The following is a 288,358-nucleotide window of genomic DNA, read 5'->3' on the forward strand; positions in this document are numbered from 1 at the left end:
GTTTAATGGTGTTTATAACCCTAGTTGGAATCCATGAATGCATGAAAGAATGAAAAGACAAGGCAAGATATATGGTTTTGCAGGTTGTTGTAGATCTATGTTATTTGGGTTTTCTTTTATGATGGGTTGCTTGCAGATTTGGCGTTCGAAGAATTTTGGTCAATCTAGGGCATCATTGAAAAATGTTTTGAATGAGGGTTTTGGGGGTGAGATTTCATATATGGCCCCATGGGACAAAACGGACCTCATGAATAGATTTAGGTTGGCTGGGAGATGAAAAATGATATATAATTTGCCCTATTTCGGCGTCAGAGGCCCAGGTATGAATTTTTTTTAGACGGTATGGTCGTACTACCTGCAAAATGGTTTCATAAAATTAAAAATAATATATCTCATCGGAATCATTTTCCCTACAAAATGAAAAAAAAAACTGGCGGAGCGGATTTTTTAAAAATGTTTTAAGAAATTTAAAAATATATATATATATATTATGTGGAAGGGGCGGGGCCACCACCCCCCAACCCCCTGCCATCCCCGCAGTCCACAGACCCACACTGTCAGTTGGTACCAACAGTGGTACTAGTCGACACCATTGTCGGCCACAACCGACTGTGGTCAGTAGGCCCCACGGGCCCCTGTCCCGTGGGGAGATCCTCGAGCAGGGTAGCCCGTGGGGACCACCCATCCTGTGGGGTGTGGGTCGGGCCCACCCCACGTGGATTGGAATTTTTTTTAAACGAAAAGAAAACTGCCATTTAATAAAATTTGAAATTGAAATGCCAATTAAATATTTAAATGTCTATGCCTTAAAATATTTTTAAATATTTTTGTGGCATGACAAAATTTTAAAAATAATTGCCACAAGGTTGGAGGATGTGTGGGGTCCAACCAGCGGGTCCCACCCAGGAAATGTATTTTTATAAAACTTTTGAGATTGTGAATCCAACTAGAGAATTTATTTTTGGAAAATTGGTTAAAATTTTTAATTCTATGTATTTCCCATATAGCGAAATTGGACTTTTTCTTCCAGCTGGCATAATTTTCACCCGGGGAGTCCATTTTTTAACTTCTTATACTCGTTGGAGAGGTGATTATGAGAACTACCATTTGGTATAGGTTTGGTTCAATTATTTTGTTGTTTTGACATGTTTTGGGAGCCTAGAAACCTGATATTCTCCTTGTTGCAGGTTTGGTCATATCTTTTGCATACGAAATTGGTTTTTCAATTTTGAATAGGCGTTGGAGAGAGTGTTCAATGTACTTCATTTTGTTGTTGTTATTGTATCATTTTGATGAGTATATAGAGGTTTACAAGTGTGTTTCAGAGTTGGACTTTGATGGCTACAAGTGCACAGTTTGTTCTTGGTTTGAGGACATGATTGGACTAGGTTTGAGACTTGAAGTTTTATGTGGGTGATAGTTGGATGCAGGTGATGGTTATGGTGTCATGGTTATGCAAGTAGATGTTTTGCATTGACACGACATAGTCATGATTGTGGTGATTTGTCTTGATATTAGGAGGTTGTTCTTATCTCCATGATGCTTATTTAGTTCCTTTGACTATGGTACTAGTTTGTGGACATGTTTGGCAAATCAGATCAGATGGTGATTTGGTGTTTGAGTCATGGTTGTCTACATGGATTATTCTCTTTGATATCTCAGTTTTAAATTTACTAATGTGATGATGAGTTTTCATGTTTAGTGATTGGATCTACGAGTTATGCAAGTTGTGGATTAGCTACCCATTCACTTGCAGTGGGATGACTAGGATGTGGACTGTCTATATCCACCAGGTTTGATTCATTGTGGTGCATACTTATTAGTTGACCTTTCCTGTGGTCATTTGTGCATCGGTATGGTTGTTTTGAGATGAGATGATGGATGATGTTATAGTACTTAGATAGTTGTTATGGGACTTGTAGCATGTATTTGATCATGATGTCATGATAGTTTGGTTATTTATTTGATTACACTTTTAGTGGGAGCTTTTGACAGTGATGAGTTGGTGGTGTAGGATTGATTCCTGATTGGTGCTTTGTTGGTGGTAGTTGTATCTTCTTGATATGAAGTTCATGGTTTACTTGTTATTATTGACATTTCAGTTGATGTGTGTAGACCTGGATGTTCTTCATTTATGAGATGGTTTATCACAATGCTATGGAGAGCTTGGTATCATGGTTTAGTGGGAGCTTGTAGTAGTGATGTGTATGTTGTCCATTTTGTAGAATTGATTATGTGTTGCATTTATGTTTTGTAATCGATGCCAACACTAGTTGTTTGGATGCTTTACCAGCACCCTTCTGGTCCTGGTAGGTTGAGTGGTTTCTGGTTAACTTGGATCCAGCGTGATTCGGTAGGCTCCAATATAGTCTAGTGATGGAATCATCTTGTTCATGATACTTATACTCATATTTGGTCAGTCGGTTTTGGTCTAGAGATCGGATGCTATTCTACCTTCTTAAAAGATTGGTTTCTAGTTCCGGCGAGGGTTTCATCGGCAGAGATTTTGGTGGAGATCTTTGATGAATTACATAAGTAGTCTTGGTGCAGCTTCTGGTGGAGTTTCAGGATGTTGTTGGTGATCATGTTCAAGACTTGGCAAATGGAGATCATTATTGTGGCATGTGGACCTATACTTGGTCCTGATTGATCTAGATTATGGACCAGCTTTAATGTAACATATGGATAGGACCTATTAATGTCTTTCCAAGATGTCTTATGTGTTGATATTATTTTTTTGGTCTAAGGTAGACATGGTTTGTAATTATGTAATTGGTTTATTGTCTGGTGGTCGACCTGATTGTTTATGGTCAAGGGTTTGCATATATATATGTAAGATCTCATTGTAGATCATCATGGTTATTGTTAGAGGTCATGGTCATGAAATGTAATGTGCGAATAATGTAATATCATTCAGGAATAAGAGTTGGCCGATCATTGGAGATCAAATTGGGTTTATGTAAGAGGATTTGGTCCTCTGGTATTGAGCTTAATCAGAACTGTACTCAGGCATAGGATATGCTATCTTTTGCAGTTCAACACTTCTCTGGATTGTAGTCTGGATTTATATGTAGTCAGTAAGGGTAATTTTATGATGAGAAATGTGCTCTAGGTTGTTGGTCTTCCTGCATGTGCAGGCCCCTCAATTGTAATTTACATACTTACTGCAGAAGTATTATCTGACTGTGGGTAGGCTTCCCACTATGGTTTTTAGCTTTGTCGGGTTTTCCACGTACAAATATTGGTGTCATGTGGATGGTATTTATTCTATGATTATTTTTTATTCTTAATTGGTTTATCTGTTATTCCAGTATTAATGTTTTGGGTTCTGGTATTAAAGTTTAAATTTCTAATGGTTCTAGTAATCTGTGACAATTGATTCACCCCCCCCGCCTCTCAGTTATCTTCCATTTATTTGAACTGTCTAACAATTGGTATCAGATCTCTGGTCCTCTTTGCAGAAAGATTAACCGCTTGAGGAAGATCCTATGGCGACTAACAATTTAAGTTCATCCAGTTCTTCTAGAGCTATCTTTCGAAGGGATATTCTGAGGCTTGATGGAACAAATTACATAGTATGGAAGATTCAGATGGAGACTCATTTGAGATGTCTTGGTAAGGAAATTTGGGAGATCACACAAAATGGTGTCACAACCTATAATCTGGGATCTGGAAATCCTCCTCTGGAAAACCTGGACAAGGAGCTTGAGAATGATTGTAGAGAAAGAGAAGCCCTCTTGTGTGCACTTTTAGATCAGCAAATAATGGGATTAATCGACAAATCATCTGGAAAGGCTATATGGGATAAGTTGGAGACTCTTAAAAGTGACCCTACAGTGAAAATTGCTAAACTTGATGGTTACCAGGTGAGATATGAAAACCTAAAGATGGAAGAAGATGAAAGGATTACTGCATTCATGGAAAGGGTAAATGAGATTGTTATGGGAATTCAATGTTGTGGTGGAACTCTGAGCAAAGATAAAATTGTTTCTAAAGTCCTGAGGACACTACCACTGGCTTACAAAATGAAGGCTACTACTATCAATGAGTTGAGAATAATGGCTAATACATCTGTCAACAGAGATACTTTGGTTGGGAAACTATCTACTTTTGAGCTTGAATAATTTGCACCTTCTAGAGCTGTGAAGTCTAAACCTTCTTTTCATGCATCTACATCTACAACCGGTAAGAAATACTGGAAAGATTTGTATGCAAAGGAATTAGAAGATATGAAGAGAGAAGATGATGATTTTGAGAAACTTGAAGCACTATTTTCTAGAAGAGTACCTAAAGGACCGGTAGGAAGTAAGTATGAAGGAAAAGCACCTTTTAAAGGTTTTGCATGTAATAAGATTGGTCATTTTGCATCTAGATGTCCTAAAAGGAATTCAAGATTTGAAGAAAGAATTAGAAGATCATTTAAGCCTAACCTTGGATATCAGAACAAGTATAAATACAAGAAAAATAGAGACAAATCATGCTACATAGCGGATGAGGAAGGCATTACTGATTCAGATGATGAACTGGCAGAAGACTTTTCTAGTGGATCTGACAATGGGAAGGAATGGGTATTCCTAGCTATCAAGGAAGATGATCTGGCACTGGAAGAGAATGTACCTGAAGAGAAGGCACTTGCAGCTAAAATTGAAGACAAGGATGAATGGGTAATTGACAATGGTTGTTCACATCATATGACAAGAGATAAAGGGAAATTTTTGTCTTCACAAGAATTTGATGGTGGTCTAGTTAGATTTGGAGATGACAAGGCATGTATGATCAAAGGAAAAGGAACTATATCATTGGATGGTAAGAAAAATACTGACAATGTTTATTATTTTGAAAGTTTGAGGCATAATCTTTTGAGTGTAGGACAATTGGTAGATAAGGGATTTCAATTACAGTTCAAGGATGGGAAATGCAAAATCATTAATAGATCTAGCTTGGAAATTGCAACCGACACACAGACAAAAGGTAATATATTTCATTTGAACTCCGGTGAAAAGACATGTTTGATTACACAGATTGATGAGAGTTGGCTATGGCATAAAAGGTTGTGTCATGTGAATTTTGATTGCATTAATGTGAAGATCAGTTCAACTAAGGCAGTTAGGGATATACCTAATATTATGAAGCCCTATAATCCGATATGTAAAGAATGTCAAATGGGTAAATAGGTTAGAACCTCTTTTAGGAGTATACAAGATAAATCAAATGATGTTCTTGATCTTATTCATACTAATTTGTGTGGCCCTACTAGAGTTAAAAGTTTTCAAGGTGATAGATAATTCATGCTAATCATTGATGATTATTCTAGAATGATGTGGGTTACTTTTCTGAGAGAAAAATCTGAAGCATTTGAAAAGTTTAAAATCTTTAAGGCTAAAGTGGAAACTGAGACAGGATTGAAGATTAAATGTTTGTGATCAGATCATGGTGGTGAATTCACATCTGGTGAGTTTAATAACTTTTGTGCCAAGCATGGTATAAGAAGACAATTTTCTGCTCCTCAGACACCTCAACGGAATGGAGTTGTGGAAAGGAAGAATAGAACTATCTTGGTTGCTGCTAGAACAATGACGATGGAAGCTAGTCTACCTCATATCTACTGGAGAGAAGCAGTGAGCACAACAGTTTATACATTCAACAGAGTACATATCAAAGGAGAAACCAGTATTGCATAATTTTTGGTAGTAAATGTTATATCAAGAGAGATGATATTATTGGGAAATTTGATCCTAGATGTGATGAAGGCATATTTCTTGGTTATTCTAATGAAAGCAAAGCATATAGATGTTATAACAAGAGATTGTTGAGAATTGTGGAGAGTGCTAATGTCAAAGTAGATGAGATGAATAGAAGTCAAATCAGAGTTTATGAGAAGGAACCGGCAGTGGAAATGATTATATCTGAATCAGTAGCACCTTTACCAGAACAAAGAGTTGAACCAGTTACTCCGGCAGTATCAGAGAATTCTACAGTAACTAAAGAACAGGGAAGAGGAATAGAAAGTCAGAAGACTCCTAGGTATGTGAGATTGAATCATTCAGAAGATCAAATCATTGGGGATAAGAGCAATGGAGTGATGACAAGAAGAAGACTGACAACTAATGAGGTATGTTTAATTTCCCAAGTTGAAACGGTATGATTAATTGAGGCATGTAAAGATGAATATTGGTTGAAAGCTATGGAAGAAGAATTAGATCAGATTGAGAAAAATAACACATGGACCTTGGTTCCCCGACCTAAAAATAAAAATGTTATAGGAACTAAATGGGTTTTTAGGAATAAATTGAATGAGGATGGTCAAGCTATAAGGAATAAGGCTAGATTGTCTTGTAAAGGATATTCACAGAAGGAAGTAATTGATTATGGAGTGACTTTTCCACCTATAGCTAGGATTGAAGCTATAAGATTATTTCTTGCTTATGCTGCTTATAAAAACTACAAGGTTTATTAGATGGATGTTAAATGTGCATTTTTGAATGGGGATCTTGATGAGGAAGTTTATATTGAGCAACCTGATGGTTTTTCACTATCAAATGATACAGATATGGTTTACAGGTTAAGGAAAGCTTTATATGGATTGAAACAAGCACCTAGAGCTTGGTATGCAAGGTTGGATAAATATATTATGAAGCTTGGTTTTACTAAGGGCAGTCTGACAGTAAGTTATATTTTAAGATCACTGATGATGATATATTGATTATTGAAGTATTTGTTGATGATATTATTTTTGGAGGTGAAGATAGGTTATGCATAGAATTTTCTAAAAATATGGAGAAAGAATTTGAGATGTCTATGATTGATGAGATGAAATTTTTCTTAGGTTTGCAGATTACTCAGAATGACAAAGGTATTTTCATCTGTCAAACAAAATATGCTAAGGAATTGTTGAAGAAATTTGGTATGGGAGATTCTAAACCGGTAAGTACTCCTATGGTTACAAGAGAGAAATTGACAAGAAAAGACATTTTTGCACCAGTAAATCCTACAAGATACAAATCTATGATTGGAGGTCTTCTTTATTTGACTCGGACTAGGCCTCACATTATGAATGCTATTTGTATTGTTTCAATATTTCAGAGTGATCCTAGAGAAAATCATGAGATGGCGGTGAAAAGGATTTTTAGATACTTGCAAGGTACATTAGAATATGGCTCATGGTACCCTAAGGATGATAAATTTACTTTATGTGCATATATAGATGCTAATTGGGCTGGAGATGTTGATGACCAAAAAAGTAATTCTAGTGGAGCTTTCTTTCTTGGAAAGAAGTTGGTTTCATGGATCAGCAAGAAACAATCATGTACTTCTTTATCTGATGTTGAAGCCGAGTATGTTGTTGTTGCTACTAACTGTACACAAGTTTTATGCATGACACAAATGTTGAAGGATATAAAGGTGGATTGTGATGCACTGATAGTTATTCACTGTGATAACTCTATTGTTGTTGATATATCAAAGAATCTGGTATTTCATTCTAAAACAAAGCACATATCTATCAAGTATAACTTTTTGAAGGAGAAGGTGGAAGCAAATGAAGTTAGACTGGTTTATGTGAACACTAAAGAGTAGATTGTAGATATTTTCACTAAACCTTTGTCCAAGGAATCATTTGAGTACCTAAGAGACAAATTGGGAGTTTCCGCCCCTCTGGTAGAGACTTGATTGATGGGGTTTGGCATCAGTCCAACACGCACTATCAGAGATACTATTCATTCTGGCACTAATGTGGGATGTAACTGCTCAAGGGGAGTAGTCAACTTTGTGATTCAGTGGTTTATATTTTTGTTTTGATATTTCTGTCAGATTTCTGACATTGACGTCAAAGGGGGAGTGATATTGATGTGAAAAATAAAAAGAAAGGGAGAGTTGGTGATATTTAGAGCTTTACAGAGATATTATTCACAGGGGGAGTTTGCGTTGTATGTGGGAGATTGTTGATTGTCTTCCATTAGGGGAGACTTGTTTGGCATTTCTTGGTACTTAGATATTTTTCACATTTAGTGTTGCCATCAATGCCAAAGGGGGAGATTGTTGGCCATCTGGTGGAATTGATTATGTGTTGCATTAATGTTTTGTCATTGATGCCAACACTAGTTGTTTGGATGCTTTACCGACACCCTTCTGGTCCCGGTAGGTTGAGTACTTTCTAGTTAACTTGGATCCGACATGATTTGGTAGGCTCCGGTATAGTCTGGTGATGGAATCAACTTGTTCATAATACTTATACTCATATTTGGTCAGTTGGTTTTGGTCTAGAGATCATATGCTATCTTGCCTACTTAGAAGATTGGTTTTTGGTTACGGAGAGTGTTTCACTGGCAAAGATTTTGGTGGAGATCTTTGATGAATTGCATAAGTAGTGTTTGTGCAGCTTCTAGTGGAGTTTCAGGATGTTGTTGGTGATCATATTTGAGACTTGGTGGATGGAGATCATTGTTGTAGCGTGTGGACCTATACTTGGTCCTGGTTGATCTAGGTTATGGATCGGCTTTAATGTAACGTATGGATAGGACCTATTAATGTATTTCTGAGATGTCTTATGTGTTGATATTATTTGTTTGGTCTAAGGCCGACATGGTTTGTAATTGTGTAATTGTTTTATTCTCTGGTGGCCAACCTGATTGTTTATGGTTGAGAGTTTGTATATATATGTAAGATCTCATTATAGATCATCATGGTTATTGTTAGAGGTCATGGTCATGAAATGTAATGTGAGAATAATGTAATATCATTCAGGCAGAGGAGTTGGTCGATCATTAGAGATTGAATTGGGTTTATGTAAGAGGATTTAGTCCTTCGATATTGAGCTTAACCAGAACTATACTCAGGCATAGGAGATGTTATCTTTTATAGTTCAACACTTCTCCGGATTGTAGTCTGGATTTATATGTAGTCAGTGAGGCTCCTTTTGTGATGAGCAGTGCGCTCTAGGTTGTTGGCCTTCCTGCAAGTGCAGGCCCCTCAATTGTAATTCACATACTTACTGTAGAAGTATTATCTGACTATGGGTAGGCTTCCCACTGTGGTTTTTCTCTTTGTTGGGTTTTCCACGTACAAATCTTGGTGTCATGTGGATGGTATTTATTCTGTGATTATTTTTTATGCTTAATTGGTTTATCTGCTATTCCGATATTAATTTTTTGGGTTTTGGTATTAAAGTTTAAATTGCTAATGGTTCTGGTAATCTATGACAACTGATTCACCCCCCCCCCCCCTCTTAGTTGTCTTCTAGTTATTTGAACTGTCTAACAGTGTATTCACCATGTTGGCTGGTGGATGATCTTGTTTGTGTGCAGATGTTGGAGGATGCCTTAGATCATGTTGCTGTAGAAGGGTTCTCTTGCATTTGTGGGTACACTGTTAGTAGATGGTTATCTTCATGTTATCTAAGGATGTTTGCATCTTGAGGATTCACATAGTTCTTGGTATAGATGTGGTTTTATTCTTTCATTTGGCATGTTTATCCTTCTTGTTTTGATGGATTATATTATGGCATGGTACACTCTTGATGCGCATTTAGAGTTTTGGCATGATATGGTTATTTAATATGCTCATATGGAGCATGTTGTCATGTTTATGTTCTTGATTCAGTTGTTGGAGCTTTGACATTGATCTTGGTTGGTTCTCTTTGTATTGAGTGTATGATCACTTGCTCGATACTCCATGATGATGCTATGCTGCATTTGGAGTTTGGCATGGATTGATCGGTTACAGGTGCTCATGGATACATGGAGGTGTTGGTGATGCTAGTAATCTCTTGTGATTAGAGATATGTATTGGGACAGTTGGTTATTTCAGCAGGAAGTCCAAGGAGCATTCAACTAGTATGGATTTGAGAGGAGATTATTCTTAGTTGAGTCATGATGACCTGGATATCTTGGAGGGGCATTCTCATTCCCCACTCTTGGTCTACTCAGTGGTTTACTACTTGAGAGGTATTACCCATTGTTTCCTTTTAGGTGCATTATGTTTATGCTTATCTTTTATAGATATGGATCTTAAGCTATGGAGATGTTTAGTTCTTGAGGGTTCATTTGAGAGATGTATGCCATTGGTTATCTCCTTGTGCATTTGAGTTATCATTATGATGGTGGAAATCATTGATATTAGTTTGGGAGATGGTTTATTGGGTGTATTCCCTAGGCTTGGGAATGGATATTTAGTTTGATCTTCTTGATTATGAGAGGCTTTCATCCATGTTGATTATATGTTATATATGTTTGTTTAGTCCAAGGGACTGAATAGTGTTTGGGTGTTGTTATTCTTTTCATGTGGGGTTTTATGGTGGAGATCATACTTCACACAATTGATATTTAGAGGTGTGTGTAGAAGGACATACTATAATATTTGATTTGTAGTGTTTCTCTCTTTATTTCAGTTATCTTCCTAGATGTTCGTATTCACATTACACTGGCTAGAGATTGTTTTGAGCTATGTGTTCACTGGTTATGTGTTCATATATTGTCATGTGGGAGATGGCATATAGGTTCCTTTATCTCTTTCTTTTGTTGGTGTGGAGAACATGGGAGAATGTTGGAGACATGGTGTGAGAGTGGTACTTGCAGGTTATCGATTTACATGATGTTTATATTGATGTGGATGTTCTTGATACTACATGGTTACACTTCTATGATATGTTGTTAGTGGATTCATTTCTGATATTGACATTACCTATGCAATGGGAGTTCCTTGGTGTACATATGTGGTAGGTATTGCACTTAGGGCTTATGGTTTCATGTTATAGGTTGCATATGTTGATGAGATGTTATTTACTTGGTTTGTATGGCTTGGAGGCATTATAGTTGATGTGTTAGCACTTGTTGTGGGTGTTATTTCAGCTATGTAAACAACTACCTTTACATTGGATACCTTTGGATTATTGTTTGTAAATGGATACCAATTGGTGCAGGACTTATCATTTGTTGCGATAGATTATGTGGCTTTCTCTTTGGATGGCCTTTTCATGTCCAGTGGCAGTGGCATGATGGAGGGTGGAAGCATTCATGTATGATATGGTGGTCATTTTGTTTCTTGTTGCAAGTATATTGATGGAGCACATGGAGCACTTGGATTCCATGATGGTATATGTGCGTGGAGAGATCACTCTCTTGTCCATGTGACAGATTACTTCTTGGTCATTATGCAATGTATACAACAAGTGGGAGAATGTTGGGAAATGGTGTTGTACACCTTTCATAATAATATTTCATTATTGTATTATTTTATTATTGTGTGAGATGGACATGGAATTATATTGCAATATCATATTGTATTGTTGCACCTATATGGATGTACAACATGTAGAGATTCCCTTCGAATATTCTTGTGACCACTTGCTGAGTTGTATTGACACATTGGTATTATTATATTGTATTTATTTAATATTGGGGAATGTAATTGTGATGAAGTACCCAATATTAAACATGGGTCAAGGGTAGGTAGGAAAAATATTATATTTTATTGTCACATGGTTTTGGGCACATGGTTTTGTTGTAATACCACTTGGTGGTTTTGTTGAAGCTTGTGTTTATAAAAGAAACCACAAGGGTAGTTGTTTGGGTTAGACAGGTTAGCATTTGTGAAGGAGGAAGCATGGCATGGGATGTGTGGATTCATCCTTGGTCACATGGAGTACTTGTTTATGGCTAGTTTTTTTAAGGCTTTCCTTATTTGTAATGGACACATTGTTGGCAATACATGGTGGATGATGCTTTTGGAGGCTAGGTTTTTCCCTCGTGAGGGTTTTACCAAGATATATCTTGTGTCACATTTTCATGGGTATGTTGTCTATTCTTTGCATGTGGATTCTATGTGTTGATTTGATTGAAATATTAAATGGGTTATGTAGAAATTGTCATAAATTTGGCCGCAAGTTTCCTTTCAGTATCTCAAAAAAAGTCCCCATGAAAACTAGAGAAGAAATAGTCAAAAGGAGAATGTGAGACTTTAAGACCTACAAGACAGTCCAAGAAACAAAAATAAAAGGATAAGGGGATTATAGATAAGCAATATCCATAGAGATGTTCCACTCATCTCAATTAAAATGAACCCTTAGTATAGTAGGAAGCCCCAATACAAGAGATTGTCCATGTAAAAGATATTGATTGCGATAGGGAAAACATGTTCAAAAGTGGAAGAATGGGGATAGAGATGTAGAAAAGAATGAAACTAAGACTGAAAAGAAAAAGAATAAGTGGAACTTGGTCAACATGGTTTTGACAAAAAAAATGGAGGATGACGATCCTTTTGACCCCAAGAATTAGCAATAAAACCATCCAGTCTTGTGGAGCAGGGTATTATTCCCCCTATTGATGAATTTCATGAGCATAGTGAAAAATAATTGGGGCCATATATTCTTATTTGTCATAAGTATACTCTCGAAGGCAAGAAAAAACCAGGTAGCTCTAAAAAACATCAAAATTTTAGTGCAACAACTGTTAGACAGTTCAAATAATTGAAAGAGACCTGAGAGGGGGGGTGAATCAGTTGTCACAGATTACCAAAACATTTAGCAATTAAAAATTTAATACCAGAACTCATAACATCAATACCGGAATGCTTAAACCAAATACTGGAATAGCCGTTAAACTAATTAAGCATAAACAATAATCAGAGAATAAATACCATCCACATGACACCGAGATTTATATGTGGAAAACCCAGCAAAGGGATAAACCATGGTGGGAAGCCTAACCATAGTTAGATAATACTTCTGCAGTAAGTATGTGAATTATAATTGAGGGGCCTACACTTACAGGAAGGCCAACAACCTAGAGTGCACTACTCATCACAAAAGGAGTCTCACTGACTACATATAAATCTAGACTACAATCCAGAAGAATGAATAAACTGTAAAGATAACATCTCCTATGCCTGAGTATAGTTTCGATTAAGCTCGGTGTCGGAGGACTAAATCCTCTTACATAAACCCAACTCGATCTCCAATGATCGACCAAATCCACTACCTGAATGATATTACATTATTCGCACATTACATATCCATATCTCATTCCCTTGACCATAACATGATGATCTACAATGAGATCTTACATCATATATATACAAACCCTCGACCATAAACAATCAGGTCGACCACCAGACAATAAACCAATTACGTAATTACAAAACATGTCGACCTTAGACCAAATAAACAATATCCAACTCATAAGACATCTTAGAAACACATTGAGAGGTCCAATCCACACATTACACTAAGCCGGTCCATAACCTAGATCAATCGGGAGCCAATATAGGTCCACATGCTAAAGCAATGATCTCCATCCGCCAAGTCTTGAACATGATCACCATCAGCATCCTGAATCTCCACCAAAATCTGAACCAACACCACTTATGCATATCATCAAGGATCTTCATCAAAGCTCTATCTGTGAAACCCTTGTCGGTACCACAAGCCAAGCTTCCAAGCAAACAGGATAGCATCCGATCACTAGACCAAAACCAACTTACTGAATATGAACATGAGTATCATGAATAAGCCAATTCCATAACCAAACCATACCGGATCATATCAGATCCAAACAAACCAGAAACCATACATCCTATTGAGACCAAAAGGGTGTCGGTAGAGCATCCAAAATAGCTAGTGTTGACATCAATAACAAAACATCAATGCAACACATAATCAATTCCTCCAAATGGCCAACAATATCCCCCTTTGGCATTGATGGAAACACTAGATGTGAAAAACATCCAAGTGCCAAAGAAATGCCAAACAAGACAGCCAACAATCTCCCACATAAAGATATAGCAATGAAATTCTGAAACAAAGACCAAACTTCCCCTATGAATGATATCTTTGTAAAGCTCTGAATTACACATATATCTCTCCCCCTAATGTATACAACTCCCTTTTTTGTTCTTTTTCACATCAATATCTCTCCTCCTTTGACATCAATGCTAGAAATATGATAAAAAATATCAAAGCAAAAACATAAACCACAAAGCTAACTACTTCCCCTGAGCAATAGCATCCCCACATCGGTGTCGAAATGAATGATATTTCTAATAATACATACCGGACTGATGCCAAAAAGCATCAATCAATTCTCTATCGGAGGGGCAGAAACCCCTAACCTGTCTCTCAGGTACTCAAATGGTTCTTTAGGCAAAGGTTTAGTAAAAATATCTACAATCTTCTCTTTAGTGTTCACATAAACCAATCTGACTTCATTTTCTTCCACCTTCTCCTTTAAAAAGTTATACTTGATAGATATGTGCTTTGACTTAGAATGAAATACCAGATTCTTTGATATGTCAATACCAACAGAGTTATCACAGTGAATAACTACTGGTCCAATGCAATGCACTTTGATGTCCTTCAATATTTTCTTCATCCATAGAACCAGTGTACAGTTAGTAGTAGCAACAACATACTCAGCTTCAGGAGAAGATAAAGTACATGACTGTTTCTTACTGATCCATGAAACCGACTTCTTTCCAAGAAAGAAAGCTCCACTAGAAGTAATTTTCTGGTCATCAACAACTCCAACCCAATCAACATCTGTATATGCACATAAAGTAAATTCATCATCCTTAGGGTACCACAAACCATATTCTGATGTACCTTACAAGTATCTAAAAATCGTTTTCATCACACTCTCATGATTTTCTCTAGGATCACTCTGAAATATAAATGTAATAAAAACATCATTCATTATGTCAGGCCTAGTCTGAGTCAAATAAAGCAGACCTCCAATCATAGATTTGTATCTTGTAGGATTTACCAGTGCAGAAACATCTTTCCTTGTCAATTTCTCACTTGTAACCATAGGAGTACTTACTGGTTTAGAATCTCCCATACCAAATTTCTTCAACAATTCCCTAGCATACTTAGTTTGATAGATGAAAATACCTTTGTCAATCTGAGTAATCTGCAAACCTAAGAAAAATTTCATTTCCCCAATCATAAACATTTCAAATTCTTTCTCCATATTTTTAGAAAATTCCATGCATAACTTGTTTTCACCTCCAAAAATAATGTCATCAACAAATACTTCAATAATCAATATATCATCATCAATGATCTTATAATATAAATTATTGTAAGTATTACCCTTAGTAAAACCAAGCTTCAAAAGATATTTATCCAACCTTGCATACCAAGCTCTAGGTGCCTGTTTCAATCCATATAAAGCTTTCCTTAACCTACAAACCATGTTTGTATCATCTGAAAGTGAAAGACCATCAGGTTGCTTAATATAAACTTCCTCATCAAGATCCCCATTCAAAAATGCACACTTAACATCCATTTGATAAACCTTGTAGTTCTTATGGGCAGCATAGACAAGAAATAATCTTACAGCTTCAATCCTAGCTACAGGTGCAAAATTCTCTCCATAATCAATTCCTTCCTTCTGAGAATATCCTCTACAAACCAATCTAGCCTTATTCCTAATAACTTGACCATCCTCATTCAATTTATTTCTAAAAATCCATTTAGTTCCAATAACATTCTTATTTTTAGGTCGAGGAACCAAAGGCCATGTGTTATTCTTCTCAATCTGATCTAATTCTTCTTCCATGGCTTTCAACCAACATTCATCTTTATATTCTTCAATTACTGATACTAGTTCAACTTGAGAAATTAAACATATCTCATTAGTTTTTAGTCTTCTTCTTGTCATCACTCCATTGTTCTTATCCCAATGATCTGATCTTTTGAATGATTCAATCTCACATACCTAGGAGTCCTTTGACTCTTTGTTCCTCTTCTCGGTTCTTTAGTTACTATAGAATTTTTTAATATTGTCGGAGTAACTTGTTCAACACTCTGTTCCAGTAAAGGTGCTATTGGTTCAGATTTAATCATTTCCACCACCGGTTCCTTCTCATAAACTTTGATTTGACCTCTATTCAGCTCATCCACCTTGACATTAGCACTCTCCACAATTCTCTGTAATCTCTTGTTATAACATCTATATGCTTTTCTTTCATTAGAATAACCAAGAAATATGCCTTAATCACATCTAGGATCAAATTTGCCAATGATATAATCTCTCCTGATATAACATTTACTACCAAAGATTCTGAAATACTTAACTGTAGGTGTATTGCCAAACCATAATTTATAAGGTGTCTTACCGGCTTCTCCTTTGATATGTACTTTGTTGAATGTATAAACTGTTGTGCTCGCTACTTCTCTCCAGTAGATGTGAGGTAGACTAGCTTCCATCATCATTGTTCTAGCAACATCCAAGATAGTTATGTTCTTTCTTTCCACAACTCCATTCTGCTAAGGTGTCCGGGGAGCAGAAAATTGTCTCCTTATACCATGCTTCTCACAAAAGTTATTAAACTCACCGGATGTGAATTCTCCACCATGATCTGACCTCAAAAATTTAATCTTAAATCGTATCTCAGTTTCCACATTAGCCTTAAATATTTTAAAATTTTCAAAAGCCTCAGATTTCTCCCTTAGAAAAGTAACCCACATCATTCTAGAATAATCATCAATGATTAGCATAAAATATCTATCACCTTGAAAACTTTTAACTCTAGCAGGGCCACACAAATCAGTATGAATAAGATCAAGAACATCATTAGATTTATCTTGTATACTCCTAAAAGAGGTTCTGACTTGTTTACCCATTTGACATTCTTTACATACTGGATTATAGGGCTTCACAATCTTAGGTATACCTCTAGCTGCCTTAGTTGAACTGATCTTTACAATGCAATCAAAATTCACATGACATGGCCTCTTATGCCATAGACAACTCTCATCAATTTGTGCAATCAAACATATCTTCTCACCAGAATTCAAATGAAATATATTACCTTTTGTCTGTGTATTGGTTGCAATCTCCAAACGAGATCTGTTAATGATTTTGCATTTCCCATCCTTGAACTATAATTGAAATCCCATGTTCACCAATTGTCCTACACTCAAAAGATTATGCTTCAAACCTTCAACAAAATAAACATTATCAGTATTATTCTTACCATCCAATGATATAGTTCCTTTTCCTTTGATCATACATGCTTTTTCATCTCCAAATCTAACCAAACCACCATTAATTCTTGCAAAGATAGAAACTTCCCTTTATCTCCAATCATATGATAGAAACATCCACTATCAATTACCTGTTCATATTTGTATTCAATTTTAGCTGCACGTGCCTTCTCTTCAGGTACATTCTCTTCCAATGGCGGAACATCTTCCTTGATATCCAAGAACACCCATTCCTTTTCATTATCCGAACCACTAACAGAGTCTTCTGCCGATTCATCATCAAAGTCAGTAATACCTTCCTCATCCACTATGTAGCATGATTTGTCTCTGTTTTTTCCTGTACTTATACTTGTTTTGATATCCAGGGTTAGGTTTAAAATATCTTCTCTTTCTTCAAATCTTGAATTCCTTTAAGGACATCTAGATGCAAAATGACCAATCTTATTACATACAAAACATTTGAAAGGTGCTTTTCTTTCATACTTACTTCCTACCGGTCCTTTAGGTACTCTTCTAGCAAATAGTGCTTCAAGTTGCTCAAACTCATCATCTTCTCTCTTCATACCATCCAATTCCTTAGCATATAAAGCTTTTCAATCTTTCTTACCAGTTGATGATGTAGATGCATGAAAAGCCAGTTCAAACTTCATGGCTCTAGAAGGTCCAAATTCTTCAAGCTCAAAAGCAGATAATTTCCAAACCAAGGTATCTTTGTTGACAGAAGTATTAGCCTTTGTTTTCAATTCATTAATAGAAGTATCCTTCATTTTGTAAGCTAGTGGTAGGGCTCTTAGGACTTTAGAAACAATTTCATCTTCACTCAGAGTTCCACCACAACATTGAATTCTCATAACAATCTGATTTACCCTTTCCATGAATGCAATAATCCTTTCATCTTCTTCCATCTTCAGGTTTTCATATCTCACCTAGTAACCATCAAGTTTAGAAATATTCATAGTAGGATCACCTTTATTAAGAGTCTCCAACTTATCTCATATAGCCTTTCCAGATGATTTGTCAGTTAATCCCATTATTTGTTGATTAGAAAGTGCACACAAGAGGGCTTCTCTTGCTCTAAAATCATTCTCAAGCTCCTTATCCAAGTTTTCTAGAGGAGGATTGTCAGATGTTGGATTATAAGGTGTAACACCATCCTATGTGATTTCCCAAATCTCCTTGCCAAGACATCTCAGATGAGTCTCCATTCAAATCTTCCATACTGTGTAATTTGTTCCATCAAGCCTAGGAATATCTCTTTGAAAGATAGCTCCAGATGACCTAGATGAACTTGAACTATTAGTCACCATAGGATCTTCCTCAAGTGGTTAATCTTTCCACAAAGAGGACCAAGGCTCTGATACCAATTTTTAGACAATTAAAATAATCGGAAGACAACTGAGAGGGGGGCGGTGAATTAGTTGTCACAGATTACCAGAACATTTAGCAATTAAAACTTTAATACTGGAACCCATAACAAAAATAACAGAATTCTTAAGCCAAATACCGGAATAGTAGTTAAACCAATTAAGCATAAACAATAATCAAAGAATAAATACCATCCACATGACACCAAGATTTATACGTGGAAAACCCAGTAAAGGGAAAAACCACGGCGGGAAGCCTACCCACAATCAGATAATACTTATATAGTAAATATGTGAATTATAATTGAGGGGTCTGCACTTGCAGGAAGGCCAACAACCTAGAGCACACTGCTCATCAGAAAAGGAGTCTCACTGACTACATAGAAATCCAGACTACAATCTGAAAGAATGAATGAACTGCAAAGATAACATCTCCTATGCCTGAGTACTGTTCTGGTTAGGCTCAATGCCCAAGGACTAAATCCTCTTATATAAACCCAACTCGATGTCCAATGATCAACCAAATCCACTACCTGAATAATATTACATTATTCACACATTATATATCCATATCCCATTCCCTTGACCATAACATGATGATCTACAATGAGATCTTACATCATATATTTATATATACAAACCCCCAACCATAAATAATCAAGTCGGCCACTAGACAATAAACCAATTACATAATTACAAAACATGTTGGCCTTAGACCAAACAAACAATATCCAACTCATAAGGCATCCTGGAAACACATCAAGAGGTCCAATCCACACGTTACACTAAGTTGGTCCATAACCTAGATCAATCAGGACCCAATATAGGTCCACACGCTAAAGCAATGATCTCCATCCTCCAAGTCTCGAACATGATCACTAGCAGCATCCTGAATCTCCACCAAAATTTGAACCAACACCACTTATGCATATCATCAAGGATCTTCATCAAAGATATGTCGGTGAAACCCTCACCGGTACCACAAGCATGATCACCATCAGCATCATGAATCTCCACTAGAAGTTGAACCAACACCACATAAGGCATCCTAGAAACACATCAAGAGGTCCAATCCACATGTTACACTAAGTCAGTCCATAACCTAGATCAATCAGGACCCAATATAGGTCCACATGCTAAAGCAATGATCTCCATCCTCCAAGTCTCAAACATGATCACCATCAGCATCCTGAATCTCCACCAGAAGTTGAACCAACACTACTTATGCATATCATCAAGGATCTTCATCAAAGATCTGTTGGTGAAACCCTCACCGGTACCACAAGCATGATCACCATCAACATCCTGAATCTCCACCAGAAGTTGAACCAACACCACATAAGGCATCCTAGAAACACATCGAGAGGTCCAATCCACATGTTACACTAAGTCAGTCCATAACCTAGATCAATCGGGACCCAATATAGGTCCACATGCTAAAGCAATGATCTCCATCCTCCAAGTCTCGAACATGATCACCATCAGCATCCTGAATCTCCACTAGAAGTTGAACCAACACTACTTATGCATATCATCAAGGATCTTCATCAAAGCTCTGTCGATGAAACCCTCACCGGTACCACAAGCCAAGCTTCTAAGCAAACAGGATAGCATCTGATCACTATACCAAAACCAACTTAATAAATATGAACATGAGTATCATGAATAAGCCAATTCCATAACCAAACCATACCGGATCATGTCAGATCCAAACAAACTAGAAACCATACATCCTACCGGGACCAGAAGGGTGTCAGTAAAGCATCCAAAATAGCTAGGGTTGACATCAATGACAAAATATCAATGCAACACATAATCAATTCCTCCAAATGGCGAACAACAACTGGAAGAATACAAGGAAAGAGAAATTGGATTAAAGGCTAGAGTGCAAGAATTAGAAATATAGTTGATTATGCAACAACAAAAAATGATTGGATTACAGAATTAGTCAACGTGGTTATTATAGAATTACAAAGGAAACAATATACTAAACTGTCACCATTAAAGTCACACCTACACCATTAACTACAGTTACATTAGGTTACGCCTTTTGGAAGCAGCAACTGAAATTTGAATGGTATAGATTGCAATGGGAAAGGGAAAAACTATTTCTCAAAGAGAGGCATGAGGTGAATTAGAAGAGAAAGTTTGAGAGGTCAAGAAATTGACCATTAATTTTGCATAGATGGCTAATATAGCTAATCAATTGAGAAGTTTCCATCCTCCTACCCAAGTATATGCACTCTATTTGTAAGAGAAATTTATCTATTTTCAAATTAGTCAGTTGTTAAATAATTTGTCAATTTCTCTTGTACCAATGCAGACATTTTTAATTATACATTCTAAAGTTGATTCAGACATACAAGAACAGATGTGTGAGTTCTACCAGCACAATCTAGTTGTTCCCTAAAATGTCACATGGAATCCTTTATACTATGTGGGAGGCTTATAGCTCAAGGTTCTCACATCGTATGTTAGGAATGAGAAAGAGTGAGGAGAACTTTATCAACAATATTAGGAAAGGGAAAAGACACATCCATTGAAGATAAGAGTTGTGTGTGAGGAGCCTAATGAAATAGTAGTGGAATGGTTCATAATGGTTAATAGATTGGAGGTGACAACAAATCTTTATGAACATAGAAGATTAGACTATCAAAGGTTCAAGGCATTTATGCATCAGATAGTACAAGAGAAGACCTTGGGACATGTTCAACATGCAAATATATGGAATTAGCCTAGGAAAATAAACAAAGAGAACACCATTCTTTTTACAATTGCATTTCCTCAGAGTTTAGAGCCAAGAGATACATGAGAGTTGTAGAAAACAAAAGAATTGCCTAGTTGCGACTAAAATTCCATCTTCCACTCCTTCTTTACCCGGTGCCACACTAGATAGGAAATCAAACTATTAATGATGAGAAAGAATGAGAGTGCTGGAGTAAAATTACTGATCCAGAGGCTTCTACTCAAAATAGACTTCTGAAGCAACCCAAATCATAAATTATAGACTAGATGTTTTTCATTCTTTATCTTAGGGAATGGTTTTCTTGAGGACAAGAAAGGGGTAAAGTTGGGGAGTGTGATGAGCTCTATTTAATGTCTCGCATTTATTTATTTTTCTACTACTACTTGCTACTTTGACATACTTGTACCACTAACTATTATCAAAGTTGTTATATATTTTTATCATCCTTAGAAGCCATATTATTGTTAGCTATAATATATATATATATAATGTGTGTGTGTGTGTGTGTGTGTGGTAAATCGATATGGATATGCAAAGCGTTTTGATGAATAAAATATTGTTATATGTTAATAATGATGATTTATGCAGATTAATTCTTTGTTTGGAACTAACATGTATTAGAAAGCATGAGCTGGTTGTAGTTGATGTATCTTTGTGTCATTTGTAGTTGAAGGAAGTGGACCGTTGTTTGTGCAAGGAAGTAGTAAAAATGGAAAGAAGAACCATGGTCGAAGAGGAGCCATGATTGAAGAAGAGTCCCTATTGACTCTATCTCTCCATTGAACATTGAGAAGATAAAGCATCATGGGAATGGGAGCTTCACCTAGTGAACTTGGGTTATATCACATGCATTCATGGCATACTAAAGAATCCCCCTATTTTCAAAAAAAAATTCCCTAAACTCCTTTTTTGTCACATCCTCCCAATACACAACCTGAATTAAAAACCCCCTATTCTCACCAAATATTGTATTTTTCATAGCTCGACTTACAAACCCCCCTATTTTCACTAGATAGGCAATATATTATTTTCAATTTTCAAAATATTAAACCCCCTAATATGAATGCATGTGATATAATATTGTCTAGCTAATGAATCCCTCGTGATCATGGGGTTGTGCATCATTACTCTTGAAGTTAACGCAACAACCATGTTCTTAGTTTTGTGTCACTGCTTAATAAAAAGAGTTTGTTTTAAAATAGACTCCTATAGTGTTAATCCTTTGTTTCTATTTTTCCTTTCAAAATAAGTTGTCTCAGTCTTAGGGAGGAGTGGCATCTAGATAGAGTTATTTGTAAGAAGTTAATTATACAGTTTCTTTGAATACTTTAAATAGTGAAAGTGTCATTCTAGTCAGGATCTATTTTCCTTGTTATCAGAATCACTACACTTTTGCAATTTTAGTTGAATATTGCTAATAATATATATTGTGTTCCTTCTGAGATCTTGAGCGTAATCATTTTCTAATTTTTCTAAGCATGAATTAAGAATGATATGATAGCTATTGTTCTATAGTTTCAACATATGGTAGTTCCTCATAAAGACTACATTCCTCAAGCAAGGACCACTTGAGGTAATGTGAGTCTCCCTTTCTTTTTTATTATTAAGTTTCTTGAATGTAATAACTGATTTATTAATTTTTGGTTGTCATTTCATGTTCATTGATACTATCTTAGTTACGAGTTCAGTTGCAACCAACTTCTAGTTGTTAGTCGTATTGATAGTTGTACCCGCAACCATTGTTTCACACTTAGAGTCACCTACAACAACTACTATATTAGCTAGTTTAAATACTAATATAATGGATAACTTCCTTTGAGCTTAAATATAATTGTTTAAATGCAAAAATTGTACTTTATATCAGTAAGAAGATGTTTGTGCATATATGTGTGTATACATACATACATATACATATACATATACATATATATATATGCACATATACATATACATATTACATACATACATACATACATACATACATATATACATACATACTATGAGGATCGAGTTAATACTGAGAGGGGGGTGAATCAGTATTAAGACCAATTGAAACTTTAAACTCAAAATCAAACTTATATCAGATCTGAAACCATTTAACAAATATCTCAACTTCTTTAATCAGATCTAACAACCTCTTTATCAAATTTGCTTAATACATTAATCAAATCATTTACCACATCAATTAATTCTTTCACCACTTAAGCAATCATATAGATTTGATCATTTACCAACTTATCTTATCAAATCAATCACTTTTCTCTATCAACTCTTGTCAGTACCGGTAAACTTTGATAAACCTTTGATAAAACATCATAACCAGTGTCTCTGAAATAATGCATGAAATGAAACATAAATAAGAACATCACATAAAAATATTCCACACATGAACACCATAAGTTTTTGATGTGGAAATCCAAATAGGGAAAAACCACGATGGGAGTTGGCACCCACAAATATTTGTACTCTTTTGAAGTATGCCCTGTTAGGAGCTTACAATATGCCCTGTTAGGAGCATACCCTGTTAGGAGTCACCCGGTTAAGGGATTTGCCTAGCAGCCCAGTTAGGAGCTTGATGATATGTTAGGATCAACCTCGTGAGAGGATTTGATGCTCTTTTGAGAGATGACCTATTAGGGACTTAAATGTTAAGGCATGTTAGGACCTACCCGGTTAAGGGATTTAACCTGTTGCAATTGTTAGGGAACAACAGTGAATAAGTGATCTATTACTTGCACTTCTCTGGTTGCTTCATCAAATCCAGTTATGCTCAACACTCTACAACTCTTAATCAGATCTCACACTTCTCTTGGATGGCTCAACACATTCTCTAAGACAACCGACATCATAAACATCAACTGTGCCATCCTAAATAGCCATCTCAACTAGGTCGGCCACTAAACCCTAATTACATCATGAATTTACAATACAAATCATAAGAGATCATCCTAGATCAATATACAGATCATTACATCAAGTTACAATGCAATGTCAACCATTGGTTGATCGTAACCCATCACAAAAATTTGATATGTACCAAAGTCAAAACCTTAAAACACTCTACTAAGTGTTTCACTGATTCCCAAGAAACTCTTTCTTGAATCATGCCAAAATAGCAATCAAATCATTTCATGCGGGTTGTGTCATGTTATCACCTTCATGTAGACTCATCGTCAATCGCCGCCATAACAAAAATCATTACCAATTTGATGAATTTTTCGCCGATCTTAAACCCTACTAAAGCCTAACAAAACTTCATCGGAAATTTGAAACATGCCTTCCATTAATCATCACAAATTCCGGTTTCTGTCAGATGCTCCTTTCCATGATAGAAGTTCACATTCCAAACTGCAAATCACCAATCATTTCCGATTGCCCGATTGAATCAAAACATCTCAAATTTACCAGTTAAAGTCCTATTTCACAGACTTCAGTTCTCTGTTGGTAAACCAAATCACTTAGATGACAAAACAAAACATCAGGAACATCAGTAATCCTCATTTGACATCAGTTGCCATCAATGACAACATAAATAACTGATCAAGTCATCTAATCACAAAATCTCAATCTCTTCATCACAAATAGACTTCTATCCTTTACCAGTGTAGTCATGAATCTTCAACTGCATCACCTTATCTACAGTAGTTATGCCAAATGCCAACAATACATACATACATATGATAGACTTATAAAGCACTAAGAGGGGGGGGTGAATTAGTGACACCAAAAACAATACTACTTTAAACATTGACCAGTAGATATACTTACCAAGTTTACTCAACACTATGCATGCAATCCAAAATGATATTAAAGCATCCACAATAAGTAAAACATCCACCATAACACAAGTATTTATATGTGGAAAACCCAAATGGGAAAAACCGCGGTGAGATGAGACTCACAAGTTAACTATCTGCAGTAATAGGTAACCGACCGGTTAAGGTCTACAAAGATGCTCTGCTAGGAGAAAATCCTATTAAAGATTCCAAAGCTCTATAAGGAGATATACCCTGTTAAAGGTAGTACCCTGTTAGGAGTAACCTCAGTAAAGGATTTCTGAATCCAAACTAATGGATCACCTAGTTAGAGGATTTGTACAATGAAGCTTGTTAAAGCTTACTCGGTTAGGGGATTTGACTACTATAATTATTAGAAAACAATAGGTGGTGTGATCTAGAAGTAGCACAACTTGCTTGAATAGATCCTCTTCTGCGCACTCAAAATTGCATCACCAACATACTCCGCAATTCCCTCAATAACTTAACACTTCTATCTTCGCATCAAATCATCTCATAACATATCATATCATATCATATCATTCAAATAGTTCATGATAATGTCATTATATAGACATTTAGATTTCATGTTAGCCTTAGAAATTATATCACAATTTCCTAGGTGCAGTGTATCTGGACAATCAAACATAACTCATCACAAATTACCACCAAAATGTCGATTAGGATAACTCATCATGACCGGTGATAAGTCATCACACAATCAATGAATACCAGTTGGAACACGAATACCAGTTAGAGTTAACCACTGTCAACATGTAAACTGATTGTCCTCCATTTCTTCTTTGATAATCTTCGTTGGATCTTCAAGTTGATGTCAAGTTATTTATGCATTTACCGGTTGTCTCCATGTACCGATTTGACACCATCATAAGCTAAGATCTCAATACCAGTTGCAAATACAAGTAATCTTTAGAAGTAATACCGGTAGACAAACATGTGTGTGTGTGTACATGCTCCATCAATGACAACATATGAAGTCATTCATTACAATCATCACCAAGGCAACAATCCCCCCCTTGGCATTGATGGCAACACTTAGAAAATTTTGTAGCTATACAACTAAGTGTGCTTCCATACATTTCACAACATATACTCCCCCTTAATATGTACAAAATTTTCACAACACACATACATACTACTACTCCCCCTTTGACAACAATGCCAAATTGAAAAGTAAAATATATACATATATAGCATAATTTGCATCAAAAGTTTACATATAAAAAAAATTGAAAATCTGAATCAAGGATTATTTGTTACAATTCTCAGAAAAATGTCACTAAAACTACGCTTTAGTTGAGAAAAATCATTTTCCCATGTCTCCAGCAAGGTTTCAGTGATCTCTATTGTAGTCATGATCTGTGTACAGAATTCTTCCATTGCATCAAGTGTACACATCTTTGGAGTAGCCAAAATTTCTTTTGCATTCTTGTTTGCTCTTTGTAACATGTCCACTTTTGGTCTGAGTAAATTCTTCAACTCCTTCAGGGATCGGAGTCTTTTTGCCTATTCACAATCATAGATATCTAACCGGTTTTGCAAATCATCCACAGATTTGCCAAAAGCTAAGATTGAGTCCTGTAAAGGTATGTAGGCATTACATATCTTTTCCAGTTCTTGCTTAGTCTCAGTTCACCTTTGATTGATATCAGTATAAAATAATGAAACATTGGATGTAAATGCAAGAATTTCCCCTCCTGTTTCAATAGCTTTTCATAGTAGATCTTTATTCAAGTATAGGGCAATTCTCCCTATATCAATATCCTCAATGATCTTTTCACCTCCCTTCTTCCTATAGCTCTTCTCTGCATAGGTCTAAGTTGCTTCCTCAAGGGACTTAACTTGATCAGAGGCATCAACAACCAACTGGCCAAGCTTGTCAATGGGAGTTCACAAGTTCCCTGTCACAGTTTCCGGTAGAAGGCTTGACAGAATATCTACAACATTTTGAATGGTTTCATCTTCCATTCTTTGTTCCTTAAGCCTCTTCTTTTGTGCTCTGGATTGCATCACATTTGCAAACTCCAACAATTCCAATGCACTCATATTATCAACATATATAGGCCCTTTGACACCAAATGAGTCATCATCATCATCATCATTCTGTTGTTTGACTATTGCTTTTTCAAGTTTAGCAGGTTTCTCCTTATTAGTCTTCTCTTCCTCTTGTTCTTTCTCCTTTTCCTGTTCAGAGGATTACCAGTTCGGAAGTAGTGTCATCCTTCTTCTTGATAGGATTGACAATATCAACTTGCACTATATCTTCCTCATCCATTTTTGGTTTATCCACAATATCTTGCTCATTAACCTATTGGGACTCTTACTTTACACATATTCTAAATGTCCCTTGCTATCTGATGAGTATCCACTTCAACAGATTGCATCTTCCCACTTAGTAGCTTTAATCTCCTTGTCTTAAAAAAAAATTAAGCTTTGTGTTTATCAAGCAATGCAATTAACTCCTCTTTTGACAAATTAAGAAAATATTGCACAAACACATTATCAATAATTTCTTTTTCTTTCTCCACAACTTCTTCCCATTTATTCAAAAGAATAGTATATAAAGAATTAGAAATATCCTTCTTAAGATCATGAGGTAATCAATTGTAATGACATAAATAGTTGATTACCTATTGAACAATTTGTTCCTTCTGATCTTCATCAAATGAATCAAAACATTCTTTGACATTATCAAATCTATTCCTTCACAATGTCTTTACCATTCTCTCAAAATCAGTCATAAGCTTGTAAGACAAAGATTTAATGGGAATAGTTTGCTGAGAGGTGGCTTCAACTGGTTTGGACTTCTTGTCAGTTGCCTTTACCTTCTTTGGTTCTTCCTCAGTATCAGTATCATTAGATTCTGCTTGAAGAATCAGTTTTCAACCTCTTTTATTTGTTGTATTTTGCTTCTTTGTGTATACCTCAGGTGTTGGTTCCTTTTTAGTTTGGACACTTCGTGTCACTCTAGTACTTTTTGACAGCGGAGGCGCTTGTTCAGCCTTCTTCTTCTTTCCTTTACCACTACTAGTTGGAGCACTACTGGTTTCAGCTTTTGCAATTTGCTCCTCAATAGTATCCAGTCTTTTCTTCTTCTTGTCCACTGGAGATGCCAACGGGTTATTGGCATAACCAATAAATAAGTCATAATTGACATCATAGCTCATGTCTTCCATTTCATCTTCCCTTGGTTCAATAGCTTCCATCAAACAGAAATTAGTGGTGTCTGTGAAAATGATGTTCTTAGCAAAGTTTTTCACCATATCCTCAGGTAGCCTTACCCTCATACTCATTATCTTCTGAAACTCATTAAAATATTTGTTCATTGCATCCAAGAAAGTGTTCTTAATAGCCTTAATGTTGTTCTTGATCTGAGCAATTACCAGTAGGTCTTTAGACCATTCAAGATCACCAATTCCTGATAGGAAATTCTGAAAGTAAAAGAATAAACCAATCAATAACTGACCAAATTTGGACTTTTAATTGTTGTCCTTCTTGATTGACTATAGATTCAACATTAGTTGACTTCTTATGGCCTCACAAAGGTCATAATTTGCATTTTCAACAATCATTTTATAGGCAGTATGCATTGCTGCAGATGGCACATTGTTCATTCTACTGGAATAGAATATTTGGTAGCCTATAACCATAGTAGCCAATTTAACTGTTGGGTCCTTAATGTTATTAACATAAAAAGAACGCCCATCAGAGGTAGACAAGGTTAAAGTGGTTACAGTTTCTTTAGAAATTCGCCTTAGCTTAGGAACTTCACCGGTTGACCAAAAACCAGTCACAGCTTGAATAGCTTCCTTGGTTATAGTGTGTGTCCTTTTTAAATACATATTTTCACCATGAACACGACTAAGAATAATTTTGATGTGTTACTCTACAAAATCCTCAAGAAAATAATCTGTTACAATGACACCGTCAAGAACTTGAGATAAAGCATTATAAGACACAATTTGTTCCGATTCTACAACCTCCATAGGTTTTTATGTGATCATTAGCCTCTCTACTTGCTTAGATGATGAAGCCATTCAGATAAAATAGATTAGAAACATGATTTTCAAAGAAATACCTCAATTCACATGCATTGCCTCGGTTACTGGTTGATTTCTCAAGTGCGCACTAGTTCAACCTCCACTAATCTTCAAATCAGATTCAATCACACAAATCACGACACAAATTCGACTAAAACCAGCTAGCAATTCTCTCTTTGCTTTGCAAGTGCTCAAAAATTCTCTTTTGAATGCTTTTAGGGTAAAAATAACAAAGTAAAACTCGCTTTTATCCTTTTAACCTACTGCATTAAATTCTTGACCACTAGGGTTACAAACCCTAATACACTGCTTAACGATGCATACAATATTAATAGGTGTAAAACCGATTGATAAACTTTTGGAAAACTGATTGACAAAAGATATCAAGATTTCACACATAACAACTCAAAATTCAAACTCTCTTACCACTCATCTTTCAAGGGGTCTGGAAGTAGATTTACTGCTATGCTCCCCTTAGCCCTACTGAAAGGCTTAGTTCACCGATGCAGGATTCTCAACACTGGGTGAAGGATTAGGTTCTTCTACAGGTATGTCGTCACTCTTCTTTTTCTAGATTCGGTTCATCTCCTCTCTGGTTTCCTCAACATTTACCTTCTACTTACCTTTCTGATCTTTAGAGTGATTAACCGGTTTGTTCTTTCTGGTTCTAGAGAACTTTGCCATGTGTCTCGATTTATGACAATGATAGAAAGCCATTCCAGATGATCTCCAAGGTCCTACATTGCCTCTTCTTGTTCTCCTTCTGCAATTCATAGCCACATGATCATAATTGTTACCAATGGTGCAAATGATATTAATCACCTTTTCCATCTCAAATGGACTAAACCGGTTGACATAGGGTATCTGCCAGTTCATGTTACCCCGGTTGTCATAAGTTCTCATCCAGTTACCATTAGGTCTTGGATTCATGTGAGGTACTAGATTATTTGCTCCATATCTGCATTCAATTGATCTATGTCCATGTTAGGTCCTGGAGGCAACTAAGAGGGGGGGGTGAATCAGTTGTCTAATAATATTAAACCAAAACAACTTAATCAAATTACTGCTTAATACCAATGAAATAGTCTGTGATACCAGTGGACTAATTTAACTGATAAAAGCAATACCGGTAAAGATTAATGCATGAAATAAAAGGACAAATTCATCCACAACACATAACACCAATATTTGTACGTGGAAACCCTGTAAGGGGAAAAACCACGGTGGGAAACCTTACCCACAATCAGATGATACTACTGCAGATAGTAAGTGTACATAAATGGGGTCTGCACATGTAGAAAGGCCAAGCACCTAGAGCTCACTGCTCAAACACAAATGGGAGTCACACTGACTACAGTTGGAGGGTTAAATCCAATAAGAATGTACTGCACAAAATAGCATCTTCATATGCTGGATTTAGTACCGGTGTAATGCTGATATGCTTTCACAAAAACCTAGTTTTACCTTCAAATGATGTCTTCGTGTATAGCTCTGCTTAATCTCGCATATACCTTCACACACAACCTTCTTCACATTCCACATTCGATCTTGCATTTATGATCTTACATTTATACCATAACCTAGGACCAATTTTAGTAGGTCGGCTCTACAAGATATTACAATAAAATCATTTTACAAACAATACAATATCCGATGCAATAACTGATTGAACATGTTGGCTTAATGCATTTACAACATTAATTAATCATCTCCATAGCGTGTCATGCTGATCTAGAAAAGATAAGCTTGTCGGTGAAACCCTAGATAACCCTGGACCTATTTGTCGGTAAAAGAAAATATGTGAATATGAATAAACCGATAAACAACTTTCCAAGATACGATGTCCAAACAATGTCTTCGACATTACCAAGTATCTTTCATGCCATTCCAAGTGTTGATGATCATTATATCATGCCGGTGTGCCATATACCGGTGACTGTGCATTGGTCACTTGCTTGTCGGTGAATGTTTCTAGATAGGTGTTGACATCAAAGACAAAACCATACCAAAATACCAACAGTCCATACATTTTGCATGTGAAACAATGACCTTCAAATCTCTTAGATACACACCTAGTATTTGCATTGTAGCTTGTATTTCCATTGGGTTTGTTTCTACACACATTTGTAGTATGTCCAAGTTTATGACAGACAAAGCAAATAAGTTTAAAAAATTTCTTACTGGTAGGCTTGTTAACCTTAGGAGTCGTTTTGTCCTTGTGAATGTTGCTCTTTGTACCAGAAGACTCTCCTTTCTCAAATGTGTTTAAACCTAGTCCAGATGTATCACATTTCATCCTTTGTGATTGAATCTTCTCATCCAGCATGGTAGAACTTCTATTAAACTTTTCCAGCTTTCCAATAGCCTTAGTGAGTTCTTTGGTAATATCTTCATTGTGTTTAGCAAGAGTCTCTCTTAGAGATGATGCCATTTCAAGATCTAGCTACAAAGCCTCTTTTTCTTCTTTCTCTGCATGCCAATGCTCATGCAAAATTGAAGTTTCTTGTTTGATCTTAGCAATTTCATGATCTCTCTCTTTGACAAGGTCTTCAGCTGCCCTCCTAGCTTCTAGCTATTGACTCATGTGGAGAGTTAGAGCTTCTAACTCTCTTCTCAAATTTAGCTTTTCACCATTTAGTTTTTCAACTTCTTCAGCCAATGCATCAATGTTGGCTTCATCTAAAGAACTATTATCAGATATTTCCAATAGTTATTCAGTCAACTCTCTCCTTTTGACTTGTGAAGCTTTAAATCAGACCCTTAGGGTTTCAAGCTCATCCTTAGTAGCCTCAAGCACTCTAGCCATCTCAAAGTAGCTCATATCCCCCATGGTGACTTTAGGGTTTCCTTCCAAGCGATTAAGCCTTAAAGAAGTTAGGCTCTAATACCAATTGATAGACTTATAAAGCACCAAGAAGGGGGGGTGAATCAATGACACCAAAAACAATACTACTTTAAACACTGGCCTATAGATATACTTAACAAGGTTACTCAACACTATGCATGCAATCCAAAATGATATTAAAGCATCCACAATAAGTAAAACATCCACCATAACACAAGTGTTTATACGTGGAAAACCCAAATGGGAAAAACCACGGTGAGATGAGACTCACAAGTTAACTATCTGTAGTAATAGGTAACTGATAAGTTAAGGTCTACAAAGATGCTCTGCTAGGAGCGAATCCTCTCAAAGATCCCAAAGCTCTGTAAGGAGCTATACCCTATTAAAGGTAGTACCCTGTTAGGAGTAACCTCGATAGAGGATTTCTGAATCCAAACTAATGGATCACTTGGTTAGAGGATTTGCACAATGAATCTTGTTAGAGATTACCCGGTTAGGGGATTTGACTGTTGTAATGATTAGAAAACAACAAGTGGTGTGATCTAGAAGTAGCACAACTTGCTTGAATAGATCCTCTTCTACGCACTCAAAACTGCATCACCAACATACTCTGCAATGCCCTCAATAACTTAACACTTCTATCTTTGCATCAAATCATCTCATATCATATCATATCATATCATTAAAATAGTTCATCATATTGCCATTATATAGATATTTAGATTTCATGTTGGCCTTAGAAATTATATCACAATTTACTAGGTGCAGTGTATCTGGACAATCAAACATAACTCATCACAAATTACCACCAAAATGTCGGTTAGGATAACTCATCACGATCCATGATAACTCATCACACAATCAATGAATACCAATTGGAACACCGATACTGGTTAGAGTTAACCACTATCAACATGTAAATCGATTGTCCTCCATTGCTTCTTTGATAATCTCCTCTAGATCTTTAATTTGATGTCAAGTTATTTCTGCATATATTGGTTGTCTCCATGTACCGGTTTGACACCATCCTAAGCTAAGCTTTCAATACCAGTTGCAAATACAAGTAATCTTTAGAAGTAATACCGATAGACAAACATATGTGTGTGTACATGTTCCATCAATGACAACATATGAAGTCATTCATTACAATCATCATCAAGCCAACAACATACATATACATGCATACATATGTGTGTATACATATATACATATATAGATATACATACATAAATATGCATATGTATGTATATACATATATATGTATGTATGTATGTATGTATGTATGTATGTATATATGTTGTATGTATATATGCATGCATGCATGTATATCTGTGTATGTATGTATGTACGCACATATATCTATGTAGCGTCCTAAAATTGCACCCCTTACAATTTTGACCACATTTTAGGCCCTCATCTTTGTGTTCTCATCCCCATTCTTGATCGAGACCTATTTTGGTCTCTCCCATGCAATCGGGCTTCATTTTTCATCTAACACCCTGCATGAGCTCCTTGATCCTAGCCCAAACTGGGGTAGGACCACGACACCATTCTTTGGTCCTCCTCAGCGAGGACCTAATTTGGCCCCTAGGTCCTATTTCAAATATGAGTGGGAAATAACTTCCCCATGTTGGCCTATGTTGGAAAATTAATTACGACGGGAATGTATATAAGGAGGTCTTCCCTTCTCATTTGAAAAAAAGATAAGATATCGTCAACATGACATCATAAGAGTGAAATTATCAATCATTCAAGCATTCTTCAAACAATCTTCAAGGTTGCATATTCTTCATTCATCCATTGGAGCAACATCACATCATTCATTTGCAAGCATGTGTGTGTGTTAGGGTTTTATCATGTTACATGTCATTTCATACAACATATGCGATTACATTTAGGAAGAAAAGCATCATCATCAACAATTGCAGATCTGAGGTATACCTTTCAATTATTTCATTTCAGTTTTTGCAATATTTCATTCAAGGTTGATTCCTCAACCGAGGTTTGACTAAGGCAAACCCCTATCCCCAGCACATTTCCCCTTATTTTGTGTGTGTAGGAAACAGGTGTGCAGCTGTAAGTTAGGATTTAAGATTCATATATAGAGATGGAAAAACCCTTATCAACAACCAGATTTTTTGAAGGACCATGCATAACTTACGCACAGGCCTAATGACTTTTTCTAATTTTTTCAGGGCAACTCCATATCAGTCAATACTTTTCAGATCTAGGTGCATAGTAGAATCTTGAACTTGTAGCTCAATGTTTTAACATACTTTCTCTTCAATCCTAACATTCTACCTTATCCAACAATCCAGCTCTCAAAAGAGGAAGTTCAAATCAACCCAATCCACTTAGCATTCAGTCCTTATTCGTCTTAGGATTTGGATCTAGTGGATTCATCTCCTCTTTTGAATGTAAAGTCCCTCAAGTGAAAATAACCCTAGCAACATTCCCATCCCCCAAGTGGAGAATTTACCTAGGGTTCCCATTTTCCCCTTTACATTTTGGTGAACCTGACATCTTACACCATTTATTTTAATTTCTTGTTTTCAGATCCAAGTGTATGCATTTTAAAATTCTAGTTTTCATTTACAAGTTTGATTTTATTGGAAATTTAATAAAAAATTAGAGGTTATTTCATTAAAACCCTAATTTTTTATTTTAAAATTAAGCTTGTCAATTGTTTAATTTGGATTAATCATTTTAGATCTGAGAACTCTTGCAATTTCAAAATTCAAATTTTCATCTTTCACAATTAAAAATTAAGTGATTAATTAACAAAACCCTAATTTTTAAGGTGTGTTTTATTTCAACCTTTCAGGCCTTATTTTACATATCTAGACATCTTCAAGTTCAATATCCTTCTGGAATTTGCATTAAAATCACATTATCTTGCTTCCTTGAAAATTTTGAAAAAAGTTGGTCGAACCGTGCATAACTTATGCACGGTCTCAAACATTTTTCCTAAAAGTTTGGGAGCTTGTTTGACTGTATTTTCCTATCCAATTCCAAATATTTGGGGTATTTTATTTATTTTATCTCTTCCTAAGGTTGAAGACAAATTCAATTTTCAAATTAGTTTTTAAAATAAAGAGACTATTTCTGCAAGGTCCTAATTTTAAATTTTAGATCTCTTTCAACAAACTCAGATTTTAATTAAGGTATTTTCAATGGAAATCAATGGATTGGATTTATTTTCTATTTCACGTATGGTTACATTGCTTTTACATACATTTATTATAATCATGTGTCAAATAATGGCTTCTTTCATTTCATGTTACTTCTATTCATTCATAGTACTTAGACATATTATGCTTTAAGAATTTCCAGGTTGCTTCCTCTTCATCAATTAGATCTTAAAGCTTGCATTTATCATTTATGTTGTTTTATAGTGATGTTTTTGGGAAAATACATTTCATATGTTAATCGCCTTAAATCTTTTGTAGATCCCAATCCTAGAGATGTTAATGGAATACTTAACACTTGTACCTCTCCTAGGGTATCTAATGCAAATTAAGTAAGATCTAATCTCAATTATCTCTCTAATGGAGAGAAAGCATTGAAGAAAAAGATGGCCCCATCTTCTACACATGCCCTTGCGCAAGGGGAGCAAGATCAAGATGTCAATGTTTCCATATCTCTAGACCCTCCTTATTCTCCAAGGGCCTATCTTCAACATCAAAAAAATTATAGAGAAGATGATGTTATGCATTTTATTCATGATCTCTCTCCTCATATAACATTAAGTAAGAATGAGGCCTTAGATGATAAGGATCTCCCTTCCCAACCTACCCAAGAGAATATGCATGATGAAAGAAAAAAGAAATCCCCCTCTACAAGATATTCCTTCGTCATATACTAATCCCTTCATTCCTTCTAAACATCCTTACACCACAAACTTGAAAGAAATTTATTATAATGTTACCCTGACTTCTCAATTAAAAGATTCTTATAGGAGTGGCTTTAATATCATATGAAAACAAGGTTTTAGAGGACAAGGACTTGGAAAATTTGAACAAGGAGTTTGTGTACCTATAAACCCTCCTACACAAGTTATTATAGAAGGCCTAGCAAACAATAATAAATCTCCTATGGATGGCCTCCTTAGGATTCAAGACTTCAAAGATCATCTTGCAAGACAACAAGTCATTCATGCTCATAAAAATGCCTCCTCTTCAAAGCATGCTTTTGGTTCATTTCACCAAACTCATGATCACCATGCTGATGATTGTCCCAATCAAAATTCAATTAAATAACTTATCAATAGTGGTAAACATAAAATCATGGATGATAATCCTTATTCTTCTAACAATAATTCTTGTCCTCAACCTCAAAAGGATGAACCTACACCCATTAATGATCGAGAAATATTAGCTACTAGAATCTTTTGGAAATTAAAGTATGATAAGAGTATTTATTTTCATTTTATTAGACCTAATCACAATTCTAAGCATAAAAAAGGTGATGAACATTTTCTTTTTAATAATTTTTATTCTCATTCTCTTGGAAAGTGTAAGGCATTTAAGGAATTTGTTCAATAACAATACGATAGTGCATGTATATGTCTTTCAACAGATCTTGCTTCCTTTCTAGATAAAAAGGTAGTGCCTTAGCACTCCCTTATTCCTCATGTTTCTCCTCACCTTATAACATATGCAGTCAACTTAATTGGGGGCTCTTTGTCATTAGAGGTGGTGCTTGTTCAATTTCAAATATCTTGGGGCAACAACCTGATTCCCCTTCTATTCTTTCCTCCTTCTAAGGCTTCACCATTTCTTCATAGGTTGTATTATTCATAACTTGGTCTCCTTTCTTACATGGAGTTATCCTTCATGTGAGTGCATGATTGTTCCTTGGCTAGGATTTTCTCCTTGCTTGAAATGGTGCATCTTTTATGAATAATCTCTCCTTGGAGAAACTTTCTTCTTCTCTCTCCTTCTTTCTCTTTGAAGGTTTACCTCTTATTTTTCTTGTGTTATTCATAATATGATATTATTTCTTGCATGGGATTGACTCTCATGTGAGTACATATTTATTCCTTGTTTGAGATGTATTCCTTGCTTGAGACAATGTGTCTCTTATGAACAACCTCCATTTATAAGATTTGTAATTCTTCTCCTTGTCCTCTTTCTTAGGGGGGCAAGGATCGCTTCTTTCTTCTCTCTCTTTCTATCTAGTCTATCACTATTCCCTTTGGGGGCTGCATTTTTCATGTGTTGATATTATTTTTGCAATGCTATATCTCTTATGGTTAATCCTCCCTTAGAGAAATATATGTTCTTCTCTTTCTCTCTCTCTCTCTCTTCGAAGATTACCTCTTCTTTTGAGATGCATTTACTTATACTAATGTATTTTCTTACATTAGATATTTATTCACGTGAGTATTGTGCATTTTCTTATGCCAGATCTCTCTCTAGAAGATTGTGTAATTTCTTCTCATTGTCCCTACACTTTGGGGGAAATGATCTCTACTTCTCTCTTTCTCTTATCTAAGGATCCATTTTTTGTTTCTTGAGTGGTGTTTGTTTCATGATTTTGTATCATTCCTTGTGTCAAGTTGTTATTTGCTCAAGTATTCTCTCTTATAAAAGAGGTGCAAGTCCTTGGCTACAACCTCTTCTTCACTTGGTAATGTACATCTATCATAAAATTATCCCTCACATTGGGTCAAAAGTGTGTTTTCCTTCATCAACAATCCCTTTCCCCTAGAAATAGGAGGAAGGTATGCATTTTTGTTCTCCTTCCTCTCTTTTGGTAGAAGACGTTATGTTTGTTCAAGATAGCTCCTCTTGGAGGTAGATGTCTTTCGAGCAAAGATATCTTCTCCTCCAAGTATCTCCTTTACACTTATTTTAAGATATCTCTTTTTCAACTATCTTATCCTTGCTTCAAGAGTATTCCCTCTCTTGTTTGGATTTATGGCATTGTTGCCTAAAGGGTATCTCCTTGGTGTCGAAGGTAAGGTATCCTTGTTTCTATCTTCCTTAAGACATCAACATAGGGCTATGTTGACAACCTAAGGGGGGGGGCACCCTCATTTCTCCCTTTGTATCATATTGTATCATGTATCTTGCATATCATTCTCTTGAATAAATGGGGTGATCATTCATAGAACTAGAGCAAAGACTCTTAGAGCGAGATGTTTCACAATCAGCATTTGATATATGTCTTAGATGAGGTTAACACATCATTGAAAATAGCAGTCTTGAATGGGATGGCCTCGAAACCATACATATATCTATTTGTCGCCACTTTTTATTTGCAATATATGTCTTATACAGGTTGAAGCACACTCAAAATGGAGCAAAGACTCTTAAATGAGGTGCTATACACTTGGAAATAGACAACACTTGCACACACACATGATGTTGAGTGGAACTAGTGGAATAGGGCTAGACTATTCTTATTCTCATCCCTTACATGGATCACCTAGATAAACTTCTAGGGGTGAGTTTTCCATGTCCTTTTTCACTATAAATCACCTAGATAAACTTCTAGGGGCGAGTAGTCCATGTTTCCTCTATCATCATTCTTCTCATGAATCACCTAACTATGTATTCATGCTCTCTCTTTCGTCTTCTTCTCATGAACTCATAGTTTACTACTGATAGTTCATGGATGATGCTTGCTTTTCTCTTTTATGTGATCGCTTGTGTTCATGAGATGGCATTTTCTTTCAAGAATGATATTAGTTGTTGCGATGTTTTGATATCGAGGTCTCTTCGACTAGTTGACTTGAAGTCTTGTGGTTTTGTTCTTAGCTTTTGTTGTGTTCCTTTTTAGTGTCTTTTGTCTTTGTTTTCTTGGCTTTATTTGACTTTTTGTTTTTGTCTTGGTTTGTGTGTTCTTTCATATGTCTGAGTGAGTTAAGATTATAAGATGGGGGCTTGGTTCCTCAAGATTAGTGATGTCTTATACTCATTGTGATCTTTCTCCACATCCCTCATCTTCTTCATCTCTCTCTCTTTCTTCTACTTCACCGACAGTATTTGCATAAGCTCATACTCCTGCTAAAGTGGGGGCTCAATGTAGCATCCTAAAATTTCACCCCTTGTAATTTTGATCATGTTTTAGGCCCTCACCTTACTTTTATCATCCCCATGCTTGATCGGGAACTGTTTTGGTCTCTCCTATGCAACCGGGCTTCATTTTTCATCTAACACCCTGCATGAGCTCCTTGATCCTGGCCCAAACTAGGGTAGGACCAAGGCGCCACGCCCTAGTCCTCCACAAGACCAGGGCGCCATGTCCTGGTTCTCCCCAATGAGGACCTAATTTGGCCCCTAGGCTCTATTTCAAATATGAGTGGGAAATAACTTCCCCATGTCACCCTCTGTCATAAAATTAATTACAATGAGCATTTATATAAGGAGGTCTTCCCTTCTCATTTGAAAAATGGATAGGATATCATCAACAAGACATCATAAGGGTGAAATTATCAAGTATTCAAGCATTCCTCAAGCAATCTTCAAGGTTGCATATTCTTCATTCATCCATTGGAGAAACATTAAATCATTCATTTGCAAGAATGTGTGTGTGTGTTGGGGTTTTTTCATGTTACATGTCATTTCATACAACATATGTGATTACATTCATGAAGCAGAGCATCATCATCAACAATTGAAAATCTGAGGTATACCTTTCCATTATTTCATTTTAGTATTTGCAATATTTCATTCAAGATTGATTCCTCATCCAGGGTTTGACTAAGGCAAACCCCTATCCCCAACACATTTCCCCTTCTTTTGTGTGTGTAGGAAACAGGTGTGTAGCTATAATTCGGGCTTTAAGATTCAAATATAGAGACGGAAATACCCTTTTTGGTGGCTAGATTTTTTGGAGGACTGTGCATAACTTATGCACGGTCCTAATGACTTTTTCTAATTTTTGTAGGGCAGCTCCGTGTGAGTCAATACTTCTCAGATCTAGGTGCACAACAGAATCCCAAACATGTAACTCACTATTTTTGCATACTTTCTCTTCAATCTTAGTGACATTCTACCTTCTCCAACAATCCAACTCACAAAAGAGGAAGTTCAAATCAACCCAATCCACTTAGCATTCAGTCCTTATTCCTCTTAGGATTTGGATCTAGTGGATTCATCTCCTCTTTTGCATATAAAGTCCATTCAATGAAAATAACCCTAGCAATATCCCCACCCCCAAAGTGGAGAATTGACCTAGGGTTCCAATTTTCCCCTTTACAATATGTATATATATTTACATATATATACATATATGCACACACACATATATATACATATATGTATATATGTATATATGTACATACATATATTTATATATCATGCTGGTCATCCTCACTTTCTAGTTCTTGAAGCTGAATAATCAATATTCCTTTCTGGGTGGCCGGGTAACCTTCCTTTCAAACAATCCAACATCCCCATCTTTCTATCCCACCCAACCCCAGGAATCCAAACCTAAGGGAAGGGAAGATAGTCTCCAACATCCTTGTGGCCGAGTAAAGACTTCATGTTAAGCCAGCCACCAATGTTACCTTCCGATTGAATGGGGAAGGTTGTAATTGTTACTGATGGAGAGTCGAACAATTATAGTTGCATGGAGAACTTGTTATGACACATTCTTTCTTGATGGGTTAGCATCTCCAATTAAACCAATTCCTTGTCAGATGCTTGGACCATGGCTAGAGGGTGTAACCAAGGGTGGAGTTTATTCCCCCACCACTGTTGGCATACATTCTTGTTGACTCAACAAAACCCCCCAACTTTCTGATTGGAGTAGTTCATGCAATGGATGGACCGCCTAACCGAATGTGGTTTCTATGTTCATAGCTCCGCTCTTCCCCTGGGTCGACATAACCAATGTATGATAGGGAGGAAGGTGATCGAATGTTGCTTGTGCATAGAAACATCAGCATTTTGAGTTGTTGGGGAGGAATGGATATGAAATCTCCTATTCTGAATACTACTAGCAGGGATTGGCATAAGAGCTAGGTAGGTTTGGATCGCTACCTTTCCGCTCTTCCTCTAATCGAGGGGATGTGCCAGCCACAATTGATCGAATGAATAATGAAATATCTATTCCCACCCTACCATGACATAGGATAAGAAGGGTTGTTCCATTCCCTGCTCCACTTTTGCAATGGCTTCTCAACCACTTGACAACTATCTTACTTCTCCATGACCAAGTAAATATGGGAACAAGACATAACTAGCTTCTTATTCCCACCTAGAGCTTTCTACTTGACTGATGAACAATAAGAGCTCCTACTCCTATTTCCTTCATCAGATCCCTCCTAGATAGAGAGGTACTGTTGGAATCAATGGATAGGAACCCACCTCTATGGAACTATAGCTCCCCCCACACCCCCCCCCCCCCCCATTATAGTTATTGTTATGATGGAATGGAAGGTAGAACATCTATTTCCAGAACAATTAAACTAATCTACCTCTTAGGCCTCTTAGCCCCAATATAGTCAAGGGCCTCCTGATTTATCAACCTCTTCACCCATAGAATTGTAGGGCCACCCACCCCATGTTTTAGTTCATTAATTCATGAATAACTATGCCCCCCATAATCAATCTACCCCCTTACCTTCCCCCCCCCCCGCTTCATATTATTGTAGGGCCAGTCGAACCATAAAATTTTAGGTAGGGGTCCTACATGCATGCAAGGTGGGAAGGAATCTATAGGTGGGTTGGGTGGGCCCTACTATTCACCAAGGGATAGCCATAGCCAAATTGTAGGGGACCTTAGAATAGTAGGGGTTATCCCTACTATTCACTAGGGGATGGCCTTAGAAAAGTAGGGGGCTACCCGAATAGTAGGGGGCATGCAGGGTGGGAACTCATAACTTTGCAACGCTACGAGAAATGATTACTCCTCTAGCTTAGTCTCCATTTCCCTTGCTGGTGGTTTTGGATCAATGGGCCCCTTTAGAATAGTAGGGCAACTTTTTCTTCAATTGCTACTACGCCATCCATGTCTCTATGGACTGTGCTCCTACCGCATTTACCTGAGATGTCTCTACCTCTGCAAGAACTGTGGGATCCACTTCTTTTGGTTCTTCACCTAGAACTGGTGGATATTTTAAACCTGGGTTATGGATCTGTATGCAGGAAAGATGCATTTCTCGAACTATATACTAAGTCAAGTAGGGAGAATTTCTTAGTGAGATGGTTTATTGGCTCCACATATGCATGCATTTGTGATTACGGACTCAATAGTGAAAGGATATGAATCAAGAATGTGTGTGTGTGTGTGTTGGCATTTGGCATTGTACAATGACTCATTTGTTGTCATTGATGGCAACTTGTGCTAATAATCACATCCGCACTTCATGATTTACTCATACCAAAAGGGAGAAGACAATTTGTGGTCTGATGGTCAAGTCATCTGATAGTTGAACATAATTTGATTGGAAGATCATCTTTGATTGAGTTTCTTGTGTTGCAAATCTCAGGGAAGGATTTTTTATAGGTGATGAACCTTATTCCAAGTTGTTGTCATCTAGTGATGATTCTTGTATAAGTTGGAAGATCTGATATTGTAGTTTTTAGGATGAAAAGTGCTTATCTACAATGACGTATGAATAATCTTTTTGTGTGCATATTGCAAAATGATTTTGGTGGTTATTTGTGTATTCGAGGATGTTAGGCCAACATAGTGGTAGTATGCGATCACTTCTGTTTGATCTGACTAATTATTTTGTAGTGGATTTGGCCGACTTGTTTTGCATGTTTCATCTTTCGTGTCATGTTCTTGGAGCCGACTTGGTGAAGACCTAAATAGGTGATGCGGATATATTAGTTGGAAGAGTGTAAGAGTGATTGTGCATAGTTTCACATGCACAAGCAGTTGATTTTTGGTCCATTATATGATTGTGCAACAAAACAGATCAGTAAAGTAGAACAGAGACAGTCAAGTATTTTGTGCCTAAACCGGAACTGCATGTGGCATTGTTAGATGCTATACATCAGTTCAAATATTCTCATTTTTTTTTGAATCATTTGTAGAGTGTCCTTTGGGGTTGTAGCCCTTATCTATTGTAACTGAGTTGTAATCTCTAGGTAGTGTGCCTGAATGCATGTGCATTCCTCATGTAATATTATTATACTCCAGATCAAAGTATATTAATATTATGGGTCACAATCCCACCATGGTTTTTTCTTTTACTGGGTTTCCATGTAAAAATCTTGGTGTTATGTTTGTTTGCATTGTGTTTCTGCTCTTTACTTTTATTCATTTGCATTAAGTGGTTTAAGAATCAGATCAAACAAGTTAGAAATTGCAGAACACTAATTCACCCCCCCCCCCTCTCAGTGTTCATTGATTCCAACAATTGGTATCAGAGCTTAGTTCCTCCAAGGAAGCCTAATAGCTTGAGGAAGATCCAAGAAGTGGAAAATGGAATCCAATTTGCAGAAGCAACTCACTGTGGCACTTGAAGACCTTGATGTTGAAAGAAATGAAGCAAATGATTTGAGGAGGAACTTGAGAGATGCTGAAAGCTACATTGAATCATTGAAAGAAAAAATAAACACATCCAAAGAAAAGAGAAAGGAGCTTATGGAAAAGATAAAGGAGAAAGAAAATCAAAGCAATGATGACCAAGCCCTGAAGGACAAGATAGATGAATGTGAAAAGCTTGCTAGAGATTCTGTAATGAAGAATGAGATGCAATCCATTGTGACGAAGTTGACCAAAGAGATAGAAAATAGAAAGAAGAATGAAGAGAGCCTAACCCAATCCTTGAAGGATAGAACTAATGAATTCTTTAGACATAATTATGAGCGTGATCACATGCAACTTGAACTGGTGCAATCCAAGAACAATGAGCAAGAGTTTGAAAGATAAATCATAATTCAGAAAGATGAACTTGCAACTACTAATGAATACAAAGATGAGTTAAAGATTATCTTAGCTAAACTTGATGAGATGTTGTAGAATTAGAAGAGTGGAGATGACAAGCGAGGACTTGGATATGAGAAAGGAGAGAGCTCAAGATCTGGTCAAGGATGTGCTAAATCTCAATATCAAAAGAACAAGAGGTCTTCGGTAAGACAACCTAATTGTAGTGCCCTCTCTCTTTTGGCTTGTCTGACCTTGCGGTTTTGAGTTTTGTGTGGTTTCAACCCTTTTGGTATTGGTTGATTTTGTTTTGCTTAGGATGTTTGGCTATGCCTTTTGGATTCATATGTGATATTCATACTCTGTGCTCTATGGTTCGTTGCAATAATGATGTAATTCATGATGTTGTGATATGATTGTGAACGATGATTTATATGTTGATGTTTGTGATGGAAATATATGATGTAGTTTATGATTTTCTTATTAGATGTTATTCATGTTCAGTTAGTTTTATTATTGCGCTAGATTATTTATGAGTTTCTTTGCGTTTATCGATGCATATTGATTGATGTACATTGCTTCTATTTGATGTGCTTGGATGAATGGAAAAAGCGTCACACTTCTCTTTACGGGAAAGCTATGTCACTTCCATTCCCTTTGCATGGTATGATACTGTGTGGTTTATATATACATATTCAATAGTTTGTTTATGTAGCTGCAGGTATCGAGCATTGACTCCACTTGATCCTTTACGTCTGAGTGTGCTCTATGACCCAATGGTAAAGTGGAATGCTAGAGTTATCAATCAGACCCCTTGTCGTACCATCATTCCTATGTGAACGAGTCCCTAGTTAGGTATCCTTGTATCTCGTACATCCGGTCATGTTAGTCGTTAGCTCTGTTGGTCCTTCGTGTTTGGGTTTGTCGCAATTCATTGTTCCTGCGTATAGTTTAATAATTATCTAGTATTTTTGTGAAAGAGATTAATATTATATATAAATGGTATTTGAATATTATTGATTAATTAATTAATAAAATTGAACTTGTGCAAAGATGAAATTAAATTAATGTTATTGGTAAAATGATTAAATTTATTTTATCCTTGTTATAAATGATTAATTAAATTTGGAAATAGCACATTTAATTTGGTATTTTGTTGTGCTCTAGGAAAATTAATTTTAAAAGGGTAATTTATAATTAATTGTTTCAAAATTTAAAATTGGTATGCATGGGAGTTACAAAAAGAAAATAAATCAATTAATTAATAAATTAAATGTGGGGAATCTCGCATGCAAATTTTGGGGCAGTTACATTGGAAAATAAATAAATTCTACTTTTGGGGAGATATGGAAAGGGAAAAAGGGGAATTGTTTTTCCGTGAAGAAAAGCTCTATGTGCATGAATATTCCGGAAATGGGGATTTTGAAAAGAATTTAGGAAATCTGGTTTTGACAAGAATGGGGAAAATATTCATAATAGAATACAGGGGAAAGAGTTTCGTAAATTTTTTGGAGTTTTTTGGATCTTTGTTGGCTGGATTTGGTGAAGCCATGGATTTTATTTTGATTTTGATCCATCTTTGCATTGGTTCTAGGATAGCATTTGGAGGTAGTAAATTTGATCTCTCTCTTTCTTTGAGAATTTCATTGATAATTTGAAAGAAATCTGGATTTTGCTTTGATCAAAATTTCTTTTACAAAAGATATTGTATGTTATGTCTCTGGAAATTAAGGTTACAATGATCTGGAATTTTATTATGATACAACATGGGTTTATTGATTTTGATTACTATTTTCGAGGTTAAAATTGATATTGGGGAAAAGTTTTATTTATGTGAACTTGTTTTGTACATTCATGGTTGATCTTTGTTTTAAAAGAAAAATTCATTCATATATATATATATACGTGTATATATATGTGTATACATACATATGTGTGTGTGTGTGTACATGTATATATACATATATATGTATGTATGTATATATGTATATATCTATGTGTATATATACATACATATATATACATATATACATACATACATATATATGTATATATACATGTATATATGCATATAATACACACACACACACACACACACACACACACACACACACATATGTATGTGTCATGTGTGTGTGTATATATATATATATATATATACATACACATATATATGTACATATATATGTACATATATATATACATACACATATATATGTATGTATGTATGTATATATACATATATATACATACATACATACATACATACATATTTATATATGTATGTATGCATATCTATATATATATGTGTGTGTGTGTGTGTGTGTACATACATATATATGTGCACACACATACACACACACACACACACACACACACACACACATATATATATATATGTATATACATATATCTATACATATATACATATGTATGTATATATATATATGTATATGTATATACATACATATATATATATATATATATACATACATATACGTGTACACACACACATATATGTATGTATATATACACACATATATATATACACACACATATATATACATGTATATATACACATACTGTGTGTGTGTGCACTCGTGTGCGCGCGTATACATACATATATTTGCACACACACACACACACATATTTATATTCATGTATATCGTTGATGCCATTATAATTTTTTTGTGTGTCGATTTTGGAAAATAAAATTTGTTCTATGTACTATCATTTTTCCCTATGCATTTAATTGGGCACCGTGGGTTCAACCCACAGCCGTGGGTACGCCCACGACTGTGGGGAGCGTCTCCCACAACCATGGGTAGGTCCACAACTATGGGGACTCACCCACAGTTGTGGGTGAAACCCCCACGGCTGCCCCCATTTCCCTTGCCATGCATTAAAGCTTCGGTCGTATAAAACTTTGTGTTGTGCAATGCTTCTTATTAATGTTTTTGATAGTTAATATAAATTAATTGATATATATATATATATATATATATATATATATATATATATATATATATGCCATCATTTGTAGTTATGGGGTTTCACAGATTTATGTGGGTAAAAAAGCACAAGCCTATGTCACACTTTTATAAAGGAATCGACCAATACAACTAAAACCATTTAACTTTGACTGCATAAAAGTGACATTTCTAAATTGAATTTTGAAATGATGTAAACTAATCAAATGTAGAAATATTAATGAAATTTATGTCTATTATTTTTTAAAAAAATTTGGAAAAAATTTGATATTTTTTTACAAATTCAAAAACAGATTTTTCATTGCTGAATTTTTTTCAAAATCAAGGTATCTATTCGGTGTCACCAAAAAAAATGAAAAACAAACCTTTTTTATTATTATTATTTTCCAAATAGAGAACATATATATGCAGTGTAAAAAAAAAATTAAAAATTGATGTATATTTTTCTCGTTATAATATTTTGAAGTCCAACATAGCTAAATTTGACAATTTTCATTTGGCGTCACCTTTTGACTACTAAATTTATCATTAACAAAAAAAAAACTTTTTCGAGAAGATTCTCTCATCTAGTGAGAAATATGTTTTTTAATATCATTTAATATTTTTTTTTTAATTCTAATCAGCCTCTTTTTTAACTCGAAAAAGCTACTCACAATATTTAATTAATAAAAAATATTAAAAAGAATGAAAATACTAAAAAAATTATATCACTAGATTTGTGGCTTCGAGCTTTGCAAAAGGGTATTTTTTTATTTTTGAAAAAAAAAGGTATGTTTGGCGTAAAAATAGGCAGAAGTTCAAATTTGTCAAAATGCTATAGTTGTGTGGCATTTTTGTGCCACATCATGTGACACATCAGCAAGTTTAGTTGGACTAGAGATTAGTTTGACTGGACTGCTTCATGCCATAGTTGGTCTCCCACCCGACCAAGAGACAAAAAGATATTTTTTGATGTTTTTTGTCTTATTTAGAAAATCAATCAGGTAATCGAGGTTAATTTGAAGGTCATTTGGACGTGTTTTTGCTAACGACTTTTAAAAGGTGTTTTTTATTGAATTTAATATTTTTTGTTAGTTTTAATTTATTAATATAAATAAAATTTTAATATTTATATTACATGTGTTATTTGATATAAAAATATTAAATTGAATAAAATTGACAACATTGAGTTTTTACCCATTTTTTCTTTTTAATAATGTTAGAAAAAATTTCTACATGTCTGTTTGTTTTTCCTTTCAAGTTTAATTAGGCTCACATCTTTATTTCATTTTGGGGCTAATTAACTTGTTTGAAGTGTCTTATGCATTTGGCATGCTTTGTGTTTAGATAGAACCCTAAAGATGATAACAAAAGTATCTTTCCAGAGTCACTAGGTGTGTAAAGAAAATACCTCCTAAAGGCCGAAACTGACTACTGCACACACCAAATAGCAGTAAAAGTGGCCTTCTATAAACTAAAATAGTTCAACAGTCCCTCTGAGCGTGCCAAAAACTGTTATCACCTAAAAATGCACCCTTTCTAAGTTGCAGAACTTAGCTTTCTAGTGAAACATGGAAACACTCCTAAGGTTGTGGGTATCCTTGAGAATGTCATGCCCAACTTTTGGGCACGAACGGAAATTTTTTTTTTTTTTCTTTTTTTTTAAAATACTTAACTAATTAACGACCTACTTAACCAATATAGTCAACTAAGTGCGATTATCTTAAATAAAATAATGCATTTTGGGTTAGGTCATAACTATATTTGTATAAAACGGGTAATTAAACTCAATTGGGAAACATGGTTTACTAAGTTATCAACGAGCCAATATTTCTCCAAAAAGGGTAATTACTAAGCTTCATTAAAAAATAATTAAAATCTCAAGTGTAACGTTTAATCTCAATTTAAACGTTCTAAAATTTATCTTATCTTTCTTATCCTGCTAGGATTTCTAAGTTTAATTAACCTCGTCATTAAAACACTTTATTAAAATAAAACCCCCAAAATTTAAAAATGCTTTATAATCTTGCACTTAAATGACCCTCTTGGCCTTGCAAATAATATTGCTTATACATCTTTTATTTATTTATTATTTAGAGTCTAATCCACCAAATATAAAAATCCTTTTATAAAGTTTCTTCTACATTTGCCTAATGTTTAATAAAAAAATACTCAACTTAATTTTACATCTAACAAATTTGTTTACCTATAAGTACTAAAATTAATCCACTCCTACATATATATGTATGTGTATATATATATATATATATATATATATATATATATATATATATATATATATATACATTCACATATATTTATTCCCTTGTATATTTTATTTAATGATGTATTCTAAAGAGGGAGTTTAAATATAAGTTTATAAATACACCCTACAGAAAGGGTGGGGCTTTTATTCCACTATTAAATTATCCCATTTTAATAATCCTTCTCCCTCCACACCCACATGTTTATTTTAAATTATGTGTGTGTTGCCCTAACCCGAAACTAGGGTTAGGGCGAACATGTTAACACCAAACTTCTTTTTTTTGTGTGTGTTTGTTGGGTGTGTGTGTGTGTAGCTCTTTTTGTTTTCCCCCCCTTTTTTTTGCGTGCATGTGTGTGCAGGAGAGTCGGCGGCCGAGGAGAGGAGGCGAAGTGAGAGGGAGCCGAGCGATCAAACCGAGCGCTGTTTGTTTTATTTTCCACGCAGGTGCGGAAAGAAGGGGGTGGCAGAGCGGTGGGGGGAAGCGCCTGCAGCGCGGGGCACCGCCGGCTGCGGACGTCGCCGCCCGCAGTCTACGGGTGCCACAGGCTGCGGCCGCCGCCACCCGAGAGCGCGGCCCCCGCGTGGTCCAACGCGCAGATCATTGTATTAAACGTGTTTTTTTTTTCTTTTTACTTGGTGTTTAAACACAGGGTTAAAACCCTTGGAATTTATAACATGTTTTTTTTTTTTTAACTGCAATGTTAAGATGTAATCGGAGCTTAAGGTATAAATTGCACACAGCATAAGATTTTCCTCTAATATATATATCTGTGTGTGTGTGTGTGTGTGTGTGTGTGTGTGTGTGTGTCTGTATATATATATATATATATATATATATATATATATATATATATATATATATATATATATATATATATATATATATATATATATGTTTTAATAAGTCCTCTATTTTTTTTTTTAAATGAACAGAATGATTTGCATATATATATATATGTTTAAATATTTAGAAAAATGTAGGTGCAACCAGGATCAATAATAAAACCTATCTGTTTTTCAGTTTGTATTATTTATATTTTGGGATGTGCAGTTCTTGCACATAAACAGATTTTTCATAAGGTATATATATATATATATGTGTGTGTGTGTGTGTGTGTGTGTGTGTGTGTGTGTATGTATATTTACACACACACACACACACACACACACACATATATATATAGGCTTCATTAGTAAGGGGGTTAGTTACCTCCTTTTTTGTAGTAAAACCAGATCTGTAAATATATCTTTTTTTTTGAAACAGATTCTTCTAATGATACTTAATGTTTAAATATGTATATAAATGTATATATATATATAAATATATATATATATACGCATGGTTATTTGTCACTCAACTAGGCCTATTTTTTTTTTAAAACAACTAACAATGCATTCTCTTTTAGCAACTAATAATGCAACCTTTTTGGGTAACAAAATAAACCTAAATCTAAATGTAATATTTTCTTTTCTTGAAACTAAATACTAAAACTAATTGCTAAATGTATTTTTTTTAAAGGAATAAATTACTATAACAAGTTTCATTTTCTGCCATAAATGGGGAGAATAAATGGCAGTTTCTAATTTAATTTGCAGCGGCATAATATCATAAAGAACATGTAGCAATAATTTTCATTTTTCCTGCAGAAATCATAATAAATGCATTTGCTTCTCTTTCTTTTGTAAAACATAAAAATTTTCATACAATCAAATATATTACTTCTTTCATTTGCAACTAACTAAAATAGGGAAAACATCATGTATTTCATTAGCAAGGTAGATACAAACTTATTATGGATACAAAATAAACATGAATACAAATGGGATGAAATCCCAACAATGTTTCTTCTCTACATAGTAACTTGAATATAATACAGCACTTTCTCTTTCTTGAAAGTAAATACTACTCATGCTCACTTTTCTTCTTTTATACAAACTACTACATTGAATCTATCTTTTTTTTCTTTTTTTTTTTGAAACATTTTTCTACAACACAAGACAGCAACATAGTCCTTTAATCCTTTTTTTCCCATTCCCATGCAACCTGCAATAAAACACATTTTTGACCATGGAGAGCTCACCTCCTAGCCTAGGCTTACTAGAAGCCACCCCCGAGCTTGGAGAACAAAGCACTAGACGGGTTACAAACAAGCAACTCTACAACAAACATAGGAAGACACTCAACATACAAGTTTCCCTTCCCAAGATACACTTTCACCATATTCATGGTGACTCTTCCATGGGTGGAAGTGGACCAAGTACCAATGGGGAGATTTGCAAGCCAAAAACAATACAAGCCACCTCATGGCAATACAAATACAACAGGATACTTCCACAATCCTTATGCCCCCCCAAAAAGGCTCAAGGCCATATTTACTCCCCTTATGACCCCCAAATGCATTCACAAGGCTATGCAACAAGGGTCACAAAGGACAACCTTGAGATCACTCTCCATAAGGAGAGCCTCTCACCCATGGTTGTCATACTCCTTCCACCCCAAGATCTTCCTACCCTCCCAAGAGTAGGAGATCTTGGACACTCCCAAAACAACAAGAACACAAAACAAAACACATAGAAAAGAAAACTACACATTCTTAACTTCAACAAAAACTTCATAAAACACTTTCTTTACAAGCAACTCTTTTCTTTTACAAAACAACATAAACTAACCCATTCAACATAAACAAGAGGAGGTAAGAAGTAACCAACCTTATTCTGCCAATAGGTATGCTAAAATTAGTTGGGGATGAGCTGCCCAATTCCACACTAACTTTCTCCAAATTCCACCAAAAGTGTTATTCTCCTACTAACTTTTCAAAACAAGCATAATCTCCAAGAATGGAGAGTGGGTGATTACTCACTAAGTCTCCCATTCTTGCCTAAGAAGGCCTCTCACACACTTCCCAACCCCTTGGGTGAGGTGTGAGTTCCCATTGGTTGCCCTTCCCAAACTCTTACACATTACCAAAATTGGAAAGGGGAAAAGGTGGAAGAAGATGGGGAAGAGAGTTTGACATCTAAAGGGAAGGTTCTCTATCCTAGGAGGAACTTTCTAAGTTGAATTTTCGTTCATCTTGGAAACGCCACTTTTTGAAGTGACTAAATAGTCACATGGGAGAAGCCACAAGTTGCAAAATACCCCTAACCCATAGGTATACCCTTTGGACCTTTTGGAAAAGCCTTAAAACTTACCCTAGGAGTCCATTAAACCCTTTGGAAACCCAATTGAAGTTTACCTACGGGTCAAACTTGAGTTGACCACTCCCAAGACTCCCTACCTAAGGCAAATTTGGGACCACACTCATGTTTTTTGAATGGCTTTGGTAGAAACAAAACTCCCTCCAAGAGACAAGTCAAAATCAATGACACTAATCAGCGCATGTGTCAAGTGACACAATAAAAATACAATATAAAAATCACACATGGAATTTGTCTCTTGTAGGATTACACATATACATATAAATTAATTTTAACACTCAAGCATTATACACTTCACAAATAAAATACATTACAATGGGGTGTTGTCTCTCCAAATAGACAACTCCCAGCTTAACAAACGCACATTGGTCTAGGCTTGGTTCTCCATATAAATTCCATGGTCACATGGATAATTTTCCTGCGCATCTCAATTAACACATTAGTAATTCCAAATAATCACATTTATACATAATCAAATACATGGATTCCATTGCACATCAAACACTCATACATTTGGCAACAATAATTCAATATCTCATTTGTTTCAAATTCAATTTCACATAAGCAATTAACATAATTTCCCAAAATTGAACCATTCATAAATATGCATCATTTTTCTATCTTCAAAATAAAATCCTGCAAATTTCCAATAATGACATTTACCATCATAAGGTAATTCTATTCTAGTAACATATCTAAAGTTTCATAATCATCATGCATGAAATAAAGCATCAATATATGTCAGTGTGATCCAAATCATGGAATCATATAAGTTCTAAGTCCATAAAGCATAAAATAAAGCATCCATAATAGTCTCAATATGCAAATAACTGAAAATGTCAAACTGAGTCGGGGTAGGGCCTCACAGAGAATTTGTAGTGAATCTTTGGATAAGGCTAGTTCATAGCTGGTTATCACCTAAAACTACTGAAATTACAAGGAAAAAGGGATAAGGATAACTCAAAATGAAAATTGGAAAGGTAAGAAAAAGATGGTGATACCTTAATGAAGACATATGAAACTCAAAAGGCAAAACACTTAGTTACCATTGACTGAAACTCAAATCGCACAACTTATTACAACATGCCCCTACATAAATATTTCACTAAAAGGACAAATGTAAAGTCTCATAAAAGGAAGATGTCTTCACAATTTAAAAGTCATGTACATTCCATAACACAGTTAGCAACTTGCATGAACATGCTATTTGTAGAGGAGGTATAAAATATGAGACAAAGCTCCAAGGAAAAGGAAAATTTCATAATTAACTTGATCAGTCATGACCATACATAGAAACTGCAATAACAAGAAGGAAAAATCTCTCACCAATAGTATCCAAGTTATTTTTTGTATTTCATATCTCAAATGAGTTACGAAGCATGCTTAAAATATGACTAAGGACTGTAAAAAATCACTAAGTACAAAAAAGTGCATAAAAAGAACTAACTTCAAAAATGAATTTCTAAGCATACTTATGCTTCTTCCAAGCAGTTACATGAATATAGGGTCTACTAATTCATTTTGGTCAAAATTCACTCAAAAAGCCTATCTTTGAGCCCACTAAAAGACTTTAAAAAGGCTCCAAAAATGGAGAAAATGTCAAATTTGACCAAGTTAAGCATGAAGGCACAAGAAAGTGATGCCTAAATACTCTCCAAGGCTCTTAAAAGGTAAAAAATAGCCTCCTAGATTCTTGCAATCTCTTCAACCACCCCTACATGTCTCCTCCACATGTCCACTAACTTCTCTCAACTCCTCCCCTTTTCATAGCACACATGCCCTATCTCTTTGGCATTTGTTATAAATTTCCTAGCCACATCACTTGACTTGGCCTCTTTGATTATTTGTTTGGTTACACCATTTGCTCCATAAATAATAATATTCATTAAGTGGTTTATAATTCACCACTTCATGAATATTCTTGACATTGATTATATCCATTAAGTGATTCATTATAAATCACTTAATGAATATGACTTTACAAAAAAAAAGTGATACTAGGTGAAAACAAATACCTACGAGAGCATTTGAGAGGAAGAATTTCAAAAAACAAAAAGGCACAAAAGTGCATAAGTGTTATTGGCATATTAGGGAAGTAAACCCTAAACCGTTTATTCTATTCTTCTTTGATGCATTCAATGTATTCATTTGCCCTATTACTTAGTGCCACCATGATTCAAAATCTGCTAGATTTTGGGCATTCGTTTGGAGATTTTTTGGAAGACTTTGTGCAGGTTGAAGGCACGTTAAAAACAAACTTGGCAAGTCTCTGCTATGTTGGTCTGTAGCCCAGATGAGACTGCATCTTGCTTGTATTTAGATTGTTTTCTCTGTGAGATATTGTGTGTTAGAGTAATCGGGTCTTTACTTGATTAATTAAACAACATTTGTTTAATTATTTAAGTTCAATTTATCTCTTTTTACACTTAAGCTAACATTAGGTGCATAATAATTAATTCTTTTATTAATTATTATGTGCAAGCCTAGGTTTTCCCTTTTAGGGTTTCTTGACCTATTAGAGGTTATTTTTCTTTTCTTTGTATTATTATCACATTACACATTTTGTGAATATTGAGCTCTCATCTTTTGAGCATATTTTCTGTATATTTGTTTTTCTGTTATTGCTTCCTTGCATCTCCTTGTAACAGGTTATTCAGTTTTCAGAGATCATTTAGGCTCCTCTAGTGTTGTATTTCTCAACTCTCCCATGGTATCAGAGCTTCAGGTCTGCAACTATCTATTCTTGTTTTGAGAATTTTTGCATTGGAAGCAGATCTGGGGTTTTAGGAAGTTTTTTATGCACCTAGGGATATGCCTTTTTTTTTTTAGCACTTTGGGCCTAAACAGACCTCACCATCATGCTCAGAAGGCATAAAAACCCCTATGGTCATATAAAACTTGACCATTTTTTGCTCTTGAGCCTCTGGGGGTATTTTTTCTCCAGTACCAGGTCGTACGGCCTTGGCACACAGTTCGAGATAAAAATTCAAAAAATTTGCCTTTTTACGATATGCAGGCCAAATTTTTTATTTTTTAAAAAAATAAAAAAAAAACACCAAAAGGCGAAGTTTTTCTTTAAAAAAAGAAAAATAAAAAAAAAAACTTTTTTGGGGTTTCAGAGGGTACCCCATACCCCTTGACAATCTGGTCAACCGGCCCTATCAGTGCGGGCCCCTGCTGCCATTAGATCTCCTCGCTAGTACCGACCCTCGCCGACCCCCACCGCCGCTGCTGCTAGTCGCCACTCAGCTACAGCCTCGCCTCCTCCGCCTGCGCCCACCACCACCTCTCAGCCACAGCCCCGCCTCCACCGCTCCACCACCAGAGCACCGCTGGAGCACCACCGCTGCCAAACCCTACCACCGGACCACCACCCTCTTGCCTCTTTAAGGGGGGGTTCATTTTTTGGCCATATCTTGAGCATACAGAGTCATTTTTTCAAAAATGAATAGGCATCGGAAAGCTGGTTCCAAGCCGGACCTTGTAGTATTGGAATTTTTGCTCAATTTTTCTGTTTGACTATACTTTTTTTTAGTCAAAGTTGGGTCTCTTTTCTGCACTTTCGGGGCCGTAGAATGGGAAAATGGACTCTATTTTTTGAAAACGAATAGGCATCGGAAAGGTCTCAACATGCTCTATTCAGATATGTGATCTTGTTTCTCAGATTTTTCATCAGGTACATGAGATTTCAGTTTGAATTTTTTTATGCTTATGCACTACTTCCTTCTCATCAGTATGTACTAGGGTTTGGGTTTATCTATTGTGGGGGGGTGTTTTTTTTCTTGCTTTCTGTCATTTATATCAGAAATACAAAACACCAAAACTCTGAAAACAAAAAAACCCTTCTGCATCTTCTGTCTATTCTGAAAGATCACATAATTAAAAAAAAACCACAAGCAGGTGCAGGTGCAAAGTTTTCATGGCAGATCATTCAGTTGAGTTGTTGACATCACACAACTATCACACCTGGAAGCCCCGCATCATGAGGATTCTCCGAGCATGAGGGTTGTGGTCTTGTTTGGATGAGGTTCAGCCTCTATTGTAGCGTCCTTATGAGCTTCTTCAACATAGAAACAAGATGGATGAGGCCATGGGTTTGCTCTCTTTGCATGTCTCTGACAATCTTTTGTTTCACCTTGATGCTCGTTGCTCACTCCTCGCGCTATGTGGTTGAAGTTTGAGTCTCTCTTCGGGAGGGTTAATGAGATTCAGGCATTATAGATTGAGGCAGAGTTGGTTTCCTTGTCACCTGATTCCTTTTCCACCATTGAGGATTTTTTGAACAAGTTCAAGACTACCAAATCTGTTCTCTAGGGATGTGGCAAGATCAAGACAAACATAGAGTGCATTCACTTGATTCTTTCGAAGCTTTGGGGTCATTTTCAGTATTTTGCCTCTGCTTTCTACTCCACCATGGATGGCTTGGGTGCTCATTTCACCATGCCTACCTTTGATGTATTTTGTGAGCATTTGTCTCGTGAGCAGTCTCATCTTTCTCAGCTGGACATGCTCTCAGGGTCCAAGAACAAAGCATTGGTTGCTCAATCCTCTAAGGAGAAGCAAAAGTAGAAACTAAAGCCAAAGAAGAATTCTGCAGGCAGTGAGCATTCCTCCAAGCCACCTCCTAAGTCTGATTCTAAACCACCATTTCCTCTGAAAAATTGGAAATCTTCACAGTCTGGTGAGTCTTCCTCCAAGACTAAGAAGAAATCAAGAGACACTTGCAGTTTTTGTGGTAAGGAAGGACATCCAGTTTCGAGGTGTTGGAAATGCTTAGAGGCTTTAGAGGAAGCCATGCAGCAGCATCACATCTCCTCACCTCAGGCATCTTCTCCTTCCATAGGGAAAGGTCATGCTCTCACTGCTCGAGCTTTGACCTATGGGTCCACTTGGATATTAGATTTTGGTGCTTCTCACCATATGACTCACAATTAGCAGTTGGTTACTTCTCTTGCCTCTTGTGGTACTTCACAGATTGCAGTGGGTGACTCAGTTTAGCTTTCAGGCTTGGGTTCAGGTTTTGTCTCTTTGGATGGGGGTACTCTGTAGGATGTTCTAGTTGTCCCTGACATCTCGACGAACCTCCTATCCATTTATCAGATTTGTCATTCTAGCTCTGGTAAGACAGTTGAGTTCTCACCACATGATGTGGTTATTCGGGACCTCCATGACTCTGATTTGGTTGTGGCTACTAGGAGTGTTGATACTGCATCTTGTCTTTACAGATTTGATAGATTTGAGCCCTCTGCGAGTGTCAGTTCGTCTCTTATAGAACATGCAGATTCAGTGAGTAAGCTTTGGCATGAGCACTTGGGCCATGTCAATTACAGATATCTTTAGCAGATGAGTACACGGGCACTTGTTCTTGGGCTACCACAGATTTCCTGCACTGATGGTGTTTGTCATGATTGTGTGCTTAGCAAGCATCACAAGGATCCCTTTCTGAAGAAAAGAGCCCCTCATGCTTTGGCACTATTGGAGTTGATTCACAGTGATCTCATGTCATTTCCTACTCCTTTTTCTGGGGCCAAGTATGTACTCACTTTTATTGATGACTTCTCCAGACGCACATGGGTGTACTTTCTTAAGTACAAGTCTGATGTCTTTGATTCATTTGGAATCTTCAAGACATTTGTAGAGAAGTAGTCTGGTTTTTCTATTCGGTGGATATGTACAGATAATGGGGGGGGGGTATGTGAATCAGGCTTTCAGAGATTTTTGCATTGAACATGGTTTGCAATATCAGTTTACTATTCCCTACACCCCTCGACAGAATGGTATCCCTGAGCGCAAAAATAGAACTTTACGGGAGATAGTGAATTGTATGATTCAGTCCAAGTCCATGGATTCATCCTTTTGGGCCGAGGCAGTCAATTGTGCCAACTATATTTAGAATCAGATGCCTCACAAGGTGATTCGACATATGACTCCTGAGGAGGCTTGGTCTCATGACAAGCCTGATGTTTCTTTTTTTTGAGTGTTTGGCAATGAGGCATGGGCTTTTATTTCTGATGCTCAAAGGAAAGCAATGGAGCAGAAGAGTCGACCCCTCATTTTTGTTGGCAACTGTGAGGAGGTTAAGGCGTACAGGTTGTTTGATCCTGATTCCAGAGAGGTCATTCCAGAGAGGTCATTCTAGAGAGGTCATGTTTCAACGGGATGTTCAGTTTGATGAGCGCCTTCCCACAGTGGATACCCTGACTCTAGTGTCTACTCCTCTGCCTACTCCTCCCACTGCATCTCTTCAGGACTATTTTGAGGATGATTCTAATGATGTTGTTGATGATCCACCATCCCTACCTCCACCTACTCCACCTCAGATGCCCAAGTGGGCTCGCTTTACTATTGAGGTGTCAGGCTCTATGGCCAATGATCCTTCAGATACTCGTTGCACCCGTTCTCATACTGTGGGTTCTAGTCTTTTGAGTCATGCCATTTCAGATGATCCTCAGAAGTTTTCAGAGGCTATAGAACACCCTGAGTGGGATTGTGCTATGGAGGAGGAGTATTCTTCTTTGATGAGGAATCATACTTGGGATCTTTGTCCTCTTCCTACGGGCAAAAAGATGGTTAGGTGTCACTGGTTGTATCACACTAAGTATACTGCTGATGTTTCGATTGATACATACAAAGCATGTCTTATTGTGAAGGGTTTCTCGCAGGTTGAGGGTATTGATTACTCCAAGACATTTGCCCCTGTCCCCAAGATGAACTCTATTCACTTTGTACTATCTCTTGCAACTTCTCGGGGATGGCCCATTTTTCAGATGGATGTGAAGAGTGCTTTCTTGCATGGGGACCTACAAGAGGAAATCTATATGGAGCAGCCTCAGGGATTTGTGCAGGACAGTTCTTTGGTTTGCATACTTCAGCATTCATTGTATGGTCTCAAAAAGGCCCCTCAGGCTTGGTATGAGAAGATTGATTCTTTCTTTCTCTCCACTGGTTTCACCTATAGTCATTCTGATCATACGATGTACATTCAGCTTCTTGAGGGTGAGATCCTGATTCTTGTGCTATATGTTGATGATCTCCTCATCACAGGTAGCTCATCCTCTATGATTCAACATATTCAATGAGCTTTGATGGACCAGCTTGAGATGACAAATCTCGGTCTTCTGCACTATTTCCTTGGTCTTCACGTGATTCAGTCTTCTGATGGGATCTACATTTACCATCAAAATTATTATCTTGACATTCTTCGGCACTTTGGCATGCTTGATTGCAAGCTTGCTCCCACTCCTTTTCAGTCAGGGGTTGTTTTGATTACTACTTGTCCCACTCCTTTAGTAGATTATACACTTTATAGGCAGTTGGTTGGCAATTTGTTGTACCCGACACACACTCGTCTTGATCTTTCCTTTGTGGTTATCCTTGTCTCTCAATTCTCCCATGATCCTCATGAGAATCATTGGCAAGCTGCTAAACGTATTTTGCGATACATTCAGGGCTCTATTTCTCATGGCATTCACTACACATCAGGGGAACCTCACATTGTTGGCTACACTGACTCAGATTGGGCTGGTGATGTCACTGATCGGAAGTCTACTTCTGGCTTTGTTTTCTTTCTTGGCTCTAGTCCTATCACATGGTCTTGCAAGAAGCAGACTACTCATGCATTATCATCTACAAAGGCTGAGTACCGAGCTAATGTGCTTGCTAGCCAGGAGATCTTATGGCTTCGACTGTTGATGACTGAGTTTGGTTTTCCTCCTAATAGTCCCACTATTCTTTGGTGTGACAATCAGAGTGCTAATCATATTTCCCGCAACCCGGTAGAGCATCAGTGGATGAAGCACGTTGAGCTTCACATGCATTTTTTGATTCTGGATGGTTCTCTCATTCTGGAGTACATTCCCACTGCCAAGTAGGTTGCAGACATCTTCACGAAACCTTTTGCATGGTCGTGCTATCTTCAGTTGCGCTCTATGCTTGGGGTGAAGGAAGTTGTCCTTGGGGGGCCTTTATGAGGCCTTCCTTCCTTCTTCTTCTTTCAGCTTGTTCTTTTATCTCTTTTTGGAGAGGAGTTTTTTCCCACTGGGTTTTCTCCTTTTTCTCTGTTTCATAGAGATTTCATTGTATTTGGGTACCTGATTAGGCCTTGTTGCCGGGACCCATCTTTCTTTCTTTCAGTAGTTGTTCTAGGTTTTAGCTTCTCCCTCAGTCTAGCTTAAGGGGGAGTGTTAGAGTAATTGGGTCTTTACTTGATTAATTAAACAACATTTTTTTAATTATTTAAGTTCCCTTTATCCCTTTTTACACTTAAGCTAACATTAGGTGCATAATAATTAATTCTTTTATTAATTATTATGTGCAAGCCTAGGTTTTCCCTTTTAGGGTTTCTTGACCTATTAGAGGTTATTTTTCTTTTCTTTGTATTATTATCACATTACACATTTTGTGAATATTGAGCTCTCATCTTTTGAGCATATTTTATGTGTATTTGTTTTTCTGTTATTGCTTCCTTCCATCTCCTTATAATAGGTTATTCAACTTGCAGAGATCATTTGGGCTCCTATGGTGTTGTATTTCTCAACTCTCACAGCCTGGTGAGTTCTTTATGGCTCCATATTTGTGTGGCTTGTCATGGTCTTGATAGTACTTCTATTCAAATCTATATCTTCATGGTATAAAGTTGCAATAACTCTCTTTGGAAGTCATTGTGGATGGTTCTGTGTGATCAAAACATTGCTTGACAAGATTGTCTCCATTGTAATCTTAAGATGAAATTTGTTTGGAATATTTTACTATATGTATTTTCAAGTGTGATGGCTCTTTTGTTATTTGGTTGTTCTTTGAATTTTGCAACCGATCTTCTCTTGATTGTGTTGCACTTAGACTGTATTTATAACAGTAACCCCATTAAAGTGTTCACTATACACTGTTGTATAACAGAGTCTCATCAATGTTGCTCATTAATTTTATGACAGAGACTATCCATAAATCATGATCTATTCACTATTTTGAAGGTTCCATTAATTATTTTTGTATTTGGCTTACTATCGTTGCCCTCAACATTTGTTGTCTTGGATCTGAGAGACTGTGACTATCTTTTTACATTCAAACCATTATCTTTGTCTTCTACCTGAGAGATGTTAATGTCTTGTTACCATAAGACTAATTCATGCGTCTTCATGAAGTCCTTTCAAATTTGATCTTTGAGACTACTCTAAAATGTTGATCACTACTCTATTGCAATGACTGTATGAATGACTGTAGTCTTATAACTATCCCATGAAGATGCCATGATTTCTTTGTAGCATTCCCTTTGAATTGATGTTCAAAGTAGCCCCATTTTAGGTTTACAAGTGGCTGCTAATTTCAAAGGCTACTGCTCTTTCTTTCATGATGATACCTATCAAAAATCCATTCACTGCATTTCTTGTTGTCAATAACTATATTGTTCATTGTTGTTGTATCCATCCATTCTTTGCTTTCATATGACTGAGCCTGCCCCTTTTGGTTAAGGTTTTTAGAATTCTTGGAATTGAACAACAATTTCTTGGACTGCAAAAACACATCTCTATGTATGAACTCTATGAAATCTTTGCTTGGCTCAACATTAGATACCACTCTCAGTTCCATATGTTTCTCTATTCATGATTGAATGATCTAGGGGGGGTTTCTTTCTGTGTGTTCTTGAAAGCACTACACTAAATTTTTACTTTGCTTTCAGCTTCAAGATGTAACCTTATGTATCTCAAAACTCTTTGGCTTTAATGTATCCTTGGTTCTTACAACATTTTCACTCCTTTTGATGCGAATATCTTAAGCACCACATATATAACTCATTGTCCTTATGACTTTGAGTGTGTGTTTTGAAGTTGCTCCTATCCTGGAGATCTTTGCACTACCCATTCTTTCTCACTCTTTGATGGCTCTCGACAAGTTTGAGATGATGAATTAATAGTGGCTAGGTCATTACATAGGCACTGTTAACTACCCATTCTTCCTTTTGAGTTGATAGCTCCTTTATACTATATTATCTTTGTACTTTCACTTTATGCTACATAGGCCTTGCACAATAGGGTTGTGGCTTTGTTTAGAATCACTTCTTCATCTTCATATACCTTAGTTTTGATCTTTGTTTGATCTGACCATTGTGTTATGTGTGCTCATGACTCTATATCCCTATTTTTGGACATTTGTGACTATTTTATTTTTAGACAATCATTTGCTCATGAATTGTTGTTTTCCTCTGGTGTTTTAACTATAATGTTGACCCTTGAATTCTGCTATAAGTCTTTGATTACTATTCTTGGAGTAAATCTATGCATTGTTCTTTCACCAATGAGTCTTAAGGCTGCTATCGGTTGCTTCTATCCTAGGTGACCATATTATCACTATGATCTATAGTGTTGATACAAGGCTGCAATCTCATGACATGAAGCAACAACTTTGGAGGTTCCTCACTATATTCTTGCAGCTTGTCATTGTAAAGCTCAAACTGTAAAAAAAATGTTCACTTCCTTGATGGACTGTTTTCTTGATGGTGCAACTGTGAATAAATTTTTGCTTATAGACCACCATGAACTTGAACTTTTGATTCTCTAGTTGTTGCAACAAAGCATGCTGGGCTCAACCCTTGTGGGAGCCACATTTAAACCCACATGTTGTAATTTGATGAAAAATGCCATTACTTTTCTTGTATTTGCATAGTGAACAAACATGTTAGATAAAACAATAGAATTCTGATTTGTTCTTCTATTTTCCTCTTTGATTCATGTAATTATTGCATAACTAATTTTATGCAATATGAAAGTAGATTGTGCATCTGTTGATGATGTGTAAGATTGGATTCAGAATCCCGAGCTCTAACACAATCTCTCTCATCTTCTTGCAGGTATTCCTGGATGGAAAGACAAACTTGCACTAAAGGTACAACATTCAACAATGGGATTCATCATTCCTGGCAATGACGGATCCCTTCTCTATTCTTATGCTTCATTCTCATATGCATTGTTTTCTTTTATAATGCATTTCTTCAGTTATTTCCCACAACTTGTGTGGGACATTGTACCTTTGATATTTATGAATAAAGAAAACAATTCTTTATGTTCCACTGTATATTCTTTGTTGCTTATGAACATGTGTAATGAATTAAGTGCTTTAGTTGATAACATCTTCATTGTATGAGCAGTTAGCATAATCAGATATGCACCCTTCATATTCATAATGTAAATACTGTTCCAACTCTAGTTGATTGAGCTGGAAGAGAAATCAGGTAACAGTACTAACCCCTTGTGTTGTGTGTCTTTGTCTTTGTCTTGTCTTGTATCCTTGCATATGATTACATGAGTTAAGATCCTAAGATTGGGGGCTTGGTTCCTCTAAATTAGTGATGTCTTATCTCCTTGTGATCTCGCTCCTAATTGCTCTTCTCTCTCATCTTTCTACTTTACAGTGAGTATTGCATAGGCTTATACTCCTGTTAAAGTGGGGGCTAAATGTAGTGTTGTAAATTGTAACCAATACAACTCACACCTCATGTTTGTGCTCCTACTAAATAGTGTTTCCTCTCCCTATCCCCTCTCTAGGTCTGTTTTGCCACCCTTTTCCAACATTGATGTCCTGAACACCATTGAGTGGGCCCCATCCTGGAGGTCTCTCCCCATTTTCCTCTATGCTAATCTTATTTGTTGGAGGACCAGGGTGCCTCAAAATGCCTTGGTCCCCCTTCAACAAGCCCTAATTTTAAATGGGGGAGGCCCTTTCTCTCCCTGATGGCATTTGGTCCCCTGTGGCTACACTTAATCATTGGAGTTTGGCCTAATTGGTAATTTACCTAGGGAAACCTATATAAAGGCATCCTATCAATTCATTTTGACATCCATGACATAACTAAAGTATTTGTGTATCCATCAAGGATTCATCATCAATCATTTCAGACATTCAAGGCAACATTTCATCCTTCAAGCATTATGGAGTAAAGTTACATCAATCTTCATGCAAGTATGTGTTTTGGTTAGGGTTTTTCATGTTCATGTTTTTGTCGTGCCATTACATTCAACATTTGTGATTACATTCAAAGAGCATTGCATCATCATCAACAATTGTAGCTTTGAGGGAATAGGTTCAAGAGTTGTATTCTAGGATCCTGACAAAGACGATAATGACAAACATGTTTAGCTTTCGACAAAGTAAAATTTAGAGGACCAGGGCAAATCTATACTACCTAGTTCCAAAAAATCAGGCTAAACCTTTGGGAACATATATTTTAAACATCTTCTTCTATCTAGATCTCAATTTGTGGCTCGGTAGAATATCTATAACGGTCTATTTTCGACAATTTACTTCAATAATTCCTTGTTTTACCCTAATTTCACAATTTGCATCCACTCTTTAATTGGAAAGAGGGGGAAAACACATAACCAATTAATCTAATCAAAATTTCAGCCCTTTCCTTACTTTGATTGTGGCTAGATCTATTAGGTTCACCCCTCTTTCAATGTAGTGGTCCCCAAGGAAAGATTAGTGGTCTTACTATCCTCATTGGTGAAACCCTAATTTTCACCACTATACAGTGAGAAAAAAAATATATAGAATTATTTCAAATTTTTACTCATCTATCACGTGAATATTTTTTTTTAACTTTATCCACTACCTACAACTCCTCTTGATGGACTCCACCTTTTAAATTTCAACAAACCACTATGTTTTACAACCTACACCCACTTCATTTATCCAATTTTAATTTAAAACCCTAGATAAGTAAGAATGAAAAAATATATTTAAATTGGTTCACATTTGTACCCACCTATCACCTAAATACTAGTTTACTTTATTCCACACCTCCAACTCCTCCCTACAAACGTCAACCTTTACCTTTGGACAAAACACTACATGTTTTACAACCTAGACCCACTTCATTTGTCCATTTTTATTTTTAAACCCTAGATAGGTGAGAAATAGAAAAAAAAATTACAATTTGTTCAACTTTTTACTCACCATCACTTGAATATCAATTGTTTACTTTACCCCCCACTGCCAACTCCATGTGAATAAAACCCTACATGTTTTTCAAACTTGCACCCACTTCATTTGTCCAACTTTTTTTAAAACCATAAACAACTATATATATATATATATATATATATATATATATATTCAAATTGGTTAACATTTTTTCTCACCCTTCACTTGGATATGATTTATTTACTCATCCCCATGGATTCCATCCCTTTTCTTTTCAACAACAATTCACAAATTTTCAAAACATGCACTGCTTTCAAAGCCTCCCTTTTTATGTTTGAACAAAATGTCAATACATCATAGAAATACGGATGCATAACATTTGTTTCACTTTGTTGTTTGTTGATTGTATATCCCACCAAAAAGGTTGCCATTATCTTGCCTTTCTATCACTGTCTTTATCTCCATTAGCACATTTCATCGCCATCTTGATGGGTCCTCATATACCTTTTTAGTATGATGTTATGTATGTTATGATGCTTAGACATGTTGTTTTGTAGGGAGAACAACCACATAGGTATCTACCTCACTAAATATATTAAGTTTATTATCTCCCTTGGTGTTTCATGCCACCTATTGCCTCCTTTAATAGAAATCCAACTCACACAGGAAATGCAAGTCTTTGAATTTATGTAATGTTTAAAATTGAAGACAACGCATTCAAGCTTAACAAACCCAAAGAGTACTAATATGTGCCATTTAGGCAATGGTATGAAATATGTGTAAGTAGTTGCACAAGTTCAAAATGGATGTTGCTTTCATATAATTACATATAGTTGCAACTATACTAATCTTAAATTACATTTGAATATCAAGGTTAATGATGTAAAATACATATACCTACGTGTATGGGCACATGCAAGAGAATACGTTGATGTAGATGCATTCAAAGACAAGCACAAGATGCATATCGAAGATGCACTAGACAATTCCATTATATAATTTTTAGCTACATTTTTTTGTGTAGTTCAATTATCTATAATTGACCACTTGTGGACTTTATTGTCTACATTAAATTAAATTTATTTTTTTAAATAAAATTAAAATTTTACAAATCATGAAATGAAATAAAGTGCTTCCATTTTGTACATGTATTACATTAAGCAAACCTGAAGTTTTGAATTTCATTTTATATATATGCTGACAACTCATCCATAATGCTCACCAATAAACTATTACTTAACAAGTATTGATATATTACATAATACAAGTACCAAACATAAAAAAAACTAGTATAAATATCTTAAATATGCCATAATTTTTAATAAATTAAATACATATTTCAATTTAAATCATAACTTGTAGTTGTGATTAAATAAACTACAAAAATATTTGATTGAAAACTACATCATATAATTCACAACTTTGTAAAAAAAATTCCTTACTTTTCACCTCATTTTATATTCTTTTCATTTTTTTTCTACACAACAAACTTATTTATTTATTTTTTAACATATATTTAAAAATAAAATTTATTTCATTTCATTTCAATTTTTTTTCACTTATCCTATATTCTTTTCTTTTTTTTTCTACATACAACAAATTTATTTATTTATTTTTAAATGAATATTTAAAAATAAAAATAATTTCATTTTCTTTTTATAATTTATATTTATTATTAAATATTAATAATATATGAAATAAGTTAACCTGTAAATATCTGTCAAATTTAAAATTAAAAAATAAGACTACTGCTACGTATGTGGGGACAAGGTATGTATGTTGTTTCATGAGTTCAGTAATCATAGGCCATCATCTAAAGCCTTGCGGATCATTGATGGACTCATATCTTCATTTTCAGTTGAGAACAATGCAGCGGGCAGGATAATTTCTGTGCTTCTCTGCTGTGGTGTTGATACAGTAAATGCGATTTCAGTACTTTGAGCTGCTATATAGTTGTTGTACTGCCAATCTGTGATGTAACCAGGGCGAGAAACAATAGGAATTTCTTCTACATCACCAGTCAGCATTGCTACCACTCGAGACATGGGTGGACGCATTGCAGGCAAAGCTTGTGTACAAAGAAGGGCTACTGCAATTAGTCTGAGGACTTCTTCTTCTATGCATGTTGGTCTTAGTTCAGGATCCATCAATTCTAGCAGGCTATTCTGCTCATGCAATTGCCAAGCCTATAATTTGACCAGTAGGCGGGTTCCATTAGTAATGGCTGCACTAGACTAAAATTAAAGTTAATGCATAATTGAAGAAGCTTCACTACACTAGTACATACCCATTCCAGAAGATAGACACTGTTTTGTGGCAAGGTTGTGTCTGTATTGCTTCTCCCGCTCACCACTTCTAAGGCAACAACTCCAAAGCTGAAAACATCAGCTTTTTCTGTGAGGTGACCTCGCATTGCATACTCCGGAGCCAGATATCCTCTTCAAACACAAACACTTGCAATCAGATCATGCAAAAGTAGGCAGGGCAACTTTCAACTGTTTCAAAAGATTAAATATGTACTCTATTTTGATTAATTAGCCCCACAAAATTTAATTGCACTCATACATGTAAAAAAGAAAAAGGGTAAACATTTGTGAGCACATAAACAAGATTGTGACCAGGAAGAATTTATTGTTCACAAAGGATTGTACAACATCAGAACATTATATTGTTTCTCATTAGGTGTAAGGAAACTTCGTCTCTGATAGGTTTCAGAACACTGAAAATTAATACTCAAGGTGATCTTACATCGTGCCAGCAACTCTGGTACTGAAATGACTTTTGGATTCATCAAATAGCTTAGCCAACCCAAAATCTGCAATCTTAGGGTTAAGAGAGTCATCCAACAGGATGTTACTGGGTTTGATGTCCCGATGCACTATTCGGACACTGGATTCCTCATGAAGGTAAGCAAGCCCACGTGCAGTATTAATGCAAATGTTGTGCCGAGTAGGCCAGTCCAAGTGGATTTCAGATCTTTCATTGCCTGCGATTTAGCGCACACAAAGCTCATATATTTGTGTCTATATTGTAAATGAATACAAAGTCAAACAACTCTTCCAAATCAAGTAACTGGGATGACCGTATATTATTACCAAATAAAGCTTGTTCAAGACTGTTGTTTTCCAGAAGTTCGTAGACCAGAATACGATGTTCTCCTTCTACACAGCATCCATGCAATTTAACAAGGTTCCTATGTTGCACTGCAGATATTACAGCTACTTCATTTAAAAACTCGCGTTTTCCTTGCTTGGATTCAGCTGACAGTTGCTTCACTGCTATTAATTTACCATCTGGAAGGATACCCTGTTATAATGCCATAGTCGAGCACAAGGAAATCAGATAAAATATAAGGGGAAGTTTAAGGATAGAGATTTGATTTGTGATTATGGAGAATGTTATGTATGCTCTGTAGAATATATTTGGGTACGCAAATCTAAAACAAGTGAATGCAAATACTGGAACGTATATTAACATACCTTATGAACTACACCAAATCCTCCCTGACCCAGCTTATTTTCTTCATGAAAATTACTTGTTGCATTCTTTATGTCAGCATAGCTGAAAATGTTTGGTTTTGTGTGGAGTCCTTTAAGTGCTGATAAAGAAGCAAGATGTGATGGGTATCAATGCGATTGCCAAATACCTCCAAATTAAAGTCAACCTAATTGAGAGAAAGATATAACTATAATTCATGGAATTTCACCTCCTAAAAGCTCTTGCCATTACCTTCTTGTTCCTGACCACGTGCTTCTAAGGATTTCCGCCAGAAAATGATAAAAATAAGACATATCAAAACAGCAACCATTCCACCGAAAACAATTCCAATCACTGCTCCAGTCTTCATTTTCTTTGGATGGGTGTCCGAATGTGGAAGATCTGAAACAGCTGGCTTGAATTCTACAAGCAAAATAAAGCATTCAGCGGTAAAGATATCTAGGGTTTGCAATGCATGTAATGTTGTAAATTATGTAAATAATTTTGGAGGCGATTGTTAAAAATTGTATTGTAGTAAAACAATGCTCATTTTTATGCAGTGCCCTCATTCCCAATAAAAACATTTTCTGTCTATATCTTGGTTAAATTAATAATAGCAGGATAAAATTCTAGCCATTTTCTTTACCAGGTGTGACACTTATGGCTGATATTAAAGGTCCATAGGTTCCATCTTTTGTAACACAGCATGTTCCCTTCCCAGCCCAGAAAAGATGAATTTCAAGGAAATTTTCTGTCACACTTGTGCTGAAATTTCGATCAACTGCTATAAATGAACCTCCTGCCAGCTTTTGGATGTTGAAATTCGATAATACTTTATTCCCCTACAGCATCAGGGGGCAAAACGTTGTAGAACTGAGGTAACATGCAGAGCTAGTATCTACTCAATGAAAAAATAAAGAATCCAACTGATTGCATGCATTATGATTGTCAAACTAATGTTTTTGATGTCATGCACACTTACACTTTCCAAAAAGAAAAAGACAATAAAAGGAAAAAATTGCAGAAAATAATCTGTAACCCATCTCTCCCCGTACAAAAAGAGGAAATGCATGGACTCGTTTTTCAAAAGGTAGTAGAAATCAAACTATTAAAAAAATGGATTACACATACCTGAACATAAACGTCAAAAATGCGTTTTCCAAGATTCTTCCAGCTTTCTACATCTGTAAATTCTAATTCAGCAAACTGTAGTTCAACTGTATATCGTCCATTTTGAAGCCCTAAACCAAAGTACCTCAGTGAACCGGGAGACAGGCGTGCTGTTTGGTAGAGTTCTGTATTTAATGTTTTTGTAAATTGGGATAGACTGGACTGTGTAAAACTCTCTGCTTCATTGTCAAGAAAATTTCCAGTATTGCTGACTCCCCAATTTTGTGTATCACTTACAGAAAATGAAGCAGCATCAAGTGTTTCGTTATCACTTTCATAATCAATTCCTAACTGAGAAGTAATTTGTGAACCGCCACAATTTATTGCAAACTGAGAATCTGAAAATTTAGAAGTCAAAATGTAAAATCAACAATATCTTCCAGCACTCTTTTGGACAAAGGAAACAAAAAGGCTATTATTTCTTTCTTTTGAGAAACAAACTTCAATATATTACAGTACCAAACTAAACTGAAGGCTTCATTAATAGGAGCAATTGCATCAATTTCATCTTTTTAATTGTTCTCGGTCATGCAAAAATGGCTGATTTTTATTTTGTTTCCCAGAAAGAAGTGGCCAATTTCCTCCTAAAATGCTTATTTTTCCTCTTCATCCTTATTCAATCCTTTGGATGGAGAAAATAGTTTAAGTAAAGATGAAGATTCAAGGTGCATAATTATTTTCTTTTGCGACAGAAAAAGAAGCATTTGATCCTTGTGGCCACAATTCTGGAGATTTTGGCAGAACTCAAGTCCTGCAACTCTCTTTACTTGGAGTCTGTAGAAATGTGGAACACAAAGACTTTATACTAAAATGCACCGTGAAAAAACTTGTGAGTATGAAATCCTAAAATGAGATCTGAGGTGCACTCCAAAGAGAATTCTCTGGATATTTTTGTTGCTCACTGGTTCCAGTCAAAAAAGTTTTAGCCAAATGAAGAAGATAACGACGAAAATGGGAAAATACAGAATAGCTTTAAATAAGAAGTATTTAGAACCCTTTTTTATCAGCTGTAGAATAATCAGACAAAATTAAAATGGAAATGTATATTATAAGGTTCTACTCAGACAGGAAAAGAGATTTTGAAGATCTTTACAGTTTTGCGATGAATATTAAGGAAGCAAGTCCCTTGGACTGCTTCTGCAAGTGCAAATTCCAATGACTCTGGAGACATTGGGAAATCCTAGCAACCCATATTCTTGTCCCATTTTCCAGTTAAAGCAAAAGAACTTTGGCAGATGTGTCAGAGACTGAAATAAAAAACCATGTAGAAGCGTCATGTCCTCGCCATGGCAACCATACTTGCACCCTCTCTAATAAGAGAAAATTGTCTTGTTTCAAGACTTGACAATTTTCTGAAATTCAAATCGAACCTAAACATCAATCTAGCCTTACGTTAATATAAAGAATGACATATACACAGCAGTCAAGACATATATAATTGTTATTGAAGAGTGATCTTTTAAAATTATTTAAAAAGGAAAGGGTTGGTGGAGCTGATTGTTCCACCTCCTATCAATAATTTTCCAGATGGGATCAAATTTGAGGCTGCCCCCTTTAGTATTTGAATTTTTTTGGAAAAGTAGAGATTCTTGAAAAAACAGTTAAAAAATCAATAAATTTTGTCAAAAAATGGTATGAAATCTTGTTCATTGGACTCTAAGTTAATTTAGACTAATTAGGAAAGGCCATTATTGATTTTTTATTAACCTAGATGCAATAAAAAAGAAATAAAATGTTTTAAAAATCATAGAAAAAAAATCAGAAAACCTACCTGGGAATTCGATTTTGCTTCGAAATACACTTCAAATCTGCTCCAAATCCACTTCTAATTGACTAAAATTGATGCAAATCACATTAGAAAGGCTTGGGAGGGTGTTTTTCCTATTGAGCAACAAACTAGAACACAAAAAATGAAATTGTCCCTTTTTGGATGTCCTTGGCTTTTACACCCATGTTCGCGAGTTTTTAGCATGGATTCGTCAAGTTTTTGGCATGGATTCGTCAAGTTTTTGCCAAAAACTCGCCAAAAAGTCTGAGTTTTTGGCAAAAACTCAATGAGTTTTTTTGGTGAGTAAATGGCAAGTTTACTCGACAAGCCAGAAACTTGCGAGCTTTTCACTACTCGTCAAGTAGTCCATCTATGCTTCCATGGATAGGAGGACTTGAATGAAAGGCAAAAAAAGTGGGTAAGCAAATTAAAAGCTTATGGTTTTGATATTAAATATGTAAAAGGGAAGAAAAATGAACTAGCATATACCTTATCTAGGAAACCAATTTTGTGTGCTATATTTGAGATTTCAGCAAATTGAAAATTCTATATTTTAGTTGAGTACTCTAAGAACACTTTTGCATGTGAGATTATGGATGGGACAATCCAAGATCATCAATTTAAGGTTATTGATGAGATCATCTACTACAAAGAATCTATTCGATTCCTAGATAAAAAATAAAGATAAAGATTATTAGGTTTATTCATGATACTCCACTAGCAAGCCATCAAGGATACTTCAAAACTTACAGAGAGGTGAGAGAAATTTTGTGTGGACGAGGTTGAAGGATGATGTTCCTAGGCACATTTGAGTGTGTGTTGTTTACGAATGAAATAAATCTGAACATACTTTTCCAGCAGGTTTATTGCAACCCCTACTTATCGCTCATTAGAAGTGGGAGAGTATATCAGTATATTTCATCATAGGGATTCCTAAGATGCATGATAGATATTGCATTTATGTGGTGGTGGAAAAATTGATTACGTATGCATATTTCTTTTCTATATCACCAGAATATAAGGCACCACAAGTTGTAGATTTGTTCTTTAGGGAGGTGTTTAGGCTTCGTGGATTTCCTAGAAACATTGTTAGTGATTGGAATAGTAGATTCCTCAATGTGTTTTGGTAGCTCTTTAGATTAGTGAGTACAAAGTTGACATCGAGCACAAGTTATCACCCACAAACATATGGACATAAATAAATAGTAAGCAAGTGGGTGGAAGGGTACTTAAGAAATTATGTGGTTGGTCATTAGTAGGCTTGGATAAAATGATTGCATCTAGGTGAGCAGTGTTATAACACCACTTATCATATGAGTATAGGCATACACCTTTCAGTCCTCTATATGGGTATGATGCCACCACTTTTGTGGACTTAGTTATTGCCGATAGCGGAGATTCTTAGGACAAAGATTGGGTATAGGAACAATAGAATATTATGAGCCTCTAAAATAGAAAATCTAGCGTACTTGAAACCAACAAAAGGTGTATGCAGATAGGCACAAGGCAAAGAGTACATTTGAGGTTGGAGATATGGTATATTTACAATTGCATCCTTATAGACAATCCTCACTTAAGAGGAGTGGTGTGCAAAAAGATTGAAACTCGTGTTCTATGGCCCTTACGGGATTATTCAAAGGATTGGAGAAGTTTTATATGAGTTGAAGCTACCAGAGAATGCTAAGATACACAATGTATTCCATTTATATTGCCTCAAAAAGGCATTGAGATAGCACATTATACTCTCTGCAGAGTTGCCACTATTTGATGAGAAGGGAAAACTAGTCCTAATTTCAAAATTCATTGTTAATGTTAGAAGAAGCTCAAGGACAAGAGTATTCAAAAGTATTTAGTTAGGTGGAAGGATTTACCTATAAAAAATGCAACATGGGAAGGAGAGCATATTCTTTAACACCCAAATCTACAATTGTTTGAGGACAAGCAATTTTGGGAAGTGAGGATTGTAATGTCCCCTTCTTTGACTTACACATTTGGGAGAATTCCATTACCCTATTTTATTCCTATAAGATGATTTAGAGAATTAGAAAAAGAATATTTTAATTAGTTAAGTTGTCTTAAGATTTACTTATGTCAACAACAAAAATAAAATAGTCACTTTATGGGGCCAAAAGGTCATAATTTTAATAAAAGTGAATTTAAAATTATAAATTCTTGAAAGTTCCCAGGGAAGTTATAGAAGACGAATGAAGGAGCTCATTTTCATGTTTTTGACATTTTATTTCTCTTATTTTGCAAGTTTGTAATACAAGTTCAACTTCAAACCCTACGATGAAAACTCTAGAGGTATTTGGCTTTGGGAATGAAGATTTCCTCCTAGTCGAATGAATGGTGGATTGACACAATTGAGTATAATGGATGAATAATTTATTAGAGGTTTGAAAGGTAACAATGAATTATTGTTTTATCTGGTTTATAGATAAAAAAATATATTCAATGGCTTTCATTCTTAGCACCATCTTCTATAAGCATTAGATGATTGAGTTGGATGCCATAAATTAAGAGAGGTTGCTAAAGATGTATTTGTGGGCTTGAAAGTATAAATCCATTGAGGCATGGTAGTGTGTCCTTACTGGTCGTAGCCCTCATAAACATCTAGATGCAACTTTTGGGACTAAATTTAGAACTCCTCTAAAGACTTTATGTTGGCCACTCTAGGTCACTACAAGCCACTAAGGTGGCATGAGAATTGCAAGGTATTAAATAGAAGATTTGGGAAAGCCATGGCATCTTGGAAATTTCTTTAAGGCTATCGCATACCATTAATGAGGGCAATAGTTCCAAATATCATGTATGATGTAGACCTTGGAGGCTTCTTTTCTAGTCGATATCATTCCCAAAAGGTTGACATGAGGATTGGCAATGATTTTGAAAGGGATGTGTGGAATAATGTTGTTGTTAGGAGTTCAAGTGTTGTCTTAGAGTTCATAGCTTGATTGGAAGTGTGGTGCTAGTTTGTGAAATAATGCATTTTGTCATAAACACATTCACATATGTTGTAATATGAGATCAAAACTTGAAATATTCTATTTTTTGTATGTTGATATCCAAACCAGCAAATTGCAATTATTTCCATATATTTTTCACTAATTTTGAATGAATGACAATTGTTCGTTTTAATGTCTCAAATCAATTAGTGTTTATTGGGATGAGTTTATGATGGACAATTGTTCTAAAATTCTCTAACAATACTTCATATTCAATTGCATACAAAATGTTTGATAAAATACCTATGTCAAAAATTGTGAAAACTGCAATATTTTGTTTTAAAAAAATAGCCTAGTATATTACAACATATAGATAACATTATTTCTTGTAGTTGAATAGACTTTGTGTAACTTGTACTTTAATAGTTATAGTGATATTGGCATTATGGATTCTAGAGACTATAGATAATTGACTAACATTGATAACTATATTAAATTTTAGAATTGGTATTTGATGAAAGTAAACCTTTATTAAACCATTTATTGACAGGTTAATAACAAATGTTACCATTTTCTTATTCTTACATGTTCTCTATTTGTTTCAATGTCTATGAAACATATTAGCTAAGTTGTCAATTCAGGTATGGGTGCGGGTACATGGTACAAGGTTTTGTACAGTGGTATGGCTAAAAAAAATTCCTTGGGCACGGGTATGGGTACAAGAACATATACATACATACATATATATATATATATATAGAGAGAGAGAGAGAGAGAGACACACACACACACACACACATATACATACAGTGGTATGGCTAAAAAAAATTCCTTGGGCACGGGTATGGATACAAGAACATATACATACATACATATATATGCATACATACATACATACACACATATATATACACATATACATATACATACATAGATATATATATGTGTGTATAAGTATGGCTACTAGGGTTGCCCCCATGGTTTAGTGGTAAAAGAATGAGAGTGTTAATACTCCCACGACAGGTTGAACCCTTGGAGGGACGGAGGAGGAAGGTAAGGAGAGCAAAATGGAAGAACGGTGGTCGGTGACAAAATTGATCGGCGACGATAGCAAAGACGGTAGTCGTGGTCTTGATAGTGGCAGTACAGGGGCGGAAGAGATTAATGCGAACAGTTAAGCAATAGAGACAAAGTTGATGCTGGCTGCCCGGATAGTGGGAGATATAAGTGGTAGAGGCTGTGGTGGTAGATTGTTGCGGTGGGAGATATAAGTGGCAGAGGTTGTGGTGGCAGGAGGTGTAGGTAAGATGGTAGGTGGAGGAAGACTGGTGGTAGAGGAGGGGGAGAAGACGTTGGTTGAGGAGGAAACGCTAGTGGTAGAGGAGGAAGAGGTTCATGATGTAGGAGGAGAAGAATGTGAAAAAGGTATAGAAGGAAGACGTGCATTAATGCTGAGGATGAGGCCTTCCATTTGTGGCTTCACTTGAGCTAGGGCCAGGCTAAAAATCCTAGTACTTCACCAATCGAAAAAAAGAAGTATGACTACTAATATGAACTGATATTCTGTGTTGGTCATAAAATAAACTACTGCAACAACCAAAAAGTAAACCAAACTACATAGAGAAGAAGTATTGAAAGGCCCAACATGAGATATACCATTGGAAAATGTAGTAAGGTAGATTTCAGGTCTGATAAGAACTGTAACACATTGCAGATAAGTCAGAACAGCTAGAAAAATCACTTGAAAGTCAACAAATCATTCCCACACACTTCAAAATAAAAATAGGTTGATTCAACCCACCAAAACAACTTCAAACTTCAGAATAACATGTTGGATGAAGTATCTATCAATTTGATAACTGAAATTAGATATGTGCAAGTCTAATCTAGCGTTGGTACTTGGTACAATAGGTATGGCTCCTCAAAATTTCTTCATAACTCCTCATAAATCACCAAATCTTGATACCAAAAGGATTAGGAAGTGTTTGGAGGGTGTTAGAATTTCCAAACAATAGAGAATAAGGCCCACAAACTAAGCACTTCTACTAGCAAACATCAAAGCTTTTTCATGTGTCATGGTAGGACCTGTATCAAACCGTAGAACCTAGTTGGAGCATGATACAATCCAAAATAGAAATAAGACTTTCTTGGAAGGTCTACACACTGTAGGAAAAACTCAAGAAAACCCACTCCAAATAGCAGAGATTAATAATTCATCATCATCAAATGCATCCATTCCCAATTGGTATGTCCTAGGCAAGCTATATGACTCGTATGAGAGGTTCAACTAGCACCAAAACACTTCAAAATATCCTTGAAAGCTAAACACTCACAATCACAATGCTATCAATCCAATATAACTTTAAAAATACATTAAATAACTCCATCTTCAAAACAACCAACTTGAATTACATTTGTAGGCACAACTGTAACTTTTGAATAAAATTACCAAGACAAGCTATGAGGGTTTTCATCCTCAAAACCAATGATCTCAAGAGGGTTTTCATCATCAAGATATTAGGAGAACACAGGTTCTTTCTACAATAAAAACAATTTTCATAACATGGCTAGCCTCTAGAATGAGCCCTCGGTCCCTTTTTATAACAAATCTAAAAGGAAAATAATAATAGTAATTCCTTTTTTCATTCACAAAGTACTTTTTTCAAAATGAATAATAATCCAATGTGCAAAAAGGCCCCCTTTCCTATCCATCTCATTTGATGCACAACTTATAACACCTTTTGAATAAATAATTTCACTAAGTTGCCTTTTTAATATTTTCACCATTAGACAACTTAAGTTTAAAAAAAATTAATATTTCAATAAATTGCCCAAGTTGCAAAAAGTACCAAAATGACATAGAAATGTAATTATGAGCATACTAAAATGTTATTGAAGACTTATGATGATGATCAGAAGCAACTGGGTTATTGTCTAAAAATAGTAAACTTCTCCAAGAAGTTTGGAGAGTTCCCAATAGATCAGAAATTAATTCTAAAAGCATAAACAGGCTCACCAAGATCAATTGAGCTCAATTCCAAGAACAACACCCCTATTAGTTTGATCCCACACTCTCCAAAGACTTTGGATTTCTATCTTATTTACCAATTAGCCTACGTGAAAACTCAAATATAAACTAATTGTCCACAAATTGATTAAGCTTGAGAAGGGTCCATTACATTTCTCTAACAAGTTTCTTAGGTGCAACAACAAAATTGGTCAAGTTGGGTTTATTTTCAATGAGAAAGACATACAATTTGATGGAGCATAAGAGAGATCTTAGTTAAAGAATGGAATTTCTTGTAATACCCAAGAGTTTTGTGAGCTTCATTAGTAAGTGGATGCCTCTTCATTAGGACTTTGGGGATTAGTTAGTCTCAGTCTTGAATATTTACCTCTCTTTTTTTGTTGATGATTTTGATATCAAACCCACAAATTTGTTTAGCTACCTAATATGGGAGCAAAAGCCTAAGTTTGAAACCTCTTCAACCAAGGTCACTTGAGGCATTATCTTGACCTCTCCCTTATAGTTTTGGGACCTTGCACATGACAAGAATTGATCCTTGGTGGGATCATTTGAAACCATTCAACTTCACCAATAAACCAATGGCCCATTGACTATCTTTAGTTATTATTGTTGTATAGAGGAAGTAAATGAATTTTCAATATCTTTTTGAAATTGAAACTTGAGATTGTTGTTAAGATATTGGAAATAGATGCACAAGCAAGCTTACAATAAAAAATAGAATAGCCTTTGGTTCAAATAAGAGTTTTAAATTATTCCTTATGTACTTTCACTTTCTTTTAGCATGTATTATACATGGAAATACTTTAGCCTAAATATAGATTTACAATTTTTAAAAGATAAGTGAGACTAGGACATTAAAAAAGTTAATACATTTTGGCATTAAAAAGAGTGGTGTTTCCATATTCAACCGCATGCCCAAATTCATAGCATTAAACAAGGAGCATACGGTGTAGCAAATGTATTGATGTTGCTTGTGCAATGCAATGTCCCTTGTTGTAAATGCCCTAGTTTTTTGCCCTAAATGACAATTTCAAGTAACTTACCTACTAGAGTTAGGAACATAAACTTAATCATAAGATATCTCTAATTTATTGGGGAAATTCAACCATAGAGAAGCTAGGATAAGGTGACTCGATAGGGTGTCCTAGAGATCCCTAGGACCAAGAGTGGATATACCATCCCTCTTGGCCTCATGTGTCTTGTACCATCCATATGAGGTGGTGTACCTAGTGAGGTGTCCTATAACCATCCCCTCAATCTTGTCACTTCTATCCTACTTCCCATGATTGAACATTCTTAATGAATTTATTTACCACGATAGAGAGCATGAGGAGCATTCTCAATAGGGTTCCTTAAAAGTTCATCCTTTCTAAGCCCAAAGGCAATACCCTTTGTAACCCTTTGACCCCATGGGACTCCCCAATCCTATACCATGAGGTGGCGTACCTAGAAGATGACCCCATCACCATTCCCCTTTTTGTAATTCCCTAATTTCTCTACCATGGCTGACTTTAATAAAAAATCAGTACATATAAAGAATCCAATATTATGTACCAGTTCTTCCCCCTTTGGCCTGGGTCCGGGTCCTGGTTCATACCTAGTCCTAGTTCGGCCTGGGTTCGACCTGGGTTCCACCCAGGTCCTTCCCAGGTGGTCGGAACCCATCCACCTGGGAAGGACCCGGCTGGACGCAGGACCCACAGGGAACCCGACCACCTGGGAAGGACCCAGGTCGAACCCAGGAGGACCCGCGTGAACCCAAGCTCATGGGTTCCCAAAAACAGGGCCCACGAGTCAAAAGACAATAAAAAAGACTTTTTAAAATAGGTTTTTAATAATAAAACCCTAATTCGCCCCTTTATGATGCATTTCATGCATCAAAACATTCGTTCAACTCATTCTATTTGCATTTTTTAAGATTTTTTCTCTTAAGCCAGGTTTCTTAGTTTTTGCAATTTTCTTCGAAGGTGGAGACTATGAAGATGTGAGACACGCATAAAAGGCGTAGGAATCACTGGAGAAGAAAGATTTAGCCATCAAAGGTGAGTGAATCTGAAATTTTTACAAGTTTTCAAGAATTTTTTCAAGTTTTTTTCAAATTTTTAAAATTTAAAATTTTATTTTTTAAAGTTTTTCTAATTTTTTTTAAATAAGTCTTGTATATTTTTTTAAACTTTGTATGCATAATATGGGGTTATAATGCTGAAATTTTATCAAATTTTTTCAATAATTTTGTGTTTTATCTTTTTATTTTAGGTGCATTATTCATATAATCATATATAATGGTTGAAACTGGAAGTGCAAGTGCGAGCTCTAGTTCAATTTCCCATACCTGAACGGAAAATAACCCCTTTAAAATTGATCAAGATTCACCACTTTGGCATTATACAACAATGATCAAGCAAGTGTCTAGTGGTGGGGGTTTTGTTTGGAAGTGTAACCATTGTGGCACTGAGTATACTAGCTCATACTATCAAGTGAAAGGCCACCTTTGTTTCATCCTTGGGCGTGGAATAAAATTTTGTAAGGGATCAGATGGCAAGGGGCTGTTAGAAGCTCTAGTTTTGGAATATATTAGAGAACAAGAGGAAGCTGATAGGAGAAGTGGCAAAGCAAAGACTGATCATCCTCTTGTCCAGTCAAGATCGAAGACTATGAGACCTTCTAGTAGTATTGGATCCACAAGACTAGCCGATTCGCATCCTTTCATGCCAAAACTACCAGTTGCTCCACCAGAGAATCAAAATGTTGTGGCTTCATGGAAAAGAGGCCCATTGGATACTGCCTTCAAAAATGAAATGAGAGAGATTGCAGATCAGAGCATTGGGCATTGCCTTTATGGCAATGGGCTTCCTTTCAACCTTGTTAGATCACCTTACTTTCAGGACATGGTACATACCCTTTGCAACACACCTTTTGATTATGTTTGTCTAGGGTATGAAAAGGTGAGAACCACCTTATTAGCAAAGGAGAAGGCATTCGTAGAGTCACAATTGAAAGTCATCAAAGATACATGGTCGGAAACAGGTTTGACCATCGTTTCTGATGGATGGAAAGATTGTAAAAATAGGTCATTGATCAATGTTATAGCAGTGTTCCCTAAATGGGTAATATTTTTGAAAGCGGTGGATTGTGAGGGGTAAGTGAAAAATGCAAGTTTCATTGCCAATATCCTCATAGAATGCATTGACATGATAAAGCCTCAAAATGTTGTCCAAGTCATAACAGACAATGCTAAAAATTGTAGGGCAGCGGGGACTATAGTGGAGGCTACATACGATCACATCTTTTGGACACCATGTGTAGTCCACTCACTCAATTTAATCATGCAAAAGATTGGCAGACAAATTGATTGGGTGAAAAAACCATACGAGGAGGGCGAGGAGATTCAAATGTTTGTGACTAATCATCATATGTCACAAGCCATTTTTAGGACCTTCTCCAGGTTGGAGTTGTTGAAGGTAATTACTAATTTAAATTTTTATTTTTTAATTTTTTAGTTTTTATTTTTTATAATTGATATATGTTGTGTATTTTTTATGTCATGTTAGGTAGCTAAGACACGATTTGCATCTCACACGCTCGTCTTAAGATGACTTATGAAGGCGAGAGGCCTTGAGTTCTATGGTCATCAACGGATTGTGGAGTGTATGGAAGCAGGCCCAGACAAAAAGAGCTCTAAAAGTAAGAGCATTGATCCTTGATGAGAAATGGTGGAATTATGTGGAATATGTTTTGAATTTCACTGAGCCCACCATGAGCATGATTAGATATGCCGATATTGATCACCCATGTTTGGGTGAGATTTATGATGGCATGGATTGCATGGTGGAGAAAATAAGAGAAGTAATAAAAAGAAAAGTAAATGACCCAACGGAAACATTTTTCAAAGTTGTGCAGAATATTATTGTTGACTGTTGGAACAAGATGACCAATCCCTTACATCTCTTAGCGTTTGCTTTGACACCAAAATTTTATAGTGCAGAGATGCTTAAAACACCAAGGAGGGTGCCACCATATAGAGATGCAGAGGTTGCTTCTGGCTATAGAGGTGCCTTTAAAAAGATATATCAAGATGAGGAGACAAGAAATGTTGTCATGAAGGAGTTTGGCCAATTTGTATCCACAAAAAATCATGATGTTGTAGCTCTCAATGCTAGATATGGGATGGATGCTGATGAGTGGTGGTATGTACATGTTCAAGGCTCTGTTTACTTGCAACCTCTTGCAATTAAATTTCTCTCCCAAGTATGTATCTTTTTATTTTTATAGTTTTCCAATTCCATTTGATTCTATCATATTTTTATTTTATAATTTATAAATTTCTAATCATGTTTTAACTTTTAACAGGTTGCAATTTCTTCTTCAGCTGAGCAGAATTGGAGTACATACTCCTTCATCCACTCAGTCAAACATAATTGTTTGGGTGCAAAGAGAGCTGAGGATATGGTCTACGTACACTCCAACCTTCATTTGTTCTCACATAAGGACCCTGAATATAATGTAGGTGCAACAAGGAATTGGGATCTAGCCCCTGAGTGTGTTGATTTAGATGCTACAGTTGCACAACTTGCCCAATTCTCTATAGATGAGTTAGCTATGGAACTTGAGAGAGACATGGCTAGTGGGAGTGGCATTCCATTCGATAGTGGTTCAATTGATTTTGGATTTGAACCACTTGATGATGTTGGGCTTGGGTTGGATGGTTCAGATGAAGATGAATATGGAATTTAAATCCCATAGATGGCTTGTAATTTGAATTTTTATTGTGTCATGACATATTCACATTTTGAAACTTGAATCAGTTGAAACTTGAATATTATCTTTTTTGCAAATTATGAATATGATATTAGACTTTAGTTATTAGTTTATTGATTGCATTTGCGATATATGAATATTTATTGGCATTGGCAATTATGGATTTATGATTTATGTATGGAAAGTCACATTGTATATTTTATTTTTGACAGGATTGTATATATTGAACATATATAATATATGTGTATATATATGATTAAAATGTGTGTGTGTGTGTGTGTGTGTGTACGGACGAACCCGTACCCAAGTTTTTTTTTTTACGAATCCGCGAATCCGTACACAAATATGAACCTGAATCTAAACCCGAACTGGTAACTTAGCGTGTATTCTATATATACGTATATATATTAATTAGTCATAAACCACAACATATGGGTAAGTGCACAAATATGGTGGTCAAAAAGGGGGGTATAAGTAGACACTTTTTTTCTGAAATTAGGTGAACCTAAACTTGGAGGCAAAATTTGAAAGTCATCCACTCAAGATATGAAGATAATCAAAGAACAAATATTGTAGTACTCTGAATCTAGTTTCCAAACTACTAAACTTTTTCAAAATTGGATAAGATTAAGGGGGTCAAATCCTTCGTGCACGAAAAACAGACACTGATTTTTTTAGAAAAACACAACATAGTGTCTGACGTGTGCATCAAAAAAGTCATATTTATATTTAGTATTTTGACAAATCCTTTGGCAGAAAGATAGTTAAGAGTGATCACTAGAAAATGTGTATTTTTTTGTAATTTTTTGTTGAGTATTTTTTTTAATGATTTTTTCGATCGAGCACATCCTGAAAATTAGGTACCTGTTCGTGCACGAAGCATAAGTTGTACTAAAAAAATTGAAAATGCAATTTTATTTTTTTAAATTGTAAAGAATCAAGTTCACTACAATAATATATAATTTTTAAAAAAATTTGGATAATTATATCAAAAGTTATTAAAAAAATGGTGCACGTATGTCTGTGAGAACTATGGAGACACTGGTAAAAAAAATTCAATAATAATATGTTATTATTGTTCAAATTTTAAAAAAATTATATGGTTAGAAAGCTCAAAAGATGGGTGAAAATATGGTGGAAATTTTAGAAATACCCACTTGATGATGTGTAAACCTGATGATGACAAAGTCGAGAAACCAAGTTGATAAAATAAAACATGCCAAAAAGGAGGGAAATGGAGGGAAATCAAACTTCCAAACTGTAGCTTTGTCATCCAGGCCTAAACAGACAAAAGCGCGTACGGGGTACCTATGGTATAAAAAGTGCGTACGCGCTATTTGTACTATAAAAAGTGCGTACACGCTATTTGTACTATAAAAAGTGCGTACGCACTATTTGTACTATAAAAAGTGCGTACGCGCTATTTTTACTATAAATAGTGCGTACAGGCTAAGTTTGTTTAAATTTTGGGAGTGTGTATAATATGCTATTGTATATATATATATATATATATATATATAATATGTGTATATACATATAATATATAATTTATATATAATATAAAAAATAAAAAATATATAATATGTATATGTATATAATAATATATAATATATTAAATATATATACACACATGTGTGTGTATGTATGTGTATTGTCTCCCTCTCTCCCCCTCTCAAGCGCGTACAAGGTGTCTCTCTCTCTCTCTCCCCCTCTCCCTTCCTCTCCCTCTCTCTCCCTCCCCCTCTCTCTCTCCCTCCCTCCCTCTCTCTCTCCCCTTCTCCCTTCCTCCATACCCCATCTCTCTCTCTCTCTCTCTCTCTCTCTCTCTCTCTCTCTCTCTCTCTCTCTCTCTCTCTCTCCCTACCTCCATCCCCTCTCTCTTCCTCTCCCTCCAATATATCTTCTTTTTGTTTGCATATATATAAGGTGATTAGAAGATTGACAAGGTGGTCGGTTTTCTTTTTTTTTTAAAAGAAGATTGGATATAAAGTAGAACATTTGAAGAAAATGAACGTATTGGTTTCTTTGGATCGTGTGGATGTATTGGTTGGATAATATTTATGGGTCGTATGGTGTACTAAGGGGTCATATGGTGGTGTCGTTATGGGTCATATGGTGTTCTATGATCCCTTAGGACACCATATGACCCCTTAGGACTCCATATGGTGTCGTTATGGGTCATATGGTGTCCTAAAGGGTCATATTGTATTCTATGACCCCTTAGGATACCATATGATCCCTTACATGTCATTAGAGGTCATATTATTTCCTAAGAGGTCATATGGTGTCCTATGACCCCTTAGGACACCATATGACCCCTTAACACACCATACGACCCATAACGACACCATATGGTGTCCTAAGGGGTCATAGGATGCCATATGACCCCTCAGGACACCATACAACCCATAACAACACCATATGGTGTCCTAAAGGGTCATTTGGTGTTTTATGACCTCTTAGGACGCTATTTGGCATCATTATAGGTCCTATGGTGTGTTAAGGGATCATATAGTGTCCTATGACCCCTTAGGATACCATATGACCCCTTAGATGTTGTTAGGGGTCGTATTGTGTTCTAAGGGTCATATTTTCTCCTATGAGCCATTAGGACACCATATGGTATCGTTATGTGTCTTATGTTGTCGTATGACCCCTACGACACCTTATAACCACTTAGGACTGGGTCGTATGGTGTACTAAGGGGTCATATGGTGTATTATGACCCCTTAGGTGTTGTTATGGGTCATATGGTGTTCTATGATCCCTTAGGACACCATATGACCCCTTAGGACTCCATATGGTGTCGTTATGGGTCATATGGTGTCCTAAAGGGTCATATGGTATTCTATGACCCCTTAGGATACCATATGATCCCTTACATGTCATTAGAGGTCATATTGTTTCCGAAGAGGTCATATGGTGTCCTTTGACCCCTTATGACACCATATGACCCCTTAACACACCATACGACACCATATGGTGTCCTAAGGGGTCATAGGATGCCATATGACCCCTCATGACACCATACAACCCATAACAACACCATATGGTGTCCTAAAGGGTCATTTGGTGTTTTATGACCCCTTAGGACACTATTTGGCATCATTATAGGTCCTATGGTGTGCTAAGGGATCATATAGTGTCCTATGACCCCTTAGGATACCATATGACCCCTTAGATGTTGTTAGGGGTTGTATTGTGTTCTAAGGGTCATATTTTCTCCTATGAGACATTAGGACACCATATGGTAGCGTTATGTGTCTTATGTTGTCGTATGACCCCTAGGACACCTTATGACCACTTAGGACACCATATGGTGTCATTATGGGTCATATGGTGTCCTAAGGGGTCATATGGTCTCCTACGACCCCTTAGGACACTATTTAACCCCTTAGGACTCCATATGGTGTCATTATGGGTCGTATGGTGTCCTAAGAGGTCATATAGTGTTTTATGACCCCTTAGGACACCATTTGGTGCCATTATGGGTTGTATGGTGTGATAAGGGGTCATATGGTGTCTTATGACCCCTTAGGACTCCATATGACCTCTTACATGTCGTTATGGGTCATATGGTGTCCTAACAGGTCATATGGTGTTCTATGATCCCTTAAGACACCATATGATCCCTTAGGACTCCATATGGTGTCGTTATGGGTCGTATGGTGTCCTAAAGGATCATATGCTATTCTATAACCTCTTAGGACACCATATGATCCTTTAGGTTTCATTAGAGGTCATATTGTTTCCTAAGAGGTCATATGGTGTCCTATGACCCCTTAGGACACCATATGACCCCTTAAGACACCATACGACCCATAACGACATCATATGGTGTCCTAAGGGGTCATAGGATGCCATATGACCCCTCAAGATACCATACAACCCATATCAACACCATATGGTGCCCTAAAGGGTCATATGGTGTTCTATGACCCCTTAGGATACTATTTGGAATCATTATAGGTCCTATGGTGTTCTAATGGATCATATAGTGTCATATGACCCATTAGGATACCATATGACCCCTTAGATGTTGTTAGGGGTTGTATTGTGTTCTAAGGGTCATATGGTGTCCTATGAGCCATTAGGACACCATATGGTATCGTTATGTGTCTTATGTTGTCGTATGACCCCTAGGACACCTTATGATCACTTAGGACACCATATGGTGTCATTAGGGGTCATATGGTGTCCTAAGGGGTCCTATGGTCTCCTACAACCCCTTAGGACACTATTTGACCCCTTAGGACTCTATATGGTGTCATTATGGGTCGTATGGTGACCTAAGAGGTCATATAGTGTTTTAGACCCCTTAGGACACCATTTGGTGTCATTATGGGTTGTATGGTGTGCTAAGGGGTCATATGGTGTCTTATAACCCCTTAGGACTCCATATGACCTCTTACATGTCGTTATAGGTCATATGGTGTTCTAACGGGTCATATGGTGTTCTATGATCCCTTAAGACACCATATGATCCATTAGGACTCCATATGGTGTCATTATGGGTCGTATGGTGTCCTAAAGGGTCATATGGTATTCTATGACCTCCTAGGACACCATATGATCCCTTAGGTGTCATTAGAGGTCATATTGTTTCCTAAGAGGTCATATGGTGCCCTATGACCCCTTAGGACACCATATAAACCCTCAAGACACCATACGACCCATAACGACATCATATGGTGTCCTAAGGGGTCATAGGATGCCATATGACCCCTCAAGATACCATACGACCCATAACACCATCATATGGTGCCCAAAAGGGTCATATGGTGTTCTATTGCCCCTTAGGACACTATTTGGCATCATTATAGGTCCTATGGTATTCTAAGGGATCATATAGTGTCCTATGACCCCTTAGATGTTGTTAGGGGTCATATTGTGTTTTAAGGGTCATATGGTGTCCAATGGTGTCCAATGACCCATTGGACACCATATGGTATCATTATGTGTCTTATGGTGTCATATGACCCCTAGGACACCTTATGACCACTTAGGACACCATATGGTGTCATTAGGGGTCATATGGTGTCCTAAGGGGTCATATGGTCTCCTACAACCCCTTAGGACACTATTTGACCCCTTAGGACTCCATATGGTGTCGTTATCGGTTGTATGGTATCCTAAGAGGTCATATAGTGTTTTATGACCCCTTAGGATACCATTTGGTGTCGTTATGGGTCGTATGGTGTGCTAAGGGGTCATATGGTGTTTTATGACCCCTTAGGACTCCATATGACCTCTTATGTGTCGTTATGGGTCATATGGTGTCCTAAGGAGTCATATGGTGTCCTATGACCCCTTAGGACACATGCATGGATCCCTAGGATACCACGTGACTCCTGAGAATACCTTTTGACCCTAGAGAGGGAGAGAGGGGGAGGAGAGGGAGGCAATGGGAGAGAGATACACCTAAGAGAGGAGGAGAGTGAGATAGAGACTGAGAGGGAGAGACAAGAGATAAATGTGTGTGTGTGTGTGTGTGTGTGTGTGTGAGAGAGAGAGAGAGAGAGAGAGAGAGAGAGAGAGAGAGAGAGAGAGAGAGAGGTGAAGGGAGGAAAGGTGAGAGAGAGAGAAAGAGAGGGTGAGAGATAGAGAGAGTCTGAGTGAGAGGGAGGAAGGGGTGGAAGGATATTACAAGAGACTAGAGAGAGAGAGGTGCGAAGAGAGGGAGAGAGGGAGAGAGTGAGAAAGAGAGGTAATGAGAAAGGGAGAGAGGGAGGGAGAGGGGAGAGGGAGAGAATGAGAGAGAGAGACCTGAGAGAAGGAGAGAGTGAGATAGAGAGAATGAGGATGAGAGGGAGAGACTTCAGAGATAAAGAATGGGAGAGAGAGAGAGAGAGAGAGAGAGAGAGAGAGAGAGAGAGAGAGAGAGAGAGAGAGAGAGAGAGAGAGAGACTTAAGTGAAAAATAGAAAGGTAGGTGGGGAGGTAGGGAGAGAGTGGGAAAGAGATGACAGAGGAGGAGAGTGAGATAGAGAGATAGAGGCAAATAGGGAGAGAGACTTGAGAGAGAGAGAGAGAGAGAGAGAGAGAGAGAGAGAGAGAGAGAGAGAGAGAGAGAGAGAGAGAGAGAGAGAGAGATAAAGGTTAATAGCCAGAGATGTGATAGAGAGAAGGAGAGAGACTTGAGAGAAAGAGAAATGGAGCGAGAGGGGGAGAGAGAAAGAGAGTTAGAGGGAAAGAAATACTTGACAAAGGAAGAGAAAGGGAGGGGGAGGGAGAGGGAGAGAATGAGAGAGAGACACTTAAGAGAGGGGGAGAGAGTGAGAGATAGAGATATTTGAGAGAGGGAGAGAAAGAGAGGGATACATGAAAGAGAGAAAGAGGGTGAGGAAGATGAGAAAGAGATGGATAGATACCCGAGAGAGGGAAGAAAGTAGAGAGGGAGATGCCTAAGAGACAAAAAGGTAGGGGTTAAGGAAGAGAGAGGGGGAATGTAGGGAAGAGATGAGAGACATAATGCTGATATGAACATGTTGATTACTTAAATGTTATATTTTATGTATATATCCTACTGAAAAACCTAATGGAATGTAAGTGAATTGCATTTTATTGACAAACAGAACCACGTACGCGGTTTTAGTTTTTAAACCGCTTACGCGGTTACTATGCTTTAAACCGTGTACGCGGTTAGTATGTTTTAAACCGCGCATGTGGTCTAGCTTTGGTTAGGCTTGGCAAAACGAGCCTAAACACGTACGGGGTTCTTTAAATTTGAAATACCCCGTGCGCATTTTGGTGTTTTTCATGTGTTTTTTTTTGGTGTGTCCACTTTTCTAACCACCATCTTTGTGCACTTACCCATATTATTAATCATTAATGAGCATATATAAATAACATTCATCATGCTATGCATATATAGCTCATACCAAACCACAAGTACGTTCGAGTTGTTGTATATTAATTATTAATATTCAATCTGATATGATCGAGCTTGATTGACTTCCTGATTTAGGTGTGATCCGAAATCTTCTATTATGTCCTTATATTTTTTTTTCTCCCTTTCTTCCCACCCTTTAAATATTCTCACGTTTATACTTTATTGGTGGAAGAGTCACCACCTTTCATAGGAATTTAAGCACCACCTTCCATAACCATTAAGTCACCACTTCCTATGAGGCACCACCTTTCATAACAATTAAGTCACCACTTTTGAGAATAATATATTATTTTCCAATTTGATCTCCCTTCCATATCTTCCTCAAATGAACCTTCTTCCCTTTATATCTTCCCATGTGAGGGAGAGGTCACATCTCTTCATCATGCCCGCCCCCTGACAAGAGACACAACCTTTCACAATTAGAACCCATTGAAATAGTACAACCCTTCATAATTCTTGCCCTTTGAAAGAGACACAACCTTATCTACTTCCTATGCCTTTCTTCCTCCATTAATCCTTGATTCCTATGCTTCATTGATTTCTTCCCTCCTCCTTATCCATTTTCAAGTGATCTCTTCTCTCTCTTATATCTCATGTTTGAGAGAGTCACAACTCTTCATTCCGTGCCCTTTGACCATTCATTAACTTAATTATATTTAATTATAGTATATTATATTTCTATTATTTTATGTATTATTATTTATTATTAATTCGTATTTTGAAATGGGGACATTAAATGCAAAAAGTTTCCTAAAATGAAATTAATAAAATGACCAGGTTTGTTGGTCTAAACTCTAAAGAATAGAAAAATGCATTAAATTTTGACCAATAGCTGGGTAGAAAAATTCAAGTGCAGTGAATGTTTTGAGTGAAGAGGGTATGAAATCTTGGTGATTTCATCATTATTATGCTCTGTCTAATAACTTCGTTAAAAATAAATAATATCCCCTCACAACAAAGCTAGATGAATAGGTTAGGTGGCTAAACAATATGCATGCAAGTTGTAGTTGTAAGATGTTAATGGTTCAAATCAGTCCTTTGACAACATGAAGAAACAAAAGAGTCCTACATTTTGTAATGTATGGAGATATATGTAGATTTTTATTTATTGGAGGTTTACAAATTTATTACAATGGGTGTATTTTTAGTTGAACTCAACACCCTCTTTATGTACATAGACATGTTTGATATGTATGTTATTAATCATGACAAAACATTTAATACTTGGATTATGCTTGTGCTCTTGGTTGTGGTGGATAGAGTTTGAAAGAGGCCAAGGCAAAGGTTGAAGGAATCTTATCATCTTGAGCTAGCTTCTTGCTTCGATTGGTAATTTTCACGATAAGAACAAATTCCATATTTGTGTTCCTTTTTTGCTCCAAGGGGGCTTGATTATTTTGTGGATTGTGGATAGTTAAGTATGTCGCGATCCGCAAACTTGTTGATTTGTATTTATAGATAGTTGAGCATGTCTTGATGTATAGACCTATAGGTATGTATTTGTGCATAGTTGAGTATGTCTCAATCCATACGATTATTGTCATGGATTGTTGATTATGTCTCAATTTGCAACTAAAGTATTGCATACTATTGCTATGTTATTTTGAGACTGTCTTGATTCACATGCAAAGTGGCATTCTTGTGGATGGTTGAGTATGTATTGATTCGCAAGACAAGTGGTGTACTTGTGAAGATTGATTTACAAGAAAAGTGATTGAGTATATCTCGATTCACAAGTATTATTGGACAATCATGACATTTTCCTTGGCATGACCAGGTTGGGGTGTTTTGGATGAGTGAGGAGATTTGGTGGAGAGGCTTCCACAATTTTTAGATGGGTTTCTATAGTTAGTAGATATAGTTTTTTATTGTTTTATATTTTATTTTTTACTAAGTTGCTTTTGTAGTTTAGATCTTGGTTTAGGTTTATGGATTGAGTCCATAGATCCAAAATAATGTTTTGAAGCTGAATTCAATTTTGGTTCATTCATACAAAAAAAATACCACACATATAATTGTAGCTTAAAAGCAGGCATTAAGCTTAGAGTATCATATAGCATCAAATATATTATAATTTTTAATTATATAATATATTTAAAAATATTTATAATTAAATAATGATATATAATATATTTATTATAGATAAAAATAAAAATACGAAAAATTTAGATTAATCAAAATAAAATAAAGTATGCAAAATCAATATGGAGGAGCCGTCCATGTCCTCTATGGATGCCTCCTACTACTAAAAGCACCATTGATATTCCAATTGAAATGGTAGATCTATTGAAGACAACTCTTGATGGCAACCCAAGCACGACGATCCTATAATTTGAGTCCAAAATGAGTAGTAGTCTAACAGGACCCTATAGGAGGGCATTGTTGCTAGATGTGTTGATGAAAATTGAATTTGATGCTTACCATGATAGGGGAATGAAGCATTTGCCATGAAATTGTAATAGAAGGCTTCCCTATGTTTTTGTCATGATCTAGTTTGGTTTGCTTTGAGTTCACTTAGGATGAATTTGCAATCCCTTGTATCCTCCCCACTCAACTCCAAATGCATGCCAAACTGTAGCATGAGTTTGGTTCAAAGAAAATCCAAATCCGGCAACAAAACCCATAGATCTGGCAACATAGTTCTTTTGTAATGTAATTTTAATGGGGGTTTTTGGAAAATTAAGGTTTACATTTTGTAATGAAGTCACCCGAGTGAGTTAGTGTTAGTAATTAAAATGTTTTGTTCTCATTAGGAGTTAGTTACTTGTAATTGTAGGGTATTTTGGAGTAGTTTGGGGAAGTTATATAGGAATACAAAGCTTTATAAGCATTTGCATAATATGTTGTAATGACCATGAAACATTAATATTATATTTACATTTTAGTATTAGTTATGTAACAATGATTTAGTTTTACAATAGTTGTGTTTGCAATTTTTCAACATTTGATTGTACTTACAGGTTTACCAAGAACAACAAAGTCAAAGAACTTCTTCTCTATTCAAGTTGTTTTGGTTTTCCTAGGAATCAATTTTTTTGTTTCAATGTGTTTTCTCTTTGGCCTTAGTATTTGGTTTCATTGAATTGTGGTATCTAGTCTGGTTTTTGTGTTTTGGGCCTTTGGTCCTATGGCCTCCAAGGACTGGTTTAAAGTTTGATATTATCATTTTTCCTTACTAAATTACTATACCTTTCATAGTAGTAATTTTGTTATGTTAATATTAAAACAAATTTGAAAAACAATATCTCCACTTGCTAGGTGCATTAAGGTCCTATTTTCCTCTTGAATTTAGTTTTCTATACTTAAAATAAAATAACATAAATAACTTACAGCGTGGATCTTGTTTATTGCAAGGAAAAGTTCGTTGGAGGCAAGCCAGTCCACTTGAGGAAAGTCTGCAGTCAACAACATTGCCTTGACTTGAATGCATGGTGCTGCTTCATGCTAGTTTAAAGGAACAATTTATATCTAGGAATGTACTAAACAGATGTAGGGTTAAGCTTTAATTGCAATTTTTTTGGATTCATAGACAATATTGATTAATATATCAGATTAAAGAAGAATACAACAATTTTCCTTTTATGTGGTGGAATGTGAACTAGTGTGACTGAAATGTTTTCTCCGTATTTTACTTATATTTAACCTTTAATAAAAAATGAAAATAAAGGAGGGACTCTCTTACCTATTATTTGTCACATTTATTTGCAAGTAATTTCCAACCAAATTTCTGCATATGGCAAAAATTAAATGTTGTTCAATGAAACTGATAGAAAGAACATTGTTGAATATGGTTCCCAACAATAGACAAATTTACTCTGAAAAATAAGTTGCATATATTAGACAAATTTTTAACTAAAGAAAGATATTAATAGAGGAAAAGAGGGAGATAGTAGAGCTTTATCAAATCCATTTCTAAACAGCTTGAAAAGTCCAACTGACAACTTGGTTTCAATAAAACTATCCACTCCCTTTTGACTTACATTTTCAAATTTGTGCCATTTGACCAAGCTGGAAGAGTTCCTGAAAATTGATTGTAAGATAGATCTCTGGGACATATGACAACAATACTAAAGTAAGTCCAAATTACCAAGTAAAAGTCAAAACTGAGATTTCAGAAAATAAAGAAACTCAGATAGTTTGAAACTTCTAATTGCCCAAGGCCAATTTATCTATAAATAGAAAATAAAATCTTAGTACATTGTGATATCAACCCAAAAATCCAATTTCAAAACATAAAAATCAACATCTGCAAATAGAAATAGGAAAAAGAAAGCAAATACCTCTTCTATGAAAGCACAAAATATGAAAAAAGGGTGTTGATTGATCTTAATATTTTGAAAACGTGATGAAGGATTCCTAATGCAAGATAAAATGCTTTCATCCAAGGAAGCAATTTCTATCAAAGAATTAAATAGCTTCATACTAATATTAGTTAGTAACCTGTTACAATAATGAAATTGTTTGATACATCCTAAGCTAGGTATATATTCTAAAACTAATTTGTTATAATTTTCATACAAAGACAAGTTAATTCTATCCATGGGTCCCATAGGCTGTTTTGGCCTTGTGGAGGTTATTAAAAACATTCATTCATTCTATTGGAGACTCTATATAATTTAAAAATGATTTAAATAGTTTAAAATAAATCCAAATTGCATGTTCTACTTTGGGTCTAGCCTTGGTTTGCTTAAGGTTCTTCTCGGGAATCCTAGCTACATTGTGGGTCCTTCTATAGCTTAAGTGCTCATGCAAAATCTAGGATGAACCCTAGGCTATTTCAACTCAGAATCAAAACCCAAACGAAAAGTTTGCAACTCAACTCTTATTTTTGAGGAACCTAGTAGCTTAGAAGAAGATGCATGCAAATTATATGCACTAATTTACAACTATGCTAGGTATCCATGCACATATATGTAATGTCCCCATTTTGGAGGAGAATTAATTAATTAATTTAATTAGTTAAGTTGTCTAAATTATTATTATTTTTCATAGATAACTTAATTAATTATTTTAATTAATAATATTAAGTTAATTATTTATAAAGTTGTCAAATAAATTAAAAATTAAAAGATGACTTTATATTTAATTAATTTAATAAAATGACTTAATTAAATATAATATCATAAAGTCATTTAAGTGAAATAATAATATTATTTATAGAAGCTTTTGGTTGTTGGGGTGAAAAAGTATAAAGGGAGATCAAGGTGAGCTTCAAGGCAGCTAGGAGTTGATAATTGAATTGATTGGGTCCTCAATTGAGTGAAAGACCTTCCTAGAGGTTGCAACTGAGAGTGGGAGACAAACCAGTGTTTCATATAGAGCTTATTGTGTTACTACAGTGTCATTGTCGTGAGAGTCCATGGAGTTTTCGGAATAGCTTATTGGAAGTCCTAATACCATAGATTCCTTTTAGGGAGGAAGGCGATTTTCTTCTAAAACCATTGGAGGAGCTAAATTGGTGACAGCCGATAGGAATTGCAGGTCTAAACTAAAATGGGGTTTCACCCCTATTCCCACGATTTTGTTCCTTCTTCAGCATTTGGGCATCGAATCAAACAAAGGAAGGCAGTGGAATCATTGGAGGAGAAGGGTGATACCTAGGGGAGTGTTTTGAAGGAGTTTGAAGGTGAATTAAATGGCAAAATAAGTCTGAAACAAAATTGTAGCAGTGTTATTTCCTTCGATTTTTGCTCATAACTCCCATATTGGCATCAAATATCACCAAGAAGGATAACGCTAGCCTTGGAGACATAAGGAGATTCTAACAGAGGTATTTGGGAGGTGCAAAAAGAAGGTTTTAGTTGACATATCAGTTCTGAGAACAAACCATAACAGTCAACCATATTCCACGATTTTGTTCCTTGGCTCCAAACTTAGCACCAGTTTTGGCATTTGGCATTGGCAATCCACTTGAGAAGGGATAGCGATTCTCTTTGGTGTTGAGGAGGAGAGTTTGGCATTGCAAATTATTGATTCTCAGATCCTTCATGACAGCAGCAGGGGCGATTTGGATGGAAGATTGAATTAAATCATTGGAGGCTTCAAGGTTGATGATATTGCTTGCTTCTTCGAATTCCAAGCTAGGCGATTCAAACCAGGTTCTCTTGGGCATCATATTTCCTTGTAATGATCAATTTTATGCATGTGTTCATGGCTGATATGTATCTTCAGATTTACTGAGGAAAAATCATTAATAATTGTAGTGTTGGGTCATCAGTTTGGCTATTGTAAAGTGCATATTTGATTCTAATATAAAGGAGTAAACAGTTTGCATATCATTGTTCATTGTTATGGTTTTACGCCAACTGTTTGACGAAATTTCAGTCAGCTGTAAAAGAGTGATTATGTTTCCAAATTGGTGTAATTACTTCGAGACCTAGTTGCACAAGCATTCTAGGGGATTATGCTATCGTTCATTGATAGATATTTATGGTTAACATCTCCTCAAGAAGTCTGAAACCTCTGAGACAGCCCTTCAACAGAACACAACAGCAAGTTGCCAGCTAATTGTTTGACGATATTCCTTGCATATTTAGTCCTATATGAGCAGGGGATATTACAATATCTTTGTGTATTTGTGTGTGTGTGTGTGTGTGAGAGAGAGAGAGAGAGAGAGAGAGAGAGAGAGAGATCTTACATGTACATAAGAGATGAACTCAATTGTGAAGGAAGCCTCCCAGATAGATTATTATTTCCAAGAAACCTACAATTGACGTAGTATGAGTTGTGTTCAAACTCATTTATAGTATCAACTACCCTAATGACATTAGTTAGATAATTTTGGAAGAAAATACTTGTGAATATACCTACATTATTTGAACAGATGTAGTTTTTTAAAGAAATTCACTTACAAGTATCTCAAAGACTTCAAATTTTGAAGTGAAGTAGGAAACTCTCCTGTAAAATTATTAAAACTCAAATCCCTGACACAACAAATAGTTCAAAACTTCAAAATAAGCAAAGAGAAATATAATCATTCACAAAACGCATCAAATATGTGTCATAAACTAGATTATTCGAAATTTTCCAAATGTATAGCATTCAAGCTTTGAACAACAACACTACTAGTTATTGAATATTGTAAACTCAATCACTACAATTATTTCTATGACGGCCTTGTGAAATTTCAGTCAATTAGTCACAAGGTATCTTAATTAAGAATTGGCATGCATCATGAGCACTCAAACTTCCAAAAGAATTTATCATAACCATAAATAATTATCAACTAACATATAAATCAAGAGAAGATAATTCTTTTAATTATGACTAAGGAGATACCTATAAAAGCAATTGTTAATCAAAAAGAAGAAAATGGAATAAATTTTCTAATTAAAGAGTTGGATACCATAATCTTCTATATATGACTAGAAGAAATTAAAATATTGTTATATGTCAAGCCATCTCTATAACACACATTGATGCATCAAGTTATTTTGCATGTGTTTTCTATGACTCTAAATAAATAAAGTGAAAATACAAAGAATCATAAGAGATACATTTTTGGTAAGTACACCACAAGAAGGTCAAATTAGTTAGATGTAAATATATTTTGGATCATTTAGTGGGGGTTCTATTGGAACCCATTCCATTGAATTGTGAGGGGTTGTTCATAGAATCCAAATCACATACAATTCACTTGTGGGAATACAACTTTAAATTACGCTTTACTAGTAAGGAATACTACTGCAATAAAATTTCAACTATCTTCTCAAATAGGGAAATGATTCCTCTTCTCTTGTAGAGCAATCAATTTAACATTGTCTTCCTCCAAACAACCAACATACTCCTCTAGCTTGAATTTTTCACCTCCTACCTCCTCGAAGGGTACAACGACCATTGAGTACTGTTGTGTTGCACGCACACTCTGTTCAAAACGAGGACCCCTTCTTTGTTTTGTCTTCTCTACCTATGTTCATTTAAATCCTCTTTGTGGGAGTTTGAGAGAGAGAAACTTTGTGTCTAGAGTCTCATATCTAGTGGAAAGGTCATAATTTAGAAAATGAATAATGCAGTTTAAGGTCTAGCCTTTGGTTCCATGAACCCTAGGAATAGATGAGAAAGACAAATGAGCATGAGAATAAAATGATAGTGATAGTTCGGGCAAAGGGTCTCCTAGAAAAAGTATAAACAAGTAAGGAAACATGGAGTGGGGCCTAAATATGATTTTGGAAAATGAGAACTTAGGAGCAAACTTGGCTCAAGCAAGAATTCAGTATTTGAAGAGCATGAAGAAGGAATAGAGGACTTAAGTCAAGAAGCCAAAGACATAAGCACACTGAACTTGGGCAAGGTACTTTGGACAAGGGAAAACAATGCAAAAATCAGTGCCAAACTCGACTAAAGGAAGGGCATTACGATTTATCGAAATATCATTCCTAGACCCGAATTCCAAGAAGTCTTCCTTTCACCAATTTTCACACAAGGAATGAAAGAAACTTAAGTCAAAACATCCAAAATCAGGTGCAATAAGGAGTTTTGGAATTTTCAAAACAATCTTCCAAAAGCCGAACTTCCTAACTACTTTCCTAACTTCGAGTTTCAGGTAGAGTTTCCATTTGATCTTCTTAGAATTGTGTTTTCTTAAAGCGCATCGATGCATGGTTAGAAGGTAGATCCAAGAGATAGCTACTAAATGATACATTAAGTTATTTTGCATGTGTTTTCTATGACTCTAAATAAATAAAGTCAAAATACAAAGAACCACATTTTGGTAAGTACATCACAAGAAGGTCAAATTAGTTAGATGTAAATTTATTCTAGATCATTTAGTGGGGATTCTATTGGAGCCCTTTCCATTGAATTGTGAGGGGTTCTTCATAGAATCCAAATCACATACAATTCACTTGTGGGAATACAACTTTAAATTACACTCTACTAGTAAGGAATACTACCACAATAACATTTCAACTATCTCCTCCAGTAGGGAAATGACTCCTCTTCTCTTGTAGAGCAATCAATTAGACATTGTCTTCCTCCAAACAACAAACATACTCCTCTAGCTTGAATTTTTTCACCTCCTACCTCCTCCAGTAGTACAACGACCATCAATACCTCCAACATATTTGCTTCATTTCCAATCTCCTACAACAAGGTACCTCATCTTTATACCTTATTTGTTTTTCCAACACACCCCAACATCATGTGTGGGACTACTTATCTATCAAGCAAGTAAAGTATGACTACTCTATCAACACACCTGCTAGTACTAAGATGTCCCTTGGGGAGATTTGAACCTTGGTCTCCAAAATGAGAACCAATTGGTCCTACCACTTGATCACAACCTCTTTGACTAGTTGGCTATAGATAATTGCTCTCCAAAATCTCAATATTCAACTACTTTTAATAATATTAAGACTAAAAAATGTGAAAACCAAGATATGAATGCCAAGAAAATAACAAGTATGTTGATGTTATATAAAAGAAGATGCACAAGTTGTTTTTAATAAAAAAGGATGTATGCCAATGATATCTAGACAAGATGAAGGGTGTCATATGTTGCAAGAATCTCAACTTTCATTTGAATGGAAGTTTTTCTAGTTTAACATATATAAATCTTATCTTTGTGATACAACTTGAAGTTAATGAGATAGCTTGTAATATATATGTCAACTAGCCTTCAATGAAAGAGTGAGGTTGAGGTTTTCTTACCAAGATAAATATGGCATTCGAAATTGTTCTCACTAGTGAGTTGCCTACAGAATCCAATGTTTAAGATTTGGTTTGTTTGGCTACAGAATCCAATGTTTAAGATTTGGTTTGTTTGGACTGTAGAGGGTGACAGAGTAATGCAACGTCAGCATGGTGGATTTATTCCTTGTGGCGTTGACCCGGAATGTAGTAGTAATGCTATGGTTACCCCATATTTCAGTATATATAGGAGATCATTACAGTTGTTGCAGGTGGATTGGAGAGAAATTTTGGCTAGGACTTGGTTTTTGGTCGATTTGATGTTGCAATTGGTGGTTTCGGTTTGGCTTACTTTTTTTTTTGAGCACTTCTAGTCATCTGTGCAGACAGTGGTGGAGGATTTCTGGGGCATAGTTCAGTTACCTTCCATCTCTACTTGTGGGAGCATTAGACACTATAGTCGCCGCATGATGTCAGTATACATGCCCCTAGATGGTGATTGGTTGATTGCAGTGAATTGGGTTGGTTTGTGCTCTTGAGTTTCTTTCTGGGACACTTGGAGATTAAGTGATGGTGAGGGAATCACCGTCTATAATCAGAATGTCATTGTCATGATGTATGATTTCGAGGTTGACTCTATGATTACTGGCTTCCGGTTAGGTACGGATTGGCGTTACTTCTGGGACATTTTGTTGAGAGATGCTCAGGGTCATCCTTCGAGGTAGAGCAAATTACTTTTCATGTTGCCCAGGATCGAGTTAGGCAATGGGGTTTCAGATATGGATCTTCCTGAGGCACCTTGGCAGTTCATATTGCAGGGGATAGATTTTAGTTTACTCGGGATTTTTAGTATGGGTTTTAATGATAATTTGTTGATGGGAAACCAGAAGATGTCATTGTAGTTTGAGGAAGAAGGGTTGTTAGTTCCTGAATCTACTCCTATGGTTTTGTAGTTTGACTTTTTGGGAGAGCAGCTTTTTGAGGAGATGAATGAGTTTACACAGTATGTTTTTGCTCTTCTTGTCAGATGTTTTCAAGAGGTTTCTGATTGGGGCACCTTGCAAGACAATGCTTCCAGTAGATGGTATTGCAGATTTCTTAGACTGATTTGGGACCCCGGAATTATTCTAGTTTTAGTTGGATCAGTCAGAAGATTGTGGGTTGTAATGGCATTGCTTGAGGACAAGCAATCTTTGGGCAGGGCGGACTGTAATGTCCCCAATTTTTCAGGTTCTCTAGCAAGCTTTAGTAGCTGACACTCTAGCTCACGCCAACTTGTTCAGGTGAGTAATCTGATGTTTTGGATGAGCTCAGTTGATTTAGTGGAGTTATACACCACTTTCCGAAGTGATTTATGGCCTCTGGATTGGTCTCCAAGAATCTTGGAGATGCTGTCTATTTTTAGTAAGTCATCCGATCTACCCCGTTTGCTATTATTCGTCATCAAGATCACTTTGGTGCGATCAAAACTTGATTCCAATGTATTCTGACTAGTTTTTCAAATTTGGTGCATTAACGAGTTATTTTAATTATTTTAGTAAGGTTGGCTAAATTTAATTAAAATATGCAATTCCAACCTTAGTGTTATAGCTTGTTGGAACTGCGGCATAAAGTTTTAAATCTTGGGCACATGAAACAGTGACCTTTAGTGTCAAAATATTGTTATATTTTTGGAAAGGTCATTTTCAGAGGAAAAAGGGGGTTTAATTTAATAAAGTGACTTAAATATTATAAAGTACAATATTAAGTCATAAAGTCACTTTATAACTAAAGGTACATTTAATTTCACTTAAGTGGGAAGTGATTTTTTAAAAGGGAGTTATTTATCCCACATTTTGTATGCATTGGGAATCGTGCCTGAGTGAAGTAATAAATAAGAGCTTAAGTGGCTGGAAAGGACATCTTGGAAATTGGTATTCTTGGTATTTGTGTTTTCTGGAATTCAGTTCTGGAATGTTTTGGCTTTTGGGGACGAAATCCCTCATTGGCAACATTTCCTACACCTGTGCAATACCAGGCCTAGGAAATCTTTAAAATTAATGGCAGAGATTGAATATACTGGTGATTTTCAGGGTTGAAGCTTAGTTGGGCAGATTCGCAGGGATTTATCAGTTGGTTGAAGATTACGATAAAGAAATGGAAGGATATTGAAGGAACAGTTCGAACTGTTTAGTTTGCTGCTGAAGAAGGAATTAAAGATCGTAGTGACTGGAGTTATTCATTTCTTAGTGCTGAGGCATAACATAGGGAATACGAGTTGGAGAGAGTGTTTGTATTGTTCAAATACAGTTCGCAGACTTTGGGAAAGATCATACCTAGCCATGTCTCTGCTAAGTGGACAAGACAACTCACAGCATTTAAGACTGTGGCAGCCTTTAGTAATGTCTAGCTGGGTGTAAATTGCAGAGAAAAGACAAGAAAACACCCTGGTTACAGCGCTGGAGTTATTACTACAGTCATTGTATTTGGAGGTAAGGATTAATTTATTCACCAATCAGTGTTGGTACGGCTGTCATAAAGGAGTTGAATGTTATTATTCTCAGTATATGGATTGCTGGAAATTTTGTGAGTCGCAGCTGGTGAAGTGAACAAAGGACTAGGATTCCAGCGAACTGTGTTTGCTGATTGGTCTATGTGTGTGCTGGACGTTTCGGTGAAGAAAGCCGTGATCTAAGACTCCAACAAACTTATAAGTTCTTTAAATTCCAAACTACAACCCTTTCACTTCAGCAAAGGAAGATTCAAAGTTTGTATGAAAAAGATATTAATGTGAGTTGAATGTTAAAGAATCTTTCTATAAATCGAATACCATTGGGAATGTGTATTCTGGAAAAAATAAACAGAACCTTCATCAATTTATACTGTTTAAATGCTCTGTCTTTTAAGTATAGCAGTAATGAGAGGTGAATACAATCAATGTTTTTGTTAAGTTGTGACTGTTAATTGTACATGGAAAAGTGAAAAGATGAATGAATGCAAGAAAACCAAAAAAATCAAACGCACCAGGTTCAGTTAGACATACAGGGAAAGCCCAAAATAATTCAGACAGTTGCTTTCTTCAATCTCAGACAGTACATATCAGTTTGCATGCAAACAAAGAATCAGTCCAGAACAGGTGTGATATTACACTCTGATAAAAAGTCTCAGTACTTGGGTGCTGTGATCTTGCATCTTCTCCTCCGAGATAATCATCTACGTTCAACTATGTTCATTGGTGTGTGAAGATTTGTTCTATTAGCAGCTTCTTCAACCTTATTTTGTAAGCAGTTTTCTGATAGTCGTCTTCTACTTGAGGATTATCAATCATTGTTAAATGATTGTCTACTAAGTGTGAGAGCTATGTACTTATTTTGAGCATTCAATAAATCTATTTTTGGTGTGGGTGGGTTTTTCACCCTCAGGTGGAGGGTTTTCCCAGGATAATTTTTGTGGTTCTTGTTCTCTTAAGCTTTCTTAGTTTCCATTATCTGAGTTTGCAGCTTTCTGGTTCTATTTTTAACAATTCCTTTGCATGTGTTCCAATAGTTGATGCATTTTTTCTTGTGAGTTTTATGAAATCCTTGAATAGATGTTTCAGTTACAGCACCTTAGAACAATAAAACACATATATTCGTATAGATTGTTAGTTGTGTAGTATGCAAAGTCAGTCATTAGCTGTGAAAACTCTTTTTTCCTTCTTTTGGCCTTTGTATAATCAAACCTTGTTACAAAATGTTGATGTATGGATAATTAAAGTTGTGCAAAAAGGTCAGTTGAATAGTTGAGAATTATGTGTCAAATCAGTGATTAGGTCTAAAATATCAAATCAGGTGCATCACCAATATAGTCAAGATTCATTTTCAAGTATCCTTTTCCCTTTTCCTTCAGAAAAGTCAATACATTAGGATTATTTTTTAGAGAAGTTTTGAAGGGAGTCGACCCTTTAACCTGGAGGTTTGACGTCACATAAGGTACCCACACCTTTAGATCATTCCCATGTTTCAGTAGATTATTGAAATCTAAGTTCAACAGGGTGCTCTCAATGATAACAACTCCAAAACACCATAAGTTACCAACGCTTCAATGATTTTACTATTCCTAGCAGCATCAAAGCAACAATTCTTCAAAACTCTTCTAATCAATCCCTTACAAATGAAATGAGTGGAGCTTATATAGTGCTCTCAAATACAATGAATGGCCATGATTAAATCTAAATCAAGGGCCAAGATCTTGCCACCTAAACCCTAATTAGGGTTTGTTACAACAACTACCTAATTTATTGAAAATTATTCAAAATCACCCAATAGGAATGTGACTTCCATTTGGCACAAATTTCGAGGAAAAATCCTCCAATGAGAAAAAAGACACCACATGGGATCATAACAAACTTTCTTCTAGAAGTTTGTTTCCTTTATCCTTATCTTTTAATGCAAATTCATCGAATCTGGACATTGTGCTTCAAATCTCATTCATTGGAGCATTAGGCATGACTTTCAACTGATCTTCCATAAAGCTCACCTCGTCTAAGGTAGTAGTAAATGTTTTCTCCCATCTTGGCCCAAAATCCTTAGTCTTACTAGCAAGTACCATGAATGACTGTATGTCTTCCAACTGCTTATCTGAAGGTGATTTGGCTATCCCAAAGTATATGAATTTTACTCAACAAGCTGATCAACATTTATATGGATTCCTTCATTCATTTCTTTCTCCAGTATGATTTCAGATACTTCCATGCTTTTATCATGTATCACATTTATTGCATTTTCTACTTGAGTGCAACCACTGCTGATATCTTCAAACATGACCTTCCTCATTTGGAGCAAGTTATACCAATGCTAGAAATCTTTTGATTGTCCTTCTTTCAACACTCCTCCGTTCACCAAAGTTTGCTTAGGTAAGCTCTTCATTGCTTGCAGTCTTGGCATGGTGTAATCTTTGGTGAAAGTGAAAACATCATAAGCTGCTATGAGGACTTGAGTTCTGTCAAGAATGCCTGAAACCTTATCAAATATCCTCACTAGCTCTTTCACGAATGCATTTTCCTTTTTAAAAGACTTATTTATCTAATTCTTCATCACATTAGTTGAAGTCCTCATTTGTTCTAAATTATCAACTGAATTTGGAGGAAGAAGTGGTGGGGGTGTGCTTGAAGGATCATGCTGCCTTATCGGCTCTTTAAGTTACTGCAGGTAGTTTCTCAATGCATTCACCTCTCTCTCAAGCTTGTTTCTTTTCTCTACCACAAGCTTCAACATATCATGAACTGTCTTCACCGTGTCCTTCAAATCATCCATTGCCTTCTTAGTGGTGGGAGGTACTAAGTCAATAGTATCCAAGTCCCAATCCTCTGTTGTGCTCTCATCTTTAGGCTCTATTTAGGAAGTTGTCTAAATAATCATAGGCTCCTCTTCTATCACTACGACTTCCTTTGCTAATCTCTCCTTCAGCCATGCTGAGATAGTGGATCTTTCTTCTCCCACTTGCACCTCCTTGAATTGTTGATCTTCTCGGGGTGGAGAGGTTACTTCATCATCCTCTTTCTCAATTTCAACATATTCATCTTCGGCTGCCTTGTTGCTAGCTTGCTCTTGTGGCACTAAATTGTCTTGTATTTGGGCCTGCTTCCGTCTATCTTCTTTCTCACATCTATTCTCTTGAATTGTAGACTCCATGGATTCATTCACATTATGATCTATGCTTCCCTTGGGTGGCTAACTCTCCTTGGCAGCTATTCGATTCATCTCTACTTCATGTATGAATGAAGTATTAGTAGAAGGATGACGTGAATTTGATTTATGCCTCTTATGTGATGATCCTTCCTTATGACTTTCTTTCCTCTTTGAGCCTTTGGAGTGAGTTGACTAGGTGGCACTTTCACTCATGCTCATACTTTTTGTATCTTCATTAGATGAGTCTGAATCTCCCATCAAATCAAATGTCAATTGTGCATTTTGGCCTTTCAATTTCTGAGTTTGAATGTCTACCCATCGTTGTGTGTATGCCAAGACTAGTTTCATCAAGTCTTTCAAATCAGTGATCTCATGTTCAATCCAATTGACCTCTATCTTCTTGTCTATCTCTCATTCATATATAGGATGTAGGCGTTTATCACTATCTTGTGCTTGATTTGGAATGTCAAAAACTTTACACATCCTGGCAATGTCAATTGGTCGCCGTGAACACATCTTCCTCCTTATCTCTAAATCATCTTGGGCATTCATCCAATGGTCTTCCAATTGCAGTCTATGCTTGTGCCTTCTTCCATTAGCTCTTCTCATGTTGTCATAAGAATCAAATTTTTCTCTAGAAGAATATTGAATAAGGGAATAGGATCTCAATTCTTCCTCCGATTTCTCAGCTGCTTGTAGGGATGGACACACTTCTATTGATTATCCAATTGAGATGGGAAAAGAAATCCCCGTCTTGTGTCTATTTTTTTGGACTTTTTCATTGGTGATCAACTGTCTAACTCTAGCAGCACCATCTTGTCGGTAGGGTAGCGTGGTAGCATGTATGGCGGACAGAAACATCCTTGAACTCTTATATAGGTGAACATGGGAAATTGAATATACCAAGCACTAAATTTCTTTACTAACTCTTTCACCTACAGAGATAATCTTTGATGAATACCACTTTGCAATGTTCTTTTCAAGTGCATGGTAAAAGCATCATTCACCCTTCTAAAGTGTGTCTTGCCTAGGTAATGCAATTGTGTGTAGGATTCACATGCCCTCATCTCTCCAAATCCAGTTCCAATTAGACCTCCATACATTAATCCCGAATATTCATGAGCTCTAGAAAGTGAATATATTGTTGGCCATTTGGTGGAATTGATTATGTGTTGCATTGATGTTTTGTCATTGATGCCAACATTAGCTGTTTGGATGCTTTACTGACACCCTTCTGGTCTTGGTAGGTTGAGTTGTTTTTGGTTGATCTAGATCTGGCATGATCCGGTATAGCTTGGCGATGGAATTGGCTTGTTCATGATACTTATGCTCATATTTGGTCAGTTGGTTTTAGTCTGGTGATCGGATGCTATCCTGCTTGCTTAGAAGCTTGGTTTTTGGTTCCGGTGAGGGTTTCATCAGCAGAGCTTTTGATGAAGATCATTGATGAATTGCATAAGTGGTGTTGGTGCAGCTTCTAGTGGAGTTTCAGGATGTTGTTAGTGATCATGTTCGAGACTTGGTGGATGGAGATCATTGCTGAAGCGTGTGGACCTATATTGGGTCCCTATTGATCTAGGTTATGGACCGGCTTTAATGTAACGTGTGAATTGGACCTCTCGATGTATTTCCGGGATGTCTTATGTGTTGGATATTGTTTGTTTTGTCTAAGGCCGACATGGTTTGTAATTATGTAATTGGTTTATTGTTTGATAGCCGACCTGATTGTTTATGGTCGAGGGTTTGTATATATAGATGTAAGATCTCATTGTAGATCATCATGGTTATTGTTAGAGGTCATGGTCAAGGAATTTAATGTGCAAATAATGTAACATCATTCAGGCAGAGGAGTTGATCGATCATTGGAGATTGAATTGGGTTTATGTAAGAGGATTTAGTCCTCTGGTATTGAGCTTAACTGAAATTGTACTCAGGCATAGGAGATGCTATCTTTTGCAGTTCAACACTTCTCCGAATTGTAGTCTGGATTTATATGTAGTCAATGAGACTTTTTGTGTGATGAGCAGTGCGCTTTAGGCTGTTGGCCTTTCTGCAAGTGCAGGCCCCTCAATTGTAATTCACATACTTATTGCAGAAGTATTATCTGACTGTGGGTAGGCTTCCCACCGCGGTTTTTCCCTTTACCGGGTTTTCTGCGTATAAATCTTGGTGCTATGTGGATGGATTTTATTCTGTGATTATTGTTTATGCTTAATTGGTTTAACTGCTATTCCGGTATTAATGTTTTGGGTTCCGGTATTAAAGTTTAATTTGGTAATTGTTCTGGTAATCTATGACAACTAATTCACCCCCCCCTTTCTCAGTTGTCTTCCGGTTATTTGAACTGTCTAATAATTGGTATTAGAGCTTTGGTCCTCTCTGCAGAAAGAGTAACCGCTTGAGGAAGATCCTATGGTGACTAATAGTTCAAGTTCATCCAGTTCTTCTGGAGCTATCTTTCGAAGGGATATTCTGAGGCTTGATGGAACAAATTACATAGTATGGAAGATTCGGATGGAGACTCATCTAAGATGTCTTGGTAAGGAGATTTGGGAGATCACACAGAATGGTGTCACACCTTATAATCCGAGATCTGACAATCCTCCTCAGGCAAACCTGGACAAGGAGTTTGAGAATGATTGTAGAGCAAGAGAAGACCTCGTGTGCACTTTCTGATCAACAAATAATGGGATTAACCGACAAATCATCTGGAAAGGTTATATGGGATAAATTGGAGACTCTTAATGAAGGTGACCCTACAATGAAGAGTGCTAAACTTAATGGTTACCGGGTGAGATATGAAAACCTGAAGATGGAAGAAGATGAAAGGATTACTGCATTCATGGAAAGGGTAAATGAGATTGTTGTGGGAATTCAATGTTGTGGTGGAACTCTGAGCGAAGATGAAATTGTTTCTAAAGTCCCGAGAGCCCTACCACTGGCTTACAAAATGAAGGCTACTGCTATTAATGAGTTGAGAACAATGGCTAATACATCTGTTAACAGAGATACTTTGGTAGGGAAACTATCTGCTTTTGAGCTTGAAGAATTTGGACCTTCTGGAGCTGTGAAGATTGAACCTGCTTTTCATGCATCTACATCTACAACCGGTAAGCAAGACTGGAAAGCTTTGTATGCAAAGGAATTAGAAGATATGAAGAGAGAAGATGATGAGTTTGAGCAACTTGAAGCACTATTTGCTAGAAGGGTACCTAAAGGACTGGTAGGAAGTAAGTATGAAGGAAAAACACCTTTTAAATGTTTTGCATGTAATAAGATTGGTCATTTTGCATCTAGTTGTCCTGAAAGGAATTCAAGATTTGAAGAAAGAGTTAGAAGATCATTTAAGTCTAACCTTGGATATCAGAACAAGTACAAATAGAAGAAAAACAAAGACAAATCATGCTACATAGCGGATGAGGAAGGCATCACTGATTTTGATGATGAACTAGCAGAGGACTCTGCTAGTGGTTCCGGCAGTGGGAAGGAATGGGTGTTCCTGGCTATCAAGGAAGATGATCCGACACTGGAAGAGAATGTACTTGAAGTGAAGGCACTTGCTTCTAAAATTGAAGACAAAGATGAATGGGTAATTGACAACAGTTGTTCACATGGGTGATAAAGGGAAGTTTTTGTCTTTGCAAGAATTTGATGGCGGTCTAGTTAGATTTGGAGATGACAAAGTATGTATGATCAAAGGAAAAGGAACTATATCATTGGATGGTAAGAACAATACTGACAATGTTTATTATGTTGAAGGTTTGAGGCATAATCTTTTGAGTGTAGGACAATTTGTAGATAAGGGATTTCAATTACAATTCAAGGATGGAAAATGTAAAATCATTACCAGATATGGTTTGGAGATTGCAACTGGTACACGGAGAAAAGGTAATATATTTCATTTGAACTCCAGTGAGAAGACATGTTTGATTACACAGATTGATGAGAGTTGGCTATGGCATAAAAGGTTGTGTCATGTGAATTTTGATTGCATTGTGAAGATTAGTTCAACTAAGGTAGTTAGGGATATACCTAAGATTATGAAGCCCTATAATCCGGTATGTAAAGAATGTTAAATGGGTAAACAGGTCAGAACCTCTTTTAGGAGTATACAAGATAAATCAAATGATGTTCTTGATTTTATTCATACTGATTTGTGTGGCCCTGCTAGAGTTAAAAGTTTTCAAGGTGATTGATATTTGATGCTAATCATTGATGATTATTCTAGAATAATGTGGGTTACTTTTCTGAAAGAAAAATCTGAAGCATTTGAAAAGTTTAAAATCTTTAAAGCTAAAGTGGAAACTGAGACAGGATTGAAGATTAAATGTTTGAGGTCAGATCATGGTGGAGAGTTCACATCCGGTGAGTTTAATAACTTTTGTGAGAAGCATGGTATAAGAAGACAATTTTTTGCTCCCCGGACACCTCAGCAGAATGGAGTGCTGGAAAGGAAGAACAAAACTATCTTGGATGCTGCTAGAACAATGATGATGGAAGTTAGTCTACCTCATATCTACTGGAGAGAAGCAGTGAGCACAACGGTTTATACATTCAACATAGTACATATCAAAGGAGAAACTGGTAAGACACCTTATGAATTATGGTTTGGCAATACACCTAAAGTTAAATATTTTAGAATTTTTGGTAGTAAATGTTATATCGGGAGAGATGATATCATTGGGAAATTTGATACTAGATGTGATGAAGGCATATTTCTTGGTTATTCTAATGAAAGCAAAGCATATAAATGTTATAACAAGAGATTGCAGAGAATTGTGGAGAGAGCTAATGTTAAAGTAGATGAGTTGAACAAAAGTCAAATAAGAGTTTATGAGAAGGAACTGGCAGTGGAAACGATTATATTTGAACCGGTAGCACCTTTACTGGAACAGAGTGTTGAACCAGTTACACTAGAGAATTTTACAGTAATTGAAGAACAGGGAAGATGAACAAAAAGTCAGAAGACTCCTAGGTATGTGAGATTGAATCATTCAGAAGATCAGATCATTGGGGATAAGAGCAATGGAGTGATGACAAGAAGACTGACAACTAATGAGGTATGTTTAATTTCACAAGTTGAACCGCTATCAGTAATTGCGGCATGTAAAGATGAATATTGGTTGAAAGCTATGGAAGAAGAATTAGATCAGATTGAGAAAAATAACACATGGACCTTGGTTCCCCGACCTAAAAATAAAAATGTTATTGGAACTAAATGGGTTTTTAGGAATAAACTGAATGAAAATGGTCAAGTTATAAGGAACAAGGCTAGATTGGTTTGTAAAGGATATTCTCAGAAGGAAGGAATTGATTATGGAGAGAATTTTGCACTTGTAGCTAGGATTGAAGCTGTAAGATTATTTTTTGCCTATGCTGCTTATAAAAACTACAAGATTTATCAGATGGATGTTAAATGTGCATTTTTGAATGGGGATCTTGATGAGGAAGTTTATATTGAGCAACCTGCTGGTTTTTTACTATCAGATGATACAAATATGGTTTGTAGGTTAAGGAAAGCTTTATATGGATTGAAACAAGCACCTAGAGCTTGGTATGCAAGGTTGGATAAATATCTTTTGAAGCTTGGTTTTACTAAGGGCAGTGCTGACAATAATTTATATTATAAAATCACTGATGATGATATATTGATTATTGAAGTATTTGTTGATGACATTATTTTTGGAGGTGAAGATAAGTTATGCATAGAATTTTCTAAAAATATAGAGAAAGAATTTGAGATGTCCATGATTGGTGAGATTAAATTTTTCTTAGGTTTGCAGATTACTCAGACTGACAAAGGTATTTTTATCTGTCAAACTAAATATGCTAAGGAATTGTTTAAGAAATTTGGTATGGGAGATTCTAAACCGGTAAGTACTCCTATGGTTACAAGTGAGAAATTGACAAGAAAAGATGTTTCTATACCGGTAAATCCTACAAGATACAAATCTATGATTGGAGGTCTGCTTTATTTGACTCAGACTAGGCTTGACATTATGAATGTTGTTTGTATTGTTTCAAGATTTCAGAGTGATCCTAGAGAGAATCATGAGATTGCGGTGAAAAGGATTTTTAGATACTTGCAAGGTACATCAGAATATGGTTTGTGGTACCCTAAGGATGTTAACTTTACTTTATGTGCATATACAGTTGTTGATTGGGCTGGAGATGTTGATGATCGGAAAAGTACTTCCGGTGGAGCTTTCTTTCTTGGAAAGAAGTTGGTTTCATGGATCAACAAGAAACAATCATGTACTTCTTTATCTACTGCTGAAGCTGAGTATGTTGCTGCTACTACTAACTGTACAAAAGTTGTTTGGATGAAGCAAATGTTGAAGGATATAAAGGTGGATTGTGATGCACTAGTAGTTATTCATTGTGATAACTCTCCTGCTATTGATATATCAAAGAATTCGGTATTTCATTCTAAAGTATAACTTTTTGAAGGAAAAGGTGGAAGCAAATGAAGTTAGACTAGTTTATGTGAACACTAAAGAGTAGATTGCAGATATTTTCACTAAACCTTTTCCCAAGGAATCATTTGAGTCCCTGAGAGATAGATTGGGAGTTTCTGTCCCTCCGTTAGAGACTTGATTGATGCGGTTTGGTATCAGTCCGACATGCATTAACAAAGATACTATTCATTCTGGCACTGATGTGGGATGCTACTGCTCAGGGGGAGTATCAGCTTTGTGATTCAATGGTTTATGTTCTTGCTTTGATATTTTTGTCAGATTTCTGGCATTGATGTCAAAGGGGGAGTGATATTGATATGAAAAAGAAAAAGAAAGTGAAAAAGAAAAAGAAGGGGGGAGAGACATTGATAGGGGGAGTTTGGTCTTTATTTCAAAGCTGTATGTGGGAGATTGTTGGCTGTCTTCCATTGGGGGAGACTTGTTTGGCATTTCTTGGTACTTAGATGTTTTTCACATCTAGTGTTGCCATCAATGCCAAAGGGAGAGATTGTTGGCCATTTGGTGGAATTGATTATGTGTTGCATTGATGTTTTGTCATTGATGCCAACACTAGCTATTTGGATGCTTTACAGACACCCTTCTGGTTCTGGTAGGTTGAGTGGTTTCTGGTTGATCTGGATCCGGCATGATCCGGTAGGCTCCGGTATAGCTTGGTGATGGAATTGGCTTGTTCATGATACTCATGCTCATATTTGGTCAGTTGGTTTTGGCCTGGTGATCAGATGCTACCTTTTTTGTTTAAAAGCTTGGTTTCTGGTTCCAGCGAGGGTTTCACCGACAGAGCTTTTGATGAAGATCTTTGATGAATTGCATAAGTGGTGTTGATGCAGCTTCTGGTGGAGTTTCAGGATTCTGTTGGTGATCATGTTCGAGACTTGGCAAATGGATGTAAAATTCCCTAATTATCATTTGATTGCAATAAGTTGTACCACTAATACGAATAGGAATTTGTTTGCACAACACAGTCAAATGTGATAGAGCATCTTTGAATGGTTTAATTTGGATCCTTCTTGTTTATTCATAGCATGGTGTTTAACATTCTATCTTCTATTAAACATAGCAATCTGAGCAAATATTATTCAAGACATTGATTCCAGTGTATAGAATATTCTGAAAAGAAAGATCTGTTAAAATGCACCTGGTTATTGAACTGCGATTGCCATGGTGGACTTCCCGTAAAGCATGAATTTGTAGAGTATGCTATTTAATAATTTCAATTCTTCACATGCTGGAACCATAATACATTACTGTCGGTGCCGGAAATTCATTGCATTGCCAATCAATACACACGTCAAAACTGTCAATGCGACTCTCTTCCGCGTCTGGACTGCTACAAACACCTACTCTTCCTTAACGTTTCTTTGCGGAACATCCAAACTCCCCTCCCCTGCTCGTATCCGTTGAGTCTATGCCTTAATGCAGGTGACGCAGCTTCAAATGGTTACCCGATAGCGAGTAAAGGGCACAGTTTGTATTGCGGTGGATGATATTCCTCAGCGGAAAATATATAATCATGCCTTCACACTGCAGTAGATGCTACGTCTCTGGCAATATAGCGCAGAGTGTATATGGATGCTATGTCTTTGCGGAATGTAAATTGCCACGCCTCCACAAGATTAGAGTGCGTCCACAGTCCTGCACGTAACAACGTTCCTCCTGCGACTTATACCACGTGAAATGCCGGTTACTTAGCACTTGCTCGATGATACTGAATACTTACTTCACCAATAATAAATTCGGAACCACAACCAGTAGGCCAGTTTGGATACTGACAAAAGGCTGGAAATCCTTTGGGTGGAGCGATAACATGCACACACAGGAAATAGAATTATTTTCTTCTTCCGGGTATATTTTCCATCTCCGGATGCCATCCTTTATTTGCCCAAAGTTGGTTATTTCCCGTAATAGTTAAGGACTAATTACGGTGCTTTATTAAAATGTTTTAAAAAACTTTATTAAAATACTTTCATGTAATATTAATTATTTATATTAATAAATGGAAAGGTAATATAAAATAATTAATATTGTTTAACTTTTGGCAATCATTTATTAGGGACATTACAGTCACCCCTACCCAAATGTTGCTTGCCCACAAGCAACTGTAACTCTGGATGCTGAATAATCTGCTCATTTTCCCAAGTAGCATCATCTAGTGGTAAATTCTACCACTTAATGAGATATTCTCTGATCGTTCTATTCCGCAAATGCCTGTCGCGGGTCTCCAAAATTACTTCAGGTATCATAGCTAATTTTCCTTCCTCGTCCAGTGGCGGTAGATTTTCTGAAACCTTCACTTGTTGACCCAAAGCTCTTTTGAGATAAGATACGTGGAACACATTATGTATTCTGCTTTCAGCCGGTAATTCTAATTCATATGTCACTGCACCAACCCTTTGAATTATCTGGTATGGTCCATAAAACCGAGGTTTCAATTTCTCAGCCCCACTACATTTGAGAGATGACTGCCTATAGGGTTGTAGTCTGAGATACACCAAATCTCCTATGTCAAAGTGACGCTCAACACGCTTTCTATCGGCATACATTTTTTGTTGACTTTGTGCACACTGTAAATTTTCCTTAAGTGCTTTCATTAGGTCTTGACATTCTTGGAGTACATCACGAGATTTGGGTACATTACTCTGATCAAAAGCAAGGTCAATAAAAGATGGTGCATCATACCCATATAATGCTTTGAAAGGAGTCATACTGATAGATATATGATATGTAGTATTATAACAGTGTTCACCCAAATATAGCCAACGAACCCATGCTTTTTGATGTCCAGACATATAATTACGAAGGTATCCCTCAATCCACTTGTTTATTATTTCTGTCTGACCATCGGTTTGTGGATGATAACTCATGCTGTGATTTAACTCGGTACCTGTCAATCTGAAAAGTTCCCTCCAAAATATGCTAAAAAATCTGCTATCCCAATCATTGATGATATTTTTTGGTAAACCATGTAAACGGAACACCTCTCGAAAAAATAGTTCTACGAGCTGAACAACTGTGAATTCTGTAGTGATAGATAAGAAATGTGCAAATTTAGTTAATCTATCAACCACAACAAAAATGCAATCTTTACCTTGAGATCGTGGGATGCCTGTAATGAAATCCATAGATATACTTTCCCATTTCTGTTCCGGTATAGGCAAAGGCTGCAATAGAGCCGAAGGATAAGTATGCTCTGCTTTATTTTGCTGACAAGTGATGCATTCTTTAACATAACGAAGGACATCATTCTTTAGTCCTTTCTAGGTGAATCTTTCTCTTATTTGCCGGTAAGTTTTGAAGTAACCGGGATGCCCCGCTAAAGGAACATCATGCACTGATTGGAGGATTTTCTCTTTCAACTTTGATCCTGAAATCAAATAAATTCTGTCTTTGTAATAGATAACATCATTTACAACCTTATATTTATCATCTCGTGTATTACCATCTAGCAAATCACAGGCAAAAGAATCCTTAGAATATTCCATCAGCAATAAAGATTTCCAATCAGCTGTTATTATAGCTAATGCATTTACTTCAGGCCTTCTAGATAGTGCATTTGCAACAACGTTGTTTTTACCTTTCACATATTCAATTTCGAAATCATAAGCTTGGATCTTACTGATCCATTTTTGTTGCTTGTCATTCAAGTCCTTTTGCCCTAAAAAATATCTCAAACTGTTATGGTCAGTTCTGACTACAAATTTGCCACCAACCAGATACTGCCTAAATTTTGCCAATGCGTGCATGATTGCCAACATTTCTTTGTCATAGATAAAATACAATCTCTCTAGGTTATTAAGTTTCTTTCTTTCATATGCTATAGGATGTTTATTTTGCATCTGCTCCTATTCCTTCACCAGATGCATCACATTCCAAGACAAAAGGTTGATTAAAATCTGGGAGTGCAAGTACTGGACAAGAACTCATTACTCTTTTAGTTTCTCGAAAGCTTGTTGTGCCTCCTCCGTCTAATGGAATGCCCCCTTTTTGGTAAGATCTGTCAACGGTGCCCCTAGCTGTGAAAAACCTCGGACAAACCTTCTATAATAACTGCATAATCCGAAGAATCCCCTTAATTCTGTAAGATTCCGTGGTGGTGGCCAATCCAAAACGACTCTTATCTTTTCTTGATGAACCTGTACCCCTGTTGCACTGATCATATGCCCTAAATACAAGATTTCAATCATTCCAAATTCACATTTAGAAGCCTTTGCATATAGTGATTGAGATTCCATAATACCAAGAACTATATCAATATGTTTCAAATGTTCTTCCCAAGTTTTGCTATAAATCAGTATATCATCGAAGAAAACTAGCAAAAATTTCCTTAACTGTTTGTTTAAGATATGATTCATACAGGACTGAAATGTTGCCGGAGCATTTGTTAGACCAAACGACATAACCAAGAATTCATAATGACCATAATGACAGCGAAAAGCAGTTTTATGAATATCTTGATCTCTTAACTTAATTTGATGATATCCTGATCTCAAATCAATTTTAGAAAAATAGACAGCACCATGCAATTCATCTAACAATTCATCAATTCGAGGAATTGGATACCTGTTTTTGATTGTTTTCTTGTTAAGTGCCCTGTAATCAATACACATACGAAGAGTTCCATCCTTCTTTTTCACCAACACTACTGATGATGCAAAAGGACTAGAACCAGGTTTGATATGCCCCATATCCAATAATTCCTTAATTGCTTTTTCTATTTCATCCCTGAATGTTTTAGGGTGTCTATAAGGAGTTGTGATAACTGGTTTAGCACCTTCTTCTAATTCAATAGTATGTTCGAATCCTCTATCAAGTGGGACTCCTGGAGGAATATCACTAAAAACCAAATGATGTGAATCTAATACTTTTAACAAATCATCTTGATAAGATTTAGTTTCAAAGCCTGATACCTTGTTGGAGATTAAACATTGTGCTGACCATGCCACATCTCCATGTCTGAAAATAGCCTCCATTCTTTTAGCACTAACGATCTTGGGACCACTGTTAGACATACCACGAAGGACTACCTTCTTATCATCAATTTTAAAAGAGAATTCCATTCTTTTAAAACTCTGTGTATATTCATCTAATGTTTCCATCCACTGTATGCCCAAGACAACATTAGTATCAGCCAAATCAATCACATAAAACACGTCAGTAACAGTGTAATTGCCAAGGGTGATATTCAATTTAGGAACTTTATGAGTGCTAGATAAATTAGTTCCACCTGCTACTCTAACATCAAATCCTTCATGTTTTTCAGTCTGCAAACCACGTCTTTCCACAAGTGCTGCATCTATAAAATTATGTGTAGAACCACTATCAAGCATAACAATCACATGCTGTCCATTCAAAACTCCTCTAACTCTGAAAATATTATAATGGGGAGTTCTTGTCATAGATGCTATTATTCCTTGTCCTTGTTTAGTTCTTGTTTTTGACTCTATGTTCTGTGATGCTTGTTCTATGTTAGGATCAACATTCAATTCATCCTCACTGTTAAACATAACCTCAATATAATGAGTTTTTCCCTTCCCTAAACATCTACGTCCAGGCTGCCATGCTTCCCTACAACTGAAACATAGTTTGCCATGCTTCCCTACAACTGAAACATAGTTTTTTCCTTCTGAGCTCTACCCTTTCCTCTTTATCTAACCTGTTCTTAGGGAAATTATCTTTATTGAAAGGTTGTTTGTCTTTTTCTGGTTTAGGAGGTGGTCCTTTATTAAAAGATTTTCCTTTTGAAGATGGTTCTAATTCTCTTGCTCTTTTGACAACTGTTTGTAAGGTAAGAGGGTTTAAGGACTTAACCCAACCTTTGAGGGAATCAAACAATCCATCTATAAATATTACAATCTTGTGTCTTTCTGAAATTTCAGTAACTAAAACTACTAATTTTTCAAATTCAGAAATATATTGCTCAACGGTTCCAGTTTGCTTAAGCTGAGTCAAATCTTTAAGATGTAATTCAGGATCTTTAGAATCAAACTTGTCAATAAGTTTCTTAGTGAACTCAACATGAGTACTTATCAAATTATGACCCAAGGTTACTTGCCCATGATGCCACCATTCATGTGCTACACCATCAAGATGTAATGCAGCATATTTAATTGCCTCATCGTCCAACATAGGATTTAATGGGAAGTATGTGTCTAATTTTTGCACCCATGCCCGAGTAGTTGTTTTACCTGTTCCATCAAAATAAGGAACGGACATTTTCCTAATTTTCCCTTGCAATTCACTGTTGTTTCCTCTCTGCCCTCTTGGCCTATGTTTCATTCTGACATCTAAATATTCTCTAAATTTCATTGTTGATCTGAATTCTTCTCCAGAGCCTAACCAATCGTGATGTATTTCTTCATGTATTTCTCTTATTGTAGGTTCATTTTCAAGCGGCTGGTTTCTAGCAGTAAATGTAGGCATAAATGGTCTAGCTGTTCCTGTTCTTTCTGGCTGATTATTGACAGACTGTTCATCTCTACCCCCATTGTTTTGATGTTGATTATTCTATCTTCCATTATTTTGGTGCTGATTTATATTATTAGCCATAAATTGGGTCATCAAGTTGGTCATTTTGTTAACATTATCTTGCATATCTTGCTGACTTCTGATTAATGCAGCCAATAGGTCCCTATTGTTATCCGGGTCTCCCATGGTGGTTTCAAAAATAAATTCCTCGTCAGTTTCGGTGTGGCTATCCTCAATTTCAAACGGAATAGATGAACTGCTTTGTGCTAAAGGAGAATTTTGAAATCTGTTTTGACAGGTCCTAGTACTTTGGAAATTATAATTTCCCTGGTGCATACTCAACTATGCAATAAATTTTCATGAAGTTCAAAACACCCTACAAGCTGGCAGGATTCAAAAGCTCTGATACCACTGTAAAATTCCCTAATTATCATTTGATTGCAATAAGTTGTACCACTAATACGAACATGAATTTGTTTGCACAACACAGTCAAATGTGATAGAACATCTTTGAATGGTTTAATTTAGATCCTTCTTGTTTATTCATAGCATGGTGTTTAACATTCTATCTTCTATTAAACATAGCAATCTGAGCAAATATTATTCAAGACATTGATTCCAGTGTATAGAATATTCCAAAAAGAAAGATCTTTTAAAATGCCCTGGTTATTGAATTGCGATTGCCATGGTGGACTTCCCATAAAGCATGAGTTTGTAGAGTATGCTATTTAATAATTTCAATTCTTCACACGCTGGAACCAGAATACGTTACTGTCGGTGCCGAAAATTCATTGCGTTGCCAATCAATACACACGTCAAAACTGTCAATGCGACTCTCTTCCGCGTCTGGACTGCTACAAACACCTACTTTTCCTTAACGTTTACTTTGCGGAACATCTAGACTCCCCTCCCCTGCTTGTATCCGTCGGGTCTATGCCTTAATGCAGGCGACGCGGCTTCATATGGTTACCCGATATCGAGTAAAGGGCACAGTTTGTATTGTGGTGGATGATATTCCTTTGTGGAAAATATATAATCACGCCTTCACACTGCAGTAGATGCTACGTCTCTGGCAATATAGCGCGGAGTGTATATGGATGCTATGTCTCTGCGGAATGTAAATTGCCACGCCTCGACAAGATGAGATTGCGTCCACAGTCCTGCACGTAACAATGTCCTTCTTGCGACTTATACCACGTGAAATGCCGGTTACTCAGCACTTGCTTGATGATACTGAATACTTACTTCGCCAATAATAAATTCGGAACCACAACTAGTAGGCCAGTTTGGATACTAACGAAAGGCTGGAAATCCTTTGGGTGGAGCGATAACACGCACACACAGGAAATAGAATTATTTTCTTCTTCTGGGTATATTTTCCATCTTTGGATGCCATCCTTTATTTGCCCAAAGTTGGTTATTTCCCGTAATAGTTAAGGACTAATTATGGTGCTTTATTAAAATGTTTTAAAAAACTTTATTAAAATAATTTCATGTAATATTAATTATTTATATTAATAAATGGAAAGGTAATATAAAATAATTAATATTGTTTAACTTTTGGCAATCATTTATTAGGGACATTACAATGGAGATCATTGCCGAAGCGTGTGGACCTATATTGGGTCCCAATTGATCTAGGTTATGGACTGGCTTTAATGTAACGTGTGAATTGGACCTCTTGATGTATTTTCGGGATGTCTTATGTGTTGGATATTGTTTGTTTTGTCTAAGACTGACATGGTTTGTAATTATGTAACTGGTTTATTGTTTGGTGGCCGACCTGATTGTTTATGGTCGAGGGTTTGTATATATAGATGTAAGATCTCATTGTAGATCATCATGGTTATTGTAGAGGTCATGGTCAAGGAATTTAATGTGCGAATAATGTAATATCATTCATGTAGAGGAGTTGGTCGATCATTGGAGATTGAATTGGGTTTATGTAAGAGGATTTAGTCCTCTGGTATTAAGCTTAACCGGAACTGTGCTCAGGCATAGGAGATGCTATCTTTTGCAGCTCAACACTTCTCCAGATTGTAGTTTGGATTTAAATGTAGTCAGTGAGGCTCCTTTTGTGATGAGCAGTGCGCTCTAGGCTGTTGGCCTTCCTGCAAATGCAGGCCCCTAAATTGTAATTCACATACTTACTGCAAAAGTATTATATGACTGAGGGTAGGCTTCCCATTGTGGTTTTTCCCTTTACCGGGTTTTCCACGTATAAATCTTGGTGTTATGTGGATGGCTTTTATTCTGTGATTATTGTTTATGCTTAATTGGTTTAACTACTATTCCGGTAGTAATGTTGTGGGTTCCGATATTGAAGTTTGAATTGCTAATTGTTCCCGTAATCAGTGACAACTGATTCACCCCCCCCTCTCAGTTGTCTTTTGGTTATTTGGACTGTCTAACATATATGATGTATGAACTCATGTAGAATGTCTTATTATGCCCAAGCCTTTTCAACTGTAGATCAAGGTTGTTGCTTATGATTCTCACCCAATTGATCTTTTCTACACCAGTAGATGTTGCTTCCATGAACTAGAACATCCAATTCTCAAACTGAGATGCTTGAGAAATTCCCATAACTTGGTTGAGCAAAATGATCAAATCACCGAACTCTTCCTTAAATTCAATCTTGTGAAGCTTGTTGGATATCTTGGATAAGTTGATTCTACTCTTCAACAGCCAATACTTGTTGATTATGCCAAGGCATTTGTTGGGGCCATCCTCAAAAAACGTCTATGCTCCTTGTTTGCTTTTGTAGACCATGCCTTTGTAATTAGGTATGAGGAAGGCTTCATTGATGGCTATCTCTGATAGGTAGGCAAGTACTCTTCCATCAGGGGCTGCTATCTTTCTTGCACTGGAATCGTAGTGTTTGGCACACTCAACTATCAACTCATTGCATTGAATAGCCGAAAGTAAGCCTGCTGCTTGTACTGTCCCACTCTCGATCATTTTTTTTGAAAATACGGAAGACTTGCCTGTGTATAGGGGACCCTAAAACTTCTTCATGTTGATTTGACTTGGGTTGGTGTCCCTACATATCTCCACAATGATGTGATCTTTGATTCAAACATCACTCCCTTCAAATCCTTCTAGATGAGGGTTTGTCTCGTAAATGTTGCTGCCTTTGGGGCTGCCATGCTCTACCTGCAAGAATTGTCTAAGTTAGGGTTTTAATTATGATATCAATACTTACAAGCTGAAATTAATCCTTCAAGTTAGCAAGTTCCTTCTCCAAGGCTGATAATTCATTAAAATCATCAAATTGCTGAAATCCTAGGCTTTCATCCTAAAACCCTGGCTTGTAAAATCTGATTCTACTTGAACATAATCATCAAATCACCATGAATTTTGTATTAAAACTTATAAATGGTCAATTCATGGGTTCCAAAACATGATGTAAAAGAGATCTTATGACTGAAATTTCTTCAAAAAACTTAGCCGTGTAGTTGTATCAGCAACGAATTAAGGTCTGATTTTAATAAAAATGATCAAAAACAACTTGATTCAGACCTGCAAATGGATTTCTAACTGATTGGTTATCTCAAAGTTTCCCTTAATTTGGCAAAAATATCCTTAATCCTCTGTGAATTTATAAGGGTTTGTTAGCTGGATAACAAATTTGACTGATTCTTGCTTGTATTGCTTGATCAAATCTCTGTGATCTGATATTGAAGATTTCTGATTGTTAATGCTGATCACTGCCTTTTGATGATGAATTCTCTGTTCCTGATTGAGAGATGTGTCTCTGCAACAATGGTGAGATGGCTGGGTGAATAGTAATTCGCTGATTGAATGTGATGAACATCACTGCCTTGGAGGTGAATTCACTGGTTATTATTGATCAATTGTAATGATCAATCTATCTTTATTGGCGTTGAGTGGTGCACCTTTCCATCTTAAGGTTGACTTGTTGTGCCTTTTCATTTCTTTTAAATGTTTTGCAATTTCAAAGTTTGTTTCCCAATGCAAGAAGGCCGACTTGCTTTCATTCATTAAAATTTTGAATAAAACTTCTATCCCAAGCGGGCCCCTCCTCTATTATTAGCACTGAAACATATATCTCTTTCTCTTCTTGTGGATTTTGGTGATCACAAGAAGTGATTGAGGTTTTGGATAGGCGTAGGAAGTGGTTGAGCTTTTGAGGCCTAGGTGGAAGTTCGCGTTTTTTACCCCTCAATTGAAGTTTGTGGATTTAGGGGGGCACTTGCTATCATCAAAAAGTGGTCGGGTTTTTGACCCTTCATTGGCAGTAACACTAGGAAGGTCGGGCTTTTAGGCAGGCATTGACAACACCTTGTTCACAGTTATGGCTCTTGGGTGGAAGTGAAGACTTCCAATCTTGCCTTATACATCATTTGATCCTCTTTAAAGATTGCTATCTCTTTCACATTAGATTGGACTTTTCAAGCCTAATTGGAAATGCTATTAGCATGGGTGGACTTTTGAGACCTATTGGCAGTGGTCGGAGATTTTGAGGTGCACTAATAGTGGAAGTGACAAGTAGTGGATTCAACCCTTCATTGATAGTGGTCACAGATTTGACCTTGAATTGGAATCATGCAATAATTTCGGACTTTTGATCACCCACTGGTAGGGTATAAGGTAGGTTAGAGATTTTATCACCAATTGGCAGTGCTAGAAGAGGTAGGTTGTACTTTATGGGGGTCATGAACAATAATGATGAGGTAAGGCGGTGACCCCACTTGTTCAATTTCATTGAAAGTGGCATTTACTTCATCAATCTTAGGGCCCTTCACTATCAACACAAACTCATCATGATTGCCTATACCCTAACTATCCTCTTCTCAAGCATTCTATTCTCTTTGACAACCCTCTATACTTAGACTCAATTTATCAACTTTGATATTGGAGGCATATGACGTTGATGATCAAATGAAATGATCATCCCAAACCACTCATCTCCTAAGCCCTAAGAGCTAATTGACTCAACTCCACTCTAACTATGGGATCTGGCTACTAGCAAACTAATCTAAGGCCTAAAACTGAAAGCAAAAGAGGGGGTCCCCATTTGAGATGGGATGATGTGTGAAATGGTCACAACACCTTGTCTCCTTTTGACTGCGAAATCAGCACTTAGGAGCAAACTCAGGTTGAAACTCGGCCTTAGGAAGCCTTCTAGGAATAAGGCGATTTATTGTGCTATCACTGAATTTGATGAAGACTTAGGGGTGAAATTCGATCAAAACCTTGACATTAGGAAAGGTTTTAGGAACTTGGTCTAAAACATGGGGTAGGAAACATTTTAGGAACTTTCCAAAATCCCTCCTAGGTTCGAGTTTGGCAATTTGCTCGATGATGCTTCAACCCTATCAGCAATCTCCATGCTCCTCAATTGTTTACCGCTACAAATGATAAATTAAATACAAATAATAATGTACAGGGCAATGCATACCAGACATGGCAGTAAAATATATCTTTATTCACACATGCAATTATTACAGAGAAGAGACCAGAGATGGTCGGCCAAGGATTGCAATAGATCCAACTATACCGTACTACTTCCTTGGTGGTACACAATATATTTAAAGAACCTGACGGTGCCAAGAGGTACACAACCGTCAACCAACTGACACCTAACTACCCGAGAGTGACAACCCACTTAATACAAATAATTAATACTTCGGTAGATAACAAATATTATCAAATATAACAATAAGCAATTTATGCCAACTACATCAATCTCCCAAGTTCATTGTTGGACCAAGTTTGGTCATTTTTGTATGGTGAAAATCAGAAAACTTAAACTTTGGAATGGATTTACTAAAAATTCAGACTGAAACTCGGGTTTAAGAAGATTTTTTGGATTAAGGCTTAATCCCATTTCTAATGCTAGCACAGAGTTTGGGAGAGTTGTGCCAAAACTTGGTGGTAGGAGAGCTTTTTGGATTAAGGTCTAATTCCAACTTTGAGTGCTACGACCAGATTTTAGGATCGTTAGTTAGAAATTCGGTGAAAGGAAGGACTTTAGGATTAAGAGCCAATTCCCACTTTGACTCAAAATACCGAATTTGCAGGTGTGAAACTAGATGTTTGGAGAGACCTCAAGATTTAAGCATGTTCTCCCTTTGATTGCTAAGCACTTGCTCCTAATCCATGTTGGTTTTGAACTTTATTTCATTCCTCTTCCCCAAACAAACAAATCTATTCCAACCCTCATGACTTTAAACATCTTTGAGCCCTCAAGCTCTCTGCTAGAGGCTAGGCATGGGCTCCTAGGCTTATACCTTATCTTTACCATTCTACTAGTTTAAAGGCTTTCTCAATGAACTTTGTGCATATAAATCATCCCCATTCAATATTTCATGCCTCACCTCTGATTCCTATCATACTCCCGTGATTGAATGGTTCTTCTAGATCTATCCTCTCTCATTCTAGCAATGGGCAAATCAAACAAAACAAAGGGGGTCCCTGTCAAAGACGGTGTGTGTGTGCATAAGACAACAGATAGCAAATGAAACTTTTCCATCATAGATTTATTTTCAGTGTATGTTTTCATTATCAATATTTGTTGTCCTCATTTTTGTTTTCTAAAATGAAGGACCATTACATGAATTTTTTGTCAAAAAATGAAAAAAAAATCTCTATGGTGCGCTTCCCGAGGCAGAATTTCGCCTAATCCGACTGGCTTAATCCTCAGTCCATCCTCTAACCACGTTTCAAATTTTATCGCATTCTGGGTTTGTTTGCTAGGTCTTTCCTTCAATTTCGGGTTTTTTCTCCCTGACTGCAAGTGGGAAATTTTCCTCAAATTGCAAGTTTTAATGATTTCCTTTGTTTTAGTCTTTGTAGGGAAATTTTTGGCTAAATACAAGTGCACTTTATTGAAAAAAGAACTTGTAATTTACCTTTTATTTCCCCCTTAATGCTTTTTGGCTTTTTTAGTCTTTGTAGGGATTTTTTGGATAAGTTACAAGTTAATTTTAATTCGCATATTTATAAATAACTTGTAATTCTTTTCTAAAATCCCTATTTTAATATCTTTTGCTTGTAATAGGGATTTTAAACCCCTATTACATATGTGCAAGTTATTAAAACTTGTTGTAGGGATTTTATTTTCCCTTTACAAGTAATTTGTAACTTGCACATCTCTCTCCAAAACCCGATTTTGCCTAGAAATGAATTAAAGTGACATTTTAAACTTGCGATTTTGCCCAAAAAACCTGATTTTCTCCATAAAGTGCAATTTGGAGAATTTTAAACTTGTAATTGCATTTCCAAAACCCGATTTTGCCTTGTTGATGAAAAAGTGACATTTGAAACTTGCTATTTCATCCAAGAAACCCGATTTTCATTATTACATGCAATTTCGAACTTGCTATTTCATCCAAAAAACCCGACCAGCCAAGAAAAACGCTTTTGTTGGAGATTTCAAGCAAATTTCGTGGAGGATTTTTAGGAAGAAGAGGCGTTTGGGATTCTTCCCTAGTTTGATGCATTTGCAAACACATTTCACGCCATTTGGGGTTTATGATTGCTGGTTTTTTGGATCTAAAACAGCAAACACATGTTTGCCAAAACCCACATTTTGGTGGATCTAAACTCCACGAATCTTCCATCTCCTAAATTGCTTTGTCTTTCTTCACCAAGGCATTGAAGTTAGAGGAAGATTTGACCCGTTCTTGTGCCAATAAATTTGCATCTTGCACCATGTTTTGCTGCTGAAGACATTTTTAAAAAACGTGGCAAGGGTTTCTAAGTTTGTTTATTGCTTACTTAAGGGGTTGTCTTCTTCAATCAAAGATTGTTCATCTTTTTGAAGAAGCATTTCGGATTGAAGCAAGGTATGATTTCTTTTCTTTTCTTGTTTCATTTTCTTTTATTCTTGTCTTCTTGTTTTTCTATTCTAGTTGTAAATTTGTGTATATATTTATTTTGCCCCAAAAATCGGTTTTATGAGAGAGATTTTTCCCCTTTGAAAAACAATTTTTGAATTGCATTGTTCTTCCCCATTTTCCCTCTTTACTTGTATTCGAGAATTTAAATCCCAATTACAAGTTGGATGAAAATCATTGTTCTTCCCTTACGGTTAAAAGATTTAACCATCTTTGTTGAAATTCCAAGCTGCAAAGATGAAAAATACCCATCCTTCCAAAATCGGGTTTTTAGAACTGGATTGCATGTCCAAAGTTCTTCCCATTTTCTTGGAAATGACATTCCTAAAATCTACCCATTTTTATCCATCCATATCACCCATATCCGTACTTTCCGTTCACGTCATTTCTTGCAAGTCTAATTTTCATTTTTCACTCATTTCTCCATTTTCCATTTTACAAGTATACTTGCATTCGGGTTTTAAAAATCCGATTGCATGTGCATTCTTCCGAAACTTGTATACTTGTAAAATTTTTCCCAAGATCCGAAATTGGTCAAAGTCAAAACTCCTAGCATTTTCCATTTATTTCCCGTCTTTCTCTCACAAAATCGTGAAGTGCAAGGGTTGGAGTTCTTCCCATTTGAAGAAGGAAAAATGTTAGTTGCAACTGATTATGATGTTGCTTTAACACTTTTAAGTCTTCATCGCAGTATACCAGGTTGTCCTTCAATGTCAGAGTTGCCGTTATCTCCAATTCCAAAGAAGATGAAGTATAAATATGATAAGTACCAAAATGAGGTTTCACCTTCTCAAGTCTCTTCTCCTTTGGATCGCATAAAAGATACAAAGATAGGGCATGTGGACATGTAAGAATTTGTCAAGAGGGTAGAGGATCCACAGGATAACAATATGCAGCGGCTGTTGGACAGCCATATCCATCACGCATCTTCTTTTCCAGTGGCTGCCCTAGAACCTGAATTTGTTCTCGCTTACGCCCATCACTTTGACAAGGAGACAAGAACCATTAAAAATGATGATGGTGAAGCAATAATCCGCCTTGACGTAGACACAATTGAAAAAGTCTTCAGAATACCACCAACACCTGATTATATGGAGATTTCTAAAGATAGTGCAGCTGAGTATTATGTCAAAAGGGAAAAGGACTGCAAACATCATGTTAAGAGGTGGATTCATGAGCCACAAGCCGCCTTTTCAAGATGGGCTAAGTTGTACCAGTGTGACTTTAAATGGGAAATTGGAGACATCATAACTCTCCTCAGCAAGATGATGGGTCTTGAACATTCTAATGTTTTTGAGCCCTGGATGTACCAGTTTATCATGTTCATAAGGCAGTCCCATCATATATCATGGGGAGAAGTCATCAGTGATGCCTTGTGCGAGTAACTTGCAGCGGTCCCTTCCACCATGACTTTCTACATGAACTCATACCTGGTGTATTTGGCAGCATCACTTAGACATTTCCCTAGTCTTTCTACCAAGGGTGATCGCTCGCTTATACCGGTATGGGAATATTATGATCAACTGCTTTTGAGACCCAACAGATTGCATTTCAGAAGAGTTCAAGATGCATTCTTCGGTTACTTCATGTGCCAATTTGACAGAACTCTAAAGAATAAAAGACTGTCAGAGGAGGCATGGGAAAGAGTGAATGAGTATGGGTGCTTGTTTCTTCAATTCCCGACCTTTACCTATATGAGAGTCGGATGCTATAGTGGGCAGCCATACATGCTCCCTCGATACTTGACTGATAAGATCATACTTATGGATTTGGGAAGACAGATCATGGCTGTGCACGCCCATTAGTCTGTCAGACATAAGGTCGGAATGGGGATTTCTACAACAAAATCATTGAAAATTGGCTAGTATTCTCGTCACATCCGTCAAAGCCAAGGCTATGGAGACTGAGATGCAGGAAATTAAACTCAAAAGGTTTAAGTCCAGAGCTGATTTTGATTACCGGGGTATGAAGGAAAATATCAAAAAGTCCCTCGTACATGTGCATCGTATTGAGGATATTTTGGTATATCTCCGTACAGAAGTGGAAATTCTGAAGATGGATTACTGCAGGCTTACTGTTTAGCAGGTTATTGATTTGAACTTGGTGGATATCCCACAAGGGATGATTGATGATGGGCATGTACTAGATCCTGAATATATTTCACGAAGGGTTGAGGAAGCTCCACTTCCTTTAATCCAATGGTCGCATAAAGAATGCATGTCCATCCTTGAAAGATTTCAGCCTATCTTGGCTAACACCAATACTTGGCTCAAAGGTAATGGTGTTAGACTCATCAAAATCAAGGTTGGGAAAGAAGATGATTTTACGGGGCCACTTGGATGTAAGTCTGAGATTCAAATTGACAATAAGGAAGGTGCATCATCTTCTGGCACCATGATCAAATTGCGAGTTAGTCGGGCAGTAGTGCTTCGTCCCGAGGAGGCGACAGTTTGTGGAAAGGAAAAGTCACTGTTGCATGTTCAGGTGATCGATCTTGATAATCCAGAAGGACAACAATCTGATGATGCTCCTAAATCTCTAGCTTCGGACTCACCTCATGAGATTCCTTCCTCAGTTTTCATTGAGACGCCCCTTTCTCCTCCTGACATAATGGTGGAAGAGTCTCCTCAGAATGTCGTTTCTATTTCAGCATACGCGCCACTTCCTGATCATCAACAAGAGGGTGTGTTGGAAATTCCTGAGGATACTCCTACATGTATCCAACTGTCAAAGATTGATACCTCCACTTCTGGTTTTGAAGAATTTATGAGGCAATCTTCATGCCCATTGGTTACTGAGCAAACCATGGTCGCCATCCAAACAGATACTCCTCCCAGGGTTACCACAACTGTTCAAATAGAAACTGCTTCTCCTTTGCTCACAGTTGCTACTAAAGGAGAGTTGATGACTTTACCTCCATGGCTTAGTTCTTTTACTCCAAAGAGGAAGAAGCAAGAAATCTCACTTGATGCCTTTGATTATCAGCAACTTAAATAGGCTAGACCCAAGGTTGCTAAAAAGGCCAAGACTATCTCAAGAGTAACTGTTGATAGCAACAAGATGAAAGTGGTTGAAATTGTTGAGCCTCTAGTAGATAAGCCACTTGAACAGATGTTAGTTGTTGATTACAAAGTCACAAGGGTAGAATTGGGCAAGCAAACGCATGAAGTGATTAAACATGATGCCTAGTGTTCTGTAGCCTCACTGGTGCAGCGATACGATGAACTTCTAGCTAAGAAAGATAAGCTAGAAGAGGACAACCGGCAACTCGTTGCAGCTGTTCATAAAATCACAAAACCAATTGGTGAAGTGAGTAATTCTACAAGTTCTTTCGAGGCACGAGAATCAATCTAGGGAGTTGAGAGAGCTGCTCAAAAGGTACAAGCACTGGAATCTTGGGTTGATCAACTTCATAATCTTTCTGCACAAGTCTTGAAGGAGGTTTTCCAAATGATGGCCAAGTTGAAAACCATTGAAGAACAATTGAACCAAGTTTCTGATACTTTCAAATGGAACTTGGAAAAGGTAGAAGACAACTTGACTATTTGGCTTAAAATTCCTCAGCAAAAGTTAAGCGTACTTCTAGAACATCAGGTAATTCCTTCAAGAGTTGTGTACTTGGAATATCAGGAGCTCTTGGAAAACAAAGCCCTTGTTCTTAAGTCACTTATTGAAGACATTGATGATGCTATGAGGTTGCGAATGGAAGTTTTTCAAGATATGATTTCTCATTGTCAAAGAGTTTCTTGCACTATCATGGGTCATGATGGAGAATTGTTGATTGAAGAGAAGGTTCTTTTTGATCTACAGTTGAAGATTCGTTAAGAGTGGAAAAGTGAACCATTTTCAGCAGCATCCATTCAAGCCTTAGTGACTTATCAAGATTACTTATTGGAGATTCAGTCTTCCTTTGAGAGGAATAATGCCACAATCCTTCGTTGCAGTGATGCTATCGTGAAAACCACAATCGTGGCCAAAAACACCCATGAACCGGATCCTGATGAGCTACAAATGATCATCCAGAAGTTCGAAGGATTCATGACTTCTCATGCTACAGCTTAAGTGTTTTTCGACACTTAATTGCATTTTTCCAGATTTGTAATCTCTTTAGTTGTAATTTTGTTTTGACACGTTACATGTAAAAACTTTTTGTAAATTGCAAGTTAAGTCATTACTTGCACTTTTGTAATTACATGTAAGGCAACTACAAGTTGTGTTCAGTTAGGACTATAGTTGGACTAAGTCTTAGTTAGTTATTGAATAAGTCTTGGTGGTTGAGAGAATCTCTCCAGTTAGTTAGGATCTTCCCACCTTTTTTTCAAGGCTTCTCTTCTATAAATACTTGAGGGGTCTATTGTAATCTTTATCTTTTTGAAAGCACGCAAAAACTTTGCCAAATTCGCAGCAAAGAAGTCTTTGAGCTTTTATGTGTAAATTGAAGAATTGAAAGGAATAGAAGAAAATTGCTCAAGCTTTGAGTCTTTGTGCTACATTCTTGAGTTTATGTCCCTTATTTCCTTTCTTGCAAGTGTTTCTTTGAGAACTTAATCGAATCTGATTTGCAGTCTTTGAGCTGCAAGTATTGAAGATTAATTTAGTTAAAGTAGAAGTTCTATTGGGAAAAAGCTGTAAGACTTTGTTCTTACACTTGTTCGTAACAAAATTTAGAAGTAGATTTTATGAGAAATAGTTGTGAGTCTTTGAGCTTATACTACTTCCCATTGTTTTAAATAGAAAATAATAAGATATTCCAGTCTTTGACCTGTTATAATTTGTTCTTGATAGAATTAGTATAGAAAAAAGGGTAGATAGGACTTCACATAATCAAGTCTTTGAGCTTGATATTGCTGTCTCGTCCCGAAGGAAGTGACGGAAGTCTTTGAGCTTTCAGGAAACTTCATTTCCTTTCTCTCATTTCATTTCGAAAGGTGTTACTACTGTTTTATATCGAATCGCTATCATTTTTCTGTGAAGAGAAAATGATATTGTCTTTCTTGAAAGAAGAAGAAAGACTGTTGTCCCATCCTATTTTATTTTTGAAGTTGTAGCTAGATAGGGGGAGCCTTCCCTTAATTAGGAGAGTTCTACTCACACATTGTGGTTGAAGCCACAATTTTGTATATTTCTCCAAGTATACAAAATTTTCAACCAACAATACTGGTCCTTTGTAAACTTACTATCACAATGCTCTTGATACTGTCATCCTTTTACCATCTCATATCTTTTTTTCACTGTCATTTCATAGATTTGTGCCCTTTGTGGTTTTTTGATCACTTGAGACTCTGGATTTTAGTGAAGACTTGCCCTTTGACTATTATAAATGATTTCCATTTTGGACTATCTATTGCATGAACCTTATTTGGTTGTCTCATTGTCAAGATTGTTATGCCTAAAGAAACACAATCTTCTAACCATATACAACCATGGTCACTCAAAAATATGTAATCCACCGTCAATGCTTCAAGATCATTATACCATTTCCATGATGACTGTACTATCTTTGTTCTCCATAGTTTTAAGATACACGAGTCTTTAAAGATGTTTAGATCATTCTTGAATGCTCTTTCATTTTCCTTTTCACTGCCATAGAGTGCATATTTTTGCTAAGGACTGTACTTCTCTTGATTGGAGTGTCCTTTTGCAGCATTTCATCATTCATGATATACACTGCTCTGTTATGACGTTCATTATGATGGTTAGCTGCCTCTAAACTATCTAGGCATCTTTTATCATGGTGATTTAAGAAACATTGTCTAGACTGTCACTGACTAGTGCCTGTTCTTTGCTTCTCTATCTCTGTCAAGTAGACCATACTGTCATTGTGACCTTAAGATGTTGCCACTACTTTTAAATGCAGTTTTCTCTTTGCAACAACCTCCTTTGTCACATGTCCATTTGCACTCAATTTGTCTCTAGCTTCCACATTGGCACTTGAGAGATTATTTCCATTAATCTCAAATCTATTTAGCTCTCTTATATTATCTATTCCCTTTAGTCCTTCATCCATAACTTCCTCCTTCTCCTTGGCATGTTCATATGTAATGAGTATCTCATCCTGTTGAACTTCACTTTTCAACAGCTCATGAAACTCCTCTTCATCTTTTAAAACTTGAACTACAGTTCAATATCTACAAGTGCAGCAGCCATTTGGTGACAAATGGATCGAACCATACCAAGATAGATGCTTCCAACCTGCACCTTTGTTCCTTCTTTGGCCTTAATAACCTCTTGACTGTTCATTTTGTCTTCACTATTATAGCAGGGCATTTCACACTCATTCTTGGTTTTGATTATCATTATCTCTTAATGCTTGTCTCTGTTATCATGGGGAGTCTCTTCTTATGCACCTTAGGACTACATATGTTCTTTCTGTCACATATAAGACCGTCTTTAGACTACCCTCCTCCTCTAGCTTGGAATAGTTTTGATTATTATCAACCATTGTTATTGGATTTGTCAGACACAGTCACTTCTTCCCCAAACTCTTCTTCAATGTTATCTGAGTAAACATAGCTAGTGGAATAAGAATTCCAGACCCTACTTCATTATCTTTATGCACTCCTAAGGACCTATTAAAAGAAACACAGCTCATGGTAAGAAGTGGAAAACATACCACGTAGAGACAACACCTCAGAATTCTTGAGCATGTCGGTAATGATTTGCAATTGTTTCCTTGATTCTTGCAACCTCCCTCTTCTTTCTGCAGCATGCTCTTACTCCTGTTTGCAACATTGGCAAATATTTAAATGAATACCCTAGAATATCTCCAAAACCAGGCTACATGCCAGAACTCCCCTTTTAATCTCTGCAACTCACAGCTTGCTCTTTCTCTTCTTCATCGTGGCTGAAGCTCTGAACAAAAACAAAAGCCTCCATGCTAAACATTGAAGAATACTTCAACACAGCAAAACAGAGACCCTAAATGCTTTCACGCAATGTGGTGACATTGACAAAAGAGATAAACATTAATCATTCTTCCCCCTTTTGCTTTATTGGTGCGTAAGGCTCCATTTTGCACTTGATTTGAAATCTTAAACAATACTTACCCTTGCATGCTGGCATATGATGCATAAAGAAACTAATGAAGCTATTTAATCCAAGGGAGTGTAATAGATCAACATCTGCACTCTCTGATTTATTGGTAAACAAAAATGGTTATGATAAATAAAGGATAAAAAGAAAGAGCAAATAAAATGATGTAGCATAATGCAACATTAGCTTACAAGTAATGCAATTTACTCAATTCCCCAACAAATGAAGGAATTTCACCAGAAATCTTGTTGTTTCTCAGGATTCTGCACAACACATAAAATGTTAGAAAATGCTATGTAATAAACAAATAACCAAACAAAAGACTTCTCATTAGGTGCAAGTTATTTTGCTTACAGTTGATTTAAATTCTTCAAGCCTTGTAAGAATTTGAATGACATGACACCCAAAGTTAAGTCACTTATTATCCTGCTAGAATAAAAATACACAGAATAGCTAAAGAAATGGAGGTACGATTCCAATTTATGATTTTATTTACTTCCTTGCATCGGAACATCAAGTAAACAAAGATAAGATGAGCACAAACACCAAAAAATATGCAAACCAACACATACAGTTTTCTCAAAGAGGTTAAGTTGGAGAAGCTTGAAGGAATTGGACCCTCGAGAGTAGTTCCTTGAATCTTCCTGCATAACTAATTGGTCAACATATACCCAAATCTATAGAATAGAAAGATTGGACATCAAAATAGTAAGCAAGAATAGAAAAAATCTCAACACCGATAATAAAACCTTGGTAAAAAAAATTTCAAATGGAAATGAGAACATTTTCTTTTATGTCCTCTTGTAGGAATCCTTCATTTCAAAATGTGGTTCTCAGTATAATTCAAGAATGCAATTTTCCCATTCAGTTATATTACTATCTCAGTGACAGAAAATCAATCTACAATCTAGTTCTTCCATAATCTAAATGTTTTTAATTTTATAGGTAAATGAAATTTTAGTTAGGTAGTCATAAGATACAGACAAAATATTAGGTGTCTAACAAATCACCGTTTTCAATTGCTAATAATTATTTAACAATTTTTTTCTAATCAATGTTAGAAGTAGATAAATTTGAGGTCCCTTGAGCTAGATTGAAGAACCGCCACCAAGAAACCTAGTCTTCAAACAGTCATAAGATATGCTTTCACAAGGTATGTTTGAACATTTTAAGTTTTATTAAGAATAATATGTGTTCAGGTTGTGTCGTATGCACAAGTAAATAAAAAACATGGTATTTTAAAGTGTTTGGCACTATTTGCTACTTTTACATTACATGAATTGGTTAATTGGATCGTGCAGAAGAGAACAAGGTTTATAGTTACTGCAGAAAATGTGAGTCAAGGGGAACTCTACTTTCTACAAACAAATGCTGATGAAGATGTCACATCAAGGAATTATTGTCTGCAATCACACACAAACAGATTTCTCTTTCTTTCTAAATTTTATGTATGTGCCATTTTATATATCTATCAGACGATAACAATTTTGACTTGCAAGATGAGGACTATAACTTTTCTCCTGTTGCAACAGAAGTTACAAGGTCAATTTGATGCAACATAGTAATTAAAATCAAATTACTTGAACACACGTGCACACACATACATATATTAAATGAAGGTATCTGCCAATGAGCATACACTGGACTGACACATCAGACTGATTTCAAAATGATCCACATAAACTTAAATCATAAATTGTAAAATTTGCACAAAAAATATCTTACAATTCATTTAGATCGGTCCAGTTTCCAATGAAATCAGGTATCGCACCTGTAAATAGATTGTCAGATGCCGATCTGCAAGCCAAAACAAAAATAAGGATGCTTAGCCTCCCAACAGTTGGAGCCATATTATGAAGTCTGTAAATATAACATTAAGAACACAGGCTGTAAAGAATTATAGTAGAATCTCACACAATCTTCAACTTCTGTAGATTTCTGAAAGTGCTTGGAATCTCTCCAGTTAATCCGGCACTATCAATATACCTGTCCAGTCAACAAGAATAATGACTATTCGTATAATCAAACATCTTCCACATGATCAAAAACTCCTGCTAGAATATGGTAGAAAAAAGGTAGAACTTAATGATAAAAGATATTTTTCTTTGAAAGGCATTAGTGGGGAAATGTTGTCATTAATCAAAATTCAACCTTGAGCACACATTATACAGGAAGCGGCATGGCAGTTATATTGGAATGAATACATCCAAAAAATAATAATTTCAACATAAAATAATCCATATCAACATTAGTTTGGCTAGGTATAGTTCTACAATCAAGTTCCGATCTAACTGTCTTACAAGCCACGAGTTCCTATAATGGCATGAGTCTGCAGTTGCACTATTCATACATAGAAAAATCGAAGGATTTCATGCATAACTCTGCACTGTATCTCAATACTCAAAAATAAATTTCCTTCACAAGTGTGCAACTATACCTCGATAATTAAAAATGAATATGTTTTAGCACAAACATTTCACATGCAATCTTGTTCCCACCTTCTACTTGCACATGAATTTTGAAAATCATGTGGATTTCAAAAAATATCAGTGGCCCAAATGAAATTAGCCCTTCCTTTGTATTGTCATCTTCCACATCCATAGTATTATTGAACTGAAGATAAATGTTAGCCAAAGATTATAAAGAAAAACAAAATTTTAATATTTGAGTTAATAGGACAGAACAAAATACTGAATAAAGAGCTTGCGCAAAAATTAGAGGAGGAACAGTATTGCATTGGAATAATTTTTCTTTCTACCAATCACTTTTTGAGAAGAAATATCAGGATTCACAACAGTATCTAAGATATTTATTATTCATGTGGCAAGGTAGAGCTATATATTTTTTTAATAGCCAGACAAAAGATGTCATTTTGAATACAAACTCAACAGAATCTTCCCCCATGTAATTTGTAGGTTTCTTAACTAGAATAGACAATAATAACAGCAGTTTATCATGTCTCCTTTTCAGCCCTAGTTGTGTGACATGTTCCCTTAGCCTATTTTTTAATTTCCAAAGGTTAATGGGTTGCGTTGGGAAAATTATTCTAATAATAATCAAGGTTGAGCTTATTGTAATTTTTGCCAGCTTTGTAAAAGAATGGGGCACAGTAAGGCCTTTGTAACACTTAATGTTATTTTAATTATTTTTTAGTAAATAATTTAAAGTCAATTTAAAATTAGATTTTTGGGAAGAGAAAACTAAATAATATTATTGAAAAAATGCAAAAATATTGTTGTGTTCTAGATTCATCTGTGGAGTGATTTCTAGTTTATTTGTGATTTTTAGAGTGAAGATAGCCAGATTGAATAGATATCTCATATAATTTTTTACAAATGATCTACTGAATTTGTGAAGAGGGATATTAACATTCAACTAGTCTTACACTTTATTATTGTTGTCTAAGTTCTTGTTGTAGGCCATACAAGTTTGAGTATTGGGCCTGAGGATTTTAGAAAGAGTTGCGATTGTTTGGAGGTGCCAACTTAATCATTAATCTTAGTTGTACTTTCCAAGACAAGCCTGAGCAGTGCCAAGGCTGGAATATTGAACTTTGGGCACCAAATCTTTACTAGTATAGTGTAATGTCTCCTTTGATATAAATGTTCGAGAAGGACCTCTTAGTCTATTTCATTACTGTAGGCTAATTTTAGAGCTCGGAGAGGGAATATTTTAATTAATTGAATTTAAATTGCCTTATATTGTTATTTTGCAAACAATTTTAGTTTGATTAATTATTTTATTTAAAAGATCACCTTGTGTATTAAAGTGACTTTTTAGGGGCCAACGGGAATTAAAAATTAAAAAGGGTCACTTCATGCAATTTAAAAATAATATTCTCAAAAGTTCTTGGTAGGGTATAAAAACAAGTGCAAAAAAGAAATTGAACTTTTTGGTCATTTTCTAATTTTTCATTGTAAAGTTTGGGCTACAAATTCAACTCAAAATCCTTCGACGAAAACCATAAGGCTAATTTGGCTTTGGGGATGAAAGATTTTTTCCTCATCAAATCAAAGGTGGATTCAAATAGGATGCACAGTTGCATTTAAATAGAGAAACAAATATTTTATTGCTCGTTGTATATTCTAGAATTCTAAGTACAAATTTATTAAGATTTTCCAACAAATAAAAAATTTGTTAAGTGTTGTGTATGCAAAGTGGAGAACAATATAGAGATTGCAGTGGTGTGTGCAATGATGAAAATATTTAAAAAACATATAATATTCATTTAATGATGAGCTACTCCCTACTGTATCATATTGTGGCTCCCAAAGGGGCCGTACCAAATTATTGACCAATAAAGGGAGGGGTGATGCATTTTCCAACATGGATTACATAGGCATTATTTAGTTTGGTATAGGATGTAAGGAGTTCCAACTCCCTTGTGGCGATTGTACCACGTGTTGATGTTTTTTAAGACACTTTGAACACAAAATAAAATACCAAGGTATTCTATCCCCTCTTGAAAAAAGATACCTCATATGCTATACAACATGATCAAATGAGATGACTCCAAGGTTTACAATGTGAACTATGCGACTTAAATGTTGTGGATAGACATAGTGTTTATGATGTGATTTGCTAGAGTCACAAGGGGACTTATGTTTTTCTTGAACTCTATCAGACTCTAATTGACTTGGAAAATAAGGATAAAAGAGACAGTGGTTTAGAACACATATACTAATCCTAGGAATGTAGGAAATGATTGTTGAATCTGTGACACCAAAACAAGATTTTCTTTGGTATGTGGGAACAACTACACAAAGATACCAGTGCAATCTCCTAAGGGTAAGCGAATGATTTCATATCAGCCATGCACACCAACATCACGAACAATGAGAACATAATCAACAAACTCCAAGTGGTATGTACATAGGTTCACTATTCATCAACAATAAAATCTTCCATTCATCTAATAAACATTTACACTATGAGAAGTAGAGACCATGTAACAAGTTGAAATAGTACACCAAAGTCCACCATATCTTCAATGGAGAAAAGTAGGTTTATTACAACAAGCTTTAGCAACAATATCCTTTCCTCCTACTCTACTCTAGCTAACAACTGCTACTAACTATCTGGCTCTTAACTCTTAACCTTTACAAATAAGAGACTTGAGCTTTATATAGAGGTCTCATTACATTTTGAAGGCTCAAATCAATTTGATATCAATGGCCAAGATTTAACGATAAAATTCAAATTAGGGTTTGTCACAAAAACTCCTTCTTGGCCAATGAAATAATTACAATATTTAGGACACATGTCCTTCTTTGAGTGCTAACTAGAAAATAGGTTAGGTATGTGAAACAATATTTGATAAATTTCCATATGTCACTTGCTCCACCCTTGGATGGGTCAAGTACACTAAACCTAGAGATGCTGATGTAGAGTAATTTGATTGGTTAAATGATAACTGGATTTCACCTTAGCTTTCTCCTCATGTAGATCATCACAAATATGTATTGAGCAATAACTCTTAATACTCAACATTATCCAGTTGCTTAATGTGATGAAGATGGTGGGACATATTCCCAAATTGCACATCTTTGTGATTGTTGACGTGTATGAAATCGCATTGCTACAAACTTCATACGGCCAACGCAGAATAGAATAGCCGACTGATTATCCTACTCTCTCTTGAGATAAGGAAGTCGCTAATGCTGTTTTTTAAGTTTGATCAAAGGAGACTACCTCAAGGTTTCTTTTGTCAGGTCTTGACTGCGGGATCTCTCAGTGGCTTGATGTGTTTTTGCTGGAAACACAAGGGGGCTTACGTTTGATTAGTAATTTCATATACGAATTCCCAGGGACCTCTTTTGGTTTTCTTTCAGGTGATGTTGGTTAATTTGAAGCTGATTTAGCAAGACTGCAGATTTCTAAAAAAGGGGGATAAAATTGGGAGGAAAGAAAGGAAGGGTAGGGAGAAAGAGAATGGTAAATGTTAACTAGGACAACAGATTTACCCAAGCAGACAGACACCTCCGGGAAACCAAATTAAGCATCATCAGTCATTCAGACACAATGTTTGCATAAACTCAGTGCAATCTTCAAAGGAGAAACCAGATTTTCATATTATCAAATACAATATTAGAACTTCTACATTCATGATATGTGTACATTTGATAATCGAACTGAATCATAAAATAGCCCAGATTAACCATGCAGAAAGGAAAAAAGCAATCAGCTATCCTCTAATGGTATGGACTGTGAAGATTCTATCAGATGCTTGGTAAGAACTGCTGTGTAAAATGAACAAACATAATTTAAAAGCTTTCTAATTTAAATGAAGAAGGAGACCATGCACTCACAAGGAAATTTGAAGGTAATTTCAATCCATTGTATTAATTCCTGCAAAATTTCTTCAGAGCTTTCGCAACAATTCAAGAACTTCCTCTCAAAATGAGGGAAAACCAGTCCCCTTAAATAGGTTTCCAAAAATGGATGAATGGCCAAGATCTAATCTAAACAAGTGGCCCAGATTCATCCTTACAAAAAGAGGGACCCACACTCATAAATAGGGGGATAAATATCTACAACTACCCCAAAAGGAGCAATAACTACCAAAGGATAGTTACAACTTTTGAAATAATCCAAAAAAGGGAGGTGCACCAAAAAACTTTACAATATGTTGACCAAAAGTCAACTGTCACCTTTTTGGAACAAAAGTGCACTTTTTAAGACTTGGAGGGAAAAAGGCATTTTTGAGAAACTACTTTCTCTATCCTGGTTTCACATTCCTTTTGCAGAAACTGGTCTTCGCCATGCAGGTACTCTCGCCATAAATCACGACCTGCTGCTCGTTCCTCGCGGACATATTCTTGAAACTTGATGCATAATTGGAAGAGGGGATTAAAAGGCGGCATGGGAGGGTGGCGAATTTTGTATTGCATGCCTTCGAGATACTGGTCCACGTGCCTTAAACCGTCCTTCCAGCTGGAGCGATTACGCTCGAAGCACAATATGTCTGAATGGAACTGACCAGCAAAACTCAAGTCTTCAATGGAATAAGAAACCTTATCTGCTCCCAATCTTTCCTCCCAATCAGGCCGGATTACACTGTCGGACAGGTCATTTATCCACCCCGAAACCATTGATCGGAGGATGGTCTTGCCTAGTTCTTGCATGTTCCCCAGAATTGCCTCACATGCGTCATTTTCTTTGTCAATAATTTCCTGGGCGTCGTTCTTCATGGTGACGGTCCAGTACCATTCCTTGAGAACACTGATGCTATGGGGATTCAGGATGTCAAGCAGTGTGGGAATTTGTGTATGTGTCCAGAAAAGAGCTCTTAGGAGGGGAAGGGTAGAGGCCGCTACTTCATGCATGTGAAGGGATTCTCTCTTTACTTCCAACAGCCTGACTAGAGTGAGCTCTCGATGGAGAGCCATTTCTTTTACTTCTTTAAGGATCTGTTCTCCCTTTTTCTTGATGTCTTGCACCCATTCCTTAACGGCCTTTGCGGTATCCCGGATTCCTTCGAATTCAGTTGTGGTCCTCTGCGCCAATGCCATTGGGGGAATATGGGATTCAGAAGGGTTGTGTAGTGGCCGTAGGAGCTTATCGATGTATCCCTCGGCTTGTTCAGCACGGGCCCGATACATATCCTTTTCAGCCGTGACCTCCTCGAGCTGTCTGAGTATGTTCTGCACTGAGTCCTTAAATTCCTCCTTTTCTTGCTCTTTTGTAGCTCGTCCGATGGGGACAGTCGTAATGCTATAATCTGCTAGGGTTATTTGATCTGCTGGCTTGTTTACGGGCGGGGTAGCAATATGAAGAGTGCGGTTCCTTTGCCCATCCTTGGTTATCTTAGAGTATGTTCTCGGTTTCTTCTTCCCTTTTGCTTTTGTTTGATCCATTCGTGAGAAGATGTCTTCAAGGTCGATGGGCGCCTTGGTGGCGGCCCTGCGCTGAGCTCTGGCGATCAGCCACTCTTGAGGCACTGTCTGGGTTGAGGATAGGGTTAAGTTAGCACCTTGTGCTCCCATGCTTCCAACTGGCTGATCACAAATTAACAGCTGTCCCGCCATCGGAGGGGTGGAAGAAGGAGGAAGCTCTTTGTTTGCATCTGAGTTCTCCCCTATCTCACTGAATAATTGTCTGACATCTTCCTGTGATGGTGGCTCCTTGGTTCCCTCGAGCTCATGGATCTCGTCTGCTCTTTGTTCCCCTTCGACAGTTGAGTCGTCCTTGGCTGCATGGAGGAGTAGTAATTCATGGCGGCTCTGCTGGGTAGGTTCATGCACTTCGATCCCCTGGGTGGATGGGATTTCTCCTTCCTCTATCTGGTCACCCGGCTTAGTCGGATTGGGGCCCTTTTGCTCGGTGTCCGGCATATCTGGAGCAGGAGGATCATTGGCTTGGAATGCCTCTATGTCGCTCTGGGAAGGCGGAGCAGGTATGCAATCCAAATCTATGGCGTCGTCGGATGAACTGGGGTCCTTTGAAGATGAAGTGGTCTCTGGCCTTCTTATGGGAATCTTCTCCCTTCTTGTTCTTTTGGACGTCCGAGTCCCTCTGCAAGCCTTAGTTTTCTTCCTTTTCTCTGGTTTTTCAGCTGATGTCCTTTCATCTTCGGAAGACTGAGAGTCGAAATTGCCCATCAGATGGTAAGTAAACTGGACCCCTTCATGGACTAGCCTCTCGATCTGGTGTTGTAACCACTGATCTGTGTATCTTGCCGGGGCTGCCATGACTGCTTCGAAATCCGTGATTGGGTCTTGAGACCAATCAACGCCTGGCAAGAGATGCCTTACTGCTTCGAATTCCCAGACTTGGAGACAGTTCCCCGAGTCTGTGAGCTGATCCGGGACCCGACGGTACTCAAAGAGTCGCATTTGCTGCACACTCAATCTAGAATATTCCCGTCGCCTGACTTCGTAGTCATCGGAGCAATTTTTCCAGTAATCTTCAATTGACTCCTTTGCTCTGTAGCGCCTACCGTAAGCTCTCTTTGCCAAATTGTCATGATCAAAACATTTTCTCGGAAAATGTTCCTGTAGGCCATAGGAGGCTAGCTCTGCAAGGGATTCTTCTGCTAGGGTGGGAGTTCTCAATTGGACATCATGGTTGCCTATGATCATTGGAAATGCGAATCCAGCTTGCTTGCTCTCTCGTAACAATATGCCGGCAGGGCGTGATTGTCTCGCCACCTCCATGAGGACTACTTTATCGGTTGGATACCGCGGAAGTCGAAGGGGGGCACCTTCAAAGCCAGCAATTCGGAGGTAGGAGAATCTTGGGAACTGAATAAACCAGGCCCCATACCTCTGCATTAAAATGGTAGCTTGCTCTGAGAGCCTTATGTGTAACCCTCCCCGCATTAGCCTGACTAGGCGCATTGTGAAGGCGTCGTTGACGCGTTCGTATTGTCCAACCGCGTAAGCCGGGCTGCTCTTTTCCCTTTGAGCTATATCCTGGTAGTGCAGCTGCGGGTAGCAATCATAAACTTTTACCTGACCAGGCCCATTCCCGATCTCACCTTTCATTATTAATCCTGGCAGTGGCTGGTTCTTTGCGAACATATAGACCAAATAGGAGGTCATGGTGAAATACTTCTTTGTCTCAAGCTCAATCAGCTGAGCGTGGATGTTATCACTTATGATCTGGGCCCAGTCAAACTTAGACTTTCCGGCAAAGACCTGTTCTGTAAAATAGAACATCCATTCTTCAAAGTAGTTGGACTTAGGAAGTCCCATGACTCGGCTAAGTAAGGTGACCATATCGCCATGTTCATTACGAAAGTCACTTCTGGGGGTCTTTTTCACAATCCTGGTGCTTGAAGGCCTTTTCTCTTTGAACCATTCTTCGTTAATCAATGCCCTGCATCGGGCTGGGTTCATATCATACGCCCCCTGTGCCTCGTCCATTGTTGTAGCTATGGGATTATTTGGAAAGGGGATATCAAATGCATCACCGATAGCCTCAGGGGAGAAGTCGGCAATAGTGATATCTTCCAGAAGCACTAATCTGGACTTTGGCTCATAATGCCGAGCAGCTTCCACTACTAATTCATAGTTCTGGATTGCTGGAGGAAAACCTGCTGCTTGGGCGATGCCACTTTCTAGCATTTGCCTAGGCCTGCCATATGCATTGGGTGAGAAGACCCGATCCCTGAAATCCTGAATATCAATATGGCCAAGGTCGGTGTCACCAATGTTGTCCCAGATGCTCTGGACCTTTGACTCTCTTAACCCTCCTCTCTGATACTGATACTTCATTCTTTCAACTTTCCGTGGGACGTCTGATTTGGATGCTCGTGAGGTTTCTGCTGCAGCGGGTGTTCTTGATGATTCTGCCGCTGATTTAGGCATTTATCCTACACAGCCAGACACGGATTACAAGGTGATACGAGAATGACGATGCGGGTTAGATAATAACATAAGTGTTTCAACAGACCGAGATTAGTTTAAATATCATTCTGGGCTAACAATCTGATTAACTTCAACAGCATCATATTCCTGAAGATTTATGACTAAGCGTTCTCACTTTCGAATTTTTTGATTAATTTTAACAAAGACAAAACATGAGAATTTTGAAAAGAGATGCAGTTTTCGGCCAAACTTCGGGAATGAGTCCTAAATTTTGGATGCTCGAATGATGGAGATGCAGACTCTAAGCATTTCAAATTTTGCGTATTTGCCTATTTGATCCACACATTTTAAATGACCGTACGCGATAAGGCGTACTTACCTGATCGGAGCGAATGATGGGTGATTGCTCGACCTTGCGGCGGGGCGAGCGGATGATCCTGCAAAATTTGAATCCCAACGGTTATCCTTCCTGTTTAAATTTTCGCAGTTTGGAAGATGAAAGAGGATTTGTCAATTTCACATGGTTCTGTGCCTAGCAACCTGAATTTTAAATGGTTGATGGGAGGATGATGCAGTGTCTTACCTCCTTATTTTCGGATTTAAGAGTTCCTTTCGAATTTTGAATTGGAGGTTTTCGAATCTAACCTTCGCGGGTGTGCTCGTCCTGACCTCCGCATTACACGCTGTGTCTTCTGCGTTTAATGTTTTGCTTGCTTTTTGGACTTCGTTTTTACTTTCACCTTGGAATTTCGGATGCTTCGGGTCCGAAAACGCTGCTTGCCCGACCTTGTTGAAGCTCGAACGCAGGGGCTCGAAGTGCGTTTTGTAATGTGTTTGCTTTTGAAACCTTACTTTGCCCTTTTCATTCGGAGCTTGGGGTCCGAAGCATGCATTTCGATGTGTTTTTAAAACCTACACTTCGCCCTTGGTCATTCGGACGCGGGGGTCTGAAACGTCGTTTTTGATATGTTTTTAAAAAACTTTAACTTTGTCCCTTTTCATTCGGAGCTTAGGGTCCGAAGTGTGTTTGATATGCGTTTTTTAAAAACTTACCTTTTTTTTTTCCTTTTCGGAGCTTAGGGTCCGAAGTGTGTTTGATATGCGTTTTTTAAAAACTTACCTTTCGCCCTTGGTCATTCGGACACGGGGGTCCGAAACGTTGTTTTTGATGTTGCTTTTAAAACACAACCCTTCGCCCTTGGTCATTCGGACGCGGGGGTCCGAAACGTCGTTTTTGATATGTTTTAAAAACTTTAACTTCGCCCTTTTCGGAGCTTAGGGTCCGAAGTATGCATTTCGTATGTTTTTAAAACTTTAACTTCGCCCTTTTCGGAGCTTAGGGTCCGAAGTATGCATTTCGTATGTTTTTAAAACTTTAACTTCGCCCTTTTCGGAGCTTAGGGTCCGAAGTATGCATTTTGCGCTACGTTTTAAATTTAACAGCTTGTGCTGTTCGGACACGGGGGGTCCGAAGTATGCTATTGCACTGTGTTTTAAACTTAACCTTCACTAAAGTTCGGACCTAAGGTCCGAAAACGTTGTTGGGCAGTGTTATGTTTTGAAACTTTAACTTTTTGGAAATTTCGGACCTAGGGTCCGGAATGCGATTGCCACCTTATGCTTTCAAATTTTGAATTTTCACCTTCGGACGCTTACATCCAAAAGGGGGGGAGCGCACAACGTTTTAAACTTAACAGCTCAACTTGACTTTCGTCAAGTTCAGACCTGGAGTCCGAAAAAAAATGCTTGCATTGCGTTAAGTTTTGAAATTTTGGAACAAACTTTCGGCATTTACGCCCGAAAGCCAGATCAGTCAAGAGGACTCATTGGTTCGTTACTCCAACGTCGATCAGCTTACGGACTGATCACGAACTCGCTCGGGGAGACACGAGAAACTCTGTTTCGATTCTCGGGACGACGATCAAAAAACTCAAAACTGGAAAGGGGGGGACCCTGTCGGCGACAGGGGGCGTGTGCAACGCACAACAGTGATCAAGCATCTAAGTTTGCTTAACTCTTTTGAAGCTATCTTTCCTTGATCACATTTGCATTTCCATCCTCTAACTTGGTAACTGGCCTTGGGTTGTACTTCATCCTTCTGATGCTTGCTCCTAGTAGTCCTGGTGAACATGTACCTTCTATAGGGGTATATGCACATTGTACATGTTTTGACTACCTTGGTGTTGCTTGATTTAGATTTTGTGATACCTTGGCTTGATGTAGAATCTCTTGCTCACAGCGAACTTGACCTTGGTCTCCCTTGTACTAGCAGCTACTCTTGGATTTCCAAAGGAAATTCAAGATTGTCAAACATCTCTATCCTCATTCTTATGCTTTGAACATCCTGATGTTGTACACTTGAACCCCTTGATGTAACAGTCATAGTCCTTGCAAGTAAGATGCTTTAGTTTTTATGATGGTCTACATTTCTTGAATTACATCTTTCCTAGGTGCTCCTCGAAGCGTCCTCTATGTGTTGCCCTTCATAACCTCCTTGCTGGTGTTCCATGCCTTAATCCTACAAACAATCAAATCACAAATTAAAACATAACATTAAGTCTTCTCATATAATCTTAAAACCTTAAGCCTTACACCACTCCACATAGAGTGCATTTGAGGTATCCATTTGCACAAGAAGGATAGGTGCACATAGGTAACTTGCATGAACAAGGCTGTATATAGGTGGGTTTAAGGACTACCCTTGTATAAAGTTCTCATAATCTAGAGCACATTTGGAGGCCCCCTATGCATAACTTTGATTTTTGAGCGCATACTAAACACAAAGATGCATGGCGGGTTTAAAGGTTTAGCATGTATTGATCTCCCTTGAGCACACATTAAGTGTTGATCTGCACAGCATCTTGATGAAGCACATACAAAATCCTATCACCCAAAACTCCTTGCAGCTTGACAAATGCTGATGAGATAAAACTATGTTTCAAACTTGCAACAAAGAATGCCTTATGTTTGCAATTCAACCTCTGCCCCTTAATTCTGCTCCCTATTTTGGTTTGATTTAATGATGAAATCAAGATGACTTGATCCTTCCTTTATAGGCCTTGAAAGCCATCACCCTCCCTAGCCAGCTTGCAAATTAAATATTTTATCTTACACCTTTTGTTGTTGGGCGGGATTTTGATGTTAACATGTACAAGGTGATGAGTGCCTTCAAGGTAACTTCTTGCACTTTATATTTTGAAAGGATCAGCTCTAGTGCTTTCTTTTTCAATGAAGTCAACCACTTGTGAATCCATTACTTGTCATGTATAAATGAGGATGCAACTACCCCCTTCAAAGCACCATTCAGTATCAACCTCAATTGCTTTACTAATCAAATCTATATGCGAATTAAGATCACATTCTTAGTATTTTGACTTGATTTTAATGCTACTGAGTCTGATTATAATGCGTTTAAGGTCTGATCTCAGAGTTTGAAGATCCGATTCATTCATCCAAGTCAGAATTCTAAGCTTCTAGCGCCTTCATGATCTAAATTTTGCTCTCTAGGTCTGAGCGCATATGGAGGGACCCTTTGCAAAGCGGATTTAGAGGTGAAGCTTGCACAAATAGCTTAAATGGCAAAGTTGGAGGCATGTTTTGCACCACATTCAGATTTACCCTTGGCAGATTTGATATGTTGACGTGTCTAAAATCGCTGAACCTGCGACTTCATCCGGCCAACGCAGAATAGAATGTACTCGTTGAGTATCCTATCCTCTCATGAGATAAGGAAATCCCTAATGCTGTTTTTTGTTTGATCAAAGGAGACGACCTCAAGGTTTTGATTGTCAGGTCTTGACGGCGGGATTACTCAGTGGTTTGATGTGTTTTGCTGGAAACACAAAGGGGACTTACGGTGATATGGATAATTGCTGGATGAGTTCCCTAAAATTTCGACAGTCTCGTTACCGTTTGGCTTCAGTTGGATGATACTATTTCAGTAGGATTGTGGATTCTTCTTGGTAAAAAAGGGGAAAAAAGAGGGATAGGGAAAGAGAGGTACAGAAAGTCTAAGTTATTTAACTAAGATAGCATATTCAGAAAACAGACAGACACCTCCAAATAACTAGATTAAACATTACCAGCCATTTAGGCACAATATTTGTATGAATCTAGTGCAATCTTCAAGGAAAAAACTAGTTTTCATGCTATTAAACACATCAGAACTTTAACATTCATTCAATGAGTATTCAATAACCGAACTGAGCATGTGAAAGGTTCAGATTAACCATACAGGAGGAAAGACAATCAATCGTTCCCTAATGGTATGAACAGCGAGGATTCTATCAGATGTTTATCTAGAAAATGCTATGTAAATGAAAGAAACATAACTGACAAAAAATTTCAAATTAATGAAGGAGACCATGCACTCACAAGGAAACTTGAAACAGTCTTAACTTTGCGTTAAATCTTGTAAATTTCGCCAGAGCTTCAGCAACAATTCATAAACTTCTTATAAAATGAGGGGAAACTAGTCCCCTTAAATAGGCTTCAAAAATGGATGAATGGCCAAGATCTAATCTAAACAAATGGCCCAGATTCATCCTATAAAACATGGCTGCCCATACCCATAAATGGAGGGTAAAATATCAGCAACTACCCCAAAGGGAGCAATAACTACCTAAAAGGTAATTAGAACTTATCCAAAATAGTTCAAAAAGTGCACATACACAAAGTTTTAAGTTTACAGTTGACTTGGAAGTCAAACTTGACCCTTTGGCCAAAAAGTGCACTTTTCAAAAATTCAAAAGAAAAAAGCACTTTCTCTTTTCCAGCTCTAGATTCCTCGGTGATGAACTCGACCTCGTCGTGCAGATACTCTCCCCAGATATCCCGATTAGCTGCACGCTCTACCCGAACGTAGTCCTGAAATCTCAGGCATAACTTGAATAATTCGGTCGTTGGCGGCATAGGTGGATTGAACATTTTGTAATGGATACCTTATAGGAGGCTATCTAAATTCTCCAGTTCCTCTCTCCAGTATGACTTGTGATTTTCAAAACATGATATGTCTGCTTGAAGCCCAGAAGCAAAATCTAGATCCTTTATGGAGTATGCGACCCTGGGATTGAGCCGGTCTTCCCACTGCAGTTGTATCTCACTATCCTCCATACTATCTTTCCAACCAGGAACCATGGATTTGAGGATCCTCTCACCAAGATCCTTCACATTTGATAAAGTGTCATCGCACTTATCATGCATTTTATTGATATTATCCCTCATGTCGTCCTTCATGCTGAGGGTCCAATACCAGTCTTTGAAGGTGTTGACACTATAAGGATTTAGGATAGTGTCAACCACAGGGATCTGAGAGCAAGTCCAGAATAGAGCCCTAATGAGGGGCAATGTCTTAGCCATCGCCTCATGAGTGTTATAGCACTATTTCTTCAGCTTACACATTTTGATAATAATGGCTTCCCTATGGAGGGCCATTTCGCGCATATCCTTGAAGATTTGCTCTCCTCTTTCTTTAATGCCTTGCATCCATTCTTTGACGGCCTTTGCAGTATCCCGTACTCCTTTAAATTCTGTTGTGGTCCTCTGTGCCAATGCTGTTGGGGGAATGTGGGATGCGGAAGCATTGTGCAATGGTCTCAGGAGTTGATCATGTACCCCTCGGCCTTCTCAGCACGAGCTTGATACATGTTCTTTGCAGCTGTTATTTCTTCAAGTTGCCTGAGCATGTTTTGTATTGAATCCTTGAATTCCTCCTTTTCCTGCTCCCTAGTGGCTTGTTCGATGGGGACAATCGTGATGCTATAATCTGCCAGTGTAATCTGATTTGCTGGCTTGTCCATAGGCGGGGTGGCGATGTGAAGAGTACAGTTCCTTTGTTCGTCTTTGGTTATTCTGGAATATGCCTTGGGCTTTTTCTTCCCCTTGGCCTTAGCTTGGTCTATGCGAGAGAAGACGTCCTCCAAATCGATGGGTGGCTTGGTGGCGGCCTTGCGCTGAGCTCAGGCAATTAACCATTCTTGGAGTACAGTCTGGGCTGATGCTATGGTTAAATTTGCACTCTGTTCTTTGATGTTTTCAGCCATCCCATCACAAATTTGCAGCTGTTCCGTTACAAGAGGAGTAGAGGAAGTGTCAAGTTCCTTGCTTGCAGCCGAATTTTCTCCCACTTCACTGAACAATTGTTTGGTATCTTCGTGTGATGGTTGTTCTTCGGTCTTTTCAGGCTCGCGAGTCCCATCTGTCCTTTGCTCTCCTTCAACAGTGGAGTCATCTTTGGCAGCAGTATGTAGTTGTAATTCATGGCGGCTCTGCTGGGTGGGTTCATGTAATTCAATCCCCTGAGTGGATGGAATCTCTCCTTCCTCAACTTGGTTATCAGGTTCAGCTGATTCAATGGCCCTTAGCTCGGCATCCAGCATGTTGGGTGCAGGAGGATCATTAGCTTCAAATGCGTTGATATCACTCTGGGAAGGCGGAGTAGGTATATAATCTAGTTCTACTACATCATCGAACGAGCTGGGGTCCTTTGATGATGAAGTGACCTCTGGTCTCTTAATAGGGATCTTTTCCCTTCTTGTTCTTTTGGATGTCCGAGTTCCTCTGTTGGCTTTAGCCTTCTTCCTTTTCTCAGGCTTTTCAATCTCTTCCTTAGGTGCACTGGAAGTTCCCTCATCTTTGGAGGACTGAGAATCAAGGTTACCCATCAAGTGGTAGGTGAACTGGACTCCCTCATGTATTAGTCGCTCAATTTGTTGGTGCAACCATTGGTTAGTATACCTTCCTGGGGCTGCCATAACCACCCCGAAATCAGTGATTGGCTCTTGCGACCAATCGATGCCTAGTAACAAATGTCTTACTGCCTCAAAATCCCGAACTTGTAGGCAATTTCCTTAATCTGTCAGTTGATCTGGGACTCGACGGTATTCATAGAGTCGCATTTGCTGCACACTCAGCCTCGAATATTCGCGCCGTCGGACCTCATAGTCATCAGAGCAGTTTTTCCAATAATCTTCAATTAATTCTTTTGCTCTGTATCCCCTGCCATAGGCTCTCTTTGCCAGATTGTCATGATCAAAGCATTTCCTTGGAAAATGCTCTTGTAGGCCGTAGGAGGCCAGCTCTGCAAAGGATTCCTCTGCTTGGGATGGGTTCTTTAGGTGGGCATCCTGGTTACCCAAAATCATAGGGAATGCAAATTTGGATTGCTTCCTCTCCCTGAGTAAGCTACTTGTCGGACGTGACTGCCTTGCGACTTCTAGGAGAACTATCTTGTCGGTTGGGTATCACGGAAGTCGGAAAGGAGCACCCTCAAAACTAGCTATCCAGATGTAGGAGAATCTTGGGAATTGGATGAACCAGGCCCCATACCTCTGTATCAGGATGGTAGCTTGCTCTGAGAACCTTATGTGTAGTCCTCCTTGCATTAGCCTGACGAGGCGCATTGTGAAGGCATCATTGACGCGCTCATATTGACCAACTGCATAGGAAGGGCTGTTCTTTTCTCTTTGAGCTATGTCCTGATAGTGTAGTTGTGGATAACAATCGTATACCTTCACCTGATCAGGCCCATTCCCAATTTCACCTTTCATGATCAAACCTGGTAGTGGCTGGTTCATGGCGAACATGTAGACTAAATAGGAGGTCATAGTGAAGTACCTCTTCGTCTCAAGTTCGATCAGTTAAGTGTGGATGTTGTCGCTTATGATCTGGGCCCAGTCGAACTTGGATTTCCCAGCGAAGACCTGTTCTGTGAAGTAAAACATCCATTCTTCAAAGTAGTTGGATTTGGGGAGTCCCATAACCCTGCTGAGCAATGTGACCATGTCTCCATGCTCATTGTGAAAGTCGCTTCTAGGGGTTTTTTTCCCAATCCTGACGCTTGGAGGTCTTCTCTCCTTGTACCACTCTTCATCTATCAGTGTTCTGCATTTGGCAGGGTTTACATCATACGCCCCCTGCGCTTCATCTATAGTTGTTGCTACGGGGTTGTTCGGGAAGGGAATGTCAAATGCGTCGCCAATGGCTTCAGGAGTGAAGTTAGCGGGGACCATATCCTCGAGGAGCACCAATCTGGAGTTTGGTTGGTAGTGTCAGGCTGCCTCTACCACTAGTTCATAGTTTTGCACTGTCGGGGGAAATCCTGCGGCCTGGGCAATGCCACTTTCCATCATCCGCCTAGGTCTACCATAGGCATTAGGGGAGAAAACTCTGTCTCTGAAATCTTGAATATCGATGTGGCCCAAGTCAGTATCACCGATATTTTCCTAGACACTTTGCACTTTTGATTCCCTCAATACCCCTCTCTGATACTGATATTTCATCTTTTCAATTCTGCGAGGGATATCTAACTTGGATGCTTGCGACGTCTCGGCTTTACCAGGGGTCTTTGATGATTCAACTGCCGATTTAGGCATTTATCCTGCACAGCCGGACGTGGATTACGAGGCGATATGAAGGGAGTAGAGCGAGTTAAATAAAGGATATGCCAGTATACAAGGATCAATTTGAAAACTGAATTCAAAGGACATCATGTCACTTTTAGCTAAAAAGCTTAATTGATTTAAACATGAATATTTATGAAGCTTTTCGATTGCGGATTTATACTCGGGCACTTTAGGACCAATTTTTCAGAATGGACGACGCTTGAGAAATTTTCCTAAGTCTGAAAATGCGTTTTCTAGCTGATTCTTAGGAGTAAATTCTGATTTCAATTGCTTTGCATGACGCCTTATAAACGGAAACAGATGCAATTTCGGATTTAATCAGTTTAAATTAATTTTGCACACATGTCTATCCAATTTGCAAATATTTCAAACGATTTCAAGATAGGTGAAACACACTTACCTGGCGAAAATGAATGGCGAGAATTTGCACAATTTGCCTTGCAAGAATGAATTCCAACTTTCGGATGGGGGAGTCTGCGATTTGAATTTTAACGGTTAACTCCCTATTCAAATTTTTCGTGCCTATGTTTTGGAAAGAAAATGCGGATTTAAACATTTAGACATAGCAATTTTTTACCTTGGACGCCCTTCCAAATTCTAACTTCGTGATTTTATGGCGTTGAGAATGGTGTTAATGGCATTTTACTTTTCAAGGCTCATAAAACTTCACGATTTTACCTTACGTGATCCTCAGCAAATGGAGAGGGTTTTCAAATCTTGAACTTCACGTTTCTGTCCTACAATGAGCTATTACAGGGTTTACTGAGTTTGCAAGGTTTGTAAAAATCGCGATTTTACCTTCAATGCAAATTGTGCTCTTTGGGTCCACCCTCCAAACCTTATGCCATTTCCCTTTCACGCGATTTTACCTTGACTTCGGCGGTTTGTGAAAATCGCGATTTTGGCATTTGGGTGTGGTCTTCAAACTTTGGCCTTTTTGACATTATTTTTCAACCTTTTAAATCCTTGCGATTTGCCTTGTTCACGCGAAGTTCGGCTCTTTGGGGTGGATTGTTAAAGCTTGGCATTTTTGACGCCCTTTTCATCTTTTAAAACCCCTGCGATTTTCCTCCATTGCGCGAAGTTCGGCGATTGGGCGTGGTTTGCCAACTTCGGACCTTTCAATTACTTTGCCAATTTCGGACCTTTCAATTGTTTTGCTAATTTTGGCGATTTTGAGCCTTTTGTCAATTTTCAAACTTGACTTTCTTCGCGCTTTTCCTCCAAATCGCAATTTTTCAGGGATATGGAGGCCTTTGAAAATTTTGGCACTTTAAGTGGTTTTACAAACTTTGGACCTTTTGCTCATTTTGTCAATTTCGGACCTTTTGGGTCATTTGCAAACTTCGGACCTTTTGCTCACTTTGCCAATTTCGGAGCTTTTTGCACCTTTTGCCAATTTCGGACCTTTTGCTCATTTTGTCAATTTCAGACCTTTTTGGTCATTTGCAAACTTTGGACCTTTTGCTCACCTTGCCAATTTCGGACCTTTTGCTCATTTTGTCAACTTCGGCATTTTTTGACCTTTTGCCAATTTCGGACCTTTTTGCAAACTTTCAAATTTTACTGCGTTTTTACTAAAAAGTGCAAGTTTCGGCACTTGGGTGGGTTTTGTCAATTTTGGCACTTTGGGGCACTTTAAGGCTTTCGCCCCTTTTTACCTTTCAGCTGGCGAAAATCGCCATTCATACAAATCCTGCAAACTTCTAAAAACATCATGTAATCTCTCCCTTTTAGTGTGAATTTCAGGACACGGAGGAGGTTTTTGAAAATTTACACCTCTGCACCCTCTTATCTCTCTTATATCCCTATGCGAAAAATCGGCGTCTTTGGGTCCTCATGCGACCTTCAGACGCTTTATCCTTTACTTGGCGGATTTCGCCAGTCTCTATCATCCTACGCCTATCTAAGGTGATTTTACAAGCTTAGACAACCTCTTGGAATTTGTGCTTGAGGGCTCAACTGACCTCATGGATTGACAAGCTCTTGCTCATGACATCACCATCTCCTGGACTGATTACGAGCTCGCTCAAAAGGACGCGAGACACTTTGTGCGGACCTCAACAGGGCGAAGACGAAAAGGCCCAAAAAAGGAAAGGGACCCCTGTCGGCGACAGGGAGCATGTGCAACGCACAACAGATAGGTAAGCATGCATGGATGAGAGAGCGCACCAAGCTTGCTCTTTATTGGATTTACTTAACCTTAATTTTCCTTGAGCATATTTAGACCCTTGAGTTGTATGGTGGGTTTAGAGGTCTAGTGTGCATAAGCAAGTGTGCATGAGAAAGGGGGAGTTGCACAAACAACATGCCTTGAAAGAGTAAAAATAACACTTAGACAATTTGGAAAGTTATTCCCACTTGGATGCGTATAGACCTCTAACTAGAAAAGTGGATTTGGAGGTGTGGGCTGCATAACCTTGATCAAATTCTCTAGCCCATTTAACACTTGATTGACTCAATTATCCCTCATCCTTTTAGAGCGCAAATGAACCTAAGCCCTGCACAAGCGGATTTGAGAAAAGTGGTCTTCATCAAAGCTAAGCGCACTTTGAGCATATGCATCCACAAACATCATTATCTACCCTCATGAGCTCATTAGAGGGGGAAGCATGCATAAAGTCAAGTTGGAGTGGGATTTTAGTGCTGCTATGCATAGTATTTTGTCTTAAACTATTTCTCATCCTCCCTTTCTTTTGAGCGCATATGAAAGGTAGCTTTGGACAACAAGGTGACACACGTTTGATAGGTGCAAATGCACAATCATGACTTGAGCACTTTGTTGAAGTAATTGCACAACATGAAGGGGGCAAATGACATAGTAGAATGCTAAGGTTGAAGTGGGTTTCGAGGATTCCCTTGCACGGAAGCAATGAGCATGAGCACATTTGAAGAGCATAATTGCATAAGATTTACCTAAGTGCATTTAGAAGGGATGCTTGCATAAAGAGATAAGTGCACTCAAAGTGTAGTCTTTGTTGTTGTGTAGCTAGGTCGGATCCCTTCTAGGGCTGACCTAGTGCACAAAATCCCAAGTGGCTTGTCGGCCTTGGCATTTGGATATCTCAGTTGTATGAGTCTAATTTGGGGCAGGCCCTATTTGGGCGAACCACTTGTGTTAACTTGTGATTAAGTTAAATGTAACTTGCAACTAAGGGAGACTCATATGTAACTTGTAATATATAGGTCTGACCCTATCCTTGGCGCCAAAAGTATATGGCTGACTTGAGGTCTATTAGGAGGTATTGACTCATATATATGCAAGGTCATGATTGCATCAATAGACATGAACTCAATAACATGAAGGACATGTAGTGTGCTCGGGGGTGATGATAAGAGCTTATCTTCTATGGTTGGGAAGGCAACAGATTTGATGTTTGCCTGTGGTTAATGAGCACTACCATAAAATCAACATGGTATCAGAGTAGGTTCCTTCTATTGAACCTAACCGTTTGAAGGTAGATCCTATGCTTTCAAGGGAATTCAATCAGAAACAATTGCAGATTTAAGATCTCTTCCAGATCGAAAGGCGACTACAGAGGATAATGCAGCGATTACACTCGCTGACCTCCGCTCTTCACAGTGGCGTCGGTCAGGCGTCTAAACGAATCAGGAATTTCTGACTTGATTTGAGAAGTACTGAAGAGTCATCAATTGCTCAAAGGAGATTGGCTTAAAAGGCATAAATGAAGTTTCGAGCCTTAGCCGTTATTCACCGAATCGACATTCCTTAGCATATATATAAAATCGTGGGAGTTTTGTTGAGTGCTGCCATTAAGTCAGATTGGTATTGAGATTTAGGAAGGAGTCGTTCATGGTTTTGAAGTATATTCTTATTGCTTTGGGAACTCGACCACTTCTTCAGAAACATGGGAGTTTGGGAAAGTGTGTTGATTCAAGTCTAGGCGTACTCATGTTCCTGAATTATTCTTGTGAACATTATACAACTGTGTATATTCTTGACATCACCATTATTGCGAGAGTCTCTTAGTCTTTTGTGGTGATATCTTCCGCATCATACCTATCTTGTGGTTCAAATTTTTGCTATTGCCATCCCTCAACTTATAGCTAAGTTGTGGACATTGGAGGCAGTTGTGGGACCTTGTATGTGGCCAGCCTTGCACAATTGATATAGCCACTGCCTTTGTCTAATGTTACAGGTCTGCAAGTGTGTGGCATGAGGATCTTTGGGGCAAGTCACCTAGCTGCTGGCGCCAGGACTTGTTTAGGGAAGCCATGTAGTTTATGCTAGGTATATAAACCCTTGCTGTGTGAGGTTTTCAACTGTTGTCATATCCATTTTTCTATTATGGCTTCCATTACCAGCCGTGAGACTTCATTAGCTGTTGCCATTGCTTGGAAGCTGCACATTGCATTCATGGACCTGCTGAGTCTTCACTTGGAGTTTGAGCATTGTTATTCTGTGTATGGGGATGAGATAAATGTGGACTTCCTTTAGAGTTTCTACCACTTATAAAGACATTTACAGTCAGGAGGCCTGAGATTATCATCGGCACCTTGTTACTATTTCAACTCTAGTCAGGTGTCATTACCAGGGGATGGATCGTGGATGCCCAAGATGATGGAGATGACTTTGTTATTGATAGTGATGTGATTGTCAGCCAGAGCTGAAAGTTCGACCTGATTGCTCCAATTGTGTCCCTACTATAGTGAAAATAGACTAAGGTTCTGAGATCCATTAAATAAGAGATAAGTATTCCATGCTTGATTAATGCACATGATTTTTTTATATAGTTATTAATTCATGCTATAACTTTGATAATGAATCATGTATGCTTCATTTGCATTAGATAATCTCTTTGAAATGCTTTCAGGACGGACTAAGAACCATAAGAGATTGCATTCAAGGAAGGAAGAACTTGATAATTGTTGCTATGAGATTGAGATGATGGCTGGAAGCGTTTCTTCAAGGAAGGAAGACTTTGAGGCATCCTGTGAGGAAGCATCACAGGTTGAAGTCTAGAGACAACTTGCTGCCATAAAGCTGAGTTGATGATACATAACTAGAGGTAACCTTGGACAAGGAGGTCAGAAGATTGATTTCAGCTTCAAAGGGAGCCTACCATTTTTCAACTTTAGAGGGAGCCTAACATTTCAGCTTCAGAGGGAGCTTCATCATCATGAAGACTTGGTTAATGAGTTCTTCTCTGTGAGGGAGTAGTTAGAGGTGCAATCCCTTGTTAATGAGTTCTTCTCTGTGAGGGAGAAGTTTGAGGTGCAATCCCTTGGTAATGCATTCTTCTCTCGGAGAAGTTTGAGGTGAAAGCCCTTGTTCCACCCTCTGCGAGTAGGCATGGTGGAGATGCATTCTTCTCTGGGAGAAGTCTGAGGTTAGAGCCCTCGTTCCACCCTCTGCGAGTAGGCATGGTGGTAATTCACCCTTCTCTGGGAGAAGGTTGAGGTGAAAGCCCTCTTCCACCCTCTGCGAGTAGGCATGGTGAGCCCACCCTCTATGAGTAGGTATGGTGGGTATCATGGAAGTAATTCCATGATGTGCTTGTTCACCCTCTGGGAGTAGCTATGGTGAACGTATTATTCATCGGAGTAGCCATGGTGGTAGTCACTATTTGATTTGGTTATTTAGAAGGAATCCTCCCTCCATCTGTATATTAAATAAGATATCTTATGCTGATCAGAAACAAATATGCTTGTAGGTTTGTATGCATCCTTGTGATTGCAGGTTCTCATAGATTAGGCCATCTACTTTTAGGAATAAGGTAAGATTTGAGTGTCACCTTGAGTTCCCTAATATTATAGATTAAATGTAGAATATTTAATTGAATGTTATGGCAGAATTTGGTTCAGAGTTCACTGTGTTAAGTTTATACAACAATTTCTCCTAAATTAAATGACTTGTTTGATATTACAATCATATTGAGTTAGATTATTATTGTTAAATAGACTCATTAATAGTAGGGGACATTACAGGCTCAAAAAAGGGAGACCGAACAAGCAAACTAATGTTGTGAGAAAGCTCCTTGTATTATCTTTATCAATGAAGTGGATGACTACATTAGTGCAACAAAGAAATCTACGCTAGTCTAAGTTGAGATCATATTAATGTAAAAGACATGTATGAGAACACTACTTCTATTAATAAAGGATATTCTTGCCAATATAAAGGAGGGAGTATCTAGAATAGTTGGATGGTCAAAAGAGTTTATCGGTTATAGACAATTTAGATAGTTACGGTCCACAATATGGAGGAGCAACTGGTACGATGGGATTGGACATAGATCCTCTTTGGTTTGGTGCAATTATACTCTACAAATTCATGGCATTTTCTATTATTGTTCATGGTTGAAGAAAGAATTGTGAGAATATTCATTAGTGTTGTCTCAACTTTTAAATTTTTAAAAAATTGACAACTACAATTTTTTACTTAAACTTCGTAGTTTTCTTCTATAAAGAACGTTTTAGGAGGTTCAAAACTCATATTTGCTAGTGTCAAATCATCAGTGGGTGTGTTTGTCATCGTTGTCCAAGTTTTGGTTGGTTTTGGTTTTCATTTTCCTAGCTTTCTATGCAATTTCGGGTTTCAAGTCAGTCACTGCAAGTAGGAACTTTTTGACCTCACTACAAATAGGAACTTTTTGCTGACATGACAAGTTAACTTTACTTGCAATCAGGTCTTAGAAACCCGATTACAAGTTACTTGCAAATTCGGGTTTTAAGTAGGTGATTGCAGGTTGTAGGAGCTTTTGAATGCAATTACAAGTAAAAGCACTTTACTCGTAATTGGGTCTTTAAGACCCAATTACAAGTTTGTCCATTGTTTTTTTTAAGTCAAACATACTTGTAGTCGGCTATTTGTGACCAGATTACAAGTTAGTCTTTCCCTTTTATAAAGTTTGCAATCACTTTTAGTTGTAATTGGGTGTTTAGTACTCAATTATAAGTGTCTCTCAAAAGGCCAAGAGAAATGTATTTTGTATTTGCATTGGGCTTTTAGGACCTGATTCCCCCTCTTCTTGCATCTCCATTATCCTATGATATTAAGGGGTTCTTCTTAGCTTGCCTATTTGTGCCTTTGAGTGGAGTATTGAAATCTCATTCTACTTGCTTCAAGTGGAGTTGCTTACTTGCAATTGAGTTTCAAAACCTTGATTGCAAGTGTCTTAGCTATGATCATTGTTTTATTTTCATATTTCAAAGTCCCCTTTTCTTTGAGTGTTGCATTACATATGCATTTGCAATCGAGTCTCAAAACCCCGATTGCAAGTTTGTCCCTACCTTGCAAACCTTCCCACATGCAGTCGGGTCCTAGAGACCAGATTGTAAGTTTGTTTCCTTCATCATCCTTGCAAGTATGCTTACTTGAAATCGGGTCTTGGGTCTCCAAGACCCGATTGCAAGCTCATCCTTACCACTAGTTTGCAATCTCTATTCTTACTTGTAATCGGGGTTCCAAGACCTGATTGCAAGCTAATACCAATCATGCAAAAGGCTTACTTGCATTCGGGTCTCTAAGACCCGATTGCAAGTGTAAGTTTCAGCATTTTTTCCCAACTTGCATTCTTCCATTTCTGCATTCCGAGTTCACTGCAATCCACTTGCACTCGCATTACACCTCCCAAGATTCGAAATTCGCCTTGTCTCCACTTACTCTCATTCCCACGTCTTTCCTTTGCAAGATCAATACTTGTGGTCGTGTAATGTCCCCATCTCATTAGTACAAAGACATTCACGGGGTTGGCCTATTATTTGACCCTCGTAGGCCAAGGAGTTGATAAGGGAGGCCGTCTTGGCTTCACATTTTATTTCTACATGATTTTATGGTGAGATAAGGAGATAACATGTATGATGTCTTAATTGCTCTTTATAATATAATGTTAATAATATCTAAAGTGTAATTAAATTAATAATGTGTAATAAAATAATAAAGTGTAATAAAACAATATGAGTTTGTTAGAGGAGAATCTTCTAGAAGGGGACCAATCGGTTGGAGAAAAAAGAATAAATAGGGGGGTTGGTTCATTGTTGATCATCGGTTATTTGACATCTTCTCTTGTGTTTAGACTTGTGGAACCAAGGGTTTCTGCAGACTTGATCATTGGGAATGATACCTCCCTTTGATTGCATAACTGAGGTGGTGAGAGATCCTCCGAAGGGTTGCAGCTGAGAGTGAAGGATATCTCAGTAGGATATCTCAGTCCTTCATATTGGTGCTTATTGATATTTCATGGTAGCTTCATGGTAAACAATTTTGGAGGAGTTTTCAGCTCATTGCTATTTTGACTCCTATTTTGCATCAATTCACTTGAGTAGGCAAAGCGATTCTCCTAGGAATATTTAGGAGGAGATTTGAGGTGGTTGTAGGTGTCATATCAGGTCTGAATCAAGTTCAAACCAAACCTCCATTACCCATGATTTTGCTTCTATCACCTTGCTTTAGCATCGAAACCATCATATGATTGCAGCTCTCTCATTGGGGAAGGACAACGATGATGATTAGTGATTGAAAGGAGGTATAATTGCTGGCAATTAATTGTTATCAATTGGCAGACCTGTAGCAGGGGCGATTTATTCATTTTTGGCTAAGGGGAGGCTCAAGGTGAAAGATATTGCTTGCTTCTTCATCTACAGACCTAGGCGCTACTTCCAGGTTCATTTGGCATTAAGATTTCATTGTATTTCCATTTGTATGCATGAATTCATGTTTGCTATTTGTCTTCAGACATTCTGGAAATTATTGTTGAATAGCCAAGAGTCTTGGCCTTTGTTTGGACATATGAATAGCCAAGAGATAAGGTCGCATCTCATTCTCATGTTTTTATATTGTTGCATGACAACTCTTTGTCAAAATATCAGTCAGTTGTAGGTGTACATTTCTCGCATTTTGATTCATGTAATTGCATCAGAAAACACAAAACAATTGCACATTCATCCTAGAGGATTGTCTTGTTGTTTAGTAGCTTTTGCAAGGTCATCATTTGATAGTTAATCAAAGTTAATGCTATCCAGACAAGTCTGAATTTTTTGTATCAGTCATATACGAAGTGTTTGATGAAATATCCAAGGCCAAAAAATCAGAAATTCATATGAGAATTGGCAAGGGATATTACAGGTCGGGTCCTAGAGACCCAATTGCGAGGGGTTTCAATGCATGTAAGGACAACAAGCAAAATTCAGTGCTATCATATGTTGATGGCAGTTATGATGTAAAATGAAAAGAGTACGCTGTCATATGTACAGGGAGGATAAAAAATATCATGAACTATGAAGCGGAGAACAATGGCTAAGTCAAGTCCTATCTAAAATCAGGGATGACAATTTTAGTCTCACCATTGGGAATATTTTCTTTCCTTTACTAAATGTGGAGGTCAATTCCATTGTAAGAGAGAACTTGACAAATGAATGCGTAATACAGCAAAGGAATGCATTGTTACAATGCATTACAGAAGAGCTATGTGGTAAAAAGCAGTGACTTTCACTGTCACAATGACCAACAAAGAATGTTAATTATCTTCAAGTTTAGTGGTTAATCTTCATGAGGTCATTTTCATTACCATTCATGGTCAAATGATGCAATTTGATTTTACTAGACAAATACCTTCACCGATCTCAAATACTTCAAGTGCTACAATCTTGTAGTAGCGTGAAGAGCTCTTAGACAAAGGATGATGGAAATAGAGTCGTGTCTCAGACACTTAGATTAGTTTCAATTATGCATTTGAAATTTCCCTTTGACAAATTACATGTAATGCCAAAGATGTAATTTCAAGTAGTCTCGTTACTTGCATTCTTGTAACTTGTGATTACATGTAAACAAATTACAAGTTGGTTAGCAATAGAACTGTAATTTGAGTAAGTCATAGTTAGTTAGTTGGTTGTGGAAAAAGTCTCAGTTAGTTAGACTTCTCCCACTTTTTTCTTTCAGCCCCTCTCCTATATATGCATGAGGGTGCTCATTGTAATTTTCATCTTTCCAGCAAGCAAGGAAACTTTGCAGAAATTTGCAATCTTAGAGACTTTGTGCTTTATATTTGTAAACTATTTTTTCTCAAGTAATATCAAAAGAGTTTTGAGTTTCGTGTTGAAACCATACTTTTATATCCATTGTGTTCTTGTGTCATGGTGGCATATTTCTTTGTATTTACTTGAGATCATAGCGAGGTTGTTGAAAAGAACTTCAATCTGATTTCTTGTAGACTTTGTGCTACAAAAATAGTGAGGGTTTGAATTAGTGTAGTTAAGTGTTAAAATTGAGAAGAGTTGCAAGACTTTGTGCTTGTGGTTGTTCCCATTTGAAATAGTTCAAAAGGTGCATCATACTTGCAGACTTTGTGGTGTTATCTGTTGTTCATTGTTCTTGTTTTATTATTCTAAAAAGGTAGATAGGATAGTGGGAATTCAAGTCTTTGTGCTTTGTTTCTTTTTTCCCGTCCCAGGGGGAAGTGATGGGAAACTTTGAGCTTTCACAAAAACTTCGCTTCCTTTTGTTTTAAGCATTCTTGCTATTCTTTAAGCTGTTGTGTTTGTTTCTAAAACTGCTATTTCTTTCCTAGGAAGAGGAAAGAATCTTGTCTTTTCTGAAAAAAGAGAAAAGGATGTTGTTTCAACCAATTTAGATTAGCCTTTAGTTAGTAATAGTAGAAAAGGGGGAGCCTTCCCTTAAATTAGGAGAGTTTTACACTCACACGCTATGGTTGAAACCACAATTTTGCACATCTTCCCAGGTGTACAAAATTTTCAACCAACTATTAGCATGAAGCATAGAGAAGGATGTGGACAAGAATGATAGTGAGAAAAGACAATGACTATATTATAAAAAAATTATTAAAACCCAATGGTCAATAATCTATTTGAATTCATAACACTCCCGATACCATCAATAAGGCACATGAATGGTATTAAAAAGAAAGAATAAATTAAATATGCATTGATTCCTACAGCGACTCACTATGGGAAGACTTCTATGAATTATATCAATTGACTATATCAAGGAATTAGATAACTAACAAAAGAACACGGTGTATTAAGAGGCAGTGATTATAATATGCAATAATTAATACATGGAAGAGCAGCGATTACTTTACAGAATCAATCATTTGTTTAAAGCAATGAATACATTGATAGAACAGTGATTAAGAATAATGAATGGGTTTCTTAACTATTGTATACAAGCCCAATATGGATACATGCAACGATTGGAAGTATTATGGAATGATGCGGTTAAGAAGCCACCAGTCATGTCCCTTACAGGTGACTCCTCATCCCAAGTACAAGATATAAGAAGGCAGTTCTATCATTGAATTCAGGGGGGAGGAAAAAAAAGAAGGCGACAACAAGTATAAGAAGAGAAAATTGTTAGGAAGGAGCCAACATAAATATCAAGCACAAAGAAATTAAGATACAGCGATCTTGGTATGATCTAATACATCCCTTGTAATAGGCTGTCCTATCTTTGTGACAGAATGCCTGATGGTTTTTCTCTTTTGTGTGTGTGACTGAGGTTTAGTTGTTCCTAGTGCGTTTAATGTATTTTGATAGTTTTCATTCATAAATAATGCCACATTCAAGAAACAATGCCAAGACATTCAAGAATATATTTTGCTTCATTATTGCATCAAACTGAAATCTACAGTACATACAAGCACTTAGAGTATTCTCAATGTTTCTAAGAGAATAACTTTCAAAACGTAGAGCCAAAACCATAAGAACCTGGTTGGAGTCCCACTGTGGAGGTTTCAACTTGATATGGCGTTATTCTCATTGACTGCCACAGCAACCCAACATCAAAATTCACGCCCAACAATTGTCTAAGACTGCGTTTTCTGATTTAGATGGTAGAAGATTCTTTTTTCAGTCTCCGACTGCTCCAAACATGATCTCATGCACACTAGTTAGACGTCCCAAGTGACCAAAATTACCCAGTTCGGCCTGCAACCTATAAATTACATCTACAGCAACAATGTGAACACTTCAGGGCGTAATTGCTGGAGTCAAATGCAAGGTGAATGAGGGTCGAATATTCTACCCAAGAATCTAGTCTGAAACTGCACTCTCAACACCTTATTTCGGGTTATTAACTCTGCAAAGGGCGTTCAACCCCAGAAGCTGCGACTAATTTCTGTCTTCCTAATGCTGTGACTTATCCTATAGTGGCCATTTCGCCCTTTCAGCACCCATGCCAAGTAAGCACTGTCCACAATCTATCCTCCTAAACTCAGCCGACTTGCTACAATTATCAGGGCTGAAGGTCGATATGAATACCTGTAAGTCCACTGTGTAAACTCCCAGCTGTGCAACAAGTTCGAACTTCAGCTTAAATGCTCTTCGTCTCCTCCAATGCTAATTTTGTCTTTAAAGATTTCCCCAACCTGATCTTTCACAAGCAAGAGAAATGTCACATCTGAGGGATTCTGTCCCCAAATGCCAAGAATTTCCATAACTAAATCTAGAAAACCCAATTTTCCAAGAATACACAATTCCCAAGATGTCCCAAATCTCCATTAATTGCTCATATTTATTACTTCATTTTGGCACACAATCCCAAGACACCAACAATGTGGATAAATGAGAGATAGAATAAAGTATTATTGTCCCCTTTTGTCTCCACAAAGAAGGGGTACTTTTAGTGTATTCATTTGGGGTACCTTTAGTTTTTTCCCTTTAATATTTAAATTAAACTTTAGGAACTTTAATTTATTGCCCAAAATAAATGACGGCTCATCAAATTAGAAAATCCAAATGAATAAATTAATGCACCAAAATACTGACAACCAAGATTGCATCAAAATTTACCAGTCACTGAGCCGCAGCTGACTTACTATAAATAGTATCTAGAAACCCTGTCAAAACATCTTCGATTGGCCTGAAACTGAAATTGCCTAGGCCAAAATCCTTCACCGATCCTTGTAAAGTCTTGGTTAGCCCTCGGGACCATGGCAAAATGGGCTAACGACAAATTGCCACATGACTGCTAAAAAGGGGACATTACATCCTTGAAGAGCAGCGATTAAGTATTGTAACAACAACCATATTGTTGAAGGCATCCAATATATAAGAAGAAAAAATAGCTGACTTCACAAAGATAATCGCTGAAGGAATATAAGTGGAAACATTATTAAAGTTCTATATTGAAGAAATAGAAGTAAATTATATACGATGAATATTTATATGCTCAAGGAAATATTTAAAATAAAGAAATCATAAAAGCCTAATTTGACTAGAAGAATATATGGGATAAAAGAAGATCTTGACCAACAATCAAAGGGAGAGCAAAATTAGAGAGAAAGTATGAGGAAACTACTGAAGCATATATAGAAGATTTATGAAGAAGAATGTATGCAGATTTGAGTATATCAGAATTCATCATTACATAAGTTTCATTGTCAAACTAGAGAAAGCCATAAAGATAAGTTCTATTCTCCGGACTAGTATTAGAGTTTTATGTTAAATTTTAAAATGAAATTTCTTTAGATTTAATGAATGTTTATTATTACAATTCTCATTTTGAATTGGAATTGTTGTCTCAGGACTCAATTGGGTAGCTCCCAAAGGAGGAGATTACAGAATAAAGCATTGAAGTATGGTGTTTTGCTAGTTGCCTTTACCTATTTGCATGGTTTCTTTCATCAAAATTAGTTATAGTTCAGTAATTTAATGGCGAAGTGTGGGGATATCTGATCAATTTCTAGTTCATAGCATTGGAGATCTGTTGATTGTAAATCTCTTTGCATGGTTAGTTTGAGCATATTATTGCTATTAGTTCAATTGTGGATGTTTGTTTTGATTTTTCTTGTGTTGGGTGTCCAAATGAATGTTCATGATCTGAATATCTTTCATTTCCCTTTGAAGATTGCACTATTTATGGGGCATGGTGAGTTTATCTCTGGTTAAGAAGGAATCAGTCTTATGAAAAATCTGTCTATCTACAACACCAACCATTATTATAATTGTCCCTAGTTTCTTTGAACCCCAATCAAAATGCTATATCATATGCAAGCCAGCTTGATAGATGTGTAAGTCCCCTTGTGATTACCAACAAATCACATTTTTACTAAGTTATCCTAAGCATAGTGACCTGACACCAAAAGCCTTGAGGTTATCTTGTTTGGACAGTCAGAGGGCATACAAGATTTCCTTCTTCAAGAGATAATAGGATAAACTTTGTGCATTCTATTCTATGTTGATGGAAGTGCAAACCTCCCCATCAACAAGGAGGTTGGCCAATAAATAAAAAATTAATTTTATTCTCTTTCAAAATATTTCCTATTTAGTTATAATATTGTTGCACATAAACCTTTTGCATTGAATCTCCTTAAGCAGCCACATGATGTCCATAGATTTTTCCTTTGACATCAATGACAATAATCCAATAGTGTTTAATAGCTAGAAATTTTTGGGGATGGTAACATTCTGAATTCAATTTCCTTTCTACTACCTCCCCCCCGCCCCTCTCTCTCTCTCTCTCTCTCTCTCTCTTAGAGCTTTGTAGGGGACTTTTGATCAGCAATGTGCCGCTACAAAATCCTATGGCTGATAGCATACAACTTACTTAGTGGCGATCAATTTGCTCCAAGGGACAAGATGCAAATCAACTTTTATTGAATATACTTTCTTTGTCATTATGGGGAATTTGTAACCTTTTGATGAGATTTTACTTTGGAGGACAAAGCTACTTTTCTTTAAGATACTCTTTAGACAAGATTTTACTTTGCTAGAGAAAATGTAAAGCTACTTTTCATGAAGATGCTTCTTTTTTTGAAGACTATCACAGAACCTATAGCTATCAAAACATTATTTGCTCATGTTTAATATTCTGGGCTTGCCAATTTCCACAGTTTTAAATCATGACCTTGAGTTCAATTTATACTTTGGGAATTTATTTTTTAATTTTTACTTGACAATTCAATTTACTACTCCATAATTTTCCATCCATCAAGGAATGATAAAACCAGAGCAGTATTTTGCACCTTTTTTCATATCTTATATGTGCATAATCATGACTATTCAGGCACTTGAGATGAACGTTTGTCATTCATTAAACACTCTTAAAATTGTGCTTTGCAGCTCTTCGTTGGACATGGCCCATTTTTTAGATCTTATTTTCATTGCATTTCAAGAAGTGTATCATAAAATGTGATAATATTTGGAAAGGCATCAGTATTCATAGCATCTTTGTATGTAAATATTTCATTAATAAATTCAAAGGTAGATAAGAAGATATTGTTGCATATTACTTCCTCCAAAAATTTGAATGGAGATAAGTTATTGCTCCCATAATTATTGTGTTTTAATTTATTTATGATGGTTTGCTTCATATTTTCCGAGTTTCTAGACAATGATTTATGAATTGATTTGAACTGTGCCCCTCCCTCGTTGTTTTCTCAATTATCTATGTTCAAAAGAACATTAAGTATGCACTTATTTCAAAAATAGTGTGAAGTTGAACATTTGTAGAAACGAAAGTCTATTATGATATTGTACACGTTAGAAGAGTCCAACTCTTCAACACTTAGGTGATAGAATTCCTTCTCAAACGAAGGATACAATTTGATGTCATTCAAACAAAGTGTTCTAGAAAATATTGTAATCTTAGTATTCAGAAACGAAAACAAGCACAAAAATAAAACGAACAAGATATCAATATGAGAATATCCCTGTATGCACAAATTTCGTCAAGCATATGCTTGTTCATTGTTACATTTCAAAAGTAGAGTTTCAAGGTGCAATATATCAAACTTACAGGTTTTCTAACCGAGTCAAATTACCAAACTCTGGCGGTAATGTTCCATTAAGATTGGTTGACGAAATTCTCCTAAATTGGAAAAAAAGAAATCATGAGAAATATCTAGAGTCTTCCTTGTTTGGAAACTACTTTGAACAATTGAAAAGTTAATTGCTTATGAAAGACATGAAAAGAATAAGCATGCATACATTTAAATAATTATTCAACTTCAAAAACTGCACTTGGAGTTTATAACATTTTTCCCGAAAAGAACAGAAATATAATATATGCAACTCACATAACAAAAAATTAGTTGGAGTAAATGATCCAAATCGGATCCAAATGTGATGTTACTTACCACTGTTGTATCTGTATTCTGGTAGGAACTCTTAAAAGTCTTTTATGATTCCTAGAGAATCATCCTTATGTAATTTGATCAGTCCTAATTTTGTTCAGGTGTCTGTAAAGTGTTGAAATGGGTGTGAAGTATCTAGGAAGTAGTAGAGAAGCCCAACAAAGATTTCTACAAATTCTGTTTTGAATTTTTATCTGAAAAAACAGATCTTAGAGATGGTTTTGTACTGCACTGAACCAGTTCTAATTAACACAGATGGAATCAGTGATGATTGATCGTGTCCCAAAAAATGTAGTGGATTTGTTCAAAACCCAAACTTTCCTGAATAAGGCAAATTAAAACAATCATCCATATTGTAAGCTAGACCAATTTGTATGTTGTCTATTGGTTTGGTATGTTGTTTGGAGGTTTCTGTTTTTGTTCATTCAGTAAGCTTTGGGTAAAAGAGAGTCTTGGAGAGGAATTGAACAATCATCAAGAGTTGAGTTCGGAATTGCAGAGCATATTAGAAATATTGCTTTGAACAAATATTGTGAGATGCAAACACACGAAGATGGGTTGATTATTGCATGCTATAGCCTTCTGAGCTTATAAAGTTGCATTCACTGGGGATAATGAATTGGAAACACCCACTTGCTAGTCTTTTTCTGCACTACTTTTCTCTAGGGTAAATCTTGTATGTTTACTCTTGTGGGCATGTTAAATATGTTTATTTTCCATGTTTACATGTTTATTTCTTAGCATTTCATGTAATTTACGCAATATGGTCACTCTATGCATTGATGTGCATGGGCATATTATTAAATCTGGGTATAGCCACTCAATTCAATCATAAGATTAATATTTATATGACCAACATAATCACAAATCATATTGGACCAAAGCTTTCATGTAGTTGTTGGAGTGCAGATTGTGGTGTTATAGGTTTCATTTGATGTCACACACCATATTGGCAAAGGAAAGAGGTGAAGGTAGGCTAGAACCATTTTGGCAAGATATTTTTCCTAATGAGGTAGAACTGTCAAATCGAAGGAGAGGTGGCTCAAGAGGGAAACATACCCCAAACATCAGAATATAAAGAAGAGAGTATTGTATTGGCATATATTTATTTAACTTTCATCTATCTTAATACTTTATTACATTATATGCACTTAGGATAGAATAAGCTTACTTAGGTAGGTATTCTATATGGGTAGGTTGTACATGTGACTTGTACTTTACTTGTTTGGCGATGTAGTACACATGATTACATCTCCTATTATCCCACATTGGTTATACAATATATATTCACTTGGCTTATGCTTGAGCTTCCTTGCAAATATATCATATTGCATTCATATTGGAATAGTAGAGTGAGTGCAAGATAATGATAAACCAAACAATCCCCTAAGCTAAGTCACCGTGTTCGAATTCGAGTTCGAGTTCGGCAACCATAAAATTCGGATGAAATTCGGCAAGGGCAAAAAATTGAGGAAAAAAATTCGACATTAAATTCGTCATATATAAATTTTTTATTTAAATATAAGTAACATATCTCATAAATTATCGAAATAGTATAAGATTGCAAAATAGATTTGGAATTTTTATAAACAGATTAAAAATAAAATAAAACAAGAGCTGTGATGCAGCTAGAGTCCCTGCCTTTTGCCAAAAAAATGACATTTGTTCTATGTTTGTATTGAATAATGTTTAAGATACACCGAAGAGGTATCTATTAGTTGCATACTCTTGTGTATTAAATGAGGTCAATTGTTAGGCCATGTTTAGCAAGTGATGTCAATTTGTGCAACAAAGGTGTTAATGAAGAAATGGTATCTTCAAATCAACTAAGAATCTGTTTATAAAGATCCAATCAGTAGTGAAATAAAACCTATGAATCAAGAAGATAATTAAACTAATGTTATGTTCATAATAGAAAGAGAGGGAGAGGTGGAGTGGGGAAGAGTGGGAGAGAGCGGGTAAGAAGATAGAGATAAAAAAGGTATAGATAAAGATGGAAATGGAGGAAAGGGATATGGAGAGAATGAGAGGAGGAGAGAGGGAGAGAGATTAAAGAGATGAGATGGGGATAGATAGAAATGAAAGAGGTAAATATGTAGAGGTAGAAAGGTAGAGATCTAGGGATAGAGAAAGATAAATATAGAGATAAGAAGTAATATATAGATATAAATAGAGTGAGGGAGAGATATAAGGGTGGAGAGAGAGGACAAGGTAATAAGATAGAGATAAAGGGAGAGTTGGGAGAAGTATGGAGAGATAGAGATAAATATACAATGCGATATAAATATTGAGGCCTAAGAATAGTAAGAGGGACAGAGAGGGAAAAAGAAAGAGAGATGTAAATGAATAGATAGACACATGTCTAAAGATAGAGGGAGCAGGAGGAAGAGAGAGCGAGAAAAAAAGGGAGAAAAAGCAAAAGAGATAGCAATATATAGATGAAGATAGAGAAGGAAAGATAAATGTACATGGTGATATAGAGTGCTAGAGAGTAATAAGGATCCATTTGCAATGTGCTATTATATTTTTTATAAGGAGGTAGAAGGAGATGAAAAGGCATGTATATAAGGTGGAAGAGATAGAAGTGAAAGAGATAAATATATAAGAAATGATATATAATATAATATATAATACTTTATAATATTAAAATATTGCATATAATAATAAGTATAAATTATATTATATATTTTTAAAATAAAATAAATTTAATTGAATAATAATTTTATATAAAAATTAAATATATAACATTTAACTATATGATATTATTATATCAAGATTTGATTCTTTTTTAAATGGAGCATCTCAATATTATATAATTTTATTTTATTATATTAAAATGGTTAACAAAACTATTTTTTAAATTGTATCAGTTTAATATAGTTTATTTTATTTTTAATCATTTACTTGAATTATAGTTTTAATTTTTCAAATTTAATTTATTTAAGAATTTCACTATATTTATGTTCAATTTTTAATTAAAAATTATTATTTAATATTGAATTTATCTTTCAATTAATGTTATTCTTGTTTGTAATATCAATACTTTATATTCTTATACTTTATAAAATTTAAATTTAGATTAAGAATAAGAAAATAAAGTAATGATATTACAAACAAGAATAATGTTAATTTAATGATTCCAATAAAAAGAAACATTAATTCAATGATAAATTTAATATTAACAAATAATTTTTTATCATAAAATTAAACATAAATATAGTTAAATTATTAAATAAATGAAATTTGAAAAATTAAAACTATAATTAAGATTAAAAATAAAATAAACTGTATTAAAACTATTGCATTTTAAATTTGAACTTTTATATTAAAAAATTAGTAAAATCATAGTAAAAAAGCTAATAATACAAAGAAACATATTGTGAAGGTTTAAAAAAATTAAATTTGTTTATGTAATTTTTTTATTATCTTTTGATATCATAGATAATTTCAAAGATTGTTAAAGTTTTTTAAATTTTTATAATCAATATTTTATAGAATTTTTTTAAAATATAATAATTTTTAAAGAAAATATAATAATAATATGAATTTTTAATGCTAATTAAATTAATATGAAATTTTAAATTTGGAAAAAGATAATAGAAGAATAAATTTTAATATCAATGATAGTGAAAACAAAATAAAATTATTTAATATTTTTATTTCAATTATCTAGTTTTTTAAATTAAATTATTTTATATAAATATAAAATTTATCTTTAAAATTATTTTAATAATTATCATGCTAAAAAATTGCTTTAAAAATAAAGAAATAAATAAATACAATATAATGAAAATAAATATTTTTTATTATTTTCAAATTTATTTCATGTCTGGCAAGTGTTGAAAGTGGGTAATAATTGTTTAAATTATTTTAAAGAATGATTTAAATAAACAATATTCAAGTATGGACATTGAGGGTATTTTAAATTATGGTGGAATGTAAAATCTAAATTTGAGAAAGTGCAGCCATCGGTGCAGGATGCATGGTAAAAAAAAAATTATATGATAAATTCTTTTTACATAAAACATTATAACTAATTTTTCCCCTCATTGTTGATTCTTCAACTATTTTAATTTTAAAGAAAAAAACTAAAAACTCACGAAAATTATACCTGCCAATATAAAAAAAGGTTAATCCACATTCATTACAATCATGTCAAGTACTATTAAAAATCAGTTTATTAGCTACTGGACAGAACTAACAATAAATAAAAAATGATTATTAATGCTTGACAAGATATCATACTTTACCCAAATCCCTTAGTTTGCATCGATTCTAGCTCCAATTTGGCGGATCGCGGAAGGCCGTACACATTCTTAATTGATCCACTGAAAAATAGTAGTGGTACAAACACGTGGCGGTCCCACATAAAGTCTTAGTATACGTGGCGCAAAGTAATGAGCGGAACTGTGTTTAAATGTTTTTATTATTACTTAATTTGTCACCGATATTAGCCAATAGAATAAATTTCCGTCGAAAACTAAAAAGAGTACTATAATATATAAATGCACGTCCTCACACTCCATTACTGGAAAACAGCTTAATTTTTTTAAAAAATAAAATAAATAAACCCCAGCAAAAAATGAAACAGTCAATGATTGATCAAAAAATTAATAATTTTTAAAACAGTTTAATAAGAACAAAAATAAAACTTTGAGATAAGATTAAAGTTTTCAATTTACACAGTTACCAAAGCAAGTTAATGCTGGAGGTGAAAACATTAGTTCCCTGCTTAAGGCAGGGACTAATAATAATCAATATAATATATTAAATATTTATTTTAATAAAAAAATAATATAAATTAAAAGTATAAAACAATAAATAAATTTAAATCTATTTAATATTAATAACTTTCGAAATCATTATAAACAGATACAAAATAAATTAAAATAATAATCAATTAAACATACTAAATATTAATTTTTTATAAAAGTTTAATATAAATTAAAATTATAAAACAATAAATAAATTTAAATCTATTTAATATTGACAACTAATAACTAGTAAGCATATTAAAATAACATTAATCTTAATGTAAGGAGAAAATCATTAAAAAACGAAACAAAAATTGTAATCGAAAAACTATACTACGGAGGGAAAGTGCACTCCAAACGCGAGGGAAATAGTCACAGGTGGGCAGGGGCTGACACAGCGCGCGAATAGGGCCAACTGGGCACGGGAATAACGGTGGCTGGTTAGGGCCTCACAGCACAGGAATAGCGACGGGATTGACAACTAAAAAGCTTCAATGGCAGATTAAAAAAAATCAGTTCATTTTGACGTATGAATTTCAAGTGAACTTTTCCGAATTTTATTTATTTTTTATAGATTTGCCGAATTTCGAATCTGAAGCTGGAAATTCGGCGAATGCGGTGACTTAGGCCCTAAGTGGCAATGAAAATACTAAAAACAAACTTAAGAAACTTCACATAAAAAATTGAATGGGTTTCAAAAAAATATTTAGTAATAAAAATTGAAGGAAATGAAATGTAGTTATAGGATTTTTTTTGTTTTTGAAAAGTTCTAAATTAATTTGGTGAAAATAGGACATTTTGATGAGACGCTACTTAATTTTTTTGGATGAAAATAAAAAGTAGGTGTCATCATAGCCAACCTAAGTATGAGCCAATTTTTTTTTTTTTTACCAAACCATAGATACAAGGACACGAATTGATGAGCAGCATATTTTTGTGAATAATTTTGTAAGTAAATAATTAGTTATGAATTTTTTAATATTTTAAAATTTTAAAAAATAATTTTCTAGTCAGTTAGTGCTCAAAGTTGTAGGTTGCCAAATCTCTAAATTTAGGCTATTCATGATAGCCAATGGTATCAAACTTAGAACAACAAAAGACCAATTAAAAAGGATGGATAATTCCTTCTACTTTAGGATTTGCTAGACCAATGGGTCTGTTCCCTAAGATGTTACCTTAAAGTTAATCACAAAAATATTGACAGGAAACTATACCTTGAAACACAACATACCCATTTGCATAGGAGGAAATTACTAGTGGGAATGTTAACACAATGCCAGTTAAAACATTTATTCTTATTGTTTTCAAGTGCGATGTTGTAATGGGAGGCTGAACACATAGAAAATGGGTGCCTTTATCTAAAGAGGGCAACCAAGTCTATTATCAAGACCGAAAGATAGCATAAATATAACCCAATATAAGATACCTTAATCAAGGCAACAAATAAGGACCACACCTCTCAATCCCATACATAAGCCAGGCTCTATGCACACAAACTAACAAACATATGAGATTGCATCACAATTGAATAAACATGCCTTCAATATCCATTGAACAAACACAAAATTCTTGCATTACTTTGATAAGATGCCTTACAAAAACTTTGGAAGGAATTTTACTACTTTACAATCGACTAACTAATCAAAGATAACATTCAAATCAGAAGATATGATCAAGAGGATCAATAAGACCATAAATAATTGATACAATGTTTATGGGGACATTCAAAAAAATGTCAAATTTGGACATTGAATGATTGCTTGAGCATTACAATTTCATATTACATCACACAACCTAGAAAAATTACAATCAAAATGATCTTACTCAATCACAAGAAAGAACCTTAATGATTTGCAACTCTTTCTTTTTTTTTTTCTATATACAAACTTTTTTCCATCATCCCCCTTTTTAAAAATCTGCATATGTATGTCTTCCAAAACCATCTAGCAATCTTGGGAGAAGAACCATAGTCATTTGCAAGTGTGCAAGCCACCCATGTCTAGCTACATTATCTTTACATGGATATACACGTAAATGGATGCACTTTGCATTAGCAATCATATGCCTTTATACAAAAACCGTGTTTCTAAGGGCTCCATATGTATTGTGAGGTGTTTGAAAGTCTTCTGCTATCTAACATGTCCATTTGAGACCATTAATGACATCTTGGGTTATGCATGGAGGTGGGTAGGTTTTTTTGTTTGAAGAACGAGTTTTTGAAAATTCACATGTGGTAATGGCTTGGCAGAGGTCAAAGGTGGTCCCCTCATAAGAACAATGATAGAAGAAAATAAAGTGTGCCCATAGTTTATAAATATGGAGGAAATGGGCAATACAGGTCATGGAATCATTCCACCATGATATTTAGCATATGGCATAATTCCAAAAAGATATGTAGCCAACCCCATGCATGGGGTGTGAGTTGATGTGGCTCTATGATTAAGAAATTGCATTTTTGGAAATTTAGGCTCAACTTCACCACCAAAAGCTAGTTTTAGATGCTCATATCCCCACACTTGGAACTTTTTGAAATATTAGGCTTGTGACAAAGCAATGAAAGGAGGCAAAGCATAGAATGACTAAAGGGACCCATTGAAGAATTCTCTAGTAAATTATCAATTATGCGAAGAGTAAGGATTTAGTGTCCGTAATCTAAGATAAATCCAAAAAAATGTAGAAAAGAAGAAAAAATCCAAAATGTTTTATAGTTTAGGGTTTGGGATCAGGGCTCAACAAGGTCTGGCAAGAAGGCCAAGGCAACAAAGAGGCCACAAGAGAAAAAAAATTACTATTGGACCAAGTGTCAACTCAACCAACCAAACTTGGTCAAAAACTTATGAAATTCAATTTTTTTAAGATCTATAGCCAATGAAGCCTAGAGTGTACACATATTTCAAATTTGAAAAATGAGAAATGGTTTGAAAGTTATTGAGGTGTTTCAATTGCTATGTTCGTCGAGAAACATAGTGTATGTAGAAAATTAATAATAATTACATATTAAAATTATAATCAAGCATATATTACATATATTAAGAAATCTGAGAGTTCCACTAATATACCCTTTTCATTTTATCAAAATTCTAAAAAAAAAAAGTCTATAAGCATCAAGGGTGAGGTCAAGGAAAATCCATGAAAACATCTCAACTTGTCATTTACATGGAAAGGCAGGTTTGGGACTCCCAAACCTGATTCCCATGCTTTTTTGAGGAAAATTTTGAAACTAAACCAATAACCTATTTTGACTTGCCCTTGCATTCCAAAGGAAATCAGGGGGGAATTTGAAAAAGATAAATGGTTATAAATTTTGGTAAAATTAATATCTATTTTATTTTTTAAAGTAGATATCCATTTTGGAAAAGAAATATAAGTATCAATTTTGATAAAACTTTATCTATTTTGAAAATAGAGATCCATTTTGACAAAGCTAATTTCTATCTTCTTTTGATTTGCTAAACCAAAATTTGAGCCTAAAAAAGAGATTCACAATTTTTGCTAACACTATCATGTGATTTTTCCTCCATTGCCACTATATGGCCAATCATAATCTTGTACCCACATATTACAATCCTTGTTGTTCTTTTACTATTATGGCTTGTTTGTGTCATCAAATTCTAGGAGGTTTGGCCCATCAAAAAAAAAATTCATGGTATTAGAGTAGCTAGTGACAAAAAGATTGCTCATCTCCATTGAGGATAGCAGATCTTTATTATTGACCTAATATACTCTTTTTTTGCATCTTTAGATGATTTGGAGAATAAAAACAATTTGAGAGAAAGATCAAGATTGTGGGCTTCATTTCATGGAACCCTTTTGCAAGAACGCATGGTGAATGGTTGTAACGTCCCTAGTAGGAACGTTAGCCAACTTTCACCAAATTTTTAAATTCAAAACAAATCCAATCTCTTTTGATCACTAACATCCTGAGGCAAGCAAGGTGAAAGCATACAAAAATTGGGTTGTGGGCAATAAGAAATTAATTACAAACTCACTAGGGACAAGATGTCCAATTTACAATCAATACCAAATAGGTGGACAGGTATGCAAACATGATTAATGCCTAGCAAACTGCAAGTAGATCTAATCAATCCCAAATTGACAGATAACAATCAGATTCAATCAATGCTAAACAAATAGATTACAACAAGTCCAATCAATGCCAAACTAGCAGACAACAAGTAGACCTTATCAATGCCAAATTGGTAGATAACATTTGAAGGTGCAACTCTTGGTGGCTATGACATTCAATTGTCGATACAATGCGAGTGCAAGAAATTGAATAACTTTGGCAGAAGACCTTCCAAGTTTTAACAATATAGCCCAATACTGAATTTACTCACAAAAGAATAAGGGGAAGATTTAGAAATTCAAAGCCTCTCGATGATTAGTTAGAAATGTTGAAGATTTATAGCTGTGATAGAGATCTAAGATAATATCTAACTCCTCCTGTCCATCGTGGAGTCTCTTCACTTCCCTGTCGGTGATTCTTTCTCTCCACCATGGAGTCTCTTCACTTCTTTGCCGGTGACTCTTCATGTCTATGTGGCTGACGGTGTAGTTGTGGTTGTCGGTGACTCTTCATGTCCATATGGCTGTTGGTGAAGATGTAACCGTTGGTGTCTTTTCTTCTTCCTTGGTGGTGTCTCTTCACTTGCAATTTCAATTCTTTATATTCTTTGCTCTTCTTCTTCGGCAGATGGATAGATATATATTGCTGGCTTCTCTCGTTTGTCTGTGGCAAGTTGTGAACATTGTGTATGAAGTCTGTCAGTTCATTAATATTATATGTTTTCTATTCTCAGTGATTTCAGACTTGTGAAGGTTTATAGAATGTATTCGAGATGTATCTCTTGACTTCATTCTCATGATTGATTTGTAGAGAATCAATCTTATCTTATTGTGATTGATAGTAATCTGAAACTATGAACAATTGTATTCATTTTTAGAGATATAATAAAGATCCTATTTGTGTGGGCTGGGTTTTTCACCCTCAAGTGGAGGGTTTTCCCAAAATAAATTTTGTGTATTTTGTTTCAGATTTCTGTGTTGCTAAAACATTAACATGGTCTCAGAGCAAGGTTCCTTCTATAGAACCTAACCGCTTGAAGGTAGATCCTGTGCTTCAGAAGGAGTCTGACATATCGTCAGAAGTAACTTTGGACGAAGAGGTCAGAAGATTGATTTCAGCTTCAGAGGGAGCTTGTGGAAGCCTTACTTTTCAGCTTCAGAGGGAGCTTGGCTTTCCGCTTCAGAGGGAGCCACGCCATCATGAAAATTTGGTTAATGCATTTTTATCTGTGATGGAGAAATTTGAGGTGAAAGCCCTTGTTAATGAGTTCTTCTCTGCAAGAGAAGTTCGAGGTGAAATGCTTTGTCAATGAGTTCTTCTCTACGAGAGAAGTTCGAGGTGAAATCCCTTGTTAATGAGCTCTTCTTTGTGAGAGACGTTCGAGGTGAAATCCCTTGTTAATGAGTTCTTCTCTGCGAGAGACGTTCGAGGTGAAATCCCTTGTTAACGAGTTCTTCTCTGAGAGAGAAGTTCGAGGTGAAATCCCTTGTTAATGAGCTCTTCTTTGTGAGAGACGTTCGAGGTGAAATCCCTTGTTAATAAGTTCTTCTCTGCGAGAGACGTTCGAGGTGAAATCCCTTGTTAACGAGTTCTTCTCTGAGAGAGAAGTTTGAGGTGAAATCCCTTGTTCCACCCTCTGGGAGTAGCTATGGTGGATCCACCCTCTGGTAGTAGCCATGGTGGAAGTCATGTGTGTGACTTCATGACATTTTTTTCTGTTTTTTGACTCACCCTCTAGGAGTAGCTATGGTGAATATTGTTATGCTGAGATAACTTTTTTTATTTGAGAAAATCTGTGATGAGATTTTTTTGACATTCTTTTGGTTGCAGCTATGTGTACTTGTCATGTGATGACATTTTGAAGATCTCTCTCTTGCTAAGAGGGAGTGTTGAAGATTTATAGCTGCGATAGAGATCTAAGATAATATCTAACTCCTCCTCTCCACCGTAGAGTCTCTTCACTTCCTTGTCGGTGACTCTTCCTTTCCACCATGGAGTCTCTTCACTTCTCTGCCGGTGACTCTTCATGTCTATGTGGCTGACGGTGTAGTTGTGGCTGCCGGTGACTCTTCATGTCCATATGGCTGTCGATGAAGATGTAACTGTTGGTGTCTTTTCTTCTTCCTTCGTGTTGTCTCTTCACTTGCAATTCCGATTCTTTATATTCTTTGCTCTTCTTCTTCAAAAGATGGATAGATATATACTGCTGGCTTCTCTCGTTTGTCTGTGGCAAGTTGAGAACATTGTGTATGAAGTTTGTCAATTCATTAATATTATATGTTTTCTGTTCTCAGTGATTTCAGACCTATGAAGGTTTATAGAATGTATTCGAGATATATCTTTTGACTTCATTGTCATGATTCATTTGTAGAGAATCAATCTTATCTTATTGTGATTGATAGTAATCTGAAACTATCAACAGTTGTATTCATTTTTAGAGATATAATAAAGATCATATTTGTGTGGGCTGGGTTTTTCACCCTCAGGTGGAGGGTTTTCCTAGGATAAATTTTGTGTATTTTGTTTCAGATTTCTGTGTTGCTAAAACATTAACAAGAAAGTGAGACAAATCCACTTGCAAGTACAAGATAAACTCAAGGATTCATAAGCAAGGTAGAAGTCAAGAAAAGCATAATCAGCATAGGACAAAGAGCAAGTTCTAAGTTGGGTACCAGATATGGTTGTATTTGTGCAGGCAAGAAAGTTTAACAGCTTATGGTGTGCTCCTTTAAGACTTAGAAGTGACAGACAGACATCCATTCATGATGATGTATATCACTATTAATATAGAAAGATAATGCCTTTTGATACTTCCATGCTAGATGAAAAAGAAAAGCATCTCATGCCACCTAAACCGGAAGAATTAGCACATTGTGCATCAGAAGAGTTGCAAGAAGACATGATGCTGCAATAGAAAGTGCAGAAGAAAGGGATATGAGAGTAAGAAAATTGGTGGAGTGAACAGAAGGTTTAGTTGCCAACCAAAGCCAAATGGTACTCCGAAGATATTTTTAACCTCATCTTGTAGGAAATTGATATTTTGGAGAATAGTAGCCTCTTAATTAAGGTGTGATCCAAATCAACTTGGTATGTAACCCATATCATATTATTTCATCTATATTTTTGTAAGAATTTGTAGCCTTGTCTAACCCTCAAAGCATCATTCTTATGTAATCTGACAACTTTGAGGTTTGTAATATGGTAAGGCAGAATTCCACATGCATATGACGTGTTGAAATGGACTGCAAAGTATCTGGAAAGGAGTAGGGAGGCCTAGGAAATCTTTCAAAACTATATTTTTTTAAAGAAAGCCTCATCTATGGAATTGTACTACGCTGAACCTTACCAAATGGATTTGGTCATAACCAAAACCGCACTTGAAAAATCTAGGCATATGAAAAGAGTTTGTGTAGGACTGAACTCATCACAAGAACAATGGCAATAGGTTCGTCCAGCTTGGAAGATAGACTGATTAGTATGTCATCTATTTTGTTGGTATCTTGTTTGGAAGTTTTTATTTGCTGCAAATTGTTGTACTACCATGAATATTCTTTGTCAAACACTCAAACAAAATTGCAGTCACAACATAATCAGTGAATAGAGTACAAAAGAATCAAGAGAACAATGGCTCCATTGCATAAGTAGTGTTTAATAAAATGCTTCTTTTTTTTTTGGGTACAAGGAGGGTTGTTACAATAGCACCCCTACTCTGGCATTGGACGTGCTATCTATAGGACCAACGCTGCTTGTTTAAGCTAAGTTACCAGGTTTCCCTGTTTTGGTCCATGCACCTGAACCGGGTTTGCTTGGGTTCAAGTTCGCTCGGGGTTCATCTGGGTTCACCCTGGGTACGTACCCAAGGGTTTGGGTTCCCTAGGTACAAACCCAGGCGTATCCAAAGGCACTGAGCACCAAAAAATAACAAAAACAGACATTTTTAACCTTTTTTTTGCATCCAAAAACTCTAAAATGTCCCTAAAAGCACCCATTCTATCATTGGGTTTTCCTCATACATTGATCAATGATGAAGTAGCATACTATTAAATGTTTTTCTTCTGCCATTTTGCATTGTTCCATCTTCCAATTCAATTCTGAACTATCAATAGGCATTTGGCATTGATCAATAATGAAGTATCATACTATCAAATGTATTTAGTTTTATAATTTTGTATTTTCTTTAAATTTTTGTATATAATATGTATATATATATACATGTACGTCTTGCAAATGTGATGTTGATGGTGTTCATATAATTGTCATGGTTGTCATTGATGTCAACATATTGGTTTTCTGAGTTGGTGATCCAGAATATGTTTCCTGAACTGTTTGGTGCTTTGGAAATTGTGCTCCGGATGTTGTTCAGTGCTAACTAGTAATTGATAGTATTGGTTGTGATCTAGATTTCTCTGTTTTCTAGATATGGCATTGATTGCTTCAATTCATGTTTATCTTGGTTCCATTCTTGTTTTGCTAAGTTAAGAAGTGTTATTTTGGGTCCGATTTGATCCGGAATTGGAGTTTGTGTAGCGTATGAATCTTGTTTTAGCTCCAGTATTAGTGATGGATGTAACGAGTTGATTTGACCGATGAAGTGTGTTGTGGTGTGGTCCACTTCTCATTCCTTTCCACCACGGGAATGTTTACTGTAGACCTATTTCAAATTATGTTTGGCCAACTTGGAAGGTTATGTAGTCAGGAGGACAGTATAAGTAAAGGATGATCTAAATGAGTAAGGTATGGAAGATATGCAAGATTGAAAAGCTAAATCCGACCGATGTTTGATGTGAGAAGTTGTGCGAAGGTGTGTAGTGTGTTGTTAGGCACCGAAGGTTGTTCCGACATTGTTGTTTGTGGTAGTTGTATCACTGTGGTGGATTTTCTTTTCTTTCTTTCTCTTCCAGCAATGAGCCTTTCTAGGCAGTGAACCCTCTTTTAGTGAGCATTCTAGCAATGAGCCACCCTTTGTAAAAATCACCTTAACCGGTGTCACCATAATAGGTGTTATATATTGAGAACTAACATTCTTTGTGGTTTTTTCCCTTCTAGGGTTTTCCATGTCATATCTGGTGTTCATTGTGTATGATTTCATTGTGTATGTATGAGCTTTCATGTGTACATCTATTCATGCTAAATAATCTATAAGTTGGTTACTCTGGATCTGGGAAAGAGTTAAAAATTTAATTGACAACTGATTCACCCCCTTCTCAGTTGTCTGAAGTTGAACAATCAACAGTACGAACAAACCCAACCCACGAACCCAAAGGGCAAAAAGAAAATTGCCCGAACCCACGAACCAGGTTCATGAGCCTGAACCCGAACCGGTAACTTAGTGTTTAAGACACACTCCTTCATAACTACAATTTGAATTACACTACCCAAGCTGATGATTAATTTACAACAAACCAAATCAGTTACAAAAAAGACAATTTATTAATGACAACACAACATAATAACAGTCCACAATTCTGTGATAATTTTCGCAATGCTTTGTTTAGAAAGAATCTTAAACGAGAACTGAATGGTCATAAGGTTTAAATTCAGTATTGCAGACTATATAGGAACAAGAGCAACAGATAACAGATCAAGGAATGCAAAACAAGAAAAATGGGTTGTTGGTTGCATGTCATAGACATATTAATGTGTAACCTTGTATTTACTGGTGACAATGAATTGGAGGGGCAATCCTACTTGCCAGATGTTTGTCACTTGATTTCTCCAGGGTAAATCTCATGTTGTAATCCATGCGTGTGTTGTACATGTTTATTTTCCACACAAATCTATTTTTCAGTTCTTCATGTAATTCATGTAATATGGCCACTCTAGGAACTTATGTAAAGTTAAACAGTCATGGTTCTAAAATATGCACATAATCACATTATATGGTGATAAGACTAAGATTTGTGTAAAGAAATTAGACATCACTCTACCTGGGCAAGTATGAATTAATAATAAAGCATGAATGAAAAGAATAATTCAAAATTGTTACCCCTTTTTTTGCTTGGAAATCTATTTTGAATAATTACAGAGCAGCTTGCATTCTTCTCAAGTAAATATGCAATATATGTAAAGAGAGAGAGCGCTTACAATTCTATCAGCTTCCGAAGCTTTCCAAGCTCCTTTGGTACAGGACCCAAAAAGTTATTAGTGCCAAGGGACCTGAAAAATTCAATGTTTTTTATTCTTTGAACATTGCATGGTGTAAGACATATTGAGATGCAATTCAAAGTTCTGCAGTATATAAATTTGAATGAGCCAATCCATGTCACATGAACGAGACAAAGAGATTTAATTAATCAATATTTTGATTTGATGCATTAAACTAACACAAGAAGAATATTGAAGAAAGAGGAACATCCTCACAAGTGTTGCAAGTTGGTGAGGTTCCCCAAGAAAGCAGGAATGCGACCGCTAAAATAGTTCCGATAAAGGTTCCTACCAACAAAATCCACATTTTCATCTCAAATGATAATAAAGAGAATAACGAAAATCTATTAAAGTATTACTCTTTAAAGCGGCATCAAAAGAACAAGGTAACCTTTCTAAGATGATATAATCAATTTATGTAACTTATTCTTCCTGATAAGGAATTTTAATCTGTCCTTAACGTTGATATTTCTACATGAGTAATATCATTTTTATTATCCAAACAAAGGGATGATAAATTTCCTAACAAACAAGCTTTAAACTTACAGATCGTTGAGGTAAGTCAGATTAGCCAGTACTTCCGGAAGCTCTCCCGTTTTGTCCAACATAGAGACCTTACTGAAAGAAGAAAGGTCCTCGATGGCTTAGTATTCAGCACACTTCAAATTTTCCATTCCACTTTGTAATATATTCTCAAACTTACTCTAAGAAAAATAGAGTTAATAACTACTAACCAACCATTAATCTTCATCTTTTAATTGCATAATGTAAGAGGATGTTTATCAAGCTGGACAGATATTTCACCGATTCTTAATCTTGTCTGAGGCTTCAATCTGGAAAACTTGAGGTAACTTTGGTTTATAGTGTGGGGGTAAATTTAAACTTCTTACTCCAATATATGAGCCAACAGAAGATTAACTTAATTCTTATTAGATACAAAATATTTAGTTGCTGACCATCTACATCGTTATGGAGATTTGAAAAAACAATTATTAAAAATACCAATGTAGCAAAGATATAATCAACTTTTTACCAAATTTGTCAAGATATTGCAGTTCAAAGTGCAATAAAGACGTCAAACACTAATTGAATATGATTTGATCCATATGACAGACTGACACTAAAATATGGTCCTTATAATGCCTAAGGCCTCTTTCACACAGCTTTCTGCAAAGATTTTAAGCTTCCGCAGTCCATAATGTTTAGGAAAAAGCTTTTTTTTGAGATAATGTGTATGAAAAGAAAGAAAATTAATGTTTGGTTCTCCAAGATCCATCATGGAGATGAGAACTAGTTATTCCCGGATAGATTAAGATATTTTGACTCTTTTTTCAAAATAAACCTCTGGGGTCTTAAACAAACAATCTAATTTAACCGTGTAGAAAATTAAAAAACTGCCCATTTCGCTTTCGATCTTCTGTGAAATCACTAAAAAGCCACACTTAAATGGAATAAATGCAGACAATAGTCAAGTAAAAATAAATAAATAAAATTAATTAAATAAATAAATAATGTCAATTTATTCAATTTTTATATGTTGGCTGCATTGGTTTGCCGTTTGTAAATATAAAGAGAAGAAGTGGATGAATTTAAGTGTTCAAATCTGGAGGTCTAGGGCTGAGACTAATGCCCAAATCTTGAGCTGAAAAATCCTACACTTTAAACTGCCTGTTGGGGACATTAAAATTTCTTAAGATTTCTCCACCAAAATGCCCTTTCTGTCAGTGTTCTGAAAGCATAAAACATTTTTTTTTTTTGGAGCTGCTCTTAGTCTAAGAAAAAGTGGAATGCTATTTTGTTCATTTTCTTGTTATATTTGATCATGTTTTGGTTGGAAAGAAGCAGTTTTTGGTATTGGACTGCATAAGAATGTGGTTGCGGGTGCAATAAGACACTATTTTGATGAACATTTGGAAAAGTAGATGTTTAGCTGTATTCTCTAATCCCATTATTCATTGAGAAGTTAAAATGGTGCAGTTTTAATGCAACGTCGTGTTACAACTTGCTTCTTTGTGTTTGCATCTAAAGAAGGAAACTCCATTCAACAGACTTTTGAAAAAGATCAAATACCAGTTTTTACAATTGCATGATGGAAATGTTGAATTTTTGAAACAGCTATATAAACTCTTAAACTTTCATATCTAAGTTGGGCTCTTTTAGATTCTTATATAGCTTATATTAAGCTGCCATAAGCTCTTTTAGCTCTATGTGTATATGCCATGTTTTCTTTTTTATCTGCTTGAACTTGGTTCAGCTATGATTTATGTTGCTCTATATTTGATTTCTTATTTCTCTGCAGTTCCCTGTGAACTGCCATTATTTGCTTTGTATTCAACTTTGATCAATTAAAAAAATATAAAATTGGAGACCGGGCAGGACTCTGCAGGAGAACTCTTAAAAACTTGACTTGCCTTCTAATCCCCAAACCCCCTTTAAGTTGTAACCATGTGGGGAGTTTGTGGTGTAACATTCAGAATGAAACGTAAGCCTACTGTCACACTGTATTTTAGTTTTCCATTGAACTCCACTACGGATGAGGTAGGTTGGTTGCCAAGTTCAAGCTTATCAAAGTTTTATTAGATCATCCGTTTAGAAAATATTATAACCAGGCCTGGTCATGAAGTTAGAATCATGAGTACAAAAATTAAATAATATATAAAATAGATGGGAAACAATCTTTTTTTCCACGAAGTCAGTCTCAGACACCAATCTAGTCTATCCATTGGCAGCATCACCTAAAAACCCATCTTCACCTTTTCGTTTTACCACCTCAATCAAACCAAGACTTCCCAAATAAAACATTAGGTCCATGTTATCTATGTTGCTTGAAGAGTAGGGAAAACACTATCTTTGTTGGAAAAACAATCCACACTTGGAACTGCAAAAGGACTAGTAGCGCCCAATCTTATAATAGGAGGCCCTAGTTTTAAGTTTTAGTTGGTTCATGAAAAGTAATAAATTATATAATTAACAATAAATTATTGTAGGCATTACATTTGTCTAACATGGCAGATGGTTCCCTTTTTTTTTGTGCAGTTACACTTGATGCCAGGATTATCAATCGTTGCATTGGTATTGGCTGGGCCAAAGCATGGGTCTGTGAGGTTCCACGATGCAGATTCATCAATATTCCACTTCTCAGAAAGTGACTTTATTACAGCAACTGTTAAATTCAAACGACAACACAACATGGCAGAAAGTTAAGGGATGATCAATAAACAACATGCTACTAAACAAAACAAAAACTTAAACGAATTGAACTTGCCTTCAACAGGATCTGTGGCTGCTATTACTTGAGCTGCTTGTAGCAAACATCCAATGTTGTAAACAACGCAGAGAAACAAAACTGATGAAGCTGGGACTCCCATCTTTGACATGATGGAAGAAAAATTAATGTTGGGTTCTAGTGCTTCCTGAGATATCAGAGTTTGTATAAACTCCCCAATACTTGAATTATATGGCCTGAATTCGTGGAGGGAAGAAATCTAATTCAGATAATTGAGACGAAAATGAATTCAGATTTGTAAGCATGGCAGATCACATAGTTTGATATTTTAATTTTATCTCCTCGCTGACATAATTTGATTGAAAAGTCAAAAGAGAGAATTTCCATGCCTGTACTTTTCCAAGGCAACAGTTTTCTTGTCTTGGGTGCTCTCTCGGGCCATAACAGGTTGACGAGTCGAGAGAAGTGTGGATGATTCATCACCCACGTACAACATTCATCAAACGTTTAAGCCCATGATATACCTGGGTGAAATGAATCGTAGCGGCTAAGTTAGAAATCTCTACACTAATGGTTCTATTCATTTTTATAATTTAAATCCCTCTCTTCAGTATATAAAGGATTAGATACTGTTATTTAATAATTTATTATTTAATAGAAGTTTTTAATGACATTTATGAGATTAATCAGTATAGATTTCTTAAATATATCTATATATAAAATGTGAAGAGATATAATTTATTCAAAAATTATTTTTATTATTCTTATGTTGAAACTATTTTATTGAGTACATAACAAATTTTATGTGTTGTTTATTAGAGATATTATGTTTATTATTAAATATAAATATTTTGACATGTAAATGATTATCAAATTTAAGATCATAGCTATCAGTTTTTGTAAACACACTCATGGTGTTACACTCAATTAGTGGCATTTTACACACTCAATTAGTGGCATTGTAAAATGCCTCTTCAACATAAATTAGTACAATTATTTTTAATACATCTATCTAAAAAAATATGTAGGATATTAATTTGGAATTAGTTTATTTATTTAAGAGTCACATAATCTTATCCTCTATTATATACAATAATAAATGGTTAGGTCATATATTTTATTAAGCACAAAATCTATTATTTTATGAAACTTCAATAATGATTTTTAGCAATTTTCTTTAAAAAATAGTATAAATAAATATCAAATAGATTGTGTTGTCCTCATTTTTGTAAATTAAAAATGAGAGCAACTCCATTTTGAGTTTTTGTTAAAAATCATCTTTTAATTTTAAGTCTATTTGCACGCTTCCCAAGGTTGAAATTTGTTTCAAAACTTGCCTATTTTGGGTATGTGCCTCTCTTTGATCTTTTTTGGTTAGTTTTCTTTTATTTTTAGTCTTCTTTTTTTCACCTTTAGTGTAAAATCAGGGTTCAAAGGCTACATTGCAAGTAAGGGAGTTTTTTCCTCTACATAACAAGTAATGACTTCACTTGTAGTCAGGGGTTCATAACCCGATTACAAGTGCTTTTGGACATTTTAAAATTGTAAAAGTACTTAGCTTGCAATCGGTTCCCAAAGACTCGATTACAAGTCAAGTCACTTTTGGTAAATACAAGTAAAGCGCACTTGTAATGGGTCTTTGGAAGATCGATTCTTCTTAAGTCTTAAAAAAAAAACTTCACTTGTATCAGGCTATTCATAACCCGACTTTGAGATTCATTTTTGTTTTGGAGACAAGACATTTTATCTACTTGCGTCGGGCTATTCATAACCCAACTACAAGGGTTTTTGAATGAATCCTCTCTATTTTTTGGCAAACTTCATTTTTGGTGGAAATTTGGTTTAATATTTATGAGCATGGACATTGTTTCCTAAGAGGAGTCCTCCTTTTCAGTTATAAAAAGTCTTTGAGAGTTGCATCATCAAGAATCGTTGCTCTTCTTTTCAAAGATTGCGTTTTGGTTTAGGCATCTTTTTTTCTTCAAGTATGCTTTTGTGTTTCCTTGTTTGATCGATTGTGTTAAGGTTTTCATGCTTTTATTCATTTGTTGTGGTTGGTAAGGGTTTGTGGTCTTTCCCATAGCTCGTTGCAAGTGTTCAAAGCTTGTAGTCGGGTCTTGAATACCCGACTACAAGCAATATATATATTTTCTTACCATGCCATGGTAGCATTTAAAAATAACTCTTGCTGTTATCTTCCCACTCATTTGATGCCAAGATTATGATCCTCCATTCCACATCTAATAAGTGTTCTCACTTCGCATTTAACATTCGCTTTGTGTTGATGTCGTGTTCATGTGCATACAAGGCGTGTTGGCTGTTCTTGGTGATTCGTTTCTTATCTAAAATCAAATGCAATTTGCTCCAAAGTTGGGTCTTTTGACTACAAATGCAAGTCAAAATATTCAAACTTACTTGTAGTCGAGTCTCTAAGACCCAACTACAAGTAAATAAGAGGTTGCTTTATCCAAAATCGTATCCCATTTGCATTTTATTTCTCCCATTGAGGCTCTTGTCATAACACTCTCTTGTACTCCATGTGCATTATACAAGTGAAGTGTTGTCTTCATAATCGGGTTTATAATATGTTATTGCAAGTCATTTGTATAGAAAATGAAGGTGTCATTTACTTGCAGTCAGGTCTTGAAGACCCGACTACAAGTGAACTTTTGACACATCTACTCCCTCAAGTTATCTTCAAAGAAAATCAGGTTCAATCTTCCAAATGCAAGTGCTCATGGTTCATAATGATCACTTGTAACGGAGTTTTATATACCCGACTACAAGTGATATATTTTCTTCAGAATCAAGTTTTTTTGTTGCAGCTACAAGTTCAAATATGCAAACATACTTGCAGTCGGGTCTTATAGACTCGACTACAAGTATTCTTTGGCATCCTTTTTTCCACATGTGCTTTGAATCAGATCATAAGAAGAATATTGCAAATTGTATTTTGAAGCAAAGGTTTCCACATTTGAAGATGCGTCTTTCATACTTGTCGTATGCAAATCATTCCCTCCCTCATTTCATGTTGCAAAGATGAACAATTAAGTTTCATATGTTCGGTATAAGGACATCTACTTGCAGTCGGGTCTTGTAGACCCAACTATAAGTAAAACACATTGCTTTACTTCTCATGCATACTTGCAATTAGGTCCCAAAGACCCAACTGCAAGTATCTAAAATGGTCTTTCCCTTCGCTTGGCGAACTCATACTTCTTGTAGTCATTTCCCTCCATTTCAAAATGCTTTCCATAAGGCCATACTATGCATTTCCCATTTGAATCGGGTATCAAGCTTCCATTTACATGTATGCATCATCGCTTGCCTCTAAAGTTTACTTTTCCACTTGCAGTCGAGTCTTGGAGACTCGATTACAAGTGCAAACTATGTAAGTTATTCCACTTGCAGTCACCATCACAAGATCCGATTTTCCCTCCCATCGTTGTCCAAGCTTATCCATAAAGCATCTTTGAGTTAGTCCAAGTTGTTTCATAATGAAATCCTTCCCAAGTTGTGTTATGAGCATTAGTTTTCAAGGTTTGAAGACTATGGAATCTCTAGTTGTTGTTGAAGATGTTCTTACCCTTTTAAATTTTCATCACAGTGTTGCAGATTCTTGCTCGATGTCAGAAGAGTCGGCATCATCGCCAAACAAGAAGATGAAATACAAGTACAAAAAATATCGGAATGAGATTGCTCCCACTCAGGTGGTCTCTCTCATTGATGAGATTCAGGACAGAGAGATCAAACACGTTAATATGTCTGAATTCTTGGAAAGGATAGAAGGATCACCTACACACGAGATGCAGTTGCTTTTGAGAAGCCATATTCATTTGGTTTCATCTTTCCCGATGGCTGCCTTAGAACCTGAATTTGTGCTTGCATGCACGTCCCACCTTGATAAAGAAACCAGAACGATTAGAGATGACAATGGGAATGTCATTATCAGGTTGGATGCAAAAACTATTGATAAGATTTTTTAGAGTCCCCGCAGCTCTCGTATATGCAAAAATCACAATGAAAAGTGTCCTAGATCACTACAATCAGAGAAGGTTAGATTGTATCAGGCATATTAATGCTAAGTGGTTGAAGAATCATAGGACTTGCTTTTCTAGATGGCCTAAGATTTATCGTTGCAACTTCATTGAAGAAGTTAGAGACATGATCACCCTTCTTAGCAAGATTATGGGTTTGAAATACTCTAATGTGTTCAAGATTTGGATGTATAAATATATCATGAACATGCAGAAGGGGCAATCTCACATTTTCTGGGGAGAGATCATCATCGACAACCTATGCGAGCAGCTATCACAAGTTCCCAATACCCTCACCTTCTATATGAATTCATATCTGGTGTATATTGTAGCATCACTCAGACAATTTCCTAGTCTTTCTACTAAGGGTGATAGATCACTGGTGCTTGTATGGAAATATTATGATCAATTGACCCTTAGGCCCAACAAGATTCATTATAGAAGAGTGTAGGATGCATTCTTTGGACACTTCATGTGTCTCTTTGATAAGACCCTCAAGAACAAGAGAGTCTTTGAGGTAGCTTGGAAGAAGGTGAATGAGTATGGTTGCCTGTTTCTGCAGTTTCCAACTTTCACCTACATGAGAGTTGGATATTTTGAAGGCCAACCTTATATGTTGCCAAGGTACCCTACAGATAAAATCATTCTAGTGGAGTTGGCGAGATAGTTGATGGCAGTTCATGTAGTACAACTTGCCAATCATAAGCTAGGTATCAACATTTCTTCACACAACCCATTGTAGATTGGTTGGTACTCTTTGAATACTTCAACAAGATCCAAAGCGATGGAAATTGAACTTCAAGAGATCAAGTTGAAGAAGTCATTGCAACAAAGGATTTTGATTACCAAGGAATGAAAGATAAGATCAAAAGGGCTTTCACTCAGTCCACCATCTAGAAGACATCTGGGTTGATCTTCACACTAAAGAGGAAATTAGAAGGATGGACTATAGAAAGCTCACCTTGGAGCAAATTGTTGACCTTGATTTAACCCAGATTCCAGAAGGCATGGTAGATGATGGAAAGATCCTTGATCCAGAGTACACAGAACAAAGAGTTGTTGAAGCTCCTCTTCCTTCTCCTCAGTGGTCCAAGAAGGAATGCGACTCTATTTTTGATAGATTTCAGCCCATCCTCGTCAATACCAATGCTTGGTTGAAAAATAACAATGTTAGGACTATCAAGATCAAAGGTGGAGCAGAAGTTGATTCGACTGGACTTGTTGGACGAAGTTTCAAGGTCAGGATTAAGTCTAAAGAAGGTGCCTCTTCTTCTGGCACAAGAATCAAGTTGAGAGTCAACAGAGCTTTGGTTATCCCTCCTCCAAAAGTATCACTAAAAGGGAAGGAGGAACTAAAAGTACATATTCATGTCATTGAAGATGTTGACAATGATAATCGTGAGGAGAACACTACAGGATCACCTCCTTTTGAAGGTTTGGAATCTCCTCATACAACCCTTCCCCAATTATCATTAGATGTGCCCATGTCTCCAATTGATATGGATGTAGATTCTTTCTCTATCGTTCATGTGGAGCCTGTGGAACCAATTACATCTAATGTACTAGCATGGAAGTACCTATTGAAGTTTCACATGGTGGCTTGGAGAATGTCTTTGATATCAAACCCTCATATTGCATCCTATCGAATGTCTCTCTTCCTGAGATTGACACTTCCACAACAATTTTTGATAGGTTCATGATGGAGGCAAGTCACTATTTATCGTCTGAGCAGACACATTGTTGTTCAGACAGAAGCTCCTCCTTGAGTCACAACTATGGTACAGGTAGAGCCCATTTCTTCAGAAACCACAGTTGTTATCTTTGATGCAAACACATTAGAACTACCCCCATGGCTGAGTTCAATCACACCTAAGAGGAAGAAACAAGAAATCTCTCCTAATGTCTTTGATTTTTGAGAGATTGCAAAACTTAAGCCCAGAGTTGCCAAGAATGCAAGGACAGTTTCGTGGGTGGTAGTGGGCAAGAATAAAATGAAATATACAAAAGTAGCAAAGCCACTAGTAGAGAAGCCACCAGAAGAGATGTAGTTGTCAGATTATAGGCTCACCAGGATAGAACTTGGCAAAAAAACACACTTTGGTCTCAAGCATGATGCCCAATATTTTTTCGCTTCTCTAGTTCAAAGCTACAATGAGTTTCTTGCAAAGGAGGATGAACTCAAAGAGAAGAATTCACAACTCATCATGGTGATCCAAAAGATCACGAATTCTTTAGAGCAGGTTGATCCTTTGACCTCCTCCACTTCTAAAGAATCCATCAAACAAGTGGAGAAAGTTGCTCGCAAGGCTAAAGAAATTGATTCTTGGGTAGATCAACTGATTGATCAAAGTACCCAAGTGGTGAAGAAAGCATTGCATGTGTTGGGCAATGTAAGAGTAGTGAAGGTAAAACTGAACTAGACCTTGGAGACTTTCAACCAGAGTCTAAGTTCAGTTGAAAAAGACTTAAATATTTGGCATGAGATGGATCTGATCAAATTGGAAGTTCTATGTAGCAACATGGTGATTCCGAACAAGGAAAAGTACATAGAATTTGAGGAACTCATGAAAAACAAGTCATTGGTCATCAAAGATCTCATCAAGGATGTGCAAGCCACCCTTGAGATGAGAGATGAAGCTGAGAATGATATCATCTCTAGTTTTGACAAAATATATTGCAAAATTATGAGTTATGATATAGAGTTGCTTGCTGAAAATATGATTCTTGATGACCTAGTGACAAGCATTTGTCAGGAGTTAGAATCAGAGCAGTTTGTTGTAGCTTCGATTGACAAGTTCGTGAGTTACCAGGTGTTCTTGGATAAAATGCAAACCACTCTTGAAGAACACAAAGATGCAATAGTTTGGTATTTCAATGTCATCATCAAGACTGTTGCGGTTGCCAAAAATACAACAAGTCCAAATCCATATGAATTGCAGAGATCCATCAACAATTTCCAGTCTTTAAGGATTGAGAATGTAAAGAAATAAAAAGTGTCTCATGACACTTACTTTCAAGTTACATGTAAAGACAATTTTTGTAATTTCAAGTGTTTCTTTCACTTGCATTTTTGTAAAATGTAATTACTTGTAAGACAACTACAAGTTGAGTTAGATTAGGACTGTAGTTGGAATAAGTCATGGTGGTTGAGAGATTTTTTCAAATTAGTTAGGATCCTCCCACCTTTTTCTCAAAGCCCCTCTCCTATATATATTTGAGGGTGCTCTATGTATTTTTTTTTATCTTTTTGGCAAGCAAGTAAACTCTACATAATTTTGCAATTGTAAAGACTTTGAGCTTTGAAGTTGTAAATTGTTTATTCTCAAATAATATCAAAGAGTTGGAGCTTTAGACTTTGTGTTGAAGCCATAATTTGCGTCCTTTGTGTTGTTATATCATATTGGAGCATTTCTTTGTGCTTATTTGAAGTTGTGGAAGATTGTTAAGAAGAACTTCACCCAAAATATCTACAGACTTTATGCTGCAAATGCCAAAGGTGAAATTAGTTTAGTTTGTGGTTAGAAGCTGAGAAAAGTTACAAGACTTTGTGCTTGTAGTAATTCCCATACAAAGTAGTTAAAATTGCATCATACTAGTAGACTTTGTGTTGCTATTTGTTGTATGTTGTGGTTATTGCATCATACTTACAGACTTTGTGTTGTTATATGTTGTGGATTGTCCTTAAATTACATCATTTTGAAAAGGGTAGATAGGAATTTAAGAATTCAAGACTTTGAGCTTGATTGTTGTTGTCTCGTCCCAGAAGAAGTGACATAAGTCTTTGTGCTTTTTGGAAACTTCATTTCCTCACTCTTGGTTTCATTTTAATTTACTGTTGTTATTACTTCATACTTGTTGCTTCTTTTTTGTGAAGAGGAAAGAGCATAATCTTTTCTGAAAAAAGAGAAAAGGTTGTTGTCTCGTCCATTTTAGATTAAATTAGTATTAGAAAAGGGGGAGCCTTCCCTAAATTAGGAGATTTTATACTCACGTGCTATGGTTGAAACCATAATTTTGCACATCTTCCCTAGTGTACAAAATTTTCAACCAATAGATTGCATAAGTTATTAATCCATGAAGATCAATAATATTATGTTCTAACTATAAGCATAAATAAATAAATAAATAAATAAATAAAACTTCTAAATATGGAGTATCTAAGAATACATTAGAGGTGGTTGAAGAAATGAATGAGCATCACACAATCCATGATTTTCCACTCAAATTAATGTTTACTTGAAAAAGGAAAAAATGAAATGTGAATTCTATTTGAAAAACAACAAAGCAGATTGTATGACATATCAACTTTTATGTATTTGGTATATCATAGATAGATGTATATAACATTTATTATTAAATATTAATTATTTGATGTGTAAATGACTATCAATTTAAGGTAAAAGGTAAGAGATTTTGTTTATGAAGTCAAAATATGATGCTTTTTGAACAATTTCCACTATAGAATGCCTCTTGACATTAGATAATCTAAAAAACATTAAGATTTAGAGTTGTTTATGTCGAATTATGAACCTTATCTGTAAGTTACTCTAAAGATCAAACCACTAAACCCTAGATATACAAACTAATTCAACACAACATCAATAGAGATCTACCATGCATGTAAATAACAATGAAATAACAAAGATTATACCATTCACATACAAAGTAGGCTTGTCTCCATTGTTCTCCTATCCTCCATGATCTTATCTTTGATATGGTTGCTCTCAAATTTATGTAGCACTTGCACAAGAGCTCAAGGAAGAATGAATATGGTTGTGATGATGTATAACTATGTTTGCAAAGATGATGTATGATTGAATGATTTTGACAAAATGTATGTATGCTCCAAGTATGCTATATGGAAAATGAGGGGAGGAAACCTCTTTTATAGAGAACATCCTAAAAATTAAGGGTTAGGATTGAGAAGTGAGTGTTTAGAATGACATGTCATCATGTGGATAAGAAGAAAAGGCTAAATGAATCAATTAAATGAATAAAAGTGTTTATTTAATTAATAGAAGGACCACATAAATTAAATAAATAAAAAAATTATTTAATTTGAGAAAGAGGGATGAGATTAAATAAATATTAAATATTTATTTTAAATAGAAAGAAGAGGATAATGAATTAATTAAATAAATTAAAATATTTATTTAATTAATAGTAGAAAAGGCTAATGAATTAATTAAATAAATTAAATAAATCTAATTAATAGAAGAAATTAGGATAAAATAATTAAAAAATAAATAAATATTTATTTAATTAAAGGACAATTTTAGGTGTCTACATTTTGTCTCTGTTTGAGACAATGCAATTTACCGTGTTGTTTGAAAGAAGATTATAAAATTTAACTGTTACATGCCCCCATAAGGGTGATGGCATGGCCCCTTGAGAGATTGGGTGAAAAATTATCAAAAATGTTTGGATCATCTCTCGACAAAAAAAATAGAATAGGGTAGACAAAGAAACAAAAGATATGGGCTAACTTGGCAAATAATAGACCACAATGAGATCACTAGGTTTACAAGAGAGCACAACAAGATAATACAAGCAACTAGGGTTTCAACACCTATAAATAGGAGCTTGGGAGTTTTGGAAAGAGACATTGCGCAAGTTATCAGGTGTTGTCATTGATGGCAACCCAAGTCAATGTACCCATCCACGTTACATTATTTGATCATACCAGAAGTTAGATTGGAGAGTTGTTCAAGTCCAACAAGCTTAGAACAGAGCATCTGACATTGTTTAGTATTTTGGTTCGAATTTCTTTTCAGGTTAACATTTTGTTTTGCGGATCCAAGGAATGGTAGATGGATGTCTGGAACACCTTATTCCAAAGTTTTGTTCTGCAGTGGCAATTGGTGTGCAAGTTAGAAGCTTCTGAGTACTGAGCTCCGATCTGCCAGTATAGGACAAGTTGACTTGTGTAGTTAATCTTTGTGCATATTTGATGGAGCGGTTTTTGTGATTGGTTTTGTGATCCAAGAGGTTTGGCCGATAGTTTTGGTAACATGTGATCAATCATTTTGGTCTACATTAGTATTTGTGTTCAAATTTGGCTAATAGTGTGTACACGTTTCAATAATGTGTTAAGTGTTCATGAGCCAACTAGTGATGGATCTAATTTCTTGTTGTGGATATATATGATTGATGTTTTTGATTATTTTGAGCATGTGTAAGGTGAGTGATTAATTATGTGCAGTTTCACATGCATAGGCTAGAGATCTATGCTCCAGATCTTTGATAGAATAGTGTAATAGAGAAGTGAGAGATGAAGTGTACAAAATCAGTTTATTGTGCTTAACTGGAACTATAATTAGGCATTTGTAGATGTTATTCTTTAGTTCAATCACTCTAGTGATATTTTGTATTAATTTGAAGGCAGTGAGCCTCTCTCTTGAGCAGTGAGCTCTAGGTAGTGAGCCCAAATGCATGTGCATTCACCATTGTAATACTTCAGTAGAGTATACTTATTTTTTAGGTTCATCCCCACCATGTTTTTTCCCTTAATCAGGTTTCCATGTAAAAGAATCTTTATGTTATGGTGTTGTGGTTTTGTGTTTTATGATCTTGCATCTTTCTTTTGATTAAATGTATTAAGTGGTTAAAAGAACAAATTAATAATATCAAAGTTTGTAAAACACTGATTCACCCCCCCTCTCAATGTTTCTTGATTCCAACAATTGGTATCAGAGCCTGGTTCCTCAGAGGAACTTAATAGCTTGAGGAAGATCTGGGAAGGCGATTTAATGGATTCTGGTGGTCTTCATCAACAACTCCTAGTTGCACTAGATGATCTTGATCAGTCCAAAACTGAAGTCTGGGAATTGCAAGAAAATATTAGGGATGTTGAGAATTTGTAATGTCCCCTTCCAGCCAGTGATCACTCCTGGTGGTGAATAGCCTATTTAGGAGGGCCATAGGTTATTTTTGCAAGAATTAGGGTTTCCAACTTCCGGGAGGATTTTAAGTGGGAAGCAGTTGGAGTTTGGGACTTCTGATCATGGAGTTTCTCTAGGTTTTCAGAGAGCTTCGCAATGGTGATACATGCATCACATTCAATTGAGGTTTGCATAATTACTATTTTTAGTAAGTAGGGTCAGAATATCACATTTTTATGTGTTTTTCAGGATTTTTCTGACAATATGACATTCAAATTCATCTCACTATCCTTTAGTGGGCTTACTATTTTTAGCAAGTAATAGTTGGTCCCAGTTTGTGCCCTAATAGAGATGTGAGTCACTTACTATTTTTAGTAAGTATGATTTTTAGGGTTTTGGTTGAACCAGGTAGCACCAACTATTTCTAGCAGTCTTATGGGATGACTCAGTGATTCAGTTCTATTTATGGCAGGGAGAGTTGAGTTTAGAATGCAGTTTATTGGACTTAGTCATTTATCATTTAAATGACTTAAGTTAACATTTTATTTTGGTGTCATATTCTATTGTTGAAATAATGGTGTTATTTTGGCATTCTATTTAGGAAATATTTTGGGGGACTTTAGCTTATGGGTTGAATAATTTTGACACCACTTTGGAGAGATAAGGGGATTGAATTAAAAGATAAATTGATTTTACATTATGCCTCCATTTCACCACTTTGGAAATAGACTAATGTTTTATTTAAAATTTCTAAGTGTCTTTTTGCCTTTGGTGCCTATACATGAAATGAAGTTTCATTTCATTTGGAAGGGAATTTGGAGTGAATTTGGGGGAGATTATTCTATAAATATAAGGCGTGGAGCTTCATTTGGTCATCTCAAAGAAATTATATCGTTATGATGTTGGATTGACTCCAGACTTATTCGAGGGTGAAAACCTCCTAGGGCTTTTTGTAGATTTGAGTGTGAGACATCACTTCTAGTTGTGGTTTGATCTTGGATTTCTTGGTTTGATTCTTGTGGATAACATTTTGTTGGAGAGTTGAGTGTGTGGCGTCTTCTTCCTCTAGAGGGTGCAATTTTTTATGAAGAGCGTGGCTTTCCTTGCTGGTCGTACCTTCTTTGCTAGCTGTACCTTTTGGTGTGTGTGCTGGACATGTTTTGGAGTGATTTGGCGTAGGAGATTTTGGTGGATTGTGTTCAACGATTTTGGTCCTTGGGTGTGTGTGAGTTTTCCAGTATTGTTTGTGCTTATTTGGCGTGGCTTTCTTTGTGTGCTGAGGTGCATGGTGGCTGATCGATGGAGTTGCAACAGGTTGTTCTCTATAATAGCAGTTTGGTATTGTGATTTTTACTCTCTCTTGCAAGTTCTTCCTTATTCTCATGCTTGTCCTTCAGTTCTATATTTGTAATTGCTTATAATAGCAATTTGGTATTGTGTTTGGTCAAAGATAACATGCACGATCAGCATCTCTATGCCTGATCTCAGAACAATAATATGATCATAAATATCCAACACCTTACTCAAGGGCTTGATGGTGCTAGGGCACACCATAGTGGTGCTACCTTCCATACAAGACCCTCGTGAACATCCCTTGTTGCGTAATGTGGTTAGCCTCCAAGAGATAGTCACCACACATAGGTAGGTAGTGGATCCTAGCTGTCTCACAACCTCACATACCTCCATCCTCAAGGTTCCCTACGCCTACTTCCTCGTATACACTCAACCAAGACCGTCTCCTACATTCTTGGAGAGGAATTCACATTTCAACACAAGACCAACATACAAAAATAATAAGGATAAACCAATTTAGACACCAAAGTATAGATGAATAAAGATAATAAATCATCAATTCCAACAGTAAGGCAAGAAAATAATTCCGGAATTGCAACACCAAATCAAGTAAGCAAAAGATCGCAAGATCATGGCTAAACCTTCAAGGTCAAAATAAAATAAATTGCTGGCCCACAAGGAATTAATAAAAAATATCATAAGTGCACATAACATCACTATGTGACTAGCATCTAGCCACCAACGAGGAAGGAAGGAACAATCGTCTAGCTATCACAATAGCTCATCATGTGGTGTGGCCTAGTCACACATCCGCATGGCATGGCAATGTGCACCTCGACATCACCCCGCATCAGGTCGTCACGTGACATGGCTCTACCCTAAACTAGTCGGTAGGCCGTATGACAATGTCTACTACATCCCGCGTTGTGTCTCAGCACGACATGGAAATACTCCAAGCGGAAAAGGAACACAATGGACATATCTCGGATGGCAGTGCACCTCGCGAAAAAGGGAACGCGCAGGTCACATCTCGCATAGCGACATACCTCTCAGGATATTCATCGTAAGCCAGAGGTATACATGGCTAAGGTCCACCCACATGTCTACCAACGCTGGCCAATTGGCAGCTCATGTGAAAAATAACATACCTTTCATGAAGACAAGGCAAAAGATCCTCCAATAAAAACCATCATTCTGCTCAAGAACTGACATCAATATGCTCAAATAAGGGATAGGAATAGGCTGGCACACATAAACCTTATAAATCGGTTCATTAAAAGGGAAAGTATTGAGTACACCTATAATACAGTTTCATTATTTAACTATATTTTTCCTTGAAATAGAGAAGCTAAAGTCGCTTTGCATAGACATTACTCATATGTCGATCCATACTATTCAAGGAATGGTGACTTCTAATACTACCCCTTCACATATTGACTTATCAACAACCCGTGGGTTAGCACTCAGTAAGGAAACAAATAAGCAACATCACATAAATAGTATGGTTTCCATACTCATAAGCAAACATATCCTCTATGGTTGATTACTTCACCATCCCATGGGTACACATAGCAAGCACGGGTTTCTTACAATACACAAGAAATAGCACCATTGTTGGTTTAGTCACGTTTACAGGGAGTAATTTTTAGTACGCTATCATCTACTCAAAGAAGGTTTTAACTATGCTTTCCACATGAATAACAAAATCAAGTTTATTCTAGATACAAGTACTGAAATTCTTAACAATTCAAAATTACATAAGGAAATAACATCATTCCTATATCTTTCTCAAATTCCACTAAGCATTCAAATTCACATTACTAACTATGCAATTTTCTTTTTGAAGCTTAAGACTTTCAACTTTCCATAAGAAGCCCAAAAGAAAACATACAATTTCATATGCGTTATAAAAATTCTTTTTAAATTAGTGCATTCTTAGTAGCATTTCTAAAAATCTTATGATTTAGGCAAAGAGAAGGGAAAGAGAGTTTGATAATCAAACTATTTCCTACAAAGACACAAGATCAACAAGATCACACTACAAGCTAAAATTTCTCACTATAAGTCTATCATTTAATTGCACGGTTTTCATTTTGCTACCGTTTCAGGAGGATGCCAATAGCCTAACATGACATTTCCAATTATTATGGTTGCAACAAAATGTTCTAGTTTTCCGAACAAGAAATTAAGACAGACAATGCTTCAATAATACAAGACCTCTTGAGAACACTCACTATTCTTAGTTCAAAATAAAACATATCAAAATCTGCAACCTATCATTGAAAATTCAAGGTACGGTAAGAAGATAAGCGAGGAGCTATCAACTAAATAATACACATTTATGCATAAACATCAACCAGGCTTTTCATTTGCACTTTCTAACATAATAAGGCAATTACATATATCCAAAGGCAAGTTCAATGGAGCATTGCTAAAATAGACCCTCAATCAAACCGGTTTAAAGAAGCACATAAAACAATCTTTCATGGAACACATTAATACACTCTCGAAGCTACTATAACATGTTCCCTTTTGATACTTCTTTTACAAACAAAGCAGTTTCACATAATCAACTATTCACATATTAATGCACCTTACTCAGGATAGAATTTAATTTTGTTACTCCTACAAAACGCATGGAGAATTCTTTAATGTAAACATACAATTCTTCCTCAATAACCAATAAGAACTTTCAAACCCAAGCCCTTTTATAATCTAAAAACACATAAGTGTTATAAGGCTCACACAAGGGCTCGAGAAGTCACAACCTTCTCTCGCAAAAGAAAACTTCAAATAAGAGATAATTATACATATAGAAAAAAACATTTTAATTTCTAGAGAGAGAGAGGAGGGAGGGTGATAATTATTCAATTTGCTACATAAAAAGCATTCAATATCTACCACACTAGTCCTTCAAGCGAACAACAATAAGCTAGATCACAACCTTAAACAAGCACATTTCGTACTTTCAGATTCAAGGCAACACTAACCAACCCAAATGGATTAGTCAAAAGAGTACAACAATCAATAAGGAAGGTACATACGACTCTCTTTCAGAATAAGAGAAATCATAGACCAAGACCTGAATAAGCAGACAAAGCACATATAATCACTCCAAAGCACCCACATCAAGAAGGTGAAAATAAGGTGTGAACACACACGTTACACACAAGTTAAGGTCTGCTAAATCACACTCATACAACAAGGAGGACAAGCATACAACATAAGGTCGATACACCTCACACCAACTAAGGGCACAAGCGAAACCAGAGATCCCAGTGTTTGCAACTTGGGCTCTGATACCAAATGTAATGCCCCCCCAGGAACCCCGAAGGGATAAAGCTAAAACACACAAATGGAGTGCAAATTTTTAAAAAAAAAAATAAGACACAACATAAAGATACAATGAATTATCAAAAGCTTAGATAACACAACAGAAGACTAAACAAAACCTAAGGAGTTTCCCAACGTGATTATGCAACTTAACATCTAACTCAACTCACGATATCTGACCCAGTAAAGAAAGTTAACTTAATTTCATGTTCTTACTTTAAACAAGGATATAATTTGTTTAGTAAATTAGCATTATAGATAATAGGACATGTTCATCCATTATGGTTGAAGATGAGTCTAACATGAGGAAATTTACCCATTGTGGTTAAAACATAGATAACATATGAATTCATCCATTAAGGTTAAAATATAGTTAACTTAATGAGTTCATCCTTTGTAGATAAAAAATAGCTAATATGATGAAGTTCATTTATTAAGGTTAAAATGTTGATAACCGAATGAGTTCACCCATTATAGTTAAAATATAACTAATATGATGAAGTTCATTTATTAAGGTTAAAAAGTAGATAACCAAAATGAAGTTCATCCATTAGAATTAAAATATAGCTAATAAGATGAAGTTCATTTATTAAGGTTAAAATGTAGATAACAAAATGAAGTTCATCCATTAGAATTAAAATATAGCTAATAAGATGGAGTTCATTTATTAAGGTTAAAATGTAGATACAAAATGAAGTTCATCCATTAGAATTACAATTTAGGTAATATGATGAGTTAATCCAATAATTGTTATCCATTCATTACGTTCAATTTTACATTAAACACATGCCATGCATCTTGTTCCAAAATGCACTAAAATTTCATCATAACTAATGACATATTTTAATGTGTACTTATTTTCATTAATAATATCAAAATGCATTCTTTCATGATCCAATTTTCTACATTTAAGAGACAACTGCATACATGCATTTACGATAAATCTCATCTAATCCACTTATACATTCTATCAAAATTCCATCCATCCATACTAACACTAAACATGGAACATAAGAACAAAAGCATCACATAACACCAAATTGATATCGGAGTTCACCCCTAAAGGGCTACATCTTCGGGTCTGCTCAACTGCAAGACCACTCTGATCATTTAAATAAGTTAAGGGTACATAAGTTTCACATTATTTACATTCCTGCCATCAAGGCAAGCATACCACTAAACAACCGACCACATCAGTCAATAAATACCTAAAAGATCCCCGAATAGGAAAGGATCCATTGAACTTAATAGAAGCAAATACAAGGTCCATTGCCCGATGGTACTCTAACCAGAGACCTGACCCACTATGGTCAACCACAAATCAACACTCAACACCCGCATAAAGGACAAGACTAGTTATAACACTATCACAAGGCAACAACCAAACTAGAGACTGATGACATAAACAGGTACCCCAAATCAATCAAATGACAGAGTCCAACAAACATATCAAGGCCTTGCCATTACTTTAAACGAAAGTGAATACATAAATTAAACTTGCATAGACAATAACCAGGAAAGGACAATCTTCTTTCCTATTGGTTTAAACAATAAAGGTCAATCAAGTTTTCTAGATGATCTAAGTTTTTCAAAAAAATACATTAACAGGAAAATCACCATTACAAGGTGAATACAATGCCACAATTGCAATAATGCCATTTGTCTATTTCACAATACAGAGGAAGAATATAACTAAACCATTTATTTTACTAAATGAAGATATCATTAACTTACCAATTTTCCAATCGATACATTATTAAATTTCCAATAAATCTAATAGTATATCTTTTAAATTTTCAAAATATCGAATGGTAAATATTTCATTTTTCAATTACTCATATAATTTAGTATTCCATTTCTAAAATTCCCAGATGACCTATTATCAAACAAATCCAACAATAATATATTCCTGAATATTATATTATTTAGAAATTTCCAAATAATAAATAAATCTTATTTCAAGAATTTCCAATGAAAAAAAGAATAATATTCCATCTATTCCAAAAGGGTACTTCCTCATTAAAACAAATACCCAAATCAAATATTAATTATTATATATTTATTAATCCCTGGATAATAAAATATAAACAATTAATAATTTAATAATACAAAATGTCAAATTAAATATTAATTAATATATATATATATATATTAATCTCCATTAATATATATATTAATCTCCATTAATAATATATATATTAACGATAATTTAATAATATGTAGCTTTCAAATTAAATATTAATTAATATATATTTATTAATCCTCATTAATAAAACTATATATTAAAAATAATTAATAATAAATAAATAAATAAAAATATATAAAAACAAACTTTACATAAAAAACTGTTTTATTATTTTTTTTCTTTTTAAAAAAAACTTTTAAAAAAAGGGGAGACCACTGCGGGGCCCACCTCCCATCACGGGAGAGGTGGAAACCGCCACAGCTCCCCCGCGGCCACACTGTGGACGCAGGGATCCCCCTACGGCCATAGAGTGGTCGCGACCCTGCAGCAACCCAGGGGGAGGAGGGCATGGGTAGAGCCCTCGGCTCCTCCGCCCTCCAACCCTAACTCGCATTAAAAAACAATGGATTTTAAAATAGAAAAAAACCTCGTTTTAATTTATTTATTTGATTAAAACCCAGAAACAATTAACAATAAATAAAACCCCAAATTTTCTAAATCCACAGTCTTATACAGAGACTAAAATGAAATTTAAATTTCTAAAATGATTAAGAACAACAAATATTAAGAATTTTTCCAGCATGAACATGGTTTTCCAAATACACAATCTTTGTTGAACAACTTTCAAATAAGCAAATTTTCTCAACCAACAACACCATATTTGGCAAACCAAGATGGATTTACACCCATTTATTTTCTCATTTAACCAATCTTGACCCAAAAACAATCAATATTCCCAAAACTAAAACTTAAATTTAAAGAACATTCATGGAGGTTTTAAGCAAGAAATCTTAAAGAACAATCATTCCCCCAATATTCAATTTTTTGAAGAGACAAACCCAATAACACAAGAAATCAAAAAGATGCTCCCGAATCCTACCTCATTTCGCATTCCTGGCAAGATCTGATGAAGAGCCCAACCTACAACTCAAGAAAACCTTCCTTCCCAAAATGCCCAAAAATCCTCCAAAAAATCCTTCTCCTAAAATATTTTCAAAAATGCTCTCCAAAAATAATCCCCCAAAAATATTTTTAAACCTAGGGTAAATGGAAGAATATTTGACCTAATCTCTTACTTTTGAATTTAAACAACTTTTGAGTAAAATGAAAAATCATTCTTTTCAACTATTCAAATAATCTAAACTTGCTTTTCTAATTAATAATCAAAATGCTTCTCTCCCTCATTTAATTTTAATTTTCTCAATATTAACAAAGCTAATATTTGTATTTCACAATATTAATGAGGGTAAAATATTTTTAATTAAATTAAATTCTCAAAAATCAAAATTTTCACACTATATCAAATATATATGAATTAAACTTACTTTTCTAATCAAAATTGATTTTCTTAAATAATTAAAATTAACCTTTCTATTCCTAAAAGCAAAAGAGAATAAATTATTTCTATTTCAAATAAATTTAAATCTTCCCTTTCAAAATGCATAAACTGAATAAATTCATTATTTAAAATTAACCATTAAATTAAACTTGCTACAAACATGAATAGAGCAATTTTTAATAAATGATTAATTATATAAAAGAAACCTATTTACTTTAGTTTCTTAATTACTAATGCATAAATGAACACATTAAATCAAAATAACTACTTAGGATTAAATATAATTAAATATTCTAATACCGTCCCTTAATGGTCATTCTATCTACTAACTACCCTACAGAAGACACCACACGCCAAGCATGCAACCCAAGAAAGCCAACCAAATACTCGACCCGCAAACCTAAATGAAAAGGGAAACTAACGGACCACAGGCGACGCTCACTTGAGCATGACTAGGATAAAATGAGGGTTTTACAACCACTTAACACAAATTCTAAGGATGAAAGAGGTATACTCAACCCTGCGAGTCTAGGTGAAGACGAACCTCGCACCTAGGCGGTACTGTACCTGCAATCTCCTGCAACCAAGAGTCACTCAAGCATACATATATATATATATTTAATGAAGGTGTTAGCTCGAGATTAATACCAAGAATATAGAGAACAATTAAACTTACATGAGAATGGATACGAAAGCACATTAACAGGTACGCACAATAATCATAATATCTGACTACAACATTACATCATGGTAATTCAACCATTCAAGAATACCACATAAAAAGTCAACCAAGGTCAAACTGGTTTTACAAGGCTGACTAGGGTAGGGGCACTACAGGGTTGGCTTGCCACCCATTATTGTAATAAGCATTTTTAGAAGTTTGCATCTAACGATCCCCTATCGCTGTATGCTCTCACCCTACCAGCTTGGGCTCTCGGTGATCAAAAGGTGTAGGGTTCATTTGAGTTGGTTTAGTTTTCTTATTCTAATCCCTAACGAGTGTTGGTGTGATTGTAATCTTGTTAAAATAAAATAAAAAAATTGTTGGGGATATTACAGTGGTATCAGAGCCACACATTGTTGGCATTTACATTAAGATTGCATTAATGATACGTTATGTTGTGATTGATGTCAATTGAACCTGTAATGGTATTCATGATATTTCTAATGTTATTGTTGTTATTGCTTTTGTCTTGTAAGCGGTGTGATAAACTTTGTTGAAGATGTTGTAAACCGGTATGGTAGTTTGTATGTTAAACTGGTGTATAGGGTTAAACCTTTCTATGTTTTGTAACCAGTAAACCCTACCAGCTGTTTTTCATAAACCCTAACCAATCAAGGTTTGTTGGTTTAAGATCTGAATGTTGAGTGGTAATGATGGAGACACGTATCATCATTGTATGAGGATAAGTTCAAGTTATTTTGGCGTGTTTGATTGTCTAGGGAAGGAGCAAAGTGGATTGCATCAAATGCATAGTGCGTGATAAGTTATAAGTTCGATGAAACGGGGATCATGGAGCGGTTGAAGTTTTCTTGATTAATGTGAAGAGATTGTTATGATTTCTAACGATCAAGATTTTATCGAATTGTTTGTAATCTCAATGATGAGAATTAGGTTTTTGTTGTGTCACCGACCTAGTTGATTTGTATTTAAGGTCGATGAAGTTGTTTTGTAAAAGAGTTGGCAAATTTGGCAAGATTGATAGAAATCAGTTGAGTGTGTGGTTGCCAAACCGGTGGATGGATCTGCAGTTTGTGTAAAGGCAGATTGAAGCTTAAGAAGGATCTGATCAAGCAAATGTAGTGCTATTCAAACAAATCAAGAAAACCTGTTGTTTTCTAACAACTACAACAGAATTGAAATCTCCTAACCGGGTAAGCTCTAACAAGCTTTGTTACTTCTTAAATCCTATAACAAGGTGGTCCATTAGTTTGTATTCTCAAACCCTCTACCGAGGTTACTCCTAATAGGGTATTTTTTTTTTCATCAAGGCATTTTTGTAAATCCCTTAATCGGGTGATTCCTGATAGAATTAGTTCTTAACATGACTTATTGTAAAAGCTTTAACAGGCTTGGATCCTAATAGGGCGAAATTCAGAAGAGTTTAGATAGCTATCCTTGTGAGTCTCATCTCACCGTGGTTTTTACCTATTTGGGTTTTCCACGTATAAATATTTGTGTCAAGTGGTGAATGCTTTTGTGGTTATGATCTTATTTGTTGTTTTGATTAACTACTTAACTATTATGACAAGGCATGATAATTGGAAGCATTGAGAGATGGAATATGTTGATATATGATTAAACATTTTGATGTTTACAAGATTGAAGTTGTTTACTATTAAGTTGGTATAACAGTTAACTAGTTGATGTTGAGTATTCTTGAGATTGATCTTGACAAGTGAAAGTTTACTTTGTGTGTTTGATTTTGAGTTTGGGAGTTTGTATCAGTTTTTCAGTTTACTGATTCACCCTGCCCCCTCTTAGTAATCTACCAGATACTTATTCTTTCATCATACCATCACACATCCTGCTAGCCTGCGTGATAGAAGGGTTCCATTAGCGAAATAGATATCAGATACTACAACCAGGAACAGAGAAGGAGGCAACAGTATCAAATACCATCAGTGCTAGTAGAGGAAACTTTTTCAGAGGTTTTGAGAAACAAAGATAAGGAAGTTGATTCAGGATATTCAGTGGATTCAATGGGAGAAAGAATATTTGGTTAGAATGATGCAACTGTGGTTGTTGAGAAAATGGAGAAAAAGTTTGATACTATGATGGACATGATGTCCCAGATGTTAGTCACTTTTAAACAAAATGTTGGAGGAGGTCAAAGTCAAAACCAAAATCAAAATACCAATGGAAATAATGCCACACTTCCAACAATTTTGGTGGTAATGGAAATGGAAACAACCATAGTAGAAACAATGGTGGAATACCTTTTGGATCAGTGTCAAGTCCCTTGCAGCTAGTTTTCCTTCCAAAGGAAGTACCACCTTCTGAAGTAGAAGTCCCTATGGTTGATGAGATTTGGGCTAGTTTCGTGGAGTATGCATCACTTCCCGAGAGATCCAAAATTTCTTTTCTCTTAACCAACTCATGAATCAGAAGAAGAGGAGGGAAGGGAGATATGATAATTGATACTCCACTCCAAGAGACTATCAACAAGCTCTTGGGAAGTTTACTCTAGCACATTTTGATGGAAGTATTAAGAGTACAACTAGAGCATGGGTGCATAAGTTGGACAATTCTTTGTCCTTGAGGCCTATGCCCGAAGAAGAAGCTATCAAGTTCTCTACCTTGCAATTGGATGGTGTTTCTCACGAATGGTGGTACCATGGGTTGGTCACCCTTGGTCATAACTTGATAACCACCTATGCTGAATTCACCAATAATTTGATTGAAAGGTTTGATTCTAAGGATCCGAAGGTGAATTTTAGAGAGCTTGCTCAACTTAAATAATAGGGTTCATTGGATACTTTCATAATTAAGTTTCAAAGTCTTTCGGTTATGGTTAGTAGCATCTCCGAGAAGATTCTTGTGGTCCTATTCACTGAAGGACTTGAAGAACCATTGAAAGGTTGGGTAAAATCCTTAGACCCACCCACCTTAGCTGAAGCAATCAAGAAGGCTAGGAGCATGGAGTTGGCTACCCCTAAGTCCAAATTCCAGTCAAAGCCTTTCTCATTTCATAAAGACAAGAATAAATTTTCTAATCAGCATAAGAAGTTTCCTTCCCAGATGGATGATGAGATCCGTCAAGAACTCCAGAGGAAGAATTTGTATTGTTCTTGTAGAGAACCTTGGGTCCCATGACATAGGTGTCATAGGAAAGGAAATTTACATCAAATGGAGACCTACTTAGCTGATGGATTAGATTCTGAAATCTCTAAACAACAAATTGAAATTGAGGACAATGAGTATGAAGAGGCTCCTAAAGGGCCTGAAAGTGAACTAGAGGATAGAGGAGTGGTTGATCAACTCTCGAGCATTATAAAAAATGAGTCCTTTAGAGTTCGGGGAATGATTGGAGAACATCAGATCATTTCTCTCATTGACAGAGGAGCAACTCATAATTTCATTGATGAGAGGATTATTGCAAAGAGGGGGTTAGCGGCTGAGGAAGTAGAAGGCTTCAAAGTCATGGTAGCTGATGGCTCCACTATATCATGCAACCAAATGGTTTCTTGTAATGCCCCGCCAGGAAACCCCTAAGGGTTTAAGTCAAAAACACTCAAATAGAGTGTAAATATTTTTTTTTTTATAATAATAGTTAAGAGTATTACTGATTAGTTACAACATTAAGATAATTTGGAGTTATCTAAAACTTAGATAGCACAACGGAAGGCTAAACAATCCTAAGGAGTTTCCCAACGCGATTACGTAACCTTACACCTAACTCAACTCTTATCAATTGATCCAATAAGCTGGATATCTTAATTTACGAGATAATGCACAAGACATGGTTATATGTATGTTCAATAAATTGACGTCTTAGAATTTTAGGAAGCGTTCATTTATTTTGGGTGGATAGGAGGCCATCGCGAGGTTATTTACTCATTGCACTTTAAAACATAATTAATTTAAGAGGCCTCCCATAAGGTTCAATGCAATTAATATTGCGAAGTTCATTCATTTGGGTTTAAGGTAACCACCCACAATTGATATCATCCTTTAAATTTAAAATTATGGTAAATAAGATGAGATTCATTCATTAAGGATTAAACTACCATTAATAGAGTGAGGTTCCCTCATTAAAATTTAAGCATAACCAAACTAAAGAGTCGTAGTTCTTTTATGGACGATAAAATGTAAGTAGCCATAGAGTTCATTCATTGAAGTTTTAATAATGCTAATAGATGGACTAAATTCATTAAGGTGAAAATGTATTAGGAACACACGAGTTCATCCTTTAAATTAAAATATAGTTAGCAATATGATATTCATCATTACAGGATTAAAATATAAGTTCATAGTGACGTCCTTCCATTAGGATTAGAATATAATCATCTTATTTCATGTCACTCTTTTTAGTTAAATGAAGTTAATATGAAGAGATACATTTACTAGGATTAAGATATAAACAACTCTATGAATCCTTCCCTTTTCAATTCAATTTTAGCAATCATAAATAAATTCATTTATTAGGGTTATAATTATTGATAAATAGTTGAGTTCACCCAATTATCAAGTTAGTTTGGTAAAGATTATTTGTTAAGATTAAGACGTGAAATAGCTAAACAAATCCATCCAATATAGTGAAAAATAATTAACATGGCGATACTCATTTAAGAAAATAAAAGTAAATACCTATATGATGTTCATCCTTTAGATTTCAACTTTGGAATTATGACATTATTTCTAACTTTGTTACCCATTTACATTCGTTCAATTTACCAACTTATATCAAGCTAAAACAATAAAGGCATCCTAATGAGATTCTTTCCACCATTATTTCCTTTAATTAACATAAACCAAATCCTTTTCCATAATCATACTTACAATGTTTTATGAACCTGATTACTACATTTATCAAGATGAATAATTTTATGCACTTTGATTTAGCTGCATTTAATTCCCATTAAACACATACAAGATACAACCATACATGATAACTTAAAGTATGAAATAAAGGAAGCTAAAACATCGCATTACATAGATATGATCTCGCAGTTCACCCCTAGAGGGCTACATCTCCGGGTCTGCTCAACTGCAAGATGCCTCTGACATTTAATATAGTTAGGATTACATAAGTTTTCATGTCAATTACATCTTTGCCCTTTAGGCAAACACATCCACTATACAACATCTACCTTGATTGATTATTACATAGTGATCCCTTCTAGAAGCGGATCAAATTGAACCATAAAAAAAAACACGAACATAGATTCTCTTGTCTGACGGTACCCTAACTAGGGGCTTGACCGACTTATGACCAAACACTAGCATATCAAGTTTTACCATTACATAACCAAATTCTATTATAGAAATTTAAATCTACATAGGCATTATCCGGTAGAGGTATTCGTTTACATATCGTTTTAACCATTAATGTCGATCAAGTTTATGGGTTTGCTAAATTAACTTTTATTTAAAAATTCACATTAATCCACCATTAATACTTAGTCCATGTTAATAATATGTATTAACCCAAGTATGACGTAATCAATATGAAATTAATAACTTGTGTTAAAGTATGGACTTACTAAGTGTTGATTATCTAAATCCAAATATTATTTAATAATCTGGGATTAAATAATATAAAAGAAACTGAATTTAAAATTAAATAATATAAAAGAAACTGAATTTAAATCTCTTAAACTAAATTTAAATTCACTTATAAATTTGATTTTTTTAAATTTTTTTATATATTATATATATATATATATATTCTTTTTTAAACAATTTATATATAATAATAAAAAAAAATATAAATAAATAAAAAAAAAACTTTTTTTAATTTTCAAAAAAAGAAAAGGGAAGGTACCCACGTGGACACCCATGTGCCCACCCCCCCCCCCCCCCCCCCACCTTGGCAGCCCATACTACCATTGGTAGCGCTGCTACCAAATGGTAGCAGGTCGCTACCCCTGGTAGCACTGCTACCATTTGGTAGCAGTTCGCTACCATTGGTAGCGCTGCTACCAACTGGTAGCAGTAGCTACCTATTGCCTCCCAGCCAGAGGTTATTAATAATTTTATTTTTTGTTTTATTTTATTTTCTTTTTATAGTTACAACATATACAATTAGTAATAATAATAAAAAATAGCAAATCCCCAATACACATCACACAGTTTTAGATAGGGATTTAAAGCATTTTCCAGCAACCTCTCCATTTTTTGAAGAAAATCACAGTCCATATGTTTTCCAACAATCTCCCATTTTTGAAAGAAAAAATCACAGTCCAGATTGCTCAAAATAAACAACCAACCGGGGAACAATGTTTTCTTTTTTTGAAATAACATGAACGAAATAACCCAACAAAACGTAAAAACCCCCATTTTCCATTTATCACAGTCACAACCATTTCTTTTTTTTTTCTTTTTCCAGAATGTTATGGGTTTCAAAAAAAATAGAAGGGATTGGTGAATAACCACCCAATCCAACAATATTTGCAGTCCATTTTTACAATGAAACTTGCTCATAGACAAAAATAGAGAATCTGAAAACCAATATTGCAAGAAAAGAAACATACAAAACCCCCCTTTTTTTTTAATAAACGTTTTAATCAAACTGATGAATAGATTCCTACCTCAATACGCATTCTGGGAAGAATTTTGATGATGAGCCCCCAAATTTGCTGCTGTAAAACTCCACCTTTGTCCAAAATCCCCAATCTCCCTTCCAAAACCATTTTTTTTCCAAAAAAATGACCCAAGGAAAGAAACCCCCAAAAATATTTCAAAAACTAGGTTAAATGAGAAACCCCCTTTTTTTTGACCTAATTTTCAATTTCGAATTTAGGCATTTATTTTTTTGAAAATAAAAGGAACATGAAAAATGGAAATCATTCTTTTCCACTACTCAATAAATCTAACTCGTTTTATTCTAATTAAAATTAACATGCTTCTATCTCTTATTTAGTTTTAAATTTTAATTTCTCAATATTAATTTAGGCCTACATTATATTTCAAAACTATTGACCAGGGTAAAGCATTTTGATTAATTTAAATTTCCAAAAATCAATCTTTTATACTATATCAACTTTACAAGTAAAAAAAATAATTTCTTTTAAATAATAAAATTTACCCTTTTCTTTTGCCAAAATGCGAAAATGATTAATTTATTTCTATTTCCCAAATGACTTTAAATCCTTCCTTTCTAAAACGCATAATTCATTGAATTCGTTATTTTAAAATTAACTATTAAATTAACTCGCTATAACATAATAAAGCGACCTTTTTAATAAATGACTAATCTCATGAAAGAAATCTATTTATTCTAATTTTCTCAACTACTAATGCGTAAATGAACACATTAATTCAAGTTAAATACTTTAAGCTTGCTACAATTATAATTAAAGCGATCTCCTTAAATTAACGATTATTCATATAAAAGAAACTACCTATTTTAAATTTCTAAATTACTAATGCGTACATCTACTCATTAACTTGAATTAAATACTTAGGATAACAAACTCCACTTACCCCACGTAAGGCACACAAATCGAGGAAGTCCACCAAATCACACGACACGTGACCCAATGAAAAGAAAGCCCCACGAACCACACACGACGCTCACTTGACCATGGCTAAGGCAAGACGAGAGTTTTATGACCCCCAAATCCGAATTCTAACGATGGAGGAGGTATACTCAACCTTGCGAATCCGAAGGAGATGAACCTCGCCCTAGGCGGTGTTGTACCTGCAATCTCCTGCACGCATGAATCACACAAGCATACATATACATATACATATTCAATGAAGGCGTTAGCTCGAGATTTATAACCAGAATTAGGAAACAACTACATTTACACAAAAATCGATGCAAAAGCACAATAATAGGTATGCACAATTATTTATTTTATCAAATCTACAACCTTGCATCATGGTTAACCAACCATTCAAAAATGCCACATAGGAAGTCAACCAAGGTCAAACAGGTTTTACGAGTCCGACTAGGGTAGGGGCATTACATTTCCAGCTTGTCTTTGAAATTGGGAAATCATGAAATAAGGGATGACTTATTTGTGGTTAGCATTGGAGGGACTGATGATGTAGTCCTTGGGATTCAGTGGCTACGATCTCTTGGTGAGATCACCTTAAATCTGTAAACCATGGAGCTGAAATTCATGTCAGATGGGAAGAAGGTAGTATTGAGAGGAATGTCGAATGGTGGTCTTAGAGTTGTATCATTGAAAAGGATGGAGAGGCTGATCCGCCATGATTAGGTGGAATGGGCAACAGAGTGTTTGATAATGACATCAAATCCAATTGAAGAAAAGGGGAACTACTCTACAAATATTCAAGCATTAATCACAAAAAAGAGTAAGATTTTTGGGAATCTTCCTCTTGGAAAACCTCCTGAGTGCATGATCATGCCATCTAAATCACTTGAAGAGAAGATAATTTATCCTAATGACATTCAGGCCTTGATTACAAAAAGGAGTAAGGTGTTTGAGAATCCACCTCCTCGTAGACCTCCTGAGTGAGGTACTGAACACATCATTGAATTGGAAGAAGGAACTAAGACAATTATGACAACTCCTTATTGGTACCCAAAGAAGAAAAAGGATGAGATCAAGAAAGCCATCAAGGCGCTGTTGGACATGGGTTACATTAGGCCAAGCAAGAGCCCTTTTGCTTCGGCTATTTTATTAGTGAAAAATAAGGATGAGACCATGCATATGTGCGTGGATTACCGAACACTAAATCAGAAAATGATCAAGAATTAGTATCCTATTCCAAGGATTGATGTGCTCATTGATGAGCTACATGGTGCAGTGTTCTTCTCAAAGATAGATCTCAAATCGGGCTACCATCAAATCAGGATGAGAGCATCAGATGTTGAGAAGACTGATTTTTGATGCCACTATGGGCATTTTGAATTCCTAGTCATGCCCTTTGGCTTGACTAACACTCCAGCCACATTCCAATCTTGAATGAATAAGACCTTTCAGAAGCAGCTGAGGAAGTTTGTACTCATATTCTTTGATGATATCCTCATCTTCAACAAATCTTGGAAGGAGCAGTTGTAACACTTAGATGAAGTGCTCAAGATACTGGAGTCCAAATCCCTATTTGCTAAGGAGTCCAAATGTGAATTTGGGATGAGAGAGTTGCTCCTTCTTGGTCACATCATCAATGTCAAAGGTGTGAAGGTGAATCCTAAAAAGATTAGATCTATCCTTGATTGGCCACCACCTGAGAACATTACACACTTGAAGGGATTCTTGGGTTCATGTGGTTTTTACAGAAGGTTTGTGAAGGGATACTCTTAGTTGGCTGCCCCCCTCATAGATCTCACTAGGAAAGGAGCTTTTGAGTGGTCAAAAAAGTCACAAATAGTGTTTTATCGGTTCAAGGAGATTATGAGCTCATGCCCTATTTTGGCCTTACCAAATTTCACCAAGCCTTTCGAACTTTAGTGTGATGGATCAGGAGAAGGTGTTGGTTGGTTCTTATGCAAGATACACATCCTATTGCTTTTGAAAATAGAAAATTGAGAGGAGATGAAATATTATATTCTATCTATGATAAGGAGATGCTTGCAATTATGCATGCCTTGGCCAAGTTCAGACAGTACTTGGTAGGAAGCAAGTTTGTAGTGAAGACAAACCACAATAGCCTCAAGCATTTCATGCATTAGAAGGACCTGAATGAGAGGCAAAAAAAAAGGGTGAGTAATATACAAGCTTATGACTTTGACATTGAGTATGTCAAAGGAAAAAATAATGTTGTGGCAGATTCTCTTTCATGGAGACCTCATTTGAGCTCCTTGTGTAAGCTCACTACTGATTGGAAAGACTTATTGCTTGCTGATTATTGCAAAAATCTATTTGCAACCAGCTTCATTGAGGGTACTTTTCAGGATGAAAGGTACAAGGTAGTTGATGGTTTTATACTCTACAAGGGTAGGATCTTTTTGTTACCTGAATCTCAGCTCAAAATGAAGATTCTACAGACTTTTCATGACATTCCTCTTGCTAGTCATCAAGGTTATTTCAAGACCTACAAGCAGATTTGTGAGAGATTCACATGGAAGGGGATGGAAAATGAAGTGCTGAACTACATCAAAGAGTGTCACACCTACTAGATAAACAAGAATGAGCACACTCTACCTGCTGGTTTGTTGCAACCTCTGCCTATTCCTAACCAAAAATGGGAAAATATTTTGATGGATCTCATTACGGGGTTGCCAAAGGCTCATGGCAAGGATTGCCTTTACGTGATGGTGGATAGATTAACCAAGTTCACACATTTCTTTGCCATCACTAGCTCATTTACAGAAGCTCAGGTGGATAATGTGTTTTTTCGTGAAGTGTTTGATTGCATGGGCTGCCCAAGAATATTGTAAGTGATAGAGACAACAAGTTCCTAAGCACCTTTTGGCAGGAGATTTTCAAATTGTGTGGCACAGTTCTTACTCCAAGCACAAGCTACCACCCCCAAACTGATGGACAAACAAAGATTGTTAACAAATGGTTGGAAGGCTATCTCAGAAATTATGTTTCAAAATAGCAGAAAATATGGGTGAGATGGTTACATTTAGGGGAATATTGCTATAATTCCTCATATCATATGTCCATTAGGATGTCTCCTTTCATGGCACTGTATGGTTACGAGGCCCCTAGCTTTGCTGATTTGATGTTTGGAGATAGCAGAGACCCTAAAGATAGGGATATGGTGCAACAGTGTCAGGATATTCTGAAGGCTTTGAAGAATAACCTCCAAATTGTGTAGAATTAACAAAAGTTGTATGATGATCAACAACGTGTAGATCGATCATTTGAGGTTGGAGACATGGTCTACCTTAGAATTCAACCTTTTAGATAGTCTTCTCTCAAGAAGAATCGAGCATAAAAGCTTAAGCTACATTTCTATGGTCCATTTCGAGGCACCAGGAAGGTTGGTACAATGGCTTACGAGTTGGAGCTACCAAAGAGTAGCAGAGTTCATAATGTCTTCCACGTGTCTCACCTCAAGAAGGCACTCAGGCACAACATAGTGGTCTCTTCAGATTTACCTCCTTTCGATGAGGAGGGGCAGTTGGTGCTGATTCCAGAAGAGATTATTGATTTCAGAGAGCACTCCTTAAGGAGAAGGACAATCAGGGAGTACTTGGTGAAGTGGAAGAACTTACTTGTAGAGGATGCTACTTGGGAGAGTGAAGAGATTCTACAACATTCAAGCTTGTGATTGCTTGAGGGAAAGAAATCTTGGGGACGACAGACTGTAATGTCCCCTTCTAGCCAGTGATCACTCTTGGTGGTGAATAGCCTATTTAGGAGGCCTGTGGGCTATTTTTGGTAGAATTAGGGTTTCCAACTTCTGGGAGGATTTTAAGTGGGAAGCGGTTGGTTTTTGGGACTTCTGATCATGGATTTTTTTTGGGTTTTCAGAGAGCTTCGCAGTGGTGATACATGCATCACGTCTAGTTGAGGTTTGCATACTTACTATTTTTAGTAAGTAGGGTCTGAATAGCACATTTTTTGGGGTTTTTCAGGAGTTTTCTGACAGTATGACATGCAACTTCATCTGACTATCCTTTAGTGGACTTACTATTCTTAGTAAGTAACATTTGGTCTCGGTTTGTGCCCTAACAGAGTTGTGAGTCACTTATTATTTATAGTAAGTATGATTTTTAGGGTTTTAGTTGACCCAAGCAACACTGGCTATTTATAGAAGTCTTATGGGATGACTCAGTGATTTAGTTCTATTTATGGCAGGCAGAGTTGAGTTCAGAATGCAGTTTATTGGACTTAGTCATTTATCATTTAAATGACTTAAGTTAACATTTCATTTTGGCATCATATTGTATTGTTGAAATAATGGTGTTATTTTGGCATCCTATTTAGGAAATATTTGGGGGGACTTTAGCCTATGGGTTGAATTATTTTGATGCAACTTTGGAGAGATAAGGGGATTGGATTAAAAGATAAATTGATTTTACATTATGCCTCCATTTCACCACTTTGGAAATAGACTAATGTTTTATTTAAAATTTCTAAGTGTCATTTTGCCTTTGGCACTTATACATGAAATGAAGTTGCATTTCATTTGGAAAGGAATTTGAAGTGAATTTGGGGGAGAATATTCTATAAATACAAAGTGTGGAGCTTCATTTGGTCATCTCAAAGAAATTATATCGTTATTTTGTCATATTGACTCCAAAATTCTTCAAGGGTGAGAACCTCCTAGGTCTTTTTGCAGATTCGAGTTTGAGACATCACTCCTAGCTATGGTTTGATCTTGGATTTCTTTCTTTGATTCTTGTGGATAGCATTTTGTTGGAGAGTTGAGTGTGTGGTGTCTTATTCCTTTGAAGGGTACGATTTTTGGTGAAGAGCATGGCTTTCCTTGCTGGACATACTTTCCTTGTTGGTCGCATTTTCCTTGTTGGCTGTACCTTCTTTGTTGGCCATACCTTTTGGTGTGTGTGTTGGATGTGCTTTGGACTGCTTTGGTGTGGGATATTTTGGTGGATTGTGTTCAACAATTTTGGTTCTTGTGTGTGTGTGAGTTTTCCAGTATTGTTTGTGCTTAGTTGGTGTGGCTTTCTTAGTGTGCCAAGGTGCATGGTGGCTGATCGATGGAGTTACAACATGATATTCTCTATAAAAATAGTTTGGTATTGTGGTTTTTACTCTCTCTTGCAAGTTCTTCCTTATTCTTGTGCTTCTCCTTCAGTTCTATATTTGTAATAGCTTATATTTCATATTAGCTACCATATTCAAAATGATTTATTATTAAGCTAAATGGTAGTACCATTAGCTGTCATTGTTTGCATATTTCTTTGTAATCCCCACTGGACAAGTGGAAGAGGATGGCTTGACCACCTTCTATGTTTGTAATCAGGATGTTAGCTCACTCCTCCCACTACATAAGCGATTGAGTGGTTTGGTTTGTAATTGTCCTCCCACTGCATAAGCGGTTGAGTTGATTTTGGTTGTAATAAGTCCTCCCGCTGAAATACTGCAGTTGATTGATTTGTGCTTGAGAGTGTTCTTGTTTCACCTTGGCTAGTTTATCTCCAAGCTTTCTAGTTTTCTATCCCGCTGGAAAGTGGAAGGGGCTGGCTTGCTGCCCATTATTGTAATAAGTATTTTCAAAAGTTTGCATCTAACGATCCCTATCACTGTATCCTCTCACCCTCCCAGCTTGGGCTCTCAGTGATCAAAAGGTGTAGGGTTCCTTTGAGTTGGTTTAGTTTTCTTATTCTAATCCCTAACAGGTGTTGGTGTGATTGTAATCTTGTTAAAAGAAAAATAGAAAATTGTTGGGAATATTACAAAATTTTATTCAATCATTGAAAGAACAACTTAACAAGTCCAAGGAAAAGAGAAAGGAACTTTTTGAAAAGATAAAACAAAAGGAAATCAAAAGCATGGATGATGATCACCTGAGTCAAGCCTTGAAGGAGAAGATATAAGAATGTGAGAAGATTACAAAAGATAATGCAGTCCTGAAACATGAGATGGAATCTATGGTGATGGGTTTGACCAAGGAAATTGAAGGAAGAAAGAAGAATGAAGATAATCTTAATCAATCCTTGAAAGAAAGAACTAATGAATGTTGCAGACTTGATTATGAGATTGGCCAAATGAAGCTTGACTTGCAAGACTCCAAACACCATGAGGAAGAACTTTAAAAGAAGATTATCATTCTCAGGGATGAACTTGTGACTACAAATGAGTACAAGGAGAAGTTCAATATTAGCTCAGCTAAAATTGATGTGATTCTTAAAAGCTAGAAGATGGCAGATGACAAGCAAGGTCTTGGATTTGACAAAGGTGAAAGCTCCAGATCTGGTCAAAGCAATCCCAAGTCAGAAAATCAGAAGAACAAACCTAAAAGGTCTTTGGTAAGACAACCTAATACTCAAAGGTATCCATGCTTCAATGGTAATTACTTTGTTTGCAACAAATTTGGTCATAAAGCTATTCAATGTAGAAGTATAATGAATCAAAATGGTCCATATTTCTTCAGTCAATGTTTCAAATGCAATAAGTATGGACATAAATCAAATGAATGAAGAAGTATGATAAATAACTCTTCCAATAGAAGGAATGTTAGATTTTTTGCATGCAATAGGTTTGGTTGATTTGCTAATCAGTGCAGATCAAGAGGAAATCAAGTGAATAATAGATTTGGACAGGGAAATGTTGTGTGCTACAATTGCAACAAATTTGGTCACATTGCAAAATTATGTAGAATCAAGAATGTGGACATGAAGGGTCCTGTTGGTTAACAAATTTATCACCTAACTCTATATTCTTATGCCCACAAAGGTTACAAATGTAATCATAGTTGAACCAGTCTAAACTAACTATCTACTGATTGATTCTCTACTTATTTTACTAGGTGACAACTACCTTCATATAATATTCAATGAATAAAGAATTAATCAAAATGCTTTTAACCCGAAAGCAAATAAGAAAAGAGCTTTTAACCAAAAAGATTTGCAAATGCATTCACACAATACAAACCACTATTTTTAGATTTTCCAAATTCTCAAATAAAACAAATCACCACAAAATATCATTCACAGATAATATCTTGGAGCAATTGAAAATTTAAACCATTCACCATCTCAAATATAAATTCATCCACTGATAATCATTCAAAAGAACAGAAAGCATCCACACACCATAATTCAAAGATTATGTATATCTGAAAGCCACCAACTGTTTTTCTATATTCAAAATAGTGAAATGAAAAAGTTCTTAAAGAAGTTTATGGTCTTAAGAGTAAAACAAAGTTTTCCCAAAAGATCCCAAAGATCTCCCAATCTACTTATTTATAACCCTTTCCCAAGTCTTTTTCGTTCCAAGAAATGGTTACTGAAAGTAACAGTCTTGAAAGCAACTGTTCCAAAACAAAACTTGCACTAAACAACATTAATTTATAGACCCTATCAAAAATTTCAAGACTATAAAGTCACTAGACTTAGGCTCTAGCATCGGTTGTTGGGGTCTGCCCTGCGATCTATTTGTCAATCTCGTCCTCATTTTCTTCTTCTTCAATCAGCATCAAAAGGATATCTGTAAACTCTTCCTCATCGAAAACAGTAGCTCGAAAAAAGTCAGACATGCCCATGATAATATCTTCCTGCAATTCATCAACATCTGGTTGCACTATGGGGCCTTTCTTAGCTTTGAGCACCATCTTGTCGAAGTCAATTATCCAGGTTTCTCCTTGCTGCTAGCTCATTTTGCAAATGTTGTTCGTGATTTTCAGCTTGTTTTGCAATCTTTCCTAAAATAATAGTAACTTTCCTATAATCACTGAAATCAGTACATGCTTTCCATGCAAAAGACCGTAAATGTCAAACTATATCCTCTTGCTCTTCCTCTGGCCAACTCAAATCTAGGTTGTGAAATGGAAACTCACCATCATAAGGCAAAACCATTCTGGCGCAAATAAATCATGACACTCTCTTTTTCTTAGCTATCCTTAGAAGTAACACATTGATGTTTTTTGCAAAAAAAATATGGCAATATCAAATGTTGCAACACATGCCACCACTCTTTGCATGTCCTTGATTGTTTAATTTCTATTAATGATGGTACTTTATAAATATTCTCTTGAATTGTTCCTGAAAGCTGTATATGATGTGGCAACTGATGAGGTCAAAGTTGGTAACGACAGGAAGCAATCATTCTTATCGTCTTGACAAGGTCATTTAATTCTGGTGGCATTCAAGCATGATCTATCCTTACCACCACTCACGCTGCCATTTTTGCAAGTTTAACACATGAGCTTGAAGTCACATCATCAAGAATGTTCTTGACTTGAAAACAGAGATGTCCTTTGAAGCTTCAAGGAAGATCAAATTTAGCACAACACAAAGATGTTGGAGGATTGGAAGATCGAGCAAGTTTGTACCTATCAAATTATTTCAAAGATAACCATAAATCCAACCTTATCATGATGTCATACCCTCATGAACTCCCCAAGCATATCAGGCAGTCGGGCATTTAAAAAAAATTAAGAACCCCGCGACAAGGTTAGGAAACACAGAAAGGTTGCGACAAGGGAAAACAAGAGGGAAATAAGCAAAGGGGTAAGACTTACCAAAAGTTTAATTTTTGTATAGATAATAGGTCTGGGAGACAAGAGCAAGAATGTGAAAAAATATGATAAAGGTAAAGGGAAAGTAGATGTGGATGAGATCAGGAAGCAAATAAACAAGACATGGGTGAAGAAGAGTGATATTCATGCAGGAAATGGATCCGCACTTGAATCTAGTGCTGGAAATTCCTTCAAGAATTAATTTAAGGCCTCTGGACTTGGGGGAGTTTTTAAGAAAATCTTATTTCCCCCTACTAGTAGTTGGTGCCTAAATCCGATAGGTTGATAAAATTTGTATTGGGACATTGCAAATGTGTTGGAAGGATTTCTGGAAGAAATTGGGTAATATTGAAGATCTGTAGATGAATTTTTGTAAAATAGTCTGAGAAGCAAGGGTATCCAGAAGGTTTAGGGCAATATAATTTATTTTACTAAAAGGTTAGATGTGCGAATGATAAAAGAAAACTTTACCTTCTCATTTGTCACTTTGCATTCGAAGAGAAAGAGGTTTAGAGTTCTCTACAAGAAGATTTCCCAGATATCAACACCGCAAGAAGATTTTTTGTGTGAAACCCTAATCCAAAAAGAAAGGTATTTACCTGCGAAGCTTTTCAAGTTGAAATTTCTAAAATGGATACTCCGTTAATTATGGATATCACTAAAAGGCCTCGCCCTAGGTTTAAGAAACATACATTCAAATCTATTGGGTAGAACCCTTAGGTGCCTTTTCATTTGTTCTGTATGGAATTCTTCATGTTGAAGATGTTAGGGCATATAGTCATGCCAATCTAGATGAACTTAGGAGCTCTCAATTACTAAACCTATTAATGAATCATCTCAAAGATGAAGGATATAACCTCAAAAATGAATATAAAGAATTGGAGTTGAATAATTTCATTCAATTCATCAAGTTTTTGTTGTTTGAAGAGAGTGAATGGGTCCGGTATGTTTTGAGCTGAATGCATGATGAATTTATGTGGTTGAGCAAGCTGTTTAAGATTACCAAGGATGCCATTAGGGCCATAACTGGTTTGAGATCATCCAGTGATTTGCCTACATTGAAGTTTGTGAGGAATCAACTTGTTACTTATGCAGCCGAATCAAAGTTTGACAAGAGGTAAATGACAATAAATGACATAATTGAGCATGATGTGAATTTTGCCTCAATGGTTATCAGTTATAAGATCTACCACTCTAGCCAGGAGAACTTTGTACCCGGTACTGCAATTTATGCAGCCTATCAGATGATCAAGGAGAATACCGAATATGACCTATGTGAGTTGTTGTGGAGAGAGCTAATGAAGAATCTGACCAAGGTAAAGTAGGATAAGAAGAAAACCTTCAAGTATGGCACTTTGATCTTATGCCTATTATTCTACTTCATGAATGAAGTTTTGGGAGTAGGAAATATTCAATGGTCAAATGACAAGCGAGTTATTGTTTAGATCATAGATCATTTATATAGCATTGACAACAAGGATCGAAAAAACTACTCTTTGGGGATACTTCAACAATTTCCAAGGTATTATGCAAGATAGGGAAAGGATTCCTAAGTCTATTGTTGAAAAGTATAAGGATTCTATCTGTTTTATGGTAGACATAGATCAATGCTTGATGGAAGTAGTGGAGCCTAGAACTATTTGGATCATACCAATGGGGTATGAAGTAGATAAGAAAATACTTGAATTGTATGCTCAACATCTCCTGATCAGTAAGCCAATAGATACTTCAGAAGAGACATTTGGCACATTTGTAAAGAAATATTTGTAGTTGCATAGCCAATTTAAGAAACCAAAGATAGTAAGGAAAGTCAGAAAATAGGTTGAGGAGTATGCAAAGATAATTGGCATCTCCAGAGATGCTGTGAGGGAAGCCAGGAAGAGGAAAATGGTAGGTGAAGAGGAGAAACCCACCAAAGAAAAAATCTACTATTTTAGGAGCCTCTCCTAGCAAGTCAAGACAATCCAAAAGCTCTACACCCTCCTTTGGTTTTGCTAAGCTAGCCAACACTAAGAAAGCACAAGTTAAATCATTTGGTAAAGGTGAAAAGAGAAAGAAAGGTAAGGGCACAAGGGTATATGTCATTGTTGAAGATGATGAAGAGACCTAATCTGATGAGGCAGTGAAATAAATCAAGACCAAGAATACAAAAGCCACAAAAGTCTCTAAAGTCAAACCCTCTGGAGAAGAAAAGGTAAACAAGAAGATGAAGATATATTCAGACAAATCTGGTATGTCTATCAATAATGTTGAAAAGCTATAACTGTGGAAGGTAATTTGAATCCACTTTCAAAATTTTATGATAAGTTTGATGATGACAGTAAGAGGATACTTGAAGAAGCCACTATTAAGTATTTGAATACATTCAATAGGGTTCTTGTTGAGATAATGTGTGAAATCCCTAAAAGCCTATATGATATTTTGGAGATGAGAAGAGTTAGTGCTAAGGCTAAGGATGAAAAATTAAAAGAGTTTGTGTTAGTCAATCTATGCCTTGTAATATAGGTAGAGGATATAAATAAAATAATCAAAGAATCTAGAAAGGAATTTAGGAGAAAAACTAGAATAAATAATCTTATGATTGGGAAAACTAATAAAGTTATTAAAGAAATAGAGAAAATCTCGAGGTCAGTTCTAGAAAAGAACAAATTTGATGTTGTCACAAAAGAAGCCCATGGCGATAATGATCCCTCTGTTCTGGAAGTATAGGAATAAACTCAAAAGTTGAACAAGTTGAAGTGAATGTTTCCTATGCTCTGGTAGAGGAAGGTGTGAATAAATAAGAGGAAGATGTGATGGATCAAGGTGGAGAGGAGACAGGGAAAGAAGATAAAGATGAGGATACTTAGAATCCTTCGAATCAGTCAAGAAAAATGGACATAATGCCATCTGTGGAGACTCAAGCTCCAACTGAAAATGAAGGTCTAAAGGAGGTCAAAGCAAAATTGACATAGAAGATAAAAAGGTTGAGATAATTGTTGTTGTCTCTAAAGCAAGAGACATTGTAGAAGATGTCAATGACTTCCTTGAGAAGGATAAAATGGTTTTTGATGATCCGACGTTGTTACAAGGGCCTATCAATTTGGCCTCTCTCTCTCCCATTCAGAATTTAAAGTTAGCATCACTTTCTCAGGCTAAGGCAAGAGAGGAGATCCTAAAACATCACATGGAGGACAGTGAGTTGCTAAGTCTTGCATCTAGTGTCTTGGAGAAGTTAATGCCCACATTTTTGAAGGACACATCTGATTCTCCCTGCGGACAACTGAAGAGCCTAATCAATTATGTAAGTACTCACTTTGAGTTGTTAGAAAAATCAGCTGAAGTTAGGGTCCAAAATGAGTTTAATGATAAGAGATTTGGTGAATTGAAGAAGATGATCACAAATGATAGGAGTTTGCTAGACACCTGTGTGAAGAATATTCAAAGTGCCTTATCTAAAGGAGACGATGTCTACAAATCTTGTTTATCATTTTCTAAATTTGTTGAAGATATTGAGAAGAAAATAAAGGAGAATGAGAAGCCATTGGCAGGTATCTCTCAGTCCTTTTATCCCTTGACTACTTCTGTGGCTAGTCTACAAAGTCAAGTTATATCTTTACTTGATAAGATTAAGAGCCTAATGCATGATAAGGATAAGATCATTGGTAGAGTTGGTGAGCTTCAGAGTCTAACTGTTCCTAATTTGTAAACAATGCTTAGTGCTTTAAAGGAAGCCCAAGATGCCATGACCACCAATGATCCCAAAAATCTTCAGTCGGTATAAATACAAACATTTCTCTTCAGTGGCCTCATCTCAGTTTTGGAGTGTCTCAAGAAAGGTTGGGATAGCCATTTGAATTCATTGAAGAACATTTTTGTAGATATATTTAAGTTGATGTAAGATAGGAATGTCTATGTGTACATATGTTATTGTGTATAGAGTTTTTGTATGAATTTTTGCATGTGGATCCTTGCCTTTGCCATTGATGTCAAAGAGAGAGTGTAGGGTAGTGAAAAATGTAATATTCATCTCAAGGGGAGTTTTGAGTTTTTGAGTTTTGAACTGTGTGGTACTGATTCTGACACTTAGTAATTTTTCACTAAGTGTTGCCATCAATGCCAAAGGGGGAGATTGTTGGCAAGAGACAGTGCAAAGGTTATCAGGTGTTGTCATTGATGGAAACCCAAGTCAGTATATATATCTTCTCTCTATCTCCCTATAGACATCCCCTCTCCCTCTCTACCTCTACTTCTATACATACCTCTCCCTCTCTCTCACCCTTTCTCTTTGTCCCATTCTCCAATGCTTTGTCTTTATTGAACCCTATCTCCCCTCTCCTTCTCTCCACATACCTCTACCTCCCTTCCTCCCTACCTATATTTCATCTTCATAAATATTTCTCTATACTTCTCTCTCTCTTGCTTCCTCCCTCCATCCTTCCCTCTCTATTTTTATTTATCTCACACTCTTTATCTCCCCACTCCTCTCTACCTACCTCTCTTTTCATCCCTCTCTACTTTTAACTCCCCTAACTCTCTACTTCCTTCCCTTCATAATGCTCTCTCTCTCTCTCTCTGTATTTCTCCCAATATTTATACCTCTCTCTCTATCACTCTCCCTATCTCCCCTCTCTCTACCTCTCTTTATCTCATTCTCCTCTCCACCCCAAGATCTAGACATATCTTTCTACCTCTCTCTCACCATTCTCTCTCTTCCTCTCTACTTATCTCACTCCCAACATTTCCCTCTATACTAACCTCTATCTCCTCTTTCCTTGTCTCTACATACTTCTACATCCCTCCCTCCCTACCTCTATTTTTCTACATACATATATCTTTCTCTCACTCCCTCCCTCTCTATTTCTCTTTATTTGACTCTCTTTATTTCTCCCAATATTTATACCTATCTCTCCCTATCACTCTTCCTCTCTCCCCTCTCTCTACCTCTCTCTACCTCACTCTCCTCTCCACCCCAAGATCTAGACATATCTTTCTACCTCTCTCTCACCATTCTCTCTCTACATACCTCCCTCTCAGTCTCTTTAATTTTCCCCATAGATCTAATTCCCTCCTCTCTCCCCCCTTCTATCTCTACTTATATCTATCTGTCATTTCCCTCTCTTTATATATATATCTCCCTCCTTTCCTACCTACCTTTATTTCTCTAAATAAATCTTCATCTCACCCTCTCTCTCTATCCATCTATCTTCTCTCCTACTATATTTATCTCCCTCCTCTCTCTCTCTCTCTCTCCCTCCCCCATCTGTCCTTCCATCTCCATACTCTCTCTCTAACTACTTATCTCTATCTACCCAACCTCTCTTTGAATACCTATCCTTCCCTCCCTCTCCTTCTCTCTCTCACTCCAACTCTCACCCCCAATTTTGTATATCTCACCTTTCTCTATCTCTCTCCTTCCCTCTCCATCTCTCTCTATCTATTTCCCCCTCTCAACTTATCACTATCTCCCCTCTTCTTCTCTCTCTTTATTTATATATATATATATATATATCCCTCCCTACAAGACTTATATTTCTATCTTTTCTTCTATCTCCCAAACCTTCCCTTGCTAATTCTTTCAATCTCACTCTCTCCCTACTCTCTCTCTCTCTATTACCTTTTTCTCAACCTACATCTCTCTCCCTCCCTTCCTATATCTCTACTTATCTATGTCTACCTACCTTTTGGCACCCACCACTACTTATCTAAATACCTAAATAGATAGAGAGAGAGGTGTAGAGAGAAGGAGAAAGATATAGAGAGGTGAGATAGATAGAAGTGGAGAGGATATTTAGAGCGATGGAGGGAAGAAGAGGTATTCAAAGAGAGGGAGGATAGATAGAGACAAGTAGTTAGAGAGAGAGTGGAGAGGGAAGGAGGGAGGGAAGTAGAGAGAGAGAGAGAGAGAGAGAGAGAGAGAGAGAGAGAGAGAGAGAGAGAGAGAGAGAGACTTAGGGGAGTTAAAAGTAGAGGCATAAAAAGAGATGTAGGTAATAAGAAGGAGAGGGGAGATAAAGAGTATGAGATAAAGAAAAATAGAGAGGGAAGGAGGGAGTGAGGAAGCAAGAGAGAGAAGTAGAGAGAAAGATTTATGAAGATGAATAGAGGTAGGGAGGAAGGGAGGTAGAGGTACGTGGAGAGAGGGAGAGGAGAGATAGGGAAGTAGAGACAAAGTGTGGGAGGGAGGGAGAGAGAGAGAGAGAGAGAGAGAGAGAGAGAGAGAGAGAGAGAGAGAGAGAGAGAGAGAGAGAGAGAGAGAGAGAGAGAGAGAGAGAGAGAGAGAGAGAGAGATTAGTGATTACTGAAATTTGATTTAAGTCTGAGAAATTCAATAAGATCTAGAGCTTGGGGAGAGAAGAGAGAGTGAGATAAAGAGAGGTGAAGGGAGGAGGAGAGAGATAGGAAAATAGATAGGTCTAGAGCTTAGGGGAGACAAAGAGCGTGAGATAAAGAGATAGAAAGAGAATGATGATATAAGCTCGCTGATTACTGAAATTTGACTATTTGGAAAATTATAAGATCTCCTAAAACCTAGAATCCGCATTATGACTCCTAGAGATATGAAACCACTCTAAAACATCCTGACAATATATACATAAAATATAACTTAAAGTTGAGGAAGGAAATTATACTTAAATGTTATCTTTTATGTATATATCCTGCTAAAAAAACTAAGGGAATGCTAAATGAATTGCCATCTAAGTCCATGTTTCTAACCTATCTTTATGTAAGCAAAACACGATCGCTTTTTTTTTACTAAACATAATGCGATCGCGTTTTTTATTTTAAAAAACTCGATCACAATTTTTATTTTAAAAAACTCGATCACAATTTTTGTTTTTAAAAAATTCGATTGAGTTTTTAATTTTTAAAAATTGTGATCACGTTTTTTATTTTTTAAAAACGCGTACATGTTTTTCCTTGTACTTAGCCTTGGATAGCAAGGTTGAGGCTTGAGAGCCTGATTTCCCTCCCTTTTACATTTTGTATTCTTCCAATTTGGTTTCTCAACTTCATTGTCATCAAGTTTACACATTATTAAGTGGGTAATTGTAAAATTTCCACCATAATTTCACCTATCTTTTGGGCTTTCCAACAATATAATTTTTTTAAAATTTGGACAACATTAACATATTAATCTTGAATTTCTTTTACCAATGTCTCCAGAGTTCTTAGATATAGACATGTACCATTTTAAAAATAAATTTGGCACTACTTGTCCAAATTTGAAACAAATTATATATTATTGTTCTACACTTTAAAAAAAATTGAATTTTTGATTATTTTGGTGGAAGTTATGTGATGTGCACAAATAGGTACCTAATTTTTAGGATGCGTCCACTTTGAAAAATCAAAAAAAAAAAATACTCAACAAAAATTATAAACAAATACATAACTTATAATTCTCTCTCTTAAATATCTTTCTCCCAAAGAGTTTTTCAAAATAGTAAATGAAACTATAACTTTTTTCATTTGTACATCATAAAATATGTTATGTTTTGTTGAAAAAAAATAGGAACACTTTTGTGTGTACAAAATATTTGACCCACTTAATCTTATCCAATTTTAAAAAACTTTAGTAGTTTAGAAACTATATTCATAGTAATACAATCTTTGTTCTTTTGGTATATTCAAATTTTGAGTGGGTGAGTCTCAAATTGCTCCTCCAAGTTTAAGTTTAGCTGATTTTTGAAAAAAAGTGTCCACTTATACCCCTCTTTTTGTTCACCATCTTGGTACATTTACCCTTATATGTATATATATATAGATATGCATACACACACACACACACACACACACACACACACACACACACACATACATACATACATACATACATACATACATATATACATACACATACACATATACGTACATACATATATACATAAATACACATATACATATACATATACATATACATATACATATACATATACATGTCATATACATGTCATATACATATACATATACATATACATATACATATACATATACATATACATATACATATACATATACATATACATATGCATCATGATGTTATTATGTGCTAACTTATTGTGGATGTTGTTGGCAATTGACACTCATCAGATTCATTTTGTTGTCATTGATGGCAACAAGATTGGATGGAAGTCACACACCGGTATTAGGAGGCATATACCGGCAAATACTGACATTGGAATATCCAGGGCTACACTGACATCAACACCAACATCGACACCAACATCAGTACTTGAAGGAAGCTAACATCAAGAATTTATTTTGTAATTATTGTCGAGGCCGACATTGAATATATTTTTTAATGTATTGTAAGCCGACATAAGGCATATGGTTTGTAATGGGTATATAGGTTAGTTTTCTAGGTCATTTTGGACAATGATGAATGGTATATGATGCAACATAAGTTATACATATAGCAGAAATGGATAATGAAAAGTACAAGTATGTAGATCATTTTGTATGCAAATTTCATATCATGCAATGATCTATGGATAGGATGGAAATCAATTGTGGAGGAGAAGAGATACGAGTAGAAGTGTTCAAGTTTATTAACTGGTACAGAGCAGAGCTATAACGAGAACTCTATTTGGCATAGCAGATGCATTCTTGAATTCATTTTCATTGTTTTACTTCAGAAGAAGCTTGTAGTCAATGAGGCTCTTTAGTGATGAGAAGTGTGCCTTCTTGCAAGTGCAGGCCCCCATTATATGTAATATCCTTTCATATGGCTAGTGAATTGATATTGTGGGTCACAAATCCTACTATGGTTTTTCCTCATTGAGGTTTTCCACGTATAAATTCTGTGTGTTAGGGTCATTTATGTGGATGGTTTATTTACTTCAAGTTATATGTTTATTTGTTTACCAGTTTATATGTGTTTGGTATAAAGGCTTAAAATCTTCTTTTACTAGTAGAACACTAATTTACCCCCCCCTCTCAGTGTTCTTGGATCTCAACAATTGGTATCAGAGCCTAGTACCTTGGAAGAAGTTTAACAACTTGAGGAAGATCTTGAAACCATAATATTTGAACATGGCTATGGAGAAGCAACTTGAGATGGCTCTTAAGGATTATGAAGCTGAAAGGATGAAGAACTTGAAATTGCAAGAAGAATTGAATTCTGCTAATGAGTTCATTCTTATCTTGCAAGAAAGGTTATCATCAGCTCAAGGCAAGAGAAAATAACTTTTGCAAAATCCGGATGATGAGGAGAAAAATGTACTTAAGGAACAATGTCAGAAACTAAGTCAAGCTAACATGCTCATGAAGAATGAAATGCAAGATCTTGATATGAGGATGTCTAAAGAGAATGAGGATAGAAAGTAGAAGGAAGAAAATACTGCCATATCTTTGAAAAACAAATTTGAAGAATGTGGCAGATTGGGTCATGAGAATGATATGTTGAGAAATGAGTTGGTACATTCCTAGAATAATGAACAAGAACTTGAAAGACAGATAATAACTCAAAGAGATGATCTAGCTATTGCAAGTGAGTATAAAGAAAAAATCAAGATTAGTGTTGTATAGTTGGATGACTTATTGAAAAGACAAATGCAAATTGATGACCCTAGAGGACTTGGATTTGTACAAGGAGAAAGCTCTGGTACTACAAATGAAGATTAGAAAACCGGTATGCAGAACTCATCAGAACAGAGGAAACCGGTAAGGAAATTTAATGCTTATAAATTCAATGGAAGATGTTTTGTTTGCAATAAATTTGGGCATATGGCTAAACAATGTAGAAATAGAGCAAATCAAAACTACAATTTTGTTCCCGATCAATGCTCAAACTACAAGAAGTATGGTCATAAATTAGAAGATTGCAAAATGAATGTTAAATGTCATGCATATGGAAATTTTGGACATTTTGCTAATCATTGTATGTGAAGGAATAAAACTAGATATGATAAAGCAAATCAGAAGAAAAATGTTACATGTTATGCATGCAACAAAATAGATCATATTTCTAAATACTGTAGAATTAAAACTCAACCGATTAGCAGTGATAAAGATAATGAGAAAGGAAAGTAGAAGGTAGAAGAAATACAACAAGATCACACCAAGAAATGGGTTTGGAAAATCTGAAGAACCTAGTGGAGATGGATCTACACTAGTAACTCCATCGGTAGAATAGGGTATTCCTCCATCGATAGGATATTCCACTGGTAACCGCCTTAGGGGTTGGCAAAGCAATTGCAAAATCCTACATATTACCCCATAAGAGATCTAAGGAGATCTGGAGAGTTGTGTTCATCAAGGTTCACCCGACATAGACTGTGAAATTGACATCCGTAGGGTTGTTGGCAAAGCATTTATTATAGAGGAAGATTAGGGTTATTCACTGATAAAAGGGGATAAGTGAATTCATTTTCACTCACCGAGAATTCAAGTATTCAGAGTGAAGATAAGGTGAATTTCAGGTGAATTAAGAGTGTGCAAAGGCATTGTGAAGGATTTTGAGCAGTTATCTGAGAAACATTTAATCTTTCACTGGTGTTCACTTTCAGGTATTCTTCAAAATAGCATCTAGATCTTCATCTCCTACTTTCATTTCAAATCCCACCATTTTTGAAGTCAGGGATAGGTTAAGACCTGTATTCAAGGAGGTTCCCAAAATTGCTAAGAAAGAAGACTCCACGGGAGCATTTTATAGGGTTCCTAACAGTGTGATGTATGTTGAAGATATGAGGACATACATTCACTACACCCTTGAGGATCTAGAAATAAAGGATATCAAAATCATGTATCAATCTGTGATATTGGGAGACTCCGGAACTATCAAACCAAAATTCAAAGCAATTGAGGATCTAGGGTTAATTGGTATTCTGTACATACCGAAATTCAAGGATGAAGTCATCAGATATGTTCTGAGCAGGGTTCAAAATGAATTTATCTGGCTAGACCAACCTTTCATGATTACAAAGGAGGCTATTCAATCAGTCATCAACTTACCCTCACTCGGACAAGAACTTGACAATAAAATCTCCAATACTGGGGTCAAGAAATTCACTAATACAACTCCTGATAACAGATCAATGAGGATCAGCACAATCACTGATATTGATATAAAAATTGCAAGCATGATACTAGGCTATAAGGTAACTTAATCTAATCGATTGAATTCTATATCTAGTTCTTGCATACATGCTGCATATCAGATGTTGAGGAAGAATGCAAAATATGGCTTAAGTGAATGGATGAGGAGTGAATTGATGTTAAACCTTGGGAAGATCAAGGGAATCAAGAAAGGAACTTTTAGGTATGGTAATATCATTGTATGTCTAATGCTTTACTTCCTAAATGAGCTACCTAGTCTTGGCAAGAAGCTTTGGGTGCATGACATACTGGTAGGTATGTAGATCAAGGAAGCAATCATCGGTCTTGGTATCGGTAGAAATGAGAAACTTTGGGGTTATTTCAAAAGATTCCAAGAAAACATGATGAAGAGAGAGAGAATAACAAGAACATTGTAGAGAATTATTCTACTGATATCTATTTCATGGTAAAAACTGATGAAACTCTTATGGAAGTAGTTGAACCTAGGACCATATGGGTTATAGATTTTGGATATGAAGTGGAAGATAGCATTTTTGAGCTCTATGCAAAAATATTGCTTGAAGCTCCATTGGATGACAAAATAGAGCATTTTGGTATAGCACAAGAGAAGGCCTTTGAAGTCAAAACTGGCTTTAATAGGAAGATAAGGGAGAAGAAAATAGAAAAGATGTCTACATATGTACAGAATGTAATTCATATGATAGACACTAAACTCGGTTCTACATCCAAACCGACAGTTGAACCGGTAGTGGCTAGTACTACAGAGGTGAAGAAACCTAAAGTTCACATTTCTAACATTACTTCTGACTCTGACCCTAAGGATAATGAACCTTTATCTTTCAGAAGGGTACAAAGGAAGATAGTAGATCAACCACTGGTAGAGAAAAAGAAGGCAGAGCCTAGGAGGAGACTTATCAGAAAGGAAACCAAACCGACCACACCTCCACCACTGGCAAGGAAGCCTATACAAAAGAGGAAACCAATCACACCTACTTCAGAAACCACAAGCAAAAAGAAGAAGAGTGAAGACACTGAGTCTGGTAAGACTGAAATGATCTGTGCTGAGCTAATTGATGAAATTACAAAAGATGGAATTTTGAAAAATGTTTCTAAGTATTATGAAGGTTTATAAGAAAATGAGAAAAATGAATTAGAGGAGGCTATTTTGTTACATACAGATATTTATAAGAAAGCCTTAGTAGAAATTTTGAAGGAGATACCTCTATATTTGTATAATAAACTTGATGCTAGAAGACTTGATGCTGTCAAGAGGGATAAGGAAATTAAGGAAGTAGCACTTTTGGAAATGTTTGGTACAATTAACAATGATGAAATGAAAAGACACATAGATGTTGCTAATAGAACAATTTTCAAAAGCAAAAATTGGTAGATAAGCCTTATGATGGGAAGAGTTAATGAGGTAATAAATGAGACCAGTAAGGGCTAGACCAAATTCTTCCAGAAGAATCTAGATTTTCTCACATCTAATGAAGAATTTGTTAAGGCTACATCTTCCACCATTCCTGACAAGTCAAAAGTGAAAGGTATTTTGGGTAGTTCAACTACTATATCGGCAATAACTATAGATATACAGATAGAACCAACAGTAAAGGACAGTGTACAATTTGTACTAGCACAAACTATTTTTGAGGAAAGCAATGTATAGGATAATGTAAATATTGTGGATAGTACTCCATCGATAGTAATTGATACTGCAACAAGTGGTGAAGCCACCGATGCAAAAGAGGTTGTAAAGGATAAGGTAATACCGATAGTTAATATTGATTACCCGACAAAGGTTATGGTAATTGACACTTCTCAGGTTGAGAAGAAATCAGTCTCTGAGTTAAGTCCAATTGAACTGATGATGATGGCCACTCAGAAATTACTGAAGGAAGGTACTGCAGATAAGGGAGTAATAGACCAATCAGTTACAGTAATGCATAATCTAATTCCTAATTTTCAGATTGAGAATGAGGCTAGCCCTTCTGACAAGCTAAAAACTCTAACAAAGCATATCTCTAACAATTTTCAATCACCAAGGCATATTGCAGATTGACAAGCTTTAGAGATTTTCACTGTGGCTAAGAAAGCCACCTTTGATCAGTTAATAGAAACAAAGAAAAAGAAAATTGAAGATAAACTCATTCTTATAGAGAATTGTTTGAAACAGGGTACAAATATCTATAGGGTTTGTTGCAACATAGGAATTCTTACAACAAATGTAGATAACAATTTAAAGAAGTTACGTGATAAGATAGCTAACATTGCCAATTCTTTTGATGGATTAACTACACTGACCACATCTGTTGATGGACAAATTTTGTCCTTTGAGAACCAAATTTTTTCTTTTGAGAAGGAGAGAGATAAAGTAATTTAGAGAGCAAGAAGTCTTAGAGGATTGGTGAGTCCCAGATTGGATTCATTGAATGTACATAAAAGAGAGTGCATGGACATGATTGGAAAACCCACACTGACAGAATTTAAAGAGAAGGAAACAGTTGCCCACTTACTAAGTGGACTAGCATCCACATCTAACACCTTCAAAATCGACTGGGATACATATCTCCAGTTGTTGGATAAGGCTTACCACAAAATTTTGAAGTTGGTAAAACACCAGTGAAATTAACAGTATTAATTTTTTAATTCTTTCAATTCTTTCACCAGTGCTTGGCATTGATGCAAAAGGGGGAGTATGTATATGTGAAAAATATCAGAAAAATCAAACAGGATCACATGGGAAGATATCAGGATATCAGAAGGAGTGTATTGCTCAGGGGGAGCATATTTGAAATACCAGCAAGGAAACCATTTTTCACATGAGTGTTGCCATCAATGCCAAAGGGGGATATTGTTGGCAATTGAGACTCATCGGATTCATTTTGTTGTCATTGATGGCAACAAGATTGGATGGAAGTCACACACCGGCATTAGGAGGTATATACTAATAGATACTGACATTGGAGTATCCAACGCTACATTGGCACCGACACCGACATCAATACTTGAAGGAAGCCGACATCAAGGATTTATTTTGTAAATCATTTTGTAATTATTGTCGAGGCCGAAATTGAATATCTTTTGTAATGTATTGTAAGCCGACATAAGGCATATGTTTTGTAATGGGTATACAGGCCAGTCTGCTAGGTCATTTTGGACAATGATGTATGGTATAGGATGCAACATAAGTTATATATATAGAAAAAATTTATAATGAAAAGTACATGTATGTAGATCATTTTGTATGCAAATTTCATATCATGCAATGATCTGTGGATAGGTTGGAAATCAATTTTGGAGGAGAAGGGATACTGGTAGAAATGTTCAAGTTTATGAACTGGTACAAAGTAGAGCTATAAGCGAAACTCTATTTGGCATAGCAGATGCATTCTTGAGTTCATTTTCATTGTTTTACTTCAAAAGAAGCTTGTAGTTAGTGAGGCTCTTTAGTGATGAGCAGTGTGCCTTCCTGCAAGTGCAGGGCCCCATTATATGTAATATCCTTTCATATGGCTAGTGAATTGATATTGTGGGTCAAAAATGCCACCGTGGTTTTTCCTCATTGAGGTTTTCCATGTATAAATTCTGTGTGTTATGGTCATTTATGTGGATGGTTTATTTGCTTCAAGTTATATGTTTATTTGTTGACCGGTTTATATGTGTTTGGTATAAAAGCTTAAAATCTTCTTTTACTAGCAAAACGCTGATTCACCCCCGCCTCTTAGTGTTCTTGGATCCCAATAGATGAAAGATGTGATACTATATGATATCCTCATATATTCAATACTAATCATGTGGTGATGCTGAATGGATTCTAATGCAATGCATGCCCCTAGTATTTCTAGTGCATCAATATACCCAGTCTGTCAATATAGGGCTACAAGGAATAAGGAATGGATGATGAGTGATTGGATATAGAAGAAAGGAGGGATGATAGAATTATTAGAGAGGAGGGATAGATGATGGATAGATGATTTGTGAGCTCTTGTGCTAATTTAAAGTGCTTATATCACCATTGAGTTTGTTATGGCAAGTACATGCAATTATCTAGATACAAGTTTAGACCTAGACAATCCACATAGAATTTGCATGGAGAAAAGACACTCACAAACAAGGAATACCTTTTTTCACACCAAAATCATTAGGTCCTTAATGGTCATAGGTCACCATATCCTTAAACGAGACATAGTGTTACTAGAGAACAATCCACAAGCAGTAATCAGGTGATCATGCCCCATCCTGGCCACTCTAGTCCATATATATCCTTGAGATGCATAATAATCATGTCAGTGAAAGATTAAATCAAAGAAAAATAAAATACCCAAACCAACAACCAATGGAATCCTCATGCCATAGATATTTCTGGACAAAAAATATCTTTTGATTTGGTCAAATTTTCTATAGTATCTTGATAAAGGATAGATAGTGCTAAGGTAAACAGGATCATCAATGATGCTAGGATCTCAGTCTACTCGAAAGATTCATTTGGTTGAAGCTCAATGCTGCATAGGTCCACCTGAAAGTGTCTAACTCCATGAAATAAAATTCTTTATTGTGAAGAATTTTTTTTTTTTTTGTGGATTGACGATGCAAGTGAAACTTTATTGCAGATTGTGAGCAGAAGAAGAAGGTAGAAAAGAAAAGTTCCTCATAACATGCAATGCCAAGGATCTAATTCTATTAGTAGGTTGAAAATATGACCCTAGTTATAGATAGGACGTAATTATTATGGGTGATGCAAGGGTGATAGAAGGCTTATTTGGGAAGGCAAAGGCCTTAGTCGAACAATAGAAAGCCATCATGAGATGAGTATGTTTTTTAAAAATGATAGGATGTGGGTGTGTGCAAAGTGAAAGGGTGATGCAAAATCCTAAAGGAGGGAGAAGTGAAGTTCCTACACATGGTGTTAGATGCTTGGTTTTCACCATGATACTTTCTTAGGGTGCCATAGAAGTGGGTTTCATTGTTGGATGAATTTATTTCCCTTTAGTTTTTTTCTTGATTTTTTTAATTAATTTTTTTTGTCACATAAGATGCTTGTTTTATAGGTTTTCATCAAGTTGACATTTTTTTCATTTTTTTGTATTTTAAGGGATTCTTTGAAGGACTAATGTAGAACTTGTGAAGGTGCATGTTGTTGATAGAATCTTCAAGTGGCTCACCTTCGAAAGTAGATAGATGATATGCTCCATAGCCATAGACTATTGTAACAATGTAGGGGCCAAGCCAGTTAATTTCAAATTTACCCCTTTTCTCTTGATCCTATTGATTCTCAGGATTTTCTTTGAGAGCCAAGTCACCTACCTCAAATATGTGAGGTTTAATCTTGTGGTTGCAACTATGAGACATTCATTATTCATATGCTCTGAGGTGATTGAATTTTTTTTGTTATGCTCAACCAATGATTCAATATATTGAAAGTTGGGAGACTTGATAATCCTCCTCACTGATAAGATCATGCAAAGAGACTCACAAATATGGTAAATCGACCTCAATGGGTAAGATATCTTTGAATCCATAAACAAGTGAATATGGTGTGGCTCCAATGAGATTATGGAAACTTATACGATAGGCCCACAACATGGGATTAAGTTGTATATGCCAATCATGGCCAACATAATTGACTATCTTTTTTAATATTTTTAATATGGTTTTATTAGATGCCTTAGTTTGACCACTGATTTGCAGATAGTATGGGGTGGAAAATGATGTTGAATATGGAATTTCTCATAGAGTTTAAAAACATCCTTATTTTTGAAGGGATTCTTGTTATTTGTGATGATGGATATAGGAACATTGTACTGACATTTAATGTAATTGACGATAAATGTGGCAATCTATTTATTGGTGACTTATGTGACAGGAACGACTTCAATCCTTTTTGTGAAACACTCAGTGGTGGTGATAATGAATTTATGAACATTGGAAGATGAAGGGTGAATCTTACCCATGAGATCAAGTCCCTATTGATGAAAGGGCCAAGGTGTTGTGAGTGGTTGTAACTCTTGTGTTGGCACATGTATCAAGCCTCCATGAATCTGACACTGCTTATATTTCTTGACAAACTGATATGCATATCTCTCCATAGTGAGTAGTAGTAACCAATCCTCATCAGTTCCTTAGCTAGGGTTGGACCACTAGAGTGAGCTCCATATATACCTTCATGTACCTCACATAACATAATTTGGACTTCCTCTTTCTCTAGACATACAAGGAGAGTACCATGGAGGCCTTTGTGGTAAAATGTATTATAATTGATGAAGTAACACACAATTTGGTGGATGAAGGTATGATATTGATTGTTGGAAGTTTTTGGTGGAAGGGTTTTCTAGTGAAGGTAGGATAAAATGTCATTGTACCAAGGGAAATTAGGACCAACAATACATATAAGCTTAGATGGAGGGATCTCATATGCGGGAACCAAGAGATTATCTACCAAGAATTCACAATGGGTTGTATTATGTGGAATATCAATCAAGGAAGAAACGGTGGCCATAGCATCAGTCACTTTATTGTTGTATCTCAGAATCTTCTCAAAGGTAATCTCTATGAATTATTTCTTGAAGTCATCGAACATCTATTTGTAAGGCATCAAATTTTCATCCTTTGTTTCATAATAATTATTTTTTTACTAAATGACTATCTGGGAATCACCAAAAACATGAAGTTCTTGGATCCTCCATTGAATTGCAATCCATAGTCCTATAGTGAGTGCCTCATATTCTGCTATATTGTTTGTGCAATAGAATGATAGTCTATATAATTTTGGAATTCAATTCCCTTGAGGTGTGACAAAAAGGATTCTTGCTCCTACTCTATGTTGTGTGAATGATCCATCAAAATAAAGCTGCCTTAATCTTGAAGGTGAGACTACTAGGATAGATTTATTAGGAAACTCTAAAATGAATGGGTGATCAACTATTATTAATGCATCTACTAGTTGGTCTGTAATGACTTATCCTTTGATGATATTTCTTTCAACATATTCAATATCAAATTCATTGAGAATCATTACCAATTTTTCTAGTTGACCCATGAGGGCTGCCTTGTTAAGCAAATACTTTAGGGGATCAATTTTGACTATGAGCTTTATTTTGTGAATGAGCTGTTAGGCCCAATATGGAAAGCTAATATATTAAGAGGGGAGGGGTGAATCAGTACTTCAAATCTTTTCTTCAATAATAACTTTACTGTTAAGAATAAACCAAAAACTGTTGTAACATAATATAATGCTAAAACAAATAAGTAACAACCATACATGATTCACTCCATAACTCATATATTTTGGTTACACAGAAACTCTTGGTTAGAGAGAAAAACTGTGGTGGGGATGACACCCACAACTTCACTACTGCAATAATAAAGGTTGCTCGGTTAGAGCTACATGTTCAACTATTTCTGATAGCTTACCCTATTAGGAGTATCAAGATCGTTAGATCTACTTTGCTAAAGGATTTTACAACACTTATTCTAAATGCTGCACCTAGTTAAAGGCTTTACAATTTATAGACTTTGTTAGAGTCTTTTACCCTATTAAAGGTTTCTCTTACAACTCAAAATATTACTACAACTCAAAATATTACAATCAATAATACAAATATCTACAACTTTACATTTGGAATGTTATAGCAGTTTCTATGTGCTCAAAATGAGATTACCTTGCTTATAGCATATGTCGGTAACCCATAAAGTAACTCGGTAAACCCTTCTATTTACTCCGTTCCTTGACTGTTCTCTGAAATCCTTCTCGGTGACCTTTGTGTCTCTAACAGTCACAATACTCAGTGCTTCCTTATGTCTTGCTTCACACACATATCCATCTCATGTATCCATATCATCTCCTTGTCTCTGATCCTCAATTCATGCTATATAAATAGATCTCTTATGTCGGTGATCTTGTTCATTGCTTCGATCTTACAAACATTATTTATTCAATGAATAACCATACAAAATATTTCATTGGATAGATATCCTCAAAATCATACAAAATATTTTAGGTGCAATTTCCTAAGTGATAAAGATTCCCTGTTCCTCGATCTTGTAACATGTTTACCATATGTGTCTAGGTTCAATGAATCTGGTAACATGTTTCACTTGGTGTGTGTTAACTCGGTATATCATTTTTGGTGCTTGGTAGACATAGAGTATTACTTGGTAGATAGCTCGGTGTATACTGGGCTCTGTGATTGCTTTCTTCTATAACCGACTATGCTGTGCTTACTGACTGAATAATTCGATAGTAGTAACCGACTAGAGTATATAGAATGACTTTTGAATATAAAACTAATGACAACTTAGTGAATAGTAACATGAGCATGTTATGTTGTAATTTTTGCAAGGAAAAAAATATGGCAAGACATTCACTCTTGATAGGAGAATTTAGTTTTTATCGCACTAGTGTGTGGATGATGTAGTAGATAGCTCTTTCTTTTCCTTCATAGTATTTTTGTGCTAAAAGTTCCCCCAATGTTGTCATTGTTGTTGATATTTAAAAAAGTAGGGGTTTACCTTCAATTGGTGGCATGAGAATAGGAGGATTCATGAGATAATATTTGAGAATCTAAAAATCTTGTTGACACCTATCATCCCATCTAAATGAGATGTTCTTATGTAGAAAATATGTAAAAGGATGTCACTTATCTACAAGTTGTGCAATAAACCTTTACAATTACTGTAGCTTTCCTTATAAAGATCCGAGTTGATTGATATTTCTTGGTAGAGGCATTTCTAAGATATCTGTTACCTTCAGTGGATCAACTATTGTGACATAATGTATCTTAGGAGCTTCCTGAAGGTTACTCCAAATACAAATTTCTTGGGATTCAATCACACTTTGCACATTTTTAATTAAGTGAAGATCTTGTCTAGGACATCCAAATGGTTTTCTCTTGTGAGCGATTTTCCCAAGAGGTCATCCACATAGTCTTCCATCAAAGTGTGCATCATCTCATGAAAAATAGTGGTCATGGCTCTCTGATAGGTAGCCCTAGGATTCTTGAGACCAGAGTGTTTGAACAAAATGTTCCCCAAGGACGTGTAAAATTTGTCTTATGTTGATCCTCAAGTGCGATCTTAATTCTATTGTATCTAGAGAATCCATCCCTAAGTGATAACATTGTGTGTCTAGTTATAAGATCAACAATTAAGTCTATATTGGGTAATGGAAAATCATCCTTAGGATAAGATTTATTGATATCTTTGAATTCAATACATGCTTTGATGCTTTCTTCTAGTTTTCCAACAAGTACAATATTTGAAACCCAATATGGATAATTTATTGGTCAGATGACACCAACGCCAAGTAATTTCCCAAACTCAACTTTGACAAAAAGTGCCTCTTATGGGTTCAGTTTTCTCAACTTTTATTATATAGGTTTCTCTCTTGGTGCCACTATCAAATGATACATGACAAGATCAAGATTTAGTCTAGACATATCAGCATATGACCATGTAAATTTGATTTAACGTTCCTTGAAAAATATGGCAAAATTGGGATTCTCTTGTCCCATCAATGATGCTATAAGATATATGTTGCATGGATCTTCTTTAGTCTTAAGATTGGTCTTTATTGTCTCCTCTACTAATACAAGTGATCACTCATGATGTGATGTTAGGGGGAGAGTGTCAAGCCTTCCATCCTCTCGCACCTTAGAGAGGTTTTCACCATTAGATACATCCTTTCTTTTTACTTTCTCATGATATTAAAGTGTTATAGTGCGATTTTTAATTAAAGATCTTTTATTAATTATTTTTTATATTTTTGTGACTAAAAGGCTTGGCACCCTCTCCAAAATAAGCCATGCTATCGATTTTAATGATAAATCCTACTCTATAGTCCCTAATAGGAAGTTTATCTCAAATTCCAAGGTAATCAATGAAAGTCCCATCATTTTGGAATATATCAAGTCATGGAGGCCTTTGTTGGTGAGTTGGGGGTGAAAAAGTGGAAGGCAATCGATTTGGTCAAAGTAAAAGGTAGAGATGGTAAAGATACATGAGTCTTCATACATGTTGATGATATCATCAGGGTCATCATTGCTACTCTCCTTGTCAATTTTGATTGTGGAGGTAATTTAATCAACATACTAGAAGGACATTCAATAATTGGAATTCTCACTTTTCATGGTTTAGATCCTAAGCCTTGAGGCATAGAGGGTTCATGATCCCAAAAGGTTTGTATCCATGCTTCACCAATGACATGCTTATCCTGTGGGATAAAATGGTCTACTCTTGGTATAATCTATGTTTGTCCAACCTTGAATTTATCTTTAAAAGTAGGGTCTGTGAGAGTCATTGATGGACTCAATCTCCCAGGATCACCTACAAAACCAAGATCAACCTTCTACATGAGAGAAACAAAGATGATGAAATGCTAGAATATGGTGCAATAACAGAATGATGATATTATCACACTCTAAAAGATACAATATGGATCAACACTCCCTTGTACTGACCGAGTTGATATGAACTCATCCAAGTTAGCTCTAAATTAGCTCATAAGGGAGAGGTGAGTGTTGATTATATAGAAAAATATGGGCACATTATTCCAAGAGGAATAATAAATCCCAAATAACCAAATTAGGTGGGAGTTGTGCCTACTTGGAAAATGCCAAACATGTGGAAAACCAACTTAGGTAAGGACAAACAAATAGTTATGGGGAGGTGGAAAATGAGTCCAAAAGAGGGTGTGACATTCAACCACCCAAATGTGGGTGTGAATGACACATGTAAATGTAGGACTATGCCACGTGTCCTCATATAAACCATCCTAATATAACCTAAGTATAATTAGTAATGTGTAGGAAAAATAAATATAAAAAACTTACACTAACACCCCTCCTTAAGCATAGCTTAGGTGGGTGAAAAGATGCAAAAAGGCAAATATGGGTCTCGACTATAAGGCCATGTTAGGTACCCATGTATAAAATAATCTTTCACAAATGGAGTGAAGGAGAAAACCCAGTGGGATAATGATGAATAATGATGAACAACAAATACCCTAACTAGTACTGAGAGGGGGGGGAATCAGTGCATACAAAAAATCCTCTACAACTTATCAAGTTAAAACAGTGCCAACCAATTGTCTTCATTACTAAACTTAACCATGGTGATACCGGTTAAACACAGTAAGACTCCAAACAACATAAACCGGTAAAAATGAACACTTCAAATACATTCAATACTTGATAACTACTTCACCAATAAACATATGCATGTAATGTATTAGCAATATCATAATTTATTAGCTCTGCATACATAATCACTCAAACAAAGAATACTTAATCATCACATGAAAAGTGCACAACTCATGACACACATATTTTTCATGTGGAAACCCAAATGGGAAAAACCACAGTGGGGATGAAACCCACAAGCTTGTTTTGAACTCTTTTGAAGCTCGCTCTGTTAGGAGCCTAGTCTTATTAAAGACTTTTACAATAAGGTTCTACTAGGAACCGATCCTGTTAAAGATCACCCGGTTAAGGGATGGCTATATACCCTGTTAAAGGTTACCTTGCTAGAGGATTTAAAGAACTCAATGAAGTTGAGTCACTTGGTTAGAGGATTTTCAGTAAGCTTGTTAAAGCTACCCAGCAAAGGTATTTTCCTTCTGTTGAAATGATTAGAAGACAACAGGCAAAACTTTGATCTGATAACAACACTATATGCCGAGGCAGATCCTTTTCAGTTCCTCTACTCTGCAATCACACTCTGCAATTTTCACTCACTGGTTTGGCAAGTATCTCATCATTCAGATACATACACAACTTTTGCCAACACTTTACAATAACAAACATCATTGACCTTATAGACAACAATTAGGTCGATAGCATAAACCTCAAACCCTAAGCATCTTAGGCTAACAATTACAAGCAGTCCAATCCTGACCGTACAAAACACCTAGCATAGAATGAAACAATCTTAAACAAATCACAAATCATTCTGCATTTTCCATTCTTCACCATACATAGAAATCAGTAACCCATCATGGTCTCTTCTCATACCGCTAAGAAGAATGTTCATTCCCAAGGTAGACAATAAATGCAGTTGATCTTCTCATGCAAGATCTTCAAGGAAATCCTTCACATGCACAAAAATGACATGGCATCTTGATCTCATCCTCATTTCTTAGCTAACTCATCACAAAATATCATTGGTTACATTGCACAAGCTAGATTGCCAACCTGGAAACCCTAGAGCCGAGACTACCAACCGGTAGTCACACTTAGTGAAACCCTGACACTGGTTCACTACATCTCTTCATACCGATTCTTCAACTTGATCACCAATAAAAAATACTTCCAATCTTCATACTAGTTAACCTATACTTATTGACATCAATGACAACATCATACATTATTATCATATCATTATGTGCCAACATACCGGTTCATCAAATGCCAACAACAAAACTCCTCCCCAAAAGAGAGAAAAGAAACAAGTTTCCCAACACAAAAAGAATCCCATGCAAGGAAGAAATCCCCTCTAAAATAGAAAGGATAAGAAAGACTATGTAGCCTTCCCAAAAGTAGTAAACTATACCAATGGTTGATGCCCAAAACTGGATGTAGATGATGGACCATGATCATCGAACAACGTTCCTCCCCTTAGGAAGAAACAAATCCAAATGTGCATGAAGAATGTCTTCCCATTCCTGAAAAGAAGGGATAAAGTCCAAAATATATGAAGTATTTAAACTCTACTCAAGTGTCCCCATGTTGATGCCAAAAATTATCATCAAATCAGGTGTTCTAGGCCACATTGCTGAAGATGACAATCCAAAACCTAGTGGATATGAATGTAGAACAAAATCCAGAGACAAAGGTATCTCCTTCGAAGACAAAGGTGCCTCCTCTAAATGCTGCTCAATAGTGGCCACAGTTATGTCAAACTATGATGAATGATTATGTGGGTAATGTTGGCAATATGTAGGAATTGATTATGTGTTGTCATTGATGTCAACATTGTGCCCTTGTTGGTTCTGTAGCCTGGTTGGTTCCTATTCCGGTTTGTCTTGGTTTTGGCAGATTCTGATCTGGTATGATCAAATTGTTGGATTCAGTTTTGGATGGTTATTCAAGATGATTATATGGATTTGATATTCAATTGGTTCATGATTTGGTGCTTTGGAAGCTATTGCTTATGTTCTAGTTTGCCGGATGATATTCTTGGTACCAATTGATAGTACCGATTGGTGATATTTGATGAAATGGTTAAGTGGTTTTGGTCTGACTTCTAGAAATGGTTCCTAACATTTTGAAGGTGTTCTTAATCATGTCCTAATTGTTTGGTGGCTTTGCATTGGCTGGCTTGATGATTTAGTGGTCCTATTTGGATCCGTTTGGTTATTCTGTGTTATTGTCACTAAGGGTTTCTACCAGTTGGTGAAACGTGTTGCATTTGGTCTTAGCGTAATTTTAGTGGATATAATTGTTTGGGAATTTGAATTAGGTCCATGCAATGTAATGCAAATCATAATATTGGTCTAGTGGTATCGTGTGATGTAATTTTGTAATTATGGTTTATGGGTTTAGGGTTTAGCCGACCTTATTTACCAAGGTTGATGATTTGTATATATAGGTGATTTATTCATTTAATTTAGGATGGTATTGAGGTTATGTTTGTATTATCAAAGTGAGGTTTATGTGTGAACAAGGATATATAATTTAGTGAATGGTTGTGAAGGATTTGGTGTTGTAGGGCAGACATCTGTGCTTAATTGGAACTGTATCCAACATTAGGAGATGCTATTTTCATAGTTCATTTCCTCTAGATTGTAATCCAATGTTTATGTAAGTCAGTGCCATCTAGGTAGTTGGCTTGATTGCAAGTGCAATCCACATTGTAATATTTTCACATACTGATGCAAAAGTATTATCTAACTATGGGTAGGGTTTCCCACATTGGTTTTTCCCTTTACCAGGTTTTCCATGTAAAAAATATTGGTGTTGTGTGTTCTGTACTTTCATTGTGCTATTTTCATTATGCTTCAGTAAATGGTTTATAATCTACATTAATTATTTAACTTGTGAAAAATTGTTTCACCCTCACCCCTCTCAGTTTTCCTCCGGTATCAGAGATTCTAACTATTGTTATCAGAATTGTCTAACAATTGGTATCATATAAAGGTGCTCTCTATAGAAGCTTAACCTCTTGAGGAGATTTGATGACATCGACTTCTACATTTAATCCCTACCAAAAGGAGAGTCCTAGATTTGATGGTATAAATTACAAAATATGGAAGGAGCGAATGAAGATTCATCTCAAATATCTTGGAGCTAAAGTTTGAGAGATAAAGGAGAAAGGGTATACACCTCATGATCCTAATTCTGGAACATCGACACCTCCTGATGAACAGAAGAGAGCTGATAATGATGTCAGAGAAAAAGAAGCATTGTTTAAGTGCCCTATCAAATGAGAAGTTATTGAATGTCATAGAGCTGGAAAATGCAAAGCAGATTTGGTTAAAGCTTGAAACTCTATATGAAGGTGAGATTGAAAAACTTGAAGGTTACTGGGTGAGATATAAAACTTTGAAGATGGAAGAAGATGAGAAGAAAAGTTCTTTCAAGGATAGAGTGAATGAGATTGTCATGAGAATCAAGTGCTACTGTGGAAATGTTAATGAGGATGAGGTTGTTTCAAATATTTTGAGAGTTCTACCTCCGTCTTACAAAATGAAGGCTACTGTGATAAATAAACTTCAGACAATGTCAAATACCCCTGTTACCAGAGATACATTACTTGGGAAGTTGACTACTTTTGAGCTTGACGAGCTTGGAGATCAGAATGCTACTAAAACAAAAACTGCATTTAAAGCATCTACCTCCTGTAAGCAGAAGATAGACTGGAAAAAGTTATATGCTAAAATTTTGGAAGACATTGAAAGAGAAGACAAAGAACTTGAAGAATTGGAAGCCCTAATTGCCAGAAGAATCCCCAAAGGATTGGTTGGAAGTAAGTATGAAGGAAAAGTTCCATTTAAATGTTTTTCATGAAATAAGATTGGTCATTTTTCTTCTAGATGTTCTGAAAGAGCTGCTAGGAATCAATAAAGATTTATGAGGAATTATAAACCTAATCCAAAATATCAGAGAAAACCTAGATATAGAAGGAATAAGGATAAATCATGTTATTATGCTGGTGATGATGATTTTGGTATTACTGAGGTTTCTGATGATGATGAGCCTGTAAGTGGATTTGGTAACGAAAGCTCCAGTAAAGATTGGGTCTTTATAGCTATCTAAGATGATTCTCCAGAACCTATCAATGATACAACTCACCGAGGAGAAGGCTTTACCTACTAAAATTGAAGAGAAGGATGAATGGGTTATAGACAGTGGTTGCTCACATCACATGACTGGTGATAAAATGAAATTATTGACTTTGCAAGAATTTGATGGTGGACTAGTTAGATTTGGAGAAAACAAGGCATGCAGGATCAGAGGCAAAGGAAAAATATCCTTGGATGGTAAGAATAATTCTGACAATGTTTATTATGTTGAAGGTTTAAAGCATAATATTTTGAGTGTAGGTCAGATGGTGGATAAAGGATTTCATTTGCAATTTAAAGATGGAAAATGGAAGATTATCAATACATCTAGATTGGAAATTGCATCTGGAACTCAGACCAAAGGGAATATCTTTCACTTGAACTATGGTGAGAAGGCCTTCTTGATTGCTCATATTGATGAAAGTTGGCTATGGAATAAGAGGACGTGTCACTTAAATTTTGATTGCATAGTGAAGATTAGTTCAACCCAGGCTATTAGAGATTTGCCCAAGATTATCAAGCCTCACAATCTGATATGCAGACAATGTCAAATGGGTAAGCAAGTAAGAACTTATTTCAGAAGCATACATGATAGATCTTATGAAATTCTTGATCTTATTCATACTGATCTGTGTGGACCGACAAGAACTAAAAGTTTTCAAGGAGATAGATACTTTATGTTTCTTATTGATGATTACTCTAGAATGATGTGGGTTGCATGTTCGCTTGATGATGATTGTAATGAATGAATTCATATGTTGTCATTGATGGAACATGTATACAAACACATATGTTCATATTGTCTACCGGTATTACTTCTAAAAGTTACTTGTATTGCAACCAGTATTAGAAGTTTTTTTTATGATGGTTTAGAGAGTGTCAAACCGGTACATGTAGACAACTGGTATATACAGGAATGACCCGACACCAAGTTGAAGATCCAACAGAGATTATAAAAGAAGCAATGAAGGAAAATCAGTTTACATGTTGATATGGTTAACTCCAACCGGTATTAGTGTTCTAACCGGTATCCATTGATTGTGTGATGAGTTATCCTAATTAACAAAATTTTGGCGGTAATTTGTGATGAGTTATATTTGATTGTCCAGATACACTGCACCTAGGAAATTGTGATATAATTTCTAAGGCCGACATGAAATCTAAATGTCTATATAATGACATTATGATGAAATATTTTGGAGATATGATATGAGATGATTTGATGCAAAGATAGCAGTGTTAAGTTGTTGAAGGCATTGTAGAGTATGTTGGTGATGCAATTTTGAGTACGTAGAAGAGGATCTACTCAAGCAAGTTGTGCTACTTCTAGATCATACCACCTGTTGTTTTCTAATCACTACAACAGTCAAATCCCCTAACTGGGTAAGCTCTAACAAGATTCATTGTACAAATCCTTTAACAAGGCGATCCATTAGTTTGAATTCAAAAATCCTCTACTGAGGTTACTCCTAATAGGGTACTACCTTTAACAAGGTATAGCTCCTAACAGAGCTTTGGGATCTTTAACAGGATTCACTCCTAGTAGAGTACTTTTGTAGACTTTAACCGATTAGTTACCTATTACTGCAGATAGTTAACTTGTGAGTCCCATCTCACCGTGGTTTTTTCCATTTGGGTTTTCCATGTATAAACACTTGTGTTATGGTGGATGTTTTACTTATTGTTGATTTTTTAATATCATTTTGGATTGCATGCATAGTGTTGAGTAAACTTGTTAAGTATATCTATCAGTCAATGTTTAAATTAGTATTGTTTTTGGTGTTACTAATTCACTCCCCCCTCTCAGTGTTTTATAATTCTACCAATTGGTATCGAAGCCTAATGGGGACTACCGGGGCCTACCAAGACTGGATAGAGGATTTCCCCGAGTGGGGGGGTGGAAGAAAGAATATTTGTGCAGTCACCAATTTGTATCATTGGATTTGTGCATATGCTACTTAGTCAACTACTTAATGAATGGCTTAGTCACTTAAACAACCAACTACACAATCCACTGGATCACCTACATAATCTGTTGGATCAAAGGCTTCAACAACAACATCATTAGTGGAGAGACTGGTTCTTAAAGTGCTTAAACTACTAGTTCTTTTGGTACTGCTTACGTTGCTTAACCTGGTACTTTTACCACCTATACTGTGGAACCAACAACTTAATCGACTAAACCAACTGGGTAGACTACTGGAATTGGATATGCTACTATAGCCTAAAGGTGGTTGGTCACATGCAGACATATTACACCCTGCTCGGCCTCGTCTATCGAGGAACTGCCCTATATCTATAGTCGTCAGGGGTAGTCGTATCACGTATATAATGGATGGCGAGAGGATGCCCTATCTCGAGCCCAACTATAGATATAGGCCAATGCCCTTTCTCATCATCTATCTATCTATTCGCATCAGTCATCTATTCTAGACGTAACATGAGTGACCGGCTCCAGTTTCTGAGTAGTTGATTGGTGCATTTGGGTGGGCCCCTACTATTCTGACGTTGGGCACATTCCGCATTAGGGTGGGCCCTTACTATTCTGATGTTGGGCCATTGAATTGCCCTACTTAGGTCGATCCTTACTCCACTCCGAGGTGAGAAGAAAGCCGCCATTGCGGGAGCATATTTTTTTCACTCAAAAGTAACTCACCGAAATCTTTAGCTAGATAGAGCCACCTTAATGCAGGGTGGGTGGGAAGTGGGGGGGAAGGGCCCCTCGACATTCTATGGTAGTCGGTAGATGCCTAACATTGGGGTGGGTGGGAGGCCCCTACTATTCTGACGGGCAGCGGCAACGTCACTTATCGAGCCCCACCCAACCCTTATTAATCAGTCAATTCATTTTCTTTTAGCGTCAGGATTAATTAACTTGCTAGAGTAAGGGAAGCGGGCTGATGCCATTTATTGATTAATGAACCTCAGTCAACACAAAAGAAAACAAAGAAGATTGAGTTTTGATTGGAAGGAAAACAAGAAGGAGAGAAGGATGAAAGGAAAGGCCTATCCCTTACCCGGATGGAGACTTAGGGATGACTAGCTGGCTGCTAGGTACGGGACCCCTTCGGCCCACAGAACCAACTTGGAAGGAAACCGGAGGAAGGATGGATGGTCCTACCTATGCAGGGGTAGTGCTAAGGCTTAATTGCTTGGAGGGAAACCCTAAAGCCATCATGGGGATATGAGGTACTTTGAGATGGCTAGAGTGCTTGAAGCTACTAAGGATGAGCTTGAAACCCTAAGGGTAAGATTTAAAGCTTCACAAATCAAAAGGAGAGAGCTAATAGAACAACTATTGGAAATATTTGATAATATTTCTTCAGATGAAGCTAACATTGATGCATTAGCTAAAGAAGTTGAAAAACTGAATGGTGAAAAGTTGAATCTGAGAAGAAAGTTAGAATCCCTAACTATCCGCATGAGTCAAGAGATAGAAGCTAGGAGGGCATTTGGAGACCTTTTCAAAGAAAGAGATCATGAGATTGCTATGATCAAATGAGATAATTCAACCTTGCATGAGCATTGGCATGTAGAAAAACAAGAAAAAGAGGCTTTGCAGTTAGATCTTGAAATGGCATCATCTCTGAGAGTGACTCTTACAAAACACAATGAAGATCTTACTAGAGATCTCACTGAGGCTAATGGAAAGATGGAAAAGTTCAAAAAAATTTCTACCATGCTGGATTAGCAGATTCAATTATAGAGGATGAAAGGTGATACATCTGGACTAGGCTTTAACACATCTGAGAAAGGAGAGTCTTCTAGTACAAAGAGAAACATTCACAAGGACAAAAATGCTCCTAAGGCTAACAAGCCTACTGGTAAGAAAGTCTTTAAACCTGTTTGCTTTGTCTGTAATAAACCCAGACATACTGCAAATGTGTGTAGAAACAAACCCAATGGAAATACAAGCTACAATGCAAATGCTAGGTATGTATCTAAAAGATTTGAAGGTCATTGTTTCACATACAAAATGTATGAAAATAGATCAATTGAATGCATATATGGAGAAAATAATCCAGTACCTCACATAAATCCAAGACCTAATGGTAACTGGATGAGAACCTATGACAACCGAGGTAACATGAACTGGCAAAGACCCTATGTCAACCAGTTTAGTCCATTTGAGATGGAAAAGGTAACTAATGTCATTTGCACCATTTGTAAAATTTATGGTCATGTGGCTATGAATTGTAGAAGGAGAACTGGAAGAGGAAATGCAGGACCTTGGAGATCATCTTGAATGGCCTGCTATCATTGTCATAAACTGGGACACATGGCAAAATTCTATAGATCTATAAAGAACAAACCGGTTAATCATTCTGAAGATCAAAAAGGAAAGAAGAAGGTAAATGTTGAGGAAACCAGAGAAGAGATGAACCAAATTTGGAAAAAGAAGAGTGATGATATACCTGAAGACGTACCTAATCCTTAACCTAGTGTGGACAATCTTGCACTAGTGAATTGAGCCTTTTTATAGGGCAAAGGGGAGCATAGCGATAAATCTACTTCCAGACCCCTTGAAAGATGAGTGGTAAGATAGTTTGAATTTTGAGCTATTATGTGTGAAATCTTGATATCCTTTGTCAATCAGTTTTTCAAAAGTTTATCAACTGGTTTTACACACCTATTAATATTGTATGCATCATTAAGTGTTGTATTAGGGTTTGTAACCCTAACATTAGAGAATTTAATGTAGTAGGTAAAAAAGATAAAAGCAAGTTTTACTATGTTATTTTTACCCTAAATTCATTTGAAAGAGAATTCTTGAGCACTTGCAGAGTGAAGAGAGAATTGCTAGCTGGTCTTAGTCGAATTCGTGTTGTGATTTGCATGATTGAAGATGATTCAAAGGTCAGTGAAGGTTGAACTAGTGTGCACTTGAGAAATCAACCGGTAACCAAGGAAACATGTATGAATTGAGGTATTTATTTTAAATTCCCACTTTGAATCTAGTTTATCTAAATGGATTCATCATCTAAGAAAGTAGAGAGGCTAATGATCACATCAAAACCTATGGAGGTTGTAGAACCAAAATGAATAGTGTCTTATAATGCTTTATCTCAAGTTCCCGATGGTGTCATTGTAAAAGGTGATTCATCTAGCTACATTGATTGTAAATTTGAAGATTTAGGATCATTGTCAATTTATTCTTAGTTGAAATCCCTTTGCGATAAGAGAGGAAAGATTCAACCCCAGTATATTAGGGTTTATGAGAAGGGTTTTCATAATGCAACTTATTTCCTTGAGGATTTTGAAGATGAACACATCAGAATTATTCTTAGTCATTTTCATGGTGAAAATATGTATTTGGAAAGGACACACACTATAACCAAGGAAGCTATCCAAGCTGTGACTAGTTTTTGGTCAACCAGTGAAGTTCCCAAGCTGAGGCAAATTTCTAAAGAGAGTGTAACCACTTTAACCTCATCTACCTTTGATGGGCGTGCATTTTTTGTTAATAACATTAAGGACCCAATGGTTAAACTAGCTACTATGGTTATAGGCTACAGGATATTCTATTCTAGTAGAATGAACAGTGTACCATCTACAGTAGTGCATACTGCCTATAAAATGATTGTTAAGAATGTAGATTATGACCTTTGTGAGGCCATAAGGAGTCAATTGATGTTGAATCTACAGTCAATCAAGAAGGATAATAGTCAAAAATTAAAATTTGGTTAGTTATTGATTGGTTTGTTCTTTTACTTTCAAAATTTCCTAATAGGAATTGGTGATCTTGAATGGTCTAAGGACCTACCGGTTACTGCTCATATCAAGAACATCATTAAAGATGTTAAGAACACTTTCTTTGCTGAAATGAACAATTATTTCAATGAATTTAAGAAGAAAATGAGTATGAGGGTAAGGCTACTAGAGGATGTGGTGAAAACTTTGCTAAGAACATCATTTTCATAGTCACCACTTATTTTTGTCTGATGGAAGGTATTGAACCTAGAGAAGATGAAATGGAAGACATGAGATATGAAGTCAATTATGACTTATTGATTGGTTATGCCAATAACCTATTGGCATCTCTAGTGGATAAGAAGAAGAAAATACTCGATACTACTGAGGAGCAAACTGCAAAAGCTGAAACCTAGTAATGTGAAAGGAAAGAAGAAGAAAGTTGAGAAAGCTGTAATGCCTCGCCAGGAACCCCAAAGGAAATCCCACAACAAGGGTGAAACAATTTTTTTTTTTAAGAGTATAAACATAATAAGTGCATTAAACACCACATATTACAATAACAACACAAGCGGAAAACTTACACCATAATTCCTCAAGGGTTACCAACGAAGGATTAACCAAAAGATAAATTCCACAATTATGATTAATCCAATAATCCATCATAACACAATGAACATAAGAAGCCATATGCAATAATGGATACACCATTGAAAGATTGAAAGGATACAATATAATTCCTCTTCAATAAGCATGTATGCATAGCATAAAGGAAACTGATCAATAACATCCCAACAAGAGGATTACATTGCTCTTCAACAAATGGCTCTCAATATACATATAAAGTTCCTCTTAACCAAATACAAGGTTACATAAGATCATGATACAATGACCACATAGGTCTCCAAAGAATAATAATCTCCAAACCTGAGATAAGCATGAGTCACAAACCAAAGAATATCTGTGAAGCCAATCCTCGCATGATGGTACAAACAAGAACATCCGATGGGAAGTGGCACTACCACCCGACCATGTAATTCCCAAAATGGAATCACCCCACCATGATAGGAGATAGTTGAGGACCATCAAGAAGGAAAAAGCATGACATGGTCAACAAAACAATATGACAGCATGACAACACAAAGAGACTCCATAATAATCTAGGTGACTCAACATCACCATACATAAGTGACTTGACACCGCAAAACACAAGTGAATCGACATCACAAAACACTAGTGTACCTAAAGAGAGAGTGTCATCACATAGCTTAAGATGGATACCATGGTACAACCTCCATAGGTCCCGGCTCACTCTCCTAGTAACCTATCCCAAACCTTTGGTTCCAACTAAGTCTCATGCGGACCCTACCAGCCTTTCATGAAGACAAGGTGGTCGGTTTTCCATTCCAGGCCTTCTCACTACATTATGAGCCTTAGTACAAGCACTCAACTATGCATGAGGTACAATATCTTTATTAATGTTTGAGAACTACTCACCTAATCAATTAATTATATTACCACTTATTATCTAACTTTCGAATTGTCATCTTGCCTACCACTTTGGGCTTTCCCCCCATTCGAAAGCCACTCTCTCAAAGGACACTAAACAAACATGATCACGCCACAAGGGCCCTATGGCAAAGAAGAAAGCCATAACACCACTATCCAAAAACAAGTGGTCCAAACAAGGACATATGGACTCTTGGTTAACCATAAGGAAAAGACATTAGATGGTTAAGACAACAAAGTCATCATATATCACTTTGGTCAAAGGTACCAAATATGCCACCACAAGACAACTGAACCACAGACTAGAAATAACACAAAATAACTCTTGCAAGGAAAGATAATTCACCAAGTCCGCACTCAGACAATCTTTAAGAAAATCAGCAACATAAGCACTTACAAATTCATTGATTGAAAACTAAATAACACAAGCCTCTAGGAAATCACATCCATTCAATTTACAAATCAATATTCCATCAAGGCTAAAATTCACATTAAATATTCCAGCAAATAAAACATGAATTCCTAAAAGGCATTTAGTTCATTTCCAGAATATATCCAAATTTACCAATTTGAATTCCTAATTCATGCCTTGATTTTCATGGATCAATTTATTAAACCACATAATAAAAAACACTTTGAAAATCACCATTTTATTTAACACTAAAAACCACTTCACAAATATATTTATTTTATAAAATTTAAGTTTGTAGCATAAACTGGTTTGTACTGGTAAGGGTACAAATTCAAGTGGTGGCCAAGGCCAACCCACAGTAGTGTTGCTGCCGAGGCAATAGACACTACCTGCCAGTAGTACCACTACCGCTAGTAATAGGCCTACCGATAGGTAGTGCCACTACCAATCGGTAGCAGCCACTATCGACTGGTAGCACTGCTACCAATCGGTAGTGGTACTGCCGATTGGTAGAACTACTACCATCAGTAGTAGTCACTACCGATCGGTAGCACTGCTACCTACAGGTAGAAGACACTACTAACCCGCGTGGTGGGAACTAGCCCACCATGGGGTAAGGTAAGGTCTACGAGAAGAAATAAAACCATGCTCCAAGACATATGAAACCGGTATGAATAGAAACCGATTCATTCCCAAAACATTTAATGGGCACACTCACACATAGTGCCAAAATAAAAAAACACCAAGGATATTTACCAGGAAGGTATATGGTGATATGAAATCACACAAGAACCCAATAAAAACTAGTTTAGGCAACAATAGAAGGTTTAACAAGTAAGGGAAGGATTAAGACCAAATTTCCACACTTCCACACATAGGAAGAATTCCTTGCATAAAACTCAAAGGGCAAAACTGATCTTTGCCAACATAAAACCCAAATTTTGGGCAATTAGATACTAGGAAGCACACAACAAACTAAATCTAATTCATTCTATTCCAAATAGAAGAGGTAATTCAAGAAGTTGATTTCTATGAATAAATAACAAACAACAAATAGAGAAATGAACCATTTCTCTCCTATATGCAAACATATGATATGAGCTTCACAAAATCAACAATATCAGGCATTCTTTCTTCCATTCTATTCATTCCACAAGAATCTACCAAAGATTTGCATTTTTCCAACACATAGGAAGAAACTAAAATATTCAAAATCAAATTTCAAACAAGAAGGGATCACCCAACCTTGAACAATTAGCAAGCAAAAAGATGAAGAAATCCCAGTCCTTGCAAACCAGGTCGAATTTCTAGCTCCTCTAGAAAGTTTTCCAGAATTCTCTATCAAAAATTTCCTCTCTTTTCCTTCTCGTGAATCCCAGGAATAGATGGAAAAAAAAAAGTTTTTAACCTAAACTTTCTAGGTTGAAATTTTTCCATCCAATCAGATTAAAATATTTTAAAACTAAAAAGCAATCAGATTTACTCCTTTTCCAAAAATAATTCTTTTCCAACAAGTAAAAAGCAAAAGTCAAATGGAAAGGTAAAAAGAAGAGCTTTTTATTAATATTTTCTATTTTCCATAATACTTTCTCAACATAAGCATTTAACATTTGAATGACTAGGCAAATATTTATTTCTTTCCACTATGATATAATAATGCAACTTCACACAATAAAATATGCCATTTAACCATTAAATCTAGTACTTTATTAATTTTAATTAAATCAATAGATTTAAGAGCATAATAATTAACTAATTATTCCAACATAAGATAAAATCATCCATTAATTAAATAACCATTTAAATAAATGAAAACATGCAAAATGAAGGATGATCAAATAATGACTCACAAATGACCAAACCAAAGCACTATGACTCGCATACCAGCCAGACGGGAAAGAAAACTGACTAACAAAAACTCACACAAGTGTAACTGCGGGTCAAGATAGGGTCCAACAACTATCTCCTCCACTCCCATTGGACATATAAGGTATGATCAGACCCATGAAACTAGGTGGAGTCGATACCCCATACCTACCTAGTACTTGTATATGCAATGTCCTGCACCAAAGAACCACATGTGCATATAGACAAATATATATGTACAAACACGACATACACACTGATGATGGAGAATCGTGACGTTCCTTGTCTTACTAGAGTGAGTGAAGGAAAATCATTCCCTCGCATCCCATACACATGCAAACATGTAACATATAAATAATGCATCACACATATAAGGTAAAAGTGTCAGTCCATGATAATGATCCATAAAACGTGGGAGATGTAAACAATGGGAAATTTTTTGGTTTTTCATTTTTGCTGGAGAAATTCTGTAGTGGATCACATCTTTTGGAAAAAAAAGTTGGCATTTTCTAGATGATCCGCAAATCTTTTCCAAGGAGTGCCCTCAAGATTGGACTTTTGGGGCTTGGCAAAGCAGAGAAAAGATTGGAGTTTTAGGGCTTGAGATGACGGGTTAGGTGGTGGATTTAATCATTGTGCAAGTGTTGGGATCTGGTTTTGTGCGGCATTGATATTTTCTCCTTAGAGTGGTTGGGACAAACCCTCCCCTGTACTCAGAATAATGGCAGGATCGACAAGTATGCAAAATGTGGAGGCATAGACAAGGCATGTGAACTATTTGAACAAATGCATCGAAGGAGGATTTGATCTCATGGAATGTTGTGATTGTAGGATATTCCTGTAATGAGTTTGTTGAGAAGGATTTAGAAATGTTCAGCCAACTGTGCCAGGCAGGTGTAAAGCTATAATCCACAGCCTTTGCCAGCATCTCCCAACTTGTGCCAAAGTGGAAGCATTAGAATCGGGTTATGAAAAATGTGGAAGAATAGACAAGACACACAAACTGTTTGACAAAATGCCTGAAATAGAATTGTTCTCTTCATTTGAGGATTTTAACAAAATGGATTTATTGAAAAGGCTTTAGAATGGCCATGGATTGTTTAAGCAACAGAAACTAGGCAGCCAATACAGATCACAAGGACACACAAAGGATGGCGGATGGTGATGGCATCCAGGGATATTCAAAGAAACCCCTAAGAATGGCGAACAGGTAGATGTGCCATTTGACAACCATGATTTGGCTCAATTACAAACTTCTGATCATTCTCCTCAATGGGTTGTCAAGGATGGTCGCTGGTGTGACTTGGCTTATGAAAAATTCCTGCCGGCTTCGTCATATTTTTGCAAATTTACAGGTAATTATGTTCCAAAACCTTCGCGTTCTTATTATAAATCTTCTATTCCCAAGGCATTAATATTTCAGGGCATTCTGGGTCCTCATCCTGTTGATCACCCAAATACTCCTTTTAAGCATTTTCATCCTTTTTGGTTCTAAAAAAACCTAGGAAGCATAGATATGTTTCGCCTCAACCGCCATTCAACATTTGTGATGGCTCCCCGCGTTCTGATGGTTTTTCCCCATTAGCTTCTTCTGGATCTCCCTCCCAGGATTGTAATACTTCCCTCCCATCTTATGTCACCTAGCCAAATAACACTTTGGTTTTGAACCCTCACTTCCTTTCTTCCCTGAATGACATTCATGTTACTAAACAAGCTCCCTTCCATCCAAATCCACTTCCCCATAACTCTCCCTCTGCATTTTCCAATTTGATAAGGGGTAATCTACATTCTTCTATGCAGTATAAGGTTATATTCCCTGATTACATGATTCAGAACTCTGTGAAGTTATTGCATTCTACTACCCTCATTGGTAAGCTTCTTTCTCCGATTTCTTTTGGTAAATTGTTAACATGGGTAAAGTCTAATTGGGATGGTATGAAGGATTTATTTCTGTTTGATAAAGATTCTCTATATTTCACTGTGATTTTCGATTCTGAAAAGTATAGGGATTGTGTGCATAGATTTAAAGGGTGGTTTTGTTTTGGGATAGGAATTTTTACCTATGCTTGGTCTCCTCATTTTGATATTCAATCAGTGAAGCCATAGTTTATGCCCTTCTGGGTAACTTTCTCAGATCATTCCCTCTGAGATTACTATTTTCTCCAAATATGGTGCATGGATTTAGCCTATGGTGATTCAAGATTCGATCACTATTCATCCTTGTGCTTTGTTACTTGGCCATTACACCTCTCAATGTTGTGGTGATTCTGATGCACCTTTACAAGTTTGTTCAGATTTTTCATCTGATTTTCACCAATGTTCCCTTTTTAAAAGTAAGGATTGTCAGTCTTTAAAGGATCATAATGTTAAGGATTCTGCTCCCTTACCTCTTTCTATTACATCTCTCATTCCTTTTTCTGGATATACAGTATGTGATGTGCCTCTGATGGATTTTACTTTTCTCTGCTCTCTGGTCGTGTTCTTCTTTGTTCTATTTGCCATTCATCAGTTTTATTCTCGTTTCTTCAAACTCAGTTAAGTTTCTTCCTAGTCCTTTCAAGGATTATTGGTCTTCTGAATTTCGTTTTGAACCTTTTCTATTCTCCTCTGTGAGTTTTTTTCAAATTTCTTGTCGTTCAGTTCCATTTCCAAAATTGTTGTTACCTTCGAATGGTTGCACAAATCATTGCTCTATTAATTCTTCTCCTCGTTCTTCTTTTGTGGGTCTGGTGGATGATACCAAAATTGTTCATAGTTTGATTTTTGATAGTGATTCTTTTATGCCCATTCCAAGGTCTCCTTCTTCTCTTTCCATTTTTGAAGAGAAGATTCAACTTATTGCTTCAGATATTTTATTTTCAGTTTCTTCTGATCTATTTGATGAGATTGTTGCAAAGGAATTTCTTGAATTTTCTTTTTCTTCTGCATCTGCCTCTTTGGGGCCTATCCATGATGGTTGTCATGTTTCCTCTTCTCAACCAAATTTAGTTGAAGGTGTGGATGCGAATCTTATTGATAGTCCTTCTTCAACTGTTTCTAATATGTATGGATTTGATTTCTCTCAGAAGCTAGCCTTGGAGCAATCTCCTTCTGTTCCCCCCTATTGTTAAAACTCCTAAGAAGAGGGGTCGGAAACCAAAATTGGCTAAAATCAAGGAGGAGATTGTGGCTGGTATTCAATCCACTAGTGTGGAGAAATTTTATTCCCAAGTCAAAACAAGGAGGGCATGTTGATCTCCTTGTGATAAATGAGGATTTTATCTTGGAATGTCAGGGGCTTAAATTCCCGTGACAAAAGGGGAAGGATCAAGAAATTTTTTGTTTCTTCAAAAGTGGATATCATCTTATTGCAAGAGTCTAAAATTTCTCAGGATTCTTTTAATAACAGAATTTCCAAATGGTCCCTTTGGAAAGTTGTTCATGTTCATTCTTTGGGTGCTTCTGGTGGTCTTATAACTTTATGGAATCCTAAATCAGTCAAAGTTGAGATGTTATCTTTTGCTTCTCATTGGCAGTTGTTAAAGGTTGACTAGTTTGAAGTCTCTTTTGTTCTGTTTAATATTTATGGTCCAACTTCTCCTTCAGATAAAATTGACTTATGGGATTCCTTATCTGAATTGTTTTTATGATATGATGATTTTTTTATTGTGCTTGGGGGTGATTTTAGTGCTCTCCTTTCCTCGAATGAAAAAAGAGGGGGTAATCCTACAACTTAGAAGGTTATTGATGACTTTTCTTCCTTTGTACAAAATAGTGCGTTATTCGATATTTTCCCTTCTAATGGTTCTTTCACTTGGACTAATAGGAGATCTAAATGCTAGATTGCCTCTCGCCTTGACAGATTTCTTATTTCCCTAAACCTACATTTGAGCAACTTTTCCTTTTCTTATTTACCTCAAATTCTGATCGTTTCCCAATTTTGCTCAATTTTGATAAATTGGATCATGTTCCCTCTGTTTGACCTTCTTTTAAGTTTGAGAAAACATGGTTCACTCATCCTCATTTTCTTTCTTTATTAAAGCAATGGTGGATAAGTGCTCCGTTTTGCAAAGGTACTAAGATGTTTCAATTTTATTTGAAACTGAAATTTGTGAAATCTCAAATTATGGCTTGGAATAAATTGGTCTTTAAGAATATTTTTCATGAAAAAGAGGTAGTTGCCAATGATTTGAAGGTTGTTAATGAGGAGATTATTAGACATGGCACTAATTCCTCCACTAATGATGCTCAAAAGAAATTTCAAGCTTATTGGGAGATCCTTTGCTCCCGGGTTGAAATCTGTTGGCAGCAAAAGTCTCGTGAGGTTTGGCTTAAAGAAGGTGACATGAATACTGCCTTCTTTCAAGCTACATCCAAGCTTAAAAGAGTTGCTTCTACAACTTTTAGTATTAAGGATTCTAAGTCTGGTTATGTCCTTAATTTAGATCAGCAGATTAGAGAGGAGGGGGTGTCTTTGTTTAAGGAATTGTTATCTCCTCCTTTTTCTTCTTCCTCTATGGATCATCATGTGGATTTTATTTTAGATTCTATCCCCTCCCTTGTTTCTCATGAGGATAATGAATTTCATATGAGGCCTTTTTCTTTAGATGAGCTTCATTCTGTTGTTTTTTCCATGGCCCCTAACAAAGCTCCAGGTCCTGATGGGTTTACTATATTGTTCTTTCAGAAATGTTGGGATTTTATTGGTTTTGACTTATTAATGGCTTTGGAAGAGTCTAGGAGGGGTGGGTATATCCTTAAAATTTTTAACATCACTTATATTGCCCTTATCTTGAAATCTAAGAATCCCTAAACTTTTGCTGAATTTAGACCCATTTCTTTGTATAACTCTATTTACAAAATCTTCACCAAGGCTATTTATTTAAGACTTAAAATTCTCCTTCCTCATATCATCTCTCCTCAACAAGGAGGTTTTGTTCTAGGTCGGGAAACTCATGAGGGAGCAATTGTTGCTCATGAAACTTTACATTCCATAAATTCATCCAATATCCCAGCTTTTGTGGTCAAACTTGATATGATGAAGGCTTATGATAAAGTTTGTTGGGATCTTTTGCTCAAAGTTTTGAGAAAATTTGGTTTCTCTGAAAACTGGTGTAAATGGATCAAGAGTTGTATTTCTACTACTTCATTTTTTGTCATCATTAATGGAGCTCCCTCTGGATACTTTTCTTCAACCCAGGGTGTTAGACAAGGAGATCCTTTATCTCCTTTCTTATTTATCATTATGGCATAAGCTTTTAATCGACTGACTATTAAGAAAAGGGATCTAGGCTTTTAGCAAGGGGTATTAATTCCTAACTCTGATATTTCAGTCACTCATAACCTTTTTGCCGATGATACACTTTTATTTGGGTCTTCTTCTATTCAAGAGGCTACTCATATTAAATTTATTCTGGATACTTATACTGCTAGATCTGGCCAATAGATTAGCCCCCATAAATCCAAGATCTTCATTTTTAATACTCCTCAGTTGGTGGTTGATAGACTTGAATATATTAGGTTTCCCAGTACACTCTCTTCTTTCTACCTATTTGGGGATTCCTTTCTTTATGAGATCTGCTAAGTCTTCTTTTTGGAATTGGGTTTTTGAGAGACTTAAATCTCATATTTCTACTTCAAAGGCTAGGTGGTTGTCTCTTTCAGGTAGGATACTTCTCATTAAAATAGTCATATCTACCATTCCCAATTACTATATCTTAGTTCTTCAAGATCCCAGATTAGTCATCTCCCAAATTGAAAAGATTATTTGATCTTTTCTTTGGAAAAATAACATGAAAGAAGATAAAAAGATTCCACTGATTTATTTGACCAAGATGTCTCTTTCCAAGCAAGTTGGTGGTGCTAGGATTCAGGACTTATCTAAAAGAAATAGGGCTTTTGGGGGCAAACTAGTTTGGTCTATGTATACTAAGCCCCAATCCTTGTGGTGCCAAATTATGTAGGCTAAGTATTTGGATTCCCAGAATCCTACTAGGATCTTCACAATTTCTAATCCTCCACAGGGGTCTGCGATTTGGAACTTTATGATCTCATGTAGGGAAGTGGTCTCTAATTTTCTCTCTTGGCAGGTCCATTCGGGGGAGGATATTATTTTTTGGAAAGACTCCTGGAATGGCTTTCCCGCTCTTTCACAACATGATTCTCTTGCTTCCATTTCAGTTGTTCTTTCTCAATCATGGGGAGTTAGATTGGTTGATTATGTAGATAGTGTTGATCTATTTTCTCACAAGGTATCATGGAAGGATCCCTCTACTCTGCCATTGTCCTTGTAGGAAATTCAAAATTTTAAATCTGTTTTGCAAGATCGAGTGGATTTCCTTTCTACCATCAAATATCAACTTATTTGGTGCCCTTCTAAATCGGGAAACTACTCTGTTAAAAAAGGATATTTTGTTGTTCAATAAATGGCCAATCAAAATGCTCCTCATCGTGCCTTTTTGTTCTTTTGGAATAATTCAGTATTACCTAAAGCTAGTGTTTTTTCCTGGCTCGCATTGCAAAATAGAATTTTGACTAGTGATCGTTTAGTCAAATTTAATATTGCAGCCTCCTTTTCTTGTGTCTTATGTGGTAAAACTCTTGAAGATGTCAATCATCTTTTTCTTCATTGTGAGTTTGCGAGTAGTTGTTGGCATTTTGTCCTCCAAAAGTTATCTCTTTCATTCCCTTTACCTTTATCTTTATGGGACATGTTTCAATCTTGGCCAGTTTTGTATTCATCTTCTCTATTTGCTTGTTTGTGGTTTATAATTCCCTCTTCAGTCATATGGGCCATTTGGTGGGAAAGAAATAAGCGCATTTTTGGATGTGACTCATCAGATTTATCGGTTGTTCTTGAGATTTTGGAAAGAAGTATTATTGAGCAAGTTAATGCTCATGTCCAGAAATATTTTAATATGAATTCAGAGTTCTCTTCTTGGGACAATTTTATGATCTCTTCTTGGAAAAGTATCATTATTCCTGTATCACCTGCCTTTCCAAGGATTTGAAAAACACCTGTAGACAGAAATTCCATAAAATGGCATCCTCCTAATGCCCCTTTTTGTAAATTGAATTTTGATGGATCCTCCCGTGGAAATCCTGGTGATTCAGGAATAGGGATAGTTTTTCGTGATCATTTGGGTTCTTTATTAGCATTAAAAGCTATGCCAATTTCTCCTGGTACAAATAATATGGCCGAGGTTTGTGCTCTTTTAGAAGGTCTTGTTATGGCTAAGGATTTGAATTTCAAATACCTTCATATTGAAGGTGATTCAACTATTGTCATTAATGCTTGCAAGGCAAGAAAAGCTGATAATTGGCATTTCTGGTATATTCTTGAACAAATATGGACTCTTCTTGATACATTTGAGCACCTCATCATCTCACATGTTTATCATGAAGGTAATGCATTGGCTGATTGCCTCGCTAATATGGGTTGTGACAAAACTATTATTGATTACTCTCGATTGGGGGGTGATTTGATGAGCTTCCCAAACCTATTAAGTATATCCTGTAGAGAGTTGAGGATTTAATCTTTCTTATTATATGATTGCTCATTTATATGAGTTGATATTCTCTTCTCTTGGTGAGGTATTTCTTTTCATAATTCCATTTGGTTTTGATTTGAGGTACTTTGCTTTACTTGATCATCACTTGGCATTCATTAATGATGAGTTGGTTGTTATTGATGTCGTTCGTGTGTTTGGTACTCTCTTCTGGTGTGAAATATGGAGATATTTATTTTCACATTGGGAATCTATCCTTCATATGCCATTTAAAGTTTGGCGTAGTGTTGTTTTCATGATTATCTCTGTACGCTGCTTCTTTTGGTTTGTTAGATTTTTTATGATATATCTCCTCTTTCTTTTCATTTACGACATAAAAATTTTGGGCTTCATTTCTCTCTAGCATTTCCGCATTCACCTCTTCTCCTTTGGCATTTGTCTATAATGACGGACCACAGATCTCATGCCGTTGGTGTCAGTCAAGTTTTGGAACCTTGCGTTTCTTGTAAATTCTCCGTGTTCTGTAGTATATATATATTTTGGTTGCAGTTATTTTTTGGTGCAAGGGCATGTCAATTTTGGCTACAGGAGTTCTTTGTTGCAGAGCCTTCAATATATCCCAGGAACTTATTTTGTAAATAATCTTGCATGCTCCTATTCTGTAAAATGAGCTTGCATGCTCCTATTTGTAAATGAGCTTGCATGCTCCTTTGCTGATCTCTATTTTGTAACTAGCTCCGGCTAGAGGATTTTTCACTACTTCTCTTCTATAGTCAAGTTGATGAGCAATGACCAGAGTTTCTCTTGCTGGTTCTTTTCTCTAGGAGCTCAGTTTGAACCAGTTTTTAAATATATTGTAAAAATTATATATTATTAATAAAATATATCAAGTGGCATTGCCACCTTGCCAAAAAAAAAAGAAAAAAGATAATGATCCATAAAAATAACATTAATCATAAGCACAGAGATACTGCATAAACTCATACACCATACATCCAGATAAAGCATGAAATAACATCGCATATAATCTGAATCAAAATACAATAATGTTCCACTGAACAGTCAATTGAATTCAATCAAAAACATACAAAAAGAGTAAGAATGAGGAGGGGTACTACAAAAGAACCTTCAACATCTTCTGTACCTGCTAATAGAAGAGTGACTTGAAGTGTCCAAGTCAAAAAGGAACAGGTACCCAAAGTAACTGCTATGAAGCAGGCTTCAACAAAGAAGAGAGGTCGACAACTGATTCTCCAAGTAGAATCTGATGATACTGATACTAAGGAGGAACCCAAGAAAATGAAAGCAACTGGTAAAGTAGCTAAACTAGTGAAATAAGTGCCAAAGGAAACTGTTCCTATTAATGTCTTATATTACAAGCCTATGACTGATTTTGAGAAGACAGTAAAAACATTGGGGAGAAATAGATTTGATAATGTCAAGAAATGTTTTGATTCATTTGATGAAGATCAAAAGGAACAAATTGTTCAACGGGTAATCAACTATTTAAGTCAATATAATTGATTATCTCAGGATCTTAAAGATATTATTTCCGATTCTTTGTATTCTATTCTTGCAAATAAGTGCAAATTGTTGTTGACAAAGATCAAGAAATTATTGATAATTTATCTATTCAATATTTTTCCTGAATTATCTAGAGATGAATTAGTTGCCTTACTTGATAATTACAATGGACAATTTATCTCTAAGGCAAGAATATTGAAGTTAATGAATGGGAAATTCAATCTATTGAAGTTGAGACTCATTAGATAGATTGAAATGTTCAATGGATGCATAAGCATTCAAATTCTTATGATGATGAGAAAACTGAGCCTGTAGTACGACTGGAAATGCATGAGGAAGAAATAGTGCAAGCTGATGTTTTTTATCCTATTAAGAAGAAGGATGATACTACTTCCCAACCAGTAATTTTTGTTGATGACATACAGGATACTATAGATCTATCTAGAAACATTATTTCACTAGATATGCAGCCACCATAAATTACTGATTCACAAGTTAATACAGTAGAGATACTGACAACTCAACCAAGTGTGGATATCCCACCCCCACCGGTAAATGATCAACCAATGAAATCAAAACTCCCACCAGTTTCATAGGATACTTAGGAGAAAACTACTGAAAAAATTGTTGATCAGACCTCTGAACAGGAAAAGGAGAAAGAACAAAAGGAAGAGAAAATTGAGAAGGAAAAATCTACTGAACCGGAAAAGGCATTAGTCAAACAATAGAATAATGAGTGCATCAAAATTGTTGGAGTTTGCAAATGTGATGCAATCCAAAGCTCAGAAGAAGAGGCTTAAGGAACAGAGAATAGAAGTTGAAACCATTCAAAATGTTGTAGATATTCTATCAAGCCTTCTAATGGAAACTGCTACAGGGAACTTGTCAACTCCCATTGGTAAGCTTGGCTAGTTTGTTGCTAATGCCTCTGAGCAACTTAAGTCCGTTGAGGAAGCAACATAGACCTATGCAGAGAAGAGCTACAAGAAGAAGTGAGGAGAACAAATCATGAAGGATATTGATACAAGGAGAATTGCCCTATTTTTGAATAAAGATCTGTTAAGAAAATCTATTTAAACAAGAGGGAAAATTATTGCATTTACATCCAATGTTTCATTCTTTTATACTGATATTAATTAAAAGTGAATAGAGACTGAGCAAGAACTAGAAAAGATATGTAGTGCCTATATACCTTTATAGGATTCAATCTTAGCTTTTGGCAAATCTATGGATGATTTGCAAAACCGGTTAGATATCTATGATTGTGAATAGGCAAAAAGACTCCGATACTTGAAGGAGTTGAAGAATTTACTCAGACCAAAAGTGGACATGTTACAAAGAGCATACAAGAATGCAGAAGCAATTTTGGCCACTCCAGAGATGTGTACACTTGATGCAATAAAGGAATTCTCTACACAGGCCATGACTACAATAGAGATCATTGAAACCTTTCTAGAGACATGGGAAAATGATTTTTCTCAATTGAAGCCTACTTTTAGTCACATTTTTCTGAGAATTGCAATGAATACTCCTTGATTCAGATTTTCAAGTTTTTGTATATGTAAATATTTTGATACAAATTTTGCTATATATATATGTATTTTGCTTTTCAATTTGGCATTGTTGTCAAAGGGGGAGTAGAAATATGTATGTGTTGTGAAAATTTTGTATGTACTATTAAGGGGGAGTAGATATATATGTGTATAATTTTTGTAAACTCACTTAGTTGTTTAGTTATAAAATTTTCTAAGTGTTTCCATCAATGCCAAAGGGGGAGATTGCTGGCTTGATGATGATTGTAATGAATGAATTCATATGTTGTCATTGATGGAACATGTATACACACAAATATGTTCACATTGTTTACCAATATGACATCTAAAAGTTACTTGTATTGCAACCGGTATTAGAAGTTTTGTTTATGATGCTTTAAAGAGTATCGAACCGGTACATGTAGACAACTAGTATATACAGGAATGACCCGAGACCAACTTGAAGATCCAGTGGAGATTATCAAAGAAGCAATGAAGGACAATCAGTTTACATGTTGATATGGTTAACTCCAATTGGTATTCATTGATTGTGTGACAAGTTATCCTAACTGGCAAATTTTGGTGGTAATTTGTGATGAATTATGTTTGATTGTCCAGATACACTGCACCTAGGAAATTGTGATATAATTTCTAAGGCTGACATGAAAACTAAATGTCTATATAATGACATTATGATAAAATATTTTAGAGATATGATATGAGATGATTTGATACAAAGATAGAAGTGTTAAGTTGTTGAAGGCATTGCAGAGTATGTTGGTGATGCAATTTTGAGTGTGTAGAAGAGGATCTACTCAAACAAGTTGTGCTACTTCTAGATCATACCACCTGTTGTTTTCTAATCACTACAATAGTCAAATCACCTAACCGGGTAAGCTATAAAAGGCTTTATTGTACAAATCCTTTAACAAGGTGATCCATTAGTTTGGATTTAGAAATACTCTACCGAGGTTACTCCTAACAGGGTATAGCTCCTAACAAAACTTTGGGAGCTTTAATAGGATTCGCTCCTAGAAGAGCACTTTTGTAGACGTTAACCAATCAATTACATATTACTGCAGATAGTTAACTTGTGAGTCCCATCTCACCATGGTTTTTCCCATTTGGGTTTTCCATGTATAAACACTTTTGTTATGGTGGATGTTTTACTTATTGTGGATGCTTTAATATCATTTTAGATTGCATGCATAGTGTTGAGTAAACTTGTTAAGTATATCTACCGGTTAGTGTTTAAAGTAGTATTATTTTTTGTGCTATTGATTCAACCCCCCTCTCAGTGCTTTGTAAGTCTATCATTGAATCTTTGAAAGAAAATTTTGAAGCTCTTGAGAAATTCAAAATGATCAAAGTTATGGTTGAGACAAAAATAGGATTGAAGATAAAGTGCTTAAGATTAGATCAAGGTGGTGAATTTACATCCAACGAGTTCAACAATTTTTGCGAGAAGCATGGAATCAAAAGGCAATTTTCTACACCTAGAACTCCATAATAGAATGGAATAGTTGAAAAGAAGAACAAAACAATCTTAGATGTTGCAAGAACAATGATGATGGAAGCCAAATTGCCTGATATCTATTGGAGAGAAGCTATCAATACTGTGGTTTATACTTTCAACAGAGTACACATAAAAGGTGATACTGGTAAGACTCCTTATGAGTTATGGTTCGGTCATACTCCTACTGTCAGATATTTCAAAATTTTTGGAAGCAAATGCTATATTATAAGAGATGATGCATTAGGGAAATTTGATCCTAGATGTGAAGAAGGAATATTTTTGGGTTATTCTAATAAGAGAAAAACATATAGATGTTACAACAAAAGATTGCAGAGGATAATGGAAAGTATAAATGTCAAAGTGGATTAAGAATGCAATAATAAGATCAAATCATATGACTATGAACCAGAAGTTGAAATTGTTAGATCAGAACTGGTGGTGCATGAGTTAGATCAAAGAATTGATCCAGTTGCCTTGGTAACATAAAGAAATTCCATGGTGACTATTGATGAGGAGAAATAATCAGAAACTCAAGACAATTCAAAGACTCCTAGGTATGTAAAGCTAAATCATTCTAAAGATCAGATCATTGGAGATAAGAGGAAAGGTGTGATGACAAGAAGAAGGTTAGCTACTGAAGAGGTATGTTTAATTTCTCAAATTGAACTAGAATCATTTATTGAAGCAAGTAAAGATGAGAATTGGATAAGAGAAATGAAAGAGGAACTAAATCAGATAGAAAAGAATAATATGTGGGAATTCGTTCTTAGGCCTAAAGATAAAAATGTTATTGGAACTAAATGGGTTTTCAAGAACAAATTAAATGAGGAATGTCAGGTTTTAAGAAACAAGGCTAGATTGGTTTGTAAAGGATACTCACAGCAAGAAGGAATTGATTATGATGAGACTTATGCTCCAGTTGCAAGGATTGAAGCCATAAGACTATTTCTTGCCTATGTTGTACACAAGAACTACAAGGTATATCAGATGGATGTCAAATTTGCATTTTTGAATGGAGATCTTGAAGAAGCCTACATTGAGTAGCCTGATGTATTTTCTTTATAAGAGGACAAAGACATGGTTTGCAGATTGAAGAAAGCTTTATATGGATTAAAATAAGCCCCTAGAGCCTGGTATGCTAGATTAGATAAATATCTTTTGAAGCTCAGATTTAGCAAAGGTAATGCTGATAGTAACTTAAATTATAAAATTGAGCATGATGACATACTGATCATTGAAATCTTTGTTGATGATATCATTTTTGGAGGAGAAGAAAGTCTATGCATGAAATTTGCTAATGACATGAAGAATGAATTTGAAATGTCTATCAATGGTGAGATGAAATTTTTCTTAAGTTTGCAGATTACTTAGATTGATAAAGGTATTTTCATTTGTCAAACTAAGTATGTGAAGGAATTGTTAAAGAAATTTGGACTTGAAAATTCAAAACCAATTGGTACTTCTATGATAACTAATTGCAAAGTGTCAAAGAATGATGAATCTCCTAGAGTGAACCCATCTAGATATAAATCAATGATTAATGGATTACTATACTTAACTCAAACCAGATCAAATATAATGAATGTTGTCTGCATTGCTTCTAGATTTTAGTCTGATCCTAGGGAAAGTCATGACATTGTTGTTAAAAGGATATTTAGATATTTGCAAGGAACAACAAATTATGGGTTATGGTAAAGGATGATGATTTTAGATTATGTGCCTATACAGACTCAAATTGGGCAAGAGATGTTGATGACCAAAAGAGCACTATAGGTGGTGCATTCTTTCTTGGGAAGAAATTGGTCTCGTGGCTTATCAAGAAACAATCATGCACTTCATTATCTACTGTTGAAGCTGAATATGTAGTTGCTACAACAAATTGCACCTAGATCTTATGGAAAAAGCAAATGCTGAAGGATATAAGGGTAAGTTATGCTGAGCCTATTGTTATTCATTGTGATAATACTGTTATTACTTGAACCTGCACCCTTGTTTGCTAAGCTATCAACTCAGCAGGCTTGTGACACATGGGAACTCTCTTAGGCCTGTGGGTTGCTTAAAAACTTGGAGTGAACCTCCATAGAGAGCTGGTTCTTAACTTGTTATCACCTAATTCTAACTACCTTGATGATTTTTGTTGAGAAAAGAGAAGGAAAACATGAAAATGAACCTATTGTCTAACAGTTGATGCACCAAACTGAATATCTTGAGAAAGAATGACAAATAATAAACAATATGACAGTAACAATACTCACCTACACAACCTAGTAGATCATAACCCTTGCATAAATAATTTATAAGAAGGCTAAAATCATAGTCCTAGGAGGAGAAAACATTTTTTTTCACAACCCAAGACTGCTATTTCAGTCACAACTTAGAACCTGCAAATAATTATGCTTCTGCATAAGGTACCCTCATGAATATACAGTTTAAAGGACAAGTCTATCACAAAAATCTGCATAAACACCAATACACATCATTGCAAAAGAATATGGGAAGGCATGGACTTCTTGTTGCTGCTCAAAGTTATTACAATGCTCTGTTACTCCTAAAAAAGTGTTACAAAAATATTCCCTTTTGTAGAAAGAACTCAGAAATTACAGTCTACCAAAAGATGAATAAGTCAGAAACCCTACATTGAAGAAGGAAGGTAGAATATATACTTTCCAAAAAGCAGATAATGAATAATAAATTCCACCTCCTCTTGGGCAAGCAGAAACAAAAACCCACCTTCAAAAGACCTGAAATAGGTCTGAAAGGGAGAAACCTGGGCCAAAAGTCAAACCAACCCATACTACAACCATAAAAGCTCATAAAACAACCATAAATGGCCCCAAAATATCTCCTGATAGGCCTGCAAGCCTTCATTAATGCAAAAAATATCCCTTTGACCTGCTCAATAAATGAAAAAGATAATATCTCATAAAATGATATAAAATTTATCATGTAATTAAATATCTGCTTTGCTATATGTTTATATTTTAAAATTAAAATACTACAAATGTAATGAGAAAAAATAATTTTAATAAAGTGACTTAATTTATCACTTTAACAAATGTTATTTTTACTCCATTTAATAGTATTTTTGATTTTAAAATGTAAAATTAAAATAAAACAAATGTTTAATTACATGATAAATTTTATATTACTTTAATTAATACTTATCTTATTCAAATATTTAAAATCTATGCTTAGACTGCTCATAAAAAAGAAAAATTATTAAGTGACTTATGAATGTCACTTAATAAAATAATAATTTTATGAAAAATAAATTATTAAGTGACATCTATAAGTCACTTAATAAATTTTATTACAAGGGATCATATAGGTCATTTTAATGACCTCCTAAGGCATCTTCATGAGGCTATTTGAGAGGAAATAAAAATAAAAGAAACAAGGCAAAATTCACCTAAGGCATTTCAAAATACTTTTTAGGGAAAAGAAACCCTAAAAGGATTCATTTTATCTCCTTGCCTTCGATAATTTTATCCTCCTGCTGCTGCGAAAACCTTTGAGCATCGCCATGCTAGGGTTTGCTGAAGGTTTGAGTTGCTATTTTGATGATTCATAGACTGGAAGGGTGCATTTTGTTTGTGATTCCCTTTGCCATTTTCTCTCGCTGCCATGTTGAACTTCTCATTCCTAAGGGTTTTAGACGAGTTTTCCAAAAGAGCTCGTAGATTTCACCCCATTAATGCATGCCATGGTAAGCTATTAAACTGGAAATCCGACCAATTTTGTTGAAAGAAGGAGATTTTGGGCCATTTTTCTCACAACTTTAATTGGTTTTATGCATATTTTCTCATGATTTATCTCTGATTATGTGCTCTCTTTGGTCACCATGCTACTCCTTTTGGAAATGATTTTCTGTAGATTTTAAAAAAAAATCGAACAAAAACTCAGGCTGTCATGAGTCTATTTCACAATTTGAGGGTTTGAACATGCCTTCCTGGAAATGTTTTGCAGGTCCTTACACCATTAATGGCCACTTCAGGTGCACATTAATTCTTCAATCTAAAAATTGATTTTCTGAACATAGTTTTCCATGGAAGTTGATCTTTTGGGAATGTTCTTTCTGAAGTTGATTTATTGAGCATAGTTTCTTATGGATGATTTATTGCTGAAATACAACTCTTTCACTATCATTCTCCTTTGTTTGATGTCGCTACTCACTGCATAATGGACGTAAGGAAGATTATGAACCTTTTGTTAAAAAATAGTGTCTTCTCTATAACTTGATCTTTGGGCTTGAGATATATTGACAGATTTAAACATCTTTAACCTCCTTCATGGCGTTCACACCATGTTTGAAATTGTTGTGGCCATGTTGCTCGCTGTTTTGATAAGTTTAGCATTGTCCCATGTCTCCTAAATCATAACCGCAACAACTTCATGTGTGATGATGATTTGATTGCAAATTACTCCAGGCTTAAATGTATGACTGTGTATGAGCTTATAACAACAGAAAACCCATACATTGCTACCACTTGCAAAGCTCTCTATATTTCATTTGAAGATTGTCTTTCCTTGGCATGAAAGGACCTGGTAATGAATAATCCATAGTTATCTCTATAATTAACAATAAACCTATTTTTTAACCTTGCACTGATATGGTTGTATTCTATTATGTAAATCCTTCTTTGAATGCTTATTACTATGACATGACTGCAAGTGGCTATTTGGCTGGGACTATAATCACTGTATTTGGCTTTATAATATTCTCTCACTGAGTTTATGAATGTATATATTAAATGCAATGTCCCCTTACATCAGCCCCTTTTAGAAAACTTTTTCTATTTGCATGAGATCCTTTGCTAATAAACCATCTCGAAAGCATACTCAATGACTGCCCTGCTTAGTGTGAATATGGAACCCATTCACTATAAAACAATTTTGTGCCAACTCATAACTCATAGAGTTGCTACTTATTGATATTGCTGTGACATTTCACAATCTTCGCAAGGCTAAAGACTACTACAAGTATCTTATATGACTATTGTAACTCACTATTCGTTAACAAATACTCCTCCATTTCTCATATAGTTGTGATAAAAAATGGCTCTTTGCTACTGTATACCCTATTCTCCACTAAGCATGAATGGTGACTGAAGTGACCTTAAGCTTATATGACTGTTATATCCCTCATGTGATGTATTTGAATGCTGATCCTATTCATATAGATGCATCTTTCACTTTTATCTCAGAGTATATGATCAGATGTCGCTCTTAGATGCCTCCTTATTGCTTTAGGATTGCACCTATGATTGCATTCTACATGTTATTGTGACTGATTAATAATTGAGGATTGTTGTAGGAAGGTTGTACTCCTGTTATTTGTCATGGTATTCATGCATAGACTGCCAAAATACCTTATCATTGTATTAGCTTTTGATGGTTACTATCAATTTTCTTGACTGTCAGCTTGGAGAACTTCTAAATCACTGCCTTTTGTTCACTGAGTGATGGTTACCGCTATCTTGGTCTATGATATTTTGCTCAGTGATTCAAAACCATAAATGCTATAGTTTATCCTGCTCATCTAAGAGTGCTTCTCTCTAAGATTATATCTATGTTTTCTTTATGACTACTCATTAACCCTTTGCTGTCCTACATGCACATGAAGCCTTTGTTCTTTTTCTGAAAATGCCATGAGATGCCTTATTTATTCTCTTATCTTTGATGTGACTTGGCTTCTTGGTCTTTGATGTTTCAGTGTAGCTCTTTTAAGTAGTGATTTGTTGTTTATAGCAGTGAATTGACTAGTTCACTATTGTGAATAATGAACCCCTAGTTGATTGTGTTATACTGAAACAATAAGAGAATCTATATTTCATTTTAAACACTAAATTGTAGCACGCTGAGCTCAACCCTTGTGGAAGCCCATTTCACCCCACATGTTGAAAATGAACATTTTCAAATTTTTAGTTGCACATGAAGCAAACATGCTAGAATTAATATGCCTATGTATGATAATTTTCTTGATTTCTCTTGGACACCTAAAATATGCATCTCCTTTCTTTGCACATCAAGACTGACTTATACATGTATAAGTGAATGCTCATGTATAGTGTATGACCTTTCAATGCTTAGAACACAGTTCTAACTTATTGCCTATTGAATCATGCAGGAAGAAGGAGCATTGAGGACCTGGGAAGCAAGGAGGAGTAGGATGACACTAGCAGATTTATAGATCAGCCAACAAGTCCCAGTCTTTCAGGCAATGACTGGTCACCCTCTAGACATGCATTTTTAGCATTTAACTTTTCATGTATAATTTAGCCTTCATGTGTATCATGCATATTGAATGAACATGGTCAGTCTCATGACTTATTGTGTGAGACATGCATTTTATCATTTTAATAAAGACTACATTCTTTCTGAAAGACTTTCCTACTGCTGCATGTATTTATATCAATGAAATGTTTTTAGTTTGCCATCTTTTCTTTCTGCAATGTTTTGATGTTATTTCATTTGCACTTGAATGGAACATAGTGAGGCTATGAAATATACCACTTGCTAAAAAAGAACCTAGTGGCTCTACTTGACTGAGCCTATAGGTGAAAAGGTGGTAACATTTTTGGCAATTTCTGCTAAATGTTTGCCTGCTAAACATCTTGACCAACTGCCTTGGACTATCCATTGGGCATAGAGTCACTTGTAACTTTTGAAAAATGAAACAAAAACATGCTCATAGCACTACGAAAATTTCCTCCCAAACCTGTCCTAACCTATTGAGTATAGGTGTGTGATTTATGGCAGTGAGCTTGACAACTTACTGTCATGAATTCTACAAGTTTAATTGATAGATTAGGATGGGGCAACAACAAAACATCTCTTGAAAAACACTTAGAAACTACTGAGAGTGTTAATGTTTTGTGAGGCAGACATGCATTATGTGTGATAGTGACTCACTGATTCACTCTTTCATATAATGGGTGCCTACTTTATGGAACCGTAGCACCTTCAGCAGTTTTCCACCGCAAAATAGAAACAACTAACAACTAACTACGCATAGAGTGCTTAGGGAAAACAAAACAACAACTAATCTATTGTGCAACAACACTTATTAGCACCAAAAACCTACTCTACTATATAAAAGCTCTTGATCATACCTCAAAAGCAATGCTTGAGGTGAATCCCATTGACTGGGATTGGCTCCATATTGTCATCCAGCTTGGAAAGCTAGAAAAAGTTGTGCTATTTACATTCTAAAATGATGTAAGGCCCGCTTCAAAATGTATCAAACTTGGAATGCTTTCCAGGCTTGCTTTTGAGGGTATCCCATTTCAGCACTATGTCTCCTTCCTCGAAATTTCTTGGAGATGCTCTTTTGTCAAAAGATCATTTCATTTGAGCCTGATGCTGCTCTATCTTTTTCATAGAATCATTTCTAGTCTTTTCTAGCTTAAATAACTGAGCTAATCTCATTGTTAGAGGGTCTCCCTCCAGTGTATCCAGCTGATTTGCCAAGTCAAGTGCTGGAAGTTTGAATGAGATAGGAAGCCTTGCTTCCCTACCATACACCAGAATAAAAGGTGAGTGTCCCATGGACCTTTTCGGGGTGATCCTATCAACCCATAAGGTTGACTTTAACTGAGTATGCCAGATCCGTTGGTTACCTTCCATGGTCTTCTTTATGATCCTGACCAATTTTTTATTGGTTGAATCTGCTTGGCCATTGCCTTGCGGATAGTAATTGGAGGATGTATTTAGGTAGATCCCTTTCTTGATAGTCCAATCAAATATTTTAAGACCAACAAAAGTGAGGCCATTGTCTGAAATGATGGACTCAGGAACCCCAAATCTGACAATCAGATCCTCATAAAAATTTAGAATAGCAGTCTCATTTGCCTCTTTGAGTGCCACTGCCCCAGTCCATTTGGTGAAGTAGTCAGTGGCTATAAGTATCCACTTATGTCTTGCACTAGATGAAGGGTTTATCACCCCAATAAAGTCTAAACCCCACCTCATGAAGGGCTGTTCCACCTAGATTGGCTGCAAAGGTAAAGTTGCCAATCCCACTTTGCCAGCAAACAGGGTGCATTTTTTGCACTTTCAAACCCATATGTGCACATATCTAAATAATGTGGGCCAATAATAGCCACCCTTCATCACCTTAAGAGCTATTTCTCTTGGTGAAAAATGGCCTCCAGCTGATCCCTCATGAAAATCCTGCAACACTTTATTTACTTGGTCAGGCCCAATACACCTCAATAATACACCATTAAAATCTTTACGGAACAAGATACCATTAAGAAGTGCATAAGGTATGGACTATAGTCTGAAATACCTTCTTTTATCTCTATCTAGAAGCTTAGGACACTCACCAATTTGTAGACAATGAGCCATTTCCTACACCCAATCAGCTGTAGGAGCTGAAACTTGTGCCTCCTCATCATCTTGTAGTGTTAGAACAACTTCTTATTTATGCTTTGGTGTGTTAAAAATGCCATCAGCAAGCTATTCACACAAACCTTTGCCTCTAACCAGCTTGGTAACTTGAATCTTGATGTCATATTCCATTACCTTGGTTACCTAGCCAGCCCTCTTGTCATCAAGATCCTTGCTCACCAGAAACTCCTTTACGCTCGGGTGAGCAACCATTAGATTAATGCTATTGTTAGACAACATGTGTTTGAACTTCTTCAAACTCCTGATAACAACAAGCACATGTTTTTCTACAAAAGTGTACCTTAGCTCGTAATCTTTCAATGCTTGGTTGAAGAAGGCTAAAGGTTATTCCAAGCCTTCATCATTTTGTTGTACCAACATAGCTGAGATAGAATCAACATTACCATAAGCATACAAAGTGAAATCCTTAAAAAAATTAGGATTTAGAAGTGTAGGAGCAGCAACCAATGCTTCTTTAATCAGCTCAAAAATTCTCTTGCCTTCCTTGGTCCAGCTATAAGACATATTCTTTCTCAACATAGCAGTTAGAGGATTCAACAAATCTGCAATATCAGGGATAAATCTCCTGACAAAATTAATCCTCCCTATGAAGCTCTGCAGACCTTTCTTGTGAGCTGGTAAAGGAAGGGCCAAAATGACACTTATCCTCTTAGCGTCAATAGTGATGCCATGTTTGGAAACCACGTAACCAAGCAATCTTCCCTCATGGAAAACAAATACACACTTTTTGGGAGTGAGTGACACCCCAAATTCCCTGCACCTCTCGAGAACCTGCCTCAAGTGGTTAAGATGATCTTTAGCCTCTTTGGAAAAAACTGTGATGTCATCAAGGTATACTAAGATAGATTTGTACATTAAGCCTTGAAAGGCCATATCCACGGCTTTCTAAAAAGTTGCCCTAGTGTTAGACAAACCAAATGGCATCTTTTTGTAAGCCATAGTCCCCCATTTTGTGGTGAAAGCTGGCTTAAACTGATCTTCCTCCTTAACCAATATCTGGTTGTAACCAAAATAACCATCTAGCAAGGAAAACCTCTCAGATCTTGAAACAACTTGGAGGATCTACTCCATGGAAGGCAAAGGGTGATGGTCTTTCAATGAAGCTCTATTTAGATCCTAGAAATTTACACACAGCCTAATCTCTCCATTCTTTTTTCTAACCGGCACAAGGTTAGAAACCCATGAGGTATGTTTGATAGGAAATATTATGTTACTTTCAATCAGCTTGTTTAATTCTTTCTTCATAAGAGGCTCAAGCTTAGAATTCAATGGCCTTTGCTTCTACTTGACAGGTTTGGCATTAGGCTCAAGCTCTATAGTGTGTTGGGCAAGGTGAGGATCAACTCCTTTTATGTCAGTATATTCCCATGCAAAAACATCATGAAGTCTTGGAAAAAATTAACAAATGCTTTCCTTTCTACTATTGGACATACCTTACCTAGTTTAAGCAGCTTACCCTTAAAAACCTCTATCTCTTCATAATGATCCTGCTGAACTTGCATGTTGGCCTTGAGTTTTCTAGATTCATCATCAGTATTGAAAATTGATTCTAAAGTGACCAAACCCTTTGGTATCTTATTGCTTTTTAGCTGAATGATCTGGTCACTGTACTGTGTTGTAGTCTCTCTTGGTTAGTATGAGAGAACTCAGCTTCCTCTCTCAGGAAATTTACAATCTGCTGGTCACTCTAAAAAACTTTCCAATGTATGTTATTATCTGGTATAGCAGGCCTAATAATAATTTTAACATGCTGATGGCTACCATCACTACCAATTTCTTTGGGAATATCAAACTTTGCTCCTATGGCAGCTAATCTGTCAGCATACTTATTCTGATTTCTGGGTATGGATATTATATTAAAGGCATCAAATCCTTCTAAGAGGTCCCACACCCTATGCTTATAAGACTTAAGCAAGTCATTCTTTGTAAGACAAATGTTTCTTACTTGATTAGCAACTAACTTGCTGTCCCCAGATACTTTCAGATAGTTAATACCTCTCTGTCTTGCCCATTCCAAACCATGGATAAGAGCCTCGTATTCAGCAACATTATTAGTAAAGCTAAAGCAAAATCTGAAAGATGAATAGTATCTCTCACCCTTTGGGGAAACAAGCATGCATCCACCACCGACACAAACTCTATTCTTTGAGCCATCAAAAAATAGCTCTCAAGCTCACAATCTTGTTGATCATCATGCCATTCTAGATTTTTCTCTACATTAGGCATGAAGGGATCAACCTCAAGTATCATAAAAACACCAAAATCAACCTCTTCTGACTATTCACATGGAACAACAGCTCGAGTCTAAGCTACCCACTCATCAAGAAGGACATCAGGTATACCTTTCATGGGCGTATTGCCTTCTTGAACTACAGATTGCTCCTCATGCTCACTTGCAACCAAATTGGCATTAAGAGGGGGTGGATTGTAAGGCTCTATATGATCTTTGGCTATAGGTTCTGATCTCACTGGAACCTTTGTGCCACACTTGGTCCTAAACAACATATGGGACCAATCTGAAGATAAGTAACCTCCTATTTTTGCAGTAAAATCTCTTGACAAGCATATAGCAAAATAAGGAGGCAACTCTATAACATAAATGTCTTGTGGGATAGAGAAATTTGGGCAAACATGAAGGGTTAAAATCAAGTTTTTGATAACTCCTACTATGTTAACAACAGTCCCATCCAATTGGACAACTCCCCTTTCTAAATGCTCATATTCAATCCCCAACCTATCTACAATTTGCTTAGGCATGACTGAACTGCTAGCACCTGAGTCAATCATGTAGTTATGGACTAATTGATCCCCAATGATTAAAGATACATAAAAGGGTGGGGGTTTAACTTTTGAAGCTTGTTGTTCATTATCAGTTGTGGTGGTATTGGTCAACACAACCTTGGCTTTATCTCTATTAAGTTCATCAAACATATCTAAATTTGACAAGGCTGATTGGAGTAAGTCCCTTTGGCTGGGGATACACAAGGAATCCCACATAGTCATGGATACACTTGCTTTCTTCATATGATCAAGAATATTGAAAGATGCATTTGAATTAGCTTGCATCTTAGGGACAACAACATCACCTTGAACAACAGCTATTTGGAATAATGGATTGGGCTGCTTCTTGCCTACCAAAGGCTGACTTGTTGACGAGTGTCTGACATATTCAGCAGTTGATGGGATAGTAGCACTTTGATCCAAGTTCGACACCTAATGTATCTGGGTTTGATTTTTATTAGACTGTTTCCCTTCATCTATGGCTCTCTTCTTGGACCTTGTATAGACCATAGTTGCTGAATCAGCTTGGTTAATCCCACAAAATTCTCCTCCTTGCCAATGAAGAAGAGCTGTCTCAAGTTGTTGATCTCCTTGTTGCTGTATAGAATCTTCACGGTGCATATCCAATTGCCCACTTGAACTATTTTGGACCATTAGGGCCTAGTTAATCACCCCATTTGCACAAGGACTTTGTTTATGGGGTAAATTGCAAGGAAAACACCAGTCAAAGTCTCGTGCCAGATTATTTTGAATGGGCATGAGCTCCTTTGAAGAGCTGGTAGCATTGGCATTATAAGCTTGATAAGGCCTTGGATTATAGTCTTGCCTTGGGCCTTGATTATTTGGCTGATAAGGCAGTCTATTTGACTAGTTTTACTGATAATTAGACTGAAATGGGGGCTGGTAAGGCCTAAAACTTTGATTCTACTACCTTTTCAAGTTTACTATCTCGTTGCCAAACATTTGTAGTAGTCCCTTAATCTCTTGCAAATTATTTGACTGCACTGGAAAGTTGTTCTCTTGTCTAACAGGCTGAGAATTTGGTGCTGGTAATGTTGGTGTAGCTGGGATAACAGCTAAAGGAGGTATTTGCATTGCTATCAGTGGTTGAATAGTAGGAAAAATTGGTAGAGCAGGCCTTGGGGCAATTTTACCAGCCAGTATAAGGCCGTTCTCAGCCCTAATAGCTATAGCATAGGCTTGGGGTAAAGAAGTGCCTCCCATCGATTGCAACATCACTAAAATATCACTATTCAAAGTTCTTAGATAATACAAGAAAGCGTGGTTAGCAGTAGGTCTTACCATTTGTGGGATTCTATCCCAAGTCTTCTGAAAATGGTGGCTGAAATCTGATATGACCTCATGGGGAGCCCTCTTTATTGTAGATAGCTAGTCCATTAGCGACAAATGGTCTGATTTGTCTTCGAAGAAACTACATAGTTGGTCACCCAATTGGTCCCATGTTGCTATGGAATTGATAGGCAGGTCTCTAAACCATTGCAAGGCTTTCCCCTTCAAAGATGCTGCAAGCAGTCTGACTACAACGTTCTCCTCTATCACATGGTGGACAACACATAGGTTTGCAACATCTTTGATATGCTTTGCTGGGGTAGTCTGATCTTCACCATTGAAGTATGGTAAACTCTTCAAGGCAACAATAGGAGTTGGCTCATGTTGAGTCAAATTAAGTGGGCTGCCTTGGTTAAATGCCACAAATGGCTGATTTCTTGCAAGAATCATCGCTATTGGGATTCTTCAAGTAGTATGAACTCCAACAATAGGGGGAGTAGATTTGGCTCTTCTGGAATAAACACGATTTTCCTTGTGTTTCTTAGCTACTATCCCTCTTCTCCTAGGTGGGGATAACTGCAAATATTCAAAGGCTGAAGAACTACTTCTGGTTTGAATTCTTCTCATATGCAAAAATACACTCGTTTTACTAAACCAGAGCTCAGAGTCACTAGGTATGCTGTAAAGATGCCTCTAAACACTAAAAATTATTACAACACACACCAAAACAACAACATAAAACATCTAATGAAGACTAAAAATTGCACTCTGGGTCCCACCGAGTGTGCCAAAAACTGTTATCACTTGAACTTGCACCCCTGTTTGCTAAGCTATCAACTCAACAAGCTTGTGACACATGGGAACTCTCCTAGGCCTGTGGGTTGCCTAAAAAATTGGAGTGAACCTCTAGAGAAAGTTGGTTCTTAACTGGTTATCACCTAATTCTAACTACCTTGATGATTTTTGTTGAGAAAAGAGAAGGAAAACATGAAAATGAACCTACTGTCTAATAGGTGATGCACCAAACTAAATATATCTTGAGAAAGAACAATAAATAATAAACAATATGATAGTAACAATACTCACCTACACAACCCAGTAGATCATAACCCTTGCATAAATAATTTATAAGAAGGCTAAAATCACAATCCTAGGAGGAGAAAACATTCTTTTTCACAACCCAAGACTACTATTTCAGTCACAACTTAGAACCTGCAAATAATTATGCTTCTGCATAAGGTACCCTCATGAAAATATAGTTTAAAGGACAAGTCTATCACAAAGACCTGCATAAACATCAAGTACACATCATGGCAAAAGAATATGAGAAGGCATGGACTTCTTGTTACTGTTCAAAGTTATTACAATGCTCTGTTACTCCTGAAAAAGTGTTACAAAAACATTGCCTTTTGCAGAAAGAACTCAGAAATTACAGTCTTCCAAAAGATGAATAATTTAGAACCCCTACAATGAAGAAGGAAGGTAGAATATATGCTTTCCAAAAAGAAGATAATGAATAATAAATTCCACCTCCTCTTGGGCAAGTAGAAACAAAAACCCACCTTCAAAAGACCTAAAACAGGTTTGAAAGGAGGAAACCTGGGCCAAAAGTCAAGCCAACCTATACTGCAACCATAAAAGCTCATGAAACCACCATAAATGGCCCCAAAATATCTCCTGACAGGCCTGCAAGCCTTCATTAATGCAAAAAATATCCCTTTGACCTGCTCAATAAATGAAAAAGATAATATCTCATAAAATGATATAAAATTTATCATGTAATTAAATATTTGCTTTACTTTATGTTTATATTTTAAAATTAAAATACTACAAATGTAATGAGAAAAAATAATTTTAATAAAGTGACTTAATTTATCACTTTAACAAATGTTATTTTTACTCCATTTAATAGTATTTTTGATTTTAAAATGTAAAATTAAAATAAAATAAATGTTTAATTACATGATAAATTTTATATTACTTTAATTAATACTTATCTTATTCAAATATTTAAAATCTATGCTTAGACTGCTCATAAAAAAGAAAAATTATTAAGTGACTTATAAATGTCACTTAATACAATATTAATTCTATGAAAAATAAATTATTAAGTGACATCTATAAGTCACTTAATAAATTTTATTACAAGGGATCATATAGGTCATTTTAATGACCTCCTAAGGCATCTCCATGAGGCTATTTGAGAGGAAATAAAAATAAAAGAAACAAGGCAAAATATGCCTAAGGCATTTTGAAATACATTTTAGGGAAAAGAAACCCTAAAAGGATTCATTTTATCTCCTTGCCTTCGATAATTTTATCCTCCTGCTACTGCGGAAACCTTTGAGCGCCGCCATGCTAGGGTTTGCTGAAGGTTTGAGCTACTATTTTGATGATTCACAGACTAGAAGGGTGCATTTTGTTTGCGATTCCCTTTGCCATTTTCTCTAGCCGCCATGCTGAACTTCACATTCCTGAGGGTTTCGGACAAGTTTTCCAAAAGAGCTCGTAGATTTCACCCCATTAATGGCCGCCATGGTAAGCTATTAAACTGAAAATCCAACCATTTTTGCTGAAAGAAGGAGATTTTGGGCCATTTTTCTCATGACTTTAACTGGTTTTATGCATATTTTCTAGCGATTTATCTCTAATTATGTGCTCTCTTTGGTCGCCATGCTGCTCGTTTTGGAAATGATTTTCTCCAGATTTTAAAAAAAAACCGAAGAAAAAATTAGGTTGTCATGAGTCTATTTAATAATTTGAGGGTTCGAACATGCCTTCCTGGAAATATTTTGCATGTCCTTACGCCATTAATGGCCACTTTAGGTGCAGATTAATTCTTCAATCTAAAAATTGATTTTGTAAACATAGTTTTCCATGGAAGTTGATCTTTTGGGAATGTTCTTTTTGAAGTTGATTTATTGAGCATAGTTTCTTATGGATGATTTATTTATGAAATACAACTCTTTCACTCTCATTCTCCTTTGTTCGATGTCGCTACTCACATCATAATGGAAGCAAGAAAGATTATGAACCTTTTGTTAAAAAATAGTGTCTTCTCTGTAACTTGATCTTTGGGCTTGTGATATATTGACAGATTTAAACATCTTTAACCTACTTCATGGCGTTCACACCATGATTGAAACTATTGTGGCCATGTTGCTCGCTGTTTTCATAAGTTTAGCATCATCCCATGCCTCCTAAATCATAATCGCAACAACTTCAAGTATGATGCTGATTTCATTGCAAATTAATCCAGGCTTAAATGTATGACTGTGTACGAGCTTATAACAATAGAAAACCCATACACTACTACCACTTGCAAAGCTCTTTGTATTTCATTTGAAGATTGTCTTTCCTTGGCATGAAAGGACCTAGTAATGAATAATCCATAGTTATCTCTGTAATTAACAGTAAACCTATTTCTTAACCTTGCACTGATATGGCTGTATTCTATTATGTAAATCCTTCTTTGAATGCTTATTACCATGACATGACTGTAAGTGGCTATTTGGTTGGGACTATAATCACTGTATTTGACTTTATAATATTCTCTCACTGAGTTTATGAATGTATATATTAAATGCAATGTCCCCTTACATTAGCCCCTTTTAGAAAAATTTTGCTCTTTGCATGAGATCCTTTGCTAATAAATCATCTCGAAAGCATACTCAATGACTGCCCTGCTTAGTGTGAATATGGAACACATTCACTATAGAACAATTTTGTGCCAACTCATAACTCATAGACTTGTTGCTTATTGATATTGCTGTGACATTTCACTATCTTGACGAGGTTGAATACTGCTACAAGTATCTTATATGACTGTTGTAACTCACTATTCATTAACAAATACTCCTCCATTTCTCATATAGCTGTGATAAAAAATGGCTCTTTGCTGCTATATACCCTATTCTCCACTAAGCATGAATGGTGAATAAAGTGACCTTAAGCTTATATGACTGTTATATCCCTCATGTGATGTATTTGAATGCTGCTCCTACTCATATAGATGCATCTTTCACTTTTATCTTAGAGTATATTATCATATGTCGCTCTTATATGCCTCCTTATTGCTTCAGGATTGCACCTATGACTGCATTCTACATGTTATTGTGACTGATTTATAATTGAGGATTGTTGTAGGAAGGTTGTACTCCTGTTATTTGTCATGGTAATCATGCATAGACTGCCAAAATACCTTATCATTGTATTAGCTTTTGATGCTTACTATCAATTTTCTTGACTGTCAGCTTGGAGAACTTCTAAATCACTGCCTTTTGTTCACTGAGTGATGGTTACTGCTATCTTGGTTTATGATATTTTGCTTAGTGATTCAAAACCATAAATGCTATAGTTTATCTTGCTCATCTAAGAGTGCTTCTCTCTAAGATTATATCTATGTTTTCTTTATGACTGCTCATTAAGTCTTTGTTGTCCTACATGCACAAGAAGCCTTTGTGCTTTTTCTGAAAATGCCATGAGATGCCTTATTTCTTCTCTTATCTTTGTTGTTTCAGTGTAGCTCTTTTGAGTAGTGATTTGTTGTTTATACTAGTGAATTGACTAGTTCACTGTTGTGAATAATGAACCCCTACTTGATTGTGTTATACTAAAATAATAAGAGAATCCATATTTCATTTTAAACACTAGATTGTAGCACGCTAAGTTCAACCCTTGTGGGAGACCATTTCACCCCACATGCTGAAAATGAACATGATCAGATTTGTAGCTGCACATGAAGCAAACATGTTAGAAATAATATGCCTATGTATGATAATTTTCTTGATTTCTCTTGGACACCTAAAATATGCATCTCCTTTCTTTGCACATCAAGACTGACTTATACATGTATAAGTGAATGCTCATGTATAGTGTATGACCTTTCATTACTTAGAACATAGTTCTAACTTATTGCCTATTGAATCATGCAGGAAGAAGGAGCACTGAGGACCTGGGAAGCAAGGAGGAGCAGGACGACACTAGCAGATTTATAGATTAGCCAACAAGCGCCAGTCATTCAGGCAATGACTGGTCACCCTCTAGACATGCATTTTTAGCATTTAGTTATTTATGTATAATTTAGCCTTCATGTGCATCATGCATATTGAATGAACATGGTCAGTCTCACGGCTTATTGGGTGAGACATGCATTCTATCATTTTAATAAAGACTACATTGTTTCCGAAAGACTTGCCTACTACTTTGTGTATTTATATCAATGAAATGTTTTTATTTTGCCATCTTTGCTTTCTGCAATGTTTTGATGTTATTTTGTTTGCACTTGAATGCAACATAGAGAGGCTATGAAATATACCACTTGCTCAAAAAGAACCTAGTGGCTCTACCTGACTGAGCCTGTAGGTGAAAATCTAGTAACAAATACTACTTCTATTGATATATCAAAGAATCTGGTATTTTATTCCAAATCATAACATATATCTATAAGGTATAATTTCTTGAAGGAAAAGGTTGAAGAAAAGGAAGTCAGGTTGGTATATGTGCCTACTAGGGAACAAATTGAAAATATTATAACAAAACCTTGCCTAAATATAATTTTGAATATCTCAGAGATCAGTTGGGGGTCACCAGCCCTTCGGAAGAGACTTAGAGATGTAGGGATGCATCAATCCGATGAGCTTATCAGATATATCTTCTAATCCAGGTTGATGAGATGATGTTGTTGCTTAGGGGGAGTGGTCAGTTGTTTGGTTTGGCATCAACCCTTTGTCATTGATGTCAAAGGGGGAGAAGTGTTCATGTGAAAAATAGATAATTTTAGGGGGAGAGATATTGTATGGTGAGATATTTTGGTGTTTCTTGATTGGTTGGGAGATTGTTGGCATTCCTTAGCACTTGGATATTTTTCACATTCAATTTTTCCATCAATGACAAAGGGGGAGATTGTTGGCAATATGCAATAATTGATTACGTGTTGTCAACACCGTGTCCTGGTTGGTTCTGTATCCCAGTTGGTTCTTGTTCTAGTTTGTCTTGGTTTTAGCAGATTCTGATCCAGTATGATCAATCTGTTGGATTCAGTTTTGGATGGTTATTCAAGATGATTAAATGAATTTCATATTCAATTGGTTCATGATTTGGTTCTTTGGAATCTATCGCTTATGTTCTGGTTTGCTGGTTGATATTCTTGGTACTGGTTGGTGATATTTGATGAAATGGTTAAGTGGTTTTGGTCTAGCTTCTAGAAATTGTTCCTAACATGCTAAAGGTGTTCTTGATCCTCTCCTAATGTTTTGGTGGCTTCGCATTGGCTGGCGTGATGATTTGGTGGTCCTATTTGGGTCTAGTTGGTTATTTTGTGTTATTGTCACTGAGGGTTTCTATTGGTTGGTGAAACATGTTGCATTTGGTCTTAGCATGATTTCCAGTGGATATAATTGTTTAGGAATTTGAATTAGGTCCATTCTATGTAATTTAAATCATAATATTGGTCCGGTGGTATCGTTTAATGTAATTTTGTAATTATGGTTTATGGGTTTAGGGTTTAGTCGACCTTGTTTACCAAGGTTGATGATTTGTATATATAGGTGATTTATTCAAGTAATTTAGGATGTTATTGAGGTTATGTTTGCATTATCAGAGTGAGGTTTATGTGCAAACAAGGATATATCATTCAGCAAAGGGTTGTGAAGGATTTGGTGTTTCAAGGGAGACATTTGTGCTTAACTGGAACTGTATCCGACATTAGGAGATGCTATTTTCACAGTTCGTTTCCTTCAGTTTTTAATCCGATGTTTATGAAAATTAGTGAGACTTCACTTTGTGATGAGTAGTGTGCTCTAGGAAGTTGGTTTGATTGCAAGTGCAATCCCCATTGTAATATTTTCACATACTATTGCAAAAGTATTATTTGACTGTGGGTAGGGTTTGCCACCATGGTTTTTCCCTTTACCGGGTTTTCCATGTCAAAAATATTGGTGTTGTGTGTTTTGTACTTTCATTCTTTATCATTAATTGTGCTATTTTCATTATGCTTCGATAAATGGTTTATAATCTGCATTAATTGTTTAACTTGTGGAAAATTGATTCACCCCCCTCCTCTTAGTTTTCCTCTAGTATCAAAGATTCTATCTGTTGTTATCAGAACTATCTAAGAAGTAATGAATAAGAGGGTAAGAAGGTTCCCCCTCAACATTTGAATAA

The 288,358-nt window shown here is 36.1% G+C and overlaps 2 protein-coding genes and 1 long non-coding RNA gene across 10 annotated transcripts; 1 reads left to right on the plus strand and 2 right to left on the minus strand.

The window, feature by feature from the left end:
• Positions 1 to 66,652: 66,652 nt before the first annotated feature.
• LOC131053379 (probable LRR receptor-like serine/threonine-protein kinase At1g56140) lies at positions 66,653 to 185,593 on the minus strand. 8 transcript variants are annotated; one of them, XM_057987977.2, is made up of 25 exons: positions 185,447 to 185,593; positions 185,097 to 185,293; positions 184,826 to 184,994; positions 182,378 to 182,449; positions 182,048 to 182,119; positions 181,772 to 181,843; positions 166,531 to 166,602; positions 134,018 to 134,089; positions 133,829 to 133,900; positions 132,676 to 132,747; positions 132,458 to 132,529; positions 132,295 to 132,366; positions 95,839 to 95,910; positions 95,625 to 95,690; positions 92,968 to 93,033; positions 92,670 to 92,714; positions 92,318 to 92,382; positions 69,559 to 69,935; positions 69,074 to 69,269; positions 68,680 to 68,850; positions 68,430 to 68,548; positions 68,046 to 68,256; positions 67,699 to 67,936; positions 67,238 to 67,388; positions 66,653 to 67,136 (listed from the first exon to the last, which is right to left on the minus strand). In XM_057987977.2, the coding sequence occupies exons 1-25, from the start codon at positions 185,551 to 185,553 to the stop codon at positions 66,750 to 66,752; spliced, it is 3,285 nt and encodes a 1,094-aa protein (XP_057843960.2). In that variant the 5' UTR covers positions 185,554 to 185,593; the 3' UTR covers positions 66,653 to 66,749. The 8 variants fall into 8 exon arrangements, with proteins under 8 accessions (XP_057843960.2, XP_057843962.2, XP_057843961.2 ...); XM_057987979.2 differs by lacking the exon at positions 166,531 to 166,602; XM_057987978.2 differs by lacking the exon at positions 132,458 to 132,529 and having other exon boundaries at positions 185,447 to 185,592.
• Positions 94,222 to 164,576, plus strand: LOC131053381 (uncharacterized). Its single transcript, XR_009107679.1, has 2 exons — positions 94,222 to 95,085; positions 164,318 to 164,576. It is a non-coding gene; the product is annotated as an uncharacterized LOC131053381 (long non-coding RNA).
• Positions 185,594 to 276,052: 90,459 nt separating the features above from the next.
• Positions 276,053 to 276,682, minus strand: LOC131053388 (uncharacterized). Its single transcript, XM_057987990.2, has one exon. It carries the CDS (start codon positions 276,680 to 276,682, stop codon positions 276,053 to 276,055), a length of 630 nt encoding a protein of 209 aa, XP_057843973.2.
• Between the last annotated feature and the right edge of the window lie 11,676 nt (positions 276,683 to 288,358).

The sequence above is a fragment of the Cryptomeria japonica genome, chromosome 11, assembly GCF_030272615.1.
Source record: "Cryptomeria japonica chromosome 11, Sugi_1.0, whole genome shotgun sequence".
In the NCBI taxonomy this organism is placed as follows: domain Eukaryota; kingdom Viridiplantae; phylum Streptophyta; class Pinopsida; order Cupressales; family Cupressaceae; genus Cryptomeria; species Cryptomeria japonica.

What these genes read in the sequence shown, in the direction of transcription:
- LOC131053388 (XM_057987990.2), bottom strand. Translation starts at nt 276,682, where the DNA reads ATGAGGTGGGGTTTAGACTTTATTGGGGTGATAAACCCTTCATCTAGT.
- LOC131053379 (XM_057987977.2), bottom strand. Translation starts at nt 185,553, where the DNA reads ATGTTGTACGTGGGTGATGAATCATCCACACTTCTCTCGACTCGTCAA. An exon ending in AGCCATAAGTGTCACACCTG is followed by an intron (nt 68,851 to 69,073) that starts GTAAAGAAAATG and finishes TTTTGCTTGTAG; the next exon opens with AATTCAAGCCAGCTGTTTCA. An exon ending in TCTTGAACAAGCTTTATTTG is followed by an intron (nt 67,937 to 68,045) that starts GTAATAATATAC and finishes GCTAAATCGCAG; the next exon opens with GCAATGAAAGATCTGAAATC.